At 41.2% G+C, this 288,358-nt stretch overlaps 5 protein-coding genes across 14 annotated transcripts; 2 read left to right on the top strand and 3 right to left on the bottom strand.

The window, feature by feature from the left end:
- Positions 1 to 40,226: 40,226 nt before the first annotated feature.
- On the bottom strand, positions 40,227 to 75,145 carry LOC786974 (beta-hexosaminidase subunit beta). Its single transcript, XM_024981430.2, has 14 exons — positions 74,794 to 75,145; positions 67,808 to 67,953; positions 62,560 to 62,625; positions 57,533 to 57,579; positions 57,165 to 57,275; positions 53,557 to 53,658; positions 47,847 to 47,976; positions 45,309 to 45,489; positions 44,646 to 44,729; positions 43,354 to 43,426; positions 42,372 to 42,546; positions 41,104 to 41,194; positions 40,842 to 40,946; positions 40,227 to 40,397 (listed from the first exon to the last, which is right to left on the bottom strand). Exons 1-14 carry the CDS (start codon positions 75,057 to 75,059, stop codon positions 40,337 to 40,339), a joined length of 1,638 nt encoding a protein of 545 aa, XP_024837198.1. The 5' UTR covers positions 75,060 to 75,145; the 3' UTR covers positions 40,227 to 40,336.
- Positions 75,146 to 81,600: 6,455 nt separating this feature from the next.
- HEXB (hexosaminidase subunit beta) lies at positions 81,601 to 113,941 on the top strand. Its single transcript, NM_001076510.2, is given in 14 exon segments — positions 81,601 to 81,986; positions 88,971 to 89,116; positions 94,440 to 94,505; positions 99,451 to 99,497; positions 99,758 to 99,868; positions 103,366 to 103,467; positions 105,585 to 105,714; positions 107,363 to 107,543; positions 108,169 to 108,255; positions 110,566 to 110,638; positions 111,815 to 111,989; positions 112,968 to 113,058; positions 113,215 to 113,319; positions 113,760 to 113,941. Coding segments are annotated over 14 exon segments (1,614 nt in total). The 5' UTR covers positions 81,601 to 81,747; the 3' UTR covers positions 113,821 to 113,941.
- On the bottom strand, positions 94,788 to 165,535 carry GFM2 (GTP dependent ribosome recycling factor mitochondrial 2). 4 transcript variants are annotated; one of them, XM_059878741.1, is made up of 21 exons: positions 158,356 to 158,441; positions 156,329 to 156,427; positions 156,060 to 156,144; positions 154,602 to 154,659; positions 154,060 to 154,157; positions 150,505 to 150,630; positions 149,723 to 149,811; positions 144,819 to 144,907; positions 143,046 to 143,106; positions 142,603 to 142,782; positions 138,728 to 138,808; positions 137,272 to 137,420; positions 135,696 to 135,836; positions 135,507 to 135,606; positions 134,597 to 134,786; positions 132,010 to 132,086; positions 128,703 to 128,841; positions 124,102 to 124,281; positions 122,755 to 122,870; positions 114,813 to 114,995; positions 113,901 to 114,364 (listed from the first exon to the last, which is right to left on the bottom strand). In XM_059878741.1, the coding sequence occupies exons 3-21, from the start codon at positions 156,139 to 156,141 to the stop codon at positions 114,236 to 114,238; spliced, it is 2,268 nt and encodes a 755-aa protein (XP_059734724.1). In that variant the 5' UTR covers positions 156,142 to 156,144; positions 156,329 to 156,427; positions 158,356 to 158,441; the 3' UTR covers positions 113,901 to 114,235. The 4 variants fall into 4 exon arrangements, with proteins under 4 accessions (XP_059734725.1, XP_059734724.1, NP_001095579.1 ...); NM_001102109.2 differs by lacking the exon at positions 156,329 to 156,427 and adding an exon at positions 165,367 to 165,532 and having other exon boundaries at positions 113,903 to 114,364; positions 158,356 to 158,440; XM_059878742.1 differs by lacking the exons at positions 113,901 to 114,364; positions 114,813 to 114,995; positions 156,329 to 156,427 and adding exons at positions 94,788 to 95,286; positions 165,367 to 165,535 and having other exon boundaries at positions 158,356 to 158,440.
- Positions 165,536 to 165,660: 125 nt separating this feature from the next.
- On the top strand, positions 165,661 to 172,798 carry NSA2 (NSA2 ribosome biogenesis homolog (S. cerevisiae)). The gene is made up of 6 exons (NM_001034546.2): positions 165,661 to 165,776; positions 167,743 to 167,930; positions 168,023 to 168,173; positions 169,458 to 169,637; positions 170,994 to 171,186; positions 172,546 to 172,798. The coding sequence occupies exons 1-6, from the start codon at positions 165,774 to 165,776 to the stop codon at positions 172,611 to 172,613; spliced, it is 783 nt and encodes a 260-aa protein (NP_001029718.1). The 5' UTR covers positions 165,661 to 165,773; the 3' UTR covers positions 172,614 to 172,798.
- A 959-nt stretch (positions 172,799 to 173,757) lies between these two features.
- Positions 173,758 to 239,218, bottom strand: FAM169A (family with sequence similarity 169 member A). Of its 7 annotated transcripts, none has more exons than XM_005221410.5 (13): positions 239,126 to 239,218; positions 219,317 to 219,451; positions 218,054 to 218,153; positions 217,668 to 217,753; positions 215,393 to 215,564; positions 198,304 to 198,483; positions 194,532 to 194,660; positions 191,828 to 191,940; positions 188,585 to 188,624; positions 187,943 to 188,093; positions 182,996 to 183,152; positions 179,933 to 180,136; positions 173,758 to 177,989 (listed from the first exon to the last, which is right to left on the bottom strand). In XM_005221410.5, exons 2-13 carry the CDS (start codon positions 219,446 to 219,448, stop codon positions 177,441 to 177,443), a joined length of 2,013 nt encoding a protein of 670 aa, XP_005221467.2. In that variant the 5' UTR covers positions 219,449 to 219,451; positions 239,126 to 239,218; the 3' UTR covers positions 173,758 to 177,440. The 7 variants fall into 7 exon arrangements, with proteins under 7 accessions (XP_005221467.2, XP_024837057.1, XP_024837058.1 ...); XM_024981289.2 differs by lacking the exon at positions 239,126 to 239,218 and adding an exon at positions 238,270 to 238,353; XM_024981290.2 differs by lacking the exon at positions 239,126 to 239,218 and adding an exon at positions 237,758 to 237,903.
- Between the last annotated feature and the right edge of the window lie 49,140 nt (positions 239,219 to 288,358).

The raw sequence follows: 288,358 nt of genomic DNA, 5'->3' as shown, positions 1-288,358 counted from the left end.
ATTCACTTCATCTGCCTTAGGGAGATAAGCAGCATGGAGGAAGGGAAAAGAAATTACTTATTCTATAGGTTATAAAAACTGGAAGACAAATGACCTACAAACCGTACCCTGGTTTGCTTGAGCCAATGCATGATAAGTTTTCAGGCCTATAGGCAGTTTCTAATGTTTACTTCACAGCTGAAAGTGATTTGGCAATTTAGGATCACAGCCATTCAAACTGTTATTCCTCCAGCGTCTCTCAGCCAATCCTAAAGGTAGTTCTTATCACTTCACTTACTGGAAGAAAAGATGAGCAAGTCTTGTATTTATACAGGAAGAACTCTCTAGATAGACTTGTGATCAAACCGGATGATATAGGCTTCGGAGATATAAGTCATAAACATCTTGGGAAACTCTACAGACTTCCCTGTGGTACAATGGCCACCACCTCCCTCAAGATGTTAGGCCGGTCCCCTGGGCCCCTGGGAGCTGGTCTTCGCCTCTGCCTTGTGACACCAAACCAAGGTCTCGTTTTTAATGCTATTAGGAAGCTGTGCCAAGGCTTTGGCCTTGTTATCTCCCTTAACAATGTTATTTTGTTAGGCTGCAAAATAAGCAGCATGGGGTTAAATGTATTAGCTGCCTTCAAACCTAATTTATCTTCATTCCATCCTAATTTACACTTGGGCTGAATTAATGAGAATGATTTAATTAACACCCTGCGACCATAGTACCAGGAACAGGACAGCTCAGGGGATTAGACCAAGCAGTGGGCTAAGCAGCTGCCATCCTGCCTCCTGCGGTCCCCTGAAAGCCCCACCCGCCTTTCAGGCACACTGCAGGCCCGTCTTCCAAAAGTGCCCTCTTTGTTCTTCACTCCTCTTTTGGAGTGTGTGAAAGGAGGATGGCATGGCTTTCCTTCCTCGTGTGGTTTGTGAGATAGGCTTGTGAAGTCAGTGTGGCCTGGGGCCCTTACAGAGGTTTGTGCTCTTCCTCCCCGAGTGTCAGATTCTCTCTGGAAGTGAACACCCAGCCGGAGGTGACATGCTACACCTCCCAGCCCTCCCCCGGCCCATCGTGGGTCACGTGAGCACAGGCATGCATGTGTCCTGGGCTCAGCATCTGTGGGAGGAAAGAGAGGGCAGGAGGGTGGGCCGGGAGAGAAGCTGAGCTGGGATGCAGCCTCGGTCAGAAATGACGCCGTGGAGCTGTCCCCAGGCAAGCTGAGAAGGCCAGGCTGTAGACGGCTGTATTGCCAGTTGCTGAAGGCAGGCTGCCCAGGAGAGGGGCCGTGGCACGCTCATGCTCATGTTCCCCAGAGGCCGTTCTGAGGGCTGCGGTAGCACCCCCAGGGCCAGGCAAGACGTCCTTCATTCTCCAAGGAGATTCTGAGGCGCTCAGTGCAGTGCCTGCTTTGACTCTTCACCCTCACACACAGACACAAGCCTACAAACCTACAGAAGTGAGGCTTCAGTTCCTACCAGCAATACTCTTTAATAAAAGGGAGAATTTTTTTTTTTGACTATTGATTAGAAAGCCAAGCATAGGAAAAAAGTAAAGTAATCAATGCAAGAAGTCATCAGCATTGTTCAAGGCAGTTATTTGTCTCTCTGGGAAGAAACAAGAGGTCTAAACTGATAGTTGTCTGAATTTTGGTTTACCCACCTGCTGCATTTATATCTTTTTAACTGTATTTGCATTAAACATGTCATGATAAACTTTGAGAGTATTCTTAGAATTGGATCCAAATTGGCATGGTCATATCAAAGTTTTTACTTGTTTCCTAAAAGCTTCTGTTGGAGAAGAAATGGCAACCCACTCCTGTATTCTTGCCCAGAGAACTCCATGGACAGAGGAGCCTGGTGGGCTACAGTCCATGGGGTCATGAAGAGTTGGACACGACTGATGTGACTTTAGCACGCGAAGCCATTATATGTGTGACTACTTTACGTGTATTTTGTGAATTAAGTTGGATTATAGTGTGACTTTTTAATTTCCAATTCCAGTTGCTCATTGCTGCTGTGTAGGAATACAGGGGACTTGTGTATAATGATGTCTAACGGAAAGTCATGTGACCTTTCAGCGCTGAGCACCACCATGGGACCGCACGCCTCTCTTCAGGGTTAGAGCTGGGGAATTCATTCTTTCTATGAGACTGTCGCTTTCCACACCCCCAAGTGACATGGCAAGCGGTACTTTATTGACTGCTTACGGGGCTGCAGAGGGACGCATTTGAGGCACTTTTGCTTGGTATTTCTCCGTAAGCTCCCGGTCGTTAGTAAATCAAGCCATTCAGACTTGTTACTTCTATTGCAGGGCTGTTTAAAACAAAGATCTTCACAACCTGTGGTGGGTTATTGATTTTAGGGTCAAGCTTTTAAAGCTGCATTTATTATTTTCTCTCTGATCACAAAAGCACTATATGGTAAAAGGTTGGGGAAAAAAACAGAAAAGTAAAAAATTAGAGATAATGACACTTAGCATTTAAATCCTAGTCTTTCTGTATCCACACGGTATTTTATTTTTGGCAGTTAATTGGTTAAGGCAGAGACTCTGGAACCAAGCTGGAATTCCTGCTTTGACATTTACTAGCGAGGTGTTTGGAGGCCAAGTATTGTAATACCTGGGTGCCTTAGCTTCCCAGGTTGCAGTATGAGCTAATAACCGTACCTGGCTCAGAGGGTTGTTTGGCTCCTTAATAAATTAGCATATGTAAAGTGAGTAGAACAGAGCCCGGCTAGTGGTAAGTGCTATATAATGGCTCCTTTTATGATTCTGTAGTCAACTGTTTGAGAATGATATTCCTACAACCCCATAGTTTTTTCCTAGGAATTCTCCTAATAAAGATTTGAATCCTTATCAAAGCTGCTATTAATATTTCTACAACCTGCCCAATAGCACTGGACTAAAGGACATTTCCAGTCTTGAATTAATTTATTAATACATACGATTTTGAAGTGTTTATCTGAGGCTGTGCTTCTCTCAAACCCAACTTGTACAAGAAACACTAAAATTCATGGGAGTCACCGCTGCTTCCTTCCACCTCTTACTGACACTTTCTTCTTTTTGTCCTGATTGTTCTTCTGTTGGTGATGGAGAAACAATTCTTCACCTTCCATCATCTTAAAAACTAAGCAGATGAAAGGGGAAAGTATTTAAGAAATCATATTTTTTTAAAAGCAGTATTTAGAAGGCAGCAGGCCAAAAACAGTGCATAAATGAATCACAGCCCTGCTTCTTCCTGCCCTGAGGTTCTGGTAGAGGACCCTAGGTAAAAGCTCACTCCTATCTGTCAGAATCACACCAGGACCTCTGCAGGGTGAGGCCTTTCACAGCCCAGGGGCATCTGAAACCATTTTCCTTTGCTTCTCCATAATTTTTGAGTGTCCCAAGGCCCCTGGATCTAAACTCTTAATTTGTCCTAAGTAATTACATTGAAGAATTAACCGTTGTTCCAAGCAGTGAAAATGAAGGTTTTCTTTGGCCTATAGGCTTTGCTACAGAGCAAGACGCCAGGTCTGAGCATGTCTGGGCATGAAAAAGGGGCCAGAAGAAGGGACTTTTGTGGTCCATGACCTTTGAATGAATGAATAGTAAGAGGATTTTATGGCACACTGTGAGCACACACTTGACTCAGACCCGAGTCTGAAATCAGGAAGCTACAAGTCAGAATAAAGAAAGAATGAGCAAGAAGAGAGAGATGCTGGTGAGTGTGTTGTCTTTAAGTTCTCGTAACTGTTTCTCCTCGTGATTTTGAAAATACAGCCTGAACAAAGATATACTCAGCTATTAAAAAGAATGCATTTGAATCAGTTCTAATGAGGTGGATGAAACTGGAGCCTATTATACAGAGTGAAGTAAGTCAGAAAGAAAAGCACCAATACAGTATATTAATGCATATATATGGAATTTAGAAAGATGGTAACAATGACCCTATATGCAAAACAGCAAAAGAGACACAGATGTAAAGAACAGACTTTTGGACTCTGTGGGAGAAGGTGAGGGTGATTTGAGGATGATTTGAGAGAATAGCACTGAAACATGTATATTATCATATGTGAAACAGATCGCCAGTCCAGGTTCGATGCATGAGACAGTACTTGGGGCTGGTGCACTAGGATGACCCTGAGGGATGGGATGGAGAGGGAGGTGGGAGGGGGGTTCAGGATGGGGGACACATGTACAGCCATGGCTGATTCATGTCAATGTATGACAAAAACTACCACAATATTGTAAAGTAAGTAACCTCCAATTAAGATAAATTAAAAAAAGTAAATAAAGTCACAAGATTCCCCTAGAAATATAAATCACTTTTGAAAACAGTCCTAAAATCCTAAATAAAGTTGGAAGACTTGCTATTTCTTGATCTGAAGATATTTGGAAATACTGTAATATCAGGAAGAAATGAAGACTTTAAAAAAAGTATATATATTCAAGTAGTCCTAAATCAGTTTTCTTATCTGCAATTATCTGAAAAGTTGTGGTTTTATTCATTCATTTGTCCACTCATTCAGTCATTCATCCAGCCAATGTTTACTTACAGGCATCATATTGATACTTAAAGCTGGGGAGGTCCTCAGTTCCATTTTATCTAGCCTTCTACTGTGATTTTACACTGCATAGGCTTGGCTTGCCATCAGTGTCCTCGTATTTGCATTTCGAATGTGTCTCTTCCCCAAGCTGACACCACAGAAAAAGTCATATAAAGAAACTTGAAAGAAATAAGCAGGAAAGAACATAAACACAGGCAGAAAAGGAGCTCAATTGCTGTCACCCTGATTGCTGTTGGTTTAGAAGAAAACCAAGAGAAGGCAGAGCGCCTGGGCTGTGAACTGGTGGTCTTCAATTGCCATTTTTCACCCAAGGATTATAAATAAAGCCTTTATTGCCTCATTAAAAACTGGCCTATTAAAAATGGTTAAGTGGCTCAGAATGCATGGGAAACCTCAAGGCAGGAGGTGAGACGCAACGCTGCACCTCCTTATTTTCACAAGGGCTTCTGTTTTCAAGAGGCTCTGAGTTTTGCCACAATGCAAGGAAACATCTCGGGTCCCCAGAACTGTGCATCAGTTTCTTCTGCACCTTTTGTGGGTCACTTGCCCCAAATCAGCAGGAACAGCAAGTTACACTCTGATGTTTCTGACTGATGGTGTTCCAGGCAGATTCTCGATCAGTTTCATCAGCATAAATTTTCTCTGTCTCACTTGTGTATTTTAACTTTGTATTTTGTATCGAAGCATAGCTGATTAACAATGTTGTGATAGTTTCAGGTGGACAGCGAAAGGCCTCAGGCATACATATACATGGATCCATTCTTCCCCAGACTCCCTTTCCACCCAGTCTGCCACATAACACTGAGCAGAGTTCCCTGTGCTGCACAGTAGGTCCTTGTTGGTTATCTGTTACAAACTAGTCACTGGTATATTTTTAAAATGCCATATACAATGTTGCATAAGTTTAAAAAGTTAAAACTTTAAGAATTATCTCAATATTTTCTGTATATATTTTTCTGCTACCGACAAAAGTTGTTGTTTTTTTTCCCCCTTCCTGGTTACATAAGAAAGGAAACTGTCATCCTGAACAAAGCCACCAATGGGACACTGCAGTGCAGGACAGAGCAGTGGTGGGGGGTGGGGTGGGGGGGAAGCCCACAGTGCGGAACTGGGATGAAGCAACAGTGCCCTCTTCTGACTACAATGAGGAATCACACAAAATTCAAGATGCTCGGACCCTAGAGATCTGCTTTAGGACGCCGTGCCGCTGGGTAACAATAGTGCACTGTGTACTTGAAATTTTGCCAAGAGGGTAGGTCTTATATTGTGTTCTTATCACAAAATTTTAATAATAAAGAGGACAAGAGGAAACTTGGAGGTGATAGATATGTTCATGGCTTAGATTGCCGTGATGGTTTCACGGATATAGACTTACTCCCAGATTCATCAAGTTGTATATGTTAAAAATGTACAGCTTTTTGGAACATATTTGAGTCAGTTCTAATGAAGTGGATGAACCTAGAGCCTATTATACAGGGTGAAATAAATCAGAAAGAGAAAAACAAATACCGAATATTAACACATACATATGGAATCTAGAAAGACAGTACTAATGAACCTATTTACTGGGCAGCAGTGAAGAGGCAGACATAGAGAACAGACTTATGGACACAGCTAGGGGAGGGAGGAAGGAGGAGAGATGGATGGAGAGAGAAGCATGGAAACATCTTCCCAACCCAGGGATCAAACTCAGGTCTCCTGCATTGCAGGCAGCTTCTTTACTAACTGAGCCACCAGGGATTTTGGAGTCCCCCCAAAAATAAAATCTGTCACTAATTCCAGTTCTTCCCCTTCTATTTCCCAGGTGACTTGAGGTAAAGAACCTGCCTGCCAATGCAAGAGACAGAAGAGATGTGGGTTCGATCCCTGGGTCAGGAAGATCCCCTGGAGAGGGCACGGCAATCCACTCCAGTATTCTTGCCTGGAAAATCCCATGGACGGAAGACCCTGGCTTTAGCCCATAGTGTCGCAAAGAGTCAGACATGACTGAAGCAACTTTCACACATTGGCCGTGAAGGGATGGGGCTGGATGCCATGATCTCAGTTTTTTGAATGCTGAGTTTTAAGCAAGCTTTTTCACTCTCCTCTTTCACCCTCATCAAGAGGCTCTTTAGCTCCTCTTCACTTTCTGCCATTAGAGTGGTATTTTATCTTCAGTTCAGTTCAGTTGCTCAGTCGTGTCTCGACTCTGTGATCCCATGGACTGCAGCACGCCAGGCTTCCCGTCCATCACCAACTCCTGGAGCCTACTCAAACTCATGTCCATTGCGTCAGTGATACCATCCAACCATCTCATCCTCTGTCGTCCCCTTCTCCTCCCATCCTCAATCTTTCCCAGCATCGGGGTCTTTTCCAATGAGTCTGTTCTTCGCATCAGGTGGCCAAAGTACTGGAGTTTGAGCTTCAGCATCAGTCCTTCCAACAAATATTCAGGACTGATTTCCTTTAGGATGGACTGGTTGGATCTCCTTGCAGTCCAAGGGACTCTCAAGAGTCTTCTCTAACACCACAGTTCAAAAGCATCAGTTCTTCAGTGCTTAGCTTTCTTTATAGTCCAACTCTCACATCCATTCATGACTACTGGAAAAACCATAGCTTTGACTAGATAGACCTTTGTTGGTAAAGTAATATCTCTGTTTTTTAACATGCTGTCTAGGTTGGTCATAGCTTTTCTTCCAAGGAGCAAGCATCTTTTAATATCATGGCTGCAGTCACCATCTGCAGTGATTTTGGAGCCCCAAAAATAAAGTCTCTCACTGTTTCCATTGTTTCCCCATCTATTTCCCATGAAGTGATGGGACCAGATGCCATGATCTTAGTTTTCTGAATGTTGAGTTTTAAGCCAACTTTCACTCTCCTCTTTCACTTTCATCAAGAGGCTCTGCCATAAGGGTGGTGTCATCTGCGTATCTGAAGTTACTGATACTTCTCCCAGCAATCTTGATTCCAGCTTGTGCTTCATCCAGCCCAGCACTTGGCATGATGTACTCTGCAGGGTGACAATATACAGCCTTGATGTACTCCTTTCCCGACTTGGAACCAGTCTATTGTTCCATGTCCAGTTCTAACTGTTGCTTCTTGACCTACATACAGATTTTTCAGGAGGCAGGTAAGGTGGTGGTCTGATAGTCCCATCTTCTGAAGAATTTTCCACAGTTTGTTGTGATCCACACAGTCAAAGGCTTTGGCATAGTCAATAAAGCAGATGTTTTTCTGGAACTCTTGCTTTTTCAATGATCCAGCGGATATTGGCAATTTGATCTCTGGTTCCTCTGCCTTTTCTAAATCCAGCTTGAACATCTGGAAGTTCACAGTTCACGTACTGTTGAAGCCTGGCTTGGAGAATTTTGAGCATTACTTTGCTAGCATGTGAGATGAGTGCAGTTTTTCAGTTAGCTTAAACATTCTTTGGCATTGCCTTTCTTTGGGATTGGAATTAAAACTGACCTTTTCCAGGCCTATGGCCACTGCTGAGTTTTCCGGATTTGCTGGCGTATTGAGTGCAGCACTTTCACAGCATCATCTTTCAGGATTTGAAATAGCTCAACTGGAGTTCCATCACCTCCACTAGCTTTGTTTGTAGTGATGCTTCCTAAGGCCCACTTTGACTTTGCATTCCAGAATGTCTGGCTCTAGGTGAGTGATCACACCACTGTGATTATCTGGGTCATGAAGATCATTTTTTATAGTTCTTCTGTGTATTCTTGCCACCTCTTCTTAATATCTTCTGCTTCTTGTGCTAAAGACTACACACACCCATCTTATTTAATTCCTGCAATGACCCTAAGAGACTGAAGGTCTCCAGAACCCAAGGTGGGTTTCATCCCAGTAGAGTTGTGTTCCTAACCACTGACCCACCCTGCCTCTTCTACTCTCCTAATTAGCTTGGGCCCCTGCTTTTCTATCCCCTGGAAGGCCAGATTTGGACCCCTGGTATATATACTTGAATTTACAAGAGAAGGAAAAGAAGTGAATTGTTTGGTTTTCTTTGCTTCACCTTGACAGGTCTGATAAGGATGTGACAAATGAAAAGCTAGAATCAACTGACTAAAATTACATTTTTTTCAATTATTCATTTTTACACTTTATCTATAGTCGATTAAACATGTTATCAGATCATTCATTCTGGCACACTATACCCACCAGAAATTGGTACATCAATTCACAAGCAAAATAATGTCCTAATCAAATTGCTTTTTAAAATGTAACTCAGACATAGTCTCTTAACTATGGAGCGAAGCACTCTTTCTCCAAGTGTGTATATTAAGTGGCTTCAGTCGTGTCTTACTCTTCGCGATCCTATGGGCTGAAGCCTGCCAGGCTCCTCAGTCCATGGAATTCTTCAGGCAAGAATACCGGAGTGAATTGCCATGCCCTCCTCTGGGGGATCTTCCAAACCCAGGGATCAAACCCGAGTCTCTTATGTCTCATGCATTGGCAGGCAGGTTCTTTACCTCTAGTGCCTTGACACCAAATATTAAGGGTCACATACCTGTCCACTTCAATGTCTAAAATCCAAATGTCTGGTGGAGTTCTGCATGTCCTCCTGGAACGATCTGGAGAAAACATGTGGTGGAAAATAAAGGATGCTCCAAACTGCTCGGCTATATCCAGCAACAGTGAAATTGTGGTTAAAAACCTAGGATACATAGGTTATACTAAAGTTTGAAATCTTCATATTGGACAGTGGTTTACAGATGGAAGGCTTCCCTTGTAGCTCGGTTGGTAAAGAATCTGCCTGCATTGCAGGAGACCTGAGTTTGATTCCTGGGTTGGGAAGTTCCCCTGGAGAAGGACATGGCAAAAGATGCTGTCAGTGAGGAGGCATGGATCCTCTGTTAGAATGTGATGGTGCTTGTCACTCCCCGAAGAAGCCAAACACAATAAAACCTCAATTGTCCAGAAGCCAAATCACTAGAATGATTAACAAAACATTTTCCTATACTGAACTTCTAGAAGAAAGATGGTGAACACAAGAAAATATGTCCGTGTTGGAGCTTTTATTTTTTTTTTTTTAAGGCAAGTAACATCTACCTAAGCAACAAATCAGTAAGAGAAATCTCAAATTGGGAAAGAAAGGTGAACAGTGTGAAGGCAATATTGACTGGCATGAGGAACGGCTGAGGGACAGCTGCCTCTGGGAGTGTGCGACGTTGCCCCCGGCTGCCTCTGCAGAGTGGGCTGCAGCTGGCGGGGTGAGGCCAGGGGGCTGCTGCCTTTCCTCTCGTCCTTCTCTGCGGGTTCTGCATCCACCTGCCTTTACTACTTTTGTTAATGTTGCTGCTGCTGCTAAGTCGCTTCAGTCGTGTCCGACTCTGTGCAACCCCATAGATGGCAGCCCACCAGGCTCCCTCATCCCTGGGATTCTCCAGGCAAGAACACTGGAGTGGGTTGCCATTTCCTTCTCCAATGCATGAAAGTGAAAAGTGAAAGTGAAGTCGCTCAGTCATGTCCAACTCTTCGAGACCCCAGGGACTGCAGCCTACCAGGCTCCTCCATCCATGGGATTTTCCAGGCAAGAGTACTGGAGTGAGGTGCCATTGCCTTCTCCGTTGTTAATGTTAGGAATTTTTGAAAGTAAACAATAAAAATTAAAATGTTTTTTATTTACTCCTTAAAGTTTTTTTTTTTTTAATATGGACTGTTTTTAAGGTCGGCGTTGACTTTATTACAGTGTTCCCCCTGTTCTATGCCTTTGCCATTGGCCACAAAGCACATGGGATCCCAGCTCTCTGACCAGGGATCAAGCCTGGACCACCACCTCCATCACTACCCCTGCCTCTCCCAGCACGGGAAGGCGAAGTCCCAACCACTGGACCTCCAGGGAAGTTCCCAAAGTGTTATTAAAAACAAAAAATAGCTGCAGAAACCAACCTAGTATTATAATTCTCCTTCAATTAAAAATAAGAAAGTTGGGCTTCCTGGTGTTCCCGTGGTTAAGAATCTGCCTTGCAGTGCAAGGGACACCAGTTAGATCCCTGGTCCAGGAAGATCCCACCTGCCGCGGGCACCACAGCTCCTGAGCCCACGCACCCTGAGAGCCCGGGCTCTGCAACGAGGGAAACCAGCACAATGAGAAGCCCGCCCACTGTGACAAAGCATAGACCCCGCTCTCTGAAACTAGAGAAACGAGAGAAAGCCCAAGTACAGCAACAAACACCCACCACAGCCAGCAAATAAAATAAATAAATCTAAAAAAAAAAAAAAAAAACCCCAGACATCTCCCGCATCCAAAGTAAATAAATAAGAGGAAAAGAATATCCATTTATTATTTCACAGTGGGTCAGAAGTGCCAGCATAGAGTGGCTCCCTGTTTCCTCTGCTCAGAGGCTCCTGTGGCTAAAGTCCTGATTCAGACAGCCTGAACTCTTATCAAGGGGCTCTGAGGAAGATTTTGTTTCCAAACTCATTTCAGGTTGTTCAAAGAGTTCGGTTCCTTGAGGTTGTAGGACTGTGGTCTCCATTTCCTTGATTCATAAGCCTCTTCATCTTCAAGCCGATGATGGTGCATCAAATGCTTCTCCCAAACCTCTGTTTCCCTCTTCTGTCTGCCTTCTCTGCTTTTAACGGCTCATATCATTTCATTGGATCCACCTGAATAATACAAGATACCCTCCCTGTCTTAAGGCCAGTTAATTAGTAACCTTGATTATATCTACAATGTCCCTTTTGCTACAGTTCAGTTCAGTTGCTCAGTCATGTCCAACTCTTTGCAACTCCATGGACTGCAGCACACCAGGCTTCCCTGTCCTTCACCAACTCCCAGAGCTTCTGAAATTCATGTCCATTGAGTTGGTAATGCCATCCAACCATCTCATCCTCTGTCATCCCCTTCTCCTCCCGCCTTCAATCTTTCCCAGCATCAGGGTCTTTTCCAATGAGTCTGTTCTTTGCATCAGGTGGCCAAAGTATTGGAGCCTCAGCATCAGTCCTTCCAATAAATATTCAGGACTGATTTCCTTTAGGATGGACTGGTTGGATCTCCTTGCAGTCCAAGGGACTCTCAAGAGTCTTCTCTGACACCACAATTCAAAAGCATCAGTTCTTCGGCGCTCAGCTTTCTTTATAGTCCAACTCTCACATCCATACATGACTGCCGGTGCCAGCCGGCAAAGTCGATCAGGTCCCGAGAACGTGTACGGCGGGGCTAAGAAAGAAACTGAAGTAAGAGACTACAAAGATGGGGTTGAGAGGTTCAGACACGTCTCTACGAAGGGACGCAGTCTGACACCAACTTTATTTAACATTTCATATTTATACAGAAAAGCGTGAGAAAGACAAGACAGTTGACTTTTTTTTTTTGGTTGGCCTCTACATCTTACAAACAGTCACAAGAAATCTTGAGAGCATGGGAATGGCTCCCTGTTATTATTTTTTACACCAGATAACATTTTTCTGTGTGTGAAAAGTTTATACAAAACTCCAGGTGTCTGTAATAAATAAGCGCCTAATCTCTGAGGTGGCGAGACAGAAAACTATGTTTGTAAACAAACCCTCAAAGACTGAAACAGCTCCCAGAGCTGTGTCCTTCAGACAAAAGACCCCGTTCTCACGGACAGCTCTCCACACATGACTACTAGGAAAACCATAGTCTGGACTAGACAGACCTTTGTTGGCAAAGTAATGCCTCTGCTTTTTAATATGCTGTCTAGGTTGTCTTTTGCTACATGATACAATATAACCATGAGCATTACAACAGAGGGCAGAGGTCCTGGGGGCCAAAATTCTGCCGGCTACACAAGCTTAAATATTGAGATTAAAATCAGCAGTTCTTGGAAATGGATGAAGGCACAATAATTATATTCTTCTTCCTTGACAGATGCAAGTGGAGAGAAGTTACAGCCCAATATCAGTTTAACAAGCTACTGTTCTTTGTCAGCCGGTATCATCAGATGCTCTGCAGGTCTGACCCATAACCATGAGTAATGGGAACTGGATGAGAGCAAGAGTGTCCTGACCTCTAGTCCCAGACCTGGAGTTTGTTAGAAACGAGACAACAGACCCAAATGAAATCACTTATGCTAAGCCTCACATCTCCAAACTGAGACTTAATTATAGTTCCAACTCTCCTGCAGATGGAATCTTAAACCAGTCAATCAGGAATGGCCTGATTAGCACTAGTTAGGTCATCTGCCTGATAGCCCTGTCATACCCTAAAGAAAAGTAACTTTGCAATAACCAACCTGCTTTTGGCCCTCTATAACTTGCTTGTCCTTGCTTCCTTCTGCCTGTAAGAATCTTCCATTCTGTACAGCTCCTTAGAGCTCCTTTCTTCTGTCTGCTAGCTTGGATGCTGCTCAATTCAATTCAATTTCTGCTCAGATAAACTCTTAAATTTTTTAATATACCTCAGATTATTTTTCAACAAGCTCCTTGAGCAAGTCAGTCCATCTCTTGAGGCCCTGGTTTTCTCAAGAAAATTTGTAAAAGGAAGGAATTGAACCAATAGTTTATTCTTTAAAAAAAATGCTATTTTTAATACAATATAGAGTCAAAATAGAAATGGCATCTTCTTTTTAAATGATAGAATGTTTAAAATTATTTTCATAAAGCAATGCAAGGTTCTCAGGCGTCAAATAAGAAGACCATTCATAGAGAACTGCAGTTTCTAGTGTTTTGTGCTTTAGTATCCTCAAATGTCCTTGGCAAACTAGATATTCTAGTTGCTGCTGCTGTTCAGTTGCTAAGTCATGTCCAACTCTTTGCAATCCCATGGACTGTAGCACGCCAGGCTCCTCAGTCCATGGGATTTCCCAGGCAAGAATACTGGAGTGGGTTGCCATTTCCTCCTCCAGGGATACAGCATTGGCAGGCGTCTCCTGCTTGGCAGGTGGATTCTTTACTGCTGAGTCACCTGGGAAGTCCAGATATTCTAGTTATTGGGACAATTTCCTGATGAGAAACTGAGTCCAGGAGAATAAACCCAGAATCACGGAGCTGTGAAGTGGTGGTGTTGCAGCCTGCACAGGGGCCCTTTCAGCCTCCACCAGACAACCTTTGTCTTTTCCTCATTGTGTGTCTAGTCCCTAACCCAGTGCACAGTAGTAAAACAACTAATATTTTTAGAATGAACAAGTGAATTGTTTAACAAATGAATGACTCCCAACCATCTCATAATTCATAAAGAAATATCCAAAGTATGTTCATTGCTCTGTACTTGCTAAGCCAAGAAAGTCTAACAAAGCATTAAACATAGATGTCAACTTGGACTAAGCCCAGATGATTTACCTGATGTTATCTGGAAAACCCCATTTCCAGAATATTTCGCTTAATCAGAGTTTCACTGGATGCCTTAAGTAACAGGACCACATTCAGAGCCAATGAATTGGAGGAAGTTCCCCCAAATTTCCAAAGATGAACCATCATCAATATATGATAAATTGTTGTTGTTGCTATTGTTTAGTCACTAAGTCATCTCTGACTCTTGGCAACACCGTGGAATGCAGCATGCCAGCTTTCTCTTCACCATCTCCTAGAGCTTGCGCAAACTCACGTCCATTGAGTTGATGATGCCATCCAACCATCTCATCCTCTGTCATCCCCTTCTCCTCCTGCCTTCAATCTTTCCCAGCATCAGGGTCTTTTCCAATGAGTTGGCTCTTTGCATCAGGTGGCCAAAGTATTGGAGCTTCAGCCTCAGCATCAGTCCTTCCAATGAATGTTCAGGGTTAATTTCCTTTAGGACTGACTGGTTGGATCTCCTTGCAGTCCAAGGGACTCTCAAGAGTCTTCTCCAACACCACAGTTCAAAAACATCAATTCTTCAGCGCTCAGACTTCTTTATGGTCCAACTCTCACATCCATACATGAATACTGGAAAAACTACAGCTTTCACCATATGGACCTTTGTCGGCAAAGTAATGTCTCTGCTATTTAACACACTGACTAGGTTTGTCATATCTTTCCTTTCAAGGAGCAAGCATCTTTTAATTTTATGACTGTAGTCACCACCTGCAGTGATTCTGGAGCCCAAGAAAATAAAGTCTGTCACTGTTTCCACTGTTTACCCATCTATTTGCCATAAAGTGATGGGACCAGATGCCATAATCTTAGTTTTTGAATGTCGAGTTTTAAGCCAGCTTTTCTACTCTCCAATGGATATTCAGGGTTGATTTCTTTTAGGATTGACCTTTGCAAATAACTTGAGTCTCCTTGGAAGTGTGGACCATTCCAACTGTAAACTAAGCAACATCACTGTGCTTTTCCTCTCAAGATAAAAAAGTGTTAAATCACCCAAAGAGCCAGTCACCCAAAGGGGAGGTAATTTATTTCTGCTCCTTGGTGATTAATTGGTCTGCACTCCTTAGTGTAAGAAATGATAAGACTTAAGTAATGGAAAACCAGGGCATATCTCCCAGTGGGAAAGCCTCACAGTAAGTCATGCTTGTTAATTCTGACATGCCAGCACAAATCCTCCTGGCCTGTGGTCTGGTGGGTAAATCTATTCACCAGCTCTATGTAACACTACCTTTATGTCAGACAAACGAGGAATTCCCTTAAAAGTCTAACCCTAACTTATTTTGTTGGGTCTAGTACTTAAGTATGGAGTGAGCAGCCTGCACAGAAATTAAATTCAAGCTCACTTTGAAGTCCATCAGTTCAGTTCAGTTCAGTTGTTCAGTCGTGTCCAACTCTTTGCGACCCTGTGAATTGCAGCATGCCAGGCCTCCCTGTCCATCACCAACTCCCGGAGTTCACTCAAACTCATGTCCATTGAGTCGGTGATACCATCCAGCCATCTCATCCTCTATTGTCCCCTTCTCCTCCTGCCCCCAATCCCTCCCAGCATCAGGGTCTTTTCCAATGAGTCAACTCTTCCCATCAGGTGGCCAAAGTATGGAGTTTCAGCTTAAGCATCAGTCCCCCCAGTGAACACCCAGGACTGATCTCCTTTAGGATGGATTGGTTGGATCTTCTTGCAGTCCAAGGGACTCTCAAGAGTCTTTTCCAATACCACAGTTCAAAAGCATCAATTCTTCGGCGCTCAGCTTTCTTCACAGTCCAACTCTCACATCCATACATGACCACTGGGAAAACCATAGTCTGAACTAGACGGACCTTTGTTGGCAAAGTAATGTCTCTGCTTTTTAATATGCTGTCTAGGTTAGGTAATACAAAACACACAGATCATCTGTAAATTATAATTCATGCCCATTTATACTCACATCATGACTTACAGAGTGTTTTGAATGTTCTTAGTCATCCTGTGAGGTAAATACGATCATTATCCTTGTTTTGTTAATGAGGAGACAGGGAAACCAATGTAATTTAATTTGCCAGAGAGCCCAAAGTTAACAAATGGCAAATATCAGAGCCCAGACTTTTACTTTTTACTCAGAACCTGAGTTCTTCCTAGTTTGTGCGCCTCCTGCTCAGAGAATCCACTTGGGTAGCCAGTAAGCAGCTCCTGAATACAGAGTGGCTTCTTACCTTCGTGTCCTTTCTCAGTCAATGGTAGGAAACAACATAGCAGCTGTCATGCTTGGGGACATTCTGCTCAAAGCTTTACATTGAAAGGGGTCCTTATACTTGGGTAGTAATTATGAACCTTAGGACACAAGCTTAGAAGTATAAGAAATGCAATTTTCTTTTTTTCTTTTTTTAATATTTTCTTTTTTTTTTAATGATCAAATAGCTAACTTTATTTTTTTTAATTGGAGGCTAATTACTTTACAATACTGTGGTAGTTTTTGCCATACATTGACATGAATCAGCCATGGGTGTACATCTGTTTCCCATCCTGAACCCCCCTCCCACCTCCCTCCCCATCCCATCCCTCAGGGTCATCCCAGTGCACCAGCCCTGGGCACCCTGTCTCATGCATCGAACCTGGACTGGCAATCTGTTTCACATATGATAATATACATGTTTCAATGCTATTCTCTCAAATCATCCCACCCTCACCTTCTCACACAGAGTCCAAAAGTCTGGTCTATACATCTGTGTCTCTTTTGCTATCTCGCATATAGGGTCATCGTTACCATCTTTCTAAATTCCATATATATGCATTAGTATACTGTATTGGTGTTTTTCTTTCTGACTTACTTCACTCTGTATAATAAGCTCCAGATTCATCCACCTCATCAGAACTGATTCAACTGTATTCTTTTTAATAGCTGAGTACTATTCCATTGTGGATACGTACCACAGCTTTCTTAGCCAGTCTGTGCACACCACACGTGGGCCCTGACCCGTGTGTTCCCCAATCAGGAATTGAACCCTTGCCCCTTGCATTGGAAGAACAGAATCTTAACCACTGGATGATCAAGGAAGTCCCAAATTTTCTTTTTCTAGGTGTTTTGGTGAAAATTTAATTTGAGTCATTGACCGAATTCCCTCCCTCACCACTCACCTTCCCACTTTTCCCCTAGAGCTGTGTCCAAGTTCCAAAGTGCTTTTTAAGGTCAAGAGTAGAGGCCCGTCTAGTCTCCTCCACCATCTGTCCATGGCAACAAGCCAAACAACCATCACCCCTTCTCCTCTTTATTAGGTGGTCTCAGAGTCACCCCAACTTCCCTGGCCCTCTCAGTTACCCTGTGTCATTTGCTGCCCTCATCACACCAGAAACCCTGGTCGGTTTATGTCTATGGCCCTTTCGGCCCAAACTCACCACACAGCTCGCGTGCTCTGAGGTCCCGTCACAGCCCCAGGCCCGTCCTGTCAGCAGCAAGGGGGAGACGCCTTCTCAGGGAACCACCCACCTCTGTGCCAGTGACACTGTCTCTTTTGGTGTCAATTATTTTTACTATCTGCTTGTCTCAGGTCAGATTTGGTGAGGGAAATGGCAACCCACTGCAGTGTTCTTGCATGGAGAATCCCATGGACAGAGGAGCCTGGCGGGCCACAGTCCGTGGGGTCATGGAGAGTTGGACACGACTGAAGGGACTAAGCATGCATTTTTACTATCTACTTTGCCTTCCTGAAACATAATTTTTAGACAATACAGTCTATTAAGTTTCACTTCAAAAAACTCAATAACATTTCTTAACTCTAGTGTCAAGGAGAAACAAATGGAAAGTTATAATAAAATCATATGCACTTAAATATGTAAGTGCCCTAGCAGGACTACACCAAATGACATCAAAAGGAGTCAGACAGCTGCCCACGTACACGGAGTCATGGTGAGTATATGGGTCTCCAGATGCAGCCTGAACCTGGGCCGTACCTTACCCATTCAAGTCCCATGACTCGCATTACATCAGCAACACGATTTAAAAAAATGATGACCGACTCTTGCTAAAGTCCCAGACAAAACAAAGAGCTGTCTCTCAGTTTTCACAGTCGTCCCCTCCTAGATAATTTGACGGGTATTAAAACACCACAAAAGTGCTGTGTGTGTATGAGTAAAGCAGGTAACTTCCACCTCTGGCCAAAATGGAATCACAGGGACCATATTTACCTTCCACTTTTAAAACCAGACAAAGCATAAGAAACGAGGGCCCTCAAGACATTGCGTTATCGGGTGCTGAAGGCCAGACTTACAGGCCACGGTCCAACCTCAGAGCCACACCTCTGCCAACAGGACCTGTAGGCCCTCCTCTAGCTTTGCCTGAGTGAACAGACACACATTCACAGTTTACCAAGTGGGGTTTCCAGAGGGGTTGTAGTGATGCTGATGTTGTCAATGTTGATAATTTTGACTAAGTGTGATACCTTTCAAGCCAGATAAAGTTCCTAGAATTCTGTCACGGTTGATTCACTTCAGTTAAACATCAGGGTGATTATGCGCTGCACTGGCCTGACAGGCATGAGCTGCACCATGTGCATGACTTAAGCCAAAATCCACCCATTAGCATTCATGGAGATCCTTTCATGTGTCTGGTTGGGGGGGTCTGAGGATACACCTCCAGGGAGCTCAGAGACCAGCAGGGGGGTTCTAGTCTAAGGCTTCTAAATCAGCCATATGGCCACCTCATGCTAAGCATCTCCGTTTCCTACACAACAAAAGATAAAGATGTCACGTGTCCCTTGGACGCCTGCCTGGGTGGCTCTGGGGGTACACGGCTAGCCTGCCCAGCTCTCTCCGGCTGAGGCGGCCTTCACTCCTTTTGCCCCACTTGGGCGTGTGCCTGGGGAGCCAGGTGTGGCCAGCTCACACTAGTGCCCAGTGTGAGGAGCCAGCACATCTTTGGAGTCTGGCCAGCTTAAAGCATCCATCCCCAGGCATCAGCAGGTATAGCCCTTTCTGTACTGTTCCTTTCTATAGTGTACTTTCTATGGAACCCTCGCACAGGCACTTTTCAGACTTTAATGTGTGTAAAAAATCACTTGAGGATGTTGTTCAACTGCAGACTCTGACTCAGAAGGTCTGGGTAGATGCAGAGATCCTGCTTCTCTTTTCGTTTTATTATTATTATTATTTTATTTTGACTGCCCTGGGTTTTTGTTATGGCTTGTGGGCTTCTCTTGTCATGGAACACAGATCATAGGGCACATGGGCTCAGTAGTTGCACAGAATGGGCTTAGTTGCCCCACAGCATGTGAGATCTTAGTTTCCTGACCAGGACTCGAACCTGCATCCCCTGCATTGGCAGGTGGAGTCTCAACCACTGGACCACCAGGGAAGTCCCAGAGGTTCCACTCCCAGGTGACGTCTGTGATGCTGAGCTGCAGGACACACCTGTGCAGCGAGGCCTCGCTTGGCAGCATCACAGAAGCTGTCTATAACCACAGAATCACACAGGGACATTTCCGTGAGTGATAGGAACCGCTCTTTGATCCTTGGGGCTGCAGCTCCTTGGACATGAGGTTAGCTTTCATTCCTTCATTAAGGGGATGGACTCAAATAAATACATTGCATAGAATATATAGAGAATAACAGACTTTCTGGGGAAGTAAGGGACGGCTTCCAGAAGGAGGTGATTTCTGAGCTGCATGTGTAAAGATAGACAGCAAAAGAGACACTGATGTATGGAACAGTCTTATGGACTCTGTGGGAGAGGGAGAGGGTGGGAAGATTTGGGAGAATGGCATTGAAACATGTAAAATATCATGTATGAAACGAGATGCCAGTCCAGGTTCAGTGCACGATACTGGATGCTTGGGGCTAGTGCACTGGGACGACCCAGAGGGATGATATGGGGAGGGAGGAGGGAGGAGGGTTCAGGATAGGGAGCACATGTATACCTGTGATGGATTCATTTTGATATTTGGCAAAACTAATACAATTATGTAAAGTTTAAAAATAAAATAAAATTTAAAAAATAATAATAATAATAATAAAAAAATAGACATTCAGCAAATGGAGAGGAGGTATAGGCATGGAGGGATGAGTCCCTGCAAGGCACTCGCAGCCACACCGAAAGGTTAAACTGTTTCTACACTGTGGAACATGTATTTTTGAGAGAGCACCCTGACTGCTGTGTAGGGCGTCAGCTAGAGATGAGAGGGGCCAGGGCCAGGGGGATAGCTCTGTCCAATGCAAAGGACAGAGAAGTCTGGACTAAGGAGAGAGAGCGAGGAAGCAGAAACCTGTGGATGCGGTGCCTGCTGACTTTTACTGGGACCCTTTGGGGAGTGGGAGGCAGGGGGCGCAATTGTGCAGCTGCTGAAGCTGGGTGGAGCTGAATATCCAGGAGACAGACACCAGCTCTCTGACCTTGATTCCACGAGCACAGGAGCAGCGGTGGTGACTAGTCCTCCAGCGGGCGTGCAGGTGTGGTGAGGCACTGGGAGATCACACGCAGTGGTTCAGGGTACCCTTTCCCATTTCAACAGTACCAAGTGTCTATTAACACGAGAACGTAAAATGATGTGCTTGCTTATGTCAGGCGCTAATGAGGACTGTGATAAGAGCATCAGTGTTATTTTAAGAATGTTCTAACCAATATGCAGATAAGTATGGGGATACTAGGAATGTTCTAACCAATATACAGATTAGTATGGGAATACTAACTCTTAAAGCGCTGAACCTTTTGTTGTTGTTAACTTTGGAGAGTTTCCGGCATCTGACTGTTGATCTCTCAGCATCTATAAGAGTCACCATTCATTATTATGTGGCAAAGCCAGTTAGAACTAGTCAGCAATCAGTCTTTATGCTAATTCACACAATTAGGTACTGTACTATGATTAAATGCAAATGACTTGAGGCAATGAAAAGAATCAGAGTTTGTTTTTAAGGGATCCAAATCTGATTTTCACAGCAAAATCAGTCTTGTACCTGAAGAAGGCTGAGCATGGAGATGGCTCTGTGTGTGTGTTATATGAACCTTCTTTGTCCCTGTTGCATGAGCTTACAGTTTACATCCTCCAGTGGCTCCCATCTCCTTTTTACAACCACAAGATCCGGTTTATCTGGCTTCATCTCCACTCCAGCCACCCTCCACAGCCCAGGACCCTGGCACTTACTGTTTTGCCCAGAGCAATCTTCCATAGATATCAGCATAACCAGGTATCTCTGCTCAGATGTCTCCTGATTAATGAGGCTGTCCCTGGGTTCCTGATCAAAGACAAGCTCCTCTCTTTCCATCTCTTTACCCTGCTTTATTTTTCTTCAGCACACTTGTCACCACATCAGGGCATATATTTATTTATTATTTGTATCCACCACTAAAAATCAAGCTCCATGAAGGGAGAGACTTTGCTATTTTATTTTGCTCTCTGCTGAATCCTCAGCACCTAGAATGTTGCCTGGAAACAGCATGTGTGTGTCAGTCACTCAGTTGTGTCAACTCTTTGCAACCCCATGGACTGTAGCTCACCAGGCTCTTCTGTCCATGGAATTCTCCAGGCAAGAATATTGGAGTGGGTTGCCATGCCCTCCTCCAGGGGATCTTTCCGACCCAGGGATTGAACCTGGGTCTTCCACAATGCAGGCATATTTTTTGCCATCTGAGCTAGAATGGAAATAGTAAATGATCAGTAAGTATTGTTAAAGGGAAAGATGGCAACTATTCATCAAAAGAGTTGGACACAACTAAGCAACTGAACTGAACAGATTCATCAGAACCTTATGAGAAAGCTAATAAGTCCTTCGCTTAAGGAAGAATATGTTTTTCTTCTGAAACCTGACACTGACTGTGTAGTCACAGGCTTTCTAACAAATCTGCTCTCTCTGCTCATCAGCTGCTTTAGTTCCCAACTCCGTGCCGCCCCTGTTGTGTGGCGCCCTCCACCCCCAAACCACCCCTCCCACCCCTGTTTATAAGGCCCAAGGTTTCCTGCCCAGTTTCTAACTCAAGCTGCTTGATCTCTTTTGAATCCCCTAAGCCTTTGTGCCCCCAAATCTCCAGTTCAGGTGTTCACAGACTCTGACCTAGTTGGAGCCAGTCATTGGCTTCCAAAAATGTCATCTGTGAGTCCCTAGGCCATTGGTGTCTTGAAACACACCAGACTCTGGAGCCCTAGCTTCTCAGCATCTCTGATGTCTGTAAGCCGCTGGAAGTGGCAGCTGAGGGCTCTGGTCTGAGTGGCCCCCAGCATCACTAGAACATATCTGGTGAGAAATAAAACAGACTCAAAGCAACTGTGTTTGATCTCCAGCACCACTAACAAATCACTGTCTCCAAGATGGCTCTGATGCCTCTCTCACTTTGCACTTTCCTGAAGGCAGCCTATGATAAGTCATGAGTAAGAAGCAAAGCATCTTGGTAATAAAGAATTTGGTTTTTGACCAGAGAGAAGTCTGGCCCTTGCCCCAGCTTCTGGGAGGCAGTCTGGTAGAAGTGTCTTAGTCTAGGGCAGAGCCTGGACACAGCAGGTCTTCGAAGGGGCCCGCCACGTCCCATAGTATTAGGGTGGGAGCTGGCCAGGCGAGAAAGACCAACCTTGTGATTTAGGACCGGAGCTTTGGGTCACGTGGTATCAGTAGACCTGGAGGCTTGGATCAGCCGTGCCTACGGAATGGGGCCTCAAGAAAACCTCCAAACATCGAGGCTCAGAGGAACTTCCCCGGTGGGTAATGTTTTGTGTTTTGTTGCATGTTGTAACGTGTTCCCAAAACAAAAACTTTGCTCTCAGCCCCTGCCCCCAGACTTTGCTTTACGTGTTTCTTCCTTCAGCTAATTTTAATCTATATCCTTCTCCTGTGATGTTCTATACTGTGAGTATCATAGCTTTCAGGGGTGTCTATAAGTCCTTTCTTCTAGGGAATTGTCAGAACTGAGGGTGGTTTGGGGAACCTCTTCCCACAGACTGCAGTTGGTGCCAAAAGTGAGGGCAGCCTTGGGGACTGTGCCTCCAAGCCTCGCAGTCTGGCTGACTCTGGGTCCATCTCCATGCCATAAGGAGGCTGATGCTTCTGCTCCAAGGGTTTCACTTCAGTACACCATGCATCCTCTTTTTTCCATTTAGCCGTAAGTTTTGTCTTTTTTTTATATCATATTTCAAAGCTTTCATAGAGGAAAGGGAATTTTAAAACAGGAGAGAAACATGTGTGGTCTTTATGTCCTATTTGCATCTGTAAGTCCCAAGATACTCTAAAAATATAGAATTTCACAATGACTTTCCAGCACAGTATTAATTTTTTTAGCACAATTCAATCATCTGTGAACAAAACATGAAATGCCTGATTTCCCTCTGCCCAGCAGACCATGGTCAAGACCAGGGACACACTGATCTTAGAACACACTGGAAAGCACACAACCCCCAGTACAGAGCAGGTGAAGGGGCCGAGATAGGAAGAGATGATGGAAAAATACAGAAATGCTGAAGGGGGAGCCGCAGGCATTTCTGAACTCAAAGAGATCACAAGGTGATGTATGAGGTCCCCACCAGCTGAGGATAAGAAAGCTGAAAGGGAAAAGGAGGGTAGAGAAAGACTCAGAGGCATTTTGTAGATGTGAACACAGAGAGGAAGCAGGAGGAGGGGATCCTAGGGCTGGGGGACAACCGCAGATCCTCCCTGTTCTGGAGAAAAGAAAACTGTGCTCAATTCTTTCTCCTTTTCTCTTTTCAATCAGTCAAAAACTAACACTATGAGTGTTTTAGCAGAAACTAGCATTGCATTCGGAGAAGGCAACGGCACCTCACTCCAGTGTTCTTGCCTGGAGAATCCCAGGGACGGGGGAGCCTGGTGGGCTGCCGTCTATGGGGCCGCACAGAGTCGGACACAACTGAAGTGACTTAGCAGCAGCAGCATTGCGTTATTGTCAGCTAAACATGAATGTTCTTCCTCAACTCAGGAAGATTGCATTTTGTTGAGAATAAATGAAATGTAAACCTTAAAAGCTTAATAAGTGGCTGGACTTTAGTATCACACTTCAGAAGTCAAAGAAGACTCTTACCTTAGAAATCATGTTCTTTTCCACCCTAAGGATAAAGGGCGAGAGAGGAATGACCCTCGACAGCCTGTCTGTGACTGATAGAGTGGAGAGAGGTGCGGAGTCCAAGGGCAGAGAAACAGTTGCCACTTCACCTGAGCAAGAAGTCAAAAGAGAAGAGAGGCTCTGACCTTTGTCAAGAACACAAGGGTCATTTGGGAAGGAAGCCAGAGGATGGGGCGTGTGTGGTGCAGAGACCCTCAGCCTGGCTGAGCCCACTGCACCCCCCGCCATAGCCATCCCAAACCCTGATGATATTTCCACATGTGCCCAGCCCTAAGCAATAACTGGCAATTGATCTCAGCCAAACATAGTAACCCTCATCCTCTTCCAAGTGCTGGTTGCCCAGCCTACCTCTTTAGTGAGGGTAGTGGTGTGACTCAGCTGGTGCCAATGAAGTATAAAAGGTAGCCTGCTGGGAGGTTTCTGGAAAATGTTTTGCTTTTTGGTTAAACCAATATGTCTGAGGCCACCTCCTTTTCTCTTCCTCCTCCCTCCCCGTCCGCACATGATGCCTGAAGTCGCAGCAGCCACAAGGGATGAGGCAGGAGAGTCATAGAAACACCAGCCCCAAGGGCCTTATGCTGCAGAATTGAGCCGGCAGCTGCCCACCTGTGGACTTCTTGGTAGGTAAGAAAAACTAGAACATGTTTGCTCAAGCTACCCTTAGTTTTGTCTCCTCCTCCCAGCAGCCTCAGAATACTCAAGTCTTATTCCAAGAAAATGTCTTTCAATCCTCAAAGCCTTTATAACTGGTAAAACCACCGTTTAGACGATCATAGGAGAAATTCTGGCCAAAAAAAAAATTGTCTTGGAGCTCATGGAATCCATCAAAGAGACCTCTGATCATCAGGGTGTCGCACACTCCACTTTGAGAGCTGAACAAGGCCAGAGGTGCAGCTACAGCAAGGGTAAGAAAGACAAGGCATTGCCTGGAACAAGGGGTCAGCTTGGGAAAGCAAGAACATGGGCACCTGAAAAGGCGCCACCCAGCCTCCCTGCAGCAGAGGGGAAAGGACGGTTAAGAAATGCCTTTCAGCATGGCCTCCACCCTTCAGGTCAGACCACAGTGGACTGAGCCGCAGGGAGGCAGGAAGCTCTGTCTGTTGGTATCACTGGGGGGTCACAGAGCAATCAACCCCTCTCTGCCTCCCAGCACGACAAACTCACAGCTGGAGCAGAGGCCAATTGCACTTGCACCGAGGCTCATTAGATCCCCAGGGCGTTCTGAAAGCGGAACGTAAATTGAAGTTGACAGTCCTTGACCCCCAGGAGTTATCCTCTGAATGAGAATAAGGGGAAATCAACAGGGAGGCAGAGAAGTGAGAAAGAAAAGCCAGAAACGGAACACAGGCCTGACGGACGAACCCGCTGGGGCTCACATCTTCCCTAGTTTAAGCAGGCTTTTCTGTTTTAGTTCTGATTGTATTTGGAAACTGACATATTTTTAAAACTAAGTTCTACTTAAGGAAATTCAATACATAATGTTGAAAGCCGATCGCTCACATTGTGGATGGAAAGGTCATTTGACATACTGCAGAGTTTCTTCATGAAATGTGTTTTCATGGTACCTTTGCTCCAAGATCTGAATTCAGCAGAATTCCTCAGCCTCGTGTCCACGTACAATAAGACCTTACCTAACATATTTTTCCTTTCATAATTATGTTTTCATTCAGGAGAAATATTCATCTAAAAAGTGGGTTTACTTTTAGCCAAGTATAAATTTTGGAAAATATAGAAAAGTAGAAAGGGGGAACATTCACCATACTCCAAAGAAAACCTCTATAATTTTAAGCGTTTTTGAAATAATTTTTGTTAGTTTCAGGTGTATAACATAATGATTCAATACTTGTATGTATTGCGAAACGGTCACACACTAAGCCTAGTTAACCTCCATCACCATAAATTGTTATGATTTTTTCCCTTGTGATGAAAACTTGTAAGATCTGCTCTCTTAGCAACTTTTAAACATACAATTCAGCATTATTAACCATTGTCATCATGCTGCACATTATGTCCCCATAAATTCTTCTTTTAGTTTTTGTGCCGTTCATGGTATTTCTCCACAGGCATATAATATTGATTAGACAATTTTATTTTCTGCTTTTTTTCACCTAACATTATAGCATGAATATTTTCTTATTGTTACTCTTACTAAATATTATTTTTTATGATTGCATGCTATAATTTACTTATATATTTCTGATAGTGAAATACTCTAACATAAATATACTTGTTTTGGATTACCCCGTGTCATTTAAGCAAAAATCTAAATGAATTATGTCATTATAAAATCTACCACATTATCATTGTCCCTACTATTGAGATTTTCCTGGTATCTTTCACTCTCTGACAACATCTTTATGTACCATTTTTTTCTACATCTTAGGTGAATTTCTTTTAGGCTAAATTAGTAGAGATGGGACCTACTGGTCCCAAAGGAAAGAAGTCTCAAGGTGCGTGATTGTAAAAATTGCTTCTCAAAAGGATTATAGCCAGGTATACTCCTAAAGTGTCCATTTAACCACACTTTCACAGCACTTAGTGGGTATTTAAAAAAAAAAATTTCTTTATCAGTAAAAAAATCTTATTTCATTATTATATTAATCTATCTTGTCTTTGATTACCATCGAAGTTGGTACATATTTCCAGAAATTTATTAACTAGCTATATTTTCTCTTTTGTGAAGGATTTGGTCCTAGGTCAGAAACAAACTTCATTTTATTTCCAAGCGGAAAAAAAAGCCAGCAGAAGTTAAACCATTTCCCCAAGGCTACACAATTAAATGTTTCAGGAATCCAAATCGGGTATTTTAAGGCCTACTTAAGAAATTGCCCCTCCCACTACTGCCTTTTTTTTTTTCCCAATTCCTCAACCCTATTTGCAAATATTAACAAAATAAGTACATTTCAAAGCACACACTTGAAGCTCATAGCTTCTCTTCAGGTTTGAGGCGTGAAAGTCGCTCAGTCGTGTCCGACTCTTTGCGACCCCACGGACTGTCACACTTAGCTGCAGCAAGTAGGGTCCCTGAACTGTCTAGCCCAACAGGCTCCTGTCTCCATGGGGTTCTCCAGGCCAGAATACTGGGGTGGGTAGCCTTTCCCTTCTTCAGGGATCCTCCCAGCCCAGGGATTGAGCCCAGGTCTCCCATATTGCAGGCGGATTCTTTACCAGCTGAGCCACACTCTTCAGGTCTACCACTGAGTAAACTGAAGCCCTGGGCGGCACTGGAGTCGGGCTCGATCCCTGGGTGGGGAAAACCCCCTGGAGGAGGGCATGGCAACCCACTCAGTATTCTTGCTTGGGAAATCCCATGGACAGAGGAGCCTGGCGGGCAGCCTAGAGGAACAATGGCAACTTAAACAGGTGTGTGTGTGTGTGTGTGTGTGTGTGTGTGTGTGTGTTGCTCAACTGTATCCAATTCTTCAGCTCGCCAGGTTCCTCTGTCCCTGGAATTCTCCAGGCAAGAATACTGGAGTGGGTTGCCATGCCCTCCTCCAAGGGATCTTCCCAACCCAGGGATCAAACCCAGGTCTTCCGCATTGCAGGCAAATTCATTACTGTCTGAGCCACCAGGGAAGCCCTTCTAGCCATTCTACTTCTAGGAAATAATCAGAGATCTATGAAAAGATTTTTATAGAAAGATATTTCTCCTAGACTGTTCTTTTTCATTGAAGTATTGTTGGTTTACAGTGTTGTGGCAATCTCTGCTGTAGGGCAAAGTGACTCAGCTTTACACATATATATTCTTTTTTTATATTATTCTCCATTATAGTGTCTCTAAGGAGATTGGCTATAGTTCCTGTGCACTACGATCTTGTTTATCCATTCTAAAAATAATGGTTGGTTGCGTCTACCAACCCCAAACTCCCAGCCATCCCTCTCCCTCCCTCCTTGCCCTCGGCAACTTCAATATCACAGACTGTTTACAGCTGTGAACGTTCCTAAAAACTCCAAATGTCCCCCAGTAAACTAGTTCAATAAAAATAGCCTTTCCATCAAGTTTCCTATTTTAAAAGAACAAAACATGTGTGGTATTTGAAGTGACAAAAAAGTATATAGAATATCATTCTAATCTTATCAAATGAAAAATGCTACGTATATACACTGTAGTAATAACTGGATATGGCTACAGATGATTTTTCAGTTTTCTTCTATACTTTTTTAAACATTTACTTTTTAAATCGAGGTATAATTGGTTTACAATGTTGTGTTTCAGGGGTACAACAAAATGTCTTCTTGTATTTTTCTGTGTTTTCCAAACTTTTTAAAATAAATGGGGGTGTGTGTGTGTGTCTTTGGTGGTGTGGTGTTCAAGGAGATTTTTAGAATAGTAGCCCAGTGGACAGTGTTCTAAATATCTTTGTTTCCGTTCCCCATACACACACAGATGTTAAAAGCATCTTGTTGGAACCCCACAAAGGTCTATAAAATGGAGACTACACAGGTGGGTTAGCAGCTAAGCTTTCTTAATGAGAAATTGGAAAGAAGTGAACAGCAAGTTTGATGAAACCATTTTTTCATAAAGCTGTACATATTCCAGAAGACAGATAAGAATATAAACGACAGCAAGATCAAAGATTTGATGGAACATATCCACTAGGAGTGAAGGTAAATTTATGGACTGAATTCTTTCTCTTAAGCTGGTGCCTTGTGACTGTCCAGTTTATTGACGGTTTAAATTATGTCTGCAATTTTCTGAGCGGTTCACTTACTTTTCAAGTTTGTAAACCAACACATCAACAATCCCTAATCAATGGGAGAGCAATTCTCCAGGGAGCTATGAAAATAGATGTTGCATTTCAATGCAATAAAAACACGACGAAACATGCCTCTGTTCTTCGTAACACAAAAGTACCACATCTGGTCATTAAAAAAAAAACAACATTATAAGAGTTGTAAGGATGCCAGATACTTATTACAGAGAACTGTTTTATCCATTTAGCCCAATTTTCCAGATGTTTTATTACTTGGAGACAGGACAATTGTTCAAACTGGTGATTGAAGCCCATTTATTTCAAGGGGCTCATCTGCAAGCCATAGGAAGCATTTGAGGGACAAGTAATTTATGACAGGCCACAAGGCAAGGCTTGAGGAGGGCTGCCATCTCACTGGGTCACGAATAATCCCAACAAAGGACAAACTACCCTATTTTGTTAACACCAGCTTCATTTGTAAAAATTGCCTCTGAGGCAAGCACTTAGTTGTCATTTCACATGCAAATATGATGCACTTAATTGGAGCAATTTCCATAATAGTGGGTTAAGTTGGCTGTGACTGGTTGGCTGTGATTGGAGGCCTGGTTCTCATTGTCTACCAGCAACAAAACGCTCACTTGGACCAGTTGGAAGTCTTGTCCTCATAAAGACAACAGGATCGTTACGCAGGAGCAGGTGTTGCTCCTCCCGCCCTTTCCCCAACCAGGTGTCCCTGCCACGGGCCAACCCCCTCACCCCCCACCCCTGCTCCCCCAACTCCACACTCAGAGCCTCACTTCCCTGCACACAACCAGGGAACCTGCAGAGCACTAGCCTCAGGACATTAGTGAAGCAGTCCTGGCAGCCACAGTCTTTGCAGCTAATTAGAAGGCACCTCACTGTGGTAAATTCTCTCCACCTGTAGATCAAAGTCGGGATTTGGAGGGCAGAAGGGACGGGTGGCATCTTTCAGCTTCGCAACTCTGAAGTCAGCATGTCTGTCTTTGCTTCATACACAGAAGTGGGAGATCCCAGGGCCTTGTGGAGGTGTATTTTCAGGTTAAAAGGGTAGTGCTGCAAACTGTCCTAAGCCAATGGATTCACCAGCAAGTCAGCCTTGGGCAATTTACTTGTTGTTGTTTTTGTTATTCTTGTAAAAGCTGGTTACCTCTGGCATTAGAGAGAGTGGAGACTGTACATCCTCTCCTTGACAAATTTGCTACCAGCTTGTTTATTGTGATGAAATGAAATCTGAGACCAATTTCTGCTAAGTGTGTCAGTGTTTATTAACAAGCAGGTATAAAAATGATCATACAGTGGTGACTTGTGAGTGGGGGAAAAGTCCCTCGCAATCTTTAGGCATTCCAACTAGCTCTTTGCTTGAGAGGTTCATTCTAAGGAGGAAGAGTAATTTTTAAAGCAGAATTAGCCAACTTACTGGTTGGGTCAGGAAACAGGCCAGAGGGATGAGAAGGAGCACAGGGTCAAGCGAGTCTGAAGGGCAAGTGCTGCTCCAAAGGCATGGTCTGGGCAGACCAGATCCTCATATTTGCTTGTAGGGCCCATTATAGTCTTTCTCCTGCTGCTATTTAGTCACTAAGTCGTGTATGACTCTTTGTGACCCCATGGACTGTAGCCCACCAGGCTCCCTCTGTTCATGGGGTTTTCTTGGCAAGAGTACGGGAGTGGGTTGCCATTTCCTTCTCCAGGCGATCTTCCCAACCCAGGGATCAAACCCACATCTCTTGCATCGGCAGGTAGATTCTTTACCACTAAGCCACCTAGGAAGCCACTTTCTAATTAGTCACAGATTTCAATTCTGCTTTTCAACGGGAATCATTGTACTCATTACTTCTACTAGTTAACCAACCCGCTCTTTCAAAAACAATAATTCTAATCCGCAATTCTGGAGTGTATCTTCTTGATTAGGATGCTTCAGAGGCTTACTAATCATCCCTGAAGTGTGGATTCTTGATTAGGGGTTCCTCAAAGGCTAACCAGCCCCATGCGCATCACACTGTTTACAGCGCGTAACATTAAATCATCTCAGGTTGGACAGAAGTTCATGACATTGTACCAGAGGCAGTGATCAAGACCATCCCCAAGAAAAAGAAATGCAAAAAGGCAAAACAGTTATCTGAGGAGGCCTTACAAATAGCTGTGAAAAGAAGAGAAGTGAAAAGCAAAGGAGAAAATTAAAGATATAAACATCTGAATGCAGAGTTCCAAAGAATAGCAAGGAGAGATAAGAAAGCCTTCCTCAGTGATCAATGCAAAGAAATAGAGGAAAACAATAGAATGGGAAAGACTAGAGATCTCTCCAAGAAAATTAGAGATACCAAGGGAAATTTTCATGCAAAGATGGGCACAATAAAGAACAGAAATGGTGTAGACCTAACAGAAGCAGAAGATATTAAGAAGAGGTGGCAAGAATACACAGAAAAACTGAACAAAAAAAGAGCTTCATGACCCAGATAATCAAGATGGTGTGATCACTCACCTAGAGCTAGACACCCTGGAATGTGAAGTCAAGTGGGCCTTAGAAAGCATCAGTACGAACAAAGCTAGTGGAGGTGATGGAATTCCAGTTGAGCTATTTCAAATCCTAAAAGATGATGCTGTGAGAGTGCTGCACTCAATATGCCAACAAATTTGGAAAACTCAGCAGTGGCCACAGAACTGGAAAAGGTCAGTTTTCATTCCAATCCCAAAGAAGGGCAATGTCAAAGAATGCTCAAACTAACGCACAGTTGCACTCATCTCACAGGGTAGAGAAGTAATGCTCAAAATTCTCCAAGCCAGGCTTCAACAGTGCATGAACTGTGAACTTCCAGATATTCAAGCTGGATTTAGAAAAGGCAGAGGAACCAGAGATCAAATTTCCAACATCCATTGGATCATTGAAAAAGCAATAGAGTTCCAGACAAACATCTACTTCTGCTTTATTGACTATGCCAAAGCCCTTGACTGTGTGGATCACAACAAACTGGAAAATTCTTCAACAGATGGGAATACCAGACCGCCTTACCTCCTTTCTGAAAAATCTGTATGCAGGTCAAGAAGCAACAGTTAGAATTGGACATGGAACAACAGACTGGTTCCAAATCAGGAAAGGAGTACATCAAGGCTGTATGTTGTCACTCTGCTTATTTAACTTCTATGCAGAGTACATCATGCAAAATGCCAAGCTGGATGAAGCACAAGCCAGAATCAAGATTGCCAGGAGAAATACCAATAACCTCATATATGCAAATTATACCCCACTTATGGCAGAAAGCGAAGAACTAAAGAACCTCTTGATGAAAGTGAAAAAGGAGAGTGAAAAGGTTGGCTAAAACTCAACACTCAGAAAACTAAGATCATGGCATCTGGTCTCATCACTTCATGGCAAATAGATGGGGAAACAACATAAACAGTGATGGGCTTAATTTTGGGGGGCTCCAAAATCACTGCAGATGGTAACTGCAGCCATGAAATCAAAAGACACTTGCTCCTTAGAAGAAAAGCTATGACCAACCTAGACAGCATACTAAAAAGCAGAGACATTACTTTGCCAACAAAGGTCTGTCTAGTCAAGGCTATCGAAGAAGGCAATGGCACCCCACTCCAGTACTTTTGCCTGGAAAATCCCATGGATGGAGGAGCCTGGTAGGCTGCAGTCCATGGGATCGCTGGAGTCAGACACAACTGAGCGACTTCACTTTCCCTTTTCACTTTCATGCATTGGAGAAGGAAATGGCAACCCACTCCAGTGTTCTTGCCTGGAGCATCCCAGGGACGGGAAATCTGGTGGGCTGCCGTCTATGGGGTTGCACAGAGTCAGACACGACTGAAGCAACTTAGCAGCAGCAGCAGCAGTCAAGGCTATGGTTTTTCCAGTAGTCATGTATGGATGTGAGAGTTGGACTGTGAAGAAAGCTGAGCGCCGAAGAATTGTTGCTTTTGAACTGTGGTGTTGGAGAAGACTCTTGAGAGTCCCTTGGACAGCAAGGAGATCCAACCAGTCCATCCTAAAGGAAATCAGTCCTGAATATTTATTGGAGGGACTGATGCTGAAGCTGAAACTCCAATACTTTGGCCACCTGATGAGAAGAACTGACTCATTTGAAAAGACCCTGATGCTTGGAAAGACTGAAGGTGGGAAGAGAAGGGAAAGACAGAAAATGAGATGGTATCACCAACTCAATGACATAAGTTTAAGCAAGCTTTGTGAGTTGGTGATGGACAGGGAACTCTAGGGTGCTGCAGTCCAAGGGGTCGGAAAGAGTTGGACATGACTGAGTGACTGAACTGAACTGATGACATCCACAGTCTATAAGGAGTGGGTCTGTACGAGACCAAGGCTCTCAGAGAATAGACAACCTGTCCTGCTCCACAAAGGAATGGAGCCTGGCTCTGTGATATTTAGCCATGACATGCCTTGATTGTGATCCATGGAGGCTGGACCCAGCCCAGGCAGGGTTAACTGATGCAGACAGGAAACAGGTGAAGGGGTGTGTTTTAAAGGGGGGACCTCCTAAGAATTGTAGCAGTGTGCTTCAACAGCTAGCTTGTTTTTGTGTGTGTTTTTCTTTGCACATTTGTCCTTTGATCTTGAACTCTGCTTTTCGCTAATTACAGAAAAATTCCATTTTCTTATAATTTTTTCATCTTTCTTCTTGATTGGAGTTTGGGTGCCAGAATCCAGCTCCAGCAGCCAGAGAATCAGCCTGAAGAGATGAGCAGTGTCGGCGGAGAATGATGCAGCCTCTGATTCAAGGTGTGGGACTGCATGTTTATTTCAAGCGTCAGGTCTTCTTTTATACTTTGACAAAAGTATTAGATCAGAGGTTTTACATTTTCAGCTCCCCCTTACCCAGACTTTGTCTCCATAAATCACTGTTGCCCTTCAACATCACTGTTGCCCTTCAACCAGAGTTACATTGTAACTCATGCTTATGTCTGGGCTGCATACCACATCCCTCAGTTTATTTCTTATCTTTCTAAATCCTGCTTGCCCCTAGTATCCTAAGCTCACTATCTCCTAAAAAGGCTTCTAGCTATTCTTAATTATTCCTAAACCCTAAGCTCAGCAAACTTCCTTTGCCATAAACATTCCCCTCACAAACAGGTCTCAGATAACAATCCTTCCCATGGCCTCAAGCTGCGGCCTATGTGCTCATCCTGGAACATTCTTTGTAAAGATCCTTGAACAAATGTCAGTGGTTACTTTATAGATTATTTTCTGGGCACAACTCCAGAAGGCTTTGTGCTTTCTCATGCTTCTCTCAAGAACAATAAGCACCTTAACATTCTTTCCAGCCAACTCAACCGAAGAAAGGAAAGAACAAGTCAGAATCACAAGACCTAACTCCTTCATCCCAGGACCGTGTCTGAGGGATGAGGAGAGGGGGTTGGGGCCGTGCCTCCATTTTGTCAGTAATGCCTAACACGGCTCCTAACATTTGGGGAGGGTAGGTGGGAAGCAGTTTTTCCAGATTCAGGCTTCAATAGTGGAAGCCAAATTCTTTACAAATTAAGATGATTTCAGAGGGGCAGCCTGGCCCGTGGGAAGAAGAGAATGTGTAGTTAGTCCACGTAGAATCAGATCCTGGTTCTCAAACTTCCTAGCAGTGTTTTTCTGAGCCTCACTTTGCTCATCTGTAACATAAGACCATGTTATTGAACTCAGATTCCACTGCTTCAAAGTCAGTACTCAAGAGACAAGTGTTGGTTGGAAAGGAAACGCTTTATTCAGTTGGCCAGCATCCTGGGAAGAAGGCAGACTCCTTTCCAAAAACCAACTTGACAATGAAAGTTTTTAAACGGAGAAAAGGAAGTTAAACATTCGAGGGGAAGGCAGGGGGAGGTCCAGAGTCTTCATTATCTTCCACTGTGTGCAGACTTTCTTCTGATTAGTTGTTGGTGAGGAAACAGGAGTCTTATGCTCAGACTGACATTACCATCTTCCATCTGGGTGGGGGCCTTAGTTCCTGCAGAAAAACTTAAAGACAGTGTGATGCATATTCCTTGAGGTGGCACGAGGGCCCTGACACATCACTGTGCTACTGTTTCTTGATTGCGCCTCCTTTGTATCCTCATTCCCTTTGTTGTTGTTAATTAGTTGCTAAGTTGTGTCTGACCCTTTTGCCACTCCATGAACTATAGCCCACCAGGCTCCTCTGTCCATGGGATTTCCCAGGCAAGAACACTGGAATGGGTTGCCATTTCCTTCTTCAGAGGATTTTCCAGACCCAGGGATAAAACCCAAGTCTCTTGAATTACAGGTGGATTCTTTACCACTGAGTCACCAGGACAGACCCCTTAATCCCCTTACTTCCTAGGTTAGTTACTGAATCTGCCCTTTAGCACCCAGGAAAGGTCTTTCAGCCTCCTTGATGTCTATTTCCCACAAACAAGAAATGGAGGGCAGGGAAACATTTGTCCCCTGGAGGGTACCACAGGGTCCTGCTCATTTCAATGAATTTTCTATACCTTGCAAGACTGTCATAAGGTCCGTCTAATCAAAGCTATGGTTTTCCTGATAGTCATGTATGGATGTGAGAGTTGAACCATGAATTGATGCTTTCGAACTGTGAAGCTGGAGAAGACTCTTGAGAGTCTGTTTGACTGCAAGGATATCAAACGAGTCAATCCTACCAGAAATCAACCCTGAATATTCATTGGAAGGACTGATGTTGAAGCTGAAGCTCCAGTACTTTAACCACCTGAAGTGAAGAGTCAACTCACTGGAAAAAACCCTGATGCTGGGAAAGATTGAGGGTATGAGGAGAAGGGGGCGACAGAGGATGAGATGGTTGGATGGCATCACTGACTCAATGGACATGAGTTTGAGAAAACTCCAGGAGATAGTGAAAGACAGGGAAGCCTGGCGTGCTGCAGTCCATGGGGTCCCAAAGAGTTGGACACAACTTAGTGACTGAACAACACACTACAAGGCTATTATAAGGATTTGAGATACTATGTGTAAAGCAACTGGTTAAATAAAGGCTTTTAAAATGATAGCGGAACTTCCCTAATGGTCCAGTGATCTGCCTTCCAATGCAGAGAACTCGGGTTCAATTCCTGGTTGGCAAATGAAGATCCCAGATGCCATGGGGCAACTAAGCCCACTCGGGGCAACAAAGATCACATGTGATGCAACTAAGACCTGACAGCCAAAACAAAAAGTAAATACGTAAATAAATATTAAAAAATGACACAGCCAAAAATAAAAATTAAGTAAATAAAAAAGGGAAAATGATAGCTTCTCTGAGCCCCCAGGAGGCTACTGCTGTGAGCAGAGTGCACATAGAAATACTGAAATGGAGCAGAGCCCTTTGGGCCCTGGGACAGAGCCCCCGCGTGCTCTGCTGAAGTGCCCCTCTGAAGTACCTAGATCAGAGTATATGATACCTGAGTGGTTTTACAGGTATGAACACCCCACCAAATGGGAGAAGCTAACTACTTAACGACCATGAGCACATAATACCCAGGCCTACTGGAGCCTGAGGACTGATAATGCTAACCCGTGACACTGCGCTGTGAGCTCACCAAGCTCACAGCTTGTCAACCAAGTTGTGCACAAGCTGGTCATGTATCCTGCAACCTCCCTCACCCTGCCTTTAAAACTGCTTTGCTGAAACCCTTCAGGGCACTCAGGCTTCCTGAGTATTAGCTATCTGAACTCCTTGTGTGGTGCCTGGCAATAAACACTGTATTTTCCCTCACCACAATCCCGTGTGTCACTAGGACGGTTTTACTGTGCCAGGGCAAGTGAACCCAAGTTTGGTTTGGTAACAATACTACAACATGTATGAATCTTAAAATAATTATGCCGAGTAAAAAAAGAACCTCAAAGAAGAAAACATACTGAATGATTTCTAAAAAATTTTTAGATAATGTAAACTAATCTTTGATGACAAAAGCAGATGAGCAATTTGTTTGGATAAGTGGAAAGGAGGGAGTGGGGTGAGGTTAGAGAGGACAGGGGTCAGGGAAGGGATTACATAAGGTCAGGAAGAAACATTCAGGGCTGATGGATATGATATGTTTCATTATCTTGATGGTGGTGATGGTTCCACTGTTACATACCTAAAACTTACCCAGTGGTTGTTCAGTTCTTTAGTCACATCTGACTCTTTGCGACTCCTCTTTTTGACTTTGAAAGAAGTTAAATATTGCTGAAATTCAGCCTCTGTTCACAGGTGCTGAATAGAAACGTGGAGACAAGAGTTTTTGGTGAAACAGGAAAGAGTAGCTTTAGTTGCTTTTCCAGGCAAAGAGGGCCATGATGAGCCAGTGACCTCAAGACTGTGACCGACTATAGTGTTTCAGGAGCAGGCTGTTTCAACCAGTCTACGGTCTATGTTCCTGAGGTTGGCAGTTTTCATTGGGAGGGGGGTTTGCTTCTGGTAAAAACAATTTAGGAGTGTGTGTCGGGCCTTTATATCTTTAAGGGAACTGTGAGTTTGGTAATTCTGCTTTGTGACAGAATTATAGTCTAAATTGTTCCCAGTTCCCTAGCCCAACAACTATCCTTGTTTCTACATCTTCACATTTCCCAATCATTAACTCTTGAGTCAGCATTTCACTTCAAAAGACAAGCACACGGGGACTTTTACAGTTTCCTTAATTGTTGACCTGTGATGTTTTGGAGGCTATGGGTACAGTGGCAGCATTCTAGATGTGGAAAGATTAAAGAAGGCAGGAGGTGTTGAAATTAGGGTTGGAAAAGTAAAATATAGTCCAACTGTAGGGAAATCTGTAAGAAACTACACTGAGGAATTTGAGATTTGAGAAGTGTGGTAAATGATTTAAACATTTTGAAGAGAGCAGCATAATCATTAGAATATAGGAGGGACTGGAGTATGGAGAGCCTCAGACAGGGAATAGACTAGATCTGGGCTAGAGTATCAGCAGTAGGAATAGAAATCTTACAGCTTATGTTGGGGAAAAAGGAAATCAAAGATGCATGAAGACTAGTGACACCATCAACAGAAAGAGGGAAGAGCAGGCAAGTGTTTGGAAAAGAAAATAATGAGATCAGTTTGGGCCATATCGTGTTGCTGCAAGTACTCAGACATCATCCCAGAGCAGGCCAGTGGATTACAAGGAGCACCCAAAGACTGTGACTCGAGTGCAGCTTTGAGGAAGCTTTGACGCTCTGTAACTAGGCAGTTGTTCCCACGGAAAAGCCTGTGAAAAGAGGACTAAGGACAGACCCATGAGCACAACACCTCTTGTTCAGTCACACAGAACTCTGACTTTTCCTTAGATACAGCATTATTCCTCTTAATTTTTAGTCTTTCCCCACTCCGTAATGTTATTCAAAAAGATATCATGTTGAATGGCACGAAGCTTTGGGTAAGAATTGCAGAAATACTTAGGATCTATTTAGTCATTTGTAGGGACTGTCATTATGTTTTAGTAATGTTTTCATTCAAGGATTATTACTTTTTCTCTAGTTGAGTCATTTCAGTTGATAGTGATTTTCAAGGCTTAATCAGCTGCAAAGAACTGAAATTATGCTTTTACTATATATGTGTGTGCAATGGTTTTCTGAAATTTCTACGATAAAGAGAATATACTGAAGTTTTTACCAGTCTGCCCATTTTTCATGATCGTGAAGGTAGCAGGGAGAGGGGAAGGCGGAGGTGCTGAACTGTGGGGAACAGAAGCGTCCGAGGCGCAGAGCATTACTGGACAATAGACGCCATGGTAGCGTCCGGTCCTGAGTGAGTGGGGGCCGGTGAGCAGAGAGGATGATCAGCCAGAGCCAGATAAAGGAGAGGCCACATTCCAGAGCCCTTCTCTTTGGTCTGGTTTCCACTGCTAAATCCACGATTATTGCATCCCACCTGACAACCAAACGGCTTAGAACATATAGGAAATTGTTTTAACTCTGGTAGGCCGGAGGAGTAGGTTACCTTTTAAAGCAAACCCATCAGTGGTTACAGTGCTTGCAAATGCCCTCTGAATCCATGTACCAGTTTGGCTGATGGAATGATGCTTACAGACAATCTGACTAGGACCCCAAGATGTCTTTGTTCCTCTGCTGCTTCCCCAGTTTTTGTCCACTTCCTATTTGCCTGATGCTGTTGTAGCTTTTTTCAGTTTCTGTATGCGCTTGTTCTTCTTGGCCTTTGGAAACTGAAATTCTGAACAGAATTCTGTTTGTTTTACACTGAGAATATGTTCTATTTATTGTGTTTTTAGCTCCTTTATTTCCCTCCTTGATTGCCCCGACTTGTAGCATGCACTGTAACTATAGGTTTCAAACATAAAAGAGGAGATACATGAAGGAAATATGTCTTTGAGAGGGGAAAACCATTTTCTTTCCCTGTGTCTCCGGGCACATGTTCACAGGTACTCTACATAATCAGACTTTACCAAGCACCCTCCTGCAACTCATACATGAGGTCTCAGGCGCACTGTTGGCATGCACGGACGAGCGAACGTTGACCTTCTGGACTTCTTATAGAGTGTTAAGGCAGGCTTCTGTCTTTTTGCTGGAGGCTCTGTGCTTAAGAGTGTGGACAGTATTTAAGGTTTTATGAATCTTCCCTTCGTAACAGAAGTCTGATCTGCAGTCTAAGGAAGAGGAGTTAACATCCCTTAATTTTTTTAGGCTCTGAAGAAAGCTGATAGGCAAACTTTGGAGCCCCTGATGAATCTTTTTTTTTTTTTTTTCTAATTTTATTTTATTTTTAAACTTTACATAATTGTATTAGTTTTGCCAAATATGAATCTTGAGGTGACAGTGAGCAGAGAGTACCTCAGCCCTGTCCTAGCAGACCTGGCACAGAGAAGAGGGAACATTCAGGAAATCCAGTCTCGCCAAGACAACAAAGTTGTTATTGGATATGTTCCCTTAGCAGAAATCATGGTAGGTACTCTGTGACTAAATCTACATATTTTACATAAATTGCTTGAGAAATCCCAGGGATTCTCTCCGCACAGGTGTGGATGTGTGGGGGAGGGCTTTCCAGTCCTCCACAAAGTTTGAGCTGTGCTCTACCAAAATGTGTCATCAGCCTCAATGACCGTTTTCCCATGCCGAGCACTTATCTACTTCCGCTATTGCTGGCTCAGCCAGTTCTTCCTGTCATTCTTTTCCCCGCCAGCCTCTCCTGCTCTAGGACAGGCGTCTAAGTGCCAGCAGAGTCTTTACCAAATGCTGGGACTGGGGAATGCTTCTGAAGCATACCTCCGCTCCTGGTTTTCTGTCCTCCACGGTACTTACCAAATTTTTCCTGATAATGGTCAAAAGATGTGCAGGGAGAGATTTGAGGCTTAACTTTGCAGAGCTAACTAACTTAAATTATTTTGATTAGGGTTATTCAACTGTGCTTCGAACATTAACATCAGTCTCAGCTACTTTTGCCTTAGCTGTCTAATTATCAAGCCATGAATCCTCAAGACCAAAGTATGCTGCTCAGCCAGAGACATGGCCTGTCCTAAGTCCTTGGAGGGAACAGGAGCACCTACCTACTTCGTTTTCAGTGAGAACAATTTAAAAGAGAACTTGAACAGGCGGTGGCACAGGTGGCCGCTCATCCTACTTGAGAGCATGAGAAACGTGCTCTGATGTTGACAGCTAATGTACCTGAGCTGTATTGTGTATCTAGTAAATTATTACTGTTGGTAGTTAAGATTCAGTCTTTTGGAATACACTGAGTGATAGATATCACAAGGTTTTTGGTTGGTTGATTTTACGCTTGTCTCACAAGAAAGATGTCAGTCTTCTATGGAGGTTCAATAAAAAGATATTTTATTCAAAAACATGATTTTTAAAATCAGGTTGATTGTAGTATGGATGACTGTGGGCTCTTTTCCCATATCTTTCTTCTGTTTCAGCTGGTCTTTACATTCCGCCCTCATGCTCACAATATCCAGTAAAGAGAGGTTGTGCAGCTATTCCTCGTCTGTAGGACAAGTATAAACAAAAGATGTTTTAGATTGATATAATTCATGTCTGTCTTAAGAAACTTAGTAGCTCAAGTCAGAATCACTAAACCATACCACAGATTACTAAAAAGAGATTCATAGTTAATGGAGAAACAGTTGCCAATTTTTCCTGATGAGATCACTACCTGTTAGGTATATACATTTCTGTTTATAGCAAAAAAAAAAAAAAAAAAATCCCAATAAGCTAGCGAACACTGCTGCTGCTGCTGCTAAGTCGCTTCAGTCGTGTCTGACTCTGTGCGACCCGTAGACGGCAGCCCACTAGGCACCTCCGTCCCTGGGATTCTCCAGGCAAGAATACTGGAGGGGGTTGCCATTTCCTTCTCCAAGCTAACACTAAAGAAGGTAAAAATCACCCTGTACTTCACAGTGTCCTAGCCTGACAAATAAATGTGTCTTACCCGACCATTCTGCAGCGGTGTCTTGTTAGCCTCCTGTAGGCATCATCTAGGTCTGTGACTTCTTGGTGACTCCAGAGTCTCTCACCAACAGCACTCGCCCGAGGCCTAAAATTTAAACCACACATCCCCCAAGGCAGTTTACATTCATGTTTTCTTCAAGAAGCAAACCACACACTTGGGCAAGTTTGTAGTGCTTTCCCGCTTGGGTGGAGAAGAGAAGCTGAGGCCCCTTAGTCCACATGTTCTCCCTGAGGTTCCATACCATAATCTTGGAGTAAGGTTAGTTGCATCCACATACTCTCCCCATATGCAGGCTTCTCCACCAATGACGAGCTGTTTCTGTTCCGGAGTACCTAGATTACAGTCAGTGGTGTGAGTGAGGTGGTTGCAACCTGAGGCTCACACACAGAGGCGGCGCTGGCTTCTGGTGTTAGCCTGGGGCAAGGCTTCTCCCTGGGAGTCAGGAGGACCTTGGGAGACGTTCACAGCTGTGGCACAAAAAATGGTGGCAAACTTTATTGCCGCAACTGACCCCATGGTTCACAGAGTATTTGTTAGTGTGTGTCGACTAATGTAGCAGGCCAGTAGTAAAGAGACCATTTTATTTTGGTTTTCTGCAAACTTCTTTGGACACCAGAAGCACTTCCCCTGGTTGCCTGTGAACAGTGTGCCAAGGAATGCAAGCTGGACTATGCTCGTGACCACCACTCCTGCCTTCAGTACCTATCTTTTGGTATCAAAGAGACTAGGTATCTACAGTAATTACGACTTCTTGGTTCTCAGAAAATGCTTTTGGAGAAACAGTTCCTGACAGACCTACAGTTTTGAAACTTTTTAAACACCAGAACACTTTTCCTCAAAGGAAATTGTATATTAAAGCCTAGTGTACAAAACTGTGTACACTGGACAAAGCAGAACTGTTATATGGGGTTTGAGAGCCTAGAGCCCCACCACTCAGACATGCCCACCCCAAGGATGCCTCCTCCTTAGAACCCGGAAGCCACCGAACAGGATGCGATCCCTACTTAGGTGTCTTACATCGCAGAGGAAGCTCAGAGGAGAGACAAGGCTCTGCAGTCAGGCCTCTTTGAATGCATAGTGACAAGTCTTATCAGTGTAAGGGAATCTTAGTTTAGAAGTTCTTTCATTTAGGAAAGAATACAATTTCTTTCGAAGCTTACCAAATGGCTCAGAGGTTAAAGTGTCTGCCTGCAATGTAGGAGACCTGGGTTTGATCCCTGGGTTGGGAAGATCCCCTGGAGAAGGAAATGGCAACCCACTCCAGTATTCTTGCCTGGAGAATCCCATGGATGGAGGAGCCTGGTGGGCTACAGTCCATGGGGTCGCAAACAGTTTCTTTCACAAAGTTTAAAATGATACTGAGTTCAGTCTGTTGGATTATACACAAGGAAAATCAAGGATCAAACATAAAAGGAAGGATAGTAGGTGGTACCTAGGTAAAGATTACCTGGAGGGAGGGGAGGGTTTGTAAAACCTAACACGTCAAGCAATGGTGGTTGCTTCACTTACCCGCAAAGTTAAGAGGCTTCACAGAGTAGTACTGTCTCCAGTCTTCTCCATAACTGATCAAATCTAAGTACCAAGGAGCAGAAAGGATCACAGGGAAGCCAGCTGCTGTAACTTGACTTAGTTTCATAGGAAAGTTCTGCTTTTTCCACACTTGAACTACTGTGCCTGGTGTAAGCTATTAAAGTTACAAATGAAATATGTATTAGGTCTCGCAGCTACAGGAGATGAAATTAAAAGTCTAAGGCATTGTAGCTAATAACGTTTCAAGATCCTTGAATAAAGCAATGTTTTCTTCTTTCCCCTTTCCTCTTTGAGGTAATATCTAATGCTATTTGTAATAACAGGGGCGTAGACATTTCATCAAACCTTTTAATTTTTTACCTTTTGTCTATATACAATACCATGTAGGTGTAATAAATTAAGGCTTTAGTCCCATTTCTACCACACTATTTTACTTACTTTGGAACTTACAGGATGCCACTAACACTTCTGGAAAGATAATACAAGTAGCTGGACTTTCAAATTTTCAGTTGCCCCAAAGGAAAATAAAGAATTCTGATTATGTCAGAGAGAAATGCCATTTAAAGTAAAAAGTATACTTGACAGTGATACTTAAAACAAAACGAAGGTTACCTTAACAGCAATAAAGACTCATTCTTATCTGTTTGTTTTGCCCTTCTGAAAAAAAGGAACATTTTTCAAAGTACTTCAATTTGTTACTAAGAATGAGATGGAGAGGGAGGAGGGAAGATGGGAGAGATGAGAAGGAGGCGGCACTGAAGAATGAAGTAAATGGAAGAAATAAATAAATACCATCATCATTGGTGTCGGTGTGTGGCTCTTGCCTAACAGCAGCTTAAATGGAAAGGTAAGCTAACTTCCCCCAACATTACAGGGAAAGCTTAGGGTTCCTTCCATCCAAGGTGTTAGAGTATTAAGTCTCATATTATCAGAACCACACGCAGTATTAGTAACCTCTCACCTCGCCTTCATCATCATAAACCTCTTGCCAGACTATGGATCTCTTCTTCATGGCTGAAATCATATCCAAAACCCTACCATTGAAAAAAATTACAAAGTTATTTCAGATCACAAACTTAGCAATGTGTGTGTAAAGAATGCACATTTTATACCAAAGACTGCAACACTGAGAGATGCCTTTCAGTATGTGCGTGTGAAGCCGCTTCAGTGTCCCACGGTCTGCGACCCCATGGACTATACAGTCCGTGGAATTCTCCAGGCCAGAAATTTGAAGCGGGGAGCCTTTCCCTTCTCCAGGGGATATTCCCAACCAGGGATTGAACCCAGGTCTCCCGCATTGCAGGCGGATTCTATACCAGCTGAACCACAAAGGAAGCGCCATTTTACATAGGTAAAGCAGTGCTTAAAAATATTTAAAAAGTATGTAACCATATGCATGCATGCTCAGTCGTGTCCAACTCTTTGTGACCCCATGGACTGTAGCCTGCCATGCTCCTCTGTCCATGGGATTTTCTAGGCAAGAATACTCGAGTAGGTTATCATTTCCTCTTCCAGGGGATCTTCCCAACCCAGGAATCGAACCCACATCTCATGCAGTGCAGGCAGATTCTTCACTGCTGAGCCATGGGGGAAGCCCATGAAACCACATGTGCCCCGTGAAGTCGCCAGTAATTACTGTCTGGCTCTTTACAAAATAAGTCTACTACTTTTTACCATAGGGCAGCACCGTCTAGTAGATCTTTATCTTCAGGGATGGAAATGTTCTTTATATGCACTTTCCAATATGAGAGCACTAGTTTCATGTAGCTGTTGGCTCCTGAACACGTGAAATGTGGCTAATGTGACTGAGGAACTGAATTTTTAATTTTCTTCAAGTATAATTTAATACAAACAGCCACATGCGGCTGTGGCTGCCACACCAGACAGCACAGGTATAGAGTAAAAGCAATGCTGGAGTTGACAAAATGAATTCCAGGAGCTAGACAGTGAAGCCTTCGCAGGGTAGCCTGGGTTTTCAGCTGAGTTCACAGAGCAGATAACTGCTACCACCCTATGTCTCAACAGTCACTGCAAAGGGATTGGAGTCACCATGTTATTGATTTAAAGAGAATAATGGGTATTGCACCCTCCTTTATGATTTTTCATCTGTACTTTGTGTAACAAAGATTATAACGTGTACACTTTGAAAAGGAATGGAGAGAAAATGAGAAAATAAAGTAGTACTAAATAAGAGCTTAAACTTTTACAAAAGGCACTGATGAAATAAAAACAAGTAGGCTTTCAATAACTTACATCTGCATATAGAAAGATTGTAGTTTCTCAATTTTGCCAAAGCGTTTGTTCCTCATGAAACGCAGGACTGCTGGATTGGACTTCCTTAAACAAAAACAGTGATAAAAATTTCATTAAAAGTTCAATATGCCCAATCTTTTTAAAGCAACATATATCTCCAACATCATTTATACAGATGGAAATCTATTAAAGTTTGTAAAGAGTAAAATAAGCCTAATTATGCCTAAAATAAGTCTAAAATTTAATTATGAGTTATGTTAACTTTCCACTGCAATTAATTTTTTTAGAAGCTGATATCCTGTAAAAATGGCTTTCCCTAATCTCCCACATCTTTCTTCCATCTAAGTCTATTTGCACAGAAGACTTTCACTAGAAAAATCTCTCCCACTTAATCATTATCCTCTTCACTAAAGCTATTCTTGTTCTCTATTTAGTTTCTTTTTTAATTCCCATTTTCTTCTGCATCTTAATTCTCCTTCCTACAGGCTTCTGTCAATAGCATCAGTATGTGAATTCTGTAAACAATTCACCGTCTTAGGAGCTGCGGTCCCAGGTTAACACCTCTCAGAGATGTCCCTTTTCCCAGGGACACCTCTACACCTACTTCAAAGATAAAAGGTTTTAGAAAAGTGGAGGAGGGGGGCAGTTAACAGATTTTCATACCAACAATTAAAATTTACTTCATCTCCTCCCAGATGAATGAATTCATCTGGAAACACAGTACTAATTTCTTTGAAAAGTTTAGACAGGAAGCTGTAAGTTGAATTCAATATAGGGTTTATAGGTCCAAAAGTCCCAGATGGCTCTCTCGCATGATAACATGGAGTCAGGAGGTCTTCCTGGCCTAGAAGGAAACACGGAGAATCTTTTCTGAAGTAGTAGTTCAGTCACAAAGACAAGGCTTTGCACATGATTATACTACTTTATTTTGTTGAAGATATATGTTATACAGAAAAAGATAAGCGTGTTTACTCAGAGTTACTTTGGTAATTTCTTCAGAAAAGAAAAGGGAGAACTGATTCCTGAATACTGCCCCTGTGCCACCATGCTTCCATTTCCATCAGCCTCTCTGAGATTTTACCCATTTCAGATACTATCTCAAATACTGGTGGCTGGTGGTTTAGTCACTAAATTGTGTCCGACTGTTGCAACCCATGGACTGTAGCCCGCCAGGCTCCTCTGTCCACGGGATTCTCCAGGCAAGAATACTGGAGCCGGTTGCCATTTCCTTCTCCAGGGGACCTTCCCGACCCGGGAATCGAACCTCGGTCTCCTTCACTGTAGGCAGATTCTTTACCAACTGAGCTACAAGGGAAGCCCCATCTCAAATGTAAAGGCTCCCAAATCTTCAGCTTGCCCCAATCCTTTTCCTCAAGTTTCAAACCGTATTTCAAATTCCCTGCTGAACACAATTAGCTTACCTTCAAATATAATCCAACAGGGCTTCCTTGTGGGTCAGAGGTAGAGAATCTGCCTGCCAATGCAGGAGACACAGGTTCGATCCCTGGTCTGGGAAGATCCCACATGCGGAGAAACTAAGCCCATGCACCGCAACTTCCGAGCCCACCTGCCACAACCAGTGAGTAGCCCCCGCTCGCTGCAACTAGAGAAAAGCCTGTGTGGCACCAAGACCCAGCATGGCCCAAGATAAATAAAATAAAAAATACAATCTAACAGAAACTAAATTCTCTCCCCCAAACTCCCTTGGTAGCTTCCCAGTTTTCACATTCTGGTAAGCCAGTCACCATCCCACCAAGTCTCTTGTCCCTCTCTTCCTGGAGTCAGTCAGTTGCCAAGTTCTATGGATTGTATTTCCAGAATGTCTCTCAGTTCCATACATTCTTTGCCATCCCTGTTATCAGCATTCTGCTCTCAGACCTTCACTTCCAATCTGTCACTTTCACGTAGGGCTCCCTACACTGAGGCTCTCTCCATGTCCCTCTTCTACTCTGCAGCTTTCACTGGCCTCCATGTGTCCTGATGAAGCGCAAACTCCTCACCCAAGGCCTACCATGCTACTTTTGCAGACTCATTTCCCACTATTCTCCAGGTCTATTCTAATAACTTTTATTGAACAATCATAAATGCTAGGTGCAGTGCTATGTGCTTTATATTCATTTTTTAATCTTCAAAAAACATGACATGATGGCTATTATTAATACACCATTTTAGAGATGGGAAGTCTGAGAATGAGATGTTCTATAACTTGCCCAGGGTCACTCAGTTTATAAATGCCAGAAAGTGAAAAGTGAAAGTAATATTCGCTCAGCTATGTCCGACTCTTGGCGACCCATGGACTATAGCCTGCCTGACTCCTCTGTCCATGGAATTCTCCAGGCAAGAATACTGGAGTGGGTTGCCATGCTCTTCTCCAAGGGATCTTCACCTCCCAGGGCTAAAACCTGGGTCTCCTGCATTGCAGGCAGATTCTTTACCATCTGAGCCACCATGCAAGCCCATAAGTGTCAGAAATAGGACTCAAATCCCAGTCAGTCTAGCTCCAGAAGCAGTTCTTAAGCACTCAGTAGTAAAGAATCCGCCTGCAATGCAGGAGGCCCCAGTTCGATTCCTGGGTGGGAAAGATCCCCTGGAGAAGGGACAGGCTACCTACGCCAGTATTCATGGGCTTTCCTGGTTGCTCAGATGGTAAAGAATTCACCTGCAATACGGGAGACATGGGTTCATCCAGGCGTTGGGAAGATCCCCTGGAGAATAGCATGGCAACCCACTCCAGTACTCTTGCCTGGAGAATCCCCATGGGCAGAGGAGCCTGGGGGCTACAGTCCATGGGGTCACAAAGAGTGGGACACGATTGAGAGGCTAAGCACAGCACAGCACATACTGCTCTCTCCTGTGCTGTCCTCCAGCTAAATGCCTGTCCTTCTACCGGAAACAAGAATATATTCTTTGATCTCTCAAGAACATTTTAGGTGTTACTTCACTCATGTAACTGTTTAACTTACTTTTCACATTCTACTTGTTGTAATCATTTCTTGTTTTCTTTTATCCCTTGTGTTTATACTTTAGGCAATGCCTAGATACAGTGACCTGCTCACAATAAACATATAGTAGTTATTGAATTACAACCATCAATAGTGCTACCTTTGTGCAAATCACAAGAACGAAATGAGCAAACACCAAGTCATGAGATGCAGGAGCACACGTGTTCACTTTTAGCAACTCATAAAACACACTCCTTACCTTTTCCCCAAGATGCCGTATGTCCAGGGCTATCAAATTCTGGCAGGATGCGAATCCCTCGTAATCGGGCATATTCAATCACTGTATGGACATCGTTTGGTGTATACACATGAGACAAAGAATAGCTTCCCTGCGAAAGTCACATTTATTAAAATTAAAATGTATGAGCTGTTTATGGTTCTGTTTGTATTTTGGTATCTGCCAGCAGACTTTTCAAGTATTACAAAGTATTAAAGTCTTATTTGATGTTGGATGGCTCATTTAAATTATCTGTTTACTGTATCTTATCAGTAAACTCTCAGCATACTTTGGGTTAACTCCAGATTTACTGACAAAACTATCTATTGACAGAACCAGCACCTTGTTTTAGCAATGTCTACCATCATGCGGCGCACAGAGCGCAGCCGAGAGGAGCTACCCTACGTCCGAGGTCAGGGGCAGAAGCCGGGAGGACCCCATGCCCGAGGGGCGGCAGCCATGAGGAGTTACCCACGTCCAAGGTCAGGGGCTGCAGCCGAAAGGAACTACCCCGTGTCCGAGGTCAGGGGCGGTGGCCGAGAGTGCCAGGCTGCAACAGTGCAGGAGCAGCCGAGAGGAGCTACCCCCAGCCTAAGGCCGGGGCGGCAGCCAAGAGGAGCAACCCCACGTCCAAGGAGCAGTGGCTGTGTGGACGCAGGAGGGCCTAGAGGAGCTATTCCACGTTCAAGGTCAGGAGGGGCGGCAGTGAGGAGATAGCCCTCATCCAAGGTAAGGAGCAGCGGCTGCGCTTTGCTGGAGCAGCTGTGGAGAGATACCCCACATCCAGGGTAAGAGAAACCCAAGTTAAGACTGTAGGTGTTGCAAGACGGCATCAGAGGGCAGACACACTGAAACCATAGTCACAGAAAACTAGTCAATCTAATCACACTAGGACCACAGCCTTGTCTAACTCAATGAAACTAAGCCATGCCTGTGGGACCACCCAAGACGGTCCAGTCATGGTGGAGAGGTCTGACAGAATGTGGTCCACTGGAGAAGGGAATGGCAAACCACTTCAGTATTCTTGCCTTGAGAACCCCATGAACAGTATGAAAAGGCAAACTGATAGGCTACTGAAAGAGGAACTCCCCAGGTCAGTAGGGGCCCAATATGCTACTGGAGATCAGTGGAGAAATAACTCCAGAGAGAATGAAGGGATGGAGCCAAAGCAAAAACAATACCCAATTGTGGATGTGACTGGTGATAGAAGCAAGGTCCGATGCTGTAAAGAGCAATATTGCATAGGAACCTGGAATGTTAGGTCCATGAATCAAGGCAAATTGGAAGTGGTCAAACAGGAGATGGCAAGAGTGAACATTGACATTTTAGGAATCAGTGAACTAAAATGGACTGGAATGGGTGAATTTAACTCAGATGACCATTATATCTACTACTGTGGGCAAGAACCCCTTACAAGAAATGGAGTAGCCATCATGGTCAACAAAAGAGTCCAAAATGCAGTACTTGGATGCGATCTCAAAAACGACAGAATGATCTCTGTTCGTTTCCAAGGCAAACCATTCAATATCACAGTAATCCAAGTCTATGCCCCAACCTGTAATGCTGAAGAAGCTGAAGTTGAATGGTTCTATGAAGACCTACAAGACCTTTTAGAACTAACACCCAAAAAAGATGTCCTTTTCATTATAGAGGACTGGAATGCAAAAGTAGGAAGTCAAGAAACACGTGGAGTAACAGGCAAATTTGGCCTTGGGATATGGAATGAAGCAGGGCAAGACTAATAGAGTTTTGCTAAGAAAATGCACTGGTCACAGCAAACACCCTTTTCCAACAACGCAAGAGAAGACTCTACATGTGGACATCACCAGATGGTCAACACCGAAATCAGAATGATTATATTCTTTGCAGCCAAAGATGGAGAAGCTCTATACAGTCAACAAAAACAAGACCAGGAGCTGACTGTGGCTCAGATCATGAACTCCTTATTGCCAAATTCAGACTGAAATTGAAGAAAGTAGGGAAAACCACTAGACCATTCAGGTATGACCTAAATCAAATCCCTTATGATTATACAGTGGAAGTGAGAAATAGATTTAAGGGCCTAGATCTGATAGATAGAGTGCCTGATGAACTATAGACAGAGGTTCATGACATTGTACGGGAGACAGGGATCAAGACCATCCCCATGGAAAAGAAATGCAAAACAGCAAAATGGCTGTCTGAGGTGGCCTTACAAATAGCTGTGAAAAGAAGAGAAGTGAAAAGCAAAGGAGAAAAGGAAAGATATAAGCATCTGAATGCAGAGTTCCAAAGAATAGCAAGAAGAGATAAGAAAGCCTTTCTCAGCGACCGATGCAAAGAAATAGAGGAAAACACCAGAATGGGAAAGACTAGAGATCTCTTCAAGAAAATTAGAGATACCAAGGGAACATTTCATGCAAAGATAGGCTCGATAAAGGACAGAAATGATATGGACCTAACAGAAGCAGAAGATATTAAGAAGAGGTGGCAAGAATACACAGAAGAACTGTACAAAAAAGATCTCCATGACCAAGATAATCGTGATGGTGTGATCACTCACCTAGAGCCATACATCCTGGAATGTGAAGTCAAGTGGGCCTTAGAAAGCATCACTACAAACAAAGCTAGTGGAGGTGATGGAATTCCAGTAGAGCTATTTCAAATCCTGAAAGATGATGCTGTGAAAGTGCTATACTCAATATGCCAGCAAATTTGGAAAACTCAGCAGTGGCCACGGGACTGGAAAAGGTCAGTTTTCATTCCAATCCCAAAGAAAGGCAATGCCAAAGAATGCTGAAACTACTGCACAATTGCACTCATCTCTCAGGCTATTAAAGTAATGCTCAAAATTCTCCAAGCCAGGCTTCAGCAATACGTGAACCGTGAACTTCCAGATGTTCAAGCTGGTTTTAGAAAAGGCAGAGGAACCAGAAATCAAATTGCCAACATCTGCTGGATCATGGAAAAAGCAAGAGAGTTCCAGAAAAACATCTATTTCTGCTTTATTGACTATGCCAAAGCCTTTGACTGTGTGGATCACAATAAACTGTGGAAAATTCTGAAAGAGATGGGAATACCAGACCACCTGACCTGCCTCTTGAGAAATCTGTATGTAAGTCAGGAAGCAATAGTTAGAACTGGACATGGAACAACAGACTGGTTCCAAATAGAAAAAGGAGTACATCAAGGCTGTATATTGTCATCCTGCTTATTTAACTTATATGCACAGTACATCATGAAAAACGCTGGGCTGGAAGAAACACAAGCTGGAATCAAGATTGCTGGGAGAAATATCAATAACCTCAGATATGCAGATGACACCACCCTTATGGCAGAAAGTGAAGAGGAACTAAAAAGCCTCTTGATGAAAGTGAAAGTGGAGAGTGAAAAAGTTGGCTTAAAGCTCAACATTCAGAAAACGAAGATCATGTCATCTGGTCCCATCACTTCATGGGAAATAGATGGGGAAACAGTGGAAACAGCGTCAGACTTTATTTTTCTGGGCTCCAAAATCACTGCATATGGTGACTGCAGCCATGAAATTAAAAGATGCTTACTCCTTGGAGGGAAAGTTATGACCAACCTAGATACTATATTCAAAAGCAGAGACATTACTTTGCCAACAAAGGTCCATCTAGTCAAGGCTATGGTTTTTCCAGTGGTCATGTATGGATGTGAGAGTTGGACTGTGAAGAAGGCTGAGCGCCAAAGAATTGATGCTTTTGAACTGTGGTGTTGGAGAAGACTCTTGAGAGTCCCTTGGACTGCAAGGAGATCCAACCAGTCCATTCTGAAGGAGATCAGCCTTGGGATTTCTTTGGAAGGAATGATGCTAAAGCTGAAACTCCAGTACTTTGGCCACCTCATGCGAAGAGTTGACTCATTGGAAAAGACTCTGATGCTGGGAGGGATTGGGGGCAGGAGGAGAAGGGGACGACAGAGGATGAGATGGCTGGATGGCATCACTGACTCGATGGATGTGGGTCTGGGTGAACTCCGGGAGTTGGTGATGGACAAGGAGGCCCGGTGTGCTGAGATTCATGGGGTCGCAAAGAGTCGGACACGACTGAGTGACTGAACTGAACTGACCATCACGCTGTTTCAATCTCATGTGACCATATGACAAAACAGAAATAAAAGGTTCTACTCCAAAGTGAAAATTCTGAATATATTGCCCTTGTCAGCTTTAGAATCATAATTCACACATTATTACAAAACATAGCTGTTGGCGTTCAAGATCACTTTAATTACTGCTAGCAGTAAAAATTCCCCTTGAGATGCCCTGATTTTTTTTTTTTATTAAAGATTACCTTTGGTCCTGTTTTATGTTCTTGAAAAATTAGAACTCAGTACCAGTGGAAAATAAAGGTCCATTAAAAGTGTTACTATGGCACATCTCGCAAGGTATAAATATATAAATATAAATAAATGCTCAACTCCTTAAAAAGTAGTCTTGTTTTCCCCAATCCCAACAAGAAATCTGTATTGAATCAAGACCTGATTCAAGTTTATAGTAAATACAGGGTACAGAAGAACATATTTACACTGGACGGGTAATCAACAAAACCCATATTGTGGAAAACTACAGGACAAACTGAGCTTCATTTCCTCAATGAAAATAAAAAAAAAAAAAAAAAAGACATTGTCAGGGATGGGCACTCATAGAACAGATATGTTAACTGACCACAGTGTATGGAGTTTATTTGCATCTCACTGCAAATAAAAAAATTTTTTTAAGAAAAGGCACTTTGGCATACATGAATAATGATTGGCTATCTGGATTATTGCTAATTTTTTAGCTGTGATATGAGTTATTTTTAGACAGGCCTTTTTACCAATAAGAGATGATGTCTGCAATTACCTTCAAAATAATGGTGGAGGGGATATAGGTGCTATAGGATTGGCCATTACTTGATTATTGAAGCTGAGCAATGAGGAAGTGGAAATTCATTAAATTCTACTTCTGTATATGTTTGAAGCTTTCCATATTAAAAGCAAACAACAACAGGAGTGCTGCTAGGATTTCGATCCAAACTACATCAAAATTTAAGGAAAGCTTTGGAATTGTGACCAGAGGACTAATTCAGGGTCTTGGCTCTGCCCCTTCATATCTACAACTTTGCGTGAGACATGCAGCTTCTCTTGCTGTCAGTGACTAGCTCTGTAGTACAGGGGATTCAGTGAGACAGTAGTAAGGCTTGCTCCCTGCTTCACTGGTCTATAATTCAGTCAATTTGAACACTTGTAACACTACCATTATTTTCTACGAAGGAGTCATTATCTCTACGAAGAAGCCATTATCTCTTAAGATTCCCTACTTTATACAGTTTTTTAGAGAGAAAAGAAGTTATCATTGACAGAATTCAGAACAATTCTGTTTAAAACACTTGTACAGTTGGGCTACTTGATAAATATAATTATTTAATTTTATGTTAATTACAAATGTTTCAGGTCTCCTACATCCATTAAGCTTTTAAATTTGTATTTTTATAGCCCCATAAATGTTTACATTTATGATAACAATTACAAAAGCAGACCAGTTTTGTGGACCTAAAATGCTCAGCAATAGCGTATTAAAAATTTTAAACCACGAATATCTAACTTTTACACTTAAATTATATCCATAATAAGAAACATTTAAGCTACCAACTTCTAAGGAAACCATACCAAAAATTTTTGTACACCAACAACAATAACATGAATTACTCACTTTATTGCTTAATTCAGGAAAACTGATGCTCTGATAAGGGAAAGACTGGTCATCCACTATGTGCCAGTGGAGAACATTAAACTTATTAAAAGCCATGGCATCCTGCAAGCAAACAGGTTGGAAATTTATACACCTTAAAACCACAATGAGCTTATCAACTCATACCTGTCAGAATGGCTGTCATCAAAAAGAACACAACAAATGTTGGTGGGAATGTGGAGAAAAGGGAGCCCTCATGAACTCTTGGTGGGAATGCACATTGGTACAGCCAACAGTTTGGAGGTTTCAAAAAAGACTAAAAATAAAACTTACCATAGGACCCAGCAATTCCACCTCTTGGTATACATACCCAAAAAAACAAAAAAACTAATCTGAAAAGATACATGCACCCCAGTGTTCACAGCCACATTATTTACAATTGCCAAGATACAGAAGCAACCTACGTGTTCATTAACAGGTGAATGGATAAAGTTGTATGCATATACAATGGGACTCTACTTTGCAATAAAAAAGAATGAAATTTTGCTATCTACGAGATGGATGGACTTGAAGGACATGATACCAAGTAAAGTAAGTCATACAGAGAAAGATAAGAACTGACAGCACTTACATGTGGAATCTAAAACATACAACAAACTAGTGACTATAATAAAAAAGCAGCAGACTCAGAAAGAACAACCCAATGGGGAGAGGAAAGGAAAAACAATTACACACCACCGATATACATTTCCATTTGTTAATACTTACTATATCCAGGATTGTTCCCAATGTGTCTGTTTCCTTTTAAAATTTCCTTTTCAACAAGGGAAGGATGTGAAGAAGTACAAATTTCTTTTCACTTTTCAAAAAGCCTATACACAATGCATATCATAAATTAAAACTTTAACTTTGCCCTACTGGAAGAGAGCCAGCTCATGAATTCCCAGTAGCTCTTGGCTACCACTACTGTGGTGTTTGGGAATAGAGCAGAGGAAAAATGGGATTTACAATTCCCACAATTCTGAGATTTTAGTGCCAACTCTTTCTTACAAATGAAAGAAATTCAGTACACACACAACACAAATCCAATTAACATTCTCAGAAATTTGTACATCGATTTTATGTATACTCTGAAGGAATAAACAATATAATATGTATGTAAAATATAAAAGATGATATGAAGAAAATGGAAAATAGGTGGAGAGACTTTCCCTATCAGAGAATCAGAACATATAGCCTCCCTGCCCGAGATGTGGCAAGAAGGTGGAGAAGGAAGACCCTCTTACTCACCTCCTGCCATAAACACAGCAAAATTACAACTAGTAAGAGCAATTATTGATGAGAAAGACCTGAAACCTAGCAGAAAAGATGTCTTCAGAACTCAAGATACAAAGATGGAAACACAAGGAGATAAGTAGGTGGGTCAAGACCCACAGTCCTGGGTAGATGACCCACAAATGGGAGGTTATCACAGTTGCAGAGGTTCTCCCCAAAGGGGTGAGGAATCTGAGCCCATAGCAGGCTCTGTACACCGGGGGGTCCAACACTGAGACAGGGAGCCCCCCAAAACATCTAGCACTGAAGGCCAGCAGGACTTGAATACGGGAGAGCTGAAGGGCTACAAGAGACAGATTGTGCTTTTCAAATTTCACAGACTCTTAGTCCCAAGGCAGGGGCAGTAATTTTTAAGACGCCTGGGTCAGAACCACTTGCTGATGCTAGCCTCCCAGAGAGGCAGGAGACTACTGGGAATGCCCTTGGGAACAAGAGCACCAGAGGGAGCCATCTGGGGAGCTTGCTGACACTGGGATGTCAAGCACTGTTTTGGAGTCCTCACTCTAGACTGTCAGCACCAGAGACTTAACTGCCCATCAACAGGCCAGCGCCAGTCCCAGAAGCCAGTCCCACAGGCAGCTGCCCCAGGGCCCAGCTCTGCCCACCCAGGGAGCAGCAGCCCCCACAGGAGGCAGGGCCTGTTATATAGGAACCTTACGGTAACTACAAACCAAAAACCTATTAATAGGCACACACACAAAGAAAGGAATCCAAACATAACACTAAAGATAGCCATCACATGGCAAGGGAAGAGAGCGAAAGAAGGTAAAAGGAACAAAAAGGAACCATGGAAACAACCCAGAACAATTAACAAAATGACAGTACGTATCTATCCATCAATGGCGACTTTAAATGTAAATAGACTAAGTTCTCCAATCAGAACAGAGTGGACTCAGCCGTAAAAAAATGAAATCTTGCCATTGTGACAACATGGGTAACTCTAGAGGATATTATGTTAAATACATCAGAGATACATCAGAGAAAGACAAATACCAAGGATCTCGATCTGTGAAACCTAAAAAGCAAAATGAAACAAAAACGGACTCAAATACAGAGAACGGTTGCCAGGAGGGTAAGGGGGTGGGTGAAGATAGGTGAAGAGGATTATGAGGAACGAACCTTCAGCTATGCAATACATAAGCCCTGGGAAGGTAATAATACTGTAATAACTATACGGGGATAGATGGATACCAGACTTATCCTGGTGGTCATTTCATAATGTATGCTAATGTCAAACCATGATTTGGTATACCTGGAACTAATAGAATATTGTATGTCAACTACATTTCAATAGAAAAAGAATCATATGTTAATTCATTCTTCAAGTCTAAAATGAAATAAATGGGACATAAAAATTTATGTCAGTCTTTGGTAAATGAGATTATGGAATCACTATTTTATGTATATCTATGTTCAAATATTTTTTACGCTAAGCCTGTATTTCTTCCATTAAAAATTACAATTATGTCTTTTGAAGAAAAAAATCAAGGTTTTAATGGAAATGTAAAATAACTTGTTTATAACATGCTATGTTCATAAATGATTCAGTGAAGGTACAGGGAAACTTCCTGATCCTCATAAACTGACAGTGATGGGAGGGATGAACCAAAAAAAGTCAGTAAGAGAAGAGTTACGTCAACTTTGCTTCCCAGCTCCCGCCACCTGAGGTTCCATATTTCTTTGGAACATTTTCTTAGTTACAAAGCTGCTCTCAGATTCCTTTCTGGGCAACTGAAAAAACAGTAAATGGAGGTCACAAAATTAAAGGTCAGTAACTGGAGATACTGGAGAAGGAAATTGCAACCCACTCCAGTATTCCTGCCTGGGAAATCCCATGGACAGAGGAGCCTGGTAGGCTATAGTCCCCGGGGTCAAGAGTCGGACGGAGTAACTCAACAGCAACAGCAGCAGCAACTAGAGGTAAGGTATTCCTCGTGAAAAGTCTCGACCCATGATTTGACAATTGAGGTTTACACAGAGGGCCAATAGGCAGCATTAAAACTGAGTGTTTTCCTTACCAATGCTACTGAATACTGGGTTAGCCTCTCTCCCACCTCAATGAAAACAAGAGGGTGATTCCCTAGGGGAGCCTCCACTTCTCTGCAGAGGAAATACATTTCTCACGGAAGGGAGGGAAGAAGTCCACTGCTTATCCTTAGTACACAGGAAATACATTAGTATATGGAAAATGAATCCCTTGTTCCAACCAGCACAAGAGCATAGCGACCAACATAAAGCAACAACATACAAGAACACTTCTTCAGAACAGACAGTGGGTTAAAATAATTACCTACCAGAGTTTTCAAAATAGTCTTAACGGGCAGAAAGTGTCTAGATGTATCAATTAAGATTCCTCTATGAGGAAACCTGGGAGAATCCACAATGTTGGATTCATTGGCAGTGAACTAAAAGACAAAAGAAAACTTTTATTTATTTTCAGAATTTTCTCCAGTTCAATGATGATTACATGTGTCTCTGCAAGTATGAGATGAGATTAATTTAAAACCAAACAAAGTGTAAAAATTACATTTACCATCTAAGAAACACACTTGAGGAGAAACATTCAAGAAGCAATAAATAGCTAAAAAGTTTACATTTTTCCTATAGAATGCTTTATTATGTCCATCCAATAATGTTAGTAACATACAATAATCATACTTACAGTCCCGTAAGAATCTTGGTAAATCAACTGGCTAAAGGTCTCTAAACCTGAGGAAAATAAAATTTATAATTTATTGTGTTAATTTATAAAGGAGACAATAAAAGATATATTATCCAAGCATAGAACCATAGCCAGGAAAGGCAAATAAAATTAAATATGTTATACTCTGTAACATACTCTCTAAAATCAAGGCTCAATTTAAAAAAATCCCTGATGCTATCAGATAAAAATGTTTTACTTAATTGTGCCCATACCATTGTTTCTGTTTTAATGATAAACACAAAAAAATAGTGTTTTAAGAAAACAAAATTCCAGTTCCTTAATACATTTACAGCATTATAAGAAAGAATTTTTATAATACAATATTATAGGCACTTTGCTACTGCTAAGTTGCTTCAGTCGTGTCCGACTCTGTGCGACCCCATAGACGGCAGCCCATCAGGCTCCCCCGTCCCTGGGATTCTCCAGGCAAGAACACTGGAGTGGGGTGCCATAGGCACTTTAGAAGGTACCTAAACTTAACAGAGGAGAGGGCAGTGGCACCAGTGCTCTTGCCTGGAAAATCCCATGGACAGAGGAGCCTGGAAGGCTGCAGTCCATGGGGTCGCTCAGAGTCGGACACGACTGAACGACTTCACTTTCACTTTTCACTTTCACGAATTGGAGGAGGAAATGGCAACCCACTCCAGTGTTCTTGCCTGGAGAATCCCAGGGACGGCAGGGCCTGGTGGGCTGCCATCTATGGGGTCACACAGAGTCGGACACGACTGAAGCGACTTAGCAGCAGCAGCAGCAAACTTAACAGAGGGCAAAGAGGCCCAGAAAACACCATGAAACTATAAAGGCCCAACTTACAGTGTTCTATTTATAACAGCAGAGACTTTTTTATGCATGTGGACTATTCCCTACATTATAGGCCAATTCCTCTATCCAGCCTTGACTTTACCAAAATTCATGGTTCTAGCTGATAACTATATTGCCAAGGAAAATTTTAACCTAAGAAGACAGGGATACTTCAGTTTCTTGCACTTCACAGGTAACTGCTTTTTTTTTTTACAAATCAAAGGTTTGAAGCAACCTTGCATTGTCAGATGATGATCAGTATTTGTTACCAATTAAGTATTTTTAAAATGGGGGAGGAAACGGCAACCCACTCCATTATTCTTGCTGGGGAAATCCCATGGACAGAGGGGCCTGGTGGGCTACAGTCCATGGGGTCACAAAGAGTCGAACACAACTTAATGACTAAACAATGCAACATTTTTAAATTAAGGTATGTACCTATTTTTAAGACATAATGCTATTGCGCTGTACTATTGAAAAACTACAGTATACGGTAAGCATAACTTTTACATGCACTGGGAAACCAAAATATTTCTGTGACTCCCTTTAATGAGATAGTCACTTTACTGCAGTGGTCTAGACCCAAACCCACAATATCTCCACGGCTTCCCTGTAGTACAAACTCAAATAAAAGAGAAGATGTGACAACATACTACAAAAACACAGAAGATCGTAAGAGACTACTATGATCAATTATACGCCAACAAATTTGACAACTTAGAAGAAATGAATAAACTCCTAGAGGGAAAACCTACCAAGACTGAATTACGAAGAAACAGAATATGAGACTGATTACTAGTAAGGAGATGGTAACAATAATAAAACATCTCCAACAAACAAAAGGCCAGGATCAGAAGGCTTCACTAGTGAATTCTACTAAACATTTAAAAAAGAATTAATTTTTTGGATATGTCACCAATAGCAAAAGAAATAAAAGCAAAAATAAACAAATGGGACGACACCAAAGTTAAAGCTTCTGCACATCAAAGGAAATCATCAACGAAAGGCAATCTACCAAAGGGGAGAAGATACTTGCAAATTATGTATCTATTAAGGGGTTAATATACAAAGAACTCATACAACTCAATAGCAAAAAACAGTCCAATTAAAAAATGGGTAGAAGACTGTGAACAGGTATATTTTTCAAGGAAGACACAAAAATAGCCAACATGTACATGAGAAGTTTCTCAACATCATTAAGCATCAGTTCAGTTCAGTTCAGTTCAGTCGCTCAGTCATGTCCGACTCTTGGAGACCTCATATACTACAGCACGCCAGGCTTCCCTGTCCATCCCCAATTCCTGGAGCTTACTCAAACTCATGTCCATTGAGTCAGTGATGCCATCCAACCATCTCACCCTCTGTCATCCCCTTCTCCTCCCGCTTTCAACCATTCCCAGCATTAGGGTCTTTTCAAATGAGTCAGTTCTTCACATCAGGTGGCCAAAGTATTGGAGTTCCAGCTTCAGCATCAGTCCTTCCAGTGAATATTCAGGACTGATCTCCTTTAGGATGGACTGGTTGGATCTCCTTGCTGTCCAAGGGACTCTCAAGAGTCTTCTCCAACACCACAGTTCAAAAACATCAATTCTTCAGCGCTCAGCTTTCTTTATAGTCAAACTCTCACATCCATACATGTCTACTGGAAAAACAAAAGCTTTGACTACACAGACCTTTGTTGACAAAATAATGTCTCTGCTTTTTGATATGCTGTCCAGGTTGGTCATAACTTTAACTATTAACCATCAGGGAAAGGCAAATCAAAACCACAGGGACATATCACCTCACACCTGTTAGAATGGCCATGGTCAAAAGCATAAGAAATAACAAGTGTTGGTGAGGATATGCAGTAAAAGGATCCCTTATGTACTGTTCATGGGAATATAAACTGGTGAAGCCACTATATAGCTACCACATGATCCAGCAATTCCACCTCTGGGTATTTATCCAAAGAAAACAAAACACTAAGTCCCTCCACCCCAAACATATGTACCTCTGTGTTCACTGCCGCATTAACTACAATAGCCAAGATATGGAAACAACTTATCCATCAAGGGATGAATGGATAAAGATGCGGTGCGCATATGTATACAATGGAATACTGTTCAGCCACAGAAAGAAGGAAATCTTGCTGTTTGCGACAACATGGATGGAACCTAAGGCCGTTATGCTAAATGAAATAAGACAGAGAAAGACAAACACTACATGATCTCAATTAGATGTGGAATCTGAAAAATCAAAAACCAAGCTCATAAGTATAAAAATAGATTGGTAGTTACTAGAGGCAGGGGTAGGGGGTGGGCAAAACGGGTGAGGGGTCTAAAGTACAATCTTTCGTGTATTCATAGGTTCTAGGACGTGAGGCCCAGCATAGGACTGTGATTAATAAATACTGTGCTACCTATTTGCAAGTTGCTAAAAAGAGTAAATCTCAGAAATTCTCATCATAAGAAAAGCAATTCTTTTCTAACTATGTGTGGTGATGGGTGGAAACTAAACTTACTGTGGTGATCATTTGCATTATATACAAATATCAAATCATTATGTTGTAAAACTGAAACTAATATAATTTTATGTCAATTATACCTCAAGAAAATTAGGGAAGAATGAAAAGTTCAAAAGTTGCTTCAGTTATGCCTCCTTCCTACCCCCAAATACAGAATAACTTTGGAATTTTCTGTTAAGTGGCAGCACCCTCAAATATCATTTATGGCACATTTGTTATTTTCAAAGTCTGACAGTAAGCAGAAAATAAGGACTTCCTGGACTGGATTCACAAAACGCTCTCAAAAGTTCTTATGTGGATCAGGGCAGACATCAATAAAGGTGACGTTCCTAACAGGCCCCAGACAAGACAGGCAGACCAGACTGGTAAAAGTTATTATATGCAAATAATCTAGATGATAATATCTGAAGTTACATTTGGGGTAAGTATCTATAGCTATTTTCATGTCATTATTTTGAATAAGACCACAATCATACCATTATTATTATGACTATAAAACATAGCATTAACAATCATTATTTTATTCTAAATAACACTCAACCTGAGTCAAATTCAAAGCCTTCTCTCCTTTTAATTACTATAACTTTAGCTGGCTAGCTCACATTAAAGAAAATTATTCTTCTCCTTTTTCAAAGCCATACTAATTTGGAAGCCAGTAAAATAAAATCTTATCCTCTTAAAAGAAGAGGTCAAAGCAGCTTTCCAACAGCAAAAGTAAATGTCCCAATGCCTGAACTTTGAAGTTCAGACTGAAAGTCACAGGAAAAGCCTTTAAGGTTCTTCTCTGCTCACTGCCTCCAATCACTCTAGATTATATTTTTATCTTTTCACAGCATTCCTGCAAACTTTGTTACATTTCTAAATTCACGGGAATTTAAAATGGTGGAAGGGTTCTCTTCTTTTCTAGGTCATCATAGTGTGTGTGGTTGCCTCTGTTCCTGAACTTTTCTTGAGACTCCCAGGATCAAATCATTCCTGGCCAAGAAACAGAAGAAGAATCGTCTAATTCCCCAGTGGATTCAGATGAAAATGGATAATGAGATCAAGTACAACTCCACTCCTGAAAGGAGACACTGGAGAAGAACCAGCTGAGTCAATAAGGACTCTCACATGCCATGGCACATGTGTTTATGCTGCACTGAGGTCATGAGCATCTTAGCACAGCAAGCAGAAAACATCACCACACATGGAGAGTTGGACATGTTTTATTGGGAACATGATTTTCCTCTTCGTTTTTCTGCTTCTGCACTAATAGACTGGTACAGAGAAAAATGTGAGTATACTGTTGTTTGAATTAATAAATCAAATGCAGAAAGGACATGCTTGCTACTGAAGGTGACAAGAGGGGCGCATGATAAAACAAAATCTAATTGGAGCAGATCAGGGCCATTTATAACTCTATAAATATTACAGTTCAAGAACATCAAAGAATTGCAGCATTATGAATGCAATAACCTTCAAACATTTTTAAAAGGTCAAATGATCTTTCATTAAGTGGTATATATAAATGATCTTAGTGGTATATACAGTACTGAATGGAAATTGTTTTGGAAATACCCAACAAATCTGTAAAGGGCCCATGGAAACAAAGTTTTCTACTAATATGCTTGATTTCCCAAAGTGGCAACTGAAACTATTTCTTTACTAGAAAATAACAATGAAACTATATAGAACTTACCTCGTAATACTCCCCAAACTCTGTTGGCAGTGAGCGTGGCCACTGGTCCTTTCACCAGTAAAGTATCTGTATTGGAAAAAAGAAAAAAATGTCTCTTGTTGGTGACAGATGGTAACATTTTACATTATATACAAATATCAAATCATTATGCTGTAAACCTGAAACTAATATAATGTTATGTCAATTATACCTCAAAAACCCAGGAAAGAATAAAAAGTCCTCTGCTTCATCATCACCCTGCACGGCCACCAGCACTCAGGGTGGCGCGTGACAGCTGGTGACACCTAGGGAAAACAGGTCTATCCACAGCGAGTCATCGGGTGACAGTCTTCTGACGAGGTAGCTTTTCCATCAGAACAGAGTCCTGAGTTCGGCTTATGTGTAAAAATGGACAGAAATACTGACTCACCACGTTGTGAAAGGGGAGTGAACACAGTGTCGTAAGATAATCATACTCCAAAAACAAGCAAGCTCACAGAAGGACAGAGAAGACTCTTGGTTACCAGAGGCGGGTGGTAACTGGACAAAGGCAGGCAAAAGGTACTCACTTCTGGTTATAAGATAAATGAGTACCAGGGACGTAATGCACAACATGATGAACAGTTAGCACGGCTGTGTGCTATACACGAAAGCTGTCCAGACAGTAAATCGTAAGAGTTCTCATCAAGAAAAAATGTTTTTCTGTCTTTAATTTTGTATGTACATGAGATGACGGTCACTAATTTCCTGAGACGATCATTTCACGACGTATGTGAGTCGGATCACTGCACTGCACACCTGGACCTGCACGGTGCTGGGTGTCAGTTGTGCCTCAGTGAAACTGGAAGGAAGAATGTTTGCTTTTTCCTTCAATGATACACAGTACATTTCCCAAAACATATCATTGTATTTCTGGATCATTCTTTTCTCCTGAGCTCCAAACCTGTTTCTCCAACTGCCTTCTGTATATCCTCACTTAGAAGTCCCGTGAAAAGTGAAAGTTGCTCAGTCCTGTCCCACTCTTTGCAATCCCCTTCTCCAGGGGATCTTCACAAACCAGGAATCAAACCAGGGTCTCCTGCACTGCAGGCGAATTCTTTACCAGCTAAACTACCAGGGAAGCCCCAGAAATCTCGGAGGTTCTTCCTTAAACTCCACAAGCCCCAGATTGAACTCTTCCCTCTTCTCACTTGCTGGGCTCTGGACTCATCCTCTCCTCACTCCAGCCAGCCGAGTAGCTCAAGTCAGGAACCTGGGTGTCGTCTCCATGATTCCTCATTCTCCCTTACTGGAGAGTTCTCTCCCGCTACCCCTCTATAGAGCAGGGTCTTACTTAAGCTAAGAATTTAAGTCAAAAGGGAAAACTCCTCAGTGCCCATAATTCTTTGATGAAGCCTCTGGTATCAGTCTTGCACTCTGTAAGACCAGAGATTTCTCTACTCCAGCCCTTCTCTCCCTGTGCCCCCTACTTGCCCCGTACCTAATACCCCTAACGTTGTCCTGAATCTTCTTAACACTCACTTGCTTGGATCTTGCTTGTTGTCCAGAATCTGCCTTCCAACGCAGGGGACAGGAGTTCAATCTTTGGTTGGGGAGCTAAGGTCCCACATGCCGAGGTGCAACTGAGCGCACGCACTGCAACTAGAGGCTGTCCCAACAGTCATTTCAGTGTTGAGAGAGCTTTCTCGTGGGCTCATCCACAGACAAAGTAAGGCACCAGAAGGCACAGAGAGGTGGAAAGCTAAAGGGATGAGACCGGGAAGACTCTGCAACAGCAGACACTCGAGGCCTGCAGGTTCATGATTTAACATGGTATCTCTGCTTCATCCTCACCCTGCACCACCATCACCCAGGCTGTTGCCTAACAGTTGGCTACACATAGGGAAAACAGCTCTATCAACAGCCAACAATCCGGTGACAATCTTCTGACAAGGAAGCCTTTCCATCAGATGAACAGTTGAGAGTTAGCTAAAGGCCAGGCTAAGAATGGTATTGCTGTTATGACCACAGTCGAATCATGATTCCTCCCCGCTATTAAATCCTTAGTTTAAGCTCCCTAAATAGAACTCACCATTTCACTGGTCACGGTTTAAAAGCCAGTTTTTGCCACATTCCACTTCTGAGATCTCCTGGAATCAGTCAGCACAAAGACTCGTCTAAACCATTAACAGGTGGCATATACCTGATGCCAGTTATTCCCAACAGCTGAGGACTGGCTGATACTTAAAAGGATTCTGATTCAACCCAATGCAAAAGCCACACAGATAAAGCCATAAGGAGGAGATTGTGTTTCCTGAATATACGGACAAATAAGCTATAGAATTTTTATTTCAAAGCCGAATTCTTAGTCTTAACACTGATAGGCTCCCTGAGGTGAAACGAAGGCATCTCTCTTTCAGTTATCCCTTTCTATACTTTTTGCACCACACTGCTGTTTTGAAGGGTTTACATGCAAATAACAGCAATGGATTCCTCTTTTTAAAATAATAAAATGTTATAGGTAAGACTGAAATCCCCCGTGAGATGCCCACTGAACTGCCCCTTCTAGCCTTAGAGGAAACAGCAGGGCCTTCCCTGGGCGCTGCTATGTCCACGCGACAAGAAACGGAATGCTGCTTTACGTGCACCTTCCTGCAGATGCTGCTATATAAACGGGACCCTCCTGCACACAGTGTGATGTGTCTTCCCTTGCCCAGCTCAGCAGTTTATCTTGGCAAGTCCTCCGTGTCGTTCTGTCTCCACTTCTTCTTTAAGTACTGTGTGTATTGGCGTGTGCTGCACTGGGTCGTCACTGCTGCGCGTGGGCTTTCTCTTGCTGCGGCGGGCGGGGACTCCTCTCGAGTGGCAGTGCGCGGGGGTCTCGCTGTGGTCGTCTCTCTTGTGCAGAGCACAGGCTCTCAGGCACGCAGGCTTCAGTCGCCTGGCACATGGGCGCAGTAATTGTGGCTGTGGGGTTTAGCTGCTCCTCAGCATATGGGATCTTCCCAGATCAGGGGGTGAAACGCGCGTCCTCTCTATTGGCACGCAGATTCTTAAACACTGGACCACTAGAGAAGCCCTGTAACTCCACTTGTTCATTCTCAATTGTTGAAGAGTATTCTCTAGTGTCAACTGACAAGATATATGCAGCCATTCTTCTAGTGGAGAACACTTCGTTTTGCTTATAAACATTCACTGTGGCAGACAAACCACACAGAGCATTCTTGATATATGTAATGACTTCTCTATGGTAGAAATCAGTCTACATCTGGTTCTGAGGAGATGCCTGTTTTTATTTTACTTGATGCTGCTGTTAACACTCGTCAGTTTCTCCAAGATTTCCTCATACCCTTTGGACAATGGTTGATATCTTGTTATTTCCATTTGTGTGTTACTTCTATCATCATCATCAACTAGTTTAAAACTACTTTATCCTTTAACCAGAATATTTCATGGGTAGCTTATCTCCAGAAGTCTCTCTTTCAGAAAAATGCGGTTTGCAAAGCTGAATGCAAGACAGACTGTAACTCCCCAGCCTCGACACATTCCATTGTTTGGATTTTACAATATGTCATTGTACTGCCAGTCAGCAAAGATTCCTTGCTAATTTACTGATCATTTCTCAATTCAGATTGCAAAATCTAATTCATAAAGTGTCTGAGTGCTGTCAACTCACATGACTAATGTGGCAAACCGTCCTGTTTCTCTTCTAAGAACAGCCACAGAATGGAAGAGAAATGAAGTTCTTTTGCAAAAAGATGTATCAAGGCATCAAGAAATCTTATCTCTAATCTAACCAAAAGGATGAAGAGATGGACTCTAACTGTCTGTGAAGCAGTCTGAGAAAAAAGGGGTTACTCTTTTCTCTAAGATGTGCATTTTCCTTTCTATTTTGACACCTGACTCACCAGCCTGCTCTTTCTGCACTCATCTTAAATCACCCATTCATTGCTCCTCTTTGATTCCTTGATACAATTCCACGTAATTTCCAGTTGGTACATGGTATGAAAAAGGTCTGCCCATCTGTTTATTCTTTCTAGAACAAGTTAGGAAAAGCCTTGGAGAATAATATTTTATGCAAACAAAAAATCACGTAGCTTAATGTTGATTATATTTTCAATCAATATAAATGAAGGTGGAATATAAATATAATACAACATAAATATAAATGAAAAGTGGAAAACTTCATCCCTCTCAGTTCTGCATTATCTATGTGTCAACTTAATTATAAACAGAAATCATGTCAGGACTTCTCTGGAGGTCCAGTGGTTAAGACTCTGTGTTTCCACTGCAAGGGGCACAGGTTCAACACATGGTCAGGGAACTAAGATCACACATACTGTGCCCAAAAAAAAGAAGGAAAGAAAGATCATACCTATAAACACAGGCTTAATTTCAAAATAAACTATCTAGATGTCTTAAATTAAGGGATAAGCCAAGTAAGTTTTGGCACATCCATACAGTTGGTTGAACATTATTCAGCCACTAAAAATGCTGTCATTGAAAAATATTTATTGAAATTCATGCTCATACGCAAAAAAGAGGCTTCCCAGGCTGTGCTGGTGGTGAAGAACTCGCATGCCAATGCAGGAGACATGAGAAATGTGGGTTCAATCCCTTGGTTATGACGATCCTCTGGAAAAGGAATGGCAAACCACTCCTGTGTTCTTGCCTGGGAAATCCCATGGACAGAGGAGTCTGGCAGAGTACAGTCCATGGGGTCTCAAAGAGTCAGACACGACTGAAGCAACTTAGCATAGCACATGCAAAAAGGAAAAACAGAAAAACCACATGTACAGAACTAGACCCCTTTTTCATGCCATTCTTTATCTTATGCTTTTATTTATATGTATATAAAACATTCAAATGTATTACTCTGCAAAAAAAAAAAAATCTAAGTAACAAAGGTTAACTCTGAGTGCCAGGATTATGAATAATTTAATTCCTCCTCTTCACTTACTGTACTTAAAGATTTCCTGCAATGATTATGTTTTAGTTTTGCCATCAGACTTTTAACAGTAATTATTTAGTTATTTATTATTGCCAGTGTGCAGCATGTGGGACTTTGGTTCCCCATCCAAGGATCAAACCTGTGCTCCCTGCAGTGGAAGTGCAGAGTCTTAACCACTGGACCACCAGTGAAGTTCCCTCATGGTTATTTTTTAAATAATAATTATAAACTCACTGGTTAAGAGCTCACAATAGTTCATGGAGTAGAGTCAGCTTCTGGCCCTGGAGTCTATAACAAGCAGCTTTGTGTATAGTCCATCCCCATGACACAGGTACTCACAAGACTCATCCGAAGTGATGCTGGGGAAACTGTCACACTCTGGGTCCATGATGACTGAGACTTCAAGTTTCTGTAACTCCATTTCCCTTGGAATATTATCAGAGCCAAGAGGCCACTTGTAGAAACCAAAAATATAGTCATAATATCTGTATGAGAGAGATATTCAAACAAGTTTTTAAACCATTGTTGTTCATTCGCTATGTTGGGTCTGACTATATGACTACACACCAGGCTGCCCTGTCTTTCACGAGGTGTGTGAAGCTGGGTGTGCAAGCTCATTCTGACTAGTGATGGGGGAGGGCGGGGAGGAGGGGAGGAGGAAGCTTCCTCTCCGAGGTGAGCACCAAGAAGAAAAGTTTCTCTGTATGTGACACCTACACAAGTATCAGCCAAACCAAAGAAAGCAGGTCAGAGATGACGAGAATACAGATTTCCTAACGATACTGTTGAGCCATGTATCCAACTAGCCCTGAAATCCTGCCTGCTTTTGGACTTCTCAATGTGTGAGATTCTTTACCATCTGAGCCACCAACAACTGAATAGTTCAAGTTTGAGAAAGGAGGAGACAGGGCTGTCTGCTGTCACCTGTTTGCTTAATCTCTATGCTGAGCACACCATGAGAAACGCCAGGCTGGATGAGTTACAAGCTGAAATCAAGATAGGTGGGAGAAGCTCAGATACATGGATGATGCCACTCTAAGGGCAGAAAGAGAAGAGGAACTAGAAAGCCTCCTGATGAGGGTGAAGGAGGGGAGAGAAAGAGCTGGCTTAAAACTAAACATTAAAAACACTAAGATCATGCCATCTGGCCCCATTACGTGGTGGTTGAGACACTAAGTCGAGTCTGACTCTTACGACCCCGTGGACAGAGGAGCCTGCAAGGCTCCAGGCAAGAATATTGGAGTGGGTTGCCATTTCCTTCTCCAGAGAATCTTCCCGACCCAGGGATTGAACCAGGGTCTCCTGCTTTGCAGGCAGATTCTTTATCAAATGAGCTACTGGCCCCATTACTTCATGGAAAATAGAGGGGGGAAAAGTTGAAGTCAGTGACAGATTTCATCTTCTTGGGTTCTAAAATCACTGTGGATGGTGACTGTAGCCATGAAATTAGAAGATATTTGTTTCTTGGCAGGAAAGCTATGACAAACCTAGACAAGTGTGTTGAAAAGCACAGACATTACTCTGTAGGAAGGTCTGTATAGTCAAGGCTGTGGTCTTCCCAGTGGTCACGTATGGTTGTGAGAGTTGGACTGTAAAGAAGGCAGAGCACCAAAGAATTGATGCCTTCAAACTGTGCTGCTGAAGACTCCTGAGAGTCCCTTAGACAGCAAGGAGATCAAACCAGCCAATCCTAAGGGAGACCAACCCTGACTATTCACTGGAAGGACTGATGCTGAAGCTGAAGCTCCACTATTTTGGTCATCTGATGTGAACAGCTGACTCATTGGAAAAGTCACTGATGCTGGGAAAGATTGAGGGCAGAAGAAGAGGATGTCATAGGATGAGATGGCAGGATGGAATCACCAAGGCAACAGATATGAACTTGGGCAAACTTCAGAAGATGGTGAGGGACAGAGGTCTGGCCTGCTGTCTCCATGAGGTCACGGAGAGTTAGACACAACTGGGCAACTGAATGACAACATGTGAGATAACAGGTTTTCTTTTTGCTCAAGCCAGACTGAGTAGGGGCTCCTGTCACCTTCCAACCAAAGTATCCCAACTATCCCAAGTATCTTCCAACCAAAGAATCCTCACTAGGGCCTGGAAAATTTACATTCTGCTGGTACCTGACTCGGAGAAGGTAATGGCACCCCACTCCAGAACTCTTGCCTGGAAAATCCCATGGATGGAAGAGCCTGGTATGCTGCAGTCCATGGGGTCGCTCAGAGTCGGACACGACTGAGCGACTTCACTTTCACTTTTCACTTTCATGCACTGGAGAAGGAAATGGCAACCCACTCCAGTGTTCTTGCCTGGAGAATCCCAGGGACAGGGGAGCCTGGTGGGCTGCCGTTGATGGGGTCTCACAGAGTCGGACACAACTGAAGTGACTTAGCAGCAGGAGCAGGTACCTGACTATCAGAGGAAGAGGGTAGGAAATAAACATTTGAAGGTACTAGAAGATAAAAGATCACATAGTCTTCAAAGCCTAAGATATGCAACAGATTCTGAGAAGCCAGAAGGCTGCATAAGCTACTTACATATAAGACTGTCTGGTGTTTTTTCCAGGGAAGTAAGGAGAGATGGTGGAGAAGGCAATGGCTCCCTACTCCAGTACTCTTGCCTGGAAAATCCCATGGACGGAGGAGCCTGGTGGGCTGCAGCCCATGGGGTCACTGAGAGTTGGACACGACTGAGTGACTTCACTTTCACTTTTCACTTTCATGCATTGGAGAAGGCAATGGCAACCCACTCCAGTGTTCTTGCCTGGAGAACCCCAGGGACAGGGGAGCCTGGTGGGCTGCCGTGTATGGGGTAGCACAGAGTCGGACACAACTGAAGTGACTTAGCAACAGCAAGGAGAGATGAGAAAGTTCTGATGAACTTGGAAGTATATGGAAGATAACCAGTGACTTCCATATAACCAGTTAACCACAGTGAAACCGGTAAAGGTGCTGAGGAAAACCATTAGCTTAGGAAAATCTTTTTATAATTTAAAAATACATTATTTATTTACTTGGCAGGGCTGAGCATTAGTTCTGGCCTGTGGGATCTAGTTCCCCTACTGAGGACTGAACCTGGGCCCCTGCATTGGCAACGTCCAGGAAGTCTAAGCCCCTGGACCACCAAGGAAGTCTCAATCAAAAAATCCTGACAGATTCAAAAGGAAATGAAGATCACTAAACTGTATAGCTAAAAATGGTTAATACAGCAATCCTAAGATTATGGCATCTGGTCCCATCACTTCATGGGAAATAGATGGAGAAACAGTGGAAACGGTGGCTAACTTTATTTTTCTGGGCTCCAAAATCACTGCAGATGGTGACTGCAGCAATGAAATTAAAAGACACTTACTCTTTAGAAGAAAAGTTATGACCAACCTAGATAACACATTCAAAAGCAGAGACATTACTTTGCCAACAAAGGTCCATCTAGTCAAGGCTATGGTTTTTCCAGTGGTCATGTATGGATTTGAGAGTTGGACTGTGAAGAAAGCTGAGCGCTGAAGAATTTATGCTTTTGCACTGTGGTGTTGGAGAAGACTCTTGAGAGTCCCTTGGACTGCAAGGAGATCCAACCAGTCCAGTCTAAAGGAGATCAGTCCTGGGTGTTCATTGGAAGGACTGATGCTAAAGCTGAAACTCCAGTACTTTGGCCACCTGATGAGAAGAGTTGACTCATTGGAAAAGACTCTGATGCTGTGAGGGATTGGGGGCAGGAGGAGAAGGGACGACAGATGGTGACATGGCTGGATGACGTCACCGACTCAATGGACATGAGTTTGAGTAAACTCCGGGAGTTGGTGATGGACAGGGAGGCCTGGTGTGCTGCGATTCATGGGGTTGCAAAGAGTTGGACACGACTGAGTGACTGAACTGAACTGAACTGAACTGAGGGCTTCCCAGGTCACGCTAGTGGTAAAGAACCCAGTTGCCAATGCAGGAGACACAGAGATGGTGGTTCTATCCCTGGGTTGGGAAGATCCCCTGGAGCAGGAAATGACAACCCACTCCAGTATTCTTGCTTAGAAAATTATATGGGTAGAGGTGGCTTAAGGGCTACAGTCCATGGGGCGACAACAAGTCAGACACAACTGAGCACATAGCAATCTTGTGTATATACTACCATAATTTAAAAAAAAATTTTAAAGGAAATTAAAGCTGTTGGCAGCTTTGAGTCAGGTGCTGGCTTGTCCCAAATAAAGAAATCTTGGCCCTAGATATCAGAACTCTAACAGAAAACTCTAGTTAATACAATGGTTTTCCCAGTAGTCATGTATGGATGTGAGAGTTGGACTATAAAGAAAGCTGTGTGCAGAATTGATACTTTCGAACTGAGGTGTTAGAGAAGACTCTTGAGAGTCCCTCGGACTGCAAGGAGATCCAACCAGTCCATCCTAAAGGAAATCTGTCCTGAATATTCATTGGAAGGACTGATGCTGAAGCTGAAACTTCAATACTTTGGCCACCTGATGCAAAGAACTGACTCATTTGAAAAGACCCTGATGCTGGGAAAGATTGAAGGCGAGAGGAAAAGGGGACGACAGAGGATGAGATGGTTGGATGGCATCATATATTCAATGGACATGAGTTTAAGTAAACCCTGGGAGTTTCTGATGGACAGGGAGGCCTGGCATGCTGCGGTCCATGGGGTCATAAAGAGTGGGACACAACTGAGCGACTGAACTGAATAGAAAACTCTAAGGGATCGGACTCAATAGTATCCAAGGTGCATGTGAACAGTCAGTAGCTCCATCGTCTCCACCTCTTTGCAACCCTATGGACTGTAGCCTGCCTGGCTCCTCTGTCCATGGAATTCTCCAGGCAAGATACTTGAGAGGGTAGCCACTCCCTTCACCAGGGGATATTCCTGACCCAGGGATTGAACATGGCTCTCCTGCATTGGAGGCAGATTCCTTACCATATGAGCCACCAGGGAAGCCCATTTTAGCTTGTCAGGATCTGAAACTAAAATTTCAGTTAACCAAGGAGAGAAAAAGGCAAGAAGAAAAAGAAAAAACTGGCATGTAATCTTGTTCTAAAAGCTAAGGAAGCAGCCACGTACCAGACAGACAGAACTCTGCCTGCAAAATGCATACTGTTTCAAAGCAGGGGTTGATACAAGTGGGTTCTTCAGGAGACAGGAGCCATGAGGATCTGAACACACTGGGGCTTCGGTTTTACCTGTTCTCCATGGCCTACACATTCTAGAACACCCCATCATCTCTAAACCTTTTCAACGCCATCATGCCTTTTCTCTGAAACAATAAAGGCCCCTCCTTGCTTCCTAGAACACTCTCCTGAATGCTTTCAAGTCTCAGCCATAAGGGCTAATGTTTTATAGCCTGCTTCCTAACATGCAGGGTATAATTAATAGCTGCTTGCCACACAGGGCACAAATTAGTTACGCAAAGTCCTCAGATAACTCCCTGCACTCCCTTAGAATGCCAAGCCTTGTTTTTCAAACCATCTCACAGCTTATTCAAGTTCTGCTTATCTAACCATGGTTGCCTTACATCATCCACGCTTTCTTGCCATACTCATACCATTCAGCTTATCACTGTGTCCTTGTTTTACTAGCACAGAAGGAAAATCCAGTTTTACGAACTGAGTCCCAGGGCAAATGAGATGTGTTTATTTTTAAAAGATTCCCAAGTCAAGATCTTCCATTAAATGGCCTTCAGGTACTTTTTCCTTCTCAATATCCCAAGGCAAGTAATCAACCACCTTGATGCTACTTCTTCATCCAGACTCTAGCCATTCTGACCTAATGGCAGATTCAACACCAAAGGCTCCCTAGAGTATGCATCCAAAATGAGGGTAACATGGTCCCTCTTCTTATCTAGTGGTTCCCAACTGAAGGAGAAGAAACCATCTCTGCCATCGACTTCGTAAGTCTCTGCGGCCTAAGCCTAAGTCCAAGGCCTAGCTGGGGTCAGCAGGTGCTAATTTGACTAGTCCTGCATTTACCTCCCAGCTGCGTGGTGTCCTGCAAGCACAATTAAGCTCTAACGACCTCAGGGAACAAGGACCAAAATCTGAGGGAGGGAAGGACCTGTACAGTGGGCACCAAACCACACTCCTTCAGGGCACCTTTAGGACAGTCCTGCCCTTTAGGACAGGTCGAAGACTGAGGCTTCTTGAGACATCTCCCCAAGGGCAGTCGCCTTGCACACGGTGTAGTTAGCAAAGCTAGCGCTGTGGCACACCACCACAAATCAACTCCTACTGTTGCTCAGTCAGTAAGTCGTGTCCCACCCTTTGTGACCCCAGGGACTGTAGCCCGCCAGGCTCCTCAGTCCATGGGGCTTTTCCAGGCAAGAATGCTGGAGTGGTTGCCATCTCCTCCTCCAGGGGATCTTCCCCACCCAGGTAGGGATGGAACCCATGTCTCTTGTGTCTCCTGCATTGGCAGGCAGATTCTTTCCAGCTGAACCACCAGAGAAGCCCCACCCCACACCCGCCAATCAACTTGATATCAATTTTATAAAAAAAAAGAAAAAGCTAGTACTGTGGGCTGCCTCCCTACTACACAATTCACCCTGTGGCCAATGAGGTTACAGACCTGAGGCTGGAGGGCTGAGAGGTGCTAAGGATCTAAACAGGAAGCTGGGAGAGCAAGCACATAAGTGTTTCTGGCAAACAAAAGGAGAAGCAGGTACTGCAGCGCAGTGACATACCAAAGTCGTTAGGAGAAACTATCCAGCACTTTGCATGGAACAGGGATTTTGGAAGGGAAGGGGAGTTTGGGGCAATGCTTCAACCTTAGGACTTTCTGCCACCTGAACTGTTACCAGATTGGGGGAGGAGAGATTGCCTATCAACGACAAGCCACTTCGGGAAACCCCTAGTCCCCAAACTTTAAGAACCCATCTTTCTCTTAGAACTCCCTCCAGATAAACTGCCTTTAACCCTCCATCCACTCCATTCTCCGAGGCGAACATGGCCACAAACTCTGAGCACCCTACTCCTTCCGCTCAATATCCTGCACCCAAAACAGGGTTCCAGAGCACCCAGGAAGTCCCTTAGGAGGCGGGGGTGAGGGCAGGGGACGGGAGGTCAGGGGAAGAGCTTGGGTTTCAGTCCCTGCTGGTTCAAGCGGGCTCTGCTCTCTTCTAGACCCGTGACTGGTCTGGTCACTGGCCGGTTCACCTGTCAAATAGGGGCAAGAGCGTCGGCCAGGCTGGATGGCTGTGCAGGTGGTAAGAGGCTCTCAGGCTCGCCTCCTCTCGGCCCCCGCGCCTGCGCTGCGTCCCAGGGTGGTCCGTCCCTCCCCGTCCCGGGGTCTCCAGGTTCCCTCCCTGGCCGCCCGTCGGGAGCGCTCACCGCCGAAACGCTTCCTGCAGGACTGCGCAGGAGGGGCCAGCCTTGGAAGTGGGGCTGTGCCCGAAGAAGTCGTTTCTGGGTGAGAGATAAAGCAAGCGCGGGGTCGTCATCACAGAGAGAGGCAGGGGCCAAAGATTCAGGTCCCGCGAAGCAGAGAGGCGCGGGGTCTGCGTCCTTCGCGTCCCCAGCGCCGCCTGCACTACCAGCCCCGCCAGCAGCGCCAGCAGCCCGGGTAGCCTCAGCCTCCCCAGCCCGCGTTGCTCCATGGATGCTCAGCTGCTCTCTACCCGGCAACCCCGTAAGCACCGGCCGCCGCCTCGGCTCCTGATCCCGCCGGAGTCCCGGGGGCGGCGCGTGGAGCGAGCGAGTCCGAGAGTCAGCTGACTGTGCTCCGCCTCCAGAGGGCTTGGGCAGCCTTGCGGGCCAGCGCCCGGCCGCAGCAGCCGTCCGCCCACAGCCCAACCCGGGTTTCTTCCCTGCCCAAACTTCCCACTGGTAGCGCTGGGGTTCTTGCAGCAGCTCGCCTCAGTGAAACTGCAGAACGGACGCCCAACTTCCTCCCGCCCCTAACACCAAATAACCAGGGGTGGTTCAGTTCAGTTCAGTTCAGTCGCTCAGTCGTGTCCGACTCTTTGCGACCCCATAAATTGCAGCACGCCAGGCCTCCCTGTGCATCACCAACTCCCGGAGTCCACCCAAACCCATGTCCATCGAGTCGGTGATGCCATCCAAACATCTCATCCTCTGTCGTCCCTTTCTCCTCCTGCCCTCAATCTTTACCAGCATCAGGGTCTTTTCAAATGAGTCAGCTCTCCATATCAGGTAGCCAAAGGATTGGAGTTTTAGCTTCAACATCAGTCCTTCCAATGAACACACAGGACTGATCTCCTTTAGGATGGACTGGTTGGATCTCCTTGCAGTCCAAGGGACTCTCAAGAGTCTTCTCCAACACCACAGTTCAAAAGCATCAATTCTTCGGCGCTCAGCTTTATTCACGGTCCAACTCTCACATCCATACGTGACCACTGGAAAAACATAGCCTTGACTAGATGGACCTTTGTTGGCAAAGTAATGTCTCTGGTTTTGAATATGCTGTCTAGGTTGGTCATAACTTTCCTTCCAGGGAGTAAGCGTCTTTTAATTTCATTGCTGCAGTCACCATCTGCAGTGATTTTGGAGCCCAGAAAAATAAAGTCTAACACTGTTTCCCCATCTATCTGCCATGAAGTGATGGGACCGGATGCCATGATCTTAGTTTTCTAAATGTTGGGCTTTAAGCCAACTTTTGCACTCTCCTCTTTCACTTTCATCAAGAGGCTCTTTAGTTCTTCTTCACTTTCTGCGTAAGGATGGTGTCATCTGCATATCTCAGGTTATTGATATTTCTCCCGGCAATCTTGTTTCCAGCTTATGTTTCCATCTATCAACTGGCAAAGAGGTTCTCCTTAACCAAACTTTAGTCAGGCTCTCTTAAACCCTCTTCTTGACTAGCATAGCCCAGTTCTAGCAAGGATCCTGAGAAGTTAATGAATTAAGAATCTCCCACCACCACCCTTGATATGGGATCACCCTGGGATCCTGTAGCAAGAATTCTATTAGGTTGGTTTGGCAAGAATCTCCCTTACTCTTGATGTCTCCTCTTCACAATTCTCTGTCCACAGACCACGGCTGCCCTCTGCTCATTGGCTATAAAACCCCAGCTGTCTTTCTTGTCTTCAGAGTTGAGCCTGACTTCTCTCCCCTATTGTGATTGCCTTGGCACCTCCTTCAATAGTCCTGAATGTCTGAATAATTTTTTTAAAAAAATAACTTATTCACACAGTATTTTTGGATCAATCATCCCTGAGGAGTGAGGGGCAAGGCGACAATAGGCAATTTATTTCTAGCTAAGGCTTTTTTTTTTTTTGGCCTCAACATGTGGTATGTGTGAACTTAAATCCTAACCCGCTGCACTGGAAGTTTAGAGTCTAAATCACTGTCCACCAGAGAAGTCCCTCTAGCTCAAGTTTATGGATAGATAATTTATCAGTCCCTGGTAAAATCCTTGGGCTTCCCTGGTGGCTCAGCTGATGACACATCTACCTGCAATGCGGGAGACCTGGGTTCAATCCCTGGGTTGGGAAGATCCTCTGGAGAAGGAAAAGGCTGCCCACTGCAGTATTCTAGCCTGGAGAATTCCATAGTCCAGGGAGTCACAATAAGTCACTGAGCAACTTTCACTTTCAAGGCTTAGTTTCAGGGAAGAGAATCCACTCCCCTTAGTGTTAACAGAAAGGAATTAAATACAGGATATCAAGTGGCTCACAGAAACTTGAGAGAGCTGAAGAACGTGACTCTTGGCTGAAATTCCCAGAATTGTGACTAGGGTCCCAACTGCTTACTGGAGAAGCCTCTACTAGGGATGCTAGTTCTAGAATCTACACCAGGGAAAGGGATACCTCATGCATGGTCTCTGTCCCCGCCTAACTCTCTTCTGAATAACACTCTGAAGTATCCGTTATATCTAATAACAGAAACTAAAAGCTATGGAATCTCTGTAGCGTGGCAGTCTGGGAAATGTAGTTTCCAGCCTCTGTAATATAGGAAGACATAGTAGAAGGCATTTGAAATAGGTGGATGCTGAGTGATCAAGTTCAGCAACCTCACAGAATGTGACAATTAATTGAGATGAGTGGACAGCCTAGGACTTGGGCAGACATGTGGGTAAAGCAGCCTAATTCCTGAGGAAAGGTAAAGAGCCTGTGTTTGGGAGACAGCCCCTGATATTAGACCTGGATCTTCCCTCTGACTACCTTTCTCTGCACTCACAACATACCCATAAACAAGCCTGAAATATTGTATATTCTGAAATTATGAAAACATTGCAATCATGAAAACAGGTTGAGTTCCATTTGCCATAGTAATACTGAACTGGGCTCTCCCAGAAGGGCAAGAGGATTTGGAGTTCAATTTGGTTTGGCAGCTGGAAAAGGTTTCTCCCAGTTTTTCGAAGATTGCTGCTAAGTCACTTCAGTTGTGTCCGACTCTGTGCGACCCCATAGACGGCAGCCCACCAGGCTAGCAGTAGAGATTAGCTTCTCTCATTCCCTTATCTATTAAACAGTGCCACCTGGTGGGAATCTCAGCTCTCCTTCAACACTCCACATCCACTTTCCTCTGTCAATGAATATAGTGTTTATTGCAGGGCACCACACAAGGAGTTCAGGACAGCTAGTGCTCAGAAAGTCTTGGTGCCTGGAACTGGGTCACTCAGCATCCATCTGTTTCAAATGCCTTCTACTATGTCTTCCTATATTACAGAGGCTGGAAACTACATTTCCCAGACTGCCACGCTACAGAGATTCCATAGCTTTTAGTTTCTGTTATTAGATACAATGGTTACTTCAGAGTGTTATTCAGAAGAGAGTTAGGCGGGGACAGAGACCATGCATGAGGTATCCCTTTCCCTGGTGTAGATTCTAGAACTAGCATCCCTAGTAGAGGCTTCTCCAGTAAGCAGTTGGGATCCTAGTCACAATTCTGGGAATTTCAGCCAGGAGTCACATTCTTCAGCTCTCTCAAGTTTCTGTGAGCCACTTGATATCCTGTATTTAATTCCTTTCTGTTAACACTAAGGGGAGTGGATTCTCTTCCCTGAAACTAAGCCTTGAAAGTGAAAGTTGCTCAGTCATGTCCAACTTATTGTGACTCCCTGGACTATGGAATTCTTCAGGCTAGAATACTGCAGTGGGTAGGCTTTTCTTTCTTCAGGGGATCTTCCCAACCCAGGGATTGAACCCAGGTCTCCCGCATTGCAGGCAGATTTTTCACCAGCTGAGCCACCAGGAAAGCCCAAGGATTTTATCAGGAACTTTACCAGGGACTGATAAATTCAGTTCAGTTCAATTGCTCAGTAGTGTCCAACTCTTTGTGACACCATGGACTGCAGCACCCCAGGCTTCCCTGTCCATCACCAACTCCTGGAGTTTACTCAAACTCATGTCCATTGAGTTGGTGATGTCATCCAACCATCTCATCCTCTGTGGTCTCCTCCTCCTGCCTTCAATCTTTCCCAGCATCAGGGTCTTTTCAAATGAGTCAGCTCTTCGCATGAGGTGGCCAAAGTATTGGAGTTTCAGCTTCAACATCAGTCCTTCCAATGATCACTCAGGACTGATCTCCTTTAGGATGGACTGGTTGGATCTCCTTGCAGTCCAAGGGACTCTTAAGAGTCTTCAAAACCACAGTTCAAAAGCATCAATTCTTCGGTGCTCAGCTTTCTTTATAGTTCAACTCTCACATCCATACACGACTAATGGAAAAACCATATCCTTGACTAGACAGACCTTTGTTGGCAAAGTAATGTCTCTGCTTTTGAATATGCTGTCTAGGTTGGTCATAACTTTCCTTCCAAGGAATAAGTGTCTTTTAATTTCATGGCTGCAGTCACCATCTGCAGTGATTTTGGAGCCCCAAAAAATAAAGTCAGCCACTGTTTCCCCATCTATTTCCCATGAAGTGACGGGACCGGATGCCATGATCTTAGTTTTCTGAATGTTGAGCTTTAAGCCAACTTTTTCACTCTCCTCTTTCACTTTCATCAAGAGGCTCTTTAGTTCTTCTTCACTTTCTGCCATAAGGGTGGTGTTATCTGCGTATCTGAGGTTATTGATATTTCTCCCGGCAATCTTGATTCCAGCTTGTGCTTCTTCCAGCCCAGTGTTTCTCATGATGTACTCTGCAGAGAAGTTAAATAAGCAGGGTGACAATATACAGCCTTGACGTACTCCTTTTCCTATTTCGAACAAGTCTGTTGTTCCATGTCCAGTTCTAACTGTTGCTTCCTGACCTGCATACAGGTTTCTCAAGAGGCAGGTCAGGTGGTCTGGTATTCCCATCTCTTTCATAATTTTCCACAGTTTATTGTGATCCACACAGTCAAAGGCTTTGGCACAGTCAATAAAGCAGAAATAGACTGATAAATTATCTATCCATAAACTTGAGCTAGAGGGATTTCTCTGGTGGTCAGTGATTAAGACTCTAAACTTCCAGTGCAGGGGGTTAGGATTTGATCCCTGGTCAGGGAATTAAGTTCACACATACCACATGTTGAGGCCAAAAAAAAAAAAAAAAAAAAGCCTGAGCTAGAAATAAATTGCCTTATGTCCTCTTGCCCCTCACTCCTCAGGGATGACTGATCCAAAAATATTGTGTGAATAATTTTTTTTTAATTATTCAGACAAGTGTATTCAGGACTATTGAAGGAGGTGCTAAGACAATCACAACAGGGTCGAGATGTCAGGCTCAACTCTGAAAACAAGAAAGACAGCTGGGGTTTTATAGCCAATGAGCAGAGGGCAGCCGTGGCCCGTGGATGGAGAATTATGAAGAGGAGACATCAAGAGTAAGGGAGATTCTTGCCAAACCAACCTAATAGAATTCTTACTGCAAGATCCCAGGGTGATCCCATATCAAGGGTGGTGGTGGGGGATTCTTAATCCATTAACTTCTCAGGATCCTTGCTAGAACTGGGCTATGCTAGTCAAGAAGAGGGTTTAAGAGAGCCTGACTAATGTTTGGTTAAGGAGAACCTCTTTGGCAGTTGATAGATGGGAATATGCTCAGTCTAGGGCAGGAGTAAGTTGTGTCTGTTCTTATTTCCTTCTCTGCTTTCCTGACACCTTTAGGTCAGGCTGTGAGGGAACAGAAAGCTCAGTGGGTTCAGGTAACAGAAGGGCAGGGCACTGGGACAAGGTAACGGAAGGTGGAAGTCAGGTAGAGCGATGCAAATTCCGGCACACCATGGAGGTCATGGTAAGGAACTTGTATTTTATGCTAAAGACAATGGGAAACAAGCCACTGGCATGTATAAGGAAGTGGCATCCCCCAGTTTACCTTTTACAAGGAAGACTTTGGCAGCTGTGTTTCCACATTGCTTGAGGTGGGGTGAGGTCAGTGGTATAAGCAGCAGATGGAAAGATATTTCCAGGCCAAGACCTAAACGTCTACCTCATTCTTGCATCATTTCTGTGGAGAAAGGGGGAGCTAGGGGAGGGAGCGATTCTATTAACACCAGCAGCAAAGCAATGAAATAGCTAGCAACATGCCTAAGAAGAAATAAGAAAGGCCGTCTCAAGTAGGCTACGAGACTTGGACGATAAGCATAGCCGACTTTACAAAGTCAGAGATCATGTCTAAGTGGGAAGATTGAATATGGCCCATTTTCTTATGGAGGCAGAGGCAATGGCACCCCACTCCAGTACTCATGCCTGGAAAGTCCCATGGGCGGAGGAGCCTGGTAGGCTGCAGTCCATGGGGTCGCGAAGAGTCGGACACGACTGAGCGACTTCACTTTCACTTTTCACTTTCACGCATTGGAGAAGGAAATGGCAACCCACTCCAGTGTTGCCTGGAGAATCCCAGGGACGGGGGAGCCTGGTGGGCTGCCATCTATGGGGTTGCACAGAGTCGGACACGACTGAAGCGACTTAGCAGCAGTATCTCCTGCCTAATCTTTAACCTCCCAAGTGTTCAAAACTCTGTCCTTAGGAGTTCTGAAGGCAGGCTTTAATATTTAAAGTCGAACTGCCGTTTTTAGAGAAATCCAGACTTAGGGGCAACTATCTGGTGTTAGGGACTGGAGGAAGTTGGGCGATCCGTGGCGTCCGTTCTGCCAACAGGAAGTCTGGGTGTGGGGAAACCCGGGTTGGGCTGGGCGCAGTCGTCTGCTGCGTCCGGGCGGTGGTCCGGGGGGCCGCCCCAGCCCTGTGGAGGCGGAGCCGAGGCGGGGCGGTGATCCCGAGGACGGCCCACCCAACTGGAGGCGGAGCCCGGGCGAAGCACAGTCAGGTGACTCTCGGGCTCTCTCGCTGCACGTACCCGCCCCCGGATCCGGACGGGAAGTCCGGAGCCAAGGCGGCGGCTGGTGCTTACGGAGCGGGCCCCGGTGGAGAGCAGCTTAGCAGCCGAGCAGCCATGGAGCAGCGCGGGCTGGCGAGGCTGAGACTACCCGGGCTGCTGGCGCTGCTGGCGGCGCTGGCGGCGCGGACCCCGCGCGTTTCTGCTTCGGGAGACCTGAATCTTTGGCCCCTCCCTGTCTCTCTGAAGACGACCCCGCGCTTGTTTTACCTCTCGCCCGGAAACTTCTTCTTCGGGCACAGCCCCACTTCCAAGGCTGGCCCCTCCTGCGCAGTCCTGCAGGAAGCGTTTCGGCGGTGAGCGCTCCCGACGGGCGGCCAGGGAGGGAACCTGGAGACCCCGGGACGGGGAGGGACGGACCACCCTGGGACGCAGCGCAGGCGCGGGGGCCGAGAGGAGGCGAGCCTGAGAGCCTCTTACCACCTGCACAGCCATCCAGCCTGGCCGACGCTCTTGCCCCTATTTGACAGGTGAACCGGCCAGTGACCAGACCAAAGTCACGGGTCTAGAAGAGAGCAGAGCCCGCTTGAACCAGCAGGGACTGAAACCCAAGCTCTTCCCCTGACCTCCGTCATCTCCCCCCACCCCCGCCTCCTAAGGGACTTCCTGGGTGCTCTGGAACCCTGTTTTGGGTGCAGGATATTGAGCGGAAGAAGTAGGATGCTCAGAGTTTGTGGCCATGTTCGCCTCGGAGAATGGAGTGGATGGAGGATTAATGGCAGTTTATCTGGAGGGAATTCTAAGAGGAAGATGGGTTCTTAAAGTTTGGGGACTAGGGGTTTCCCGAAGTGGCTTGTCGTTGATAGGCAATCTCTCCTCCCCCAATCTGGTAACAGTTCAGGTGGCAGAAAGTCCTAAGGTTGAAGCATTGCCCCAAACTCCCCTTCCCTTCCAAAATCCCTGTTCCATGCAAAGTGCTGGATAGTTTCTCCTAACGACTTTGGTATGTCACTGCGCTGCAGTACCTGCTTCTCCTTTTGTTTGCCAGAAACACTTATGTGCTTGCTCTCCCAGCTTCCTGTTTAGATCCTTAGCACCTCTCAGCCCTCCAGCCTCAGGTCTGTAACTTCATTGGCCACAGGGCGAATTGTGTAGTAGGGAGGCAACCCACCTTGCTAAGTTGCTTCAGTCGTGTCCGACTCTGTGCGACCCCATAGATGGCAGCCCATCAGGCTCCCCCGTCCCTGGGATTCTCCAGGCAAGAACACTGGAGTGGGTTGCCATTTCCCTCTCCAATGCATGAAAGTGAAAAGTGAAAGTGAAGCCGCTCAGTCACGTCCGACCCTCAGCGACCCCATGGCCTGCAGCCTTCCAGGTTCCTCCATCCATGGGATTTTCCAGGCAAGAGTATTGGAGTGGGGTGCCATTGCCCTCTCCGGAGGCAGCCCACAGTGCTAGCTTTTTCTTTTTAAAATTGATGTCAAGTTGATTGGGGGGTGTGGGGTGGGGCTTCTCTGGTGGTTCAGCTGGAAAGAATCTGCCTGCCAATGCAGGAGACACAAGAGACATGGGTTCCATCCCTACCTGGGTGGGGAAGATCCCCTGGAGGAGGAGATGGCAACCACTCCAGCATTCTTGCCTGGAAAAGCCCCATGGACAGAGGAGCCTGGTGGGCTACAGTCCCTGGGGTCACAAAGGGTGGGACACGACTTACTGACTGAGCAACAGTAGGAGTTGATTTGTGGTGGTGTGCCACAGCGCTAGCTTTGCTAACTACATCGTGTGCAAGGCGACTGCCCTTGGGGAGATGTCTCAAGAAGCCTCAGTCTTCGACCTGTCCTAAAGGGCAGGACTGTCCTAAAGGTGCCCTGAAGGAGTGTGGTTTGGTGCCCACTGTACAGGTCCTTCCCTCCCTCAGATTTTGGTCCTTGTTCCCTGAGGTCGTTAGAGCTTAATTGTGCTTGCAGGACACCACGCAGCTGGGAGGTAAATGCAGGACTAGTCAGATTAGCACCTGCTGACCCCAGCTAGGCCTCGGACTTAGGCTTAGGCCGCAGAGACTTACGAAGTCGATGGCAGAGATGGTTTCTTCTCCTTCAGTTGGGAACCACTAGATAAGAAGAGGGACCATGTTACCCTCATTTTGGATGTATACTCTAGGGAGTCTTTGGTGTTGAATCTGCCATCAGGTCAGAATGGCTAGAGTCTGGGTGAAGAAGTAGCATCAAGGTGGTTGATTACCGGCCTTGGGATATTGAGAAGGAAAAAGTACCTGAAGGCCATTTAATGGAAGATCTTGACTTGGGAATCTTTTAAAAATAAACACACCTCATTTGCCCTGGGACTCAGTTCGTAAAACTGGATTTTCCTTCTGTGCCATACTGCTAGTAAAACAAGGACACAGTGATAAGCTGAATGGTATGAGTATGGCAAGAAAGCGTGGATGATGTAAGGCAACCATGGTTAGATAAGCAGAACTTGAATAAGCTGTGAGATGGTTTGAAAAACAAGGCTTGGCATCCTAAGGGAGTGCAGGGAGTTATCTGAGGACTTTGCGTAACTAATTTGTGCCCTGTGTGGCAAGCAGCTATTAATTATACCCTGCATGTTAGGAAGCAGGCTATAAAACATGAGCCCTTATGGCTGAGACTTGAAAGCATTCAGGAGAGTGTTCTAGGAAGCGAGGAGGGGCCTTTACTGCTTCAGAGAAAAGGCATGATGGTGTTGAAAAGGTTTAGAGATGATGGGGTGTTCTAGAATGTGTAGGCCATGGAGAACAGGTAAAACCGAGGCCCCAGTGTGTTCAGATCCTCATGGCGCCTGTCTCCCACTTGTATCAACCCCTGCTTTGAAACAGTATGCATTTTGCAGGCAGAGTTCTGTCTGTCTGGTACATGGCTGCTTCCTTAGCTTTTAGAACAAGATCACATGCCAGTTTTTTCTTTTTCTTTTCCCCTTTTTCCCTCCTTGGTTAACTGAAACTTTAGTTTCAGATCCCGACAAGCTAAAATGGGCTTCCCTGGTGGCTCATATGGTAAGGAATCTGCGTGCAATGCAGGAGACCATAAGGAGTGGCTACCCACTCAAGTATCCTTGCCTGGAAAATTCCATGGACAGAGAAGCCAGGCAGGCTACAATCCATGGGGTCGCAAAGAGTTTGAGACGATGGAGTTATTGACTGTTCATACACACCTCGGATACCACCATCAGATCCTTTTGGGTTTTCTGTTAGAGTTTTAATATCCAGAGCCAAGCTTTTCCTTATTTCGGACAGCCAGCATCTGACTCAAATCTTAAAGCTGCTGACAGCTTTCATTTCCCTTAAAAAAAATTTTTTTTTAATTGTGGTAATGTATACATAAGATTCGGAGAAGGCAATGGCACCCCACTCCAGTACTCTTGCCTGGAAAATCCCATGGACGGAGAAGCCTGGTGGGCTGCAGTCCATGGGGTTGCTAAGAGTCAGACACGACTGAGCGACTTCACTTTCACTTCTCACTTTCATGCATTGGAGAAGGAAATGGCAACCCACTCCAGTGTTCTTGCCTGGAGAATCCCAGGGATGGGGGAGCCTGGTGGGCTGTCGTCTATAGGGTCGTACAGAGTTGGATACGACTGAAGCGACTTAGCAGCAGCAGCAGCATATATAAGATTACTATGTATTCAGTTGTGTCTGACTCGTGGCTCCATGGGCTGTAGCCCTCCAGGCGCCTCTGCCCATAGAATTTTCTAGGCAAGAATACTGGAGCGGGTTGTCATTTCCTGCTCCAGGGTATCTTCCCAACCCAGGGATGGAACCACCGTCTCTGTGTCTCATGCATTGGCAGCTGGGTTCTTTACCACTAGCGCCACCTGGGAAGCCCTAGGATGCATTGTTAGCTAATAGTTTCATGATCTTTATTTTCTTTTGAATCTGTCAGGATTTTTCGATAGGGATTTCCCTGGTGGTTCAGGGGCTTAGACTTCCTGGACATTGCCAATGCAGGAGCCCAGGTTCAGTCCTAAGTAAGGGAACTAGAATCCCACATGCCAGAACTAAGGCTCAGCCCTGCCAAGTAAATAAATAATGTATTTTTAAATTATAAAAAGATTTTCCTAAGCTAATGATTTTCCTCAGCACCTTTATCTGTTTCACTGTAGTTAACTGGCTATATGGAAGTCACTGGTTAACTTCCATATACTTCCAAGTTCATCAGAACTTTCCCATCTCTCCTTACTTCCCTGGAAAAAACACTGGACAGTCCTATATATAAGTAGCTTATGCAGCCTTCTGGCTTCTCAGAATCTGTTGCATATCTTAGGCTTTGAAGACTATGTGATCTTTTATCTTCTAGTACCTTCAAATGTTTATTTCCTACCCTCTTCCTCTGATAGTTGGGTACCAGCAGAATGTAAATTTCCCAGGCCCTAGTAAGGATTCTTTGGTGTTATTAGCTGGGATACTTTGGTTGGAAGGTAACAGGAGCCCCGACTCAGTCTGCTTGAGCAGAAAAGAAAACCTGTTATCTCACATGTTGTTGTTGTTCGGTTGCCCAGTCGTGTCCAACTCTCTGCGACCCCATGGAGGCAGCACACCAGACCTCTGTCCCTCACCATCTTCTGAAGTTTGCCCAAGTTCATTTCCTTGTATTGGTGACTCCATCCTGCCATCTCATCATATGATACCCTCTTCTTCTGCCCTCAATCTTTCCCAGCATCAGGGACTTTTCCAATGAGTCAGCTGTCCACATCAGATGACCAAAATAGTGGAGCTTCAGCTTCAGTCCTTCCAGTGAATAGTCAGGGTTGATCTCCCTTAGGATTGGCTGGTTTGATCTCCTTGCTGTCTAAGGGACTCTCAGGAGTCTTCTTCAGCACTGCGGTTTGAAGGCATCAATTTTTAGGTGCTCTGCCTTCTTTACAGTCCAACTCTCACAACCATATGTGACCACTGGGAAGACCACAGCCTTGACTATACAGACCTTTGTCCACAAAGTAATGTCTCTACTTTTCAGCATGCTGTCTAGTTTTCATAGCTTTCCTGCCAAGAAGCAAATATCTTCCGATCTCATGGCTACAGTCACCATCCATAGTGCTTTTAGAGCCCAAGAAGCAGAAGTCTGTCACTAACTTCCACCTTTTCCCCCTCTGTTTTCCATGAAGTAATGGGGCCAGTAGCTAATTCGGTAAAGAATCTGCCTGCAAACCTGGAGACCCGGATTCGATCCCTGGTGTGGGAATATCCTCTGGAGAAGGAAATGGTAACCTACTTCAGTATGCTTGCCTCGAGAGTCCCGTGGACAGAGGAACCTGGCAGGCCACAGTCCATGGGGTTGCAAGAGTCAGACATGACTTAGCATCTAAACCCCCACCTAATGGGGCCAGATGCCATGATCTTAGTTTGTTTAATGTTTAGTTTTAAGCCAGCTCTTTCTCTCCCCTCCTTCACCCTTATCAGGAGGCTCTTTAGTTTTTCTTCACTTTCTACCATTAGAGTGGCATCATCCCTATGTCTAAGGTTCTCCCGCCTATCTTGATTCCAGCTGATAACTCATCCAGTCCAGCATTTCTCATGATGTGCTCAGCGTACAGTTTAAACAAACAGGGTGACAGCAGACAGCCCTGTCTACTCCTTTCTCAATCTTGAACCATTCAGTCGTTGGTGGCTCAGACAGTAAAGAATCTCACACATTGGGAAGTCCAAAAGCAGGCAGGATTTCAGGGCTAGTTGGCTACATGGCTCAACAGTATCATTAGGAAATCTATTCTTGTCATCTCTGATGTGCTTTCTTTGGTGTGGCTGCTACCTGTGTTGTTACCACATACAGAGAAAGTTTTCTTCTTGGTGCTCACCTCAGAGAGGAATGCTCACCCTTCTCCCATCTCTGCCCCATCACTCGTCAGAATGGGCTTGCACACCCAGGATTATTCGTTTGAGTACTTTTATAATGGGGACCTCATAAGAGTCACTTGGGGTCGTGGCCCAGGCAACTCTTAAAATCACACTCTCAGAGACTCTGATTCTGAAGATCTGGACATCAGTGAAAGTCCAAGTCGCTAGGTTGTGTCCGACTCTTTGTGACCCCGTGGACTATACAATCCATGGAATTCTCCAGGCCAGAATAGTGGAGTGGGTAGCCTTTCCCTTCTCCAGGGGGTCTTCCCTACCCAGGGATGGAACCCAGGCCCCACATTGCTGGCAGAGTCTTTGCCAGGTGAGCCACCAGGGAAGCCGCTGGACATCAGTACCTGTTTGCAAAATGCTCCCAGGTGATGCTGACGTGCAGCTTGAGGTGGGAGCTTCTAGCTGGACTCATACCAGGTAGCAGGGGTGTGAGGAGTCAATGACATCACCTCCTACCACGTATGTATTTAAAACTTGGCTTGTCATGTGAGATGCTTTGTGACCCTATGGACTGCGGCACATCAGGCCCCTCTGTCCTTCATTATCTCCCAGAGTTTGCGCAAATGGATGCCCGTTGAGTCCCTGATGCTATCTAATCATCTCATCCTCTGTCACCCCTTTCTGCTTTTGTTTTCAATAAAACACGGCTACAATGCTTATCGGCTATACCGGATCCCACTCTAGTATGGCAGAAAGTGAAAAGCAGTAGAGTCTCTTGATGAGGGTGAAAGAAGACAGGGAGAAAGCTGGCTTAAAACTCAACATTCAAAAAGCTAAGATCATGGCATCCAGTCACATCACTTCATGGCAAAGAGGGAAACAATGGAAACAGTGAAAGTTTTCATTTTCTTGGGCTCCAAAATCATTGCAGACAGTGACTGCAGCCAGAAAATTAAAAGACCCTTGCTTCTTGGAAGGAAAGCTATGATAAACCTAGAGAGTGTATTAAAAAGCACAGACATCACTTTGTTGACAAAGGTCCATATAATCAAAACTATAGTTTTTCCAGTAGTCCCGTGTGGATGTGAGAGTTGGACCATAAAGAGATCTAAGCACTGAAAAATTGATGCTTTCAAATTGTGGTGCTGGAGAAGACTCTGGAGAGTCCCTTGAACTGCAGGGAGATCAAACCAGTTGATCCTAAAGGAAATCAACCCTGAACATTAATTGGAAGGACTGGTGCTGAAGTTCTAATTCTTGGGCCACCTGATGTGAAGAGCTGACTCTGGAAAAGACCCTGATGCTGGGGAAGATTAGGGCAGGAAGAGAAGGGGAGGACAGAGGATGAGATAGCTGGATGGCATCACTGACTCAATGGAAAAGAGTTCGAGCAAACTCTGGGAGATACTGAAAGACAGGGAAGCCTGGTGTGCTGTACTCCAAGGAGTCACAGTCAGACCTGACTTAGCGAATGAGCAATGGCTTAATAATTTGTTTGAATTTCTCTCTCACACAGATATTATGACTATATTTTTGGTTTCTACAAATGGCATCATGGCCATAATAAAATTCCAAGTGAAATGGAGTTACAGAAACTTGAAGTCTCTGTCATCATGGACCCAGAGTGTGACAGTTTCCCCAGCATCACTTCAGATGAGTCTTGTGAGTACCTGTGTCATAGGAATGGACTGTACACAAAGCTGCTTGTTACAGACTCCAGGGCCAGAAGCTGACTCTACTCCATGAACTATTGTGAGCTCTTAACCAGCGAGTTTATAATTATTATTTAAAAAATAACCATGAGGGAACTTCACTGGTGGTCCAGTGGTTAAGACTCTGCACTTCCACTGCAGGGAGCACAGGTTTGATCCTTGGATGGGGAACCAAAGTCCCACATGCTGCACACTGGCAATAATAAATAACTAAATAATTACTGTTAAAAGTCTGATGGCAAAACTAAAATGTAATCATTGCAGAAATCTTTAAGTACAGTAAGTGAAGAGGAGGAATTAAATTATTCATAATCCCAGCACTCAAGAGTTAACCTCTGTTACTTAATATATTTTTTTTTGCAGAGTAATGTATTTGAATATTTTACATAGATATAAATAAAAGCATAAGATAAAGAATGGCATGAAAGGGGGGTCTAATTCTGTACATGTGGTTTTCTGTTTTTCTCTTTTGCATGTGCTATGCTAAGTTGCTTCAGTCGTGTCTAACTCTTTGAGGCCCCGTGGACTGTACTCTGCCAGGCTCCTCTGTCCATGGGATTTCCTAGGCAAGAACACAGGAGTGGTTTGCCATTCCTTTCTCCAGAGAATCTTCATGACCCAGGGATTGAGCCCGTATCTCTCATGTCTCCTGCATTGACATGCGGGTTCTTTACCAGTACCACGACCTGGGAAGCCTCTTTTTTGCCTACAAACATAAATTTCACTAAATGTTTTTCAATGACAGCATTTTTAGTGGCTGAATAATGTTCAACCAATTGTATGGATATGCCAAATCTTACTTGGCTTATCCCTTAATTTTGGACATCTAGATCGTTTTTTTAAAAATCAAGCTTGTGCTTATAGGCATGATCTTTCTCTCTCTCTCTCTTTTTTTGGGCACAGTATGTGGGATCTTAGTTCCCTGACTAAGAACTGAACCTGTGCCCCTTGCAGTAGAGGCACAGAATCCTAAGCATTGGACCTCTAGAGAAGTCCTGGCATGATTTCTGTTCATAACTAAGTTGACACATAGATAATGCAGAACTGAGAGGGATGAAGTTTTTCACTTTCATTTATATTTATGTTGTATTATATTTATATTCCATCTTCATTTATATTGATTGAAAATATAATCAACATTTAGCTACATAATTTTTTGTTTGTGTAAAATATTCTTATCCAAGGCTTTTCCTAACTTGTTCTAGAAAGAATAAGCAGATGGGCAGACCTTTATCATAGCATGTACCAACTGGAAATTACATTGAATTGTATCAAGGAATCAAAGAAGAGCAATGGGTAATTTAAGATGAGTGCAGAAAGAGCAGGCTGTTGAGTCAGGTGTCAAAATAGAAAGGAAAATGCACATCTTAGAGAAAAGAGTAACCCCTTTGTTCTCAGACTGCTTCACAGACAGTTAGAGTCCATTTCTTCATCCTTTTGGTTAGATTAGAGATGAGATTTCTTGATGCCTTGATAACATCTTTTTGCAAAAGAACTTCATTTCTCTTCCATTCTGTGGCTGTTCTTAGAATCAGGACGGTTTGCCACATTAGTCATGTGAGTTGACAGTTAGCAGTTAGACACGTTATGAATTAGATTTTGCAATCTGAATTGAGGAATGATCAGCAAATTAGCAAGGAATCTTTGCTGACTGGCAGTACAATGACATATTGTAAAATCCAAACAATGGAATGTGTCGAGGCTGGGGAGTTACAGTCTGTCTTGCATTCAGCTTTGCAAACCGCATTTTTCTGAAAGAGAGACTTCTGGAGATAAGCTACCCATGAAATATTCTGGTTAAAGGATAAACTAGTTTTAAAGTAGTTGTTGATGATAGAAGTAACACACAAATGGAAATAACAAGATATCAACCATTGTCCAAAGGGTATGAGGAAATCTTGGAGAAACTGACGAGTGTTAACAGCAGCATCAAGTAAAATAAAAACAGGCATCTCCTCAGAACCAGATGTAGACTGATTTCTACCATAGAGAAGTCATTACATACATCAAGAATGCTCTCTGTGGTTTGTCTGCCACAGTGAATGTTTATAAGCAAAACGAAGTGTTCTCCACTAGAAGAATGGCTGCATATATCTTGTCAGTTGACACTAGAGAATACTCTTCAACAATTGAGAATGAACAAGTGGAGTTACAGGGCTTCTCTAGTGGTCCAGTGTTTAAGAATCTGCGTGCCAATAGAGAGGACGTGCGTTTCGCCCCCTGATCTGGGAAGATCCCATATGCTGAGGAGCAGCTAAACCCCACAGCCACAACTACTGCGCCCATGTGCCAGCGACTGAAGCCTGCGTGCCTGAGAGCCTGTGCTCTGCACAAGAGAGACGACCACAGCGAGACCCCCGCGCACTGCCACTCGAGAGGAGTCCCCGCCCGCCGCAGCAAGAGAAAGCCCACGCGCAGCAGTGACGACCCAGTGCAGCACACGCCAATACACACAGTACTTAAAGAAGAAGTGGAGACAGAACGACACGGAGGACTTGCCAAGATAAACTGCTGAGCTGGGCAAGGGAAGACACATCACACTGTGTGCAGGAGGGTCCCGTTTATATAGCAGCATATGCAGGAAGGTGCACGTAAAGCAGCATTCCGTTCCTTGTCGCGTGGACATAGCAGTGCCCGGGAAAGGCCCTGCTGTTTCCTCTAAGGCAAGAAGGGGCAGTTCAGTGGGCATCTCATGGGGGATTTCAGTCTTACCTATAACATTTTATTATTTTAAAAAGAGGAATCCATTGCTGTTATTTGCATGTAAACCCTTCAAAACAACAGTGTGGTGCAAAAAGTATAGAAAGGGATAACTGAAAGAGAGATGCCTTCGTTCCACCTCAGGGAGCCTATCAGTGTTAAGACTAAGAATTCGGCTTTGAAATAAAAATTCTATAGCTTATTTGTCCGTATATTCAGGAAACACAATCTCCTCCTTATGGCTTTATCTGTGTGGTTTTTGCGTTGGGTTGAATCAGAATCCTTTTAAGTATCAGCCAGTCCTCAGCTGTTGGGAAGTAATTGGCATCAGGTATATGCCACCTGTTAATGGTTTAGACAAGTCTTTGTGCTGATTCCAGGAGATCTCAGAAGTGGAATGTGGCAAAAACTGGCTTTTAAACCGTGACCAGTGAAATGGTGAGTTCTATTTAGGGAGCTTAAACTAAGGATTTAATAGCGGGGAGGAATCGTGATTCGACTGTGGTCATAACAGCAATACCGTTCTTAGCCTGGCCTTTAGCTAACTCTCAACTGTTCGTCTGATGGAAAGGCTTCCTTGTCAGAAGATTGTCACTGGATTGTTGGCTGTTGATAGAGCTGTTTTCCCTATGTGTAGCCAACTGTTAGGCAGCAGCCTGGGTGATGGTGGTGCAGGGTGAGGATGAAGCAGAGACACCATGTTAGATCATGACCCTGCAGCCCTTGAGTGTCTGCTGTTGCAGAGTCTTCCCGGTCTCATCCCTTTAGCTTTCCACCTCTCTGTGCCTTCTGGTCCTTTACTTTGTCTGTGGATGAGCCCACGAGAAAGCTCTCTCAACACTGAAATGACTTTTGGGACAGCCTCTAGTTGCAGTGCGTGCGCTCAGTTGCACCTCGGCATGTGGGACCTTAGCTCCCCAACCAAAGATTGAACTCCTGTCCCCTGCGTTAGAAGGCAGATTCTGGACGACAAGCAAGATCCCAGCAAGTGAGTGTTAAGGAAGATTCAGGACAATGTTAGGGGTATTAGGTACGGGGCAAGTTGGGGCACAGGGAGAGAAGGGCTGGAGTAGAGAAATCTCTGGTCTTACAGAGTGCAAGATTGATACCAGAGGCTTCATCAAGGAATTATGGGCACTGAGGAGTTTGCCCTTTTGACTTAAATTTTTAGCTTAAGTAAGACCCTGCTCTGTAGAGGGGTAGCGGGAGAGAACTCTCCAGTAAGGGAGAATGAGGAATCATGGAGACGACACCCAGGTTCCTGACTTGAGCTACTCGGCTGGCTGGAGTGAGGAGAGGATGAGTCCAGAGCCCAGCGAGTGAGAAGAGGGAAGAGTTCAGTCTGGGGCTTCTGGAGCTTAAGGAAGAACCTATGGGATTTCTGGGGCTTCCCTGGTAGCTCAGCTGGTTAAGAATTCGCCTGCAGTGCAGGAGACCCTGGTTCGATTCCTGGGTTGGGAAGATCCCCTGGAGAAGGGGGGTAGGCTATCCACTTCAGTATTCTTGGGATTCCCATGTGGCTTAGGTGGTAAAGAATCCCCTAGAAATATGGGAGACCTGGGTTCGAAAGATCCCCTGGAGACAGAAAAGGCTGCGCACTCCAGTATTCTGGCCTGGAGAATTCCATGGAGTCGCAAAGAGTCGGACAGGACTGAGCAACTTTCACTTTTCACGGGACTTCTAAGTGAGGACATACAGAAGGCAGTTAGAGAAACAGGTTTGGAGCTCAGGAGAAAAGAATGATCCAGAAATACAATGATATGTTTTGGGAAATGTACTGTGTATCATTGAAGGAAAAAGCAAAACATTCTTCCTTCCAGTTTCACTGAGGCACAACTGACACCCAGCACTGTGCAGGTCCAGGTGTGCAGTGCAGTGATCCGACTCAAATACGTCGTGAAATGATCGTCTCAGGAAATTAGTGACCGTCATCTCATGTACATACAAAATTAAAGACAGAAAAACATTTTTTCTTGATGAGAACTCTTATGATTTACTCTCTGGACAGCTTTCGTGTATAGCACACAGCCGTGCTAACTGTTCATCATGTTGTGCATTACGTCCCTGGTACTCATTTATCTTATAACCAGAAGTGAGTACCTTTTGCCTGCCTTTGTCCAGTTACCACCCGCCTCTGGTAACCAAGAGTCTTCTCTGTCCTTCTGTGAGCTTGCTTGTTTTTGGAGTATGATTGTCTTACGACACTGTGTTCACTCCCCTTTCACAACGTGGTGAGTCAGTATTTCTGTCCATTTTTACACATAAGCCGAACTCAGGACTCTGTTCTGATGGAAAGGCTACCTCGTCAGAAGACTGTCACCCGATGACTCGCTGTGGATAGACCTGTTTTCCCTAGGTGTCACCAGCTGTCACGCGCCACCCTGAGTGCTGGTGGCCGTGCAGGGTGATGATGAAGCAGAGGACTTTTTATTCTTTCCTGGGTTTTTGAGGTATAATTGACATAACATTATATTAATTTCAGGTTTACAGCATAATGATTTGATATTTGTATATATGTAAAATGTTACCATCTGTCACCAACAAGAGACATTTTTTTCTTTTTTCCAATACAGATACTTTACTGGTGAAAGGACCAGTGGCCACGCTCACTGCCAACAGGGTTTGGGGAGTATTACGAGGTAAGTTCTATGTAGTTTCATTGTTATTTTCTAGTAAGGAAATAGTTTCAGTTGCCACTTTGGGAAATCAAGCATATTAGTAGAAAACTTTGCTTCCTTGGGCCCTTTATAGATTTGTTGGGTATTTCCAGAACAATTTCCATTCAGTACTGTATATACCACTAAGATCATTTATATATACCACTTAATGAAAGATCATTTGACCTTTTAAAAATGTTTGAAGGTTATTGCATTCATAATGCTGCAATTCCTTGATGTTCTTGAACTGTAATATTTATTGTTAAAATAAATAGTTAAAATGGCCCTGATCTGCTCCAGTTAGATTTTGTTTCATCATGCGTCCCCTCTTGTCACCTTCAGTAGCAAGCATGTCCTTTCTGCATTTGATTTATTAATTCAAACAACAGTATACTCACATTTTTTTCTGTACCAGTCTATTAGTGCAGAAGCAGAAAAACGAAGAGGAAAATCATGTTCCCAATAAAACATGTCCAACTCTCCATGTGTGGTGATGTTTTCTGCTTGCTGTGCTAAGATGCTCATGACCTCAGTGCAGCATAAACACATGTGCCATGGCATGTGAGAGTCCTTATCGACTCAGCTGGTTCTTCTCCAGTGTCTCCTTTCAGGAGTGGAGTTGTACTTGATCTCATTATCCATTTTCATCTGAATCCACTGGGGAATCGAACGATTCTTCTTCTGTTTCTTGGCCAGGAATGATTTGATCCTGGGAGTCTCAAGAAAAGTTCAGGAACAGAGCAACCACACACACTATGATGACCTAGAAAAGAAGAGAACCCTTCCCCCAATGTAACAAAGTTTGCAAGAATGCTGTGAAAAGATAAAAATATACTCTAGAGTGATTGGAGGCAGTGAGCAGAGAAGAACCTTAAAAGCTTTTCCTGTGACTTTCAGTCTGAACTTCAAAGTTCAGGCATTGGGACATTTACTTACTGCAAATGTAACTACAGATATTATCATCTAGATTATTTACATATAATGGGATGTGATGTTAAACTGTTACCACTTTGGTCTGCCTGTCTAGTCTGGGGCCAGTTAGGGAAATCAGCTTTATTGATCTCTGTCCTGATCCACATAACAACTTTTGAGAGCGTTTTGTGAATCCAGTCCAGGAAGTCCTTATTTTCTACTTCCTGTCAGACTGTGAAAATAACAAATGTGCCATAAATGATATTTGAGGGTGCTGCCACGTAACAGAAAATTCCAAAGTTATTCTGTATTTGGGGGTAGGAAGAAGACATAGCCAAAGCAGCTTTGAACTTTTTATTCTTCCCTAATTTTCTTGAGATATAATTGATATAAAATTATATTAGTTTCAGTTTTACAACATAATGATTTGATATTTGTATATAATGCAAATGATCACCACAGTAAGTTTAGTTTCCACCCGTCACCACACATAGTTAGAAAAGAATTGCTTTTCTTATGATGAGAACTTCTGAGATTTACTCTTTTTAGCAAATAGGTAGCGCAGCATTTATTAATCACAGTCCTATGCTGGGCCTCACGTCCTAGGACCTATGAATACACGAAAGATTGTACTTTAGACCCCTCACCCGTTTTGCCCACCCCCTACCCCTGCCTCTAGTAACTACCAATCTATTTTTATACTTATGAGCTTGGTTTTTGATTTTTCAGATTCCACATCTAATTGAGATCATGTAGTGTTTGTCTTTCTCTGTCTTATTTCATTTAGCATAACGGCCTTAGGTTCCATCCATGTTGTCGCAAACAGCAAGATTTCCTTCTTTCTGTGGCTGAACAGTATTCGATTGTATACATATGCGCACCGCATCTTTATCCATTCATCCCTTGACGGATAGGTTGTTTCCGTATCTTGGCTATTGTAGTTAATGCTGCAGTGAACACAGAGGTACATATGTTTGGGGTGGAGGGACTTAGTGTTTTGTTTTCTTTGGATAAATACCCAGAGGTGGAATTGCTGGATCATGTGGTAGCTATATAGTGGCTTCACCAGTTTATATTCCCATGAACAGTACATAAGGGATGCTTTTACTGCATGTCCTCGCCAGCACTTGTCATTTCTTGTGCTTTTGACCATGGCCATTCTGACAGGTGTGAGGGGATGGGTCCTGTGGTTTTGGTTTGCCTTTCCCTGATGGTTCGTGATGCTGAGCACCTTCTCATTTACCTGTTGGCTATTTATGTGTCTTCCTTGAAAAAAATACTTGTTCACAATCTTCTACCCATTTTTTAATTGGACTGTTTGTTTTTTGCTATTGAGTTGTTTGAGTTCTTTATATATTAACCCCTTAATAGATACATAATTTGCAAGTATCTTCTCCCCTTTGGTAGACTGTCTTTTCATTTTGTTGATGATTTCCTTTGATGTCCAGAAGCTTTTTACTTTGGTGTTGTCCCATTTATTTTTGCTTTTATTTCTTTTGCTTTTGGTGTCATATCCTAATAATTAATTCTTTTTTATTGTTTAGTAGCGTTCACTAGTGAACCTTCCAGTCCTGGCCTTTGTTTGTTTGAGATGTTTTATTATTGTTACCATCTCCTTACTAGTAATCAGTCTCAGATTCGGTTTCTTCGTAATTCAGTCTTGGTAGGTTTTCTCTCTGGGAGTTTATTCATTTCTTCTAAGTTGTCAAATTTGTTGGCATATAATTGATTATAGTAGTCTCTTACGATCGTCCGTGTTTTTGTAGTATGTTGTCACACCTTCTCTGTTATTTGAGTTTGTACTACAGGGAAGCCGTGGAGATATTGTGGGTTTGCGTCTAGACCACTGCAGTAAAGTGACTATCTCAGTAAAGGGAGTCACAGAAATATTTTGGTTTCCCAGTGCATGTAAAAGTTATGCTTACACTATACTGTCGTTTTTCAGCAGTATAGTGCAACAGTAGTGCACTAGCATTACGTCTTAAAGATAGGTACATACCTTAATTTAAAAATTGTTGTCATTGTTTAGTCAGTAAGTCGTGCCCAACTCTTTGTGACCCCATGGACTGTAGCCCACCAGCCCCCTCTGTCCATGGGATTTCCCAGGCAAGAATACTGGAGTTGGTTGTGTTTCCTCCTCCATTTAAAAAATGCTTTATTGGTGAAAAATACTGATCATCATCTAACAATAACAGGGTTGCCACAAACTTTTGACTTGTAGAAAACACAGTATCTGTGAAATGCAAGAGACTCAATTACAATAAAGTGAGGTATACTGTATTCTTAGGTTAAAATTTTCCTTGGCAATACAGTTGTCAGGTAGAATCATGAATTTTGGTAAAGTCAAGGCTAGATAGAGGAATTGGCCTGTAATATAGGCTGACTTTATTTTTCTGGGCTCCAGAATCACTGCAGATGGTGAGTGCAGCCATGAAATTAAAAGACGCTTACTCCTTGGAGGGAAAGTTATGACCAACCTAGACAGCATATTAAAAAGCAGAGACATTACTTTGCCGGCAAAGGTCCGTCTAGTCAAGGCTATGGTTTTTCCAGTGGTCATGTATGGATGTGAGAGTTGGACTATAAAGAAAGCTGAGTGCTGAAGAATTGATGCTTTTGAACTGTGGTGTTGGAGAAGACTCTTGAGAGTCCCTTGGACTGCAAGGAGATCCAACCAGTCCATCCTAAAGGAGATCAGTCCTGGGTGTTCACTGGAAGGACTGATGCTAAAGCTGAAACTCTTAATACTTTGGCCACCTGATGCAAAGAGTTGACTCATTGGAAAAGACCCTGATGCTGGGAAAGATTGAGGGCAGGAGGAGAAGGGGACGACAGAGGATGAGATAGTTGGGTGGCATCACTGACTCAATGGACACGGGTTTGTGTGGACTCCGGGAGTTGGTGATGGACAGGGAGGCCTGGCATGCTGCAGTTCATGGGGTCGCAAAGAGTCGGACACGACTGAGCGACCGAACTGAACTGATAGGGAACAGTGCACATGAATAAAAAAGTCTCTGCAGGTATAAATAAAACAGTGTTTAAGTTGGGCCTTTATGGTTTCATGGTGTTTTCTGAGCCTCTTAGCCCTCTGTTAAGATTAGGTACTGATAGCTTATGGTAAAGGGTGTTGGATTCCTGATCTCCAAAGATTTAATTTTGGGACCAGGGACCATGCTTGATCACTCAAGAGCTTTTGTGTAGCAGAGTTTTTATTAAAGTGAAAATGGGACAGAGAAAGCTTCTGACACAGACATCAGAAGGGGCATGGAGAGTGCCCCCCTCCCTGCAGTTAGCAAGGGAGTTATATACTTTTTAAATTAGTTATTACAATAAATCAAAAGAATGTCTCTAGGTTGTAAAAATTTTACCAGACCCACTCCCACAATTTACATTTTAGGATAACTGGATTAGAACTTAACAATAGAAAGATCCTACCAGACCAGGATTAGTCAGATAGTTTTCAGGAAGTAGTTTAAACTGAGTTATTTCTTGTGTAATCATTAGTTCCAGGCTTAAAGAAAAAAACTTTTTATGTGACTAAGACTAAGGAATGTAGAGAAAAAAAAAGTTGGTCCTTTCCTCCTCCTTGAGAACCCCAGAGCCCTCTCTCCTCGGGGGGCCCCGGGACTTATCACCCTGCCTCGGAATTGACGCTCTCAGTATGTTCTACAGTGCCTATAATAATTTATTATAAAAACTCTTTCTTATAATGCCATTTCCTTCTCCTCCAATATAAATTTATTAAGGACCTATAATTTTATTTTCTTAAATCACTATTTTTTGTGTTGATCATTCAAACACAAACACGGGTATGGGTACAATAAAGTAAAGCATTTTTTTTAAATAGCAATGGGGACTTTTTTTTAATTGAGCTTTGACTTTAGAGAATGTTACAGAGTATAGCATACTTAATTTTATTTGCCTTTTCTGGTTATGGTTCTGTGTTTGGATAATATATCTTTTATTGTCTCCTTTATAAATTAATGCAATAAATTATAAATTTTATTTTCCTCAGGTTTAGAGACCTTTAGCCAGTTGATTTATCAAGATTCTTACGGGACTGTAAGTATGATTATTGTATGTTACTAACATTATTGGGTAGACTTAATAAAACATTCTATAGGAAAAATGTAAACTTTTTAGCTATTTATTGCTTCTTGAATGTTTCTTCTCCTCAAGTGTGTTTCTTAGATGGTAAATGTAATTTTTACACTTTATTTGGTTTTAAATTAATCTCATCTCATACTTGCAGAGACACATGTAATCATCATTGAACTGGAGAAAATTCTGAAAATAAATAAAAGTTTTCTTTTGTCTTTTAGTTCACTGCCAATGAATCCAACATTGTGGATTCTCCCAGGTTTCCTCATAGAGGAATCTTAATTGATACATCTAGACACTTTCTGCCTGTTAAGACTATTTTGAAAACTCTGGTAGGTAATTATTTTAACCCACTGTCTGTTCTGAAGAAGTGTTCTTGTATGTTGTTGCTTTATGTTGGTCGCTATGCTCTTGTGCTGGTTGGAACAAGGGATTCATTTTCCATATACTAATGTATTTCCGTGTACTAAGGATAAGCAGTGGACTTCTTCCCTCCCTTCCGTGAGAAATGTATTTCCTCTGCAGAGAAGTGGAGGCTCCCCTAGGGAATCACCCTCTTGTTTTCATTGAGGTGGGAGAGAGGCTAACCCAGTATTCAGTAGCATTGGTAAGAAAACACTCAGTTTTAATGCTGCCTACTGGCCCTCTGTGTAAACCTCAATTGTCAAATCATGGGTCGAGACTTTTCACGAGGAATACCTTACCTCTAGCTGCTACTGCTGTTGCTATTGAGTTACTCCGTCCGACTCTTGACCCCGTGGACTATAGCCTACCAGGCTCCTCTGTCCATGGGATTTCCCAGGCAGGAATACTGGAGTGGGTTGCAGTTTCCTTCTCCAGTATCTCCAGTTACTGACCTTTAATTTTGTGACCTCCATTTACTGTTTTTTCAGTTGCCCAGAAAGGAATCTGAGAGCAGCTTTGTAACTAAGAAAATGTTCCAAAGAAATATGGAACCTCAGGTGGCGGGAGCTGGGAAGCAAAGTTGACGTAACTCTTCTCTTACTGACTTTTTTTGGCTCATCCCTCCCATCACTGTCAGTTTATGAGGATCAGGAAGTTTCCCTGTACCTTCACTGAATCATTTATGAACATAGCATGTTATAAAAAAGTTAATTTTACATTTCCATTAAAACCTTGATTTTTTTCTTCAAAAGACATAATTGTAATTTTTAATGGAAGAAATACAGGCTTAGCGTAAAAAATATTTGAACATAGATATACATAAAACAGTGATTCCATAATCTCATTTACCAAAGACTGACACATTTTTATGTCCCATTTATTTCATTTTAGACTTGAAGAATGAATTAACATATGATTCTTTTTCTATTGAAATGTAGTTGACATACAATATTCTATTAGTTCCAGGTATACCAAATCATGGTTTGACATTAGCATACATTATGAAATGACCACCAGGATAAGTCTGGTATCCATCTATCCCCATATAGTTATTACAGTATTATTACATTCCCAGGGCTTATGTATTGCATAGCTGAAGGTTCGTTCCTCATAATCCTCTTCACCTATCTTCACCCACCCCCTTACCCTCCTGGCAACCATTCTCTGTATTTGAGTCCGTTTTTGTTTCATTTTGCTTTTTACATTTCACAGATAGAGATCCTTGGTATTTGTCTTTCTCTGATGTATCTCTGATGTATTTAACATAATATCCTCTAGAGTTACCCATGTTGTCACCATGGCAAGATTTCATTTTTTTACGGCTGAGTCCACTCTGTTCTGATTGGAGAACTTAGTCTATTTACATTTAAAGTCGCCATTGATGGATAGATACGTACTGTCATTTTGTTAATTGTTCTGGGTTGTTTCCATGGTTCCTTTTTGTTCCTTTTACCTTCTTTCGCTCTCTTCCCTTGCCATGTGATGGCTATCTTTAGTGTTATGTTTGGATTCCTTTCTTTGTGTGTGTGCCTATTAATAGGTTTTTGGTTTGTAGTTACCATAAGGTTCCTATATAACAGGCCCTGCCTCCTGTGGGGGCTGCTGCTCCCTGGGTGGGCAGAGCTGGGCCCTGGGGCAGCTGCCTGTGGGACTGGCTTCTGGGACTGGCGCTGGCCTGTTGATGGGCAGTTAAGTCTGTGGTGCTGACAGTCTAGAGTGAGGACTCCAAAACAGCGCTTGACATCCCAGTGTCAGCAAGCTCCCCAGATGGCTCCCTCTGGTGCTCTTGTTCCCAAGGGCATTCCCAGTAGTCTCCTGCCTCTCTGGGAGGCTAGCATCAGCAAGTGGTTCTGACCCAGGCGTCTTAAAAATTACTGCCCCTGCCTTGGGACTAAGAGTCTGTGAAATTTGAAAAGCACAATCTGTCTCTTGTAGCCCTTCAGCTCTCCCGTATTCAAGTCCTGCTGGCCTTCAGTGCTAGATGTTTTGGGGGGCTCCCTGTCTCAGTGTTGGACCCCCCGGTGTGCAGAGCCTGATATGGGCTCGGATTCCTCACCCCTTGGGGAGAACCTCTGCAACTGTGATAGCTTCCCATTTGTGGGTCATCTACCCAGGACTGTGGGTCTTGACCCGCCTACATGTCTCCTTGTGTTTCCATCTTTGTATCTTGAGTTCTGAAGAATTTTTTTCTGCTAGTTTTCAGGTCTTTCTCATCAATAATTGCTCTTACTAGTTGTAATTTTGCTGTGTTTATGGCAGGAGGTGAGTAAGAGGGTCTTCCTGCTCCACCTTCTTGCCACATCTCGAGCAGGGAGGCTATATGTTCTGATTCTCTGATAGGGAGTCTCTCCACCTATTTTCCATTTTCTTCATATCATCTTTTATATTTACATACATATTATATTGTTTATTCCTCCAGAGTGTATATAAAATCAGTGTCAGTGACCCCCAAATTTCTGAGAATGTTAATTGGATTTGTGTTGTGTGTGTACTGAATTTCTTTCATTTGTAAGAAAGAGTTGGCACTAAAATCTCAGAATTGTGGGAATTGTAAATCCCATTTTTCCTCTGCTCTATTCCCAAACACCACAGTAGTGGTAGCCAAGAGCTAATGGGAATTCATGAGCTGGCTCTCTTCCAGTAGGGCCAAGTTAAAGTTTTAATTTATGATATGCATTGTGTATAGGCTTTTTGAAAAGTGAAAAGAAATTTATACTTCACATCCTTCTCTTGTTGAAAGGGAAATTTTAAAAGGAAACAGACACATTGGAAATAATCCTGGATATAGACAAGTATTAACAAATGGAAATGTATATCGGTGGTGTGTAATTGTTTTTCCTTTCCTCTCCAAACTGGGTTTGTTCTTTCTGAGTCTGCTGCTTTTTTATTATAGTCACTAGTTTGTTGTATGTTTTAGATTCCACATGTAAGTGCTGTCAGTTCTTATCTTTCTCTGTATGACTTACTTTACTTGGTATCATGTCCTCCAAGTCCATCCATCTCGTAGATAGCAAAATTTCATTCTTTTTTATTGCAGAGTAGAGTCCCATTGTATATGCATACATCTTTATCCATTCACCTGTTAATGAACACGTAGGTTGCTTCTGTATCTTGGCAATTGTAAATAATGCGACTGTGAACACTGGGGTGCATGTATCTTTTCAGATTAGTTTTTTTTTTTTGTTTTTTGGGGTATGTATACCAAGAGGTGGAATTGCTGGGTCATACGCTAAGTTTTATTTTAAGTCTTTTGAGAAATGTCCAAACCTCCAAACCTTACCAAAAGTTCATGAGGGCTCCCTTTTCTCCACATTCCCACCAACATTTGTTGTGTTCTTTTTGATGACAGCCATTCTGACAGGTATGAGTTGATAAGCTCATTGTGGTTTTAAGGTGTATAAATTTTCAACCTGTTTGCTTGCAGGATGCCATGGCTTTTAATAAGTTTAATGTTCTCCACTGGCACATAGTGGATGACCAGTCTTTCCCTTATCAGAGCATCAGTTTTCCTGAATTAAGCAATAAAGTGAGTAATTCATGTTATTGTTGTTGGTATATAAAAAATTTTGGTATGGTTTCCTTAGAAGTTTGCAGCTTAAATGTTTCTTGTGTAAAAGTTAGATATTCATGGTTTTAAATTTTTAATATGCTATTGCTGAGCATTTTAGGTCCACAAAATTGGTCTGCTTTTATAATTATTATCATAAATGTAAACATTTATGGGGCTATAGAAATACAAATTTAAAACCTTAATGGATGTAGGAGACCTTAAGCTTTTGTGATTAACATAAAGATAATTAATTATATTTATCAAGTAGCCCAACTATATTATAAGTGTTTTAAACAGAATTGTTCTGAATTCTGTAAATGACAACTTCTTTTCTCTCTAAAAAACTGTATTAAGTAGGGAATCTTAAGAGATAATGGCTCCTTCATAGGGATAATGGCTCCTTCATAGAAAATAATGGTACTGTTGCTGCTGCCGCTGCTGCTGCTAAGTCGCTTCAACACTGTGCCACCCCATAGACGGCAGCCCATCAGGCTCCCCCGTCCCTGAGATCCTCCAGGCAAGAACACTGGAGTGGGTTGCCATTTCCTTCTCCAATGCATGAAAGTGAAAAGTGAAAGTGAAGTCGCTCAGTTGTGTCCGACTCCTAGCGACCCCATGGACTGCAGCCTACCAGGCTCCTCCGTCCATGGGATTTTCCAGGCAAGAGTACTGGAGTGGGGTGCCATTGCCTTCTCTGAATGGTAGTGTTAGAAGTGTTCAAATTGACTGAATTCTACACCAGTGAAGCAGGGAGCAAGCCTTACTACTGTCTCACTGAATCCCCTGTACTACAGAGCTAGTCACTGACAGCAAGAGAAGCTGCATGTCTCATGCAAAGTTGTAGATATGAAGGGGCAGAGCCAAGACCCTGAATTAGTCCTCTGGTCACAATTCCAAAGCTTTCCTTAAAGTTTTGATGTGGTTTGGATTGAAATCCTAGCAGCACTCCTGTTGTTTGCTTTTAACATGGAAAGCTTCAAACGTAAAGAGAAGTAGAATTTAATGAATTCCCACTACCTCATTGCTCAGCTTCAATAATCAAGTAATGGCCAATCCTATAGCACCTATATCCCCTCCACCATTATTTTGAAGGTAATCTCAGACATCATCTCTTATTGGTAAAAAGGCCTGTTTAAAAATAACTCATTATCACAGCTTAAAAAATTAGCAATAATCCAGATAGCCAATCATTATTCATGTATGCCCAAGTGCCTTTTTATTTTAAAAAAATTGTTTTATTTGCAGTGGGATACAAATAAACTCCATACATTGTGGTCAGTTAATATTTCTGTTCTCTTTAGATCTATGGGTGCCCATCCCTGCCCGTGTCTTTTTATTTTTCCTTTATTATTTTCATTGAGGAAACGAAGCTCAGTTTGTCCTGTAGTTTTCCACAGTCTGGGTTTTGTTGATTGCCTTTCCAGTGTCAATATGTTCTTCTGTCCCCTGTATTTACTATAAACTTAGGTCTTGATTCAGATTTGATGTTGGGATTGGGGAAGGCAAGACTATTTTTTAAGGAGTTGAGCATTTATTTATATTTATATATTTATACCTTGAGAGATGTGCCATAGTAACACTTTTAATCGACCTTTATTTACCACTGATACTGAGTTCTAATTTTTCAAGAACATAAAACAGGACCAAAGGTAATCTTTAATTAAAAAGAAAAAAATCGGCATCTCAAGGGGAATTTTTACTGCTGGCAGTAATTAAAGTGATCTTGAATGCCAACAGCTATGTTTTGTAATATTGTGTGAATTTTGATTCTAAAACTGACAAAGGCATTATATTCAGAATTTTCACTTTGGAGTAGAACATTTTGTTTCTGTTTTGTCATACGGTCAGTCACATGAAGTTGAAATAGCGTGATGGTAGACATTTAGTTCTGTCAGTAAATCTGGAATTAACCCAAAGTGTGCTGGGAGCTTACTGATAAGATACAGTAAACAGATAATTTAAATGAGTCATCCAACATCACATGAGACTTTAATACTTCATGATACCTGAAAAGTCTGCTGGCAGATACCAAAGTGCAAACAGAACCATAAACAGCTCATACATTTTAGTTTTAATAAATGTGACTTTTGCAGGGAAGCTATTCTTTGTCTCATGTGTATACACCAAACGATGTCCGTACAGTGATTGAATATGCCCGATTACGAGGGATTCGCGTCCTGCCAGAATTTGATAGCCCTGGACATACGGAGTCTTGGGGAAAAGGTAAGGTGTTTTATGAGTTGCTGAAAGTGAACACGTGTGCTCCTGCATCTCATGACTTGGTGCTTGCTTATTTCGTTCTTGTGATTTGCACAAAGGTAGCACTATTGATGGTTGTAATTCAATAACTATTATATGTCTATTGTGAGCAGGTCACTGTATCTAGGCATTGCCTAAAGTATAAACACGAGATAAAACAAAAAATGATTACAAGTAGAATGTGAAAAGTGAGTTAAAGAGTTACATGACTGAAGTAACACCTAAAATGTCCTTGAGAGATCAAAGAATATATTTTTGTTTCTGGTAGAAGGACAGGCATTTAGCTGGAGGACTGTGCATGAGAGTTGCCATGCCCTTCTCCAGCGGATCTTCCCAACCCCAGATTGAACCCATGTCTCCAGCATTGTAGGCGAATTGTTCACCTTCTGAGCCACCAGGAAAGCCCATGAATACTGGAGTGGGTAGCCTGTCTCCAGTGGGTAGTACTGGACAAGGGTCTCCAGGGGATCTTTCCAACCCAGGAATCAAACCTGGGTCTTCTGCATTGCCAGTGGATTCTTCACTGCTGGGTGCTTAAGAACTGCTCTTGGAGCTAGACTGCCTGGGATTTGAGTCCTGCTTCTGGCAGTTATGGGCTTCCCTGGTGGCTCAGATGGTAAAGAATCTGCCTGCAATGCAGGAGACCCAGGTTTTATCCCTGGGAGGTGAAGATCCCTTGGAAAAGGGCATGGCAACCCACTGCAGTATTCTTGCCTGGAGAATTCTGTGAACAGAGGAGCCGGCAGTCTACAGTCCATGGGTCGCAAAGAGTCGGACATGAATGAGTGACTGTCACTTTCACTTTTCATTTTCTCGCATTTATAAACTGAGTGACCCTGGCCAAGTTATAGAACATCTCATTCTCAGACTTCCTATCTCTAAAACTCGGGGACTGACTGACTCCAGCAGGAGAGGGACGAGAGCCTTGATGGGATGGTGACTGGCTTACCAGAATGTGAAAACTGGGAAGCTACAGAAGGAGTCTGGGGGAGAGACTTCAGTTTCTGTTAGATTGTATCTTTTATTTACGTTGGGCCACGCTGGGTCTTGGTGCCGCGCAGGCTTTTCTCTAGTTGCAGCGAGCGGGGGCTACTCGCTGGTTGTGGCAGGTGGGCTCGGAAGTTGCGGTGCATGGGCTTAGTCGCTCCGCATATGAGATCTTCCCAGACCAGGGATCGAACCTGTGTCTCCTGCATTGGCAGGCAGATTCTCTACCTCTGACCCACAAGGAAGCCCTGTTAGATTATATTTGAAGGGAAGCTAATTGTGTTCAGCAGGGAATTTGAAATATGGATTGAAACTTGAGAAAAAAGATTGGGGCAAGCTGAACATTTGGGAGCTGAATATTTGAGATAGTATCTGAAATGGATAAAATCTCAGAGAGGCTGATGGAAATGGAAGCAAAGCAACACAGGGGCAGTATTCAGGAATTAGTTCTCCGTTTTCTTTTCTGAAGAAATTACCAAAGAAACTCTGAGTAAACACGCTTATCTTTTTCTGTATAAAATCTCTTAACTGTCTTCAACAAAATAAAGTAGTATAATCATGTGCAAAGCCTTGTCTTTGTGACTGAACTGCTACTTCAGAAAAGATTCTCCGTGTTTCCTTCTAGGCCAGAAAGACCTCCTGACTCCATGTTATCATGCGAGAGAGCCATCTGGGACTTTTGGACCTATAAACCCTATATTGAATTCAACTTACAGCTTCCTGTCTAAACTTTTCAAAGAAATTAGTACTGTGTTTCCAGATGAATTCATTCATCTGGGAGGAGATGAAGTAAATTTTAATTGTTGGTATGAAAATCTGTTAACTGCCCCCCTCCCTCCACTTTTCTAAAACCTTTTATCTTTGAAGTAGGTGTAGAGGTGTCCCTGGGAAAAGGGAAGACTTGGGGGAACATCTCTGTGAGGTGTTAACCTTGGACCACAACTCCTAAGATGGTGAATTGTTTACAGAGTTCACATACTGATGCTATTGACAGAAGCCTGTAGGAAGGAGAATTAAGATGCAGAAGAAAATGGTAATTAAAAAAAAACTAAATAGAGAACAAGAATAGCTTTAGTGAAGAGGATAATGATTAAGTGGGAGACATTTTTCTAGTGAAAGTCTTCTGTGCAAATAGACTTAGATGGAAGAAAGACATGGGAGCTTAGAGAAAGCCATTTTTACACAATATCAGCTTCTAAAAAAATTATTTGCAGTGGAAAGCTAAGATAACTCAAAATTAAATTTTAGACTTATTTTTTAGGCATAATTAGGCTTATTTTAGGCTTAATTTAGGCATAATGGGCTTATTTTGCTCTTCACAAACTTTAATACATTTCCATCTGTATAAATGATGTTGGGGATGTCTGTTGCTTTAAAACGATTGGGCATATTGAACTTTTAATGAAATTTTAATCACTGTTTTTGTTTAAGGGAGTCCAATCCAGCAGTCCTGAATTTCATGATGAACAAAGGCTTTGGCAAAAATTTTAAGAAACTACAATCTTTCTATATGCAGATGTAAGTTATTGAAAGGCCTACTCATTTTTATTTCATCAGTGCCTTTTGTAAAAGTTTAAGCTCTTATTTTGGAGATCCAAACGGTCCATCCTAAAGGAGATCAGTCCTGAATATTCACTGGAAGGACTGATGCTAAAGCTGAAACTCCAGTACTTTGGCCACCTAATGTGAAGAACTGACTCATTGGAAAAGACCCTGATGCTGGGAAAGATTGAGGGCAGGAGGAGAAGGGGGCAACAGAGGGTGAGATGGTTGGATGGCATCACCGGCTCAATGGACATGAGTTTGAGTACTCTGGGAGTTAGTGATGGACAGGGAAGCCTGGTGTGCTGCAGTCCCTGGGGTCGCAAAGAGTCAGACACGACTGAGTGATTGAACTGAAACTCTTATTTAGTACTATTTTATTTTCTCCTTTTCTCTCCATTCCTTTTCAAAGTGTACATGTTATAATCTTTGTTACACAAAGTACAGATGAAAAATCATAAAGGAGGGTGCAATACCCATTATTCTCTTTAAATCAATAACATGGTGACTCCAATCCCTTTGCAGTGACTGTTGAGACATAGGGTGGTAGCAGTTATCTGCTCTGTGAACTCAGCTGAAAACCCAGGCTACCCTGCGAAGGCTTCACCGTCTAGCTCCTGGAATTCATTTTGTCAACTCCAGCATTGCTTTTACTCTATACCTGTGCTGTCTGGTGTGGCAGCCACAGCCGCATGTGGCTGTTTGTATTAAATTATACTTGAAGAAAATTAAAAATTCAGTTCCTCAGTCACATTAGCCACATTTCACGTGTTCAGGAGCCAACAGCTACATGAGACTAGTGCTACCATGTTGGAAAGTGCATATAAAGAACATTTCCATTCTTGAAGATAAAGATCTACTAGACGGTGCTGCCCTATGGTAAAAAGTAGTAGACTTATTTTGTAAAGAGCCAGACAGTAATTACTGGCGACTTCACGGGGCACATGTGGTTTCATGGGCTTCTCTGATGGCTCAGCAGTGAAGAATCTGCCTGCAGTGCATGAGATGTGGGTTTGATCCCTGAGTCGGGAAGATCCCCTGGAAGAGGAAATGATAACCTATTCGAGTATTCTTACCTAGAATATCCCATGGACAGAGGAGCATAGTGGGCTACAGTCCATGGGGTTGCAAAGAGTTAGCCATGACTGAGCAAGCCTGCATATGGCTGCATACTTTTTTAATATTTTTGAAAAAGTGCTTTACCATGGGGTTGCAAAGAGTTGGATATGACTGAGCGACTTCAGTTCACTTGACCAATGTAAAAAGGGTCTTCCCTTGGGGCCAGCTGGTAAAGAATCCACCAGCAATGCCAGAGACCTAGGTTTGATCCCTAGGTTGGGAAGATCCCCTGGAGAAGGGAAAGCCTACCCACTCTAACATTCTGGCCTGGAAAATTCCATGGACTGTATAGTCCATGGTGTTGCAAAGAGTCGGACATGACTGAGCAGCTTTCACTTTACAAATATAAACACCATTCTCAGCTCATGAGCCACACACACACACTCTGCAGGGTAGTTTGCCAACCCCTGCATGAGCAGGCCCAGATTCTAGCCTTTTCCTATTTGGCTTTTCGCATGATGCAGTCCGATTTTCTTTTTTCTTGATTTTGTTTTTTTTTTTTTTTTTTCATCCTGCATTTAACAGCCAGCATTGTCTGAATGTCAGGAGATAACTTGTGAATTGATTGTCAGCACGGCTGGAAGTTATTAGGTGCCATCACAGGATAGTTTCGTTTCCTTTATTCTAAGGTACTCAAAGAGATTAACCAAGATTGCTGTTTGTACACTTCCTTATGAACTGCCTCATCTTCCTATCTTGGGAGCACGCTTAGCAGATTCATTCTGCAAACGACTGTTGAACCCTTCTGTTGTGTCAGGTTCTGAGCCATGTGCTACAAAGAAGGAACCACAGGGTCACCACCCAACTTTAGCTTGTTCTGCTATAAAGTTGTGCTGTACTGAAAGGCTCCCAGGTGGCGCTAGTGGTAAAGAACCTGCCTGCCAATGCAGGAGACACAAGAGACATGGGGTCGATTTCTAAGTTGGGAAGATCCCCTGGAGGGAATGGCAACCCACTCCAGTATTCTTGCCTGGAGAATCCCACGGACACAGGACCTGGTGGGCTACAGTCCATGGGGTCGCAGACAGTGGGACACTGAAGCGGCTTCACACGCACATACTGAAAGGCATCTCTCAGTGTTGCAGACTTTGGTATAAAGTGTGCATTCTTTACACACACTGCTAAGTTGGTGATCTGAAATAACTTTGTAATTTTTTTCAATGGTAGGGTTTTGGATATGATTTCAACCATGAAGAAGAGATCCATAGTCTGGCAAGAGGTTTATGATGATGAAGGCAAGGTGAGAGGTTACTAATACTGCATGTGGTTCTGAACTCCGGGAGTTGGTGATGGACAGGGAGGCCTGGCGTGCTGCGATTCATGGGGTCACAAAGAGTCGGACACGACTGAGCGACTGAACTGAATACTCTTAACACCTTGGATGGAAGGAACCCTAAGCTTTCCCTGTAATGTTGGGGGAAGTTAGCTTACTTTTCCATTTAAGCTGCTGTGAGGCAACAGCCACACACCGACACCAATGATGATGGTATTTATTTGATTTCTTCCATTTACTTCATTCTTCAGTGCCGCCTCCTTCTCATCTCTCCCATCTTCCCTCCTCCCTCTCCATCTCATTCTTAGTAACAAATTGAAGTACTTTGAAAAATGTTCCTTTTTTCAGAAGGGCAAAACAAACAGATAGAATGAGTCTTTATTGCTGTTAAGGTAACCTTCATTTTAAGCATCACTGTCAAGTACACTTTTTATTTTAAGGCATTTCTCTCTGACATAATCAGAATTCTTTATTTTCCTATGGGGCAACTGAAAATTTGAAAATCCAGCTACTTGTATTATCTTTCCAGAAGTGTTAGTGGCATCCTGTAAGTTCCAAAGTAAGTAATATAGTGTGGTAGAAATGGGACGAAAGCTTTAATTCATTACCTAGAAGGCAATGGCACCCCACTCCAGTACTCTTGCCTGGAAAAGCCCATGGACGGAGGAGCCTGGTAGGCTGCAGTCCATGGGGTCGCTAAGAGTCAGATACGACTGAGCGACTTCACTTTCACTTTTCACTTTCATGCGTTGGAGAGGGAAATGGCAACCCACTCCAGTGTTCTTGCCTGGAGAATCCCAGGGACGGGGGAGCCTGGTGAGCTGCCGTCTATGGGGTCGCACAGAGTTGGACACGACCGAAGCGACTTAGCAGCAGCAGCATGTGGTATTGTATATAGACAAAAGTTAAAAAGTTAAATACTAAACTTTTTAGACATTTCATCAAACTAAGGTTGGATGAAATGTCTAAGTCCTTATTACAAATAGCATTAGATATTTCCCCTCAAAAAGGAAAGGGGAAAGAAGAAAACGTTGCTTTGTCAAGGATCTTAAAGAGTTATTAGCTACAATGCCTTAGACTTTTAATTTCATCTGCTGTAGCTGAGAGACCTAATAATACATATTTCACTTGTAACTGTAATAGCTTCTACCAGGCACAGTAGTTCAAGTGTGGAAAATGGGCGACTTCTATAAGGAACTAGAGAACATTACAGCAGCTGGCTTCCCTGTGATCATTTCTGCTCCTTGGTACTTAGACGTAATCAATTATGGGCAAGACTGGAGACAGTACTACTCTGTGAAGCCTCTTAACTTTGCAGGTAAGTGAAGCAGCCACCATTACTTGACTTGTTAGGTTTTACAAACCCTCCCCGCCCTCCAGGGAATCTTTACCTAGGTACCACCTACTATCCTCCCTTTTATGTTTGATCCTTGATTTTCCTTGTGTATAATCCAACAGACTGAACTCAGTATCATTTTAAACTTTGTGAAAAAACCGTATTCTTTCCTAAATCAAAGAACTTCTAAACTAAGATTCCCTTACACTGATAAGACTTGTCACTATGCATTCAAAGAGGCCTGACTGCAGGAGCCTTGTCTCTCCTCCGAACTTCCTCTGCGATGTAAGACACCTAAGTAGGGATCGCGTCCTGTTCGGTGGCTTCCGGGTTCTGAGGAGGAGGCATTCTTGGGGGTGGGCATGTCTGAGTGGTGGGGCTCTAGGCTCTCAAACCCCATATAACAGTTCTGCTTTGTCCAGTTTTGTACACTAGGCTTTAATATACAATTTCCTTTGAGGAAAAGTGTTCTGGTGTTTAAAAAGTTTCAAAACTGTAGGTGTGTCAGGAACTGTTTCTCCAAAAGCATTTTTCTGAGAACCAAGAAGTCGTAATTACTGTAGATACCTAGTCTCTTTGATTCCAAAAGATAGGTCCTGAAGGCAGGAGTGGCGGTCACTAGCATAGTCCAGCTTGCATTCCTTGGCACACTGTTCACAGGCAACCAGGGGAAGTGCTGGTGTCCAAAGAAGTTTGCAGAAAACCAAAATAAAATGGTCTCTTTAGTACTGGCCGGCTACATTAGTCGACACACACTAACAAATACTCTGTGAACCACGGGGTCAGTTGAGGCAATAAAGTTTGCCACCATTTTTTGTGCCACAGCTGTGAACGTCTCCCAAGGTCCTCCTGACTCCCAGGGAGAAGCCTTGCCCCAGGCTAACACCAGAAGCCAGCGCCGCCTCTGTGTGTGAGCCTCAGGTTGCAACCACCTCACTCACACCACTGACTGTAATCTAGGTACTCCGGAACAGAAACAGCTCGTCATTGGTGGAGAAGCCTGCATATGGGGAGAGTATGTGGATGCAACTAACCTTACTCCAAGATTATGGTATGGAACCTCAGGGAGAACATGTGGACTAAGGGGCCTCAGCTTCTCTTCTCCACCAAGCGGGAAAGCACTACAAACTTGCCCAAGTGTGTGGTTTGCTTCTTGAAGAAAACATGAATGTAAACTGCCTTGGGGGATGTGTGGTTTAAATTTTAGGCCTCGGGCGAGTGCTGTTGGTGAGAGACTCTGGAGTCCCCAGGAAGTCACAGACCTAGATGATGCCTACAGGAGGCTAACAAGACACCGCTGCAGAATGGTCAGGTAAGACACATTTATTTGTCAGGCTAGTACTGAAGTACAGGGTGATGTTTTACCTTCTTTAGTGTTAGCTTGGAAAAGGAAATGGCAACCCCCTCCAGTATTCTTGCCTGGAGAATCCCAGGGACAGAGGTGCCTAGTGGGCTGCTGTCTATGGGGTCGCACAGAGTCAGACACGACTGAAGCGACTTAGCAGCAGCAGCAGCAGTGTTCGCTAGCTTATTGGAATTTTTTTGTGTGTGTGTGCTATAAACAGAAATGTATATACCTAACAGGTAGTGATCTCATCAGGAAAAATTGGCAACTGTTTCTCCATTAATTATGAATCTCTCTTTAGTAATCTGTGGTATGGTTTAGTGATTCTGACTTGAGCTACTAAGTTTCTTAAGACAGACATGAATTATATCAATCTAAAACATCTTTTGTTTATACTTGTCCTACAGACGAGGAATAGCTGCACAACCTCTCTTTACTGGATATTGTGAGCATGAGGGCAGAATGTAAAAACGAGCTGAAACAGAAGAAAGATATGGGAAAAGAGCCCACCGTCATCCATACTACAATCAACCTGATTTTAAAAATCATGTTTTTGAATAAAATATCTTTTTATTGAACCTCCATCTTATTATACATTAGAAGACTGACATCTTGTGAGACAAGCGTAAAATCAACCAACCAAAAACCTAGTGATATCTATCACTCAGTGTATTCCAAAAGACTGAATCTTAACTACCAACAGTAATAACTGACTAGATACACAATACAGCTCAGGTACATTAACCGTCAACATCAGAGCACATTTCTCATGCTCTAAAGTAGACTGAGCGGCCACCTGTGCCACCGCCTGTTCAAGTTCTCTTTTAAATTGTTCTTACTGAAAACGAAGTAGGTAGGTGCTCCTGAGTTTCCCTCCAAGGACTTAGGACAGGCCATGTCTCTGGCTGAGCAGCGTACTTTGGTCTTGAGGATTCATAGCTTGATAATTAGACAGCTCTAAGGCAAAAGTAGCTGAGCCTGATGTTAATGTTCGAAGCACAGTTGAATAACCCTAATCAAAATAATTTAAGTTAGTTAGCTCTGCAAAGTTAAGCCTCAGATCTCTCCCTGTACATCTTTTGACCATTATCAGGAAAAATCTGGTAAGTACCGTGGAGGACAGAAAACCAGGAGCGGGGGTATGCTTCAAAAGTATTCCCCAGTCCCAGCGTTTGGTAAAGACTCTGCTGGCACTTAGACGCCTGTCCTAGAGCAGGAGAGGCTGGTGGGGAAAAGAATGACAGGAAGAACTGGCTGAGCCAGCAACAGTGGAAGTAGATAAGTGCTCGGCATGGGAAAACGGTCATTGAGGCTGATGACACATTTTGGTAGAGCACAGCTCAAACTTTGTGGAGGACTGGAAAGCCCTCCCCCACACATCCACACCCGTGCGGATACAATCCCTGGGATTTCTCAAGCAATTTATGTAAAATATGTAGATTTAGTCACAGAGTACCTACCATGATTTCTGCTAAGGGAACATATCCAATAACAACTTTGTTGTCTTGGCGAGACTGGATTTCCTGAATGTTCCCTCTTCTCTGTGCCAGGTCTGCTAGGACAGGGCTGAGGTACTCTCTGCTCACTGTCACCTCAAGATTCATCAGGGGCTCCAAAATTTGCTTATCAGCTTTCTTCAGAGCCTAAAAAAATTAAGGGATGTTAACTCCTCTTCCTTAGACTGCAGGTCAGACTTCTGTTACGAAGGGAAGATTCATAAAACCTTAAATACTGTCCATACTCTTAAGCACAGAGCCTCCAGCAAAAAGACAGAAGCCTGCCTTAACACTCTATAAGAAGTCCAGAAGGTCAACGTTCGCTCGTCCGTGCATGCCAACAGTGCGCCTGAGACCTCATGTATGTGTTGCAGGAGGGTGCTTGGTAAAGTCTGATTATGTAGAGTACCTGTGAACGTGTGCCCGGAGACACAGGGAAAGAAAATGGTTTTCCCCTCTCAAAGACATAATTCCTTCCTATATCTCCTCTTTTATGTTTGAAACCTATAGTTACAGTGCATGCTACAAGTTGGAGCAATCAAGGAGGGAAATAAAGGAGCTAAAAACACAATAAATAGAACATATTCTCAGTGTAAAACAAACAGAATTCTGTTCAGAATTTCAGATTTCAAAGGCCAAGAAGAACAAACGCATACAGAAACTGAAAAAAGCTAAAACAGCATCAGGCAAATAGGAAGTGGACAAAAACTGGGGAAGCAGCAGAGGAACAAAGACATCTTAGGGTCCTAGTCAGATTGTCTGTAAGCATCATTCCATCAGCCAAAGTGGTACATGGATTCAGAGGGCATTTGCAAGCACTGTAACCACTGATGGGTTTGCTTTAAAAGGTAACCTACTCCTCCGGCCTACCAGAGTTAAAACAATTTCCTATATATTCTAAGCCGTTTGGTTGTCAGGTGGGATGCAATAATCGTGGATTTAGCAGTGGATACCAGACCAAAAAGAAGGGCTCTGGAATGTGGCCTCTCCTTTATCTGGCTCTGGCTGATCATCCTCTCTGCTCACCGGCCCCCACTCACTCAGGACCGGACGCTACCATGGCGTCTATTGTCCCGTAATGCTCTGCGCCTTGGACGCTTCTGTTCCCCACAGTTCAGCACCTCCGCCTTCCCCTCTCCCTGCTACCTTCACGATCATGAAAAATGGGCAGACTGGTAAAAACTTCAGTATATTCTCTTTATCGTAGAAATTTCAGAAAACTATAGCACACATATATATAGTAAAAGCATAATTTCAGTTCTTTGCAGCTGATTAAGCCTTGAAAATCGCTATCAACTGAAAGGACTCAATCAGCGACAAAGTATCTAATAATCCTTGAATGAAAACATTACTAAAACATAATGACAGTCAACAGCAAACAACTAAATAGATCCTATGTGTTTTTGCAATTCTTACCCAAAGCTTCGTGCCACTCCACAGTGTAGCTTTCTGAATAACATAATGGAGTGGGGAAAGACTAAAAATTAAGAGGAATAATGCTGTAACTGAGGAAAGGACAGAGTTCTGTGTGACCGAAAAGGAGGTATTGTGCTCGTGGGTCTGTCCTTAGTCCTCTTTTCACAGTCTTTTCCGTGGGAACAACTGCCTAGTTACAGAGCATCAAAACTTCATCTAAGCTGCACTCGAGTCACAGTCTTTGGGTGCTCCTTGTAATCCACTGGCCTGCTCTGGGATGATGTCCGAGTATCTTGCAGCAACACGATATGGCCCAAACTGATCTCATTATTTTCTTTTCCAAACACTTGCCTGCTCTTTCCTCTTTCTGTTGATGGTGTCACTAGTCTTCATGCATCTTTGATTTCCTTTTTCCCCAACATAAGCTGTAAGATTTCTATTCCTACTGCTGATACTCTAGCCCAGATCTAGTCTATTCCCTGTCTGGGGCTCTCCATACTCCAGTCCCTCCTATATTCTAATGCTTATGCTGCTCTCTTCAAAATGTTTAAATCATTTACCACATTTCTCAAATCTCAAATTCCTCAGTGTAGTTTCTTTCAGGTTTCCCTATAGTCGGACTCTATTTTACTTTTCCAACCCTAATTTCATCACCCCCTGCCTTCTTTAATCTTTCCACATCTAGAATGCTGCCACTGTACGCATAGCCTCCAAAACATCACAGGTCAACAATTAAGGAAACTGTAAAAGCCCCTGTGTGCTTGTCTTTTGAAGTAAAATGCCGACTCAAGAGTTAATGATTGGAAAATGTGAAGATGTAGAAACAAGGACAGTTGTTGGGCTAGGCAACTGGGAACAATTTAGACTATAATTCTGTCACAAAGCAGAATTACCAAACTCACAGTTCCCTTAAAGATATAAAGGCCCGACACACACTCCTAAATTGTTTTTACCAGAAGCAAACCCCCCTCCCAATGAAAACTGCCAACCTCAGGAACATAGACCGTAGACTGGTTGAAACAGCCTGCTCCTGAAACACTATAGTGGGTCACAGTCTTGAGGTCAGTGGCTCACCATGGCTCCCTTTGCCTGGCAAAGCAACTAAAGCTACTCTTTCCTGTTTCACCGAAAACTCGTGTCTCCACGTTTCTATTCAGCACCCGTGAACAGAGGCTGAATTTCAGCAACATTAACTTCTTTCCAATGTCGACCAAAAAGATGCAAGTTAAGTTTCATCTGAGGCAAAATGAAGACTACAGCCTGGGAGACAGCACCTCAGATAGCTCTGAGAGACTGCTCCAAAGAGGCAGTGGGGGAAGGTCAATATATAAGATTTTGGTGAAGGGGGAATTCAATACAATTAAGCACTCATTTACAAAGTGTTTTCTGCTCTCCAGGAGTATCTGAGGTCCTCAGAAAGGGATTTAGTGCTTTTCTAGGTAATACGAGATGGAAGGACTGGAATCATGAAATCAGTTGCTAAAAACATCCAACTATCTAAAGACCTGTCCCACCAGATTCCTGGAGCAAAGAGTGCCCCACTCCACCCTGAACTCCCTCAGCGGGTGTTGAAGGTCAATAGCTGCAGCAGCATGGGGTTCAGTCTCTGTAGAGGCCGATGGTGAATGCCCTTGTTCAGTGGTTGGCAATGCTCTTGGCAGGTGCCAATTAGTAGTTGACACCAAGAACCATTCTCCAATTCCCCACTTCTCAGCTTTTGTGAATCTTATACCATTCTATCTAATATTTTGACTGGCTATATTTAATTTCCTTCTAAATCATAAGCTCGTTTAGGTCAAGAAAACATATGCATCTTATTGTATTCCTTCAGTTCCCAGTGCACCATGACCACAACATAGATGGATCAGTAACTATATGAAGCATCATTAACTTCTCATCAGCAGAGGCAAGGAGTGTCCACACCAGATGAAGTTTCACTTACTCATCAGCAGTATTTAAAGTAATGAATTAAAACTAAAGATTAAGTGGAGGCCTCATAAAGTTAATTCTTATTCTCTACTATGGTCTTAATGGAAGGTTAACCAAGGGGTATTAGATTCTGGCCAAAATACTGGGGCTTGAGGTTAACTTAGAAGCACTGTATCATCTTTCAGGTTACAGTTATTTCAATACTAAAACAAAAGTCAGGTGGAACTCTAAGAATTATTAGAAGGTAAATGTTTTCAACAATTTCATCATGACCACTTTATAGGCACTATTTCTAACTATATGCTCCAGAAAACAATATTTAAATAATTATTTTTGAAAATGTAGGTGGGTGTTTTTTAAAATGAAAACTCTTAAGAAGTATGAATTTAAACTCACATAAAAAAGTCGTTAAAAGTTCAGCCTTCCTAAGTCAGGGACCTAGGATATTTAAATTAACTTTGTAATTATGGATTCAAATAAGACTAGAAAACCAGGTCTCAAACACAGTCCAAAATATTAGAAAATGGTCATAGAAGCAAGTGTTTTAATGCACATCAGTCACCTACAAAACTAGAGTATTCCCACACTGAGAATAATGCACGGAATCAGCATTCAACACACGAAGGTCCTGGCGGGTGACCCCATGGACTGCAGAACACCACGCTTCCCTGTCCATCACCAACTCCTGGAGCTTGCTCAAACTCATGTCCACCTAGTCAGTGATGCCATCCAACCTTCACATCCTCTGTCGTCCCCTTCTCCTCCTGCCTTCAATCTTTCCCAGCATCAGGGTCTTTTCTAATGAGTCAGCCCTTTACATCGGGTGGCCAAAGTATTGGAGCTTCAGCACCAGTTCTTCCAATGAATATTCAGAACTAATTTGCTTTAGAATGGACTGGTTGGATCTCCTTGCAGTCCAAGAGACTCTCAAGAGTCTTCTCCAACACCACAATTCAAAAACATCAATTCTTCAGCGCTCAGGTTTCTTTAGAGTCCAACTCTCACATCCATACATGACTACTGGAAAAACCATAGCTTTGACTAGATGGACCTTTGTCAGCAAAGTAATTTCTCTGCTTTTAAATATGCTGTCTAGGTTGGTCATAGCTTTTCTTCCAAGGAATAAATGTGTCTTTTAATTTCATGGCTGCAGTCACCATCTGCAATGATTTTGGAGCCCCCCAAAATAAAGTCTCTTACTGTTTCCATTGTTTCCCCATCTATTTGCCATGAAGTGATGGACCAGATGCCATGATCTTAGTTTTTGAATACTGAGTTTTAAGACAGCTTTTTCACTCTCCACTTTCACTTTCATTAAGAGCCTCTTTAGTTCCTCTTCTCTTTCTGCCATAAGGGTGCTGTCAACTACATATCTGAGGTTATTCGTATTTCTCTCAGCAATCTTGATTCCAGCTTTCATCCAGCCCGGCATTTTGCATGATGTACTCTGCATAGAAGTTAGATAAGCAGAGTGACAACATACAGCCTTGATGTACTCCTTTCCCAATTTGGAACCAGTCTGTTGTTCCATGTCCAGTTCTAACTGTTGCTTCTTGACCCAGATATGGAATTCTTAGGAGGCAGATAAGGTGGTCTGGTATTCCCAACTCTTTAAGAATTTTTCAGTTTGTTGTGATCCACACAGTCAAAGGCTTTGGTGTAGAGTCAATAAAGCAGGAGATGTTTTTCTGTAACTCTCTTGCTTTTTCGATGATCCAACGGATGTTGGCAATTTCATCTCTGGTTCCTCTGCCTTTTCTACATCCAGCTTGAACATCTGGAAGTTCTCAGTTCACGTACTGTTGAAGCCTGGCTTGGAGAATTTTGAGCATTATTTCTGTGTGGTAGTCTGAACATTCTTTAGCATTAAAATGAAAACTGACCTTTTCCAGTCCTGTGGCCACTGCTGAGTTTTCCAAATTTGCTGGCATATTGAGTGCAGCACTTTCACAGCATCATCTTTTAGGGTTTGAAATAGCTCAACTGGAATTCCATCACCTCCACTAGCTCAAGGGCATATCCCCAGGCAACCACAAGGAGAAGAGGAGACTGTTTAATGCTCTGAGAAAGAAATTCTCTTATCTGATCTGTAATTCAACAAGACTTATCTGATTTTGGTGATCCTTGATTAATCTTAGTAGAATAAACATGAACTTCAATACTGGAACCAATATTAGACCTTCAGTGTCCTTTAGACTATAGTCCATTTTGGGCAGAGCTGACCCCAGAAGTGTCTTTTACTCAAAGCTACCAAGATTGCCTCTATGGCTGTGTATCTGGTATAGGAAAAGCAGCATGCATGCTCAGTCGCTTCAGTCATGTCCGACTCATTGCAACCCTATGGACTGTAGCCCACCAGGCTCCTTTGTCCATGGGATTTCCCAGGCAGGAACACTAGAATGAATTGCCATTTCCTTCTCCCCTCCAAGGTATCTTCCTACCCAGGGATCGAACCTGCATCTCTTACGTCTCCTTCATTGACACGCAGGGTCTTTACACCAGTGCCACCTGGGAAGGCAGGGAAAGGAGAGATGCCACCAGAACAACTTGCCTCTTTGGCAGAATCAGAGGATGTTTAGTAACTATCTGTGTCAAATACCAATATCCTAGATCCTATTTTGAATAAAACTCCAGTGATTAAGAAATCAGATTCTCCACAATTAGAAACTCATGATTATAGGGTTCAGAATGCAAGGACACAGGTCAGGCAATGGGAGCACAGCTGTCTGCAGATTAGTGGTGCATGGCTGTCCGGAGAGTACCTTAAAGCAAAGAGGATTCAGTTCAGTTCGGTCCCTCAGTTGTGTCCAACTCTTTGTGACTCCATGGACTGCAGCATGCCAGGCACCCCTGTCCATCACCAACTCCCGGAGTTTGCTCAAACTCATGTTCATTGAGTCAGTGATGCCATCCAACCATCTCATCCTCTGTCATCCCCTTCTCCTCCTGGCCTTCAATCTTTCCCAGCATCAGGGTCTTTTCCAATGAGTCAGTTCTTCACATCAGGTGGTCAAAGTATTGGAGTTTCAGCTTCAGCATCAGTCCTTCCAATGGATATTCAGGACTGAATTCCTTTAGGACGGACTGGTTGGATCTCCTTGCAGTCCAAGGGACTCTCAAGAGTCTTCTCCAACACCACAGTTCAAAAACATCAATTCTTCGGCCCTCAGGTTTCTTTAGAGTCCAACTCTCACATCTATACATGACTACTGGAAAAACCATAGCTTTGACTAGACGGACATTTATTGGCAAAGCAAGGTCTCTGCTTTTTAATATGCTGTCTAGGTTGGACATAGCTTTTCTTCTAAAGATCAATTGTTTTTAAATTTTACAGCTACAGTCACCATCTGCAGGAATTTTAGGGCCCAAGAAAATAAAGTCTCTCACTGCTTCCATCGTTTCCCCATCTATTTGCTATGAAGTGATGGGACCGGATGCCATGATCTTAGTTTTTTGAATGTTGAGTTTTAAACCAACTTTTTCACTCTTTCACTTTCATCTAGAGGCTCTTTAGTTCCTCTTCACTTTCTGCCATAAGCTTGGTGTCATCTGCGTATCTGAGGTTGTTGATGTTTCTCCCAGCAATCTTGATTCCAGCTTGTGCCTCATCCAGCCTGGCATTTTGTATGATGTACTCTGCATATAAGTTAAATAAGCAGGGTGACAATATACAGCCTTGACATACTCCTTTCCCATTTTGGAACCAGTCTGTTGTTCCATGTCCAGTTCTAACTGTTGATCTGAATATAGATTTCTCAGGAGGCAGGTAAGGTGGTCTGGTATTCCCAACTCTTTAAGAATTTTCCATAGTTTGCTGTGATCCACACAGTCAAAGGCTTTGGTGTAGTCAATAAAGCAGATGTTTTTCTGGACTCTCTTGCTTTTCTGATGATCCAGCAGATGTTGGCAATTTGACTTCTGGTTCCTCTGCCTTTTCTACATCCAGCATGAACATCTGGAAGTTCTCAGTTCACATACTATTGAAGCCTTGCTGGGAGAATTTTGAGCATAACTTTGCTAGCGTGTGAAATGAGTGCAATTGTGTGGTAGTTTGAACATTCTTTGGTATTGCCTTATGGCACCCCACTCCAGTACCCTTGCCTGGAAAATCCCATGGATGGAGGTGCCTGGTGGGCTGCAGTCCATGGGGTCGCTAAGAGTCGGACACGACTGAGCGACTTCACTTTCACTTCTATGCATTGGAGAAGGAAATGGCAACCCACTCCAGTGTTCTTGCCTGGAGAATCCCAGGGACGGGGGAGCCTGGTGGGCTGCCGTCTATGGGGTCAGAGTCAGACATGACTGAAGCGACTTAGCAGCAGCAGCAGCCTTTCTTTGGGACTGGAATGAAAACTGACCTTTTCCAGTCCTGTGGCCACTGCTGAGTTTTCCAGATTTGCTGGCATATTGAGTGCAGCACTTTAACAGGAAGCACTATTACAGCAGCTTCTCCAATCAGGAAGCTTCCATAAGCCTCTTATTCTTATCCCTTAGAGGGCAGACTAATGAAATAAAAACCCCAATCACAATTATGGCAAAAAGGATTAGGACACTTCCATACCTTTTGTAGGCATCTTGAGACACAAGCAGAAATCATAGTTGTGGAGGTACCGGGATGAATTACCAAAGAATGTAAAGTAACTGCTACATCTTGAACTGGGGATCCAAGCAATGGTCCTAGGTAAGGGGGAAAACTATATTAGGACTGTATTGTACTCAGTGAGGGGTAAGTGAAATGTGCAAAGAGGCAGAGAACTTCCAGTGTTCAGCAAGTAAGGAGCTTTGAAGTCATCACACTGTTCTAAATAATAAATAAAATGCAACAACTCTTATTGGATTGAGTGGAGAGGGGAGGACAAAGGGCAAACCACCATCCCTAAGACTGGAGAGAGGGGTCAGTGCAGGGAGTTGCACTGAACTGTAATTGCTAAACTGTTTGAGGCTCAATGTGGCCCAGTCACAGTTAAAAACTCCAGGAGGACCCAGTCTTGGGGGTGGGGAGGGGCACAATTTTGTGATCTCAAGCAGGTTCTCACAGTAAATATCAGAGATACATGAGGGTGGTAGTGGGGAGGAATTCTTTCTGAAATACTCCAAGGCATTCTATTCTTAACAAGGTCGGCCCTTAGAGGGAACTAGTATATCAGAGCCAAACCTGAAGGGGTATCAGAGCCTAGATGACTGGAGGGAAGCACCCAATTCCAGTCTACTCCAGCCATCCTGTCCCACCTATGGGGGATGAAAGGGCTGAGAAACAGCTGTGCAGCTCAAAGGTCAAGGGCACCGGCTAAGGCCCAATCTCAGGGGTACAGACACTCCCCGTCCCCCTCACCTCACCACCACAGTACTAAAAGTCAGTTTAGAGCAGTCCCTTTTACCCAGTGCATCATATCTGGCTATCAAGAAAAATGCTGAAGGGCAAAGAGCACAATCTGAATACAGAGAGCAAGCATCAGAACCAGACATGGCAGGAATGCTGAATGATCAGACTGAAAATATAAACTGATTTATAGGGCTGTAACAGACAAAGTAAAGGGCACTAAGAACAGATGGTCATGATGGCAGAGAGACAGAAGTCCTAAGAAACAACAAAAAGAAATGCCTCAGATCAAAAACACTGTAACAGAAAGGAAGAAGACCACTGACGTGCTCAGATGGGACACGGCTGAGGAAAGGCTGAGTTAGAAGATATATCAGTAGAAACCTCCAAAACTGAAAAGCAAAGTGAACAAAAGACCGAAAAAACCAGAACAGAATATGCAATACTGTGGGACTACAAGGTATGACATATGCATGGTGGGCAGAAATAGGGAGAAAACACCCCCAAAGTTAGAAAAGAAGAATGAATAATTTCTGTTATTAGAAGGGGCTGAAAGTGACCCTCATCTTACTGATCTGACTGCCTCACCTTGGAGGCACGCACTGTGAACGCCATTTTCAAAGGCCTCTCGGGAGGCCTGCGAGAGGTCTCCGGCAACGCTTGCTGCATACTCGATAACGGGCAGAAGAGATGATGTTTCCACAGGTTTTGCTTCCAGTTCTACAGTCACAAGATGCCGTTTGTCTCCTAAAGTTCTATCTAAGGTATCTGTAAACAAATCGAATACAGTACCTCAGAGATTTGTTCTGGAAAGGTGTCAAGGTGCCATAACTGGCAAAATCAACAAGTCCAACAAGTTAATTACAGTCAACAAGTTCAAGATCTCATGGAAGATAAAGTGGAAGAGAATACCAATAAAGACACTAAGCACAGTATAAAAATGTCAGAGTAAATAGTTCTATCAAGAAAGCATAGATTCTGTGTTTATCAACGTTAAACACCTGCTCTGAATCATCTATTAATATTGCTTCAGTGTTAGGGTGTGTTAAGGCAGATGAACACACAAGTTCTGACATGCAGATCATACATTTAAACATTTGTGACCCAAATTCTATTAAGCACAAAATTTTTACTTAAAACACTTACTGAGTACAAAGGACTATCTAATGAAAATTAAAAGGTTTTTAACCCTGACAACAAACAGCTGAATTTCATACTGTTCCTGCAATATATTCTTTATTTAATGTTTATGATTCCTTTCCTCCAAAACTACTGATCTATTTGTTAAAATGAAAATGGTATCCCTCATTTGTCAACAAGCAACAGCGGTCAGTGAAGCTGAGTGGGGCCCTGTGTGGCTCTCTGGCACGGAGGCCCTTTTGTCCCCCATTTCTTGTAGGCAAGACTCCAGTCTCTGTGGCCTTCCCTGAGTTCCACAGGGCAGATTTGGAACTGTTGCTAATCAAGGGAGAAGCAGTCAAGAGACCACCTGTTCAGTTCAGTTGCTCAGCTGTGTCCGACTCTGCGACCCCATAAACCGCAGCCTCCCTGTCCATCACCAACTCCGGGAGTTCACCCAAACTATGTCCATTGAGTCAGTGATGCCATCCATCCGTCTCATCCTCCGTCGTCCCCTTCTCCTCCCGCCCTCAATCTTTCCCAGCATCAGGGTCTTTGCAAATGAGTCAGCTCTTCGCATGAGGTGGCCAAAGGATTGGAGTTTCAGCTTCAACATCAGTCCTTCCAATGAACACCCAGGACTGATACCTACTGATACCTACTAGAGGAACTGCTGAGAACTAAGGTCTACACATAGCCAACTTCATAACAAAGTTGCCAAACTGTTTTCTTGCCAATCTTGTTGGTGTAAAAGGGCACCTTGTCTTTTAACTCGCATGACCCTAATCACTGAGAATCTTTTAATATGTTCATGGGCCTTCAGCCTCTTTTGTGAAATGTCTGTTCAACTTTTTTTGTTCACTTTTTTACTTGGCTGGTTGCCATGTTTTTAGTGATTTTTGGATTCTAATCTGCCAGTCTTATATGAGGCAAATATCTTTTCTCAGTGTATCTTTTTGCTTTCACTATATTCTAATACAGTATTAATTTCAATAACATAAAATTTACTAATCTTTTAGTTCACAGTTTCAGCCTTACCTGCTTAAAGTTCTCCTATACTGTCTTCCAAAAATTTGAAAGTTTAAAAACTTTCATAAAGCGTTGGGGTTTTCTTTCTTTCCTCTTTTGCATACATTAACATTTATTCTCTTTATTCTCTGTCTTCAAAGGGAGACTTTCCAACTCTCTCCTCTTATTTAGGCTTTTAAATTCAACTAGAATTGAGGTTTAGATACAGTATGTGGGAGGAATCTAAATCTTTTCCCATGTGAATAGTTTTTCCAGGCCCATTTATTGAAATTCAGTCCACCCTTTCCCACTGAGCTTCAATATCACTCAGTGAAAGGTACATTTTCATATAGATGTGTGTTTCTAAGCTCTCTGGTTTGTTCCCCTGGTATATTTGTCTGTTCCTAGCTTGATTAGTTGGTCAGTATCATAATGACTGCTTTTATAGTAAGTATTAAAGTCTGATACACTTCTTTGGGTAGAACTGGTACCCTCATGCTATTCAGTCCTCTTATCTATGAATAGTATGGATCTTATCCATACTTTTCTTTCATTCTCTTTTTCAAAACATGTACCTGGCTGCACCAGGTCTTAGTTGTGGCATGCACAATCGTTAGTTGTGGCACGTGAACTCTCACCTGTGCTACGTGAGATCTATTAATAGTTCCCCGCCCAGAGATCAGAGCCCTGGCCCCAGGCATCAGGAGCACAATCTCAGCCCCTGGACAACCAGGGAAGTCTCATGAATAGTATGGTTTCCCACTGAACTTCGGTCTTCTTTAATGCCTGTACATTTTGATAATTTTCTAGATGTACACAAATGTAACCTGTGCCTCAACAGCATGAGATCACTGGTGGTCTGAATGTTCAGTCAACAGCATCTGGTTATTAGCTTTTCACTTTGTAACTAATAAGCAATTTAGAGGGAGACACTTGAAGACTATGCAAATATGTTATTCAACAATGTACACAATATTAAGTATGTGCAAAATGACGATTTTCTATTCCAACCCTCCTCCTCAACATCTAACAGTCAGCACTTGGCATTTCGGTATAAGGAAAAACAGTCTCTTCTTGTTGATCTATTATCGGTATGGCCTCATGAATTCTAGCTTTTTGTCAATGGCTTAATTATTGTTTTTAGCTATTCTGGAGGTCAAATTAACCCAGATTTAGCCAGTGTAGCCTCTTGAGGTTGGTTCCTATGTCCTTATGACATAATCCCATCATTTTTTGAACATTTCCTTTCTTTCTCAGATAACAGTCCATTGCTTATTTATTTTTGAAAGTTTCGTATTTCTTACTAATACTTTTTAATCCCCTTTATTTCTTCAAAAATAATATTTTATATACTCTGTACATGGTAATTCTGGTATCAGAAGCCCTTGTTGGTCTGCCTGTGAGGTTTATTGTTTCTACTGCTTTTTTCTGCCCATTGGGCCTTTTCTCAAGGTTTTATGATTTTAAAACTTTAAAAAATATATTGTGAGTTCATTTTACTTTGTGGGATCTTTGAGGCCTGGATTGAGGGTACATTTACCTAATAAGCCCTATGTTTGCTTTCTCAAGGCTCCTTGGTCTATCACCAACCAAGAGGACTTCACACCAAGTTCTTATGGTTTGGAGTTTTATAGATTATACTGGTTCTATGAACGTAGGCTGAAAATGCCTATGGTTACAAATTCTCAGAAATTCTTCCCCTTTGCCAAAAGCCAGTCAGATAAGTTTCCTTGTCACCTTCTTTTATGGAGAAGACTTTCCATATTGCTTCCATGAGAATGTGGCTCTCAAGCAGTAGGTTAAATATGACCACAGATTTCTCCAGAATAGCTAGTGGCTTAGGTGCTGAGTTATTTTCCAAGATTCCTGTTCCACCTTCCTTTCTTTAACCTCTGGAAGTTTCCATCATATTCTAACCACTTCAGACATTAATTGGAAAGAGGTTATTTATATTTTCAAGCATCTTGTTTTTCCAGATATAAAGTCCAGAAAGAGAAATCATCATGTCATTTGTCATCATGCCCCTATATCCTGTTTAATTTTTCAAGTTTCAAAGAAAAGTAATCACGTGGCCTATTTACAAACCACTGAAGTGCTTAAAAGTTCTTAGTTACGCTAAACATCTCTTTTCTATATTTTTTTCACAAACCTGTCCAAGTTTTCTTATTGTGGGGATGGGAATAGCTGTCATGTTTTTTTACTTAAGGGAAGCAAACTGAAAAGATCGTATGTAGAAAAAGCATGAATTCTTACATTTTGGCACAGAAATATAAAAACTTCAGTTTCCCAAGAATACCATCAGCACAAGATTACCATGTTTATTAGTGAAAATTATTTTCCACTCTACTTTTTTTCTTTTTAAAATTTTAAAATTATCTGTAATTTTGCTGAGATATAATTGACATACAGCACTGTAGGAGTTTAAGGTGTATAACACAAGGCTTTAACTTACATAGATCATGAAATAATTACCACAATTAGTTTGGTGAACATCTACCATCTCATATAGATACAACATTAAAGAAATAGAAAAAGATTTTTTCCTTTGTGATGAGAACTCTTAGGATACACTCTCTTAACTTTCACTTTTAATGTACAGCAGTATTAATTATCTTTATCATGGTGTACAGCAAACCCTAGTACTTATTTATCTTATAACTGGAAGTTGGTACCATTTGACTGCCTTCTAAGTCTACCTTCCCCACTCCCCATTTCCACTATTTTATGGAGTAAAAAATAGCACACCAATTGCAAATTCTTATATTCATTCTGGTATTGAGGACCAGGATGAGCTGTCTACTTCAATGGTTAATCCCACTGTGTACCTGTTTGACGAGTGGCTCAGCCAGTATATGTAATAAATGAGTGGCAAGAAATAGGGCCATGCCTAAAGCAAACAAATTCTAAAAAAACAAGAAAACACACATAAAACCTGTCCTCACTGATGGAAGACACTAGTAAATATAAACCCTGCTTTATGCAACTAAACTAAGAGATGCAGCAGACAGATCCTGGAGAGAAAGAAAGCAACAGGACCAGCAAATTCTAAATGTTGCATTTACCTGTGGCACGAATCGAATTTAGGATGGCCTCTCGGTATGCCACCTGGAGGGGCCCGAGATAGGTTTCTAGTCCATATTCCCTCTTGATTCGGTCATGAATGATTTCAATATGTAACTCCCCCATGCCACAAAGGACAGTCTGGGTAAAAGAGGAAGAAAACAAAACAAAGGTCAAGGAAAAATTGTTTATCACAAAACACTAAATAAAGGTATGATATCAATATATTTTATTTCCCATTACTTATAACAAAATTTCTCCTGTATAAACAACATTTTTTTTTGACTCCTACATCAAAACACTGTTTTTAACTTCTCTGACTGTAAAAATAAATCAATTAAAAGTGAATCACAAGGAGTGGTCCAGTGACTACGATTCCACATTCCCAATGGAGGGGGCCTGGGTTTGATCACTGGTCGGGTGACTAGTCAGTGCTCGTGCCGCAATGAAGATCCCACGTGCCACAACTAGGAGCCAGTGCAGCCAGTCTCTGACTCTGTGATGGTTGGGTTATTAGCTGGCTAAGTGGCATTCTAACCAGAACCATGCTTCCCAACCACAAAGCTAAGTGCTAGCCAACGGAATGTAAGTATTAATGACGTTGTCAACTTCTAGGTTATATCTTTAAGGATAAATAAAACCATTCTCTTAATGAAGATGTGGATAACTATCTTGAAACGTGAATGAGGGCAACATCTTGTGAATGAGGGAAATAACCCCTCTCCCAAACACTCCCAATCACATGGCTGTTTGCCAACCATCCTGGACACCTTAACCTTACAGTTTTGTGGGCAGTCAAAACTACTAGAGTAATACAACCCAGCAATCCCACTGCTGGCATACACACTGAGGAAACCAGAAGGGAAAGAGACACGTGTACCCCAATGTTCATCACAGCACTGTTTATAATAGCCAGGACATGGAAGCAACCTAGATGTCCATCAGCAGATGAATGGATAAGAAAGCTGTGGTACATATACACAATGGAGTATTACTCAGCCATTAAAAAGAATACATTTGAATCAGTTCTAATGAGGTGGATGAAACTGGAGCCTATTATACAGAGTGAAACCAGAAAGAAAAACACCAATACAGTATACTAATGCATATATATGGAATTTAGAAAGATGGTAACAATAACCCTGTATGTGAGACAGCAAAAGAGACACAGATGTATAGAACAGTCTTTTGGACTCTGTGGGAGAGGGTGAGGGTGAGATGGTTTGGAAGAAGGGCACTGAAACATGTATATTATATGTGAAACGGATTGCCAGTCCAGGTTCGATGCATGATACAGGGTGCTTAGGGCTAGTGCACTGGGATGACCCAGAGGGATGGGATGGGGAGGAAGGTTGGGGGCGGGGAGGTTTCAGGATGGGGAATACATGTACACCTGTGGCGGATTCATGTCAATGTATGACAAAACCAATACAATACTGTAAAGTAAGTAGCCTCTAAAAAATAGATAAATAAATTTTTTTAATTAAAATAAATAAATAAAAGCAGCCCATATTAAATTTAACAAAATTCAGATTATAACAACAACATGTGACTACTCATGGAATAAACAAAGAATGAAAAAAAACAAAAAACAAAACTACTAGAGTAGCTTGAACCTTTAAGTGACAGAGAAACTGACTTTTCTCTTTTTTGAACCAATGTCATTTTGGGTCCTTGTTAGAACAGCCAAATTTGCATTAAAACATTAAAAAAAAAACCCCAAAACAAAATAACACAAAAATAGTTATTCCTGAAGGTCTTTTTGTATGGGAGAGTATGTGCAAGTAATCCTATTTGCCCCATTTTATTCATATACCATCTGTATAGTGAAGCATTAACTTTAACCTGAAAAGAGATCTGGCCTTTGCCTTTAGCTACTGGAAAGTTCTCTGTAGGCCAAAATGCTCCCTGATAGAAGTGTCTTTGCTTTCTGGCGCCTCTGTCCACCAGTCTAACAATGTGACTTATGAAACAGGTTTTGGAATAGCCATACCCATTCACAACCTAGAGAGTGAAGGTAGTAGCCCAAACCTACAGGAGGCACGAGAGATTAAATGTCAACCACATAGGCAGTATGTGATTATGTTCCAACAGAATCTCTGAACATCGAAGGCTTAGGTGAGCTTCCCAGCCTGGCAGTACTCCACAGAGTCAAGAGGATGAAGAAAGCTTTGCATTTAGAACTCTTCCAGACTTTGCCCTATGTGTCTCTTCCTTGGCTATTTCTGATTTGTTTCCTTTCAGTGTAAAAAAAACTGTAAGAAACAATAAAAGACTATTTGGTGTATGACTGTGATACTTTAATATAAAGTTAAAAAAGTAAATTATTTGGAAAGAAGCAAGTTGTTGAATAATACAAATACAATGACTAGCTATATATGTGTACATATATATTTAGAAATATGTATATATATACTATGCTTTGTAACATAGCATGGCATAAAAATGGATGTTCGGAAAAGTGTGAAAGGCTATTCACTGATTATCTGTGTAGAACAGGATGGAAAGATTGAAAGGGAGACTTTAATTCTTTACTTTGTCCACTTGCGTGTTATTTGCCATTTAAAAAAAAATTTGTATTGGTGGTTTTTAAATAAAAAGTTTCTATTGCAATTGCTTTTACAGCCTTCAGAATCAATTAAACTAAGCTGCTACATCATTTAGTTGGCATTTAGGGAAAAAAGTACTCCACATGTTTCAGATTAACTAAAATGAGTTTATCCTTTTTACAGACACATTTATAATCTTTTAAAGGAACTTTTTCTCGATATTTTATATAAACTCTACTCTGCCTCCCTAAAAAGAAGATGTAGAACGAACATGTGTTCTTCTACTATACCATAATACACAGTGCAGTCCTGTACCTACTTTCGACTCTGTTTCTTCCCATACTGTTGGCCGCAATCTGTCACTTCTCACCCATTTTACGTGTGTATCATCATTAAAACTACCTTTGCATCCTCCCTTTAGTAAACTGTTTCTGTACGTTTTGGCATAAGAGGCTCAAAGTGTTGTCTTGCAGTTGAAAGATTTATTTCAAAATTTCACAAAAGGCTGTGTTCTGGAACATAAAAATTTTGGAGAGTAGTTTATATAAGTAAGGTATAATCATGCTGAGGAATTAAGGAGAATTTAGCTTGACAGTAAAAATAATAATCAGAACTTTATATTATGAGAGAGCCAAAGTAGAAGGCCTTTTCTTTCAGGTACATGGACAAATCAATGTTTTAGACAAATGCACTTAAACACTGTCTTGCACACAAATAAACATTATTATTGAAAGATTTGGGGAATTAATAATATGCATACTTGTCCAGAATCAGGATCTAGCTTCACTTTCAAACTGGGATCTTCACGCTGAAGGCATTTCAATGCATGATCCAAATCTAGAGGACAAACAGTAACTGTTACCTTTACATCTTATTTTTTAAGATAAGGTACTACAGTAACAGTTATTTCACACGGCCAGAAATGTTTTGTAGAGAATTTAAAAAACTGACAAGACAGTGATGGGAGGTTACTTGAGATTGAGTGACCTGGAAAGACCTGTCCAGGATGATTTAGATAAAGACATAAACCAAAAAGAATGATGTTGTAAGTAAAAACCCAGAGAAAAAGAATTCCAGAGAGAGGAAATGGCTGTGCAAGGAATGGTTTCTACTGAAGAAACAAGAAGGCCAATGTAGCTGGATAATGGTAGACAAAAGAGCAGCATCAGATGAGGAGATGTGTGACAGAGATCAATCACATCATGAAAGGTTTGAAGGCCATGGTGAAGTCTGGATTTGCACTGGGAAGCCACTGAAAGGTTTTACATGGGACAGTAACATCATCTGATTATATTCTGCAAAGATTTAGAAGCTAACAAAAAAGCCTTCAGAAACAAATACAAAGGAAGCTAAATTATATCCTGACTAGAGATACTAATGTGCCCACTCTACCATGAATGATCACACCAAAGAAGAATACAGCTGACCCTTGAATAACATGGATTCGATGCAGGTCTGAAATAGATGGGAATACCAGACCACCTGACCTGCCTCTTGAGAAACCTCTATGCAGGTCAGGAAGCAACAGTTAGAACTGGACATGGAACAACAGACTGGTTCCAAATAGGAAAAGGAGTACGTCAAGGCTGTATATTGTCACCCTGCTTATTTAACTTCTATGCAGAGTACATCATGAGAAACGCTGGACTGGAAGAAACACAAGCTGGAATCAAGATTGCGGGGAGAAATATCAATAACCTCAGATATGCAGATGACACCACCCTTATGGCAGAAAGTGAAGAGGAACTAAAAAGCCTCTTGATGAAAGTGAAAGTGGAGAGTGAAAAACTTGGCTTAAAGCTCAACATTCAGAAAACTAAGATCACGGCATCCGGTCCCATCACTTCATGGGAAATAGATGGGCAAACAGTAGAAACAGTGTCAGACTTTATTTTTTTGGGCTCAAAAATCACTGCAGTTGGTGACTGCAGCCATGAAATTAAAAGACACTTACTCCTTGGAAGGAAAGTTATGACCAACCTAGACAGTGTATTATAAAGCAGAGACATTACTTTGCCAACAAAGGTCCGTCTAGTCAAGGCTATGCTCTTTCCAGTGGTCATGTATGGATGTGAGAGTTGGACTGTGAAGAAGGCTGAGCACCGAAGAATTGATGCTTTTGAACTGTGGTGTTGGAGAAGACTCTTGAGAGTCCCTTGGACTGCAAGGAGATCCAACCAGTCCATTCTGAAGGAGATCAGCCCTGGGATTTCTTTGGAGGGAATGATGCTGAAGCTGAAACTCCAATAATCTGGCCACCTCATGCGAAGAGTTGACTCATTGGAAAAGACTCTGATGCTGGGAGGTATTGGGGGCAGGAGGAGAAGGGGACAACAGAGGATGAGATGGCTGGATGGCATCACTGACTCGATGGACGTGGGTCTGGGTGAACTCCAGGAGTTGGTGATGGACAGGGAGGCCTGGCATGCTGCGATTCATGGGTTCACGAAGAGTTGGACACGACTGAGAGACTGAACTGAACTGAACTGATGCAGGTCTTCTTATATACGGAGTCAGATATGGAGGAACCAAGTACAGGAAGGGCCAACTTTAATTTCAACATTCAGAAAACTAAGATCATGGCATCTGGTCCCATCACTTCATGGCAAATAGATGAGGAAACAATGGAAACAGTGAGAGACTTTATTTTCTTGGGCTCCAAAATCACTGCAGATGGTGACTGCAGCCATGAAATTAGAAGACACTTGCTCCTTGGAAGAAAATCTATGACCAACCTAGACAGCATATTAAAAAACAGAGACATTACTTTGCCAACAAAGGTCCGTCTTGCCAAAGCTATGGTTTTTCCAGTAGTCACGTATGGATGTGAGAGTTGTACTATAGAGAAAGCTGAGCACCAAAGAATTGATGCTTTTAAACTGTGGTGTTGGAGAGGACACTTGAGAGTCCCATGTGCGGCAAGGAGATAAACTAGTCAATCCTAAAGGAAATCAGTCCTGAATATCCATTGGAAGGACTGATGCTGAAGCTAAAACTCCAATACTTTGGCCACCTGATGTGAAGAACTGACTCAATGGAAAAGACCCTGATGCTGGGAAAGATGGAAAGCAGGAGGAGAAGGGGACAAGAAAGGATGAGATGGTTGGATGGTATCACAATTCAATGAACATGAGTTTGGGCAAACTCCAGGAGCTAGTGATGAACAGGGAAGGCTGATGCGCTACAGTCCATGGGGTCGCAAACAGCTGGACACGACTGAGCGACTGAACTGAAATGCTGAACTCAATGACATAAAATGACATGAAAAACTTTTTGAAGTAAAATGTTAACTATTTTATCTAAATTGTCAGAGCACTAGTTAATTGATGCACCAAGATTATTTGTACCTGGCTGCTTAGCCATTGATGGAGGTTCTATGGTACAGAAGAAAACAGGTTCTGGAATCTCCACGCCAGCCAATAAAAGCCTCTCTGCTTCATTGTTTTCTTTCTGCTTCTTTTCTCCTTCCCTTTTGGCTCGACGAGATGCAGCTAATGCGCTGGACCTGGATGAGACAATAGTGTCCCCGGTAGCAGTCTGCAAGCAAACAAGACGCATGAACACAACAGGCAAGCACTCAGCTTCCACCAAAACCATGAAAACCAAAGACAAATTCAATGTAGCACTTTCTCTTCATCAAAACCTAAAAGAGACAAATTCACTAAGCTTATTGTAACTGTACATTCGTAAAGCTAATTCAACGTATAGACTAATTCTATCCAAAACACTGCTATAGTAAATTCTAACAATAAAACACTGCTAGAGGAGGACAACAATAAAACACACATACAACAAAAATACATTTAAAATTCATCTGGCAAATCAAATTTATCTTTGAGCAAAAGAGACAAAAATTCTTGCCCTTACAAGACTTCATTGGAAAAATATCTTCACTTTTTACATAATCAGTTATAAAGTTACATTTTCTGAAGTTATCAAGATAGCAAAAAACCTAATGAGAATAACACTATATAATACAAACTTAAAACATAAGTATGTATCCATAAATAATGTATTTATTTTACTTGGATTTGAAATTTATATGAAGATAATCCATAGTGTTTATAGCATTCCATAATTTATTTTTCTCTGTATTAAATGTTTGAGATTTGACTATGTTGATGAATGTACTACAATATTCCTTATTCCACTACTGATAGCTTTTGGATTGTTTATGGGTTTTTGCTATGACAAAACACGTACTTTTCATTAAACATTTAAGCTGTTATTTCCTACAGAAACCATTTGGTCACTTACATGTTTAAGCCCAACAGTCAAAGCGATGTTACCAGCAGTCAGTAAAGGGATTTCTATATGTTGGTCAGCAAATGGCAGAAGCAGACGACTTACCCTCTCCCTGTAAAACCATGATTCGTGTTAGTAAAAGTACAAAGACATGAGTTTAGAAATAAGAAGTTTTAGAAAATCACCTAGGCTTCTACTTACGTGCAGTTTCCATTAATATTATGGATGGCCGTTTGGGGTTTTAGCATGCCTGAGTATATGCGCATAAAAACCAGTGGGCCTCGCTGCTTGTCATGGAGGACTTTAAATGCCAGGGCACATAAGTCACCCTTATACCACTGCCTAAAAATCAAGGAGAAATTCCAGAAAAGCCTTTAAAATACACCTCCTATATATCTATATAGGTAAGATCAGAATCACTGCATAAACTTAATGTCCTCCAAAGATTACTCTTATCTTCTGATTTAGTAACCCAGGACAATTAAATAATGTATTCTGTACCTCTCTTCCTCCACTGGACTAGATTACTTATTGGAGATCTTAACCATTAATGCTTCAAAACTGGAGAACAACAACAACAACAAAAATGGATTCTCTTCCAAATATTACTTCTATTAGCAAATAATTCTTGCCGAGACATCCCTCCTCAAAAAATACACCTAGGAATATCACACCACTTCTTAAAACCCCATAAAGGATAAACAAGAAGGTACTTTTCAATTACGGCTTTCACTCTCTCCTCCCACTTTTTCTTCAGCTGCATAGCCATATAAATCTACACTATAAACTTGGACTTGTTTACAACACCAACACTTACAGAATGATGTCCTTAAACTGGTGTTCACTGAGAGGTTTCAGAAAGTCTGAATTTGTCTCAAATTGCCAAATTTTGTGCATAGGTACATTTTTCTGAGGAAAATGCTCCATATTTTCATTAGTTTCAAAGGAGTCCATGACTCAGATTAGACACTTCTATTATTGAGCTTCTCTAATCTTTTTCCTGTTCTCTCCAAATTTTATTTAACAACTCCTTATATAGAGAGTTGATCATATACTAGGAACTGTTCTATGTGCTTTATAAATATTAGCTCATTTATTCTATTGTCAATCCTATGAGATAAATTCCATTTTCTGCATTTTACAGATGAGAGGTTAAGCAACTTGGAAGACCTGAGATTTAAATTCAAGTAGTACACAGTCCATGCTCATCATCACATTGCTATAATGCCTTTCCAACAGAGAGAGATGAAAAGTGACTCAGATTCCAGTTAACAGGATTAAAGTCCACCTCTGTCTGCCATTATGCACAAAGCTCACTTAGATTTTAGAGGATTTATTACCAAGGACAAAGCTGTTAGGCACAAGAGCAGTAAAACAACAGACCTTTCCTTACAGTCACAAAATATTTTGAGCTTATGGAAAATCTTGAAATCCAGAGTAAATATAAATATATCTATAGCATATTTATCAAACACCCCCAGTGTACTACTTCTTTTTTTCAGACTAAGATGGAAGGGTCAACACTTATACTTTTACACAGCAAAGAAGTCACACATTCTTAGCGCCTTCTTCAAGACAGCAGGTTACAAGAGATGATGACAAACACCCCTTTCAAGTAAAAATTACAATGACTCTACATTATATTGTTTACAGTAATATTCTTCATCAATGTTATTCAAAAATTGTGATTCAACTACCATTTTTGAAAACTAAGACCTATCTGTCTACCTATCTTTTCAAGCCTGTAAGATTTTAATCTATGTACTTTTATACTTACAGAAATTCATAGTTGCGTTCTTCCGGTGAAGGCAAGTACATAGTAATAGCGTCTAATAAGGGCTGGACCCCTTTGTTTTTCAGGGCACTTCCACAAAGCACAGGCACTGCTGTCTGAGCCAGTGTTACTCTGTGTATTGCAGTTTGTAGCTATAAAGCAGAGATATAAATGTTTTATGTGTAGTATTTGGGTCTCCACCAAAATATCTCAGAATCAGATGACTTCTCTAACTAACCATGTAAAATACCACTCCTCAGCACACTACCATCATTCTTTATGGGCTTATTCTTTATTTTTCACTGTAAATAACACTAATCACTATCTGGTATATTAGATATATATTTATTAGTTTACTGTCTGTCCCCCAATCCACTAGAATGTAAAATCTATATAAGCATTATAGCAAATCCCATAAAACATCACTAAATCACCAAAAACTGGAAAAGTGCCTAAAATAAAGTAGTTGAATAAAAATATTTCTTGAAAAAGTGAGTTAATTACTTGTGATTCAACCCTGATAGTCTACTAGAAGAACTTGTTAGAAATTAGAAATATGAATTCCAGTTTCTTCAAATGAATTAAATCCACATTAAATAAAATCCAAGGCAAAAATGAGGTGTACCAAAGTTAGAAACAACTTTTAAAAGATCACAAAAATCAAGAAAAGCTTAGATGTGTTTGCAAGCTATTGATAAGAGGAATGGTGGCTCAACTTCATTCTATATTGTAAACTCTTTGAAAACAGAAATCATATTATGTGACTATATGGTATAGTAAACATCAAATCTAACCATTCAAATACTAAACAAGAAAAAAATTCAAACTTATAGCACTTCATGCAAAAGAAAAAACATTTTTTACACCTCTAACTTCTAATGGCTCAAAATTAATCTACAGATCTTGTGTTTTTCGTTAACTCTTTCCATGAAAAATAACCAAGCGAATTTGCTGGGCTCATCTTGAAGTCAACTTAAAACACATTACCACTTAAACACTGTTCATGGGAGAAGGTTCCTGGCAGAAAAAACCAAAAATACCTTGAATAAATCCGTCATAATTCAAATACAATTCTCTGGTTTGATGTATTTCATAAGAAATCCAGAAAAAAAAAAAAAACAAAACCTGGGAAGATCTAGAGTAAGTTTCCACTAATAATTAAAACAGACTCAGAAAAAATGTTCTGAGAAAAATGACCATTATAGTAGTCTGAAATTTCAGTAAATTAAAAACAAAAAACAAACTTCTATCTGTGATTTCCCTACTACTTGTGAAATGATCACAGTGAAAGGAAAAGGATACAGAAAATGAACAATGTTCTCTAATTTTTAACACTGTTCTAATTTTTAAGTTGGCATTTTCTAATGATATCCAAAGTTGAATAAAAAATCTACAATAGTCATCAAACCACATCCAAATAGTAAAACTTGGTCAGAAGTAAATGATTAATAAAATTTACCTTTTCGGCTGGTAGCAAATCAAAATTCTCACTAAATTCTCCTAAAACTAAGTCAGCAAATTCATCATCCAAATCTGCAACCTGTAAGGAAAGGCTTTAGTTCTATAACTTGCATTCATTATCACAACTATAGGTCTATACACCATAAACATCCATTACCCAAATATTTCAAGATAGTTACACAGTCCAACTTATCCAGGCGAAGGAACTCATCACATCTTTTAGAGATTTTCTTTCAAAGCAAAGAGACTGAAAACTGAAGATATGAGCTAATGAGTTTTCTAAACTCATGGGAAGCAGAGCCTTTTGATAAAGCACCTCAATACAGTACTACCTACTCAGAGTACTCAAGAGAAATAAGAGAAAATTGATGATTGATAGCCAAAGACAATATATACAATGGACTGCTGTTTAAAAAAGATCTGGAGGGGACGTCCCTGGCAGTTCAGTGGTAAGAACTCTGTTATTACAATTCAGGGGGCGTAGGTTTGATCCCTGGTCGGGGAAATAACATACCACAATCCTCTGATATTTTAAATGTTCATCGTATCTTCTAAATAAAAGAATACATCTTGTTTATAATTCTTCACTGAGGGAATAAATTTAAGTTGAGAGGGTCACAGTATCATTTCAATAATAAAAACATAAATAACCTCATTCATATTTGTTTCCTAATCATTTGCCTATGTGACAGGAGAATTCAGCTGATAATAAAATTAACAAAAGAGTTTCAATGAGAAGCCTCCGCACTGCAAGAGTGGCCCCCTGCTCACCCAACTAGAGAAAGCCTGCATGCAACAGTGAAGACTCAGTGCCGGCAAACACAAATTTAAAAAAAGAAAAGAAAAAAGTTATGTCACCTCTTTCTCTTGGTTACCCATGGAGATAATACTAGGGCTTATCCCATGAGGCTACTGTGAAATTTAAATAACCAATTCAAACTATGCTTCCAGAACATATGTAAGTATATAATATTCTTTTCATTGCTGTTCACCTTTGGAACACACGAAGTTGATTCTAGTTGCACTAATCTTATTCTCTAATTTAAAACTTTTTATCTGTGGTAAAATATAACAAACATAAAATTACCATCTTAACCATCTCTAAGTGAATAGTGTTAAGTATATTCCCACACGGTCATAAAACTAATCTCCAGAACATTTTCATGTCACAAAACCAAAACTCTATATCCATGAAACAAACTCTTTCTCATTCTCCCTTACCCCCAGCTCCTGGTTAATTATCATTCTACTTCCTGTCTCTATAATGCTGAAGACTCTAGATACTTCATGTAAGTGATATTCTACAGTATTTGTCTTTTTGTGATTGGCTTATTTCAATTAGCATAATGGCCTCAAAGTTCATCTATGTTGTAGCATATGTCAGAATTTCCTTATTAAGGCTGAATAATATTGCACTGTATATATAGTACATTTTATCCACTCATCTGCTGAAGAATACTTGGATTGCTCCCACTTTTTGGCTGTGTGAAAAATGCTGCCAAGAAGAAGGATGTACAAATAGCTCGAGAGCTTGCTTTCAATTTGTTTGGACATATATCCAGAAGTGGAATTGCTAACACATATGGTAATTCTATTTTCAATTTTCTGAGGAACCACAATACTGTTTTCCATAGTAGTTGTATCATTTTCATTCCCCAAACAGTGCACAAGGGTTACAATTTCTCCCCATTCTTGCCAACTTTTTTTTTGATCGTAGCTATCCTAGCTGGTGTGATATGCTGTTATTCTCTAATTCTATACATATGTATGTATTCCTTGTAATGAACACTTTATTACTATCTACTGATAGTCATCTCAAATTTTCCTTATTTTCATTATATACTACCATGTTCTGGAACACTGAGAGATATACATGCAAGTGTAATTTGGCTCCTCAACTATATTACAAAATCCTTCTTAGGTTTACTGATAGGTAGAGGGGTGTGGGGGTGTGTGTGGGGGTGTGTGTGTGTGTGTGTGTGTGTACTGATAGGTAGAGGGGTGAGTGTGTGTGTGTGTGTACTGATAAGTAGAGGGGTGAGTGTGTGTGTGTGTACTGATAGGTAGAGGGGTGCGTGTATGTGTGTGTACTGATAGGTAGAGGTGTGTATGTGTGTGTGTGTACTGATAGGTAGAGGGGTGTATGTGTGTGTGTGTGTGTGTGTGTGTGTACTGATAGGTAGAGGGGTGCGTGTGTGTACTGATAGGTAGAGGGGTGTGTGTGTGTGTATGTGTACTGATAGGTAGAGGGGTGTGTGTGTGTGTACTGATAGGTAGAGGGGTGTGTGTGTGTGTGTGTGTGTTTGTGTGTGTACTGATAGGTAGAGGAGTGCGTGTGTGTGTGTGTGTACTGATAGGTAGAGGTGTATGTGTGTACTGATAGGTAGAAGGGTGTGTGCATGTGTGTGTACTGATAGGTAGAGGGGTGAGTGTGTGTGTATACTGATAGGTAGCGGTGTGTGTGTGTGTGTGTGTGTACTGATAGGTAGAGGGGTGAGTATATGTGTGTACTGACAGGCAGAGGGGTGAGTGTGTGTGTGTGTACTGATAGGTAGAGGGGTGAGTGTGTGTGTGTACTGATAGGTAGAGGGGTTGAGTGTGTGTGTGTTTACTGATAGGTAGAGGTATGTGTGTGCACGCATGCATGTGCTTAGTCGCTCAGTTGTGTCTGACTCTTTGCAACTCCATGAACTGTAGTCTGCCAGGCTTCTCCATGGGGATTCTCCAGGCAAGGTTCAAACCCAGGTCTCCCGCATTGCAGGCGGATTCTTTACCGTCTGAGCCACCAGGGAAACCCTGAGAGCTCTTTGGTACAAGTCAAAACACCTCAGAGGGGAACCAGTTATGTACCTAATTATTGATTCCACTTGTGTTCTTTTTATGCCCCCTCCACCTCAAATTAGAGAGTATAGCAAAACAGGTAAGAGCTCTAGCTCTAACTGGGACAGTCTGGGTTCAGATTCCCGTTCTGCTGCTCATTAGCTATATGACAACTTATTAAAGCACTCTAAGCTTTCCTCACCTATAAAATGGAAATACTATATAGGACATCTGCTAATGTAAAAAAGATGATACTCTTTGACCTAGCAATTCCACTCCTATATTTAGCAAATTCTTGCAATGTGTACAAAGAGATACATACCAAGATGTTCACAGAAACACTGCTCATAACAACAAAAAAAGAGGAAACAACCTCAAGTCCATTCACAGGAGAACAGACAATAAACTGTAGGATAATATTACACTGGAACACTATAGAAGACTGAAAAGGAATGAAGCGTAACCACACATCACTCATGAATGAATCTCCAACATGTTGAAAAATGTAATAAAATACAAACAGTATCATTTCATTTACGTAAAAGTCACTCAGTTGTGTCTGATTCTTTGCGACCCCATGGATTATACAGTCCATGGAATTCTCCAGGCTAGAATACTGGCATGGGTAGCCTTTACCTTCTCCAGGAGATCTTCCCAACCCAGGGATCAAACCCAGGTCTCCTGAATTGCAGGCGGATTCTATACCAGCTGAGCCATAAGGGAAGCCCCATTTCATTTAAGTAAAATTCAAAAACATGGAAAATGAGGTATATATCTATGGTAAACTATAAAGTAAAGCAAATGAAAGATAAATACTGCAATCAAGGTGGTGGGAGTGGGTAGATGATTAGCAGAAGGGAGAGAGAACAGGAAGTAGCACACAGAGACACAAGAATATTGCTAATATTCTACTTCTTAAGCTGGGTGGTGATTATACTGGTGTTCACAGTATTATACTTTATATATTCTATATGTAAATTTAGATGAAATGTCACAGTAAGCATTTTTTAAAGTTTCTAAATATTTAAGCAATTTTAAACTCAAAGTATTTACTTGTTCAATTAAGGCATTCCTTGCTTCTGTTGTTTCTTTCAGCAATTTAGGATCACTCATTTCCAAGAGGGGTTTTCTCTCAAAGTCTTTTCCATCATCTGAATTGGGATTCCAAAGAAGTTTTTCTGTACGTACTACATCCACCACTCCTTTGAAAGCTTTGCCTTCACCAATTGGTAACTGTAAGTCAGAGACAGACAAACATTTTACTAAATGATCATTAGAACTCAATTAAAACTATACTGGTGATAAAACTTCCCCCACTCACTCCCAAATGTCTCTTATCATCATCATAATCGAAATCTATTTTTACTTATATCCTAACTTCTTCCAAAAGGATTTGAGATAGCTTCAAAAATGTATATAATAATACCACAATAAACTGATAAGGAAACTAAGAAGGATCTGTTCATATTAATTAAACCAAATATTAACCAACCAACCTGTAAAAGCAAAGGTTTTGCCTTCAACTTCTCTCTGATGCTTTCAACTGCATAGTTAAAACTGTAAAAAAATTAAAATGTTAAGATTCTTAAAATAGGATTTAAGAATGTTCTCTAAAATTATAACCCTAAATTGCTCCTAATGTTCACCATTTAACATTTTTCCACAGGACATCTTGTCTAATCTTTTAATGTTAATTTCAGATTAATAGTCCCTGGAGAAGGGAATGGCAACCCACTCCAGTACTCTTGCCTGGAGAATTCCATGGACAGAGGAGCCTGGCAGGCTACAATCCATGGGATTACATAGTCGGACATGACTGAGTGACTAACACTTTCACTTTTCAGATAAAAGTGATTAAGAATCTATCATAATTCTGCCACACGTGTATTTAGGGCATTTTATTATTGTGAGCTTCATTTAACTAAGTTTGAGGTTAAGATTAAATGAATTCATCAAAGTCACACAGAATAAATTGGAGTTAAGATTCAAATGCAAGATTTATGATTACAAGTCAAAGATTCTTTCTTCTAACAAGTATCAATACATTTGTTATCACACATGACTACCCACTTTCTTCCAAGAGCCAGCTTGATTTTTCTATGCTTTTATCTCAGGCATTCTTCATATCATATGCTATACTGTTCATTTCTGTGCTAACACTAGGGCTGACTACCTATAAAACACATGCCATCTTTGGCATGAGGGCTGATTCATACACACATGCAGATCATTCTGGTCCCAATGTCTTTGGGCAGCAACCTAGTATCCAGGCATCCCCCTCCCATCATTACAGGTTCTGTCAGTCAGTACAGGCAGTACTTCTATCAATCTCAAGGAACTCCAAACAGCAAATGGTCAGAACTTTAGTCTAGCACATTTTGAAGGTTGCTGTGCTTTTACTCATCAAGACGCGAGTCCTTTAAACCAGCAGCCTTAGAATTACTATACAGAGTGACAGAAACACAAAGCATACCTGTGTGGTATTAGAAGAGACACGGTTTATGGTTTCTGTCACTCTCGCACCACACATCAGGACTGCTCCCTTTCACATTTCCCCAAAATCATCAGAATTCTTAATTCTTGCCCTTTCACATTTTCTCCAAATCCTTTATACATTCTTGACTGTCTGAGTTCTGTTCTCAGAATAACGTATCCATTTAGGATCACCACTCTAAGTCTGCAGAATTACCACTACATCTCAGCACTAACTGGTTTGCCCTATATGCGGGTCTCAAAACACCTATGTTCTCCTTCCTAGTTTCTTTTCATTGAGAGCATTTTACCCAGTAGCTAAAGAAAATCAGGGGACAAGGAAGAACATCACTCACTGAGGCAACTATAGGAAACAATTCTCTACCCTCTACCGTTAGCAATGACAGGAGCACCATTCAGCAATACAAGGACTCAGCCATACAACTCTAAATAGAGCCAGTGGAATCAGAAAACATCACTCTGCAGGAGCCTAAAAAATAGGATAAAGCCTCTCTACCTTAGAATCAGAGTACTTCATCATCTATCAGGTCTCTATTAATCCCACATTGTTACTTTATCTATTAGCTGCTTTGAATTTTTTTTAAATGGGATTGAATTGGGATACCACGGAATAGGTATCATGGATTGAATTGGGATACCATGGAATAGATACCATAGATTGAATTGGGATACCATGAAATAGATGATACTTTATACGGAATATCTGTTTCTAAATTAAAGTTGTAGTGCATTAAATATTCTCACTTTGATAAGCCAAAGAAACACATTTTAAATACCTTGCTCCAATTTTGTCCATCTTGTTTAAAAAACAGATTCGAGGTACCTTGTGCTTATCAGCTTGCCTCCATACTGTAAGAGTTTGTGCCTATAGCAAAGATAAGGAAAAAAACACATATTTGACAAAAACAACTGTTACTACACATGAAATAAGCAAACCTCGGCCTGCACTATAACGGAACGGAGCCCTACTCTAGCATAGCTAGTACTACTGCACATATGCCTCTGGACCCACAGTAACGCTGTCAGGTTAAAACAGCTAAGAAAATGATCTAGGATGACCGAAGATTATGCTTCCATCGAGAATACTTTGGGTGAACCAGGGTGCAAGACACAGGAAATGAACAACCGAGAAGTACTGGGAGTCACAGAAAGAGGACTTAACCAAGAATCACAAGAGCTTCTTAGGCTTCACCTTACTTGGTAACAATCACACTTGGTAACATCATATAATACTGAACTCATCAGTTTTCTGATCTGTGCCATATGGACTTTTGCCTTAATTAATTCAGACAGTTGTAATGTGAAAAGAATAAACAGGAATGTACTATAAAATGCTACTATGACAAAAATCAAGTATTTTTACTGTGAATGTTTGAATACTCATGTAAACTGAAGAAAATTTAAGGAGGGGAAAGGAAGCCAACACCTGTATTTCTAAGTCACAATTCTCATATGCTTTTTTATTTGGCTTCTTTTAATTCTACTTTCTGTACGTGTTAAGTATAAACAGTTTGCCTAGTGGAGAAGGCAATGGCACCCCACTCCAGTACTCTTGCCTGGAAAATCCCATGGACAGAGGAGCCTGGTGGGCTGTAGTCCATGGGGTCGCTAAGAGTTGGACACGACTGAGCGACTTCACTTTCACTTTTTACTTTCCTGCATTGGAGAAGGAAATGGCAACCCACTCCAGTGTTCTTGCCTGGAGAATCCCAGGGACAGGGGAGCCTGGTGGGCTGCCGTCTATAGGGTCGCACAGAGTTGGACACGACTGAAGCGACTTAGCAGCAGCAGTGTAGAGTCTAGACTTTTAAAAACCTAATGTGCTGACATTGTTAAAATAGAAACCAGTTTGTCATTTGTTTTATTAGGTAAAACTTAATATACAATAAAATACAGCTATCCCCTGAACAATACAGGGATTAGGGTGCAAATCTCTGCAAAGTCAAAAGTCCACTTATAACTTTACAGTTGGCCTTCCTTATCTGCAGTTCTGCATCTGCAGATTCAACCAACAATGGCTTATGGACTCTGAAGCACCTATTTAGTGGAAAAAATCCACTTGTAAGCAGACCCATGAAGTTCAAACCCATGCTATTTGAGGGTCAACTGTATACAGATTTTAAGAGTACAGTTCAATGAATTTTGATAAATGTGTATACTTCTGTAACTACTACCCCAATGAAGAGATAGAACACATAGAACATTAGAGACTTTTATGTCCCAAGATTCATTCTGCCTGTTATTGAACCTCATATAAATAGCACAGCATCTTTCACCCAATATAATGTTTTTGACACTCATTCCCATTGTTGCATATACCGGTTAATTTTTACTGCTAAATTCCTCTGTATGAAGCCTGGCATGCTACAACAGTCCACAGGATCACAAAGAGTTGGACACGACTGGGTGACTGAACAACAATAAGGACAAGTGTATACTTAATTTTACAAGAAACTGCCAAATAGTCTTCCACTGTGGGTACAGTATTCTACAGTCCCACCAACAACGTGTAAGAGTTCCAATTACTACATATCCTCAACCAAGATTTGCCATCATTCTTTTTAATTTTAGCTATTCTTGTGGGCATGAAATGGTCATTGTAATTTTAATCTGCATTTCCCTAGTGACCAATGAAACTGAGCATCTTTTCATGTGCTCATTGGCCATTCACCTGCTTCTTTGGTGAAGCATCCTTGATTCAAGTCCTTTGTCTTTTTTTTTTTTTAACTGGGTTGTTAGGTTTTATTGGGTTATTACTGACATGCAGTTCTTCTAGATACAAGTCCTTGGTCATACACATGTACTGTGAAAATTTCAGTACATACTTTCAAGACAATAATACTCTCTACATAATCAGATGTTATTGCACTCTGGAAGTTTAGCATTCTTACAGTATTTTATCTAGCATTATACATCTTTTTCACAGTCTAAGGCTTGCTTTTGTTTTTTTTTTCTTTTTAAGTTTCAAACATGTAATTTTGATGAGGTCCAATGAATCATTTTGTTTTCTGTTTCCTGTGTCTTCTCTAAGAATTGTTACCTGGTGGCCCCACTAATTTTTATGTGAGTTGGAGGGGGGAATATACATTATAAATTTCCCAAGAAACAAAACATATTAAGAAATAAAACTCTCATCACTCCACCTGCCAGCTAAAAGCTCATCTACTATTTTAGCAAATAGCCTCCTGCATCACAAATTCAGAAACTTCCTACTAAGCATATTTCAATCTTGTAAATAATGTAATCTATCTGAATGATTAAGTGTCAAATGCCTGTAAAGAATTATAATGATAGGAAGGATGCAACCACTAGGAAATGAAGTGACTCAAAGAAATACAAATAATAGTGTATAATCAACCTCAGACCTCAGTGCCAGGCTTTATATCAAGCAAATATCACTGTCTGTCAGGGGTCCTCAGGTGGACAGACAATAACTGTTTTATTTCCCCTCCAACTTTTCATTTGAAACACTTCAAATCTATAAAAAAGGGGAAAGAACAGTACAATAAATATCGATGTACTCTTCATTCACCTAGATTTACCAAATATTAACATTTTGTTACACTTGCCTTTTTTCTCTCTATATATAAACACATGTCTCTGTACACATTATGTGTGTGGTGGGTGTGAAAATGTGCCACATGAAACTACCATGTACAGCACAATTAACTGATGGTCCCAACTGTTAGCCTTCTAGATCAACACCATGTTCTTCCAAGGGCCCCCTTCTTGGGGCCTAGCGGTTCCCAGCTAATGACCGAGTTCAGCAGAGTAATAATGTAGGTCTATTCCCACAAGACATGGGTTCCTCTAATAGGTGACTTTGTCTTGAAGACTCCCCAGGGTATAGTCAAACTCTTTTGTAACTGTGCTATAGCCTGAGACTCTTCCTCCCGAATCCCCCTTCCTACCCCTCTCCTTCACAGGTGTAAGCCTGTCCTGTGGTCTGAACACCCTCTGCCACTTCTCTTTCTCCTTTTTTATTCCCCCCAATAAATCTCTTCTACATCTAATCCCATCTTGGCACTCAAACTAAAACCATGTGTATCTGTGAGTGGATGGGAGCTGAGCCATGAGATCACACTGCAGGTGCCATGACATTTCAATCCTAAATACTTCAGCATGCATTTCCTAAGGATAAGGACATTCTCCTACATAATCAGTTACAAAGACCACATTCAGAGAAATTTAAGTTGACATTTAAAAAAATTTTCTGGCTGCACCTGTGGCATGGGGGATCTTAGTTTTCACCAGGGATAGAACCCATGCTCCCTGCATTGGAATGGCAGAGTCTCAACCACTGGACCACCAGGGAAGTCCCCTGATACAATACTTTAATATATGTACTTCATATTCAAATTTCTGATTTTCCCAAAGACGTCCTTTGTAACCTTTTCAATTCAGGATTCCACTGACAAGGATATGTTACATTTAGTCTTCTTGTCTCTTTAGAATTCTATAATCTAGAACAGTTTCCCAGCTCCCCCCAACCCCAATCATTCATTTTCCTTATGTTTTTTCCTTATATTTTTCCTCTCAATTTCTGAAAAGCCTTGGCCCGCTGTTTTGAAGAACGTCTTTCAATTTAGATTTGTTAGTCTGTTTTCTCACACTATGAGCCAAACATTTTTACCAGAAAACAATACCCTTCTTAGTGCCTCACATCAGGAGGCTCATGGTGTCGATTTGTCCCATTTTTGGGTACGCTGATTTTGATCCCTTAATTAAGATACCACTTTTAATAATCTTAAGAAGAACTAATATGGTTCTATATTCAAGGTAAAGCCAATCTTGAGATTACAAAACAAACAAAATAACAGCTAAAGAAAACATAACAGACCCCAGGAGCAATAATTTAAGGATTATTACTATCATTTTCAGGATTTATTCAAAGAGATTTACATTAAGTTTTAGGAGAAAATCCTTCATGTGTTGCTCATATTTCTGCATGTTTTATCAGGGGAGGCACTGACTGCCTTTGTTCCAGACTATCTTTTTAGATTTTGTATAGTGAACAGTTTAGAGACAGCAGCTAGTGTCTCCTTCCAGAGAAAAGGTAGGTAGGCTTACAACCCTGGAAGATAATGTATCCGTTCAGAGCAGAGAGCAGGCATGTCTAAGGCCCATTATAAAATACCTGCATTAAGCACAGGGTCCCACTGCACATGCAGCTGTCACCGGACCTCTCTTTTGTCACCCTAAGGGAATTAGGGCTTGACGAATCAGCACAAGGAAATGTTGATACTCTGGATATTGCTATTTTGGTGACTAATACGGCCTTTCATCCTTGACTCAGGAATCTTATGTCTTCTGCCAGAATCCATAAAGCTATGGCAGACTAATTTGTTAGCTTGAAAGTAAGAATCCAGCTCTTCTCAAAACCAACTTTCATTATTTCCTACAGAAAAGTAAATTTTACTTTCCTTTTACTCTGAAGTACATGAGATCACATCTCAATATTAAATTCCAAATTATTCCAAATTCTTTTCATCATAATTGGACTTATATGAGCTTACCAAAAAAGGGTTATAATACCACCAATTTGGGCTTATGAAATAAAGGGCTATAATAATATCAATCTCAGCTTACCAAATAAAGGGTTATAGTTAAATCAATCTGATGCATTCTACTTTTTAAAAAAAAGAATACTTTCTACCTTTACTTTGGCAATATTTTTTACCTCTACACCGGCAGAGGCATCAAACACGGCCACTGCACCATCTAACACTCTCAGGCAGCGCTCAACCTCCAAGGTAAAATCCACATGACCTAAGAAAAGATGAGAAATATAACACCCAAAATCTTTAAACCACAACCACCACCACATGATCCAGCAATCCCACTTTTGGGTATACACACAAAAGAACTGAAAGGATAATTTCAAAGAGATATTTACACCTCCATGTTCAGAGGGGCACTATTCACAATAACCAAGAGGGGGAAGCAACCCAAATATTCATCAGTTTTTTGTATTCAAATATTCACCATATATTTCTGTATATACACAAAATTTTGTATGTATCCCATAATGTCTTCCTTATGGGCAATGGAATACCCTTCAAAAGGAAGGAAGTACTGTCACAGGCTACAATACAGATGAACCCTAAAAAGTTTTGCTAAGTGAAATAAGCCTGTCACAAAAGGACAAATAGTGTACAATTCTATTATAAGCAGTATCTAAGGTAGTCAGTCTTATAGACCTAGAAAGTAGAATGGTGGTTACCAGAGGTCAAAGGGACAAAGAGAAGCTGTTTAAAGGTACAGAGTTTCAGTTCAAAAAAATGAAAAAGTTCTGGAGATCTATTTCACAATAATGTGAACAATCTTACTCTACTGAATGGTACACTTAAAAATTATTAAGATGGTGGATTTTACATGTTTTTTACCATGATTAAACACACACACAAATAAAAAAATCTCAAAATAATGTAGCACCTCTGCACTGCTGAAACAGCACTATACCTGGTGTATCAATAAGATTGATTCTATACCCCTTCCAATCAAATGTGACAGCAGCTGACTGAATAGTAATGCCTCGTTCTCGCTCTTGAGCCATGAAATCTGTCACTGTGTCTCCATCATCAACATCTAGCCAGGAAAAGAAATGACATAGTTAGGCTTAAAAGCAAGTATATTTTATAGGCCTTTGATTTCTACCTGACATAGTTTAATATGCTCTAAGGAAAACTCTTCATAAAATAAATTATTTAATATTTAATTCCCTTAATCCTTTTCTAAATTAAGCATCATTCTAGAAAAACTTTTTTTAGCAGATGAGAAAATACAGCAGTGGCCACAGGATTGGAAAAGGTCAGTTTTCATTCCAATCCCAAAGAAAGGCAATGCCTAAGAATGCTCAAACTACCACACAATTGCACTCATCTCATACACTAGTAAAGTAATGATCAAAATTCTCCAAGCCAGGCTTCAGCAATACATGAACCATGAACTTCCAGATGTTCAAGTTGGTTTTAGAAAAGACAGAGGAACCAGAGATCAAATTGCCAACATCTGCTGGATCATCAAAAAAGCAGGAGAGTTCCAGAAAAACATCTATTTCTGCTTTACTGACTATGCCAAAGCCTTTGACTGTGTGGATCACAATAAACTGTGGAAAATTCTAAACGAGATGGGAATACCAGACCACCTGACCTGCCTCTTGAGAAATTTGTATGCAGGTCAGGAAGCAACAGCTAGAACTGGACATGGAACAACAGACTGGTTCCAAATAGGAAAAGGAGTTCGTCAAGGCTGTATATTGTCACCCTGCTTATTTAACTTATATGCAGAGTACATCATGAGAAACGCTGGGCTGGAAGAAACACAAACTGGAATCAATATTGCCGGGAGAAATATCAATAACCTCAGATATGCAGATGACACCACCCTTATGGCAGAAAGTGAAGAGGAACTAAAAAGCCTCTTGATGAAAGTGAAAGATGAGAGTGAAAAACTTGACTTAAAACCCAACATTCATAAAACTAAGATCATGGCATCTGGTCCCATCACTTCATGGCAAATAGATGGGGAAACAGTAGAAACAGTGTCAGACTTTATTTTTGGGGGCTCCAAAATCACTGCAGATGGTGATTGCAGCCATGAAATTAAAAGACGCTTACTGCTTGGAAGGAAAGTTATGACCAACCTAGATAGCATATTCAAAAGCAGAGACATTACTTTGCCAATAAAGGTCTGTATAGTTAAGGCTATGGTTTTCCCAGTGGTCATGTATGGATGTGAGAGTTGGACTGTGAAGGAAGCTGAGTGCTGAAGAATTGATGCTTTTGAACTGCAGTGTTGGAGAAGACTCTTGAGAGTCCCTTGGACTGCAAGGAGATCCAACCAGTCCATCCTAAAGGAGATCAGTCCTGGGTGTTCATTGGAAGGACTGATGCTAAAGGTGAAACTCCAATATTTTGGCCACCTCATGTGAAGAGTTGACTCATTGGAAAAGACCCTGATGCTAGGAGGGATTGGGGGCAGGAGGAGAAGGGGACGACAGAGGATGAGATGGCTGGATGGCATCACCAACTCTATGGACATGAGTTTGAGTGAACTCTGGGAGTTGGTGATGGACGGGGAGGCCTGGCGTGCTGCGATTCATGGGGTCACAAAGAGTCGGACATGACTGAGCGACTGAACTATTCCATAAAAATATTTTTTTCTGTAATAACGAAGATTAAACTCTTTACATATTTTAATTTTACTGAATCATATACTTCTTTCATTTTTTTCCTAGTTTAACTTTCATTATCCCATCTTTATCTGATGTTCCTCACACCTGATCCCTTGACAGGAGGCAGAGTAATGTCATAAAAGAACACAGACAAACCAAATTTTAATTCCAACCTTATTACTTCTCTACAATATTTTTTAAATTTTTACTGGAATATAGTTGCTTTCCAACGTTGTTAGTTTCTATTGTACAGCAAAGTGAATCAGCTAACTCTTTCGCAAGTTGGGCAAAAGACTCTTTTGCAATCCCATGGACTGTAGTCGGCCAGGCTCCTCTGACCATGGATTTTCCAGGCAAGAATACTGGAGTGGGTTGCCATTTCCTTCTCCAGGGGATCTTCCCAACCCAGGGATCAAGCCCGAGTCTCCTGCATTGGCAGGTGAATTTTTTACCACTGAGCCACCTGGAAGCCCCATTTTCCCATTTACACGGCAAAAAATTCCATGAGAAATTCATGTGTTTATCATTATGATAGGAACCTATCATCATGAAGATTCTCATCTTGAATGGTTTTATCCTTTATAAAAGTCTCAGCCAATTCCAAAGACCTAGAGAAATTGTTCTCAATGGAGCACATTTCAAAATCACTTTGGTGGACTCCTCTGGTGGTACAGTGCATAAGAATCTACCTTCCTATGCAGGAAACACAGGTTCAATCTCTGGTTCAGGAAGATTCCACAGGCAACGGGCAACTAAAGGCCATGCACCAAAACTACTTAGCTGATGCAGTGCCCACGCAGCCCGTGTGATGCACCTACTGAAGCCCATGAGTCTAGAGCTTGTGCTCCACAACAGAAGCCACCTCTATGAGCAGCTTATGCACCACAACAAAGAGTAGCCCCTGCTCACGGCAACCAGACAAAGCCTGCAAGCAGCAATGAAGACTCAGTGCAACCAAAAAAAAAAGTTAAAAGGACATGATGCCCTCCGTGTGAAAAAAGAAAAAGAAAAAAACTGTTTCACCAGAGATAAGGGGCAAGGTAGAAAAAAAAGAATGACAGTTTTTGACATAGTATAATAAAAAAAGTAAATTCAAACTTAGGTAAATAAAACTATTACTGGGGGTTAAAGATTAACAAAATCTTTTCTTGTTCTGCATGAGAATTTGACCTCTGGTTAACTTTCCAGGTCTTTTCTCCTACAGCCCAGAAAACAAGTATGCCAAATGCACTGCTAGGCAACATACTTATGGAAAAAATAATTTCTGACTGGTAAACTACACCTGACTTGGGAAGGACTAACAATGAATTATAAATACCTGATGAAGAAACGCAGCTCTAGGCTTCCCTGAGTGGGGTATGGCATGTCCTTTGTGAGAAACCTGGAAGGTGGCCCACAGAGCTGTAACAAGAGATACTCACTCCTCCAAGGCATGAGCTTTCCAAGCTAGAGTGGCTCCTGTGAATCTTGTTACCTTACACCTAAGCTATCACTTTTGGGTAGCCAAAGAAGACAGTTTCCACAGAGCTCTGCAGACTGCTGTAAGAACTTCTGCAGGGAGAAACACCCACTGCTGCTCTGCTCGTAAGCTATGTTCCTACCCCAGAGACTTCTGAGTAGACCAGTGCCAACTGCAGCCCAAGACACGAGTCCGAATGTTTACCTGAAGCTACAAAGACCCTTTGGTGAGTACTGTAACCACCTTAACTTTACGCTGTGGCTTAGACAGTACTGCCGCCATGCCACACTCAACATCTTTGGGCTGACTTCTTCATCAAAATATTACCCAATGATGTTTTTTCTAATGGGGGCGGGGAGAGAGAGGAGAAATCCAATCTAACCTCCCAGTGATCTTGTGTATCCAGAATAATATAAAATTCTTTCTGTGGTGGTAGTTTTTCCTGCATCAATATGAGCCATAATTCCAATATTACGAATTCTGTTTAAAAGGGAAGAAAAAAAAAAGACATGTATTATAAGGTGGACATTACTGAAACTGTAAAACCAAAATATCTATGCTGTGCAATTTTAAAAACTGGTTAGTATTTCAACATTTTATATAAAAGTGTAAAAATTAGAAAAATGGATAATGTATCACTCTCACAGTATTCTGACAAAACAGCTAAAGAGCTAACTACAATTCTGTGAATATCTTATATTTATTTCTATGAAAAGTGTACTGCTGCTACATTAAAAACTTCTAGCATTGAATTGAGACAACAGCTTTTTAAGAGACAAACCAACATCTATTTATAGTTAATTAGGTAGGGCAGGAAGTTATAAAAATTAGAGCACTCACTAAATGCTGAATTAAGCGTGTGAGAGACACCTGTAATATTTCATGGCAGCCTATGGAAAAGACAGTATCAATGATGAGACTTACTTAGCAATAGGAGGATTGATGATGGAATGAAGGGACTTGATATCATTTCCTATTAAACCTAATGGAAAGAGTGTTAAAATTGAACTGTTAAAGAAAAAGTCCTTAATTTATAAATTAAAGAAATTAAAAGAATTTTAAGCAAATAGTATAATACCAATTAAAGTAAAATACAAACTAAATGTAACACTCATTTACCTAAAATTTATTTTCTTGCACTCTCTAAGAAAGCTTGATCTTGAACCAAACAAACAACAACAAAAAATGCACAAGGACTTTGCTGGTGGTCCAGTGGCTGGGACTCTGCACTCCTAGTGTAGGGGGCCCAGGTTCAACCCCTAGTCAGGGAACTGGATTTCACATGCCACAACCAAGAGATCGCATGCCATGACTAAGATCCAGCACAGCCAAATAAATAACTTAAAACCAAAAACAAAAAACACCACACACTCCTATAAACTGACACAGTCGAGGCTTGAAGAGCAAAAAGTGATACTCATATCATCTGACAACGGTTTTTGTACAACTTGGAACCTACCATGCCTCAGCAATTCCAAGGACATGATACCTTTAAAGACAGCCTAGGAGGTGCCACTGAATAGGAAAGCTATAATAATCTAATATTTATAGAAGGCCAAATAGTATTTCTGGAATAAAAAAGTCATGATGACTTACTCCACACTTACCATTTACTCTATTAATACTAAAGAAACAATGCAGTTACATTTATAAATTCAATCTACACCTTTCTGGTATTTAAACCAGTTCTCCCAAACTTCTATAATAAATTATAAGGACGTCTATTACATTTTGAAAACCTGATGGCAGTCTGAAGACTGGATGATAATCTGTACTGCTATGGATAAATCTGCATGGGCAAAACACAGAAACCCCTTACTCATCAATAAGGCAGGCCATTAAATTCACATGTCTTTACAAGTTACACAGCCAATTGGTATTTTTGCTCCAGTATTCTCACATGACAAAGATGGTAGTGAGAACTGCTACAGAATGAAGTTACAGGTGAACCTTGATCAACAGAGGTTTGAAGTGTGTAGGTCCACTTATCTGAGGATTTTTTTCAATACATGCATGCCACAGTATTACAGCCTGCAGCTGGATGCATCCGCACACGTGGCACCGCAGATGCAGTGTGCTGAACCACCTGCTACACCTCTGAGCCAGCTACTCAAGCCACCCACCCTTCCCTCTGCTCAGCTCATGAGGATGGACAGCACACGAGAAGTGTAAGCCGACTGATACTACCTCTGAGCATCTACCAGCATGCTTCAGTTCCTAATAATCTCAAAGAAATAGCCAAGAAGTAAGAGAGAGCCACTGTTTTAAAAATGGTTGGTGATTCCCAATAAGGGAGATGCTTGCAAATGAGAGAGAGAGAGAGACAGAGAAAAGGAGAAAGCAAGCAGTTTAAGAAAGATGAGAAGAATCTAACATCTGTACCTGGTAGGGAACTGTAATTTCTTCCAAGAAGCACATGTAGCTTTAATCTTTTTAGACTTGCTCTTATTTTAGAGGAACACATATTCTGGTGAGGAGAAAAAGAAACGTTAATTTTATTTTGGCATAACTTTTTACTGTAGCTTTAACACCATGACTATGCTTTGAATCTTCATATAGTAGTCCCAGTTTATTAACTCCAACTCTTTTAAAAAGTGACAACACAAAATTATACAAGAAAAAAATAAGGCTAAAGTTAATACTGAACTGACCTTAGATGATGGCTCTTCTAGATCTGCAGCATTAACATCACAGGGATCTTACTTGAAAGATAAATTCTTGGGACCCATTCCACTCAAGAGAATCAAACTCTACAGGTAAGGTCAAATAATGCATCTTAACAAGCCCGCCATTCATCTGTAGACAGACATCTAGGTTGCTTCCATGTCCTAGCTATTGTAAATAGTGGTTCAATGAACATTGGGGTACAGGTATCTCTTTCAATTCTGGTTTTCTCAGGGTATTTGCCTAGTACTGAGATTGCTGGGTCATATGGCAGTTTTATTCCTAGTTTTTTAAGGAATCTCCATACTGTCTTCCACAGTGGCTGTATCTAATTACATTCCCACCAACATTGCAAGAGGGTTCCCTTTTCTCCACACTCTCTCCAGCATTTTTTGCTGGTAGACTTATTGATGATGGCCATTCTGGCCAGTGTGAGGTGATATCTCATTGTAGTTTTGATTTGCATTTCTTTAAAAATGAGTGACCTTGAGCATCTTTTCATGTGTTTATTAGCCATCTGTATGTCTTCTTTGGAGAAATGTCTGTTTAGGTTTTTTTTTTTTTTACCACTTTCTGACTGGGTTGTTTGTTTTTCTGGTATTACGTTGTATGAGCTGCTTGTATATTTTGGAAACTAATCCTTTGTCAGTTGTCTCATTTACTATTATTTTCTTCCATTCTGAGGCTTGTCAGCCCAATAACTAGGACATGGAAGCAACCTAGATATCCATCAACAGATGAATGGATAAAAAAGCTGTGGTACATATATACAATGGAATATCACTCAGTCATAAAAGGAACACATCTGAATCAGTTCTAATGATGTGGATGAACCTAGAGTCTATTATACAAAGTGAAGTCAGAAAAAGAAAAACAAATGTTGTATATTAATGCATGTATACGGAATCTAGAAAGACAGTACTGATGAACCTATTCGCAGGGCAGCAATGGAGATGCAGACACAGAGAACAGACTCATGGACACGTGTGGGAGTAGGAAGGGGAGGGTGGGACAAATGGAGAAAATAACATGGAAACATAAACACTACCATACGTAAAACAGATAGCCAATGGGAATTTGCTGTATGACTCAGGGAATTCAAAGTGGGCTCTGTAACAACCTAGAGGGGTGGGATGGTGGGAGGGAGGTGCGAGAGAGAGGACATATGTATACCTATGGCTGATTCACACTCACATACGGCAGAAACCACACAATATTATAAAGCAATTAGCCTTCAATTAAAATTAAATAAAGCAAAAAAAAAAAAAAAAAAAAACCAAGCTCTCCAGGTGACTCTGACAGCTAGAAAGCTTTTAAAATACATTCAGGAAACAGGGAAGGGAGGGGGAAAAAACATTTTTAAAAGCTCCCAAGTATCTTCTTGTAATGTTCCCACATAGAGGTTGAATGTTCTCCATCAATTTATCCCTAGACCACTAGATTTAATGGCTGTCAATATATCTGGCATTGTTGCAGTTAGTATATGTAATGATTTTGGGCTGTCACAATCTGCCTTTCATGATGTCAAGGAATGCATACCTGTGATTTCTGTGTTATTTCTACTTAGTTACCAAGTTGCTGGCAACAAAACACTATCATTATAAGAAAATAGATTAAGAATAGAGAAGAGACTCAACTAATTAAATTTCTACTTCATAATGACCAGGGTAAGACGGTATCATCTATCAAAAGGTGTACATTCTGAAAGCATCAGAAATGGAAACACTGAAGAAAATCTGTGTAACTCCTTGGGCCACTAATGACCTCAAAATGGAATATAGTCTCAATATGCTGCACAGGTAATTTTAAAGTAGCAAAATTAATTTATAGACTAATGATAAGGCATGCTTCTTGTTGGCTACAGATTCTTCCATACTCCCCGTTAAGAAATTGCTGATACACTAGTATAAGAAATAAAAAAATTTTAAACTAGTATATGAAATACACTAGACCTTCAGGGAAGTCAAGTAACTGAAGTTGTCAAAGTACATTTAACTTTACAAAAAAACCTTACATTAAAGTAGTGCAAGCTGGATATTTTCTTCTGATTCACTGCAAATATCCTTAAATTGGACATCTTGGCCCTCTAAACTTATTCTCTGAAAAAGAAATAACAGAATTGCAAAACTAAGCTTATGTATTACATGTAAGACATACATAACGTAAATGCAGTATATTAAGTAAAAATGTACTACTGTTAAAAAGTACAAACAATACTTTTAGCTATCAAAAAGTCAATGCATAATTCAGAAAATGAAAACTCAAACTAAACATGAGAAACATGGATCTCAAGTCCCTTATTTTTTCAGCATCCTTTAACTCTTCAAGAAAGATGTGAAGATACTGCAGAAAAAGACATATTGAAATTACAAAAATACACCAAGCAAAAAAGCACTTTTATGTTTTAAAAAAACAGAATTAAGTACAGAAAGGTAAGCATCTACATGTTAAGTTGGTAATTTCTCACTGACAGTATAATTTTTTGGTTTATCTGTATATTCTGATTTTTCAACCAGAAATATATAGAAGCAAGTCCTCTTCTATGATCATGGAAAGTTAGCATCTGTAGTTTAAAAAACATATACTAAATATTCACCATGCATCAGGTACACTCTCAAAGCAATGAGAAAAATGCACAGAAGCATATGAGATAAGGGGGGTGGGCACCAAGCAAACAAACAGATAAGGTTAAACTCCATCGGGTACCTGTTATGGAAGAAGTCACGTCAAAACTCATTATCCTTTCTAATCTTCTCCCTTCTGTTTCTTAAGACAGAAACATTCACTACCCTTAGTTAGGAAGCTGCCAGTCCTTTTGATTTTATTTCCCAAATATATTCCCTCTTCATTTCCAATACTAAAGTTCAGAATATTTGCAAAACAACATATGTTAATCTATTCTGAAATAGAACAATTTCAGAATTCTACCATAACACAATACAGAAGCTCACCAATATGGCTTGATCCCACATTGCAACCTTTAAGAAACTATCACCTGTCAAAACCTGGTATATAAGTTGATCCACAATTTTCTGAAAAGACTTATTAAAATACTCCTCCTTTGCCCAACCACATATATGTATTCTAGATTTTCTTCAGACACTTCAACCAAAAAAAATTTAAAAATACATACATATATATATATATATATATAGAAGGAAAATGTGTATATATATCTATCTATCGGGATATATATATACACACATACATATATCTACATATACATATATATCGGGAAGATCCCCTGGAGGAGGGTATGGCAACCCACTCAGTATTCTTGCCTGGAGAATCTCTTGGACAGAGGAGCCTGGCGGGTGACAGTCCATATGGTTGCACAGAGTCAGCTTAGCACAATATACAGTAGTGGCAGCACAGTGTATAGTAACATAACTAACAGTAGTAGCACAATCATAGTAACATAACAAACAGAGAAGCAGATGTAAGCTGTTTCCTGTTAAGCCAGACATTTAAGACTTGTAAAATTATAAAACAATATAAAACACCCTTCAAACTAAATCATTTTTGTTTTTGAAAATAGGTATTTGCATTATAGTATATTAATGACATTAATATCTAACGGATTATTTTAATGAATTATTAAAAGATTTTAAAGTTTTGCTTTCATTTCTAATATCTGAGTATCAATTATAACCCATGTAAACAAAACTGTTCTTGAGTTCTGACTCATTTTTAAGAGCAAAAGGTTCCTATAGACCAAAAGTTTTTAACTTATTCCACCACTATGTTTCCCAAAGTAAATGCCCATGATTATTATTTTAGGTTACAGAGGGAAAAAAAATGTACTAAACAAATGTTAGAAACAATAGCAACAAAATCTATGATTTTGTGCGTGCACACGTGCTCCTTTGTGTCCAGCTCTTTGTTGCAACCTTATGGACTGAGCCCGCCAGGCTCCTCTGTCCATGGGATTCTCCAGGCAATGAGCTGCCATACCCTCCTCCAGGGGATCTTCCTGACTCAGGGATCAAACCTGAGTCTCCTGTGTTCTCCTGCACTGCAGGTGTTTTCTTTACCGCTGGGCCACCTGGGATTTTGTAGTATTGCTTTCATGAAATCATTTATGTAAAAATGTCAATTTAAGGAAAAATATTAAGTAATTAATAGCTCAGGTGACATTCAGTTGTCAGACTTAAAAAGGTAGTACTCAGATCACTTAAGTGGAAAATACTGCTTGAATCCATCATCTTGTCAATTTCCTACTTAAAAACCTGTAAAGTCTTTTAATATGACAAATTTGCCCCTAACTACCTTCACAGCCTTGTACTCTCCTACTCCTACTCTATTCCAGGAGCTCTAGCCAAAATTCCTCTGAAACACCATGCTCTGACACCTTCACACCTTTGCGTGTAATGGTGCCGCTGTCTGAAAGCAGTCCTCAAATCCCCAAAGCCACACACCTGGCAAATTTCTATTCAACCTTTAAGCCTCAGCTTGGAAGCCTTTCCTAATCTCCTACGAAGTTTTCATACCGCCTCCTCTCTGTTTTCATAATACTTGGAACTTATATTTACGCTTGACAAACACGGTATTTACGAGTCATCTCCACTACCGACCCCAAAGGAGGGATCTTCTATCAGCAGCCTAGCACCATGCCTCAAACATATTTTTGACCTACGAAGTCATTTAGGGCCTGCCCCTGAAATTCTTCTTCCTCTTGGCTCAATGATTTTCAATGAAAATGGTTTCCTACTAGTACTATCAGATGATTCTTTATACAAGGTCCAGACCTCCTCAGGTTCAGACAACACATAAGCACAACTGAGGCACCTTCCTTGGCGATCCAGTGTTTTTTAACACTCCGCACTTCCAATACAGGGGGTGCAGGCTCAATCCCTCACCAGAAACTAAGATCCCACAGGACAACCGGGGAGTGGCCAGAAAGTAAAAAAAAACAAACAAAAATGTAATTGAGCAAAGCCCTATGGGGCCTTCCAAAACAGAGGCCCCTCCCATGTCCTCCACTTGCCTGTTGTCGGTAGAAAAACTTTATCCTCTAGGTCTTCCCCAAGTTCCAAAAACTAATTTAATAAGAGAAGTGAGAAACTGCAGAAATACAACAGCGAAACGATAAAATAATAAGTTCACCCATTCTGAACCATGTTCTTTGAATTGTTTTGCAGACACTGAAACCTCCACCAGGTGGAAGTTAACAATATGATGCGGACAAGCAGGTAGACTCCAAATGATTGGAATAACTATCCATGAGCCGATCACACACCCACAATCCCCCTCCCTCTCCGTATCTTTAAAACCTTTCCTTGAAAGCGTTTGGACAGTTGAGGACTTTTAAGCACTAGCTACCGAGGCTCCTTGCTCGTGTGTCTTAGTCCTCAGTCGTGTCCGACGTTTTGTGACCCCATGGACTGTAGCATGCTAGGCACCTCTGTCCATGAAACTCTCCAGGCAAGAATACTGGAGTGGGTAGCCATTCCCTTCTCCAGGGGGTCAAACTTGAGTCTCCTGCATTACAGACAAATTCTTTACCATCTGAGCCACCAGGGAAGCTTTGCTTGGTACCCTGCAGTAAACACCGCACTTTCCTTCACAACCTGCTGTCAGTAGATGGACTTTATTGTGCTCATGCAAGTAGACCCAAGCTTGTTTTGGTAACATAAGTACTCACTAAAAGGTGTGACACCTTATGTTATGAAAAGGGAAAGTAACGAGGGGAAAAAGCTAAATATCCGTTCTACATGATCAACAAGTTACACAATCTATAAACAAAAGAATTTATAGACTATTTAAACTAAAAAAAATCAGTGGACTATCATGTCTATAAGGCTTAATACACAAAAACAGGAATCATGGGACACTAAAATACAATCACAAAATACATTAGTATGCAAGCATAAATGAAGATGTTGTTCCTGAGGATGAAGTAATGTATTAATAGGAAAAGAGATTCTAAAGCATCAGTTAAAATAGTCTGTTTACATATGGGATTTGTTACCATACTTAGTAATTTTTCCTGAATCAGAAACTTCAATTCAGATTTGTGTCATATTCAATATTCTCAGAAAAGTATCAACTATGAATCAGGTCAATATGTTCATCACTGATTAATGTCAATCCCTACTGTCATTTTTGCTTTTTTTCTTTTTATATTGAATAGAGCACCTCAAACTATCTAAACACTCATTTTTACCACAGGATTTACGTCACAAGTTCTAAGACGAGCTATTTATCTAAACTTTTAAAATTCGTCTAGCATTTAACTTAACTGAAGAAAAAAGCTTGGGAAAAAAAAAAGCTTGCTAGAAAAAAATGCTCAGTAATTAAAGATACTCTTAAAGGTCAACTGGAAAAGTACCTTCCAATTCCTTGTTCTTCTAACATTTAGTGAAGCAACACAGGAACTGGTTATTGGAAACATGACAATGGGTAACACATGATCCCCAGCCTCAGGAAAATTGTGACCTTTAACAACCCTGTATATCAAAACAACAAACATTTCATTCATAACATCTTTTGCACGGCTTTTACTACCGTACCTGTTTCTCCTCTTTAACAAATCAATTTACAAAGCAGCTCTCACATCCTCCTGGCTTATTCTTCTAATCTTATCTATACCAATAAACACTATCAAAGTATCATACAGATCAGGGGAATACATTGTCAAGCTTCTGACAGCCAAAATGCAAAGAGTGGCTATCTAGTATATACTTTTGGGATATGCACCAAAGTAGTGATGATACCCTTCTTGGCTACTGCCAGTTAGATAGAAAGAAATTTTTTAAAGAGAGCTTTTTGTTAACATTGATTAGTTTAGGTCATTTCTATCCCACAATCCCAGGTGAAAGTAAAAACAAATGATAAACAATGTAGCAACAACATCGCCTCTTTTTCACATAAATCAAAAGGTGACTACTGCTTAACCTCTAAAATATTTTCTATTTCTGATTCAGAAGGGAAAAGGGCATATGGCTTTGAGGAAAAAAAAAAAAAAAAAGCCACGAGTTCGTAATTTAAACAAACCTATTAAAAACTTCCATGAACTGGCAGGAAGCAAAAGAAACCAACACACAAAAGTTCATACTGTATGATGACAATCATGTCAATTTAAAACAGACAAAACTAATCCGTTCTGTTCAAGTCAGGATTGTAGGTACTCTTAGAAGTGAAAAAGGCATGAGGAGGGCTTCTCATATGCAGGTCATTTCTTGATTTGGGTGCTGCTTATATGGGTATATTCAGGTTTTGAAGAATTCACTAAGAACGTTCATCTACAGTACACATTTGTCTTCATGTCACAGTTATTACACGTCAATAAAGTCTTTTAAAATAAACTTTTTAAAATACTTTTTAAAATAAACTTTTAATTATACTAGAAATGTCAAGTGGGCCTTTCACTTGTGGTGAGAAAAAGCCAACTGGACTTTAGTCAGAGGACTTGCCTGAGTTCCAAGTCTTCTATGATCTTTAATGACTAACTTCAAATCTCTGAGCCTGTCTTTTCATCTATCACATCACATGATCCACATGAGAATTCAATTCAATTAACAAGAATTTATTGTCTACCACTGTCTTCTAAGTAATGGGGTTAAAAGTAGTGAGCAAAAAAACAGCAATCCCCGCTTCATGCTGTCTCTATCCTAATCAGTGACTACAAATAAGAAAGAAAAGGAATAAAACACACAGCATCTCCTATGGTGACAGGTGCTTACAGCAAACAATTAAGCAGGAAAGGGGAACTGAGGCAGCACTAACCGTAAGTAAGGAGCTCCTACGCTGTGCTGTGCTTAGTCGCTCAGTGGTGTCTGACTCTTTGCAACTCCATGGACTGTAGTCCGCCAGGCTCCTCTGTCCATGGGGATTCTCCAGGTAAGAATACTGGAGCGGGTTGCCATACCCTCCTCTAGGGGATCTTCCCAACCCAGGGATCGAAGCCAGGTCTCCCACATTGCAGGCGGATTTTTTACCGACTGAGCCACCAGGGAAGCCCAACAATAACGTAGTGTGTAGACTACTCTTTCTCTAGGGGATTTTCCCGACCCAGGAATACAACTGGGATCTCCTGCATTGCAGGCGGATTCTTTACCAGCTGAACTACCAGGGAAGGCCAAGGAGCTCATGGAAGGCCTCAATGTAACAGTGACCTGAATCAGGTGGGGAAGGCAATACCAGGGGTAAATGTATCCCACGAAGTCTACGTAATTTACTGCACTTGAAAATATACAAATGCTAATCAGAATGAGTTCGGATTCTAAAGAAAATAAGTCACATTAGAAGATGAAGGCTTAAAAAAACTGCCTCAAATCCATGCTCTGAGACTTTGGGAGACGAATAACTGAATGACTTTCCAGACGTAATTAAAGAAACTTCAGCGACCATGCTTTACAAGGTAAAACGGGCACTTTCTTCGGAACCACTAGAGAACGACGAAATGCAAATTCACACCGCCTTGTGCACCAAAAGGCCTCACGAATTTCAAAAATTAGACAGGACGCTGTCTTTCTTTTCTGACAGTCGTTGCTGTTGCTGCTGCTAAGTCGCTTCAGTCGTGTCCGACTCTGTGCGACCCCATAGACGGTAGCCCACTAGGCTCCCCCGTCCCTGGGATTCTCCAGGCAAGAACACTGGAGTGGGTTGCCATTTCCTTCTCCAGTGCATGAAAGTGAGAAGTGAAAGTGAAGTCGCTCAGTCGTGTCCGACTCTAGCGACCCCATGGACTGCAGCCCACCAGGCACCTCCGTCCATGGGATTTTCCAGGCAAGAGTACTGGAGTGGGGTGCCATTGAGGCCCAGTAATTTTACTTTCCCTCTACAGTAAGTTTTCATGCCTCCGCATCCTTCTCAGTCGTGCACACATTACACACGGAGACAGGAACAAAGACCAGTCGCTCTCGCCAGAGGGAGAGAAAGGCCCACACCTGGGCGAACACCGAGGTGAGGGGGCGGGAGATTGCGGTCCTCGTGTCTGCCTGGCTATAGCATCCTGGAAGGCCTCCAGTGAACTGCGTGGTCCAAGGCACGAGGGAGCCGCACGGCGCGGCCCGGTACCTACCCGGCACTCGGTCGCATCTGGAGGCCGTCTTTTTCCCGCCCGGCTGGTGAGAGCCGAGGTGCCGGCCGCAACCAAGGATGCAAAGGTCTTACGGTCTGTCTCCGAGGGCGCCCTACCAGTGAGCTGAACCTAAATCTGTTTCTCTTTGCCTCAGTCGGCGCCGCACTCCGCCACTTCCGGCAGCGCCCCACTCAAAGGCTGCCGGCTAGCAACTTCCGCCCTCTTAGCTGAAAGTGGAGAAAGGAAGCTCGGAACGGTTGCGTCGCGGATTTTCTGGAGCACGTCGTTAGAATAGACCCTTTCCTGTCGCGGGTGGTGCGGAGTTGGCTCATTGGTCTCTGAGAGCCGAAAATTGAGAGCTTCTTCGCGCCGCGGAGACTGCACCCGGCGGCTCGGCAGCCGTCACCATGGTGAGGAGGTCACCTCGGGAGCTCGGGACCTAGGGCGTCGGAGGTGGCGGGGCCTGGGGTCCCATGGGCGCCTGGGCTGGCGGTGAGGGAGGATAGGCGGAAGTAAGGTGCTGCTGAGGGAATGAGGGTGGACTCCGTGGGGTGCGCTCTTGCTCAGTCGTGTCCGACTCTTTGCGACCCCGTGGACTGCAGCACGCTAGGCTTTCCTGTCCTTCACCAACTCCCGGAGCTTGGTCAAACTCCTTTCCCTTGAGTCGGCGATGCCATCCAACCGTCTCGTCCTCTGTCGCTCTCTTCTCCTGCCTTCAGTTTGTCTCAGCATCAGGGTCTTTTCTAATGAGTCAGTTTTTCGCATCAGGTGGCCAAAGTATTGGAGTTTCAGCTTCAGCATCAGTCCTTCCAATGATTATTCAGGAGTGATCTCCTTTAGGATGGACTGGTTGGATCTCCTTGTTGTCCAAGAGACTCTCAAGAGTCTTCTCCAACACCACAGTTCAAAAGCATTAATTCTTCGGCGCTTAGCCTTCTTTATGGTCCAACTTTCACATCCATAGTCTGGAGTCAAAATAACCTCACTTTTGGTCGATGGAGTGGATTATTTGCTTGAGCACAGGCTTTTGGAGTCAGACAGGTTTCACTCTGCTGAATTCCTGACTTCACTTAAAGTTGTGTGGCCATCAGTTCCAGATCCTAGTGATAACTGTACACTAGTCTTTAATCCCACATCAGTCCTCATCTCAGCTGAGGAAACTGAAGGTATGCCCTGCTGAGGGCCAAGCAGCTGGACGTACAGCCCAGATCTGACTGCCAGATCTTTTGTCTTTCTACTACGTGCCTAATCTGTGTTTCTGTGCGAGGTGGCAAATCCACATACCCTTTTCACGGTTGCTGCCAAGTTTATGTGATAGCAATTGAAAACACCACACAATACAAAGTAACTTGTTGATTGTTACACGTAGAATTATTTTCCGTGTTGTTGGAGTTGGCCTCACACCATTGTTTTATTTTTGTAATCTTAAAATACAAATAGACTGGGTCCGTACGTTTATAAATAAAACTGGCATATAAAATAAAACAGGCGCTTAAGAAGCAAAAGAGGACCCCATACATTGCTAATGAAACGAAAAATAGTACAGCCGCCTTGAAAACAGTTTGGCATATGTCAGAACAAAGACTTCTGGGTACACCTTTATTCAATGAAAACTGGAAACAAGCTAAATATTCGTCAACTGGTAAATGAGTAAACAAACGGTGGTAAAAATAAAATGACTACTTGTCGAATTGAAGTATGGATTCATGCAGCAATGTAGGGGAATCTCAAAAGCCTTATGCTAAGTGAAAGAAGCTGGATGCAAAGGGTTGCATTCTGCAGATTCCATTTACTTTCATTCTGGGAAAGGCAAAACTAGAACAACAGATGCCAGGTTGGAGGTGGAAAAAGATGATTCACTTCAAAGCGACACACAGCTTTCTGGGGTGTTGGAAATATTCTTATTTTGACTGTGGTTACAGAGCTGTATAGCTTGTGAAAACTTACAACTCTAAACCTACATGTACATATCTTTATATGTGTGTAAATTATTCTTTAATAAAACTGGATAAATTTTAAATTTTTTAAATAAGTATGAATGATGATTATATTGAAAACCCAGATATGGATGTTCAGAAAGAGCGATTCTAGAATCAGATCGTCTCTTTTGTGGTCCAGTGGATTTTGGACAGTTCTCTTCAATGAACTTTCACTGAGTTTATTACAGAAGTAAATCCTGACACCTCATATCATCCAGGATTAAAATTTATTTAACTTACATCACATGATTAGGCTTAATAGTGCAAGAGTTATTTAATCAAGTGAGCAGTGGATGATATACAATGATCTATACTTCATATGCTGCTCACAAGAAAGTATTTTAGAATAATTCTGTCAGTTTTTTTTTTTTTTTTAACACTTCTTGCATTGTTATAGCCACAAAATGAATATATTGAGTTACACCGTAAGCGCTATGGATATCGTTTGGATTACCATGAGAAAAAGAGAAAGAAGGAAGGTCGAGAGGCTCATGAACGTTCAAAGAAGGCAAAAAAGATGATTGGTCTGAAAGCGAAGCTCTACCATAAACAGCGCCATGCTGAGAAAATACAAATGAAAAAGACGTAAGTACCATTTATTTGTTGTACCAAGTTAAATGTCTTTTGAGTATTAGTTGTTAAAACTGATAATCTTGAGTCTTTCTCATTCTTGGTAGTATTAAGATGCATGAAAAGAGAAACACCAAACAGAAGAATGATGAAAAAACTCCACAAGGAGCAGTACCTGCATATCTACTGGACCGTGAGGGACAGTCTCGAGCTAAAGTACTTTCCAATATGATTAAACAGAAACGAAAAGAGAAAGCGGTAAGCAGTAAAAAACTGGTCTTTATTTTTGTTGTTGTTGTTCAGGAGAATTAAATTCATATTTGAGGTTCTTAGTTTCTTCAGTTAAATGGAAAAATAAAGTCCAACTGTTACCATTATTTAGATGTTGAAGTCTTTCATATAAAATGTTTTAGTAATAAAAAAGGTTTGTTTTCTTACCATGAGAACATTCAGCAGGATTTAATTTTTTTTTTTAAGAATGTCATGCATCTTTAGTTTTTAAAAATTATTTAAGGTAATTCCCTGCCGATCCAGTGGTTAGGACTCTGCACTTCCCCTGCAAGGGGCACAAGTTCAGTCCCTGGTCAGGGAACTAAGATCCCGCACATCATGGGCAGAAAAAAGAAATTATTTAAAACAGCTTCTTATACTTGACAGCTCCTAATGTTGTGGTGTTATAGAGAGGGATACAACTGCTTCTTGTTTTTGTTGCTTTGCAGTGCCAAAACTGGTTAAAAAGTAGAGTAGTGGAAAGCATCCTAAGTGATTTGACTCAGATAAAAATTCAGAAATTAAAAAGAAAAAAAAAAAAACTTCCGGCTTGTCTTTAGTGTCAGATTCGGCTAAATTTTGCTAAAAGCCGAGGGAAAGACATAGATACTATTTTTAAACACCTGTGGATAGAGTGACAAATGTAGGTAGCAGCAGAATATGCAGTATCTGTATTTAAAGAACTGACAGTCTCCAGATTTGATCTGTAAAATCTTACTGCTTTTTTCGGTATGTATCAAAATTGGAACCGTAGAACTTCACCAAATTTTAGAGACTATCTACTTAACCTCTCTTCATTTTACAGATGAGACTGGAGTCCAGGAGTTTTGTGAATCAGTTTTCACAGGCACTTATTTATGAAATGCTATAGGGTTTGTCCTTCATAAATAGGCCCAGAATTCTTTCTGCTGCCTTGCGCTGCTTCCATTCCCCCGCCCCCGCCCCCGACAGAATCTACATTCTAAGGAGGTACAAAATATGGAGTGATGATTTTGTCTTACTAATAATATTATCTAAAAATCCATTCAGGGTAGAAATAGGGAGGTAAGAGATGGAGACAGTCTTCCAGTTTTACAGTATAAACTATTTAGCAGTAAACTTAACTAGTTCCAATTAACTTTAGGCTTCTTGAGGACACAGTGTAGATCTCTAGAAAAATATCGTTGCTTAAGCAAAAAAAGTGAATCTACAACTTTGTACAACTAAAAAATACTGGACGTTTTATTCTCATTCTCTTTTACTAATATAAATTTTAATTGTGATCTGTTTTAGGGAAAATGGGAGGTCCCTCTGCCTAAAGTTCGTGCCCAGGGAGAAACAGAAGTATTAAAAGTTATTCGAACAGGAAAGAGAAAGAAGAAAGCCTGGAAGAGGATGGTTACTAAAGTCTGTTTTGTTGGAGATGGCTTTACTCGAAAACCACCTAAATATGAAAGATTCATTAGGCCAATGGTAAGACCCTGTTAAGAGTGCAGTGGCTTAAAGATCGGTTCCTATGGTAAACCAGATAATTTCCTAAAATTCCTAAAACTGGTATAACCAAAAAAAACATATTGAAAGATGTTTTTAAGCTGATGATAGGTATTGTTTAGCACTTTCCCACTACTGTCAAGAATCTTTGGCTTCGTAGGAGATTTGAAATGAAAAAGAATTCTCATTACAAAGGTTGTCAGTGAATCTGGACTTGTAAACATGACAGAGACTTCCCTGAAGTTCCAGTGGGTAAGACTTAGTGCTTGCAATGCAGGGGACACAGGTTTGATTCCTGGTTGGGGAGCTGAAATCCCACAAGCTACATGGTGTGGGGAAAAAAAAAATTAGAATCTTCATTACCACACAGTCATTTTACTCATTCATCAAATGATCTACTATATGCCCGACACTTGTCTTTGAGAACAGTTAGAAAATTGGAGGATTGTTTTTTCAAGAGAATTCCAGTTTAGTAAGAGAAGTATCAGTGCCTTTGAAAGTCTTTACTTAATATGTAGTCATTGACAAAAGAGAGTATTAAAATGGGCCTTCAGTTTCTGTTGACAGCAGTAATGGCCAAACTCAATCTCCTTCTCTCCTCCCCTAATATATTTTTGCAGAATGCCTTTAAACAGAACGAATTCATCTCCCAACTAGACACCAGCCTGCTTAGAAAAACAAAGAATCAGAGGGGAAAGTTGGCAGTATTACTCTAGCTCTCAACCTGAAATCATTTTCAATGAAATAAAATGTTGCCTAACAGCCGGCTTGTATAAAGTTCTATTGGAACATAGCCATGCCCATTTATTACATATTGTCTACGGCTCTAGGTGACTCTGGTCTCTGTAACAGAAACTTCTCTGGGCTGTCTGCTGACCAGTATTAACCATCAATGCAGAGAGCTGACAGTCTTTTTCACCAAGGAAGGTGGCTGAGGTATCCTCACACTATTTAGCCTGGGAACAAGTTATTTAACCTGCTGGTCCTTGTTTTATCTTTTTTAAGTAGCAGGAGTTGTTAAGGCTGTCGTGCTGAAATGCACAGTCTGTGAGCTCTGGCACAGTGCCTGGCATGTCTCAGGCCCTCAGGAAGTATACACAGCTGGACAGCTGTTCCATGGTGAAAACTTTTTAGGAGTATGTGTTTGAGTTTTTCCTCACATATTTTTCTGTAACTATCAGATAAGTTGTCTATAGAATTAATTATATTTTCTCTGATGCCTTAAGATGAGATAATATTCAATCCTTTTTGGAGTGGGGTGGGGAGACAATTGGAAAAGATAAGCAAAAAGAATCAATATTCATCATTAACATCTTTAACTTGTGTTTGGCTTACTAGGGATTACGTTTCAAGAAGGCTCATGTAACACATCCTGAACTGAAAGCCACCTTTTGCTTGCCAATACTTGGTGTAAAGAAGAATCCCTCATCCCCACTATATACAACTTTGGGCGTTATTACCAAAGGAACCGTCATTGAGGTGAACGTGAGCGAGTTGGGCCTTGTAACACAAGGAGGCAAAGTCATCTGGGGTAAGTCCAATTTGAATATGGGGTTCTTGGTGTTGTAATCCTAAAATAGACATTTTTAAGTTGACATGAAATATGCAGCAGATTTTAGTGCAGTTAAACTTGATGTGAATAATACTTAGAAAATGTGAATGTTCTTAATTTACTGGTTTCGGTTACATAAACTACATTGCTAGATATTTTTGGTTGCTTTTTGTTTAAAAAGGTATTATTAGAAAAGATGGTAAGTTACAATTGAAAAATACTGGAAGAAAATAAACTAACTACAAACAGGGGAAGGGAGGCATACATCAAATATATAGCTACACTACTTAAGTGACAATTACAAATTAAAATATGTCATATGTAACAATTTTAAATTCTTTTTTTCTTCATTTTCTTAGTTTTCTGCTTTCAGTACCCAGGTATTTCTAAACTTTAATGTTCTTTGAAAGGGAAGAATACAGTGTATAGCTTATTGATTCAATCTTCATGAGTCATTGGCATATACTTCATGTTGACTAGAATTTAAAGTAAGTTAATAAAACTAAGCATTTTTTGGCTACTGGTTAGCCACAGTATTATGCTGAGAAGGTATTTTTATTTAGTTCTTTTTCAATAGTTTTTACCCAAAATTAACATTTAAGTTTTAACAAATGCTTTTTTTGGCATCTGTGAAGGTGATCATACTTTTCCCTCTGAAATATTTATGGAATTAAACTGATGTATTAATAGTCTTCCTAGTAATAAACCATAATGTATTTCTAGAATGTACCTTCCTTGGTCATGATGCATTGTTCTTTTAATATTCAAATGATTCAGGTTTTTAAAGTTTAATTTAGGATTATCTTTTCTGTGATTTTAAGTAAGATACTTTTATTTTCTATGTTATCTTAGTTGGGTTTTTGTGTCTGTATAATGCTAGGTCAAAGGAAAGAACCAAGATAGTTTACTTTTTCTATGGTTTAGAGAAATTTTTTTGAACACTAAAAGGTTCACTTCTCCTGCAGGTTTTCTAATGGATTTGCAAAAGTGCATTATTTCCTACCTTGCTCCTGGTACAGACCAGGGGCCAGTAACCTGCAGCCTGCAGGGCTGCTGCTGGTATTGGAATACAAAACCAAAATAGGTTGTTAAGTTGATTTGAAACTTAGTTAATAATATTTGATACTTTTTCAAGTAAGAATTGTGTGGAAAAGCAGTGCTCAGGTCAACCCACAAAGGCATGTTAAGTGATTTCGTTTTATAAAATCTCATGTAATACCACAGTTGTTCACTTTTTTTCTTTCTTAAAAGTGATGATTGTAAATATTTTAAGCAAAGATCGTATGTATTCTTTTTTATTAGCTAACATCCCTCACTGTTCTGTTTTGTTTCTCTTAGGAAAATATGCCCAGGTTACCAATAATCCTGAAAATGATGGATGCATAAATGCAGTCTTACTGGTTTGACAGCAGTTACATGCAAATAACTCCTTATAATTACTGAAGACTACACACCAATTGGGAAACCGTTACTCTGATATTTCTGAATACTACCAACCAACCTTACATGTTGTCTTCAGTCAAAGAAAACTATTTATTCTACTGTTTTAAAAAAGAAAAAAGCCAACATTAAAATGATCTAGTTTTACAAACTGGTCTTTTGCATCTATTTAGCGTTTAAATGTTCATAAAAATCAATTGATTAAAAAATATTATAGAAATATCTTACTTCAACAGTATTTGCATTAATGAGTGGTACTATGCAGTGCAGACCTGTCATTTAAAAAAAGGAAAAGCCAGTATAGCTGAAAATACCTTTTATCATAAAGGTTAGTGCACATTTAAATGTGAAGAATAGGCCAAGCAACTTTGTCATGTCTAAGACCTTACCTTAGGTCTTCTCCTCACTGTAGATTATTAATCCAAAGACATGCAGCATTAACACATTTTAATGAAAATACACTTAAAAGTGTACGAGAGATGGCACATTACACTATAAAGTTCAAAAGAATGATAGTAAGTCAGAGAATTAGTATCTTAAACATTTTTCCCTTCTCAGTCATCATATATAATACCGTATACTTGGAACTATATTTTCTACTCAAGACGCATTAAAAAAATAAACCAAAATGTTTATACTTTTAGCATTGTCTATATTCTAAACTTAGGGTCAGTTCAATTCAGTTCAGTCGCTCAGTCGTGTCTGAGTTGGTGTCCATCACCAACTCCTGGAGTTCACTCAAACTCAACATCCATCGAGTCGGTGATGCCATCCAGCCATCTCATCCTCTGTCGTCCCCTTTTCTTCCTGCCCCCAATCGCTCCCAGCATCAGTCTTTTCCAATGAGTCAACTCTTCGCATGAGGTGGCCAAAGTACTAGAGTTTCTTAGGGTAGCATATTTATATTTTTAGAATGGTAAAAATTAAATAATTCCAGATAAAATAGTTTTAAAAAGACTGCACTAATGCCCTTAAAAGGAAATAAATATATTTGCAGTTACTTAGATAATATTAAGAAGGTCATGTTTTAGTCAAAAGCACATCTGTGATCTGAGTATGTTTGTGACTGAGCTTTAGTGTGTTTATATATTGTATTAATTTATAATCACATTAATTTTTTTCAATTCTGTTTATTTTTTTTAAAGTCTGTCTTGAAAGTACAACCATTGTGATTAATTGTGGCTTTAACAAAATCAGTGTAAACAAATCCAGTATCTAAACACATCTTTACCAATGAAATTAGGGAAAAGGGAAGGTATTTCAAAACATAGACAATCACAAAATATAGGTTTAATTACTACTGTTAAAATTGGAAAAAAAAAAAAAAACTACCAAGAAAACAAACATAAGTACTTGAGTAAGTCTTGCTATTCCAAAGAATGTAACATCTTTCCTAAGTTCTATAAGCAGTAGGTAGAAGTTCTGGAACACACAAACACTTAGGAAAAGAAAGGCTAGTTCCTTGGGAATGACTATCCAGTATGATACAATTACTTCAGGATAACATAAGAGGAACCTACCTTACAATCAGATTTTAACAAATGATTTTGCCACTAATAGAAATGGGGAATGAGTGAATGACAAGTTTTGCAGGGTGAAACAAAATAGACTAAAGGTAAGCACTGGATACAGAGCTGAGGTTTGCTTATTTTTCACAACCAAAAATAAGCAAGTTAAGATCTTGTACAAATAAAGCTTGATACTAAGTATGTGAAGAGAAGCATAAACATTACTAACTAGCCACACCCATGGAAGGCTGGGTTAACACCTTAAACACAGTACCGCCACTAGTGGGCAAACAAGGCAGAATGTCTAAAATACTGTTACACAGATGAGTCATGTTAGTATAAATTCTTTATTTACATTAAGATCTGTCTCAGTTTGCTGGTGTGACCAAACCTTAGAAGGTAATCCCTAAGGGTAAAGCAGAATGTAAGAGCAGATATTCAGGTACCAGATAAACGCTCAACTTGATGCAATCATAAACCTTCAAAATATTTTTCTAAAGTCACTGAAACCATTTTAGGTGGTGTTCTGGTGGTCAGTTAAAAGTGAACCATTAATCACTAGTAGTTTTTATCCTTGCCATAATTCTCTGCACTGAGTGGAAACACCATGAATATAGACACATTTTAAGTAGTAGAAGATTGACATTCTGTCATGCTATTTTTGATTTTATAAAAAAATCATAATAGACCCTCTCTCTCAAAAGTTGTAGAGGAACTTTATAATAAATTCTTAAATATATTTCTGTGATGTCTAGCAATAAACTTGAAAGTAGGACTAAAATGTTGCTAATAACTGTCTGCTTTATATTACACAAGGAAATATATATGTATTTACACAAACTGCAGTGAACTCCCTTCTCCACACATAAGACTTCTAAACAGAAAAAAGCAGTTCACAAAGAACTCTAAGAATGTGACTGGACACTCAACTACCTGGTTGAAATCAGATTTCAGTCCTCTGTAATTCTGTTTTTCTAATGCCTTTTGCAAAAACTACAGGTAATCTGATTAAGTTTTATTTAGAGTCCTAACTGAGGATAAATTTTGTTATAAATTCTACACTTACTCACTGAGCATAGAACTCATTGTTACTGAACATGAAAGTTAGGTTTTCTCCCTGTGAGTTAGATTTTTTCCATGTGACTTAACTTTTTTCCCTCTGCTATCTATAAACTCCAAAATACCATTTTCTGTCAGAGATAATATGTGACAGAATTTTTCTTGTGTGAACAAAAATTCTGAAACTTGATTAAAATGCGCTTATGGTTTAAGAATAAACCAAACAAGTTTAAGTATAAATTTATACAGCGAGTCCTTAGTGATCACATATGAATATCCATTTCTTTTCTGTAAACTCAGCAACTATATTCACACATCAAAAGATGTCAGTGAGCTCAGTCTTAAACTACATCTTGTTAAAGAAAACTATTTTAAAGAACAATGAAGAATCCAAGTTAAAAAAAGGTAAATGTTAGGTTTTTAAATCTGTTTTAAGAAATTAAAAATGGAAAGGTTTAAGAATTTACTGAATCTATTTCCCTAACTGTGGTATTAACAAAAATTTCTCACAAAATGTATAAAATAGCATAAACATTCAATACGTACACTAGCATTCGTCACTTATTCTTTCACTTGACTAGCATTTGTTAAGAAAACAAATGGCCAAAGTGCTTAATTTTCATTTAGAATGGAATAATCTGGGCTAACTCTGACCATAATATTAAAGAAAATGGAGGGGACACAGTACTCAAATTTTTACATGAATAAGGAGGGTTTGCTATTTTGCCTACTGAAGATTTTACCTCAACTTTAAATCTTCCTAAAATGCCAACAGCCCAAAATAAAATTTAGTATCACCTGACTATAGACTGAATAAACCTTCAACATCAATACTTGACACCTCAAATAATGACACAAAACCATAACACTTTTCATGTAAGGACCAAGCAGTTTTAAAAACAATCTAAATGGTCTCAAAGCATTCTCAAACTTGAATGAAAATTTGAGCACACGTAATACTTTCAAAGAATAGGACTGTTTTAAGATTCTCTTTGGATTTGAATGACCATTTTGTTCACTTTTAAATAAATTACTATACAAAAATAAACAACTGAGGGTGTGTTTTTAAATTTTTTGTTTTTGGTTTTCCCAGGCAAAGGCCTTTGCTATGGCAACACAATGTACACACAGGCTAGCCTGTAACTTCTCTGCACAGAACAAATCAAGGGTGAGCAAGCTCACAGGGACTAGACTCTTGCAACTACGGCTCCCAGGGCCACTCACTCCTGCCATCTAGGCCTACGACTGGGGCGCAGTTCTAAACTTACCAAAAATGGAAGCCAAGGGCACAAGCTGGTAGGCAGGCAGAGAGATCTTTGGACAGGAGTCACTCCGTCAGTTAGGGAAGTGGACAAAAGCTGAGGGGAATATAAACAAGATTCTAGAATAAAGGCAGTGTCAGGATTAAGGAGAACCCTTTAGGAAGGGTTCTCATACTTCTGAAGTATACATGTTAATTGGGTGAGAACAAAAATACAACCCCCAGCTTCAAAAGAAATTTTAAATAATTATGCTAGTGCCTACACTACTAGAGTTAAATCCGGAGCAGTACTGTTAATATCAGATGTTATCAAGAGTGAAGTGGAAACAGATTATGTTTGTATTTCTCCACAGACAAGTCAAAGGAAGAAACTGCACCTACAATCAAGAACTAAGAGGTCAAAAATACCACCTTCGAAAACCTCTGACCATAAATTGCTGAATTTGTGCTCTCATTTGAAGTTACTTTGACCCTAATTTACTGATCTTTTGTTTAAGCATGCCTAGTTTTAAAAAATGGTGATTAGTTTTGAAATTTAAGATAAAACTTCTAGAACCTTCACCAAGATTACTATTAAAACCCTTAGTATAAAAGATGTCTGTGATCCTTACAATTGATGGAAGCCCTACTACTTTCATAGTTTTTAAATTTCTATTTTCTGAAATAATAATGGTCAGATATCTCCAACTGCTAAAGAAAATATAGTATGATCTGGTTTCCCCAAATTGAAACATGGTTAATAGAAATTAAAAAAAAATTGTATTTACACAAAAATAGCCTGAAAAATTAAAAAGAATAGTGAATCCTAGGATCTACTGGGGAGGGAAAAGCAGCATCATAAATAAGTTCAACTTGAAAATTTGGAATTTTTGTCCTGTGCCCCATGCTATTTATTAATCGCCGTATTTTAAAAACAACAATTTTATTACAAAGAAGAGGTTTTATCATCTGCATTTCTTCCTCATTCAGGTCAGCTTGGCTTTCTTCTTTGCGGGTCCTTTATGCCCTTTGGCCTTTCTTCTCAAATTCCGCCTGTCAACCACAGGCACTTCCACTTCTATCTCCTCGGAGCTGCTGTCCACAGTCTTTTCTGTTGATTGTGTCAACTGATCCAATTGCTCAGAAGATGCTTCAGACTGCTCCTCTGACAGGTTCTTCTGTCCTGCATTCTGTGAAAACGGCACATCTTCAAGTTCAACCTCTATCAGAGAGCTCTGAGGCAGAGCTGCAGATGATTCCTGGGGCTCGGCAACCCCCTCCTCACCCTGGTCTTCCAATGAGGCAGTAGTGTTGGGTGACACATTTTCAGGGATCGATTCCTCAGAAAATTCAGCAATCACAGAGTTTGGAAAAGCGCTGTCGGACCGGTCTTCATTTGGGATAGTAGCCACATTGTCTGAACTCCCAAAATGTGCTTTCTTTCTTGAAACTAGAGGCAGCTTCTCTTCGGTGTGCCCCTTGTCATCAGACGGACCTTCATCTAGCAACGTTTCTGAGTCAGTTGCATGTGAAGTCTAAAACCAAAAAATCCAGTGAACAACTTTTGTAATAAAGTTCTTACAAAAATTATTCTCAGGCACTAATATGCAACGACCCTGAACCACATTTTAAAGAATTCAGGACTCACTACTTTTGTCAATCATGTGCACATATTCTCTGAATATAGCTCAATTTCTTAAAAACTGTATTACATGATAATTTGGATTCATTAAGTGCTTGCTTTAAAGATACAATTAAAGTAATGATTTTACCTCAAAAAGTATTTAAGGCTCTTAAACTTTCCATCAAGATTCTTCAAAACCATGAATCAACTCAAAAGTGTTTAGTTTCTTGATGTTACTGAAGCCAGAACCAAGAATCCTGGGACTTGACACTGTGCTACCCCACTGGGTTTGACTATTAGCTGATGGATGGGGTTTCCCAGGCGGTGCTAGCCATAAAGAACCCACCAGCCTGTGCAGGAGATGTAAGAGATGCGGGTTCGATCCCTGCGTCAGGAAGATCTCCTGGAAGAGGGCTGGCAACGCACTCCAATATGCTTGCCTGGAGAATCCCACGATCAGAGGAGCCCAATGGGCTACGGTCCACAGGGTCTCAAAGAGTCGGACACAACTGAATGGACTTAGCAGGCAGGAAGGCAGTGAAAATTCTACTCAGGTAATTACATGAGACACCAATAAAATAATGCTATATGAGTTTTTTAGACTTGAATATTCAAAACTAGAAATTAAATGTCCTTTCAGATGTCACATACGCACACAAGTATTACTCAGCCATAAAAAAGGAATGAAATCTTGTCATTTGCAACAACATGGATGGATCTACACGGAACTATGCCAAGTGAAATAAGTCAAAGAAAAAACCCATATGATCTCATTTATATGTGGAATCTAAAAAACAAAACAAATTGAAAACAGACTCAGATTAAGACAGCAAATGGGCGGTTGCCAGAGGGTAGGGAGTGAGGGGACTGAAACAGGTAAAGGGGATTAAGAGGTACAAACTTCCAGTTACAAACTAAACCACAGGGATGGAATATACAGCATAAGGAATATGTCAATAATATTGTAATAATTTTGTATGGGGACAGATAGTTAATAGACTTACACTTTACATTTAGGTGATCATGTTATAACATATGCAAAATCAAATCACTATGTAGTACACATGAAATCAATGCTGTACATCAACTATATTTCAATAAAAATATTTCTTCAAAATATTATATCAACTTTTCCCCACTAATGAATCCAATTAAAACAAATGAAATGACTGTACCCATTACAGACCAGCAATAGGTAATTCAAATATTTGCACACATGCCTGCTAAGTCACTTCGGTTGTGTCTGACTCTTTGTGACCCTATGTACTGTAGATCCACCAGGCTCCTCTGTCCATGGGATTCTCCAGGCAAGTACCCAAAGTGGGGTGCCATTCCCGTCTCTAGGGCAACTTCCAGACCCAGGGACTGGGAAAGAGGCACCCAGGTCTCTCATGTCTCCTGCACTGGCAGGTGGTTCTTTACCACTAGCGCCACCTGGTGAATAGTACTTAGGTGTGTTAGTTACTCAGTCGTGTCTGACTCTATGACCCCATGGGCTGTAGCCCTCCAGGCTCCTCTGTTCATGGAATTCTCCAGGCAAGAATACTGGAGTGGGTTGCCATTTCCTTTTTCAAGTATTTAGGTAAATAACGCTTTATCCATTTTTCCAAGCATTTCCTAAATTTACAAAGTAAAACTCATTTTGTTACCATAAGTCAGATATGAATGAAGTTACAAAGATTTGAATTTATATTACTGATCGCATCTGCTCAAAATACCCAATGTAGTATAATTTATTTTTCCTAAAGGACTGTACATGCTAAAATAGAGGAAAATATATATCCTACACTGCCCCAGCTGAGTCACCAAGGCTGGACACTGTAACCACAAAAAGTTAGGTTATTTTTCTATTACCTTATCCTGTGCAACACCCTCAAGGGGTTGTGAAGAGTCTACCACCAGTGGAGCAAGATTCGGAGAGTCTTCACTGGAATTAAAAGACTGCAATTTTAATTCTTCATCTAAAACTTCACTAGTAGAGTCCTCCTCTTCTGTTATGAGTGAAGTCTTAAGAGTATCATCTATTATCTCACCATTCATAGGCTCTAATGCAGATTCCTACACAATTGAGCAAAAAAGAAGGACAAAATTACAGATTAACTTACTTGTCATGCAACGTGGGTCCATTCTCAATACCTCCCTATCATTCACTAGGACTCAAGATACAGTCTACTACATTACTGGGCATAGGTTAAGGAACAGCAGAGTCAGGAAGAGAACAGAACCCCTAAGCAGCCCATTTCCCTCTGTGTTCATGGAGAATGATGCAGTGAAGAGACCCTACCTCCTTCTCCCTCTTCCTCCTTACAGGGCAGTCACAGGAAGAACCTTTTCGGTAAAAAGTTATCAGAGAAAATCTAAATTTGGTGCTGGCTCTTTACAGAACATCAGCTGTTCAGTAGTTGGAATCTTTGGGGTCTGAGGAAGTCACAGTTCAGCATGCCTGGGAAGGAAGCACTATCAGATTTGTGGCAGGCTGAGTTTGGGTAAAGCTTCTTGCTGGGAGAAGAGAGTCCCCAACCTCAGTGAGCTCACTGTACAGTTAATAAAGGGTTGTCTCTAAACAATCCTGCCCCTTAAATCACATTAAAATATGGAAAAGTGATTTGATAACACAAGGTCTCCAATTTCTGAAACTCTTCCTCTGATGTTTAATCAATTTACAAGACTTCCATTCATGTCTAATATTTCTAATTAATACTAGTGACATTATAATAATTAGAAATCATTTTACATTTAAAAATTAGAATACTAATACACTCGAATTTTTAAAAATAGACTTGGCTGGATTGTACAGAATCCCTGATATCATATAATGAATATTTTCCTAAGGGATATTTAAATCAGAGACTTAGAAAAATTAATCTGGGGAATTCCCTGGTGGTCCAGTGGCTGAGAATCAGTGCTCCCAATGCAGGAGCCCAGGTTTGATCAGGGGTCAGGGAATCAGATCCCACATGCCTCAACTAAAGGTCCCACATGCCACAACTAAGACCTGGTACAGCCAAATTAATTAATTAATTTAAAAAACCACATAGATTAAAAAAAAAAAAGAAAAATTAATCTGGCCAGAGTATAAAGAATAAACTGCGCACAGAAGGTAATTAAAATAAAACTCACAAAAGGATCAACTAGGGTAGAAGAAATGTTAAAAAGATGAAAATGAGAAAGATACAGTAAAAGATTTTGTAAAAAAATTGAATTTTGGTGAGTAACTACAAGAGAGAAACAAAAGAGAAAAACTCATGTCCTTCAAGTTCTAGGTTTGGGAATAGAATGAAAAATAGGAAACAGGAAAAGCAGAGTGAGTACACTGTACAGTGAGCTCACTGAGGTTGGGGCCTCTCTTTTCCCAGCAAGAAGCTTTACCCAAACTCAGCCTGCCACAAATCTGATAGTGCTTCCTTCCCAGGCATGCTTCTCAGTAGAGAAGCGATAGGCAAGAACAGAGATTAAATTTAAGATGATAAAAGACATCTGTCTAAACAGAAATACTCAGAAGGCAGGTAATATTATGAGATCATAGTCTGGATCAATATTCAAAGTCTAGAGTTACTGGTCACCCCCACAGAGACAATCATTCTGTCTAAAGACTAGATGCATTTCAAAAAAAAAAAAAAAAATGAACAAAAGGGCAGAAGGTCAAGAACTGAGTCTTCTAGAATGCCCACAAAGACAGGGGAAAAAGGAAAAAAACCAACAGGCAACAGAACAGTCAAAAACCAAATGCATGAAACCAAACCAAACTCCAGAAAGAGGTTACCTAGAAAGCAGAACCCAGTAGTGCTATAAAGCCAGGGGATCAGAAAGCCTAGAGGGAGAGAGAGTGGACAGCCTCAGCAAGGACAGCCACTGGAGCGCAGTGAGAGCGTCACTGGTGAGCCACTACAGGAGGCGCTCACAGGTACTGCTGGGCAGAGTCGGCTCACGTGCAGTATGTACAGTGTAATCTTAAGTTTTTAATAAAGGAAAAAACCACACAAAGATACATTCCCATAATCATCTAGAAGCAGATAAATTTTGTTTTTAAAACATGTATTTCCCCAATTTAAATCAGTAATGCAGTTTCACTTTCTTAGCTCCTGGTTGGACTTGACAAACAGGTAAAATGTTTTTAAAGAAACTTAAGCATGTCTGAAAGAAAAAATAAGGAATCTGTAAAACACTAAAGATATTAAAGAAAAAGAAGAGAAGGACAGGAACTAGAGAAGATGAAAAAAGAAAAATAATTGAGGAGCTGCAGAAATCAAGCCAGATAAAGAGATTTTTTACTCAGTCAAAAAGTTATTTTCTTACTTGTTTTCTAGTAATTATACAAAAAAAGAATTTAGTTATTTTTTAGGAATTTGTAAATCAACTGTAAGTAAAAATACATTATTTTTTCTAAACAACTAATTCTATCCTTATATCCAAAATCAGGTGAACTTAGGGCTTGTTGGACCTAAAGGCACTCTAATTGGTTTTCTAAGTGAGGCTTTGAACAGTCACATCATTTGTGTCACTTCTTCAAGTTTATGTTTAATTCTACAAATTGATTTAAATTTTAAACACACTGAGAGGACATTACTATCTAAACATCTTCTACTTTATCTCTGTAATATGTCAAGCTTTATAAATTCAGTTAGAAATATAAAATACTTATAACTTTATCCTTCACTACCTGACTTTGCTTTAGACATATGTGCTTTTTAACATTACAATTTCTACTAAGAGTCTTTATGCTTTTCCAACAATATACGACTAAGTTAAGAGTTACCTCCATTCATTTTATTAAATAAATGAATCTCAGGAATCCAAAAAGGAGGGGATATATGTATACATATAGCTGATTCACTTTACTGTACAGCAAAATAACACAACATTGTAAAGCAACTATATTCCAATAAAAATTAATTTAAAAAAAAGTGAATCACTCACCTTTTCACCTTCTTGCTTTTCCAGGCCTGGCTGGGTTTCTGGTGCTGGTTCAACATCTTTATCACTACTTTCATCCTCAAATTCAATCACACTCTGTTCGGGTTCTTCTTCCAAGAATTCTTCTGAGCTCTCTGAGGTGCGTGCAGTAGACTCCAATCTAGGAAACCAAGGAAAAACATTTTCACTTATTTTATTAAACACAATCAGGTGCCACAGGTTACACTCATACAAAATGGCAAACTTTAATTAATTAATGATTTTATTGGAGTACAGCTGACTGACAATGTTGTGTTAGTTTCTGCTATACAGAAAAGTGCATCAGTTATGCATATACATATATGCAATCTTCAGATGGCAAACCTAACTGGTAAATGTTGCATGTGTTCTGACTACTGACTGGCCATTACCCATCTCTCTCCCTCTTTTTGGGTCTCCCTATTCCTTAAGACACAACAATATTGAAATTAGGCCAGTTAATAACCCTGAAATGGCTCTAAATGTTCAAATGAAAGAAAGAGTCACATATTTCTTACTTTAAATCAAAACCTTGCCAGAAGTGACTAAATTTATAAAGGCACATTGAAAGCTGAGACAGGCAGAAAGCTAAGTCTCTTGTGCCAAACAGCCAAGCTGTGAATGCAAACCAAAAGTTCTTGGGAAAAAAAAAAATCAACAGTGCTACTCCAAGTGAACACGCCAATAATAAGAAAGCAAAACAACCTTATTGCTGATCTAGAGAAAAAGGTATAGTGGTCTGGACAGAAGATCAAACCAATCTCAACACTCCCTTAGCCAACGCCTAATCCAGAACAAGGCCCTAAATCTATTCATTTCCACGAAGGCTGAGAGAGATAAGGATGCTGCAGAAAATAAGCATGAAGCTAGTAGAGAGGCTGGTTCATGAGATTGAAGGAAAGACGTTATCTCCATGATAGTGCCAGGTAAAGCAACCAGCGCTGATACAGAAGCTCTATCAAGTGAGCTAGAAGATCTAGAGCTAAGATAACGAACGAAAGTGGCTACAGTAAACAACAGACTTTCCAACGCAGACAAAAAGAGCATGTCATCTAAGACTTTCAGAGCAAGAAGAGAATAGTCAATACCTGGCTTTAAGTTTCCAAGGACAGGCTGACTCCTGTTAGGCACTCATGCAGTTGACACCAATGCTCATTTACCATTCTGAAAATCCTAGGGCCCTTAAGAATTATCTACTCTGCCTGTCCTCTGTAAAGGGAACAGCACAGCTTGGGTGACAGCACAGCTGCTGACAACATCGTTTACTGAGTATCTTAAGGCTACTGTTAAGACCTACTACTCAGGGGGAAAAAAAGTTCCTTCTAAAATATGACTGCTCATTGACAATGTAACTGGTCACCCAAGAGCTCTGATGGAGATGCATAATGAGGTTCATGTTATTTTCATGTCTGCTAACAGAACATCCATTCTGCAGTCCACAGATCAAGGAATCACTTCAATTCTAAAGCCTTATTACTTAAGAATTACAGTTCATAAGGCTACAGCTGTCAAAGATACAGATTCCTCTTATTAATCTGGGCAAAGTCAACTGAAAACCCTCTGGGAAGGATTCACCATTCTAGATGCCACTATGAACACTTATGATTCATGGGCAGAGGTCAAAATATCAACATTACAAAGAGGTCAAAATATCAACATTACAAGGAGTTTGGAAGAAGCTGATTCCAACTATCATGGATGACTGTGAGAGGTTCAAGACTTCAGTGGTGGAAGTCACTGCAGATGTGGTAGAAACAGCAAGAGAACTAAAAGGAGAAGGAGAGCCTAAAAATATGATTGAACTGCTGCAATCTCAGGTTAAAACTGTAATGGATGAGGAGCTGCTTAATGTAGATGAGCAAAGAAAGTGATTCCATCTTGAGATGGAATCCACTCGTGAAGACGCTATGAAGATTGGTGAAATAAAAAGGATTTAGACTATGACATAAACTTAGTTGAGGAAGCTGCATCAGGGTTTGAGAGGACGGACTCCAATTTTGCAAGAATTTCTACTGTGGGTAAAATGCTATCAAGCAGCCTTGCATGTTCCAGAGAAATCATTAGTGAAAGGAAGAAGTCAGCCAATCTACATGGCAAAGTTCATGGCTGTCTAACTAAAGAAAGGGCCAAGGTCACCCCAACCTTCAGCAACCACCTCCCTGGTCAGTCAGCAGCCATCAACACTGAGGCAAGACTCTACACCACCAAAAAGATTATGACTCATTAAAGGCTCAGACAATGGTTACCATTTTTTTTTTTTACCAATAAAGTATTTTTAAATTAATGAATATACTTTTTCCTTAAAGACATATACTATAGTACAGTGTAAACATAACTTTTATGTGCACTGGAAAACTCAAAAAATGTCGTGACCTGCCTTATTGTGATGGTTGCTTTATTGTGGTACCGTGGAACTCAATCTACATCTCTGGAGTACGCCTATATATAATACCCCTTTCATTCTCAAAAATACCATTTGGGGCAATAAATGATATGGCTTAGTTCTACTTCTGAAATGCCTTTCAAACAAATCCACAACTTTCTATTCCCATTCTCATCTTCCTTCTTCAAGCCCTATTCTCTCTGGACACTATAACTTCTTCCCAACTCATGTTGAGACTAGCAGTACATACATTCTTTAGTAAGGTTTAAAGAGCTATGTTTCTTTCTTTCTATCTATACCTGTGACAGTCCAGCTCTGAAAATTCTGATATACCCCTATGGATTGCAGAATAAAGCACACATCCTCTCAAAGTCTAACATGACCAGACCTTTATATTTTTCCTTTCACTAGATGCTGAGGCTGAAACTTGAATACTTTGGCCACCTGATGCAAAGGACTGACTCACTGGAAAAGATCTTGGTGCTGGGAAAGATTGAAGGCAGCAAGAGAAGGTGACGACAGAGGATGAGATGGTTGGATGGCATCACTGACTCAATGGACATGAGTTTGAGCACCGGGAGTTGGTGATGGACAGGGAAGCCTGGTGTGCTGCAGTCGATGGGGTCGCAAAGAGTCGGACACGACTGAGCAACTGAACTGACTGCGATGCTACCATTTACCTATGTATCAGTTTTCCTTACCAACACCCCTCCCAGTTTGGTGCCTTTGCTCACATTATTCCTGCAGTCTAGAACTGCATGGTACAATACGGTAGCCACAGGACACTTGCGATAATTTATAATACGGTAATTAAAACTAAGTGAAATAAAACACTCAGCTCCTCAGTTGCTCTAGCCACACTTCAGTGCTCAGTGACACGCACACTGAGTAGAGGCTGCCATGCTGGGCAGGGAGACACAGAACACGCCCACCGTGCCAGAAGTTCTCTGAACAGCCCTGGTGTAGAGCGAGGTTCAGCAAACTTTTCTTTTAGGTTTCGTGGGACACATGGTCTCTGAACACTCACTCACTCCACCACTGTAAAGCAAAAGCAACCACAGCAAGCACGTAAACTCGTACAGGGATGTGGTGCAGGAACGTTTTACTCACGAGAGGTGGTGGGCCAGACTGGCCTGTAGACCACAGTGTGTGAAACTTCGAGCTAGAAAACTCTTCTTTCCCAAATACGCTTGTTGAGTTCCTACTCATCCCTGAAGCCCTGGCCCAAATGTCAAATTTCTCCACCCCCTCCATTAGAGTCAATCACGCTCTCCTTTGTATCCACAGCACTTTCACTTCTATTATTATATTACAATCCACCTTGCAGCTCTCTCAACCTGTGTCACAGGTACAGACACGTGTATTAGAGACTACTGCTGCAGTCCATGGGGTCGCTAAGAGTCGGACATGACTGAGGACTCCACTTTCACTTTTCACTTTCACGCACTGGAGAAGGAAATGGTAACCCACTCCAGTGTTCTTGCCTGGAGAGTCTCAAGGACGGGGGAGCCTGGTGGGCTGCCGTCTATGGGGTCGCACAAAGTCAGACATGACTGAAGCGACTTAGCAGCAGCAGTAGCAGCAGACAAGGGTAAAGATGACATATTGTTCTTCATAGATTAAGCATTTAGTCTCATTGCTACTATTTTATGAAAAGCTAAAGAAAAATTCCACAACAGTTCTGTGATGTGTAATTTAAAATGTGCTATTACATTCCCTTCTAAAAAGGGTATTATATCAAAATGTTACTCAGTGGGAAAAAAACATAATTATCTAAACTCTTATTACTCTTTTCACAAATAATTTTTCTTTAAAATGGCAGATTTTTCATTAAAATATAACATTTACATAATTATCCAAATTTAAAATTATATACAGAATTAAATTAGCATAGCTACAGAATACTTTACCTGAGAATAATTTTATAGCCAAGATGGCAAAGCTATGAATGGTTGACTCAAGAACAGTTAGTAAGACTATCAGAGCAAAAGCTTAATTTAACTATAATATTCAAAATCTTGCTTTCTTTAAATAGGAAAATAAGGTTTTGATCCAAGGGTTCTGTTGATTCAGCCGACTATTAAGTTTCTGGAGGAGCTGATGATTTCATTTATGGCAATTACTAATTTATGTTATTTTCTATAATCTAGTAAGATAAGTCCAGATAAGTCCATTATAAAGTAAAATTGAGGGTTTCTTAAATTGACTAAACTTCAGGATTACTAAAAACCACAGCTACTGTCAATTTCAAAGCTGACAATAAACGGCTCATTTGAGATACTTTAATCACTAGAAGATTCTTCTGGATTTTCACACAAGAGACTAAAACATCAGTTTATTCTACTCTCTTACTAGCAACTTCTCCCTATAATACTGTCAATGTGACACTTTTTAAGTGTAATCAATAATCTTGTTGAAGAACTCAAATACAAACTTCTACACCAAGGTCATTTACTACACAAATAATATAAAAAATGCCACCTTAAGAACTAAATACTATGAAAATAAGAGGACACAAAATAATGACAGTAAGATAAACAATGCTTTACTTGTTCACTGAAGCTGTGGGAGAAGTCTGAGGAGTCTTTTCATCTTCCCCTTGAGAACTACTAAACTCGGAATCCTGAAACCGCTTTCCAATCTTTGGCCGCTTTAGATGGCTACTTCGAGTACGAGTGGAAACAGGTGTTTTATCATGACCTGAAAAAAAAATAGCAAGCCCATAGTTAATTGACTGTGTAGTCAAAGAATTACCCATTAATTATACACAGAAATGCAAGAACTAAGCCAGTTTAACTATATCACCACAATTTCACACTTCCTATCACATCAGGCTAGGAAATCGTGTCAGTGACATATTTTAAATTATGAAATAATCTTAAAGTCAGTATTCATTCCTCACATATCTGTGTTACCTTGAGCTCTGCAAAGTATTTGTGCATTTTCACTTAGATTCTCTTCCAATAATCTTGAGAAATAAACAAGGCAGACGTTATGGTCCCTATTTTACAGGTAAGGGAATGAAAAAAAAGAGGTACGATAGCTTATCTGTTCACACAGCAGAATCAGTGGTACCAGAACCCCGACCTAGATATTAGAGGTGTGTAAGTCTTTATACTAAGGGACACACACACACACTTAATTCTAACACTCTCAAACACTTCAACTAATAGACCAGCTGAATTTCTTACCTTCAGAAGTACTTGCAAAGGCATCTTTTAGAGAATCAATCTAAAACAGAGATACACATCAAAACCAAAAGTTTTAGACCCTTTTTCCTTCCTATGCATCTACTTCAGTTTCAAAGAAAACCTTTTAAAGACTTTTTCAAATAGCACCTTTTGTATTCATCATCCATCAGTTAAGAAGGCTCACTTAAGAAGCAAAAAGGCCATCTTACAGCTTCAGTTTATTATGAGCCTAAGCACTTGTGAAACCCCCTAATATGCGAGACTGATACACACTGGGGTTTCCAAGTGTTCTGTCCGCAGCTCCTTCTCAGTCCAAATCCTCCTGGGTAATCGTATCTACCACCTTTACTTTAACATCTCCTTGCTGATGAATCCAAATATGCAACTTAATTTCCCCAACTTCTTTCCTGATTTTCAAAGCTCTATTTCTAATGAAATCTCTCTCCAGTGAATTCTCCAACCCAATTTCCTATCCAATCTGTCCCAAACTAAACTCTCATATTTAATCACTATTATTCTCTATCTTGGTTATTGGCAATAACAATTTAGTATGCTATTCCAATCAAAGACCTGTGGGGCAGTAACGACTTCTTGTCCTTCGTTCAACCAACCACAAGCCTGTCCATTAGGACACTGAAAAATCTCTCAAAACTGCCCCCTCTTTGGTATTACCAATGCTGCAATTTGGGCATTTATCATCCTTAACATGAAGGTGTACACCTTAAATATGTATAATTTTTGTTGATTATACCTCAATAAAGCTAAAATATAATGTAGTTAAAATAAACAAAATCACTTCCCCATGTGGTTACTAATAGTTTAATATGAGAAATATTTTCCTTGATTAAAATATTACAGTAATATGAAGAATTTCTAAAATGAAAGAAAATCTAATTTATATCACCAACCTTTACAGTACAGTGAAATTTTAATGTTCTCATTAAAATGACACAAATTATTTGGCTTAATATTAAAGTAAATCATTGCTCTCACTAAATGTATGAAACAAATAGATTTTTCTACTTTCCCTCATTTTATGATATCTGATCAATAATAAAGTAATTTGAATATAAATGAGGAATTTGGAATGCAACATAATACAACGGCTTATTCTGAAGCCTGAAATTCCAAAGGTAGGAAAAAAAAACTGAACTCCTTATATATATTGTATTATTTATATTATCCTTAAAAATGTTTTCAAAATTTTTTCTCAAATAGTCATCACTCATGCTAATTAAGACAGAAGAAGAGAGGCACAAATAATTCCCCAAAGCACTGGTCGTTGAAATGCATGTGCATTTACACAGACATATTCAACACTCACTAAAAATATATTCAGATACCCACATACAAAATAATTATGACTATATTAAAACCTTCCCTGGTGGCTCAGCTGGTAAAGAATCCACCTGCAATGCAGGAAGACCCAGGTTCGATCTTTGGGTCAGGAAGATCCCCTGGAGAAACGAATAGCAACCCACTCCAGTATTCTTGCCTGGAGAATCCCATGGACAGAGGAGCCTGGCAGGCTACAGATATGGGGTTGCAAGAGTCGGACATGAGTGAGTGACTAACCAATGTAATAATAATATAAAAGCTACCACAACAAAATGCTGTAAAAAATAAACCTCTAGGATCCCACCAACGAACCCGTATTTTAAGTAATATCAAGTAGGTTTCAGAGAAGTACCTGGTAAGTCCTCTGGAATTCAGTAAGGGGAACTGCCCTCTACTTTCAGGTTACCTAGTATTTGCAAAGTGCACTACATTCCACGGTGACTTAACACATATAGCCTCAAACTTCCCCCAAATAACTTCACAACATTTGACCTATTTCACTTCAAGAAATTTATCTGTGCAAGGAAATAATTACATTTGCACAAAGATGCATGTATAACTGTGTTCATGGTTGGGCCATTTATAAAAAACAAGTATAATATGTTAAGGAAATAAATGCTAGTATTTATATAGAATAGTGTGCTGCTGCTGCTAAGTCGCTTCAGTCGTGTCCGACTCTGTGCGACCCCACAATCGGCAGCCCACCAGGCTCCCCCGTCCCTGGGATTCTCCAGGCAAGAACACTGGAGTGGGTTGCCATTTCCTTCTCCAATGCATGAAAGTGAAGTCGCTCAGTCATGTCCGACCCTCAGCGACCCCATGGATTGCAACCTACCAGGCTCCTCCGTCCATGGGATTTTCTAGGCAAGAGTACTGGAGTGGGGCGCCAATAGTGTGCTACCTAACAACAATGATTTAATACAGTAATGACAGGGTTCTCTGGTGACTCAGTGGTAAAGAATCTGCCTGCCAGCGGAGGAGAAATGGGTTTGATTCCTGGTCCAGGAAGATCCCACATGCCACAGAGCGACTAAGCCCATGCTTCACAACTACTGACCCTGTGCTCTAGAACGTGGAAGCCACAACTACCGAGCCCACATGCTGCAACCACTGAAGCCTGTGCGCCCTGGAGCCCCGGCTCTGCAACCAGAGAAGCCAGTGCAAAAAGAAGCCCTCGCGCTGCAGCAAAGAGCAGATCCCACTTGCTGCAACTGCAGAACAGCCCACCCAGCAACGAAGACCAGCACAGCCATAAATAAATAAATAAAATTAAAAAAAAAAAAAGTAATGACACAGAAAATGCTTACAATATTATGTCAATGGAGAAAAGCAGTTAGAAGCATGTATGAAAGTGAATGAAAGTCGCTCAGTCATGTCCGACTCTTTGTGACCCCAAAGACTATACACACAATGGAATACTCCAGGCCAGAATACTGGAGTGGTAGCTGTTCCCTTCTCCAGGGGATCTTCCCAACCCAGGGATCAAACACAGCTCTCCCACATTGCAGGCGGATTCTTTACCAGCTTGTGGCTGATAAAGCCACCTTGTGGCTCACAAGGAAGCCCAGTTAGAAGCATAAAAGAATAAAAACAGAAATGAAACATACACACATACATGTTTCATAATATGTATTAAGTACATATACAAAAATGTTAGTTGCTAGATCTAGGGTAACAGAATTATAGATTTTTATTTTCTTCTGTACTACTTCGTGTATTCCAAATTATTTTTCAAAGAAAATTAAATCTTAGAAACCAATTAACAAAAAAGGCCAAGTAACACAGTAGAAGTTACCTAAGTCTGCTGAATGAACAATAACATTTATAAAGTTAAGTAGTAGCTGAACTTCTTTTTTAGAAAAAGCACACTTGGTATTTCCTGTGGTAAACACACATTGTACCTACAGTTAGCTGCATCTCACTAGACTGACTGTCTTCAGCTCTAGCTTCATATTCTGGAACAGAGGCAAGACTGTATTCTCCAGATGTAGATCTTTTAGCTTCATTTTGAGAAATTGCTGTGTGAAAAAGAATTTTTAAAATTTTAACCCAGTTAGTATTTGGTTTTAATTGTCACATTCTTTGTACGGATTTTACAAAAGCCCTAAACAAGGGTATTAATATTCAGATGTGGGATATCCCTTCACCAATATCTTACAATGAAACCTTAAAAGAGTTTTAAATAGTTTATCTGTTATTTAGCAACTTTAAAGAGAGATGCATAAGACTGAGTACTACCTTTGATCCCCTGATGCCTATTCTGTGCTGAATAACCTGTGTTCATTTCTTACCCACCAATTTCTACTGGACTACTGAGCTATATTCTATTGGGTTACTCTAGGTCTTCTTACTAATAATGACATAAATGTTTAAATATAACACAAATTCCAACTTTAGAAAAGAAGGTCTATTACTAGAGAGATCACATTACAACACATTGGACTATTCTGGACTATAAGACCATCATTCAGTTCAGTTGCTCAGTCGTGTCCGACTCTTTGCGACCCCATGAATCCCAGCACACCAGGCCTCCCTGTCCATCACCAACTCCCGGAGTTCACTGAGACTCACGTCCATCAAGTCAGTGATGCCATCTCATCCAGGATGTCATCTCATCCTCTGTCGTCCCCTTCTCCTCCTGCCCTCAATCCCTCCCAGCATCAAGGTCTTTTCCAACAAGTCAACTCTTCGCATGAGGTGGCCAAACTATTGGAGTTTCAGCCTCAGCATCAGTCCTTCCAATGAACACCCAAGTGGTCTCCTTTAGGATGGACTGGTTGGACCTCCTTGCAATCCAAGGGACTCTCAAGAGTCTTCTGCACTCAGCTTTCTTCACAGTCCAACTCTCACATCCATACGTGACCACTGGAAAAACCATAGCCTTGACTAGACGGACCTTTGTTGGCAAAGTAATGTCTCTGCTTTTCAATATGCTATCTAGGTTGGTCATAACTTTCCTTCCAAGGAGTAAGCATCTTTTAATTTCATGGCTGCAATCACCATCTGTAGTGATTCTGGAGCCCACAAAAATAAAGTCTGACACTGTTTCCCCATCTATTTCCTATGAAGTGATGGGACCAGATGCCATGATGTTAGTCTTCTGAATGTTGAGCTTTAAGCCAACTTTTTCACTCTCCACTTTCACCTTCATCAAGAGGCTTTTTAGTTCCTCTTCACTTTCTGCCATAAGGGTGGTGTCATCTGCATATCTGAGGTTATTGATATTTCTCCCAGCAATCTTGATTCCAGCTTGTGCTTCTCCCAGCCCAGCATTTCTCATGATGTACTCTGCATAGAAGTTAAATAAGCAGGGTGACAATATACAGCCTTGACGTACTCCTTTTCCTATTTGGAACCAGTCTGTTGTTCCATGTCCAGTTCTAACTGTTGCTTCCTGATCTGCATACAGGTTTCTCAAGAGGCATGTCAGGTGGTCTGGTATTCCCATCTCTTGAAGAATTTTCCACAGTTTATTGTGATCCACACAGTCAAAGGCTTTGGCATAGTCAATAAAGCAGAAATAGATGTTTTTCTGGAACTCTCTTGATTTTTCTGAACCATAATCACAGAAAACTAGCCAGTCTGATCACACAGACCACAGCCTTGTCTAACTCAATGAAACTAAGCCACGCCGTGTGGGACCACCCAAGATGGACGGGTCATGGTGGAAAGGTCTGACAGAATGTGGTCCACTGGAGAAGGGAATGGCAAAACACTTCAGTATTCTTGCCTTGAGAACCCCATATGAACAGTATGAAAAGGCAAAATGATAGGATACTGAAAGAGAACTCCCCCAGGTCCGTTAAGTGCCCAATATGCTATAGGAGATCAGTGGAGAAATAACTCAAGAATGAAGGGATGGAGCCAAAGCAAAAATAATACCCAGTTGTGGATGTGACTGGTGATAGAAGCAAGGTCTGATGCTGTAAAGAGCAATACTGCATAGGAACCTGGAATGTCAGGTCCATGAATCAAGGCAAATTGGAAGTGGTCAAACAGGAGATGGCAAGAGTGAATGTCAACATTCTAGGAATCAGCGAACTGAAATGGACTGGAATGGGTGAATTTAACTCAGATGACCATTATATCTACTACTGTGGGCAGGAATCCCTTAGAAGAAATGGAGTAGCCATCATGGTCAACAAAAGAGTCGGAAATGCAGTACTTGGATGCAATCTCAAAAATGACAGAATGATCTCTGTTCGTTTCCAAGGCAAACCATTCAATATCACAGTGATCCAAGTCTATGCCCCAACCAGTAACGCTGAAGAAGCTTAAGTTGAACGGTTCTATGAAGACGTATAAGACCTTTTAGAACTAACACCCAAAAAACATGTCCTTTTCATCATAGGGGACTGGAAGGCAAAAGTAGGAAGTCAAGAAACACCTGGAGTAACAGGCAAATTTGGTCTTGGGGTACGGAATGAAGCAGGGCAAAGGCTAATAAAGTTTTGCCAAGAAAACGCACTGGTCATAGCAAACACCCTCTTCCAACAACACAAGAGAAGACTCTACACATGGACATCACCAGATGGGCAACACTGAAATCAGCCCATCATTAGGCAATGCTTCTACACTAGACTTGTGTCCAAACTGAAAACAGTCTTACCTGTAATTTTAAGAGTTTCTCTTTGTAACGCTCTGGTGATTGGTATTCTCTGGTACCAGTGTCCAACACCTTCAACTTCCCAAAGCAGTTCATGGTCTCCTGGATATTTTTCAAAGTACTGGTTGCAAGCTGAAACACACATTGAAACTTTTCTAGAAATCCCAGCAACCAATTGGAATGAATGGTTAAAACGCTGTATAATGTATATTTTATCACCAAAAAACTGTTTAGGAGACACTGGTCTGGGAAATATGCCTGGTGTTCCCCTCACTTAATCCAAGTGGTAAGTTCTCCTACTCTTTGGCCTGGCTATGTCTTTTGGTTCAAAACTCATCAAGAGGTGAACCCAGTTTTCAGGCAAGACCTTTAACAGGGCAAATGAAGAGAACTTCTGTGTTTTTTAACTTATATCTGTATTTTGGGAAGTGTGAAAATCTAAAGTAATTCTGTAAATTTGAATACATAAAAAATAAGTCGGAAATTATTACTTTTTTAAAAACTTAAAAATCTTTAAAATAAGAAAGCACACAAAATAATGTTTTGTAGTGTTTCTAGATGTGAAACCATGGGCAGGAAGGATACACACCAACTTGAGGAACACAATTACCTCTGGGGAGAAAAAGGTGAGAGAGGGATGGGATTAGGGCCGGGTTCAAAGAGAACATCAACTGTATCTACATCTTGTTCAAGTCTCCATCTCGTTTAATTCTCTTAAATGAAAATATGGCAAAATCTTAACATCTGTTAATCTGGACCCTGAACATGTGGACAGCAGGATGCCATCTGCTCACTTTTCCCCCACATATTTGACAATACTTCTCAGGTTCTTTAGTTACTCCCACACCTATCAGGAAGCAAACAGCTGGAGAAAACCAGTAGGCCACACTGAGTCCTTTGTCTCAATTAAAATAACTAAAATAGTAGAGGATGCCTTACATAATACATAAGCACCTGTAGTTCATTTAGTATTCATTTATCATTAGAATCCTTAAAAAGGGTAAGTAATAAGAGACTCTGCCTACAGTAGATGTGTTTGCATGCCTCCCCAAATTTAGTAAAGCAATAAGTAAGACTTTAAGAGGAAAATCCATTTTCAGATTATCCAGGGTAGACAGCATTCATTCCATTCTCACGTATGGGCCTAGAGAGAAACTGTGATTCAAGATGAGCATGCAATGCTTGGTTCTTGTTTTCTGGATTTTTGATATTAAAAGGGAGAAGAAACTTAGAACAAAAACATTTTTTCAGTGAATATCTGATGCTAGATTAAAATCAGTAGTAAATTATATGCTATAAAAGTTTTCACACAAATCACTCCAGTATCAAATCTTACTTCATTAAGAAAAGAGCAGTACTACAGGCTTTATACAAATATAAATCCACTAACAGCATTTAAAACACAACAACAAAATATATACACACACTAGAAACAGCGTTGAAAAAGAATAAATTGAGGTACATGAATCCATAGCAATAAATCTTATAAAGATGAGTAGAAAAAGCTAATTGCAGAATTCATACAGTACATATTATTCATATAAAGTTGTTGTTTTTTTTTCAAGGATTACATTCAGACCCTTGGCACTGAAAGCACAGAGTCCTAACCACTGGACTACCAGGGAATTCCCTGAAACCTTTAAACATGTAAAACAATATGACACTGAGACTTCCCTGGTGGTCCAGTGGTTAAGAACACGCCTTCCAATGCAGGGGATTCGGGTTTGATCCACGGCTGGACAACCAAGAGCCTACATGCCTTGGGGCAACTAAGCCCACATGCCACAGCTAAAGAGCCCACCCGATGCAACTGCAATCCAACAAAGCCACACACCAAAAGGACAATTAAAAAAAAACATGACATTGTCGGAGTGTGTGTGTGTCTGTGTGTATAAAGTCGAATAACTGCATGGGGAAAAGAAATGCCAAATTAAGGACACTGCTGGAAGGAAAGTTACAAGGCTCAAAACAGCCTGGAGTTAAACTCCCCTCCCGGTCCTCCCCACCATTCTATGCAAAACAAAGAACTCTCTCACCCGAAGAAAAAAAATGGACATTAAGGTTGATTTGCCCAGGTCCCAGCCGGTCCAGCCTCTGGCCGGTCTCCAGAATTCCTTGCCCCAGCCGTGTAAGAGAGAACTACTCTGAACAACCTTAGAGAACAGGCCCCCTTAAGACAGTAGATTTCCACATATATGCCTATATATACTTGCTCTTTTCTTGGGTTAGTGCAGCAGCTCACTAATCTGACTGGTGCCCCTTCTCGCCTCATTAAAGGTGACCTGTTCCTGTACAGTGCCGGTCTCATTCTTTTTGTGAACCCCGCTTTCTCTAACTCTGTACCTACAGTGCTTATTTCAAGGAAGGGAGAGAATAAGCTAATTGGATAGGACAGGAGCCCTACATTGGCAATAATCCACTTCTATGGATGCTACATGCTGGATGATACATGAGTATTTTGTTACCTCCTACTTTTTTTTTTGTATATTTGAATTTTTTAATTTAAAAAGCTACCACAGGGACTCCCCTGGTGGCCCAGTGATTAAGACTCTACATTCCTAAAGCAAGGGGTGAGGGTCTGATCCCTGGTCAGGGAAATGAGTTCCCACATGCCTTGCAGCAGAGCCAACAAAAAAACCTACCACAGACAAATAACAAATAACCCAAAGAAAGAATGGTTAAAGGGTCTAAATATACATTTTTCCAAAGATGATACATATATGATTAATAAGCACATGAAAAGATGTTCAACACCAAATGTGCATCCAGACAATGAGATGCCACTCCACATCCACTGAGAGGGCTACAGTAAAAAAGACAAATAATGGAATTTTCCAGCAGTCCAGTGGTGAGGACTCTGCGCTTTCACTGCCAGGAGCAAGGGTTCGATCCCATCAGGCAACTAAGATCCCATAAGCCTTGCAGTGTGGTCAAAACTTACAAGGACAAATAATAGTAAGTATTGGTGAGGATGTAGAGAAACAGCAACCCTCATACAATGTTTACAAGAATGTAAAATGGTGCAGTTGCTTTCAGAGCAGTTTGGCAAGGTTATAACCAAGCTATTTCATCCACACCTAGATATAGACACCAGAGCAATGTTCACTCAAAAACTGCACAAATGTTCACAGGAGCATTATTCATAATATCTAAAAAGTAGAAACAATCCAAAAATCTATCAACTGGTGATGGCATATCCACACACTAGAATATTTCTCAGCTATTAAAAAAAAAAAATGAAGCACTGAGTCAGACTACAACATGGATGAACCTTGAAAACATTTATGCAAAATGAAAGAAGTTAGACACAAAGAGCTTACAATATATCATACAATTACATTTATATGAAATGTCCAGAATACGTAAATCCATAGACACAGAAAATAGATTAGTTGTTAGTTGCTAGGGGACGAAGGAATGGAGGAACGGCAGAGTGACTGCTAATTGGTACAGAGCTTCTTTTGGGGATGTTGAGAATGTTCTAAAATTAGATAGCGGTTATGGTTGCACAGCTGTGAAATAATAAAACCACTGAACTGTACACTTTATGAGGGTGGATTTAATGGTATGTGAATTCTATTTCAATTTCTTAAAAAAAAGCTACCATACCCTCAAAAGGCCATTTATGCGAGGTAAGGGCACATAGACTCTATTGACCCTAGAGAGTCAAGAATGTAATTTACTTAATACTGACATACACACATTTAAGATAAAGTGCAGAAACAAGTCAGAAGTGACACTGAGACAAGTTTAACTAAAAACTTAATCCAATTACCTATGTACATGAGAGAGGTAAGGGGATACCGCAAGCCAAGTGCATCTTCTGTAAAGGAATCAACAAAGTCCTCCAGCATATGAAGCCCAAAGTCTTTGCCTCGATATTTCTTTCTTACAAACATTGTATCCAGAACTGGCAGTTGGTAGCTTTGGGTAAGAAACGAGGCACATGTGCTTCCTGCAGTCATAAAACAGAAATCCAACAATTTTTCACATTTAAAAGACCATGTAGGTATATATATTTAGAGAACATGAGTTAAGTCTGAAATTGGTTATTTTTTCTTATATCACGAATGTTAAATAAATGCATAAATTTTACAATATAAAATGCTTTCCAGCTATTACATATCATAACGTATACCTGAGATGAGAAGAACTATGTATTTTACAGCTGGCAACAGTAACTCATGCAAATTAACCATTACCATTTGATGAATTGTATGCTTGAATATATATCTCTGTCCATAGACCTGTACCACTTTAAAGCTCATCAACTATTAAAATTTCAAATTTAAAGAGTATTTGGTGATTGCATAAGTACACGAAGTATCCAATTCCAACCTTAGTATGTGAATATTCGTCTTTTCCCTTTACTTTTTCCCTAGTGAGTACAGTTTCATTTTTATCTACTTAATGACGGCAAAGAAGTGAATTAGTTCTCCAAATTTTTAAGGACTATGGATTAGGACTAAATGGAAACATTGGTTTTTAGAAACGGCTAAGTCAGCAATCTTTCCTCTGTGAATACACTTTTTAAAATATCCTGTACATTTAAGGTTTAATAGGAGAAGTGTTTGTAGTAGTAACTAAATATGCCTCCCCTTATTATATTACAGAGCTACACTGATTTGTCTTTTGAGAACCCTGATTTGGGTTTTGACCCTTCAAACAGATGTATAAGCTTTTATAATGTATCTTAAGACAGTCTGTAAGTAGAGGACATCATGCTGGAGTCACTTTCTAAGTTAGCTATCGGTCAGTATTCTACTCTTTTAGTACTTCAAGTAAAACAATTATTCTCAGTTATATTATTCACATGATTTTGGATAGTTATAATGATGTAGTTCAAGAAAGAAACAAAATTTCAGGCAACAAACCTTTCACAAATTAACTTTTACCAATCATATCATTTGATGAGATGGTCAATATAGCAAGACTTTTTAAGTTCAACCATATAATGAATTACTCATTATTAAACTGGAGAACTTCAATAACTTTTTGCAATAATCTCTGTAAGAGGGCATGACAACCCACTCCAGGATTCTTGCCTGGAGAATCGCCATGGACAGAGAAGCCTGGTGGGCTACAGTCCATGGGGTCACAAAGAGTCAGACACGACTGAGCGACTAAGCACACACACACTAAGACAACTAATTTAAATTCAAAACAGGTAACACACATTGTTATATACTTAGTTCTTAACCACTGATGTTCAGTTAGGACACTAATAAGGGTCAAAATGTCTTACAGAGTGGCTGTAATTAACAATATTGCTTTATGAAGAATCCACCTGCCAATGCAGGAGCCACAGGGGACTCGGGTTTGATCCCTGGGTAGGGAAGATCTCCTAGAGGAGGAAAGAGCAACCCACTCCAGTAGTCTTGCCTAGAAAATTCCACGGACAGCGGAGCCTGGCAAACTACAGTACCTGGAGTAGAAAAGAGTTGGACAGAACCGAGTATGCATATCAAATTAAAAAAAAAAAAACGTAGATCTTAAGCATTAGCACCTCAAAAAAGGAAAGGAAGAGGGCTTCTTTGGTGGCTCAGTTGTAAGTATGTATATGTAAAACCCAATGCAGGCGACAGGGGTTCGAGCCCTGGTCCAGGAAGACCGCACATGCCATGGGGCAGCTAAGCCCATGTGCCACAACCACAGAGCTTGTGCTCCAAAGCCAGGAGCCACAGCTACCGAACCCTGAGCACCCTAGAGCCCGTGCTCTGCAACAAGGGAAGCCACGCAATGAGAAGCCTGCACCCCACTGCAACCGGAGGAAGCCCTGCGTACAACAAAGGCGCAACACAGACAAAAGTAAAGAAAATTACACACACACACACACACACACATTATATATATAAAAGAAAAGAAGGAAGAAAGAAAATGGCAACCATGTTAGGCAATTAATATACTGATTAAGGTGAATATTTTGCAATGTGTATCAAATCACAACTTCAACTTATCAATTATACTCAATAAATCCAAAATAAATACATAAAATTTTTACGAGTCTAACGGGTAGCCTCACCAACAAGCTACTATGACTAGCTTTTTTAATGCCTTAAAATTAGGGTTCTCTCATAGTAACTACTACAAGTGATAAAGAAATCAAGAGACATTACTTTAAAAATAACATTAATTCAAAGGACAAAGCAAACATGAGAAGAGAATCCTATCTAGTTCGTAATACTGCCTGAAGATCTATTGCTTTTACTGTTGTGCATGCCTCAGAATACCAAATATATGAAGTAAATTTCCCACAAATTGATTTTTTTCTATTTTTACATAAACATTCCTTTAAACAGAGAAAAGGTAGAGTCTAGCATCTAACAGTGTTAACAAGGTCAATTTATGGAACTAACAGTTTTCACAAAGTCTAAAGTTCTACTTACTCACCATGTACATATTCATTTCAAAAAACCATGCTAATTCCCTTCTTGTGACTATATCTTAAATTCTTATTTTTATATTTCTATCAGGTTCTACCCAGATATAAGAGAAATCAAATAAAGGGTAGAAAAACCTCCTGTTACCAGAGATTCTTCAGACACATCAACAGCACAAGTACTTAGTAATTAGTGGGGGGGGGGGGGGGGGGGACTACAACCTTAGATGAACTTTTCATTAAAAATCTACTAGTTGAAATGAAATTTAATTTAGCACTGCAGAAGAAGCAGCTTGGATATTTACACTCCTCAGAGCTTCACCTTTGGCCACAATCTTTTTCTATATGCTCTCTCTGGGTAATTTCACCTACTCTCAAGGTTTCTACCATTTATCCAAATGCTTATGATCACAATCTTTTATTTCTGTAATGCATGAAACTTACTCCAAGATGAATGGAAGAGCTCATATAAATGTAAATACAACAAAAAACACACGGTCATCTCCAAATACAGAGAAAAAGCATTAGACAAAATCCAGCATATTCATGATAAAAATACTTAAGGTGTTCAATTTGATAAAGGGATCTATGAAAAACCTCACAGCTAAGAAAAATCACACTTAATGGTGAAAGACCAGATATTTTCCCCTAAGATCAAGATAAAAATGTTAATTCTCACCACTTTTATTCAATATCTTAAGTAGGTTCTAGCTGGGCAATTAGACAAGAAAAGGAAATGAAAAGCACCTAGAAAGAAAGGAAACCTTGTATACAGACCTTAAGATTTTCATCTTAAGAAATTCACTAAAAAAGTATTAAAACTGATAGTTTTTAAAGTCAGCAAGATTATAGGACATAAGATCAACATACAAAAATCAACTGAGGCCTTTCCTGGCAGTCCAGTGGTCAACACCGTGGGCATCCACTACAGGGGGCGTGGGTCTGATCCCTGGCTGGGGAACTAGGATCTAGACCCTCAGGTCTGCCTTGCAGAGTGGCCAAAAAAAAAAAAATTCAATTGTATTTCTAGACAGCAGCAATGAACAATCTTTAAATGAAATTAAGAAAACAATTCCACTAACAAGAGCATCACCAAATAATAAAATACTCAGGAATAAATTTGGCGAGAGTACAAAACTGAAAACTACAAACATTTACTAGGAATTAGGGACCTCCCTGGTGGTCCAGGGGTTAAGAATTTGCCTGGCAATGCAGAGGACACAGGTTCCATCCCTGGTTAGGGAACATCCCACATGCTGCAGAGCAACTAAGGCCATATGCCACAACTACTGAAGCCCACGCACTCTAGAATCCCTGCTCTGCATCGAGCGGTCACTGCAACGAGAAGCCCACACACCACGGCTACAGAGTAGCCCTCGCTCACCCCAACTAGAGAAAGCCCGTGCACAGCAACAAAGAGCCCCTGGGATGCAGTGAAGACCCATCACAGCCAAAACTAAGTAATTAATTTTTCAAAAAGCCAAAGGAATTAAAGAACAGTTAAATAACTGGAAAGACATCCCATTGTTCATGATTCAGAAGACAACATTGTTAGAATGTCAACACACCCCAAACTGACCTATAGGTTCAAAATTCCAGCTGGATTTTTTGCAGAAATTGACAAAGTAATCCTAAAACTCATATGGAAATGCAAAAAAACACAAATGACCCAAATAATCTTAACAAAGAAGAACAAAGTTGGAAGACTTCCCATTTTAAAAGCTACAAAGGTACAGTAATCAAGCCAGTGTGGTACTGGCACAAGAATAAATAGCAATCAACAGAACAGAAGTTCCAGAAACAAAACCTCTTATTTTTGGTCAACTGACTTTTGACAGGAGTCCCAAGGCATTTCTATGGAAACAGAACAGTCTTTTTACAATGAATGAGGCTAGGGCAACTGGATATCCACATATGCAAAAGAATGATATTGGGTCCCACTCCCCTTTTTTAGACCACATACAAAAATTAACGGCAAATGGAACATAAACATAACTTTAAGTGTTAAAACTATAAAAATCTTAGCATAACACACAGCAGCAAATCTTCATCACCTTAGGTCAGGAAAAGTCTTCTTAGCTACACCAAAAGCAACAGTGACACATGGACAGATAACTGGCTTCACAAACACTAGTGCGTCAAAGGGCATCGACCAGAACGCACAAAGACCATCCACAAATGAGGGAAAATCCTTTCAAACTATGTACTCCATACAGGACTTCAATCTAGAATATACGAAAAATGCTCACAACTCACTAATAAAAAGACAAATAAAACCCAACTTAAAAATAAGGATTTAACAGACATTTCCCCAAAGACATACAAATGGCCAACAGGTATATAAAACATGTTCAATGTCTCAAATGATCAGGGTAACAGCAAACCAAACGAGGTTTCACCTCATACGCATCAGGGTTGCTACCAGCAAAACAAAAGACAACAAATGCTAACAAGGGTATGGAAACCTGGAACCCTTGTATACTGTTATTAGGAATGAAAAATGGTGTAGCCACGATGAAAAAAAGCACAGAGGTTCCGCAAAGTATTAAAAATAGAACCATCACAGATCCAGCAATCCCACTCCTGGGTATATATCCAAAATAATGGAAATCAGTATCTCAAAGAGATTAGCAATTCAATGTTCACTGCAGCATTATTACCAATAGCCTAGATGTGGTAACAACCTAAAGGTCCAATGATGAATGAATGGATAAAGAAAATAAGGGGTGGGTGTGGGGGTGGGGGTGGCGTGTGTGTGTAGGATATACACAAACAGCTTCAAAAAAATGTACATCTGCCTTATACAACAAGATGGATGAACCTTGAGGACATTATGCTAAGCGAAGTCAGTCAGCCACAGGACAAACACTGCATGATTCCAATTACATGAGACATCTTAAAACAGTCAAATTCCTAGAAGCAGAGAGCAGAACAACGGGTATCAAGGGCAGAGTGAGGGAAAACAGGCTTAAAGTTTCAGTAAAGCCAAGCTCTAGAGACATGCCATATACAACACGACACCTACAGTCAACAATATTGTAATCTATAGTTAAAAGTCTGTTAAGACAGTAGGTCTTCTGTTAAGTGTTCTTACCACAATAAAATAAGATTAAAAAACATATTTTAAGATAAATAATCTAGACAGAAAGGAGATTAGTGGCTTCCAGGAATTCCAAGATAAAGGAAATGAGGAGTGACAGCTAAAGGGTACAGCAATTCTTGAGGTGATGAAGATGTTTTTGAATTAGGCAGTACTCATGGTTGCACGACTCTGTGAACATACTGAAAATCACTTAAGGGTAAACTTGATGATATGTGAATTATAATAGGATGGACCTCAAAATAATCATACTGAAAGAACCCAGACAAAAAAAAATGTACTATATGATTCCAATTTATAAAAATCTAGAAAGCAGGCTAATATATAATAATAAAGAGCAGATGAGTGTTTCCTTGGGGACAAACTGAGGAAGGAAGGATGGTTACAAATAGGCACAAAGAAACTTTTGGGAATAAGAGATCTGTTTACTACCTTGACTGTAGTGGTAGTATCACAGCTATATACATAAGTCAAAATGTAACAAAGTAAAATTTCGACATGGTTAATTTTCTGTAAGTCAGTTATACCACAATAAAGTGAGAAGGGTTAAAAAAAAAAAAAAGAAGACAACTCAATTTAAAAATGGGTAAAGGATTTGAACAGATAGCCCAAAGAAGACACAATAATGGCCAAAACGCATGTGAAAAGACGCTCAACATCCTTAGCCATTTGGTAAATGCGACTCAAAATGACAATGCCATACCACTTGACACCCACCAGATTGGCTATAGTCAAGAAGACAGATAAAAAGAGATGGGAATACCAGACCAACTTACCGGCCTTCTGAGAAACCTGTAGGCAGGTCAAGAAGCAACAGTTAGAATCAGACATGGAACAACGGACTGGTTCCAAATTGAGAAAGGAGTACGTCAAGGCTGTATATTGTCACCCTGCTTATTTAACTTCTATGCAGCGTACATCATGAGAAATGCTGGGCTGTATAAAGCACAAGCTGGAATCAAGATTGCTGGGAGAAATATCAGTAACCTCAGATATGCTGATGACACCAGCTTATGGGAGAAAGTGAAGTGGAACTAAAGAGCCTCTTGATGAGGGTGAAAGAGGAGAGTGAAAAAGCTGGCTTAAAACCCAACATTCAAAAAACTAAGATTATGGCATTGGGTCCCATCACTTCACCGCAAATAGATGGGGAAACAACAGAAACAGTGACAGATTTTATTTTCTTGGGCTCCAAAATCACTGCAGACAGTGACCACAGCCATGAAATTAAAAGACACCTGCTCCTTGAAGAAGAGCTATGACAAACCTAGACAGTATTAAAAAGCAGAGACGTTACTTTGCAGACAAAGGTCTGCATATTCAAAGCTATGGTTTTTCCAGCAGTCATGTATGGATGTGAGAGTTGGACCATAAAGAAGACTGAGCATCGAAGAATTGATGCTTTCAAACTGTGGTGTTGGTGAAGACTCCTGAGAGTCTCCTGGACTGCAAGGAGATCAAACCAGTCAATCAACCCTGAATATTCACTGGAAGAACTGACGCTGAAGCTCCATATCTTGGCCACCTGATACAAAGAGCCAACCCACTAGAAAAGACCCTGATGCTGGGAAAGATTGAAGGCAGGAGAAGAAGGGGGTGACAGAGGACAAGATTGTCAGATGATATTACCGACTCAATGGATACGAGTTTGAGCAAGCTCCGGGAGATGGTGAAGGGCAGGGAAGCCTGGTGTGCTACAGGCCATGGGGTCACAAAGAGTCAGGCCCGACGGAGCAACTGAACAACGACAATGGGTAAATCGTATGGTATGTAAATGAACCTTAATAAAGCTTAAAAATGTAAATGGAACAACAAATTTGTACACGTGATTCTAATAAACTGTTTATAATCAGATTTTTCATATACTCCCCAAACCTGCTCCTTCTCCTGTTTTCTAATTTTTCAGTAAATCTTATCATCATTCTATCAGGGGCTCAGAGCAAAACCTGAGATCTCATCCTTGACTTTTCCTTCACAGCCTACGCATAATCCATTAGAAATACTGCAGCAATGACTTCATAATTTATCTTAATTATGAAGACTTCTACCCCTTTCTTCACCTCTCACCAGTTTTCTGCAACCGCCTCTTAACTAACTTCACTCTTCACTGCCATCTCTTTCTGGTTTTCCACACAACACAGCTACTTTTATAGAAGGCTAACCAGATTGTGTTACTTCAAAGCTCAAAATCCTCCACCAGATTCCTATCACCCAGAGTGAAATTCAGACCTCTAAAAACCTCCTCTTGAAACTTCAAGAGAAGTTCCTTCCTCATTGTTCCCACACTACCTTCAGAGATGCTTGCCCTGACTAGTCTATTGAAATAGTACCTCTATTTTAAATAGTACCCACCCCCAACACACACTATTCTTTTAATCTAGTTTTTCTTCATAGTACCTGAGAGCATATCATCTATTTGTCTATCCATTGCTATCTTCTCCTCTTAAATGTACGTTCCATGAGGACAGAGTTTGCAAACATTTTATTTCTATCTCTCAATTTCTGCTTTTTGCTTTCTCCTATTCGCCCTCCTCCCCTTCTTCTCCTTCCCTATCAATATAGCAAATACAAATAACTTCTGAGTAAATGTTCACAATATCATTCAGGATCTAGGCATCAAATTCAAGAACAGCTGTTCCGTCACAACTGAATGACTCTCCCTTTTCATGGCATCACCATTTCTACTTTGTCTAATCGGGAAAATTCCCGATTAGACATTCTCTTCTCACCTTCATAAAACCTGGCTAAATACCTTATGAAGCCATCAGTGTGTGATTGTTTCCACAGACACACAGCATAAAGTGAATCCTAAAGAAATAATGCTACTAGATATCTTTCCATGAGACCTCGTCATATACTACTAGAGAAGTATTCTCATCACAGTCTTCATGCTTTATAAATCAGTTAAGGTAACATGAGCTGTTACAATAAACCGAATCAGGAAAGCTCAACATTAAAAAGTTTCGTTTTTAAATAACAATGCCACATGGTTGTTTCTGGGTAGTGGATGGCTTTCTGATTCACAATCCTTCAGTTACCTACTGGTGCCTCACAAACCATCCCCAAATGTACTGGCTTAAAACAAAATCTGTAATTTCGCGATTTATCACAACTCTCATATGGTATTAAGTGGGCCACTGGCACAGCTAAAGGTCCAAATGCCTCTATTTCCACAGCAGCAGGAATCGCAGCGGGGCTTGCCAGCCGGGCACCTTGCTTCAATGCAGTTAAAGACCTTGACGCTGGCTAAGATTGAGGGCAGGAGGAGAAGGGGACAACAGAGGATGAGATGGTTGGATGGCTTCAAAGACTCAATGGACATGAATTTGAGCAAGCTCTGGGAGATGCTGAAGGACAGGGAAGCCTGCAGTCCATGGGGTTGCCAAGAGTCAGACACAACTGAGCAATTGCACAATGACAATATAGACTATCAAAAGTTATTATTTTATATCACATTTTTGTTATTCCTCAAAAAATCTTGAAACAGAAGGGCCAGAAATCTAAATTTTAGTGAGCAGAAAGTGGGTGACCTGTCCAAAAAAGGAGGTAAGATCATAGCTATAGCTCCGAGTAAAAAGAAGTTAGAAAGTTGTAACAAAAGCTAATAGCAAATGAAGAGAGGAAAAAACACTTCCCCTAAATATTATTTCAAATGGAAATTTCAAAAACCAAAAATACATCTCCTGATATCGATCATAAATAAATCCCTTTGGAAGCAAGTTAACAAACTGATTTTAAAGGTGTTGATTAGATTGATAATCAACAATTAGATAGATTAGATGATAATCAACAATTAGATAATTAGGTAGATTAGATCTTATGTTTTTCCAAAACATGAGTCTTCAAAGTGGATCAAGGAGATTGACAGTTGAAGCCAAATAAGAAGTATTTCCAAAATAACACTTGTCTTCAAATTTTTTCCCCTGTCTACACTAAAATGTGACATCTGATTTATACACATTCACTATCTTTTATCTTTCTTGACATAGGACAGTTAACAAAACTTTCACTGAATTAACAAGTGGTTTTATTTTTCATGCCTATATGAGATTTTTCTTCCGAGCCGTTTTCTAGTTAGTATAGCCCTTTTAATAGGTGGACCTGATCGTCACAGGCCCTGTGAGATTTAGGAACTTCACCTAGTTTTGTGGTAGACACTGATCAGACTCTGGGAATAGTCCTTTTGACAGTGCTCACTTTCAACTCTCCATCAAAGTTCACACATACACTGTCAGGGCACAACAGTCCTCTAAGACTTGTTGGGGAAAACACACACACACAAACACACTATCCATCCCCCAAAAACAAGCACTTACATCTTTTTCAGTATTTAAAGTTATTTTCAGTTATTATATACATGTATAATATACATTATAACATTGTATATATTATATATATATATATATATAATATAGTATTTCCAGTTATTCTAAATAACTTACTACTTCTTGATTTTTCCATTTTAGGTATAGAAGATGAGAATTAACTTTTATATATTAACACATTCACACACCCTACTCCCAATACAGCAGTGACAGAATGAGATGGTTAGACAGCATCATCAAGTCAATGGACATGAATCTGAGCAAACTCCAGGAGATAGTGAAGGACAAAGGAGCCTGACATGCTGCAGTCCATGGGGTTGCCAAGAGTCAGACACGACTTAGGGACTAAACAAAAATTCCCACTATACCATAACCACACATCCTATACACGCCTTATCCTATTACCTCAATATAGTAATATATAATTTTGGCTAGACCTATCTTCAGCAATTACATTATGCACACACACACATACATTTTTGATAACTGAACCATGTGGTCTATCAGAATTGTTTTTCTATCCTGCACTGCTTTTTGATACACCTTAACAGTGGTTTATCACTCATTAATTAGTGTTTACTTCTAACTTATCCCTCAAGAAAGTCTCCCTTAACTTTATAAAACTCATCTTGATAAGTGCAAACACATCAGGTATTCCATATTTTTGAATCGATGACTCAGAGTTTCCTGACCTACTACAACCTAGATTAGTCAATCTCTAGAAAAGTGCTGTCCAAAAGAACTTCCTGCAGTGATGGAAATGTCCTGCATCTCTTCTCTTCAATGTGGTAGCCACATGCAGTTACGGGACACTTACACTGTGGCTAGTATGACTGAGAAACAATTTTCAGTTTTATTTCATCTTAACTAATTTCCATTTAAATAGCTACATAAAGCTAATGGTTACCAATTGGGACAGAGAAGCCCCAGAATGATCAGAGCTGTGATTTGGGGTATTTCTCTCCTTCATTTCCTAATCTCTTTCTTGATCTCCTTCCTTATTTTAACAGAGCATAAATTCTAGCTTCCTGAAAGATGATGCATGAGAGATTAAAAAAAAAATTTTAATTAACTATGTAGAAATTTCCTTCTCTCTCATACTTCATTTATAATCTGGGTATAGAATTACAATGAAAATCACTTTCTCCCAATATCTTAAAGGCATTATTCCACTTAAGAGTATTCAGTGTTGCTACTGAAAAATCTACATCATTCTGATTCTTGATCCTATGTATAAATCCCCCTCTCTGTGGAGTCTCACAAAATCTTTTTTCTATCCAAGATATTCTGAAATTTCACAACAATCTACCTCCAGTATGGGCCTATTTTAATTCACTGTGATGGCTGTTCAAAGGGCCTCTTTAACTCAGACATGCATGTTCTATAATTCTGAGATGTTTTCTTTAACTACTTGATTGGTGATTCCCTCCCCTCCAGTGCCTCTGTTCTCTCCTTCTGAAACATCTGTTCTTCAGATTGTTCTGCTAATTTTATCTTTTCTTTCTTTTATATTTTCCTTCATTTAGGAGTTTTTGTGCCGTTTTTGTTGCTGTGACTGCTCACCTTTATAATCATCATCAACTTTATCTTCCTTATGTTGTGCTCTATGGACATTCTTATATTTTTTTAGTAAGTAAACTATTTATTTCTGGGTGCACTGGGGCTTTGTTGCTGTGCACAGGCAACAGCTGTGGGGAGTGGGGGCTACTCTGCTGCGGTGCACTGGCTTCTCACTGTGCCAGCTTCTCCTGTTGCAGAGCGCAGACTCCAGGCGCACGGGGCTTCAGCAGCTGCACCACACTGACTTAGTAGCCGGGGGTCTCGGGCTTAGTTACTCAGAGGCATGTGGGAGCTTCCTGGACCGTGATCTCTTCGTTAACACTGTGTCTGCCAGGATGCTCTGCATAGGAAAATTTACTATGTTTCCTTTTTTTTGGCCATGAGGCATGTGGGATCTTAGTTCCCTGACCAGAGATTGAACCCATGTCCCCTGCACTGGCAGGTAGATTGTTATCTACGTACCAGCAGGAAAGTCTTGGGCATTTTTTAATACATATTGTTCTCATTCCATGAATGTAAAAACTACTCTTACATTCAAAAATTATTAAGAGTTGTTCCGTTTTTGCATCATGTGTCTCTTCCAAACTGGTTTTAGTCTGTTTTTGTTTTGATCTCCATCATATTAGTGACTTGTCCCAACTAAGCTATTTGTTCATAGTTAAGAATATGCAGAGTACATCATGAGAAACGCTGGGCTGGGAGAAGCACAAGCTGGAATCAAGATTGCCAGGAGAAATATCAAAAACCTCAGATAGGCAGATGACACCACCCTTGGGGCAGAAAGTGAAGAAGAACTAAAGACCCTATGAAAGTGAAAGAGGAGAGTGAAAAAGTTGGCTTAAAGCTCAACATTCAGAAAACTAAGATCAAGGCATCTGGTCCCATCACTGCATGGGAAATAGATGGGGAAACAGTGGAAACAGTGTCATAATTTATTTTTGTGGGCTCCAAAATCACTGCAGATGGTGACTGCAGCCATGAAATTAAAAGACACTTACTCCTTGGAAGGAAAGTTATGACCAACCTAGACAGCATATTCAAAAGCAGAGACTACTTTGCCAACAAAGGTCCGTCTAGTCAAGGCTATGGTTTTTCCTGTGGTCATGTACGGATGTGAGAGTTGGACTCTGAAGGATGCTGAGTGCCGAAGAATTGATGCTTTTGAACTGTGGTGTTGGAGAAGACTCTTGAGAGTCCCTTGGACTGCAAGGAGATCCAACCAGTCCATTCTGAAGGAGATCAGCCCGGAGTGTTCATTGGAAGGCCTGATGCTAAACCTGAAACTCCAATACTCAGGCCACCTCATGCGAAGAGTTGACTCATTGGAAAAGACCCTGATGCTGGGAGAAACTGGGGGCAGGAGGAGAAGGGGACGACAGAGGATGAGATGGCTGGATGGCATTACTGACTCGATGGACATGAGTTTGAATAAACTCCAGAAGTTGGTGATGGACAGGGAGGCCTGGTGTGCTGCGATTCATGGGGTCACAAAGAGTCGGACACGACTGAGCGACTGAAATTAACTGAAGAAGGAGACATTAAGAAGTTAACTAATGTACATGATGGAGATTGCTGACAACGAGTTGGGACTTTTCCCAGGGGAACTATTTAAACTGGCATTTTTAGAATATTTTTTTCTCTTGGACAAGTCAAATTCCTCAAAGGAAACTTTTTTGTTCATGTAACCATAAATAATTTTGAAATACATAACATGTATTCACACATCTTTGGTAACATCTAAAATTTCCATCATAAGTTTCAATTATAAAGACTATAATTTTGAGCAAGACTTCCCTCGTGGCTCAGATGGTAAATCTGCCTACAATGTGGGAGACCCAGGTTTGATCCCTGGGTTGGGAAGATCCTCTGGAGAAGGAAATGGCAACCCCACTCCAGTACTCTTGCCTGTAAAATCCCATGGACAGAAGAGCCTGGTAGACTACAGTCCATGGGGTCGCAAAGAGTCAGACACAACTGAGCAACTTCACTTTTAACAACTATTTATCTTAAATATAATTTCAGACTTAGCAAAAAGTTTCCAAAAATATGCAGAGTTCCCACATACCCTTCATCCAAATGCTCCTAATGTTAACATCTTACATAGCCAGAATACTACTATGAAAACCAGGACGTCAACACTGATAAAAGACTATCAGTAAAACTGCAGACCTTATTCAACTTCCACCAGTTTGTCTACTAATACCCTGTTTCTGTTTCAGAATCCAATCCAAGATTCCATATGGTATTTAGTTTCACGTCTCCTAAACTCTGGTCTTTGACACTTTGTCCACCTTTCCTTGTCTTTCATCATCTTGATACTTTTGGAGGTTACTGATCAGTTACTTTGTAAAATAACCTCCAATTTGGCTTTATCTAATGTTTTCTCATAATAAAATTGAGATTATGCATTTGGGGCAAAAATAGTACAGAAAAGATGTGATGTCCTTCTCAATATACGACACTGGGGTCTCTAATAGTGATGTGTTTTATTCTTGGTAATGTTAACCATAATCTATTAATTAACATGGTGCCTGCCAGGATTCTCTATATAAATTTACTGTTTCCTTTTTTGGTTTTTGGCCTTAGGGCATGTGGGGGATCTTACTTCCCTGAGCAGGTACTGAACCCACTGTCCCCTGTAGTGAAAGTGCGGAGTCTTAACCACTGGACTGCCAGGGAAGTCGCCCCACCCCTTCTCAAATAAACAATATTGATTAAAGAAAAAAACTGTATCACTACTCTTCTAAATGTGTCAAATGGACCCTAAAAACTATTATCAATTTGATTTGATAACTGTCATCATACACTGAGCAAACTGTTCCTTACTATGGAACTATTAACAGTAAAAAAAGTTTACATCGTTCCTCTCCACCCTCTATTATATTTATTCTACACACTGTTATCTTGATATAATACATTTTTATGTTTGGGTTATATATGGATTATCTAATAATTCTCCTCTGTAAATACATATCTGTATATAAATATAAATTTTTTTAAATATAAATTTTTAAAATTCCTTGTGACCATAAGGTTCTAAGTACCAATTCAAAAGTAATTCTGTGTTTTCATTATAATTAATATTAGTATATGACAGATCAAAACACAAGTATATTATACATTTGGAAAATTATTCAGCAAAAAATAAAATTTTACTGAAAATATCCCTCTTAATGAAATATATAGAGCTTACCTTTTTCTTTTCAGTTTATGAGTCCATGAACAAATATTACATACTATCAAAACGCAACAAGCATTAATTCTGTTCCTTTTATTTTTATAGATAAAAATGCTTAATAACCATAGGACGGACCAGAAAATCTTATTACAGTGATGTTACTCAACTCTGCAAGCTCCCTTTAGGGTTATGTATCAGATATTATACAGTGATCTACTATTAAAACCTATTTTTAATGATCTGACATCTACCTAACCCAAAAGATAAACTATAAATCCCTCATGATTTCTTTATTTCAGGCCCCCCAAAATTATATATTTTCTTGAACTTCATTTCCTGTAATTAGATTTGACCTCATAAACAAAGTCTCCTCTTACATATCAAGATAATTTTTATGTTCCTACTAATAACCCTACATACTGATTTGCATTTTACTTAAAAAATCATAAATAATAAGTGATAATCACAGACTTTTAGTCAACGACAAATGTATTTAATAAAGACTTTATCTTTTTGCTACTGCTACAGTTTTTTTCTGATACGTATCAATACATTAAGGAGAGTTCTATCACAAAGTGTTTCAGTTTTTGTCCCGGGCAATTTTTAAAAATCATTTGGGTTTCCTTTGTAGAAAACTACTTCCAGACTGAATTAGATGGTTATAGGTTCAAAGGCTAGCGTAAGCACATCTAAGTCCATTGTTCTCGGGCTGACAGAGCCAGAGCTTAAAGCGGAAAAAGACAAATAAACAGGCCGTAAGGCAGTTAGCAGGGAAGAATGGAAGGTGCTAAGAGGGGCAGACAAGCAGCACTTGGAAGCCGAAGCATATAAACCTGAGCTAAATGCCAGAAATAGAAAACAGAAGCCAGGTTCCAAAGGAGAGGAGGACACCCAAAGCAGAGGAGGAGCCCAGAACACACAACAGAGAAGGACCAACGCCTAGAATCCAGTCCCGACCAGAAACACTGAGCGGGGAGTGCTGTGCCCTGTACCAACTGTGCGTATCTCACCTAGAGGTGCTCTAAATGAAAAAGCATACACTCTTACGTACTTCAAATGTCTATAAGCTAGTTTCAAGTAGGAAACCCTGCTGTAGCCAGTATGAGCAGCAACAGGCCTCTAATTCCCATAGGAATTATCTTGTATAAAATAAAGCATATAGTAATTGAACCATACTCCAGCCCCAAATGTATGAAAACATTTTAAGCCAATAAAGTGATGTCTTCATGCAATGCAGCACTAGGCTTCCACTAAAAACATCATTTTTCTGCCTCTAAATGATGGTATCTTTCTGGAGTTACATAATTACTGGTTCTGCTTCAAATTTATACAAAAATAAAACAGCATACTAACGGAGACTTATTTACTACACCAAACCATTTAAAACTATAGATCAGTTTTATTTATTGAGAAAAAGTGACCTCCCTTTCGTTGACTATGTATACTAATTCTCATCATAAATGTCCATTAATTGTATGATTAAGATATTATTAGTCATAACTATCCTTCAAGTCAGCAGGGAATTTGTTAAGATCTTTAGAGGGCATTTGATCACAAGAGCTAAATTTGGCAAGTCTGAAATATAAAAAAGACAGAAAAATAATGTGAGCGTTCTCTGTGAAAGGTCTTTTGGCCTAGGTGCAGAGCAAGGCTGCCTTTGTTACATGGTGGTTGTCAGGTGTGGAGTTATGGACTAAGCAGGTTTGATTTCTCTGGCTCCAGAAGCTCTAGGGAACTAAATGAACAGAACACATAGAGCAAGATGAAGCTGCTCTAGTCTTTCAGGAATAGGGTGTAGTTGGGTCCTGGGATCAGAAATCCAAACTTGACTAATGATGTCAAAGCTGCTTGGATTCTCTAAATATATTAAAGAACTTTGTTCTTCATGGTAATTGCAAAGCTGCCTTTAATCTATCAGGCTGAATCAGCTAAAACTAGAAGAGAAAGGCTATGCATCTGGTCCACAGGTAGAAAGGGGCTTTGAAAAAAGTCGGTTAATAGTGACAGCAATAGGAATCGAAGTAGAACAAGGACTTTAAATAAAGGGAAGGAAATGAGAGGGAAAGAAGACAAATTTGAGCCTCAATATACAACTTTCTTCACATAGGTGGTGAAATATTCCTGTCAAATGTTTAATCTTTTTTTCAAGACTTTCCTAACAACCTCACTTGCACAGAATCAAAGCACTCACAAGAAATACTGAGTAAAATCATCTCAATTTGTAATTTAGATACTAATTTAAAAGGGACATTGATATAGGTGGGGTCCAGAAAGTGAGTTTACATAATAAATATTTTATTTAAATAACTTTTAAAGACTCACCTGTAGGCTTAACTGAATAAAACCCAATGGCCTCTCCTTTCTTCCACAGAATCTTAGCATAATCAGTACTGCTATGACACAGGAATGGGATCTCATTTCTCTCCATTTCCTGCTTTCTATAAATAATTCGATTCAGAACATACAGAACCACTCTCTCCCCAAGAGTTCTCACCTACAAAGAGAGTCAGACACCAGGCACAACGGTTATAATGCACATCAACTGAGAGATGCAATTTACCTCACTCCCTGCTTCCGTATCTCGTACTGACATTCAAAGCATTTTGAATACATTCAAAATGACTTGTAAACCATTTTATTATCACAAAGATGAGACCAAGTCATTCACACCAATAATAATCCATTTCTATGGATACAAATTATGCATGAAGTAATGCTTCGCAGCAAAATTCTAAAATAGGCAAGCAGGTTTCCAATATACCAATGCCCAGCATCTCCACTTTAGCAGTCAGTGTTCTCTTCTGGCTTCCAACTGCTGAGATCCCAGGTCTCCCCAAACTAACTGCAGCCCCCAACATCTCTAGTGCGTCAACTCTTTCCACCCATTCCAGCCTACACAATAAAAAAAAAAAAAAGTAAAGAAAATAAAAGGGACAAAAGCTTAGTGTTACCCTGAAGACTTTAAAAACAATCATCTCATTTGATGAGGAAAGCCATAATTATGCTCTTGGGAAAGGCATCTGTCTCATCCTTTCCAGGTAAAATGGTCATTAAACAGTCATGTGTTTGTTATGCAACTCTCAGGAATACCTGTCTCCCCTCACACACATACACACACACCCCTCCACCAGACCAGATGGGCAATGACGGTGGCACCAGGACAACCTGATGAAAACAAAACTTGGGTCAATCACGGAATGGAAACAGAACCTCACCTCCTACAGGCAGGGCGACAGTCACAGGGACCCCCTCATCAACTGCCTGACACTGAACAGTGGGGTTTTCCCCACAGATATCTGTCACTGCTAAAAACAAGAGTCTAGCCATGAAATCTACACGCCTGCCCCAACTTTCCTTAAAGAAAAACAAGAATGTCTAATTAGGGGGAGAGAGAGAAAAAAGCATTAGGCACACACACACTACTACCAAAAACCTCCCTGCAAAGAGATTTCCAATACCAAACAGCACATGTAATGACCATGTTCACCAGCTTACAAGGTAATCCATGCCTTCCTGAACAGCTCTGACCAGCATGAAATTCCTCCTCACACTGAGCTGAAATCTCTTTTCCAAAAACTATACTTTGCTTGATATTCTGGACCACAGAGTCTACAAATATTTGAAAACAGCCATTATATTCTCCTAAATTTCCTATCAAAGCTGAATGTAGAAAAAGACTAATCTAATATGATTTTGGGTACTCCTGCCATTCCAGTCTTATCCCTTGAAATAGCCTCAGATCCCTAATGTCATCGGATGTGACATCCCATGTCAGCGGATACAGCTACTACAAATATAAACTGAAGATATTGATAAGATAATGGGGCTTTTCTGTATAAACTTAAGGTTTTTATTAGCTTTCTTTCTTTCCTTGATTTTACTTCTAATTAACTAAAGCCCAATCTTTTTCATATGTGCTGCTGTTTTAGTTTGATCTTCATGATATACAGTTAATTTTTTGAACCCATAGATGTTATTTTACCTTTTTCACTAGTTTATTTTCATCATGTTAGATCCTTCTCTTTGTTTCTTAATTCTGCCTTTACAGATGAGTTCTCTCTTCCAGCACTGTGGCATGCTAAGCATGCCAGCTATGTCATCTTCTAAGTAACTAATAAAATGATGACGGGGACAGAAAAAAGGACTAAGTTTTACAGTGTGCTACTGAGGACCTCCTCTCCACTACACTGTTTGGAACACTGAATGGATCACCCAAAATGGCCCTACTCATAAGCAAGTTTCCTGGTCAGTCTCTCCTAGAGACAGAGAACCTAAGCAACCACACAGAGAGAATAAGCTGTTTCCCACCCAAAAGGAAAAATCAGAACCTAAAGTTGATGTGCTTAACTACAGATCAATTAAACCACAGGTTCTCATTCCTCCTCCCTCAACACTCAGACCCTCACATTAGAATCAAGGAAGCCCAATCTAAGTGCCAGTTTCACCATAACAGCGGAACAATGAAAGGGTATAATATCACCAGGTATGCTAAAATGGAGAACAGCCCAGTAACTTCAAAAACTATCCCGGTTTATGGGAAACACATTGTGAAATGGTCTCTTAAGAAACACTTTTAAAAATGACAGGGTCTTGTTACCTGCTTAAGCCCCTCTCTAGAAGGGACAGATGTTTTCACAATATCATCAATAGCCCACCACTGATCAGCAAGGTAAAGTGCCACAGCTAAAAGAGAATAAATGATGGTTAATATCGAAGTCTTAAAGTACACGATATTACTCTTTTGTAGGTTAAGGATACTCTTAAATATACCCATACTTTATAATACAATGTGGCAGCCCCATTTATACTATCTTACTGTATTTCGCTCACTAACCAACTGAGAAATATTATTTTCCTAAATTTACAGTTTCAAATGTTTTTTTTTCCCCCCCCAAATCCCTTCATGTAGCCATCTTTTAATAAATTTCTAACTGTTTTGGGGGAAGAATTCCTCAATTTATAAAGATTAAGCAAAATAGAGACCTGTGAGTGAATCCTCAGGTGCAAAAAGAGCAAGAACTTTCTGGGTCTGATCTCCACCATAGAGAGGTACAAAGCCTACATTTGACAGGCTAATAGGAATCTGAAATGACAATTGATTAAACATTAGTGAAGAGCTGGTAAAGAAAATATCAAAAACACTATGTTTCTACCAATAGTTTAAACATACATTAACACTAATTGCATAGTTTCTTTTCACAGAGGATATTTCTAGCCTCTAGAAAAAAAAAAAAAGACCAAATGAGATAGACTTTGCTTTTGCAGGAATTTTATTAACTTGGGAGAAAAATGAAAGTATTTCAATAAATATCACTGTGCTCTAGCTATGCATCTGAATAAAAACAAAAGCATGATATGCTCTATAAAATGATTTAAAAATTTTATCATCTGTTATTTAGATCACTTGAGGGAGAAAAAATTTCATTTTCTAGTAAAAGACACTGGGGTATTTTTCCCCTGAGATATATACAATACTTTAAATCTTTTCTGCCTTCAATGAATGAAAGCTGCTCAGTCATATCTGACTCTTTATGACCCCATGGACTGTAGACTGCCAGGCTTCTGTGTCCATGGAATTCTCCAGGCAAGAATACTGGAGGGGGTATTCCCTTCTCCAGAGGATATTCCCAACCCAGGGATCGAACCCGGGTCTCCTGCATTGCAGTCAGATTCTTCACAATCTGGAACGCTAATTCCCTATTTACACATAATATTGCCATTCAAAGAATTGTAAAATACTTACGTTGGAAGAAGCTAAGAATTCATTAAATAAACATCATTTGCCAAAAGAAAAACCTGAGGCCTAAAGAGGTTAGACAATTTGCCTGTCATCAAATTCACACCAGAATTCTAATAATTTTATGTCTTAACGATCTATCAAAATATAGTCAAAAATTTTAATATTTTGGGAAAAGGAAGGTTTGTGACACAAAAAAGTGTAATGTAATGTTTTGCTCATTTTTTTTTATTTTTTAATTAAATTTTTTTGCTGATTTTTATAAAAAATGTTTGTAAAACAATTTCCAAATCTAAAGTAGATTTAATTGGGTTAGCTCAAATATGGCTAACCAGTCATTTGATCATGCTGCTGTACTAACAAATCAATATTTATCCATTCTACTGAAAAGTCTTCTGATAAAAATTTCAAAGGTGATTAGTTAACACTTTAAAAGATAATAAAAGGATACCAACTTCATTATAAACTCAGTGGAAAAGACTGATAAAAATCACAGCAGGATGCCTTACCGTAATATTGAGAAGAGAAAAACGTTCTGGATTTTCAGGGTCCCCACACCTCAGATCTGACATGTAATCTTCAGCAGAATTTTCGAGTTCCTCATGACTGCAATTATCCAACATATCCACAGGGAATGCCATCCTCTTTAACAAACAACATGGGACAAAATGTTTCAGAGTATGAAATACTGTTTTCCAAAAAAAAAAGAAACGCTATCTTCCTGTACTGAGAAAACTTTTTATTGTAATAGCACAGCATTTTATTGTAAGGAGACTTCTTTTTTACTATGCCAAAAAAGACTACAACTTGAGCCTGCTGATTTAAACGTATGTCAAAAAGAAAACTTAAACACTCATATTAAAGCCAACCAATGAAATAAGAATTAATGCCCATGCACCTTTGGTCAATTAATTTATGACAAAGGAGATAAGAATATACAATGGACAAAAGACAGTCTCTTCAATAAGCAGTGCTGGAAAAACTGGACAACTACATGCAAAAGAATGAAATTAGAACATTTTTCTTACACCATTTCAAACGTTTTTTTATACCATTTACAAAAATACACTCCAAATGGATTAAAGACCTGAACTTAAGACCAGAAACGCTAACAGTCCTAGAAGAAAACAGAGGTAGAATGCGCTTTGACATACAGCACATCGATACTTTTCCGGATCTGTCTACAAGTGCAAAGGAAACAAAAGCAGAAATAAACCAATGGCGCCTAATTAAACTGAAAGGCTTTTGCACAGCAAAGGAGATCATCAATAAAATACACAATCTACTGAAAAGGAGGAAGTATTTGTAAATGATATGACCAATAAGGAATTAATACCCCAAATATATGAACAGCTCATACAACTCAATGTCAAAAAACAAACCAGTTAAAACACAAGCAGATCTGAATAGGCATTTTTCCAAAGAAGTCATATATACAGATGACCAACAGGCACATGAAAACATGCTCAATATCGTTAATCATCAAAGAAATCCAAGTCAAAACCACAATTCATTATCTCACATCTGTAAGAATGGCCATCATCAGAAAGAACATGAATAACAAATGCGAGAGAAGGTGTGGAGAAAAGGGAACCCTTCTACACTGCTGGTGGGAATGTAAAATGGTATAGCCCCTGTGGAAAACAGTATGGAGGATCCTTAAAAAGCTAAAAATAAGGAATTCCTGGCGGTCCAATGGTTAGGACACAGCACTTTCACTGTGCTGGGCCTGGGTTCAGTCTCTGGTTGGGGAACTAAGATCCTGCAAGCCAGTACCTGGGTACACACCTGAAGAAAACAAAAACAGTAACTCAAAAAGATACATGCCTCCCAATGCTCATAGCAGCACTTTATAATAGCTAAGGTACAGAAGTAACCTAAGTTTCCATCAACAGATGAATGGATTAAAAAGATCAGATTTTTTTTAATGTGTATAATGTGTGGGGGTGTGTGTGTGTGTGTATATAAAATGGAATACTACTACTCAGTCATTAAAAAAAGAATGAAATTTTTTCTTTTAAAGAATAACATGGATGGACCTAGAAGGTAATATGCTTACTAAATTAAGTCAGAGAAAGACAAATATTACACGTTATATGCAGAATCTAAAAAATAAAACAATAAATGAATATAACAAAACAAATTCACAGATACAGAGAACAAGCTGGTGTTTACCAGTGAGAAGTACAAACTCCCATGTATAAAATAAGCTACAAGGATATACTGTTCCATACAGGGAAATGTATGATTATTTTATAACTTTAAATGGGGTGTGTGTCTGTGTGTCTGTGTGCGTGTGTATGCGTGCACACACTCAGTCATGTCCTACTTTTTGACCCCATGGACTGTAGCCCACCAGGCTTCTCTGTCTATGGGATTCTCCACACAAGAACACTAGAGTGGATTGCCATGCCCTCAGAGGATCTGCCCGACCCAGAAACTGAACCTGAGTCTCTCACATCTCCTGCACTGGCAGGCATATTCTTTACCACTGTATCATAAATGGAATATAACCTATAAAAACACTGAACCACTGTTTTACACATCTGAAACTAATACTGTAAATCCACTTCAATTGTAAAAAATGAATAATTCCTTAAATGATAAAACTAAATATTTACAAGGTATAGGATATAAACACACATGCATACAAATAAATCATCATACACCTCTCAACGTAAGAGTCACTGTAAAAGGACACAGGAACTTTTCAGAATCACAGAAACATTTACAAATATGTTTTGGTGATGGTTGAACCACCTTATAAATTTACTTTTTAAACAATCACTGAAGTACAGCTGTAACAGGTAAATGTTGTTCAGTCACTCAGTTGTTTCTTTGTGACCCCACAGACTGCAGAACACCAGGCTTCCCTGTCCTTCACTATCTCTCTGAGTTTGCTCAAACTCATGTCCATCAAGTTGATAATGTCATCCAACCATCTCATCCTCTGTCACTCCCTTCTCCTCCTGCTCTCAATCTTTCCCAGCATCGGGGTCTTTTCCAATGTGTCAGCTCTTCACATCAGGTGGCCAAAGTATTGAAGCTTCAGCATCAGTCCTTCCATTGAATATTCAGGGCTGACCTCCTTTAGGACTGACTGGTTTGATCTCCTTGCAGTCCAAGGGACTCTCAAGAGTCTTCTCCAAAACACTTCAAAAGCATCAAGTCTTCCGCGCTCAGCCTTCTTTATGGTCCAACTCTCACATCTGCACATTACTACTGGGAAAACCATAGCTTTGACTTTACAGATCTTTGTCAAAGCAATGTCTCCACTTTTTAATACACTGTCTATGTTTGTCATGGCTTTTCTTCCAAGGAGCAAGTGTCTTTTAATTTCATGGCTGCAGTCACCATCCACAGTGATTTTGGAGCCCAAGAAAATAAAATCTGTCACTGTTTCCATTTTTTCTACATCTAATTGCCATGAAGTAATGGGACCAGATGACATGATCTTAGTTTTCTGAATGCTGAGTTTTAAGCCAGCTTTTTCATTCTCCTCTGTTATCTTCATCAAGAGGTTCTTTAGTTTCTCTTCACTTTCTGCCATAAGGGTGGTGTCATCTGCATATCTGAAATTATTGATGTTTCTCCCAGCAATCTTGATTACAGCTTGTGCTTTATCCAGCCTGGCATTTCACATGACATACTCTGCACAGAAGTTAAATAAGCACGGTGACAACATACAGACTTGATGTACTCCGTTCCCAATGTGGAACCAGTCCGTTGTTCCATGTCTAGTTCTAACTGTTGCTTCTTGACCTGCATACAGGTTTCTCAGAAGGCAGGTAAGATGGTCTTGTATTCTCATCTCTTTAAGAATTTACAGTTTCTAAACTATATCTCTCATGAATACAGCTGTTAAAAAAAGGAAGCCAACAACCTAAAGGGGATGGGGGACACTAAAGATTTTTCACTAAAGTCAAGAAAAATAAGGACTTAACTACTAAATAATATGATATGTACTTGCTAATGCAATTAGTTGAGAAAATTAAAACTTCCCTAGTGGTTAAGAATCCATCTGCCAATGCAGAAACAGAGGTTCAATCCCTGGTCCAGGATGGTTCCACAGGCCATGGGACGACTAAGCCCACATGCTGCAGTACTGAGCCTGCGCTCTAGAGCCCACGGGCCACAACTACCGAGATCCACACACCGCAGAGCCCGCGCTCCACAACCAGAGAAGCCCCTGCAGTGAGAGTCCCGAGCACAGCAACTAGAGGAGCCCCCCGCTCGCCACAGCTAGAGAAAGCTCACGCAAGCGACAAAGACCCAGCACAGCCAACAGTTAATTAGTTAACTAAGAAATTCAAGAAAAAAGCAATTAGAGGCGTAACAACTGGGGACAGGTGCCTGGGTTAGGGGAAAAGGAGACTATCTCTACCCCAGTTTGCAAATAATACAGTTAACTGAAAAACCAAAAAAAAAAAACCCAATGGAAAAAGTATTCCAAACAATTAAGAAAGTGAGGTAAAATGCTAAGATATAAAATTACATAGAGAAATCAAACCCTCATATATATAATAATAACCAGTAAGAAGAAACAATAAATGGGAAGTCCAGGACTTTTTAATAGGTAGGACTGTTTCACTGGTCTGTCTTACAATATATTGAAATGAGAAAGTAATTCTGCCCATTAAAAAAATATTTCTTTATGTGGCTGTGCTAGGTCTTAGCTGCAGCATGTGGGATCTAGTTCCCTGGCCAGGCATTGAACCCTGGCCCCCTCATGGGAACTCAGAGTCTCAGCCACTGAAGTCCCAATTTTTTTTTTTTTAAATTTAGGGGAAAAGTCACTGAAAAAATAAGTTACTTTTCTCTAAAGTGACCTTCAAATCTATTTTAATACAACAAAAGTATCATTAGATAAAGAACTTAATATCTAATAGAAATGAGATAAACACAAAAAAGACATATGTTATACATACAGTTAAATATATTTTTATGAATTCTGAAGATATATTAATGAGAAGAAGTTCTTTTTTTAACCATAATCTGAAATATTGGTCCTAAGAACTTTAAAACCTGATGTACATAAGACAGGGACCTTAATTTGTAAATATATATAATTTTTTTAAGTAAGCTGATGTTTAATTTTAAAAAATCAAAACCTAGAAATAGAACACTTAAATTCAACCCATCTGCTGCTGCTGCTGCTGCTGCTAAGTCACTTCAGTGGTGGCTGACTCTGTGTGACCCCATAGACAGCAGCCCACCAGGCTTCCACTTCCCTGGGATTCTCCAGGTAAGAACACTGGAGTGGGTTGCCATTTCCTTCTCCAATGCATGAAAGTGAAAAGTGAAAGTGAAGTTGCTCAGTCGGGTCCGACTCTAGCGACCCCATGGACTGCAGCCCACCAGGCTCCGTCCACAGGATTTTCCAGGCAAAAGTACTGGAGTGGGGTGCCATTGCCTTCTCCGACCCATGTGCTAGTAAATGTAAATGTCTAAATAAAAGGAGAAAGAAAAACTTGTGACACTATTTATGAAAGCAATACCACAGGACTTCCAGCCAACTTGTGAAAAGGAGGAAAATAAAAACCGAATTTCAAGAGATAACCAAAAAATAAAAAAACAGAGAACCATCAGGAGCTTATCTAAAGAAGATGTTATAGTTAGAAAGGGATCGTAAAATACAACAGTAGCTCTACATTGAAGGAAGCTTATTTGTTAGTTTGGCAAATCTTTGTATCTCTATCAAAGTCAGTATGAAAAAGCAAACTAAGCAAATACACAGTATGTTCTGTAGTCAAACCATTAACCAACACGGGACTTCCCTAGTGATCCAATGGTTAAGACTCCACACTCTGAATGCAGGGGACCCAGGTTCAATTCCTGGTCAGGGAACTAGACCCCACATGCTGCAATTAAGACTCGATGTAACCAAATAAATTTTTTTCTTACAAAAACTAAAAACATGAAATGGTCAAGAGCAAGTGAAAGAAGCATAAGGAGGACACTAGTTAAAAGAATGTTAGTACAGTAACTGTTTTTGCTTTCCTGTAGACAAAATCCCAACTTTGTAACCAAGTAACACATTCAAAAGTACTTAAATTCAAGAAAGAATAAAAGTATTCCTGGGACTTCCCCTGGAGGTCCGGTGGCTAAGACTCCATGCTACAACCACAGGGGGATGCAGATTAGTTCCCTGGTCAGGGGAACTAAGATCCCACATGCCAAGGTCAATTAAAGAAAGTATTCCTCTTAAACCAACTCAAAAGACTCTCTAAAATATTAACTACCAAAACAAGGTGTGAATTAGATATTTAAATTTTTTACTTGCTAAGAGTAACCATGATGTAAAGGATAAAATATAAATTAATATTTGAAGATTACTTTTTTTTTTTTTTTCAAATTTTACAACCCCATGAACCATAGCCCACCAGGCTCCTCTGTCCCTGGGGATTCTCCAGGCAAGACTACTGGAGTGGGTTGCCATGCCATCCTCCAGGGGATCTTCTCAGCCCAGGAATAAAACCTGCCTCTCCTGCATTGCAGGCAGATTCACTGCCGTCTGAGCCACCAAGGAATCCCTATATGCTTCTAACCATTCCCCAAATGCTGATGCTCATGGTCTACACTTTGAGGATAAGGGTTTAGACCAGCTACCAGGCCTTCTAAGGACCACACTGTTGACTTCTGAAGATTACTTTTAAAAAACATTTATTCATCCTAAACTATAAAGCCTATGAAATCCTCAACTTGATATATGAGATTATACATTTTCCTAATCAGCATTCAAATTTCTATAACTTAAATATTCACCTGAATATCAATTTAAAATATCTCCAAAATCTCCAGTAGTATGTCAGCACACTTTTGCTTACCATTAAGAAGACACTGCTACAGATCAAAGGCAAGTAGAACATGACTAGTTGTAAAAAGAGAAATTCATTACCCTTTATTCTTAAACCTTTTTAAACTGAGGTTTTATAATACAAAAAATAATCTCTTCTGGGTTTAACTGTAATTTTAAAGATTATATAAACACAAAATCAAACAATTCTGTTTTCCTGAAATTCAATCATGTAAATACTCTGAAATTTGCATAATGAGCATTACCAGAGGGAAAAAATTTGGTTAGATGTGATTTCCTTTCTTTTTTAATAACTAACTTTTATTAAGTGCCAGAATGTGTCAGAACTGTGCTAAAAGAATGTCATGCACTCTCATTCAAGCCTTGAGGCAAAGATATGTGGTGGACCCAATTAATATTCTTATTTTATAGAAAAGTAAACCACCTTGGAGATGTTAATCATTTCCCCAAAGTTACAGAGAGAGTGGGTGGCAAATCTCAGACCCAGGCATGGACCTGACACCCATCCTCCAGAGCGAGTGAAACACTGAGTGTGTCACATTTATGATTCATTATTTTATAGTGAAAACCTTTAGAGTTGGAGCACTAGAAATGTGGCGATTTCCAGATGCATCTGACTTGATTTTAATATTGTTCATTTCCCTGGTGGCTCAGATGGTAAAGACTGTAATGCAGGAGACCCAAGTTCGATCCCTGGGCTGGGAAGATCCCCTGGAGAAGGAAATGGCAACCCACTCCAGTATTCTTGGCTGGGAAATCCCATGGATGGATGTGCCTGGTAGGCTACAGTTCATGGGGTTGCACAGTCAGGCACAACTGAGTGACTAACATTGAAAGGATTTCTTTTTAAAACCTTTTTTGGAGATATGGAAGCATGACTGGTGGTTTAGTTGCTAAGTTGTGTCTGACTTTTGCAACCCCGTGGACTGTAGCCTCCACACTCCTCTGTCCATCGGCATTCTCCAGGCAAGAATACTGAAGTGAGTGGCCATTTCCTTCTCCAGGGGGAAGCATGACTAAATGTCCTTAAATCGATCATTTTTGTGGCAGCAAAGCTAGTTTGAAATGAATGCATTTCTTCTTCACTATAGAAGAAATTATTTCACTATTTTCTCTCTCATTTCACCTCCAGGGCATCTCCCAACAAACTTAAAAGTTGTTATTTTTGAATATAGTTTAAAAACAACTATAGCATCATAGCTTTTAATATGAAAAAAATTAGAAAATATTTCCCCAAGGCCCAAACATAAACCCCATCTAAAATATCTCTGTGTTTTCAAATCTGTCCTTAAATCCATTACTTTTATTACTGGTCACTCTCAGTGCTAAACTTTATTGGCTAAACAATCACTGATCAGTATTTTAAAAAGATGAAAGAACTGCTACTGCTGCTGCTAAGTCGCTTCAGTCATGTCCAACTCTGTGCGACCCCATAGACGGCAGCCCACCAGGCTCCCCCGTCCCTGGGATTCTCCAGGCAAGAACACTGGAGTGGGTTGCCATTTCCTTCTCCAGTGCATGAAAGTGAGAAGTGAAAATGAAGTCACTCAGTCGTGTGCGACTCTAGCGACCCCATGGACTGCAGCCCACCAGGCTCCTCCGTCCATGGGATTTTCCAGGCAAAAGTGCTGGAGTGGGGTGCCATTGCCTTCTCCGATGAAAGAACTAGAAATCATTATAAATCAGTAATAGCAACAGGTAACATTTACTGAGAAATGACATACCAGGCTTTAAAGAGAATGCTGCATGTAATATATAATGAGGTACACTTCTATCAACCCCATTCTACAGATAAAGAAATGGAGCTTTAGAGATTAAGACATGATCAATGTCACACCACTGGTGGAGCTAGAAGAATATGAATCCAGACAAGCAAATAGACATTCCAATGTAATTATTTTTTACTCAATATGCAAAATAAATATCATACTCTGTCATAGGAAACTTACTTCTGTAAAATACCACAACTGCACCTTGTTATTAAACACTGTATTCACGCATTACACCAGGAAGAGTACTTGTACTGGAATCCTGTGAGGATGCTCAGGTCAGTTTTGCCACTAGCCAGCTTCGTGACCCTAGGCAAGTTACTTACCATCTTAAGCCTTCTGTACTCTCGTTGGTAATGTGATGCAACTAGACAGGATAATCCTAAGGACCTTTTCACCTCTAAATGTTTGTAATTGTTTATTTTAAAAAATAGCAGTTAACTTAAGACTGTGTAAATTACTAGTCTTAAGCTGGTTCTCCTAGGTTTAAAGAGACAGAGAAGGTTAGTAAGGTTTTGGAGAGATATAGCTTGCTATGAAAAACATCAGTGACTTCTCTCTCTTTTTTTGTTGTTTTTAAGCTTCTGTCCTATGTTATATAACTATAAAGCTGTCAGATCAAATTGTGTCAAGTACTTTATGCTCTGCCCATGAGATGAACCAAAAGGCCTAACTAGATTCTACATGAATGAGAAAGCTTAATGTCCCCTTAAGCAAACTAACTCATCAAAAACTTTACACAGAATGGACAATTAAGTGTAGAAAGTGTCCAAACTAATTTGTAAATTAAGTAAATGGCATGCTCATTAATCCTGAATGACCAGTATAAAAACATAATACACCTCTTACATAAGAACATAAGAGGCCCACCCGCTATTTTATACCCATCTTTTAATAATTTCATCCCCTTTTCCTGAAATATTATGTAACAGTTTGCAAGAATGAATGTTCTTTAAGAAAGAAACTATGAGAAAGAGCTAAAAATCAAATTGTTATTACTGTGATTTCCCCTCCTTTTTAAGGTTAATTACTGGATATCAAATATATTTTTTATTCTATAATATTTTATCACTCTGAGGCTATACATTATAATTTCCGAATTATTAAAACTATACCTGAAAATAAGAATTCTCTTTGAAAGTACGTGGAACTTTTTGTATGATTATTTAATGTTCTCTCTTATTTCTTTTCTTTTTTTCCTGCATATCAGCATCTTTTTTTTTTAACATATATCCCCTCTCTTTTTAGACTCCCTCCCATCAAATATATTCTTAAAGCAGGAAAAAATACATAATTTTAACCTGAGTTCTTAAGTTACTTCAAGAGTATGGCTATTATTGGGGGCTTTAGGAGGAGGAGAAGATCCAAAGAATTATGGAGATTTTAGAGCTGAAAGAGTTCTTAGAAAAAAAAATAATTATCTCCACCAGTCCAAGCCTTGATCCTACCTCTGCTGATTGTTTCCCCAAGACCGAAAATAGGTTAGGTATCCAAGTAACATAAAATCTGTAATGCTCTCAACCTTTTACACAAAAGGCCTGTTTCTGGACCTTATTATGATTCTCCCCTTGTCTCTTTTCTCCCCACCATCATATCCTTCTCTGACTAACCTAGGTCCTGTATTACATCAGCTCAATTTTATTCTACTCACCTTTTATCCTTTTACCCTCCTATCCTACATAAGGCCCTAAATCCAAGATGAAACTTTCTCCACTCTTAGAACTGAGTTTTTCAGGATGGCAAAAATGAAACCACTAAACAGAGTGCTTACAGTTATCAACACTTAGGTGGGCTCAACAATGCTCAGAAATCCTTTTCTATCCTCTGAGAGGGGAAAAGGATTTGATTACATGTAGGTAAAGAGGCCTATAAATCTATGGGTAATGGGACAGGAGGTTAAATGTGGTTCGTAGTAGCATAGTGTCAGTCGCATCCGACTCTTTGTGACCCCACGGACTGTAGCCCGCCAGGCTCCTCCGTCCATGGGATTCTCCAGGGAAGAACACTGGAGTGGGTTGCCATTACCTTCTCCAGGGGATTTTCCAGACCCAGGGATCAAACCCGGGTCTCCTGTGTTGCAGGCAGATTCTTTACTGTCTGAGCTACAGAGAAGTCCTACAAATGTGGTTCATATTTGTTACCTTTTTTACTTAGAGAACAAAAATCAACTTTTGAAGTCATAATCACTGAGCCAACATGGACTATGCACCTGATTCTATTTGAAACACTTCACATGTATCCCTGAGAGAGCGTTTATCCCCAACCCATGAAGCGGGAGATTTAATCATCTCATTTGTCAGATGACGAAACTAAACACACAGCAGCCCCACCTGTTCAAGGCACCCTGTGTCTGTGTGTGTGGGCTCAGTCTGTGTCCGGCTCTTCGCAACTGCGAGCACTGTAGCCACCAAGCTCCTCCATCCATGGAATTCTCCAGGCAAGAACACTGCAGTGGGTTGCCATTTCCTTCTCCAAAGGATCTTCCCAACCCAGGGATCGAACCCGTGCCTTTTGCATTGCAGGGGGATTCTTTACCGTCTGAGCCACCAGACTAGCTGTGTGGCCATAAGCAAATTAGTTGAACAGAGAGGGGAAAAGGACCTCTGAAGAAGGAATAAAGTTCAAAGTAAAAACTAATAACCTTGAATATACATTAAAAATCCTACATCAAAAAACTCTGGGGCAAACTTTATATAATGAATATGATCCATAAGAATTAGCTTCCTTAATACAAAAGTTTTTGAACTAAGCAAATAAATAAGCAAGTGGCATGAACAGACAATTCATAAAACAAGAAAAACAAACATAAAAATGCTCAACTCAAAATTTTTTTTAAAAAGCCTATTGGATGTAAAATATTCATATATATTTACATGTTTGTACAGATAATAATCTGGAAGAGCTCACATTATTAACAGTAGATATTCCTGGTGAAGGAGGAAGAACCAAGGGAAGAAAGGAGATTCCACATGGAGCCTCCTTCCTCAATCGCTCACTCTGTAGTGTAGGCTCTCTTGGATGCAACTCTGACAAAACTTAGGTTATATGCCTGCATCCAACCTCCAAGGGAGAAGAATGATTTGGAAGGTTCTATCTTGGGAAGACAAGCAAGGCTCATAGGGCTGACATGGGACTCCTAAGCAAAATGAGTCAGACCACAAATACTAAACGACCACACCCAGGAATGGATGCTAAATCCTTATATTCCTGTCTATACACTTGGAGGAAGACACAGTGAGCTACTTACAGTTCTCAGGTACATATACAAAAGCCCAACAATAAATTAATAGGCTATATGTGAAGCAGACATGTGCTTGTAACTGAAGCTTCCACTGATCGACCACATGTGGTTCTGCAGAAAAGAATATCTTTGCCTCTAGAACATGTCAGCTACCCCAGCCTGTCATGACCCAGATTATTAAACACTGTTCATAATCTCACAGGAGTAGTTTACAAACCTCAGGAGGGACAAAATAAGAACTATTTAAATGAATACACCATAAAGTTTTGTCCTTCATTTCAACATTAGACAATCTTTTTTTTTTAAACCTGTCTTCTTTACCATGGAATAGATTCAATTTTACAGTGCTTAGAGTAAATACAAGTTTGACACAGTAAATCTCCAGGACATAGGCAATTTTAAAAAAACAGGAGTCTAAACACTATGCATTTGTTGTACATATCGTTACCATATAACATCACAGAGATATGTCTCATTAGAACCATGAAGATGGATATTTTCGTTTTAAAGGAAATCCCAAAAGAAAAACAAAACTTGGTACTTAATTTCGGCTTACAACTAGTGAAATATTCTGAGTCGCAATCACCACTACCACCATCACCACCACCTCACCCCATTTCCTAACACTTTCACTAAACAACAAAGAAATGTAACCAAGGGTTGCTGCTACTTGCAGAGTATCACAGCAACTTGAAAAAAAGCAGCCTCCCAACTACAGGTTCAACATTCCCCTTTCCCTCCCAGGCTTCTCTACTCTGCACTTCGAGCCACAGCCTCATACACCTGCTCTTGCAATCTTCCTGCAAACTCCAGTGTGTATGCTTACCCAGATCAAGTGAAATTGTTTTCTTACATTTCACTGGCAGCAGGCCCAGGGGAAAAAGAGATAGTAGTAGCCTTCCTCTCTGGCTTCAATATATTTGTTGTTTAATTGCTAAGTTGTGTCTGACTCTTCGCGACCCTAAGGACTGTAGCCTGCCAGGCTCCTCAGTCCTTAGGATTTCCCAGGCAAAAAATACTGGAGTTGGTTGCCATTTCCTTCTCCAAGGGTCTTCCCAACCTAGGAACTGAACCTGCATCTCCTGCTTTGCAGGCAGATTCTTTACCACCGAGCCACCCGTCTTCAATACATATTACTATAAAAATGAATGACGAATGGCTGAACAAGTTTGCATAAACAAACCACACACTGGTGCTAGAACAAAGAACTGCCACAGATGAAATCCATGTGAAGTTCTGCGGCTAGAGGAAGAGCAATAGATGGTCTCTCAACAGGCAGATAGAAGGGGAGACCCTCTAGGATGGGAATGCTAAACGGAAGCCAGAAAGCATGCTGAGAATAGCTAGTTGGATTCATCAAGAGAGTTAAGGTATGTAAAAAGTAGGGGCACGTACACTAGGAAAATAAATTGGGGATAGAAATAACAGGCCAAGAACACCAGATTAAAGAGTCTGGACTTTATTTTGCACACAGAAGGAGGTAATTTAAAGATCCTGAGCAGAAGAGAGACACCCAAGGCTATGGTTTAAGACAATTTACCCAGCAGCTGCGTATAGGATAGATTAATAGGTAAAAATGAAGGGAGACAACTTGAGAAACTTATATGAGTTTCTTGCAAGTTCCTCATGCATACTTCTTTTAACATACTTATCACAGGAGAGTGTGATTTACCTATTCTATCTTTTCTTCGTCTATTCTACCAGGCTCAGAACTCCAGAGAAGCATAATTTTTCCAAAAAAGTAGGGATGGGTCAAATGATCTCTGATGTCCTTTCTAACTAATACCTTAGGTCATGCATGACCACTTAGAGAAAAAAAACAGGGAAACAAGCACTTAATTTACAAAAGGTTGGTACCATCTAATGAATAATCATTTATTCTACCTCAAAATGTTTTCTGATGATGAAAGAACTATCATTCATTGCTTGTTTACCTTGCACGAGGCATTATGCTCAATATTCTACACATAATAAATAATCTATTCCTCAAAATGATTCTAAGAGGTTAACTATTCTTACACACGTTCTTCCAATGAGGAGCCTCAGGTGTGAAAACGTTAAGTTGCCCAAGTTCACACAGCTGGTAAGTGGCAGAGTCAGTCTCTAAACTTAGGCAATCTCTCTCCAGAGGCATTTAATCAGGCTCCTCGATCAAGACAAAAGTCAATATAACCCATAATGTACCTGATCATACAAATATCATATATCAAGCATATTGTTCAGTCACTCACTAAGTGTTAGATTTTTTTGAATCTCGCAGTATCCTCTCTTCAGACTTTAGATACTTGTTCTAATCCCTACAAAACCACCTGCAGAATTTTAAAATGTTTACTACACAATGAATACAAAGCCAACCATTTTAAAATGAAAGGGAAACTTAAAAGCTGACAAGATAAGAGATTCAGCTGGTACTAGATTCAATATGAATTATGAGCAAGTTTTTTTTTTTTTCCTAAGTTAAAGCAAAATGATCCCACAATAGGGCTTCATTCAAAATTAGGAAAGGTGTACCTCAAGGATATATACTGGGACCACGCTTATTTAACTTTTATGCAGAGTACACCGTGAGAAATGTTGGACTGGATGAAGCACAAGCTGGAATCAAGACTGCCAGGAGAAATATCAATAACCTCAAATATGCAGATGATACCACCCTTACAGCAGAAAGCAAAGAAAAACTAAAGAGCCTCTTCATAAAAGTGGAAGAGGAGAGTGAAAAATCTGGCTTAAAACTCAACATTCAAAAAACTAAAATCATGGCATCTGGTCCCATCACTTTGTGGCAAATAGATGGGGAAATAGTGACAGACTTTATGTTCTTGGGCTCCAAAATCACTGTGGGTGGTGACTGCAGCCATGAAATTAAAAGACACTTGCTCCTTGGAAGAAAAGTCATGACAAACCCAGCGTATTAAAAAGCAGAGACATCACTTTGCTGACAAAGGTCCATCTAGTCAAAGCTATGGTTTTTCCAGAAGTCGTGTACCAATGTGAGAGCTGGACCATAAAGAAGGCTGAGCGCTGAAGAACTGACTCTTTCAAACTGTGGTGCTGGAGAAGACTCTTGAGAGTCCCTGGGACAGCAAGGAGATCAAACCAGTCAATCCTAAAGGAAATCAACCCTTTCTTTTAGATAGGTCAGATAGCATCACTGACTGAGTGGACACGTGTTTGAGTAAACTCTGGGAGATGGTGAAGGACAGGGAAGCCTGGCATGCTGCAGTCCATGGGGTAAAAAAGAGTTGGACACGACTGAGCAACTGAACAACAATTAGGAGATGCAGAAATGGAAAAGGACCTCTGACCTCTTCATGCGTCAGACAGCATTCAGTCTTTTATTCCATCCTGAGGATCACATTTTAAGAAAACTACACTGAAATGGCATCACCGACTCGATGGACAAGAGTTTGGGTAAACTCCGGGAGTTGGTGATTGACAGGGAGGCCTGGTTCATGGGGTCACAAAGAGTCGGACACAACTGAGCAACTGAACTGAACTGAACACTGAAATACAATCAGGATGGCAAAGGATCTGGAAACAACAGTATGGAAGGAAAAGGAATTGGGGAGAAATCAGTGAGGGCAAGTCCTGCTGGAGAAGTCTTAGAAGGAAGGCAAGAAACTTCCCTTCAAATATCTGAGGTGTCAATATGCACATGAAAACTTAGTCAACATAACCTCTAAAGAGTAAGAGAAATGAGCATTTCCAACAGTAAATTCTATCCACAAATGTATCACACCTCATGAAAACACAGATTAACTAATTAACTCATCAGAGAGAACCGTCAGTGACTGCCGACACATTCCAGTTGTGACTGGAGTAACATCGCTCCACCCAAGGCACAAGGACATCCGTTTTCATCTAAGCCAGTTCTAGAAAGGAGAGCCAAGAGTCCACGGAATTCAGCTGAGTGATTATTTGTATATGCCAACTGTAAAATCACGGGAATCATTTTATAGAACTATGGTTTTTGTTGTTGTTGCCATTTTGAAAAGCTGCTCAGATGTAAAAAGTTAGTATTCACCGAAGTTTCACTTCACTCAGAATCACCTTGGTTTCTTTTTTAATGGTCTAGAAAATTTTATCAATAAATCTCCTCAGTCTTGAAATTTCAAATACTTTAAAATATGCATTAAATTACAAAGCTAAATATCAATACTTCGAACATGTGGTTGCTTTTTGCTAAATATAGCTAGATTTGCCACTCATATGCATATGTAATTAATAGAAAATAGGACCAGATATAAAAAATGTGTTGTTTTTTTTTTTACTTTTATTTTTTGGCCCTACCACACAGCATGTGGGATAGTAGATCCCTAAGGATCAAACCCATGCCCCCTGCAGTGAAGTGCAGAGTCTTAACCACTGGATCTCAAGGGAAGTATCCAGATCTAAAATGAGTAGATTCTTATTCTGGGATCCACAAGAGCTATATGCGGGACTATATAAATTACATTCAATTTTTCAAAACAACAGTCATTTCCCCACATTAATACACAAACTAATGAAAACCAAAAGATTTTCTTGTTTTTAATTTGAACTCTACCAACTCAACTCATTTTGGTTATACTTTATCTCATGAAGAGCAAAAGCTCTGACAAGTAGTAGAGAAATCACAATTTTAAAAAAGAAAAAGTCATTGTTTTGAAATGTACCTCAAAAAAGTACTGTATACTGCATGACTGTGGGGAGAAGATAATAAAAAGGAGAAAAAGTTGAGGAACACAGTTCAGTGTTCAGACTGAACACAGTTCAGTCCCTCGATACTTAAACAACAAAAATTCTAATTTCACTGATGACGATACTCGTAGTAGCTCACCTTTAGGAATGTCATCACATTTAATTCTGCTAACATTTTGAGATAAGCTGTATTATAACTACTCTTACAAGGCAAGGTTCAAACGTATCTATTTGGCTTAAATTGTGGAATTATACTGCCTCTGAATAATAACTACTGTTAAGAATCAGAGTAAGTTCATCTGATATATGAAGGGCCGGTTGATGTAAACTTGAAAGCATTACTAATATGTATAAAGACTTTATAGACTAAATTCCTTATCAATACAGTTTATTACTTTATCATTGTACAACAAAAAGTCAAGTTCATTGACTTTTTCTCTATAGCTATTTACTGAAATTGGCTTCTCCATTATCACTATACTGATATCACTCCTCCAATAATAACCTCTCAATTCCCAAATTCAAGGGATAATTTTCATTTTACCCCTCTTGTCCTTATGACAGATCAGACCCAATTGACTACTGTAAAGTTTCTCTTTCCTTGGACAATACTCTCAAGTTTATTAGTTTCCTTCCTTTCTCAGTTTCTTTCAGCAACTGAACCCTCTTCTCCTCTCCTGAATCCATAAATGCAGGGGTCCCCCCACATGCAATCTGGGCTGTTTTAAAAAAGGCAATTTACTAAATTGATTTGTTCCCAAAACATATTAGCAAAAATCTCTGGGCATTTAGATTAAGGAATTTGTAACATTTTAATCCACAATGCTAGACTATAAGCATCGTAAGAGTGGAGTTTGTTTTTGCACCCCACAGCATCGGATACTCAGTGTTTGTTGAATAAATGAAAGCTACCTCTGGTGTAACCTAAAACTAACATCTCATTGGAGAAGCTAGTAACTAAAATCATGCTCTTTTTTTCTCTTTTTACTCTGTGCTGAACTTCCTGGCAGGAACAACGTCAATCCTCAGGGACCTACAACAGGTCCAGTCAGAGCACAGGCAATCCTTAAGTTCTCTAAAACAAGACTCATCTCTCAAGGTCCAAGGTCCCTTTCACCTAATTCTCCAAAAAACATGTCAGCAGGGAGAGGCATTGCATTTCTGCTAGGGATGGTACATGATGCGGAATCATTTATTTTCAGACAGAATAAGTCAAAGAGTCTTCAACTAATCAGAAGTAAGTTTAGAGTGGATGGGTTTAAAAAGTTTAAATAGATGACTCTCAAAAACATCTAATTATAAAATATTTTTTCTCCAAATCAAAGTTAAATCTTTTGTTTGAGGTATATTACATAGCTATTAAAGGAATTCGTAATGATTTGAATACTACTTAAAAGACCAGACTAATCTGGAACTTGTTAGAATCTAAAATCCACAGATAAAGCATCTTAGATTGTAATCACTCAAGGAGCAGGCAATGTTGCTACTCATAGAAGTTAAGTTCCCTAAACCAATCCTCATCATAAATTCAGAGGAGTCCACTATGACAGCATACAAGCTTTCCGTGAAAGAGATATTTTATCATTGTTTGTGCTGCAAGTCTTATCACAAATGGACTCTCACCACCACATTCCCTGGGCTCGCACCCACATTGCCCCCCACCCCACAAATCAAAACAAAAGAGACAAGCAAAGATTTTTAAAAACCAAAAACTTAAAGTCTTGTCCATATACCAAAAACTTAACCTTGTGCATATTACCTAATCAAAATCGTTCCTCTTGTAGGAGAAAACCAAAACACAGCTTGCAAAGATAACCTGTACATCTTTTGTACATGCAAGCAGACACACAAGGCAAGTCAAACCCAGATCCATTTTGGTGAATTCCCTCCAGGGCCCAACTGTGTGTATTATGCAACAGCCACCATTCCAGGCTTTAATCCCTGTCTGTGATGCAGTGATAAAATACCAATGGCCAGGGTACAACCTACTAGGAACTTGAGTATATTTGTGAGGAGACAAATTAAAAACAAGAACTACCAAATTCTCAAGACCCTTGAAAAAGACAGGGTGTGTTAACAGTTCTGAATCACAATACAACTTTTCCTTTGGGTAGTCTTTTAGCAACCTGTCCCTATCCCACTCAAAAATCCTCACACGAGAATGTTTTATTTGAGGTTTTGAAAGGAAATCACAAAAAAGGAAGGGGTCGTGGTTAATTTAGAATCTACTCCACATAAGACACTCAGACCAACTTCCAGAAGCTGAAAAGCCAGTGAGATACTTCATCTGAAGTAAATGTAACCCAGATCCCTGAGCCATAAACAATCCAAAACTTCACCCAGATTTCCTAGGGCACAGGCCTCGAAAAATTGCACAACGGGCAGCCAAGAACTAGAACAAAATTGCAACGACCTGTATTTTAGAAGGGAATCTATACAATACCTAATCCAAACGTGGTTACAGGTAAGGGAGCTGGTCAGAGCATCCTTGGAGGCCACCTGCGTGGCGGAACCGGAACGCTTCCGCCCCACCCGCCACCAGGTCCGCTTCCCCCACGCCGAGGCCACCGGCCCGGACTGAAAGGCTCCAGGTGGCAAAGGCAGGAGGGGAGCGGGCTCGGCAGGCAGCAGCTGGGGAGCGGGCCGAGGCGGGCGCAGGAAGAGGGAGGCATTCCCTCACACAAAATGGTGGCGCTGGCGCGGAGGCCGGCGCACCTGGGGGCGCCCCGCACGCCCCTCGGAGGAGCCGGCCAGTCGCCCGCAGCTGGACGAGCGCCCCGAGCCCGAGCGGCCGGCGTGGGCCTGCGCCGCGCCCGAGCCCTCGGAGAGGCCCGCAGCTCGTGCCCGCGTCACTGCCCGCGGCTGTGCGGGGCCAGGCCGGCGGGGCGCGAGGCCGGACCCGGCAGCTTCGGCCTGGGCCCGGGAACCCCCGCCCAGGACGGGCCGCGCACTCACCTCGGACGCGCCGCCGGAGCCGCCGGAGGAGCCCGGGAAAGGAGGCGGAGCCGCGGGAATGAATGGAGCCGGCGGCGGCTCGCCGGCGACCCCCGGCCGGGCCCGGGCCGCGCCGCTCGCGGCTGCCGGGGCGAGTGCGGCCGCCTGCCCCCCGTCCGGGACACCCGGCTCCTGGTCGGCGGGCCGGCCGCAGCCCACCGTGCCCTCCGCCGGAGTGACGCACTCGCGCCGCAGCGCCTCCAGCCTCTGCGGCCGCACGGCGCCCGCGCCCACCGCGAATCCCCCCGCCCGCCCGCGCCGCACGGCCCCTCCTTGGCGCCGGGGACGCCGCCCTGCCTCCGGCCCCGCTCACGGGTCTCGCGGGCGCCGGGCAGGTGTGAGCTCGGCCGGCCGGGGGGCGCCTCGCGGCCCCGCCCCGCCCCGGCCCCCGCAGCCCCTCTCCCCGCCCCGGCTGCCGTCGCTAGGCAGGGAGCGACGCCGCAGCTCAGGCGCTGGCCCGGTATTAAAGAGTGACCTTGGCTTAGCTATAAAAATAGGTGCGGGTAAGCCGCGGGGACCTCGACGCTCAAAGTGCGTATTCCTTGACTGTCAACATTCGCAGACGCCCGTTTGCATTCCCCGGGGAGTTCTCCGGCGAGGGGCGGGACCTCCGGGAATTTACCCAGGGTGGGCGAGGCCAGCCGACCTCGGGCCGGGATGTAGAGAGTGCGGGCGAGGACCACTGGCACCCGCCCACCACCTCCCTCCTAAATCCTCTGCCACGCTGGAGGATGGAAGCAGAAAGGAGGTAGAGAGCCCCATTCCCAATCTGGAAAAACCCAATCTGGACAAGACAAGACTTCCATTTTGGGATTACCAGGAACCACCAGATTCCCGCGTTGACCTTTTCTCTTTCTTAGTCTAGCACACGCAAACTATCCCCAGGCGAACGGCGGCTCCACCCTCCTCTCCTCCCCTTCCTCTCCCAGCATATTTCATCTGCCTTAGCGCCCCGGGCCCTTTTGCTAATTACACTCCCATTGAAGAAGACAAGCTCTCAAGTATTTAAAGAGTGATAGATTTCTTTAAAGTAATGCAGGCCATGGTTTAAATATGTTTAATAAATAAATTGAGGAATAGTATTGTGTTAATCCGTAATCTCTGGAAAATAAACTCACCATTCAAGAGCTGCGGCATTGTTTTCAGCTCATCCAATAGGTTTGAAATTGCTTCTTTAATTCCTCGGAAATATTAAGCAATCGCAGTTCCAGCCTTTCTTGAATTTACTAACAGTCAACGAAGTCAATAACACTTGTTGATAGAGATATATTTAACTCATGTTTTTCACCAAATAGACTTTTCTAGTTGCTCATAAAAATCAATTTCACATCTCTAATGTTTTATTTGTAGTATTTAATTAACAGAAATCTTAAATGTTATAAAGTATTTACCATTTTTCTGGCCCTTAACACTGAATAAGATTTAATTGAGCAGGAATTTTGAATAGCAGGGTTTTATTCACAGCAAATCTGAAATGAATGAAGTTATTTCAGGCTATTTGTAAATCGGAGTCCCCGGGGCAATTCCAAAGGATTGCCACTTTGGCAAGATGTCCTTTTGGCTACCAGGCTACAGGTGTTGAAGACTTGGGCCTTAGAGTAAAGCTAGCCAATGCAACTTTTTATGTTTGAAATGCATGAGTGTGATTGGATTTTAGCTGTTATTGTAGTCGGTGGCCACTTATGCATGGGAAGCTATCTCTCAGGTGTCTGACCATGCTTTAGTAATCAAAGTCACACTCACCTAGCCCCTAAAAGAGAGACTCCAGTGGTTGCTCATTCAAGCAGCTCTCTTTCTGTGGCAAGGATCTTTCCTGGTGAGCCCTGGTGGAGAACTGCTGTCTCCTCATGAGGAGTGTCAAGTAAGGAAACTCTGGCTTTATTCTCTTCACTTGCAACAAGATAAAGCTCTGAGTGTTTTAACTGAAAAAAATAAAAAATCATCATTTACTTCCCTCTTTGGCTGAGGTACACAATACCTTGCTTCTGTTTTTACCCATATTCTGAAGACCCATGGGCTCTAAGTGGATAAAGAACTGAAAAAAAATGAGTCTATCAGATTAATACATGCTATAAATCGCTACCAAAATATTTTAAAATATGCTTTGAAGCTTTTGTCTTAAAGGAGTAAGAGTTCTATAGCTTTGATTCTTGTTGTTGTATATGCTTGCTTCCCTGGTTGACTCTGAGGGTAAGGAATCTGCCCGAAATGCAGGAGTGAAAGTGAAAGTGAAATCTCTTAGTCTGACTCTTTGCGACCCCATGGACTGTAACCTATCAGGCTACTCAGACCATGAGTAAGAATGCTGGTTTGGGTTGCCATTTCCTTCTCCGGGGGATCTTCCTGACCCAGGGATCGAACCCAGATCTCCTGCATTGCAGGCAGACGCTTTACCATCTGAGCCACCAGGGAAGCCTGCAAAGCAGAAGCCCGCAATGCAGGAGACCAGGGTTCAATCCCTGGGTTGGGAAGATCCTCTGGAGCAGGGAACGGCTTACCCACTCCAGTCTTCTTGCCAGGAAAATTCCTTGGACATGGACAGAGGAGCCTGGTGCGCTACAATCTATGGGGTCACAAAGAGTCGGACACGACTAAGCAACTAACACTTTATGCTTGCTTTAATTATTATTTTGTTAAGTTATAAGCAGAAAGAAATATGTTCAGAGTTCTCATTGCATTGTTAGCATATGTCAAAAGGGAAATAAAACCATGGTAAGAGAAACTTGCAACACCTCCAGACTTAGAGATTGCCGATATAAATGACCCAGAAAAGGGCCCTTAAATTGTATAAGAAAAGAGAAATTCCTAATGGCTAAAATAATGGCTAGTGGCTAATAACGACTAATGGCTAGTAATTGTTAGCAAGCTACAAGGCATTCTACTAACTTCTTTGTAGAAATCAGCTCATTTAGTTCTCATAACCACCCTTTGAGGGACATAGTAATGTTATGCCCAGTTCATCGACAGGAAAATTGAGGCACACAAAGAAGCTAAGTAATTTGCTCAGGGTCACATAGCTAATAATCCCGGCAGTTCGGCTCCAGAGCACACTCCGTTAATCAGTGTTTCATACCACCTTTCATGGACACAAAATCTTGTGCCATATGATTGAATTTTGCTTTTTAAGCCCATGACTGAATTTTGCTTTTGAAGCCCTAAAACATACCAAATGCCAGTGTCTTCATGTTTAAAAGATTTCTTAGATGCAGTAGTATTTTCCTGGACATGAAGAGGAAATTAAATCCTTAGTTGAAAGAAAACTTGTAAGACTTCCTCACATATATATTAAGCAAAATTATATAATCTGTTAGTTTTTGAAAAGCAAAAAAACAAAACAAAACAACTTTCCGCATCTTTTAAGGGTAATTGCTCTCCAAGTGTTTTTTTTTTTTTTTTTTTTCCCAAATTCCAGAGAACAGTTATACATTTGATTTATATATTTATTTAGTGAATGGAAGAAAAGATTCACCACCATCTCTGACCCTCCATTAGGCTTAATGGGCAGAATTGTTACCAAGTCCAAGCTCGCTCTGCTTGCAGCTAGATAGGCCAATGAATCCGAGAGAGGAGGCATTGAGGAAAGGAAGAGACTTTAATCAGGGATCCGGGAGACCAAGATGAAGGTAGGCTAGCGCCTGAAAATAACCATCTTACAGTATCTGGATACCAGGTTCTTTTATAGATCAGAGATGAGGGGAGGTGAGGAAGCAAAGGAGAAAGGCCATTAATCTTGCAAACATCTAGAATGGCAAGCCTCAGGCAGGGGATATGTTAATTTCTTCCTTCCTGCCATCCACAGGGGAACAGGGTTCTGAACAAAGGTTCTTTAACAGTCAGGCAGAGGGGCAGGATTCCCTGAACAAACCATTCTGTATGATTATAATAACAAAAACAACGAAAAGCAAGTTAAAGAAACAGTTCCACAATGGAGTCAGAATTGGCTTCCTCCCTGCAACAGAAGTAGGGTCCAGTGTATATCCATGTATATACACATATACATATGTATGTTTTAAATTCATAAAACTACAGTGAAAAAGCTCTCAGGACTAAGGTAGCCCAGGCACCTCTAGATCTAAAATACTAGCCACGTAGTTAACCAGTTAGCTAATAGTGACAGCCATGTTAAAAGGGAAGTGAAAAGGTAATCTAGTCATCTTTCCTACTCACCCTAGAAGAATGCTTTATTTCCTACCCAGGTATATAAAGTATGTCACAGGAATGCTTTCAGTATTAAAAACAGTATCTTGTCGGGGTTTTCTTTGTCAAATACTACTACTATCTGAAGATTTCAAATTCCTGAATGATACTATGCATTGAGGAAAAAAGAACTTGAAGAACAAGAGTAATAACAACTTTGAGAAGACCAGTTACATTTGTTCTTTTGGTTCAGTTTAACATGATATATAAGTTAAAGCACAGAGTATTTGGTAAGTTTAGGCTCAGTTTAAGAGAAAGAAAATGTGATATTTTTCCTATTGTTGTTGCTAAGTCACTGAGTCGTATCCTACTCTTACGACCCCATGGACAGCAACATGCTAGGCTTCCCTGTCCTTCACCATCTCCCAGAGCTTGCTCAAACTCATGTCCATTGAGTCGGTGATGCCATCCAACCACCTCATCCTCTGTCATCCCCTTCTTCTCCTGCCTTCAATCTTTCCCAGCATCAGGGTCTTTTCCAATGAGTTGGCTCTTCGCATCAGGTGGCCAAAGTATTGGAGCTTCAGCTCTAGTCCTTCCCGTGAAAATTCAAGGTTGATTTCCTTTAGGATCCTAAAGCAAGGTTTAACTCCTTGCTGTCCAAGGGATCTGAAGAGTCTTCTCCAATACCACAGTTCGAAAGCATCAATCCTTCACTGCTCAGCCTTCTTTATGATCCAACTCTCACTTCTGTACATGACTACTGGAAAAACCATAACATTGACTAACTTTTTAAGCAAAATAATGTCTCTGATTTTTAACACACTGTCTAGGTTTGTCATAGCTTTTCTTCCAAGGAGCAAGTGTCTTTTAATTTCATGGCTGCACTCACTGTCCGCAGTGACGTTGAAGCCCAAGAAAATAAAGTCTGTCACTGTTTCCATTGTTTCCCCACCTGTTTGCCATGAAGTGATGGGACTGGATGCCGTGATCTTAGTTTTTTGAATGTTGAGTTTTAACTCAGCACTTTCACTAAAGAAAAATTACACATTTATATTCATACAACACGTTGCCTAGTTAATATCTATTTTCCCTTTTTCTCTGTCAGATCTAATTTTGTTCAGGGTGGTCATGTGTCCAGCCAAAGCTATTTTCCTTCACTCCTCTTGCAGCTTATGATCATTTTGGCCAATGAAATGTAACAGAAGATTACTTGGTATGGCTTCCAAGAAAGGTTTTATTTTAGTGACAAAAGACACACCGAGTGATCCCTTTGCCTTTTGCTGTTTGTACTTTTTATTCTTCCTGCTTGGAAGGACTTACCCCTCGGATGAGAGCAGCCATCTTGTCACCAAGAGAATGAAACCCGTGTGTGAACCGTGCCAGAGCCAAGAAATAGGAACTGGGAGTAATGATGACACAGAGAGCTACCACAGCAACCCCAGACTGCTCTAGTCTTCTCCATTACTCGACAACGAACACAGTCCTCACGGAAATTCAAAGTTAAACACTATCTCCTTGCTGTGGCTAGGAACAAAGAACACTCTTCTCTACTATGGATACTTACTAGATAGATGCTTTTCTGATTTGGCTGCTGTCCTAAGGAGCGGCATTCTGAAGAAATCAGCGCTCCCTGTGATTTACCTATCTGGTATTTGATGAAGAAAACACACTGCTCCCTGACCCTGAAATGAGTATCTTGGGACTTCTCTGGTGATCCAGTGGCAGAAACTCCCCGTTCCCACCACAGGTCCCAGGTTTGACCCCTGGTCAGGGAACAGGAGCCCACATGCCGCAGCTACAAGTTTCCGTGCTGAAGTGAAGGTCAAAAATAAATAAACATTAAAAAAAAAATACCTTATACTTGATCATTTAGTTCATTTGATTTTGCGCGTTTCATACATGACCTCAGTAAGTCTCAAATGTTGCTGTGAGGAGGGATAACAAATGGCCCTTTTAGTCTGGAAACAAGTTACTGGCCAAAGTAATTGCCATGCCAAGTACGTAAAGAATATATGGAAAATTATAATTATGCTTTTCATTTTTTAATTAAAAGCAAGTAGAAGAATCAAGATGTCAAGAGGGATCCTAAAACCAGAATAAGTAGTCTGTATTTCATAAAAAGCTACTGGTTGATACGTATCAAAAGTGATGAAAGTATGAATGTTCCCCTTAATACATAAGGAACCTTTTAAAAATAAGAAAAAATTAACTACAATTTAATGTTTTTTTACCGTGTGTATTTCCCCAAATGGCTATTGAATAGTTATATGACAACAATATAAGTAAAATTTTCAAAACTGAAAAAAAGAGAAAAAAGTTATGTGTATGAAGATGTCACTAAAACATTTTTTTAAAGCCAAAATGTGGAAATAATACCATGAATGTCTAAAGAGGTAGACCGCTATTAATCAAAGGAATATAAAAAATTTGCCTATCTTATTGAAGTCAATCAGTTCAGTTCAGTTCAGTCGCTCAGTCATGTCCGACTCTTTGTGACCCCATGAATCGCAGCACACCAGGCCTCCCTGTCCATCACCAACTCCCAGAGTTCACTCAGACTCACATCCATCGAGTCAGTGATGTCATCCAGCCATCTCATCCTCTGTCATCCCCTTCTCCTCCTGTCCCCAATCCCTCCCAGCATCAGAGTCTTTTCCAATGAGTCAACTCTTCGCATGAGGTTGGCCAAAGTACCGGAGTTTCAGCTTTAGCATCATTCCTTCCAAAGAAATCCCAGGGCTGATCTCCTTCAGAATGGACTGGTTGGATCTCCTTGCAGTCCAAGGGACTCTCAAGAGTCTTCTCCAACACCACAGTTCAAAAGCATCAATTCTTCGGCGCTCAGCGTTCTTCACAGTCCAACTCCCACATCCATACATGACCACTGGAAAAACCATAGCCTTGACTGGATGGACCTTTGTTGGCAAAGTAATGTCTCTGCTTTTGAATATGCTATCTAGGTTGGTCATAACTTTCCTTCCAAGGAGTAAGTGTCTTTTAATTTCATGGCTGCAATCACCATCTGCAGTGATTTTGGAGCCCAAAAATATAAAGTCTGACAGTTTCCCCATCTATTTCCCATGAAGTGATGGGACCAGATGCCATGATCTTCGTTTTCTGAATGTTGAGCTTTAAGCCAACTTTTTCACTCTCTTCTTTCACTTTCATCAAGAGGCTTTTTAGTTCCTCTTCACTTTCTGCCATAAAGGTGGTGTCATCTGCATACCTGAGGTTATTGATATTTCTCCCAGCAATCTTGATTCCAGCTTGTGCTTCTTCCAGCCCAGGGTTTCTCATGATGTACTCTGCATAAAAGTTAAATAAGCAGGATGACAACATACAGCCTTGACATACTCCTTTTCCTGTTTGGAACCAGTCTGTTGTTCCATGTCCAGTTCTGTTGGCTTCCTGACCTGCATATAGGTTTCTCAAGAGGCATTATACTAAATGTTTTACTTAATTTTTCTTGATTAATCCTCATACTATCTATTTGAGGCAGATAGTACATCCTTATTTCAGAGATGAGGAAACTGACATTTAAAGAGGTAAAGAAACTGACCCAAAGTGGTCAAGCAGAAATTTGACCATTGTCCTGAATTACACTAGACTTTAAACACTAGACTATAAACTTAATCGTACTATTTCTCAATTAGTATATATCCAAGCTTCTAGAACCACGTTGGCCTAATGGATAAGGCGTCTGACTTTGGATCAGAATATTGAGAGTTTGAAACCCTTCGTGTTTAGTTTGGGCTTCCCTGGTAGCTCAGCTGGTAAAGAATCCACCTGCAGTGCAGGAGACCCTGGTTCAATTCCTGGGTTGGGAAGATCAGCTGGAGAAGGGATTGCTACCCACTCCAGTATTCTTGGGCTTCTCTGATGGCTCAGCTGGTAAAGAATCTGCCCGCAATGTGGGAAAGGGAGATCTGGGTTCAATCCCTGGGTTGGGAAGATTCCCTGGAGAAGGGAACAGGTACCCACTCCAGTATTCTAGCCTAGAGAATTCCATGGACTATCCATGGGGTCGCAAAGAGTCAGACACGGCTGAGTGACTTTCACTGTCAGTACATACTATGTCACAGGAACGGGGACCCCTTCCAGGGCCTAAAGGGGGCTCTTGTCTAACACTCAGAAATGAATGGTCTAAGGAGACACGTGTGCTGATGAAGCAACAGACTTTATTGGGAAGGGGCACCCAGGCAGAGAACGGGAGGGTGAGGGAACCCAGGAGACCTGCTCTGCCATGTGGCTCACGGTCTTGGCTTTTATGGTGATGGGATTCGTTTCTGGGCTGTCTCTGGCTGATCATTCTGACTCAGGGTCCTTCATGGCGGTGCACACATTGCTCAGCCAAGACGGATGCCAGCAAGAAGGATTCCGGGAGGTGGTAGGACACGTGGCGTCTCCTTTTGACCTTTCCCGAACTCTTCTGGTTGGTGGTGGCTTGTTAGTTCTGTGTTCCTTACCAGGACCTCCTGTTCTAAAATAATTCACGTAAGTGGTGACTATGGTGCATGGCCAGTGTGGGTGGTTTCAGTCAGTGTGTTTCCCATAACATTCACATTAACACCCTCTCAGTCATTATTATATTTTATTAACTCAACATGTATCTTTCAAAAAGATACACTTAAGCCAGGTACTGTGCTGTATAGTCCCTGTACTGTGACAGTGACACGGGTCAGGCAGAGCCAACAGGAAATGAGGACGTGCCTGTAGAACAGCGGTTTTCTGGCAGAACTGAGAAGACAACTCGTACTTTTAGAAGACTGCAGGGTGTCGTCAAGAAATGAGGCCAGAGAAACAGGCAAGACCAGTTATTCCTCTAAGAAGTCCTTGTTATCTATAGTCAGTATGGACTGCCTCCGAAAGGCAAGGGAGAGCCATTTAAAAAATTTAAGATTCAGGGCTTCCCTGTGGCTCAGATAAAGAATCTGCTTGCAATGCAGGAGACACAGTTTTGACCCCTGGGTGGGGAAGATCCCCTGGAGAAGAAAATGGCAACCCACTCCAGTATTCTTGCCTGGGAAATCCCATGGACAGAGGAGCCTGGCAGGCTATCGTCCATAGGGTCCCAAAAGAGTGGGATGTGGCTTAGCAACTAAATAACAACAAACACATATTAAAATTTACCATTAAAAAAAAGTTTAAGTTTCAGAGTGACACATGTTAGCAAATTTCTCAGGCTGCAATTGGGAAAAGGAAGAAAATAAGTCTGCAGGCTGGAAGCCAGCTATGGAACTGATCAATTTATCCAAGTGAGAGATGGCAGTCTGGTCTATAGGTCATAATGAGGATGAAGAGTTGTAAATGAATTTCTAAAGCTCAAAGGTGGGAAGTGGAAGCAACAGGACTTGGCAAACTGTACAAAGTAATAGAGAAGACAAGCAAGATCACCAGGCTTCTGGCTTGAACCAGGGTAGATGCCGATTCTGCTTACCAAAATAGGCATCACTTAGGGAATGAGAATTGAGGAGGTAAAATCATTAATTTCCTTTCAACTATATTAAGCTTTCCATGCTGTGAGACATACAAGTGGGGACACCTGAAATAATGAGATATTTTGGAACTGGAGCTCAGGGTTGTCAAGGATGGGGAGGGCAATTTCCCTCTTTTCAACTAATTTTATGTACCTTGCAAGACTGTCATAAGGTCTGGATAGTGAAAGCTGTGGTTTTTCCAGTAGTCATGTACAGATCTGAGAGTTGGACCATTAAGAAGGCTGAGCACTGAAGAACTGATGCTTTCAAACTGTGGTGCTAGAGAAGACTCTTGATAATCCTTTGGACATCAAGGAGATCAAACCAGTCAATCCTAAAGCAAATCAATCCTGAATATTCATTGGAAGTACTGATGCTGAAGCTGAAACTCCAATACTTTGGCCACCCAATGTGAAGAGCATTGGAAAAGACCCTGATGCTGGGAAAGATTGAAGGCAGGAGGAGAAGGGGATAACAGAGGATGAGATGATTGGACGGCATCACTGACTCAATGGACATGAGTTTTAGCAAACTCCAGGAGTTAGTGATGGACAGGGAGGCCTGGCTTGGTGCTGTCCAAGGAGTCGCAAAGAGTCGGACATGACTGAGTGACTGAACAACAACAGCAACAACTCAAGCCCCAAATTTCTCTACTTCTGTTGATAAGGATGGCTTTCTACCTCCCAGCACAGAGAAGGCACCTTTCACAGGGAAGATTTATTTCCTGCTTTCAGGAAGACAGAGAGGAGAGGTCTGATTAACAACTAAATTCTGTTCTGCAGATAATGCTGGAACTAAAAATGCTTTCAAAGTAAAATTTTGCATGTGGAAGCAATAGATATTGTAATCAAGAAAACATAAAGCAAAGACTCCTTTACCCCAACTTCAAAACCAAAAATCAAGCAGTAAAACAAATAAAAACCTATGAAACTCTGAAGACTCCAGCTCAACTAGGATAACTAGGGGAAAATAAAAAAAGACGAGGCAAAACACTTGATTTCTTTTATACTGGAAAGGAACAAAAAGAGATGAACTTTCAGTCCAAACAAAGGCACATCCAGCAATGAAAGGCCTGTCCTGCCAAGGCTTAGAAGAGGGACAGTCTTCTGCTTCCCCCACGTCAAGGCGGAAACAATACACAATGCCCCTCAATTTTTCAGTTTGGCCTTGGTTTGAGAATGCTACAGTGGAACTAATTCGTGCAGGCGTGGGGACTGGGCTGGAAGTAGGCCTTTAGTGTGCAGGCTCCTTGTGTGCTTCAGCTTCAAGGTTAGAAATGCGCAACCCTGTCTCTTCTCTCTAAACATTCCAATCCAGGACATCTAGAATGGGGCCAAACAATCTGCATTTTAAATACGTGGTATGGGGAGGGAGGAGGGAGGAGGGCTCAGGATGGGGAACACATGTATACCTGTGGCGGATTCATTTCGATATTTGGCAAAACTAATACAATATTTTAAAGTTTAAAAATAAAATAAAATTTAATAAATAAATAAATACGCACCATATTTAAAGGTATCACCTTTATTGAGGCTTCCCAGGTGGCGCTAGTGGTAAAGAATCCACCTGCCAGTCTATGCAGGAGACGTAAGAGAAACCGGTTGGATCCTTGGGTTGGGAAGATCCCTGGAGGAGGGCACGGCAGTATTCTTGCTTGGAGGATTCCATGGGCAGAGGAGCCTGGCAGGCTACAGCCCATAGCATCGCAAAGAGTGTGACATGACTGAAGCGGCATAGCATGCACGCACGCATCACCTTTATTAAAACTCTATAGAGAGTGAGACAATTTACAGACAGAGCAACTCAGATGAGACAAAGTGAAGGGATTTAAACTTCTGATTTTGGACTTCCCCGGTGGTACAGTGATAAGAATCCACCTGCCAATGCAGGGGACATTCGATCCTTGGTCCAGGAAGATTCCACATACTATGGCACAACAAAGCCCAAGCGCCAGAACTACTGAGCCAGTGCGCCACAGCTACTGAAGTTCATGCACCTGGAGCCCACACTCCACAGCTGGGGAAGCCACCCCAGTGAGAAACCCGTGCACCGCGAGGAGAGGCCCCGCTCACCGCTACTAGAGAAAGCCCACCACACCAGTGAAGACCTGGGACAACCAAATGGAGAAATAAGTTAAAAGAGGCAGCGCAATGACACAAAGTAGGCATTCAATAAAAGGAAAAAACAATTTTTAATATACTTCTGATACTTAATCTTGAACTAAGGCATCCCTTTTCTGGGCAAGTGAATAAGGGGTCTAAGATTAATTGCACAGTTTAATAAATTTTTAATATGTGGACACCTAGATAGCTACCACCCAAAGCAAGATAGGGAACATTTCCAGGGTGTCACCAAGCTCCCCCATTCCCTGTCCCAGACCATACCTCTCCCCAGAGGTAACCACCATTTTGACACCTGTCATCATAGGTGTTTTGAACTCCACTTAAATGGAATAACGCAGTATGAACTTTTTTTGTCTTGACATTTTTGCTCAGCATTATGTGGGTAGCCATGCCCTCCTCCAGGGGATCTTCCCAACCCTGGGATCTAACCCAGGTCTTCCACATTACAGGCAGATTCTTTTCAATCTGAGCCACTAGGGAAACCCAAGAATACTGGAGTGGGTAGCCTATCCCTTCTCCAGGGGATCTTCCCAACCCAGGTATCAAGCCCAGGTCTCCTGCATTGCAGGCAGATTCTTTACCAGCCGAGCTATCAGGGAAGCCCCAGGCTTTCTCTAGGTGTGGCAAATGGAGCCTACTCTCTAGTTGCAGTGCTGGGGATTCTCACTGTAGTGGTTTCTCTTGTTGCAGACCCTGGACTCTAGAGCACTCAGGTTTTAGTAGCTGTGGCTTAGCTGCTCTGTGGCATGTGGGATCTGAGTTCCCTGACCAGAACTCATGTATCCTGGCTGCATTGGCTGACAGATTCTTAACCACTGGACCACCAGAGAAGTCCCTTGATACGATTTTAAATCCACTTATTTCTGACAAAAATGAAGTTGTTTTTTAAGAGTGAATTTTTTTATTTTTGGGGTTTTTTTTGTGTGTGTGTGTGTGTCATGCCATGGGGCATGTGGGATCTTAGTTCCCCAGCCAAGGGTGGGACCTGTACCCCTGCATTGGAAGCTCTGGACTACCAGGGAAGCCTCAGTGAAGTTGTTGTTTCGATACTGAAGTGAAATCATATGTTAGGATGTCATCATCCATGTCTGGAGTTGCTGATAAGAACATATGAAAAAGCAACTGAGATGAGAGGACATTTAGACCATAAATACCTAGGGTGAGGACTAGCCAAGAGGGTTAGGTATGGGTGAGGCCACCCTTTACTGATCTAAACAGCCCTCTGAAGATCTTAGGGCATCAGCTCCTGCCATGGTAAAGCTAACTCTTTTATCCACAGTGGCAAAAAGCCACGCAGCGGCCCAAAGAAGATCATCTTGCCCCAAACACCTGTGCCACAGTTCCCTGGCAATAAGTTCTGGCAACAGGGAACTTTTCACTTTTGTTCTGTGGGCAGCTGCATGTCAGCTTGCTGTTGATTAAGCTGCCTCTCCTGAGAACCAATTTGCATAAAGGTACACTGTGAACTACATTTGGATTTTCTTTTACCTTCCTTGCCTGGAGCAATAGTGTCATTAATCTATCATTTGTTTGGAGTATATTATTTCTTTATTGACTTATTAAGAGACATTATCCTATATGCTGTTGGCTGGTGAAATTATTATAATTACTGCAATAAACCTATGTCAAATAAACAAATAAATATTGGGCAATGACAATCTCAGCCTCTGAGCAGAGTCTGCCAACCACCCCATGTGCAAAATACATATGAACTTTAGAATCAGTTTGTCCATTTCTATAAAAAAAAAAAATTGAATTCTTGATACAGATTACATTTGAGGAATACTGTCATCTTAATATTATGTACTTTAGTATGTAAACACAAAATATCTTTTTGCTTCTTAATCCTTTTTTAAACCATTATTATAGTTTTCAGTGTGCAAATCCTGTACTTCTTAAATTTATTTTTTCTTTCATATGCTGTTGTATATGAAATTGTTTTCTTAATTCAATTTTCAGCTTGTTTACTACTAGTACACAGAAATAAAGCTGATTTTGGTATACTGATCTTGTATTCTGCAACCTTTTCTGGTTTGTTTTTTTTTTTCCCTATGTAGCTTGCTGAATCTGAGTTCCCCAACCAGGATGGAACCTCCTCCCCCAATGGAAGCTCAGAGTCCTAATCAGAGGACCATCAGAGAATTTCCTCTTACAACTTTGGTTAATTGTTTATCAACTCTAATCATTTTTTGTTCTGGGTTTTTTTTTTTTTAGGGTTTTCTATATGCAAGATCATGTCATCTACAAATAGAAACAGTTTTATCTTCTCCCTTCCAACCTCAATTTCCCTTTTTTCTTTTTCTCACCTAGTTGCCCTGGCTAGAACCTCCAGTACAATGTTGAAGAGAAATAATGACACCAGATATTTCTATCTTATTCCTGATTTTATGGGGAATATTTTCAGTCTTTTACCGTTAAATATGATATAAGCTGCAGGCTTTTCATGGGTGCCCTTTATCAGGCTGAGGAAATTCCCTCCAATTTTGTTGAGTGTTTTTATCATGAAAGGGTGTTGGATTTTGTTAAATGTACTTTTTGTTTTATCTGTTGAGATGATCTTTTATTTTATTAATATCATGTATTACATTGATTGACTTTCATATGTTGAACCAGTTCTCACATTTATGGGATAAATCCCACTTGGTCATGGTGTAGATTCCTTTTTATGTGCTGCTGGACTTGACTTTCCAACATTTGTAGAGGATTTTTGCACTTATGATCAATAGGTGATATTGGTCTGTAGTTTTCTTTTCTTGTGATGTCTTTGTCTGGCTTTGTTATCAGAGTAATACTGAACTCACAGAATGAGTTGTATTCTCTCCTATTTTTTGACAGTGTGTGAGAAGGATTTTTGTTAATTCATTAAATGTCTTGTAGAATTCAGCAGTGAATTCTGGGCTTTTTCTGTGTGTGTGATCATTAATTTTTATTTTTTAATTGAAGGATAACTGCTTTATAATGTTGTTTTGGTTTCTGCCATACAACAACGTGAATCAGTCATTATTATATATATACTATGCATTTTCCTAAGTATAATGAGATTGAGAATATTTTCATTGGCCATTTGGATTTATGCTTCTATTTATTGACTATTTACTTCTTCTATATATTCTTCTGTATGTTTGGAAGATCCTAGAACAATCAGAAAAAAAATAGAATGTTCCTAACAATAGATATAAGGATACACACATGTATGTATGTACTTATATGTATGAAATACACATATATCTGTATTTTTGGTTTTTTTGGCCACGCAGCATATGGGATCTTAGTTCCCTGACCAGGGATTGAACTTGGGCCCTCAGCAATGAGAGCTTAGAGTCCTAACCACTAAAGTGTCAGGAAATTCCCCCAGTATGTTTTTATATAAATAGTATATTTTTGAAAAATAAAAGAGTGATAAAGTCGAAAGAAGTATTAAAAAGACATTTACAGTGAACTGGTAAAAGCAAAATGACAAATGCACTATAATTTGTCAAACTTATGTCCAAAGTTTTTTAAAATGTGAGAAAACTGAGATAAGAATAAAGCTCCTGACCTGTGTGTAAGGAAAGGGCAGAAAGGGATGGGAGTGATGGGGTTTAAATATTATTAGAATCTTGGTGGAAATGAGGAAGACCCAGAAAGTCAGCCAGATGGCCAAGAGAACACAATCTCAACTGAATCCATGTGAAGTCTTTGATCTCTCTCGTGAAGGAGTTCAAAGGAAGTCTCTTGCAGGAAGGACTAGCTCTGCAAAACTTCAATCCTGGCTACATGCTAAGTTCACCAGAGGAGCTTTTAAAATAAGGGCCTATGCTCCAACTTGGAACAATTGAAACAAAATCTCTGCAAGTAGCTCTGAAAACTGGTTTTTTTGTTTGTTTGTTTTTTGGGTTCTTTTTTGTTTTTTTAAATTGATGCATAATTGACATATAACAATATGTTAGTTTCAGGTGTACAACACAAGAATTCAATATATTAAGAAGTGATCACCACAATAAGTCTAGTTAACATCATTCACCATACATAGTTGCACAGTTTCATTTTTTGTGATGAAAACTTTTAAGATCTACTTTTATGATCCAAGTAACCTTCAAATAGTTCATGGGAACTATATTTTTTTGAAATTTCCCCTGGTAATCACCAAGGTTGAAATTTCACGAGGTAGGCACTGACATGCAGAACACCAAATTACATTGTTTAGAGGCACATGAAAAGATGTTCAGTATTATTAATTATTACAGAAATACAAATCAAAACTACCATGAGGTACTACCTTACACTGATCAAAATGGCCATCATTAAAAAGTCTACAAATTGCACTCTGAAGAGTGTGTAGGGAAAAGAGAACCCTCCTGCACCGTTGGCGGGAGTGTAAATTAATGCGGCTACTATGGAAAACAGTATGGAGGTTCCTCAAAAACTAAACATAAAGTTGCCTTTGCTGGGCTGTGCTTAGTCAGTCGCTCAGTCATGTCTGACTCTTTGGGACCCCATGGACTGTAGCCCACCAGCCTCCTCTGTCCATGGGGATTCTCCAGGCCAGAATACTGGAGTGGGTTCCCATACCCTCCTCCAGGGGATCATCCCAACCCAGGGACTGAACCTAGGTCTCCCACATTGTAGGTGTATTCTTTACCATCTGAGTCACCAGGGAAGCCCAGAGTTGCCAATGTGATTCTGCAATTCCATGCCTGGACATGTATCCAGGGAAAACTATAATTTGAAAAGTTACATGCACTCCTGTATTCAGAGTAGCACTACTCACAGTGGCCAAGACATGGAAGAAACATAACTGTTCATTGATGGATGAATGGATAAAGAATATGTGGTACATACATACAATGGAATACTACTCAGCCGTAAAAAAGAATGAAATCATACCATTTACAGCAACACAGATGGACCTAGAGATTATCACAGTATGTGAAGTAAGTCAGAAAGAGAAAAGAAATACTATATGATATCCTTACATGCAGAATCTAAACTATGCTAATAATGAACTTACCTATGAACCAGAAACTTGTGGTTGCCAAGAGAGGGTGGGGAGGGATGGATTGGGAGTTTGGGATCAGCAGATGCAAGCTTTTATATATTGAATGGATAAACAACAAGGTCGGTCTTACTGTATAACACTGTGCTGTGTGCTGAGTCACTCAGTCATGTCTGACTCTTTGTGACCCGATGGCCTATAGCCCCCCAGGCTCCTCTGTCCATGGGGATTCTCCAGGCAGGAATACTGGAGTGGGTAGCCATTCCTTTCTCCAGGGGATCGTTCCAACCCAAGGATCAAACCCAGGTCTCCTGCATTGCAGGCGGATTCTTTACCATCTGAGCCACCGGGGAAGCCCACCATAGCACACGGAACTATTAATAATTAATATAGTCAGTGTCCTGATAAACCATAATGGAAAAGAATATGAAAAAGCATATAAATATAACTGAATCAATTTACTGTACACTAGAAATTAACACAACATTGTAAATCAACTAGACTTCAATAAAAGAAATTTTTTAATTGAAAAAATTGTATTGTTTAGAAAAATAAGATTTTAGTTTTTGGTATGTGATTATCAAAATCCTTTTTTTTTAAACTGAAATGTAAAGAAATTAGGAAAAAGTAGGTTTATCATAAGGGATATCAACAGAAGAGAAAAAGGAAATGACAGTTTTAGAATGGTTTCTAAATTCCCCAGTGGTGCAGGGGTCAGGACTTGGTACTTTTGCTGCTGTGGCCTGGGGTTCCATCCCTGGTTGGGGAACTAAGAGCCCATTTGCTGAGCTGCTTGGCCAAAAAAATTTTTTAAATAAAATAAAATGCTTTCTGTCTCAAAATATTGTTCTTTTCAATGTTTTTCACTGAAAGAAAATTTATTGAGAATCCATGACATGCAAAGCCCTGTGCTAAAACCATGAGATGTTTTTTTTCAACGATTAGAGAAATGGCTCTTACCTTCAAAGGTCTTACTGTCTGGTTGGGAGACAGGAATAACTTGTGACAGAACAAGGCAGAAAGAAATGCCAAACTTGAAACAAAGTGCCATGGGAACACTCAAGAGGGGACTCTAGCAAGACTGGGATTGAGGACGTTTTATGAAGAAACCAGGGTTTGAACTCATCCTTGAAGGATGAGCGGAATCTCAGTAGGTGAAGAGGTTGGGGTGAGAACTGGATTCCTGATTTGGGGAGGAGCAGGGGCAAAGAGTGAGCAGTGAATGAGTGCGTATATTCCACACCTCCTTTTCTCCTGGATCTGCAGCAATCACCTCCTGACAGGTCTCCAGCCTGCACCCACTCCACCCCCTACGCCTCCTGACACCACCACTACAGCTCTTATTTCCACAGAACACTGGGCATTCGTTACGAAGTGTTTACTATCAGCCTAGCATGCACGTGCATGCATGCTAAGTTGCTTCAGTCGTGTCCGACTTGTTGAGACCTATGGACTGTGGCCCGCCAGGCTCCTCTGTCCCTGGGATTCTCCATGTAAGAATACTGGAGTGGGTTGCCATGCCCTCCTCCGGGGGATCTTCCCGACCCAGGCATTGAACCCAGGTCTCCTGCATCTCCTGCATTGCAGGCGGATTCTTACCCATGAGCCACTGAGGAAGTTCCCATATCTAAACAATATTCCCTAAATTTTTATGCTTTTGAGATTTCTGTACTACAAAATCAATGTATGCTCTTGCATCAAATTCAAATACTTCAGTAAGGTAAAAACAGGAAGTGAAAGTCCTCTCTCCAATCTGCCTTCAGAGGTAGCCATTGTTAGCATCATGAGTAAGTATCCATCCAGTTTCTCCATGTCTCTGCCTCTCTCTCTCCAGCTGTTTGTTTCTCCCTTAATACAAAATATAGATACACATATACACATATTATATACATACGCATACAATTTTATATTCTTTATATATATGTATATATACATTCCACTGTATACATGTATCAGTTCAGTTCAGTTGCTCAGTCGTGTCCATCTCTTTGCGACCCCACAGACCACAGCACGCCAGGCCTCCCTGTCCGTCGCTAACTCCCGGAATTTACTCAAACTCATGTCCATCACGTCAGTGATGCCATCCAACCATCTCTTCCTCTGTCGTCCCCTTCTCGTTCCACCTTCAATCTTTCCCAGCATCAGGGTCTTTTCTAATGAGTCCATTCTTCATATATCAGGTGTCGGAGTCGGAGTTTCAGCTTCAGCATCAGGCCTTCCAATGAACATTCAGGACTGATTTCCTTTAGGATTGACTGGTTGGATCTCCTTGCAGTCCAAGAGACTCTCAAGAGTCTTCTCCAACACCACAGTTCAAAAGCATCAATTCTTTGGCACTCAGCTTTCTCTATAGTCCAACTCTCACATCCATACATGACTACTGGAAAAACCATACTGATGGACCTTTGTCAGCAAAGTAATGCCTCTGCTTTTTAATAAGCTGTCTAGGTTGGTCATAGCTTTTCTCCCAAGCAAGCATCTTTTAATTTCATGGCTGCAGTCACCATCTGCAGTGATTTTGGAGCCCCCCAAAATAAAGTCTCTCACTGTTTCCATTGTTTCCCCATCTATTTACCATGAAGTAATAGGACAGGGTGCCATGATCTTAGTTTTCTGAATGTTAGTTTTAAGCCAACTTTTTCACTCTCCTCTTTCACTTTCATCAAGAGGCTCTTTAGTTCCTCACTTTCTGCCCTAAGGGTGGTGTCATCTGCATATCTGAAGTTATTGATATTTTTCCTGGCAATCTTGATTCCAGCTTGTGCTTCATCCAGTCCAGCATTTCTCATAATGTACTCTGCATATAAGTTAAATAAGCAGGGTGACAATATAGTACCTTGACGTACTCCTTTCCCGATTTGGAACCAGTCTGTTGTTCCATATCCAGTTCTAACTGTTGCTTCTTGACCTGCATACAGATCTCTCAGGAGGCAGGTCAGGTGGTCTGGTATTCCCGTCTTTTGAATTTTCCAGTCTGTTGTGATCCACACAGTTAAAGGCTTGGCATAGTCAATAAAGCAGAAGTAGATGCTTTTCTGGAATTCTCACTTTTTCGATGATCCAATAGATGTTGGCAATTTGATCTCTGTTTCCTTGGCCTTTTTTAAATCCAACTTGAACATCTGGAAGTTCACGGTTCACGTATTGTTGAAGCCTGGCTTGGAGAATTTTGAACATTACTTTGCTACCATGTGAGAGGAGTGCAGCTATGTGATAGTTTGAGCATTCTTTGGCATTGCCTTTCTTTGGGATTGGAATGAAAACTGACTTTTTCCAATCCTGTGGCCACTGCTGAGTTTTCCAAATTTGCTGGCAGGTTGAGTGCAGCACTTTCACAGCATCATCTTTTAGGATTTGAAATAGCTCAGCTGGAATCCCATTACCTACACTAGCTTTGTTCATAGTGATGCTTCCTAAGGCCGGATAACTTCGCATAGCAGGATGTCTAGCTCTAGGTGAGTAATCACACCATCATGATTATCTGTGTCATGAAGATCTTTTTTGTATACTTCTTCTGTGTATTCTTGCCACCCACATACTTATATGTGTGTGTGTGTGTGTGTGTGTGTGTGTATATATATATATGTATATGTATAACATACTATATGTGTGTGAATATAGTAAATGGAGCAATTGTGTATATATTTGCATACATGCTTAATACATTTGTAGAGTATCTATCTAATGCCTCTAAATAGTGTATCTATCTATTCATGCACATATATGTTTATGTGTGTATTGGAGTGTGTGTTTGCTCTCAGAAATGTAGGGTTTTGGGGGATTAATCCTTTCCTAAAACCTTTTACTGGGCACATCACAGACCAGGTCAAGTCCCAGCTTTTAGCATGTTGTCCCGAGCTCCATGTAGTCAGGCCACTGCCTCCATCCATCTGCAGCCACTTTTCAGAGGGAGATACAGTGGAGAGCAAAAGAAAGAGTGCTCCTTCTGAGCACTTTCTTCAAAACTGGGGTCGTTTCAGCAATTATTTTTCAAAATCAAGGTGCTGACATGATTTGTTATGGTTATAATGAAAAAAGCTTAGGGGAAGCAGTGCGAAAGCAGAGGGGTGAAAGTACAGAGAGGAAACGATATGCTTGGTTTTTTTTCTTAATTTTTATTTATCTTTTTGGGGGTGGGAGGGAGCCACACCACGTGGAAGATGGGATCTTACTTCCTAGGCCAAGGGACCGGAAGCACAGAGTCTCAACCACAGGACCACCAGGGAAGTCCCAGCAGGCCTGTTTAACGCACTCCTAGCTCCTCCCCAAACACAAAGCCCTTCCCCTCCCATCTGTCACCCCTCTATTCGGGCGGGCTGGGCCTTGACCCTACTGCAGTCATGCTGAGAGCTCTGTAAATTGCCCAGAGGTTCTTCAACAACCCAGCTGCTTCCCGTCTCTGGACTTTCACACATTTTTATTCTTCCAGCTGGAACTCCCTTACCTGCCACACTCTGCCAGGCAAACTCTAATTAACTTTCAAAACTCAGCACATGTAAGAGTGTTATTTCTATCTGGAGGCCACAGTGAGATGTCCCTTACCTGGTGATTTCGAAATAAGGCTGCCACAGAATAAAACAAGCCAACATGTGGATGTGTTTAGCTGTCTGGAAGGAGAGCAAGAACTGTGAATAAATATGTGACTAAAGGATTTGAGACACTTTCCAATTTAAAAAAATGTTGGGTAACCTGAGAGAGAAAAATATGGAGAAACTCCATATTACTTCACTGTAACTCAATTAACAGAAAGTCCATTTTCTTGCCTTGTTCACAGTAAGACCGTGTGAAGAGAAGTGTCCAGTAAACCCAGGAAACAGCGCGGAGAGGCAGGGGTCGGGGAGAAGGTTCACAGAGACACAAGCTGGTAGGTGCTCGTCATTAATCTTCACGGCTGTGTGTCAGTCTAACACGCAAATCAACTACACTTTGTCTCCTATCAGTAAAATTAAGACAACTTCCAGTAACTAACCATTATAAACACTGCTCGATGGGCGTTATCGCTTGTGTCTCCGTATGCTCACGAGCTTGTGCTTTTGAGAATGGTGTTTAGGAGAGGTATTACTGAATCATAAGGGACGAGTTTGTTCAACTTTATTGTTGATGCTCTTCAGTTGCTAAGTCGTGTCTGGCTCTTTTGCAGCCCCATGAACGGTAGCCCACCAGGCTCCTCTGTTCATGGGATTTCCTGGGCAAGAATACCAGAGTGGGTTGTCATTTCCTTCTCCAAGGGATCTTCCCGACCGAGGGGTGGAACCTGTGTCTCCTGCATTGGCAGGCAGATTCTTCGCCACTGAGCCACCTGGAAAGCCCTCAACTTTACTAAATAATGTCAAATTGTTCTTCAAAGTGGTTGTGCCAACTTCTGCTGCCACCAGTGTAATGCTGTTCCAGTTCTGCATTCTTACCATCAGACCAGATCAGCCGCTCAGTCGTGTCTGACTCTGCGACCCCGTGAATCGCAGCACGCCAGTCTCACCATACTCAGTCTTATCTGCAGGTTGGATGCACTGGGAATGCTGTCTCATACACTGTTCTACTATGCATTTCTCTGATTCCTACTGAGATTGTACATCTTTTACATTTTATTGACCACTAGGGTTTCCTCTTCTGTTCATCCCCTTTGCCCATGTTTCCGTTCTGTTATTTTATTCTGTTTATTGTTTTGCAGGAATTGTGCGTGTGTGTCTTGGATATATACGCCTGGTCCATGGCTTGTTTTTTCACTTAAAAAATCTTTGGTGCCTCAATTTCCTCATCTGTTAAACAAAGGCAATATTATTAAACAAGTATGCATTATTATTATTAAGTAAATCTTAACTATTATTAAGCAAAAATGTAACATATTTAGAACAGTGCCTCACTCCTAGGAAGCACTATGTAAATATTTATTATTATTATCAGTGTCTTTCAATGAAAAGAAGTTTTAATTATTGCTATAGCATCTTTTGATGAATAGACATTTTTATTTTTAATGTCTAAATTTATTAATCTTTTCTTCTATAGTTTGTGCTTTCTGTGCCTACCAACTGCCTTTTTATACCTGTTCTCTGTTTTTCCCATTCTATGAGTATTTTTACAATTCAAGTTTTCCCTAAAACACTCTGAAACCCATTATATTGGGAGAATAAGGAGAACATTTAAATTATCACCTTTGTGTTTTAAAAGATGGTGGCTCTTCCTTTTGGACACTATCGTGAATACCAAAAATATGCTTTAGTTCACGTAGTTAACTCTATAAGAGAAGGCTTTTATCATGGAATCTTACTGAGGATATATTAGTGGTTGTTGAATGGTATTTAACTTTAAAATTTTTTACTTTTTGTGTTTTTTTTCCATTTTCTTTCCTATGATTGCTTTCCCCCACAAATGCTGATATTTTACATATATGCCAGAACTATTCTTTCACTCTTGTAAAACTTACTAGACTCCAACAAATACATGAATTCTTTACCAATGATCATGTCTGTTCAGTGAACTGAGTTGTTTGGCTGTTCTCGGATAGAAAAACCTGCACATCACATTAGCTAAGTATTGTAGTCATCTTGCAGAGTCATTCTTCATGATTAAAATCACTTCCAGGCCCCTTTGTGGTTGATTATTCCCTTCTGCTCTACTGAAGACATTGTAATACTTGTTGGGAAAGTTTCATGGCTACAAAAGCAGTAGCAGTCACTATTCAGTGGAGATGCTGGCAAATACAGAGGAGCACTGTCCAAACTCGTGATCAAGATGGGCTAGAAGCCACAAAATGTAACTTTGCAAGACAACTTAGATAGTGAAAATAAATGCTGGGAACATTCCAAAACTGCTTTTCCTGGAGAAAAGCCTGCTTTGCCTAGATCCCCCTGGGCTTCTCTTCTGTTTGGAGTTCTCTGAGTCCCTCAGAGAATATATATTGAATTTTCTGCTCTTCACTTTGTATCAGAAATCTAGCCCAAAGAAATGATATTCAGGGAAGATCACCCATAGTTTTACAAGTTTTGTATGTGGGGGCAACAGCCACGAAATTCGTCCTCTAAGATCATATTATTTAGATGCTATTCTGCTTGATGGAGAAGGCAATGGCACCCCACTCCAGTACTCTTGCCTGGAAAATCCCATGGACAGAGGAGCCTGGTGGGCTGCAATCCATGGGGTCACTAACAGTCAGACACGACTTCACTTTCACTTTTCACTTTCATGCATTGGAGAAGGAAACGGCAACCCACTCCAGTGTTCTTGCTTGGAGAATCCCAGGGATGGGGGAGCCTGGTGGGCTGCTGTCTATGGGGTCGCACAGAGTCGGACACAACTGAAGTGACTTAGCAGCAGCAGCAGCATTCTGCTTGAAGAAGGAGGAGAACATTCAGAACTTTTATTTTCTTGAAGGAACTGATAGTGGGAGTCATATACCAGAACAAGTGTCCTTGGTTTCCCTGGCCAGGAAGCTTAATGCCCAATTTAAATTTCAGTCATATATTAAAATGGCCATACTACCCTAAGCAATCTACAGATTTGAATGTGATCCCTAACAAATTACCCACAATATTTTCACAGAACTAGAACAAATATTCCTAAAATTTATATCAAACCATGAAAGACCCAGAATTCCCACAGTAATCCTGACGAAAAACAACAAAGCTGGAGGCATAATTCTCCTAGACTTTGGACAATACGATGAAGTTACGGTCATCAAAACAGTGTGGTATTGGCACAGAAACAGCCAGATGACTCAACAGAACGAATAAAAAACGCAGAAATAAACTCATACACCTATGGTCAATTAATCTTTGACAAAGGAGGCAAGAATATATAATGGAGAAAAGACAGTCCCTTCAGCAAGTGAATTAAGGAAGTTAGAATACACCCTCAAACCATACACAAAAAAGAAATTCAGTATGGCTTAAAGATTTAAATATAAGATATAGCACCATAAAATTCCTATGAGAACATAGTCAAAACATTCTCTGATATACACTGCAGCAGTGCTTTCTTAGGTGAGGCTCCCAAGGTAATAGAAACAAAAATAAAAACAGGGGACTTCCCGGGTGGTCTGTCCAGGGGGATTGAGAATCTGCCTTGCAATGCAGGGGACTCAGGTTCAATCCCTGGTCAGGGAACTAAGATTCCACATGCTGTGGAGCAACTGAGCCTGTGAACTACAACTACTGAGCTTGTGCACTCCAAAGTCCATGTGCTACAACCAGAGAGTTCGAGTGCTGCAACTACGGAAGTGCTGCAGAGTCCACGTGCTGCCTCAAAGGATCCTGCGTGATGCAACAAAGATCCCACATGCCACAGCTAAGGCAGGAGACCTGGTGCAGCCAAATCAATAAATTAAATAAAAATGTTTAAAGAAGCAAAATAATCAAACTTGATCATGTTTTGCACAGCAAAGGAAACCATCAGTTCAGTTCAGTTCAGTCGCTCAGTCATGTCCGACTCTTTGTGACCCCATGAATTGCAGCATGCCAGGCCTCCCTGTCCATCACCAACTCCTGGAGTTCACTCAGACTCATGTCCATTGAGTCGGTGATGCCATCCAGCCATCTCATCCTCTGTCATCCCCTTCTCCTCCTGTCCCCAATCCCTCCCAGCATCAGAGTCTTTTCCAAATGAGTCAGCTCTTCGCATGAAGTGGCCAAAGTATTGGAGTTTCAGCTTCAGCATCAGTCCTTCCAATGAACACCCAGGGCTGATCTCCTTTAGGATGGACTGGTTGGATCTCCTTGCAGTCCAAGGGACTCTCAAGACTCTTCTCCAACACCACAGTTCAAAAGCATCAATTCTTCAGCACTCAGCTTTCTTCACAGTGCAACTCTCACATCCATACATGACCACTGGAAAAACCATAGCCTTGACTAGACGGACCTTTGTTGGCAAAGTAATATCTCTGCTTTTCAATATGCTATCTAGGTTGGTCATAACTTCCCTTCCAAGCAGTAAGCGTCTTTTAATTTCATGGCTGCAGTCACCATCTGCAGTGATTTTGGAGGCCAAAAAAAATAAAGTCTGACACTGTTTCCCCATCTATTTCCCATGAAGTGATGGGACCAGATGTCATGACTTTAGTTTTCTGAATGTTGAGCTTTAGGCCAACTTTTCACTCTCCTCTTTCACTTTCATCAAGAGGCTTTTGAGTTCCTCTTCACTTTCTGCCATAAGGGTGGTGTCATGTGCATATCTGAGGTTATTGATATTTCTTCCGGCAACCTTGATTCCAGCTTGTGCTTCTTCCAGCCCAGCGTTTCTCATAATGTACTCTGCATAAAAGTTAAATAAGCAGGGTGACAATATACAGCCTTGATGCACTCCTTGTCCTATTTGGAACCAGTCTGTTGTTCCATGTCCAGTTCTAACTGTTGCTTCCTGACCTGCATACAGATTTCTCAAGAGGCAGGTAAGGCGGTCTAGTATTCCCGTCTCTTTCAGAATTTTCCACAGTTTATTGTAATCCACACAGTTAAAGGCTTTGGCATAGTCAATAAAGCAGAAATAGATGTTTTTCTGGAACTCTCTTTCTTTTTCGATGATCCAGCGGATGTTGGCAATTTGATCTCTGGTTCCTCTGCCTTTTGTAAAACCAGCTTGAACATCTGGAAGTTCATGGTTCATGTATTGCTGAAGCCTGGCTTGGAGAATTTTGAGCATTTCTTTACTAGCGTGTGAGATGAGTGCAATTGTGTGGTAGTTTGAACATTCTTTGTCATTGCCTTTCTTTGGGATTGGAATGAAAACTGACCTTTTCCAGTCCCATGGCCACTGCTGAGTTTTCCAAATTTGCTGGCATATTGAGTGCAGCACTTTTACAGCATCATCTGTCAGGATTTGAAACAGCTCAACTGGAATTCCATTACCTCCACTAGCTTTGTTCCTAGTGATGCTTTCTAAGGCCCACTTGACTTCACATTCCAGGATGTCTGGCTCTAGGTCAGTGATCACACCATCATGATTATCTGGGTCGTGAAGATCTTTTTTGTACAGTTCTTCTGTGCATTCTTGCCACCTCTTCTTAATATCTTCTGCTTCTGTTAGGTCCATACCATTTCTGTCCTTTATTGAGCCCATCTTTGCATGAAATGTTCCCTTGGTATCTCTAATTTTCTTGAAGAGATCTCTAGTCTTTCCCATTTTGTTGTTTTCCTCTGTTTTTTTTTTTTTTTTTTTGCATTGATCACTGAGGAAGGCTTTCTTATCTCTCCTTGCTATTCTTTGGAACTCTGCATTCAGATGCTTATATCTTTCCTTTTCTCCTTTGCTTTTCACTTCTCTTCTTTTCACAGCTATTTGTAAGGCCTCTTCAGACAGCCATTTTGCGTTTTTGCATTTCTTTTCTATGGGGATGGTCTTGATCCCTGTCTCCTGTACAATGTCATGAACCTCAGTCCATAGTTCATCAGGCATTCTATCAGATCTAGTCCCTTAAATCTATTTCTCACTTTCACTGTATAATCATAAGGGATTTGATTTAGGTCATACCTGAATGGTCTAGTGGTTTTCCCTACTTTCTTCAATTTAAGTCTGAATTTGGCAATAAGGAGTTCATGATTTGAGCCACAGTCAGCTCCCAGTCTTGTTTTTACTGACCGTATAGAGCTTCTCCATCTTTGGCTGCAAAGAATATAATCAATCTGATTTTGGTGTTGACCATCTGGTGATGTCCATGTGTAGAGTCTTCTTTCGTGTTTTAGGAAGAGAGAGTTTGTTATGATCAGTGCGTTCTCTTGGCAAAACTCTATTAGCCTTTGCCCTGCTTCATTCCGTACTCCAAGGCCAAATTTGCCTGTTACTCCAGGTGTTTCTTGACTTCCTACTTTTGCCTTCCAGTCCCCTATAATGAAAAGGACAGTTTGGGATTAGCAAATACGAATTACTCTATATAAAATAAGGTCTTACTGTATAGCATAGGGAACTATACTCAATAGCATAAAATAAATCATAATGGAAAATATGAAAAAGAATATATATATGAATAAGTGAATCATTTTGCTATATATCATCCTGCTGCTGCTGCTAAGTCCCTTAAGTCGTGTCCGACTCTGTGTGACCCCACAGATGGCAGCCTACCAGGCTCCCCCGTCCTGGGATTCTTCAGGCAAGAACATGGAGCGGGTTGCCATTTCCTTCTCCAATGCATGAAATTGAAAAGTGAAAGTGAAGTTGCTCAGTCGTGTACAACTCTTCGAGACCCCATGGAGTGTAGCCTACCAGGCTTCTCCGTCCATGGCATTTTCCAGGCAAGAGTACTGGAGTGGGGTTCCATTGCCTTCTCCAATCATCTTGCTAACACAACACTAAAAATCAATTATACTTCAATACAAATTTTTAAATAAATTTCAATCATAGCATCTATGTTAATGTTTGTCATTAGCACCTATGCATTCTATTTTCCCCTTAATCCTGATTTTCTATCCTTATTTTCTTTTTTTCCCTATTTTCTTAAATTACTACTTGTATCTCAAATATGTCTCCAGCTCAGATCACTTTCCAGAGATTCAGAACCAGCTGTCTTCTCTACTTCTGTTTAGATTGCCACAAGAATTTCCAACTCAAAAATGTCTAAAACGGCACTTAATTCCCCACCTGAAACAACAAACAAATAAATCCAGCTCTTCCTCCTTGCTCTTCTCGACCCCAAAGAATGTTAACTCCATCCATCCAGCAGCCACAGCAGAAATCTTAGTCATCCTTGATTCTTCTCTTTTTCCCATTCTCCACATCTGTCAAGATATGCTGGCTTGTATTGCTGTAATAGCAAGTAACTTCCTACTCTCAGTGGCTTCACACAATGGAAGTTCGTTTCTCCCCCTGACTTCTGAGACCAAGCTGGGGCTCTGCTCCACTCTGTCACACTGCCTGTAGGTCCCAGGCTGACAGAGAAGCCACTGTCTGGAACATTCTTGGTCACCACATTGGAAAAAAAAGAACTCTGAAGGGTTTCATCCTGGGGATTTATTTGATGCTCAGCCCAGAAGCAACAAATATCGTCTGCTAGAGCTGATGACTTGGCGCCACCACAGAAGGCCAGGAAGTACAGCCCTACCCCATGCCCAGAAGGCGGCGGGCAGAAAAAATAACAAACACAATTAATGACTACCACACTGTCTCAGGATGAACTCCCCAGAAGCAGACCCTGAGATGAGGATTCACGGGAAGTACTGCTAGGAAAAAAACAGTAAGTCAGGCAGGAAGAGAGTCATGGCAGAGAAGGAGGAGAAGCAAGTATCTGGTATCAAACAAAGTCCCTTAGAGGACAATATAGGCTCAACTCCATGGACGAGCCTGGAGACTGGCCTACCTGAGAGCAATTTGGACCGGGAGCAAGGAAGCTGGAGGAGGTATACTTCGGCACCAGGAGTCACTTCCTCGGGTTCTCCCTGGGGAGATGACATCCCAGCTACATCTGGCTCTCCTCACAGATGCCGGCTGTTTGAAGGGAAAAAAAGCACGAAAATGGTAGAGGGGTCCACGGGTGGAGCACTGACTTCATCTGCCACAACCCCCTCCCCCAAGCCCCATCACAGCATCCTGATAGTTCTACTTCCCAAGTAGTTCCTAAATTGTCCCATCTTTTTCTACCTTTGGTTGTCCCCTCCCTTGAGTACACCTGGAGCCCATTATCCTTGATCTTCTACACTGTTAGAATCAGAGCATTACCTGCAGTCCTGACATCTCCAAACTAGATGTCACACTACAGCCACAAAGAATCACTTCCTGATTCCCTGGTGACACCTCAGATGTGTCATACATGCTTTCTAATAAAGATACAATCCCTATTTTGCAGATGAGAAAATTGAGCCTCAGAGAAGTAGTTGGTAGAGCCAGAATGGGCTTCCCTGGTGGCTCAGCTGGTAAAAAATCCTCCTGCGATGCAGGAGACCTAGATTCGATCCCTGGGTTGGGAAGATCCTCTGGAGGAGGGCACGGCAACACATTCCAGTATTCTTCAGGCTTCTCTCCTGGCTCAGACGGTAAAGAATCTGCCTGCAATTCAGGCGACGCAGGTTCGATCACTGGGTCGGGAAAATCCCCTGGAGGAGGGCATGGCAACCCACTCTAGTATTCTTGCCTGGAGAATCCCCATGGACAGAGGGGCCTGGCAGGCTACAGTTCATGGGGTTGCAAAGACTTGGACACAACTGAGTGACTAAGCACGCACACAGAGCCAGAATATGAATCTAGTATATATTAATTCCAACACCTTCCCCATTATATTTCACTATCTGGGGACATGATTAACTGTCTACTTTACCCTGATTACTACCCAATTCTATAAGCTACAAATTCAATTTGTTTAAAGTCAAATTTATCATATTACTTATCTTTCTCACCATTGTCCAGCTTTTGTTTCCAATGTCAATAATGACCCTGCCAGCTTTTACTGTCAGCCTTTACTCTTCTTTTCTTCCTTGTCTGCAGTTACTGTACTTTTGACTTCTCAGTGCCCACTGCTGCAGGTAGGGCTGGCATTAGGTGCCTTGCAAGTACCCATGTGTGGGAGGTTCTGGAGCTGGGCCCAGTGAGGGCTCATTAGTAGTGGCTATCATTCCAATGATATTCGGTGCCAAGTTACAAGATCAGAGTCCAGGGAATGAAGCCAAAGTTGGCCGGTCAGTTTGCCAAGCTGGAAGTTCTTGGCCACAGTTATAAGCAAAAGGAAAGAAGCCAGTGGAGAGGGAGAGACTGACTGACGATGGGAAATTGAAAAAAACAGTGATGGATGGAGCAGGGTCCTGCGGGAGGCAATGAAAGAAATTGCCATATGGCTCTTTGAGAGTGGACTGACCAGCAATTGCGATCGTGAGGAGAAAGAGGTATATGCCTGGCATATAGTAGGCACTCAAAATAATATTGAAAAGTCTTAATGCAAATATGTGTCCCCTACTCCCTGGAGGCAACTATTTTGAACAAATTTAGCTTTCTGCTCCCACCTATAAACCTGGCATTTATCTTCATATTTCTAAGTTATATATTTATACTATAATTTCTTGATTTTATCAATTTGAAACTATTAATCTTCTATTAAGTAAATGATAATTTAGCCTTTTGTATTATCACATCCAACTTCCTGTTTCCTCCAGCATAAAAAATTCTAGCTAAATCAGTAGTCAACATATTTTTTTTGGCTATTGAAATACAGTCTAGTGATGATCCAGTTAGTTATAAATTGTATCTTGTACAAATTTTTAATTTTCCTGGAATTAATAATTTTTAAAAGCCCGTTTTCTCTGCATCAATCTTAAATATTTTCCCAAGAGGTCCATCTGCTCTCTGTCAAATCCTCTCAGTAGGTTTTCCCTCCCCCTGGAGCTCGAGCATATTAATAACTTATTTCCATCTTTTCCTCAGAGGCCTCCCTCTCACAGCACTCCACTTTCTACTGCTGTCTGGACGGGTTGCTCTTAGCCCGCGGCACAGCTGTCATCCTGAGAACTCTCTTCCCCGTCAAGCTGTTTCTCTTGTGTTGGGTTTCCCTGTCCTGAATCCAGCGATCTTCCTTCTCTGGGTTTGTTTGTTCTGCGCATTTGCTGAAGCACAGCTTTCAGCAGTCTCCAAGTACGGAGAGTGTCTTATTCAATCCCCATGCTTGTTGCATGGTTTGGCTGGGTAATTTTAAAGGCATTACTCCATCTACTGTTCGGCAATGATGAGAAGTCTTAGGGCACTCTGATTGTCATTATTTTATATGTAACCTATTTCGTCTCTCTGAAAACTCTTAAGGTTGCCTCTTTATGTCAAATGTTCTGAAATGTCAGAGATGTGCCCTCTCGTGGATATTTTGCTATTCATCAAGCTAGCAATGAGAGGGCCCTTTCAGTCTGGAGGCTCTGTGTCTTTTATGCATGGAAAATTTTCTTGTAGCTTTCCTTGGGAAATTCAATGCCTTCCATTTTTTTTTTTCTTTCTATGATTTCTGATCTCTTATACTGAGGCTCTATGTCTATATCACCAGTCGCTTTCCGTTCTGTTTTTTGTCTTTTTGTTCTGCTTGCTGGATAATAACTTTGATTTGACTTTACAACTCTCCTATCATAATGCTTTATTTCATTTTGCATATTTTTCAAATTTCCAAATATTCATTGCTATTTAGTTTTTCACAATACACTATCCTTGTTTTATGGATGCAGAATCTTCTATTATTTTCTCAAGGATATTATGTATTGGTTGGTTTTCTTTTGTTCTTGTTCACTTCCATCAGGCTCCTTTTTTTCTGTTTGTTTTGTTACATCTTTTCACGTTGGGTTTGTTTTAAATCAAATGTGTCTACTGATAGTATGTAATATGCAAGATCCAGACAAATGTCACTTAAATATCTATATGAATTGTGACCTGACAAACAGGAAAAAAAAATCATCAAATTCAAAGAGGATTAATAGAAATAAGTTATATGTAGGAAGAATCATATGCAATGTCATTAAAACAATCTTTAAGTCATGTAGAAAGACATTGTAATCGCTTTTAAAGGCCAAAGAAACACACATCTAAACAGGGAACAGGTAAGGGACTGTGACTTGTGGGGAGGGCAGGGGAGAGCGGCCGACTCAAGTCAGACGGAAGGATAGGCACTGTGGGATTTGAATCTAGGGGATGTGCTAGCCCAGGATGATTCCTTTTAAGGTATAGAACTCTACTAAGTGTCTCATAATGTCTCACTTGTTGTTTAGTCACTAAATTGTGTCCAATTCTCTGTGTGTGTGACCCTATGAACCCATTGGGCTCCTCTATCCATAGGATTTGCCAGGAAAGAATCAGTTCAGTTCAGTTCACTCGCTCAGTCGTGTCCAACTCTTTGCGACCCCATGAATCGCAGCATGCCAGGCCTCCCTGTCCATCACCAACTCCTGGAGTTCACTCAGACTCACGTCCATTGAGTCGGTGATGCCATCCAGCCATCTCATCCTCTGTCGTCCCCTTCTCCTCCTGCCCCCAATCCCTCCCAGCATCAGAGTCTTTTCCAATGAGTCAACTCTTCGCATGAGGTTGGCCAAAGTACCAGAGTTTCAGCTTTAGCATCATTCTTTCCAAAGAAGACCCAGGGCTGATCTCCTTCAGAATGGACTGGTGGGATCTCCTTGCAGTCCAAGGGACTCTCAAGAGTCTTCTCCAACACCACAGTTCAAAAGCATCAATTCTTCGGTGCTCAGCCTTCTTCACAGTCCAACTCTCACATCCATACATGACCACAGGAAAAACCATAGCCTTGACTAGATGGACCTTTGTTGGCAAAGTAATGTCTCTGCTTTTGAATATGCTATCTAGGTTGGTCATAACTTTCCTTCCAAGGAGTAAGCATCTTTTAATTTCATGGCTGCAGTCACCATCTGCAGTGATTTTGGAGGCCAAAAAAAAAAAATAAAGTCTGACACTGTTTCCACTGTTTCCCCATCTATTTCCCATGAAGTGATGGGGCCACATGCCATGATCTTAGTTTTCTGAATGTTGAGCTTTAAGCCAACTTTTTCACTCTCCCCTTTCATCAAGAGGCTTTTTAGTTCCTCTTCACTTTCTGCCATAAGGGTGGTGTCATCTGCATATCTGAGGTTATTGATATTTCTCCCGGCAATCTTGATTCCAGCTTGTGCTTCTTCCAGCCCAGCGTTTCTCATGATGTACTCTGCATATGAGTTAAATAAGCAGGGTGACAACATACAGACTTGATGTACTCCTTGTCCTATTTGGAACCAGTCTATTGCAGGAAAGAATACTAGAGTGCTATTTCCTTCTCCAGAAATTTCTATAGCAAATCATAAAAAATCAAATCCCAAGTCCCAGTTAAAGAAAAATCTCTCTGTTTAATATACAACCACAATTAGCTAAATTAAAATAAGAACCACAATTTTCTTAGATGATACAATTGTTTTATAGATATCATTTGACTAAAGGAAGATTAGAATTAGTATTATGTAAAAAAGAAAGTCAATCACATCAATAATATTAGTACTTTTGTGTTAAGATTAAAAATATATTAGCAGTTTCTATTGTTGCGCCAGAAATTTCTACAGACACAGTGGCTTTAAACAACACATCTTTATTATCTCACAGTTTCTGAGGGTCAGGGGTCCTGGCTAGTCTTCAGTGCGGATTCTCACCAGGCTCCCATCAAGGTGCTGGCTGATGGCATTTTCATCTGGAGGCTCAACTGAGGAAAAATTCACTTCCAAGTGCATTAAGGCTGCTGAAGGCATTTCCTTGTTGCTATGTGACTGATGACCCTGACTTTTTGCTGGCTATTAACTGGAGGGCTCCATCAGATTCTAGAGGTGTCCATGTTCCCAAATGAGTCCACAGTGCTACATGGTTTTTTTCTGAGTCCATTTGGGCTGCTATAACAAGGCATTATAGACTGGGAGGCTGAGCAGTTCAATTCAGTTCAGTTGCTCAGATGTGTCCGACTCTTTGTGACCTCATGGACTGCAGCATGCCCGGCTTTTCTGTCCATCACCAACTCCCAGAGTTTACTCAAACTCATGTCCATTGAGTCGGTGATGCCATCCAACTATCTAATCTTCTGTCGTTTCCTTCTCCTCCCGCCTTCAATCTTTCCCACTCTCAGGGTCTTTTCTAATGAGTCCGTTCTCCACATCAGAGAGCCAAAGTATTGGAGTTTCAGCTTCAACATCAGTCCTTCCAATGAACAGCCAGGACTGATCTCCTTTAGGATGGACTGGTTGGATCACCTTGCAGTCCAAGGGACTTTCAAGAGTCTTCTCCAATACCACAGTTGAAAAGCATCAATTCTTCGGCACTCAGCTTTCTTTATAGTCCCACTCTCACATCCATACATGACCACTGGAAAAACCATAGCCTTGACTAGATGGACCTTTGTTGTCAGAGTAATGTCTCTGCTTTTTAATATGCTGTCTAGGTTGGTCATAGCTTTTCTTCCAAGGAGTAAGTGTCTTTTAATTTCATGGCTGCAGTCACCAACTGCAGTGATTTTGGAGCCTCAAAAAATAAAGTCTCTCATTGTTTCCGTTGTTTCCTCATGTATTTGCCATGAAGTGATGGGACCAGATGCCATGACCTTAGTTTTCTGAATGTTGAGCTTTAAGCCAACTTTTTCACTCTCCTCTTTCATTTTCATCAAGAGGCTCTTTAGTTCCTCTTCGCTTTCTGCCATAAGGGTGGTGTCATCTGTGTATCTGAGGTTATTGATATTTCTCCCAGCAATCTTGATTCCAGCTTGTGCTTCTTCCAGCCCAGCGTTTCTCATTATGTTCTCTGCATAGAAGTTAAATAAGCAGGGTGACAATATACAGCCTTGACGTACTCCTTTTCCTATTTGGAACCAGTCTGTTGTTCCATGTCCAGTTCTAACTGTTGCTTCCTGACCTGCATACAGATTTCTCAGGAGGCAGGTAAGGTGGCCTGGTATTCCCATCTCTTGAAGAATTTTCCACACATTGTCGTGATCCACACAGTCAAAGGCTTTGGCATAGTCAATAAAGCAGGAGATGTTTTCCTGGAACTCTCTTCCTTTTTCGATGATCCAACGGATGTTGGCAATTTGATCTCTGGTTCCTCTGCCTTTTCTAAATCCATCTTGAACATCTGGAAGTGCAATGTACTATTGAAGCCTGGCTTGGAGAATTTTGAGCATTACTTTGCTAGTGTATTAGATGAGTGCAATTGTACAGTAGTATGAGCATTCTTTAGCACTGCCTTTCCTTGGGATTGGAATGAAAACTGACCTTTTCCAGTCCTGCGGCCACTGATGAGTTTTCCAAATTTGCTGGCAAATTGAGTGCAGCACTCTCACAGCATCATCTTTGAGGATATGAAATAGCTCAACTGGAATTCCATCACCTCCACTAGCTTTGTTCATAGTGATGCTTTCTAAGGCCCGCTTGACTTCACATTCCAGGATGTCTGGCTCTAGGTGAGTGAGCACACCATCGTGGTTATCTGGGACAGGAAGATCTGTTTTGTATAGTTCTTCTGTGCATTCTTGCCACCTCTTCTTAATATCTTCTTCTTCTGTTAGGTCCATACCATTTCTGTCCTTTATTGTGCCCATCTTTGCATGAATGTTCCCTTGGTATCTCTAATTTTCTTGAAGAGATCTCTAGTCTTTCCCATTCTGTTGTTTTCCTCTATTTCTTTGCATTCATCAGTGAGGAAGGCTTTCTTATCACTCCTTGCTATTCTTTGGAACTCTGCATTCAAATGGGTATGTTTTTCCTTTTCTCCTTTGCTTTTTGCTTCTCTTCTTTTCTCAGCTATTTGCAGGGCCTCCTCAGACACCATTTTGCATTTGTGCGTTTCTTTTTCTTGGGGATGGTCTTGCTCACTGCCTCCTGTACAATGTCACGAACCTCTGTCCATAGTTCTTTTGGCACCCTGTCTATCAGATCTAATCCCTTGAATCTATTTGTCACTTCCACTGTATAAAGGATGTATAATCAAATCGTAAGGGATTTGGTTTAGGTCATACCTGAATGGTCTAGTGGTTTTCCCTACTTTCTTCAATTTAAGTCTGAATTTGGCAATAAGGAGTTCATGATCTGAGCCACAGTCAGCTCCCAGTCTTGTTTTTGCTGACTGTATAGAGTTTCTCCATCTTTGGCTATAAGGAATATAATCAATCTGATTTTGGTATTGACCATCTGGTGTTGTACATATGTAGAGTCTTCTCTTGTGTTGTTGGAAGAGGGTGCTTGCTATGACCAGTGCGTTCTCTTGGCAAAACTGTTAGCCTTTGCCCTGCTTCATTCTGTACTCCAAGGCCAAATTTTCCTGTTACTCCAGGTATTTCTTGACTTCCTACTTTTGCATTCTAGTCCCCTATGATGAAAAGGGCATCGTTTTCTGGTGTTAGTTCTAAAAGGTGTTATAGGTCTTCATGGAACTGTTCGTCTTCAACTTCTTCAGCTTTACTGGTTGGGGCATAGACTTGGATTACTGTCATATTGAATGGTTTGCCTAGGAAACGAACAGAGATCATTTTGTCATTTTTGAGTTTGCATCCAAGTACTGCATTTCAGACTCTTGTTGACTATGAGGGCTATTCCATTCCTTCTAAGGGATTCTTGCTCACAGTAGTGGATATAATGGTCATCTGAGTTAAATTCACCCAGTCCAGTCCATTTTAGTTCACTGATTCCTAAAATGTCGATGTTCACTCTTGCCATGTCCTGTTTGACCACTTCCAGTTTACCTTGATTCATGGACCTAACATTCCAGGTTCCTATGCAATGTTGTTCTTTACAGCATTGGACTTTACCTCCATCACCAGTAATATCCACAACTGGGTGTTATTTTTCTTTGGCTCTGTCTCTTCATTCATTCTGGACTTATCTCTTCTCTGATCTCCAGTAGCATATTGGGCACCTACCTACCTGGAGAGTTCATCTTTCAGTGTCCTATCTTTTTGCCTTTTCATACTGCTCATGGGGTGCTCAAGGCAAGAATACTGAAGTGGTTTGCCATTCATTTCTCCATTGGACCACATTTTGTCAGAGCTCTGTGAAGAAAGCTGAGTGCCAAAGAATTGATGCTTTTGAACTGTGGTGTTGAAGAAGACTCTTGAGAGTCCCTTGGACTGCGAGGTCATCCAACCAATCCATTCTAAAGGAGATCAGTCCTGGGTGTTCATTGGAAGGACTGATGCTGAGGATGAAACTCCAGTACTTTGGCCACCTCATGTGAAGAGTCGACTCATTGGAAAAGACTCTGATGCTGGGAGGGATTGGGGGCAGGAGGAGAAGGGGACGGCAGAGGATGAGATGGCTGGATGGCATCACTGACTCGATGGACATGAGTTTGAGTAAACTCCGGGAGTTGGTGATGGACAGGGAGGCCTGGTGTGCTGCAATTCATGGGGTCACCAAGAGTCAGACACGACTGAGCAACTGAACTGAACTGACTGATGTTGAGGTCAATGGTGGCCTCCTCCAAGAGGGCTTGTGCCACACCCAGGTTTGCTGCACCCAGAGCCCCTTCCTCTGCGGCAGGCCACTGCTGACCCATACCTCCGCAGGAGATACTCAAAGGCAGGTCTGGCTCAGTTTTTGTGGGGTCTCCTGGTGTGTACAAGGTTTGTTTGAGCCCTCCGAGCACCTCTGGCGGGAATGGGGTTTGATTCTAGGTGTGATTTTGCCCCTCCTACCGTCTTGCTGGGGCTTCTCCTTTGCCCTTGGCCGTGGGGTATCTTTTTTTGATGGGACCCAATCTTCTGCTGTCAATGGTTATTCAGCAGTGAGTTGTAATTTGGAGTTCTCGCAGGGGAAGATGAGCACACATCCTTCTACTCCACCCTCTTGCAGGCGGATGTGGCTTATAAACAACAGCAACTTATTTCTCCCAGTTCTGGAGGCTGGAAGTCAGATAGCAGCATAGCCCGGTTCTGGTGAGAGCCCTCTGTTGGGTCGCAGACTGTCAGTTTGTATTCATGTCCTCATATGGCAGAAAAAGGGCACCAGAGCTCTCTGGGGCCTTTTCTATAAGGGTATTAATACCATTCATGAAGGCATCACCACTATGACCTAATTACCTCCAAAGGCCACACCTCCTAATACCATCCCTTTGGGGTTAGGATTTCCACATATGAATTTTGAAAGTGAAAGTCGCTCAGTCATGTCTGACTCTTTGTGACCCCATGGTCTCAAGCCTGTCAGGCTCCTCTGTCCATGGAATTCTCCAGGCAAGAATACTGGAGTGGGTAGGCGTTCCCTTCTCCAGGTTGGGATCTTCCCAACCCAGGGATCGAACCCAGGTCTCCTGCATTGCAGGAGGATTCTTTACCAGCTGAGCTGGAGGAATGCATATAATCAGCCTGCAGTAGTCTTCTCTAATGCTGCTGCTCGCTTCAAAAACCCAAGAAGAATCTTTCACCCCAGTTTGCTGACACAGAGTCATTTACAACGCAACATAATCGTGTGTGTGACATCTCATCATCTTTTCCATATAACACAACGTAGTCAAGGAACTGACTTCACATCACCTTTGCCATATTCTATTGGTTAGAAGCAAGTCACAGGTCCTGCCCTCACTCAAGAAGAGGGAATCACACAAAAGTATGGATACTGGGAGATGGGAAATCATTGGGGCTCACCTTAGGGTCTGTCTGTCACGTAGAACAATCTGTATATGCTTGGTATTTAAAGTATTTCTAATGATAAAAAATTTGGCAAATTCGAGCATCTAACAGGTTAGCTTTGCAATTTCACTTTAAAATGAATAAGTAGGGACTTCCATGATGGTCCACATGGACCAGTGGAATAGCTCGTCCTCTTGCCGACCTGGGGGAGGCAGCGCCCCCCGGGTCCCTGGTGGCCCAGCAAGAGGCAAGAGTGCCCACTCCTGCATTTCAGGTTGGCAACTATGCCCCTCAGGTTCCTGGCTGAAATAGGGAAAAGTTTCTATTTCAGGACCGCAACTGGCGGGCTAAAAGGTGAACAAAAGTCCCTTTCACGTTATACTCTTCCTGAAAATTATACTCCTTTCAGGAGAATTTATTTACACGCTCTCATCTAAGGCAAGGTTGTCAGAAACTCAGAGAAAACGGCCATAAGAAATTACATCTAATTTCCATCTAAAATAAGACACAAATGGTCTTATCTGTGAAAGAGAAAGAAACTCACAAATCCAGAAACTAACGGATTCCTGTGGGGATTTGGTTGTGGGTGTTGCCAGATTGAAGTAGAAATTAAGAAATAAAAATCACTGTATAATTTAAGAAAAACAATAGGATATTGTATGCAGCAGACAGAAGCATAGACATGATTTTGCAATATCTTAAATGGTATATATTCCATGAAAATATTGAATCACTCTGTTGTAACCCAAAGCATACAGAGTAATGTCTCTCAAATGAAAAAGAAAGAGTGGATGGATGGCTACAAACCCATGAAATAATCAAGAATGAAGTTTCACAAGATAAAAATGGGAAAAGCTTAGGAATAGCAACTCCCATCAAGAAATTAGGTTGGATGGGATTACTAAAAACGTCCATTGGTTCATCCACTAGACAGCACAACAAGGAGGATCTTCAGAAAATGAAGCGTGGAGGTGCCCGGGGAAACAGTCAGGGAAAAGAAGCATTTTCGAAGACAAGGGTACCCATGCCATCCCTGCCGGACCAATTTCCATATGAAGGACACTGCCGCAACCCAAGTGGACAAGGACAAAGATGTGAATAAATAAAATGGGTTCTGTATACTCAATGGTACGTGAGCAAGCCGTCAGGAAGAATGGAACAGTGCCGTGTCCAAGCACAGGCAAGAAGGTAGAGATGATCACAGCAAGTGAAGTAAGACAGAGAGGGAGCGACAAATAGAATATGAGGTCACTTGTAGGTGGAATCTAAAAATGGATATGTAGGAGCTCTTTGAGCCAAGATAAACTGTTCCCAGACTTAGAAAAAAATCATCTCTCTTACTGTTAGCAGAGAAGAAAGGTGTTGGGCACATAGAAATAAGCTACTTGTCTAACATGTGCACACTACTATTTAGAAAATAAGCCCCAAGGACCTACTGGGTAATACTAAGAATGATACTCCTCTTTCTGTCATAATCTATGCAGGACCAGTCTCTGAAATGCAGCAATGCGTGAGTGAATCAGGTGACTATGAATTAAACAAACAAACAAAAAAACCCACCTACTGACTTGTAATTCACCTATATACTCAAGTTCAAATAACTGGATAAACACAATAAATATAGAAACATATGCTGACTCTATTCCCCTCATCCCATGGTTATCTTGGCTGGAATCATATCTCTGGAGACTGGGCAGGTTTGAGTCCCAGGCTGGACTGTTTGGGAGCTCAGGGTCCTGGGAGGATGTGGCAGGCAGGCAGTGTGCCCCCACAACGTTCCTGGAGTGACTCTTGCCCTCTGCAGGAGCCCTCAATCTTCCGTGAAGTAAAGGAGGAAATTTGAATAGACTCTCATATGTGTATGCAATAGATGATCCAAAACGACCTACCAGGTGGAAGTTTACTGAACACACTGTAATCACCTAGATGGGAACAAGAACTTGAAAGAGAATAGATAAATGTTCATCCATGAATGTATCACGTTTCTGTAGGACTGAAACACACGTAAAATCAGAAATCACTTCTATTCCAATATAAAAGCACACTGAAATGACAGGGTGGGGTGAGGGGAAGTGTGTGTGTGTGTGTGTGTATGTGTGTAATGCTCTGGCCTTGTGGCCATTTTCTGGAACAACAGCTTGAAAAGCTGTGCAGAAGGGCATTGAGTATTCTCAGGACCAAAGGGTCTGAAGTCAAAAACAGCTGATGTCAACAAACGTCCTAGGGGTGGTCATCAGAAAAGAATTTAAAACAGGGTGAGTTACAGGAAGCTGCGTCGAGAGGTAACATGAACTCACCCTTGAAAAGAAACCACATGAGAAGAGGTCAGTTTTGCTAAATATGAGAAATGCAAATCAAAACCATAGGAAGGAATCGCCTCCCAGCACTCAGAATGGCCATTGTCAGAAACGTGACCAGCACTAACTGATGGAGAAGGTGTGGAGAATAGGGAATATTCCTCCCCTGATGCTGGCAATAGACACTGGTAAGAGACACTATGAAGGATGGTAGGAGGCTTATTAAAACAAAGAAAATGAGAATGAGGTAAGAGTACTCTCTAACACCATACACGAAATGAACTTCAAATCATAAATATCTAAAGGTCAGGAGGGATCCTATGAAAGTCTTGAGGAAAACATAGGTAGAACATGTGAGAATATAAACTACAAGGTCTTTCTGGGTTTGGATGACTTCCTTGCAAGGTCTTTTGGAATCCATCTCCTAGAGCAAAGGGGAATAAACCAAAACCAGGGAAACACGACCTACTTCAGCTTCAAAGCAGGTGTCCAAAAAAGGAAACCTTCAGGAATGAAGGCAACCCAGAATGCAAAGAAATATTTGCAAACCAAAATACCCACAAGCAAGTCATCTCCAAAAAAGCTCACAATGTGGTGATATTTCAATAAAGTGGATTCGGTAAAAATATCGAATCCTTCTGTTGTTCAGTTCCATTCAGACGCTCAGTCGTGTCCGACTCTGCGACCTCATGGTCCACAGCATGCCCAGCTTCTCTGTCCACCATCAACTCCCAGAGCTTGCTCAAACTCATGTCCATCAAGTTGATGATGCCATCCAACCATCTCATCCTCTGTCATCCCCTTCTCCTCCTGCCTTCAACCTTTCCCGCATCAGAGACTATACCAAAGAGTTGGCTCTTCACATCAGGTGACCAAAAGACTGGCATTTCAGCTTCAGCATCAGTCCTTCCAATGAACATTCAGGACTGCTTTCCTTTAGGATGGACTGGTTGGATCTCCTTGCAGTCCAAGGGACTCTCAGGAGTCTACTCCACCACCACAGTTTGAAGGCATCAATTCTTGGGTGCTCTGCCTTCTTTATGATTCAGCTCTCACAACCATACATGACCACTGGGAAAACCATAGCCTTGACTATATGGACATTTGTTGACAGAGGAATGTCTCTGCTTTTCAACACACTGTCTGCTGCTAAGTCACTTCAGTCGTGTCTGACTCTGTGTGACCCCATAGACGGCAGCCCACCAGGCTCCCCCACCCCTGGGATTCTCTAGGCAAGAACACTGGAGTGGGTTGCCATTTCCTTCTCCAATGCAGGAAAGTGAAAAGTGAAAGTGAAGTCGCTCAGTCATGTCCGACCCTCAGCGATCCCATGGACTGCAGCCCACCAGGCTCCTCCGTCCATGGGATTTTCCAGGCAAGAGTACTGGAGTGGGGTGCCATTGCCTATACACTGTCTAAGTTTGTCACAACTTTCCTGCCAATAAGTAAATGTCTTTTGATTTCATGGCTGCAGTCACCATTCACAGTGATTTTACAGACAAGAAGTGGAATCTGTCACTACTTCCACCTTATCACCCTCTATTTGCCACCAATTATGGCACCCCACTCCAGTACTCTTGCCTAGAAAATCCCATGGTTGGAAGAGCCTGGTGGGCTACAGTCCATGGGGTTGCTAAGAGTCGGACACAACTGAGTGACTTCACTTTCACTTTTCACTTTCATGCATTGGAGAAGGAAATGGCAATCCACTCCAGTATTCTTGCCTGGAGAATCCCAGGGACGGGGGAGCCTGGTGGGCTGCTGTCTATGGCGTCGCACAGAGTCGGACACGACTGGAGTGACTTAGCAGCAATGCAGCTGAGGCCAGGATTTTAGCTCACTTCAGTTTAGTTCAGTCACTCAGTCGTGTCCGACTCTTTGCAACCCCATGGACTGCAGCATACCAGGCCTCCCTGCCCATCACCAAGTCCCAGAGCCTGCTCAAACTCGTGTCCATCGAGTCAGTGATGCCATCCAACCACTTCATCCTCTGTCATCCCCTTCTCCTCCTGCCTTCAATCTTTCCCAGCATCAGGGTCATTTCCAATGAGTCAGTTCTTTGCATCAGGTGGCCAAAGTATTGGAGTTTGAGCTTCAGCACCAGTCCTTCCAATGAATATTCAGGACTGATTTCCTTTAGGAACATTCTTTGACATTGCCTTTCTTTGAGATTGGAATGAAAACTGACCTTTTCCAGTCCCATGGCCACTGCTGAGTTTTCCAAATTTGCTGGCAGATTGTATGCAGCATCTTAACAGCATCATCTTTAGGACTTCAAATAGCTTAACTGGAATTTCATCACCTCCACTAGCTTTGTTCGTAGTGATGCTTCCTAAGGTCCACTTGACTTCAGACTCCAGGATGTCTGGCTCTAGGTGACATCCCATGGACGGATGGTGATCACACCATCATGGGTATCTGGGTCATTAAAATCTTTTTCGTATAGTTCTGTGTATCTTGCCACCTCTTCTTAATATCTTCTGCTTCTGCTTCTGTTAGGTTCATATGATTTTTGTCCTTTATTGTGCTCATCTCTGCATGAAATGTTCCCTTGGTATCTCTAATTTTCTTGAAGAAATCTCTAGTCCTTCCCATTCTGTTGTTTTCCTCTATTTCTTTGCATTGATCACTGAGGAAGACTTTCTTATCTCTCCTTGTTATTCTTTGGAACTCTGCATTCAGATGGGTATATCTTTACTTTTCTCCTTTGCCTTTAGCTTCTCTTCTATTCTCAACTATTTGTAAGACCTTCTCACACAACCTTTTTGCATTTTTGCATTTCTTTTTTTGGGGGATGGTCTTGATCAGTGCCTCCTGTACAATGTCACGAACCTCTATCCATAGTTCTTCAGGCACTCTGTCTATCAGATCTAATCCCTTGAATCTGTTTGTCACTTCTAGTGTATAATCATAAGGGATTTGATTTAGGTCATAAATGAATGGTCTAGTTGTTTTCCCTACTTTCTTCAATTTAAGTCTGAATTTGGCAATAAGGAATTCATGATCTGAGCTACAGTAAGCTCCCAGTCTTGTTTATGCTGACTGCACAGAGCTTCTCCATCTTTGGCTACAAAGAATATAACCAATCTGATTTCGGTGTTGATCATCTGGTGATGTCCATGTGTAGAGTCTTCTCTTGTGTTTTTGGAAGAAGATGTTTGCTATGACCAGTGTGTTCTCTTGGCAAAAACTCTGTTAGCCTTTTCCCTGCTTCATTTTGTACAGCAAGGTGAAACTTGCTTGTTACTCCAGGTATTTCTTGACTTCCTACTTTTGCATTCTTATGCCCTATGATGAAAAGGGCATCGTTTTTTGGTGTTAGTTCTAGAATGTCTTGTAGGTCATCATAGAACTGTTGAACTTCAGCTTCTTTGGCATTCGTGATTGGGGAATAGACTTGGATTACTGTGATATTGAATGGTTTGCCTTGGAAACGAACAGAAATGATTCTGTCATTTTTGAGATTACATCCAAGTACTGCATTTAGGACTCTTTTGTTGACTATGAGGGCTATTCCATTCCTTCTAAGGGATTCTTGCTCACAGTAGTGGATATAATGGTCATCTGAGTTAAATTCACCATTCCAGTCCATTTTAGTTCACTGATTCCTAAAATGTCAATGTTCACTCTTGCCATCTCCTTTTTGACCACTTCCAATTTGCCTTGATTCATGGACCTAACATTCCAGGTTCCTATGCAATATTGCTCTTTATAGCATAGGACTTTACTTCCATCACCAGTCACATCCTCAACTGGCCATTGTTTTCACCATGATCTTAGTTTTTTTAATAATTAGTTTTAAGCCAGTTCTTTCTGTCTCCTTCACCCTCATCAAGAGGCTCTTTAGTTTCCTCTTCACTTTCTGCCATTAGAGTGGTGCATCCACATATCTGAGGTTGTTGATGTATCTCCTGCCTGTCTTGATTCCAGCTTGTAGCTCATCCAGCCCAGCATTTCTCACGATGTGCTCAGCATATAGATTAAACAAACAGCGTGACGGCAGACAGCCTTTCTCAATCTTGAACCGGTGAGTTGTTCCATACACGGGTCTAACTATTGCTTCTTGACCTGTATACACGTTTCTCAGCAGACAGGTAAGATGGTCTGCTATTCCCATCTCTTTAAGAACTTTCCACAGCTTATTATGGTCTACACAGTCAAAGGCTTTGGTGTAGTCAATGAACCAGAGGTAAATGATTTTCTCAGTTCCCTAGCTTGGTCTATAATCCAGTGAATGTTGACAATGTGATCTCTGGTTCCTCTTCCTTTTCTAAATCCAGTTTGGATTTCTGGAAGTTCTTGGTTCGCATAATGCTGAAGCCTGGCATGTAAGATTTTAAGCATGACCATACTAGCACGGGAGGTGAGTGCAATTATCTGATGGTTAGCACATTCTTTAGAACTACCCTTCTTGGGAATTGCGATGAGGATTTGACCTTTTCCAGTCCTATGGCCATTGCTGGGTGTTCCAGATTTGCTGACATATTGAGTATAACACCTTGATGGCACCCTTCTTTTGGGTTTTGCACAGTTCTAGTAGAATTCCAGTACATGCACTAGCTTTAATAGCAGCAGGGCTTCCTAAGGCCCGCTTGACTTCACTCTCCTGAATGTCTGGCTCTGTGCGGTGGACCACACCATGTGGTTCATTTGGATCTTTTTTATACAGTTCCTCTGTGTATTCTTTCCATCTATTCTTGATCTCTTTTGCATCTACTAGGTCTCTACATTTATGTCCTTTATTGTGCCCATCTTTGGGCAAAATATTCCTTTTATATCTCCAATTTTCCGGAAGAGATATCTGGTCTTTCCACTTCTGTTTTCTTCTAGTTTTATACACTATGCATTGAAAAAGGCCTTCTCGTCTCTCTGTGCTGGTCTTTGGAAATCTGTGTTTAGTTGGATATACCTTTTCCTTTCTCCCTTGCTTTTCACTTCTCTTCCATCTTTAGCTATTTGTAAGGCCTCCTCAGAGGACTACTTTGCCTTCCTGCTTTTCTTTTTCTGTTGGATGGCCTTGTTCACTGCCTCCTGTACAATATTATGGACCTCCGTCCATAGTTCTTTGGGCACACTGTTAACGAGATCTAAGGTCTTGAATCTATTTTGTAGCCCTCCTGCATATTCGTAGGGGATTTGATTTAAGTCATACCTGACTGGCCTAGTGGTTTTCCCCTCTTTCTTTAGTTTAAGCCTGAATTTTTCTGAGACGCTGATGATGAGTCACAGTCAGTTCCACGTCTTGTTTTTCCTGACTGTGTACAGTTTCTTTATCTTCGGCTACAAAGGATGTAATCAATTTGATTTGGGTACTGGCCATTTGGTGAGGCCCATGTGTCTGGTGGTGACGTAAAGTCCGATGATATAAAGAACAATATTGCATAGGAACCTGGAATGTTAGGTTCATGAGTCTAGGTAAACTGCGGCAACTACAAATCGGCACTTACCAAGAGCACTGCCGATGACGGAACAACAGAGGCATTGCCATCTGCCTCTATGGAGACTGAACTCCATGCTGCTGTAACTGTTGACTTTCAGCAACTCCGGAGGGAGTTCAGGGTGGAGTGAGGCACTCTGTGCTCCAGGGAACCTGGCGGGACAGGCCTTTAGATAGCTGGATGTTTTTAGGAACAGATTTTATGCTCTCCATCCTTGCATCTCCTCATATCTAGAGAAGCACTAAATCCCTTCATGGTGACTTCAGAGCCTCATGACTAACAAGAAATCTTTTGTAAAATGAGGTCTCCATGGTATTGAACTCCCCCTCCACCAAAATCTTATGTGTTGACCTTCCCCCACTGCAACTTTGCCCCAGTCTCTCAGAGCTATCTGCGATGCTGCCTCCTGGGCGGCAGTCCTCATTTTGCCCCAAATAAAACTTAACTCGCAACTCTCAAGTTGCATATCTTTTTTAGTCTACAACTGGAAGTGGTCAAACAGGAGATGGCAAGAGTGAACATTGATATTTTAGGAATCAATGAACTAAAAGGGTCCAGAATGGGTGAATTTAATTCACAAGATGATTATATCTACTACTGTGGGCAAGAATCCCTTAGAAGAAATTAAGTGGCTCTCATAGGCAACAAAAGAGTCTGAAATGTCACATTACCTGACTCCTGAGAACATATATGCAGGTCAAGAAGCAACAGTTATAACTGGACATGGAAAAATGGACTGGTTCCAAATTGGGAAAGGAGTATGTTAAGGTTGTATATTGTCACCCTGCTTATTTAACTTTTATGCAGAGTACATCATGCAAAATACCAGGCCAGATGACGCATTAGCTGGAATCAAGATTGCCAGGAGAAATATCAATAACCACAGATATGCAGATGACATCACCCTTATGGCAGAAAGCAAAGAGGAAGTGAAGAGCCTCTTCAAGAAAATGAAAGAGTAGAGTGAAAAAGTTGGCTTAAAACTCAACATTCAAAAAATGAAGATCACGGCTTCTGGTCCCATCACTTCATGGCAAATAGATGGGGAAACAATGGAAACAGTGAGAAACTTTATTTTGGGGGGCTCCAAAATCACTGCAGATGGTAACTGCAGCCATGAAATTAAAAGACGCTTACTTCTTGGAAGAAAAGGTATATGACCAACCTAGACAGTATATTATAAAGTAAAGACGTTACTTTGCCGACAAAGGCCCATCCCGTCTAAGCTATGGTTTTTGCGGTGGTCGTGTATGAATGTGAGAGTTGGACCATAAAGAGAGCTGAGTGCTAAAGAATTGCTGCTTTTGAACTGTGTGTGGTGTCGAAGAAGACTCTTGAGAGTCCTTTGGACTGCAAGGAGATCCAACCAGTCAATCCTAAAGGAAATCAGTCCTGAATACTCATTGGAAGGACTGATGCTGAAGCTGAAGCTCCAATACTTTGGCCACCTGATGCAAAGAACTGACTCATTTGAAAAGACCCTGATGGTGGGAAAGGTTGAAGGAGATGATAGAGGATGAGATGGTTGGATGGCCATCACTGACTAGATGTACGTAAATTTGAGGAACCTCCAGAAGTTGGTGATGGAAAGGGAAGCCTGGTATGCTGCAGTCCAGGGGGTTGCAGAGTCGGACACAACTGAGCAGCTGAACTGAACTGAACTCAGGGTGGGCTGGCTCCATGAGAACTCATTCCCAATGAACCAGTTCATGGTAGAGCCCAACCACACCTCCTCTCTGCAAATGGGTGAAAAAGTGAAGTGAAGTTGCTTAGTCGTGTCTGACTCTTCGAAACCCCATGGACTGCAGCCTACCAGGCTTGTCCATCCATGGGATTCTCCAGGCAAGAATACTGGAGTGGGTTGCCATTTCCTCCTCCAGGGGATCTTCCCAACCCAGGGATCAAACCCAGGTCTCCCATATTGGAGGCAGATGCTTTAACCTCTGAGCCACCAGGGAAGATGCAAATGGGTACCCCAACCAAATTGGCTTGTCCTGAAAAGGAAAAGCCCAGATTGAGAAGAAAAAAATGTTCCTGGTGTGCACACCAGAGCGACTTACCTTCCAGAATCAAGCCCACAGGCTCTTAACACAGAAGGACCCAAAACAAACGAACCTGCTGAACTGGCTCTGGAATTGGGTAGACTTACCTTACAGAGTCTGACTCTAGAAGTTTGTCCATTCCTTGTCTTAACTGCCAAGCGCTGGGGGCAGCTGGCGCCGCTTCAGGTAATCTCGAAGGAATGAGCCTCAGGACAACAAATGGTCCCAGCAGCTTCTAGGGTTTTGCCCCAGTATTCCGTGATTGGGGCTGGCTAGTCATAAGTAGCAAGGCTTCTGGCAGGCGATGCCAAATTTTTACCTAGTCCAGGCTCGCTCCAATCGCCGCACTACAGGCCAACGAATTCGTTGAGAGATGAGGTGTTGAGGCAAGGAAGAGACTTTAATGGGGGAGCCAGCTGACTGAGAAGAAGGCAGGCTAGCACCCCAAAATAACCATCCTGTCAGGGCCTGCTTGGCAGGTCCTTTTATGGATCAGAGATGGCGGGGAGGTGAGGTAATAAAGAAAAAAGACTGTTCAGTCCTTGCAAATGTCCCCTAGAATGGCAAGCTCGGGCAGGGAAGGGTGTTAGTTTCACTTCCTGTCGTCCTCCACAGGTAGGAGGTGCAGGCCGGCGCAGGTTGCAGGCCATTTTGCATGTTTACAATAACAAAAAGGGTTACAGTCACAGAAGCAGATCCAGTGTAAATTCAAAATTAACCCTTCTGGGTTACACTTCGAAGAGCAAAGACACAACCAGAAAAATCTCCAACGAGAGGTTAAAGCTGAAACAAGGTGTGGTACGTATACACAGTAGACTATTTCTCACCCGTTAAAAACAGCTAGTGGGAAAAAAAACAGCTAGTGAAATCAGGGAATTAAGACACTGTTAGCCACAGGGACGGACCTTGAAGGACCACAGGCAAAGGGAAGTCAGGCAGGCAGAGGAAGACTATGGTATAGGAGGTACCTTCCCAGCAGAATGAAAATAGACATACAAGGCAAAAAATTACAATCTGGAGAATTCAAAGACAAACAAAGGATTCCAGAAAAAAATATGTGAATGGCCTTGAATGAATTAGGAAGTCCTCACCCTCACAGACAAGAACTGTGAATCTGTAATAGATAATCCGCAAGGAATATTGTTTTCTCTCCTCCACCTTTCCTTTCTTGCACAGATACACAGAAATCTGTAACTCTAAGAGAGAATCCACAATAATTATCTCCTAAGCTTTTTCTATGTATGCACAGAAAAGTATAACTGAGACAGATAATTCAGAAGGACCTGGTGTTCAGCACACTTCTCATCCTTCTATGGCAAAAAAAAAAAAAAAGACAGAGATACCCCAGCCTATAAATACGTGTGCCTGAGTCAGGAGGCTGTACACTGCACCGCAGCATCGACAGGATGGTAAGAGAAGGAGAGAAGAGCGGTGCCTACTCTCTTATCTCCACCCTCCCTGACTTGGGATGCCATCACGTTCCTGAAGCCTGGACAGGCTTGGGTCCCACTGCTGAACTGGGGGTGGTTGACACAGCCTG

The sequence above is a fragment of the Bos taurus genome, chromosome 20, assembly GCF_002263795.3.
Source record: "Bos taurus isolate L1 Dominette 01449 registration number 42190680 breed Hereford chromosome 20, ARS-UCD2.0, whole genome shotgun sequence".
Classification (NCBI taxonomy): domain Eukaryota; kingdom Metazoa; phylum Chordata; class Mammalia; order Artiodactyla; family Bovidae; genus Bos; species Bos taurus.
The sequence above is the reverse complement of the archived record's forward strand: the minus strand, read 5'-3'. Positions and strand labels throughout refer to the sequence as shown.

What these genes read in the sequence shown, in the direction of transcription:
- LOC786974 (XM_024981430.2), bottom strand. Translation starts at nt 75,059, where the DNA reads ATGGAGCAACGCGGGCTGGGGAGGCTGAGGCTACCCGGGCTGCTGGCG. An exon ending in CATCACTTCGGATGAGTCTT is followed by an intron (nt 62,626 to 67,807) that starts GTGAGTACCTGT and finishes TTTCCAATACAG; the next exon opens with ATACTTTACTGGTGAAAGGA. An exon ending in AGACTATTTTGAAAACTCTG is followed by an intron (nt 53,659 to 57,164) that starts GTAGGTAATTAT and finishes GTTTGCTTGCAG; the next exon opens with GATGCCATGGCTTTTAATAA.
- GFM2 (NM_001102109.2), bottom strand. Translation starts at nt 158,418, where the DNA reads ATGTCCAATTTAAGGATATTTGCAGTGAATCAGAAGAAAATATCCAGC. An exon ending in CAATCTTATTGATACACCAG is followed by an intron (nt 149,812 to 150,504) that starts GTATAGTGCTGT and finishes ATCTTTTCTTAG; the next exon opens with GTCATGTGGATTTTACCTTG. An exon ending in CAAAACCTTTGCTTTTACAG is followed by an intron (nt 142,783 to 143,045) that starts GTTGGTTGGTTA and finishes TCTGACTTACAG; the next exon opens with TTACCAATTGGTGAAGGCAA.
- NSA2 (NM_001034546.2), top strand. An exon ending in AAAGATTCATTAGGCCAATG is followed by an intron (nt 169,638 to 170,993) that starts GTAAGACCCTGT and finishes TTGGCTTACTAG; the next exon opens with GGATTACGTTTCAAGAAGGC. An exon ending in AGGAGGCAAAGTCATCTGGG is followed by an intron (nt 171,187 to 172,545) that starts GTAAGTCCAATT and finishes TGTTTCTCTTAG; the next exon opens with GAAAATATGCCCAGGTTACC.
- FAM169A (XM_005221410.5), bottom strand. Translation starts at nt 219,448, where the DNA reads ATGGCATTCCCTGTGGATATGTTGGATAATTGCAGTCATGAGGAACTC. An exon ending in CTAGTGAGATGCAGCTAACT is followed by an intron (nt 188,625 to 191,827) that starts GTAGGTACAATG and finishes TCTCTGTTTTAG; the next exon opens with ATTGATTCTCTAAAAGATGC. An exon ending in AAAAGCAAGAAGGTGAAAAG is followed by an intron (nt 180,137 to 182,995) that starts GTGAGTGATTCA and finishes TCAATTGTGTAG; the next exon opens with GAATCTGCATTAGAGCCTAT.